At 48.3% G+C, this 288358-nt stretch overlaps 2 protein-coding genes and 1 non-coding gene across 3 annotated transcripts; all 3 read right to left on the bottom strand.

The window, feature by feature from the left end:
* Positions 1–121500: 121500 nt before the first annotated feature.
* On the bottom strand, positions 121501–122132 carry LOC109773693 (uncharacterized). Its single transcript, XM_020332398.1, has 2 exons — positions 121803–122132; positions 121501–121623 (listed from the first exon to the last, which is right to left on the bottom strand). Exons 1-2 carry the CDS (start codon positions 122130–122132, stop codon positions 121501–121503), a joined length of 453 nt encoding a protein of 150 aa, XP_020187987.1.
* Positions 122133–253823: 131691 nt separating this feature from the next.
* On the bottom strand, positions 253824–256215 carry LOC109773669 (membrane steroid-binding protein 2). The gene is made up of 3 exons (XM_020332378.4): positions 255985–256215; positions 255600–255885; positions 253824–254441 (listed from the first exon to the last, which is right to left on the bottom strand). Exons 1-3 carry the CDS (start codon positions 256142–256144, stop codon positions 254153–254155), a joined length of 735 nt encoding a protein of 244 aa, XP_020187967.1. The 5' UTR covers positions 256145–256215; the 3' UTR covers positions 253824–254152.
* Positions 256216–258461: 2246 nt separating this feature from the next.
* LOC120972910 (U2 spliceosomal RNA) lies at positions 258462–258659 on the bottom strand. The gene has a single exon (XR_005767048.1). It is a non-coding gene; the product is annotated as a U2 spliceosomal RNA (small nuclear RNA).
* Between the last annotated feature and the right edge of the window lie 29699 nt (positions 258660–288358).

Here is a 288358-nt window from a genome sequence, read left to right as displayed (position 1 = left end):
AGCAGAGACTCACGAAAGATGTGACCCCGTTGCCCCGTCTCGAGGACTTGCGGCAAGGGCTAGGAATGCCCGACCACGCCTCATAATTATCTCGCGGGCACCCTCCAGGTCAACCCGTCTCCACATCACTCGCGGGTACCCCTCAGGGTCGACCCGCCCTTCCAAGTAACAGTTGTAAAGTCCAAGTATCCGTGTGTTCAAACATCAAGGGGAAAACCCGAGGAATCACCCCCGGTGAATTCCACCGGATGTAATCATCAAGGTGAACATAAGAGGATCCACCCTCGAGGTTCACACTTGAGGGGTTGCACGACAGAGCCGTATCGGAAGTGGTTAAGGAGGAAATCACCCTCGATGACCACGACCGAATAGCTACACTACAGGGTTAACATCAGAAGTGCTGATGAGGTCTCACCCTCGGCACTCGGTAGTAACCCAGTAATGTCGAGCAACTAAGGGGAAAGTGATGTGCGGTGCCGGGGCCTGGTCTTCGATCCCGTTGATCGGGTCTTCGATGATGAAGCAGGGGCAACAAGGACAAGGTGGGGGTCACTGATGAATCACTAACCAACCTATACTAAGCAGTTTAGGATAAGCAGTAGGTAACAATAAGCAGGTTACAAAAGCAGGCTATGCATCAGAATAGGAGCAAACAATAACAATAGCAAAATCTAATGCAAGCATGAGAGAATGGAATGGGCGATATCAGGATGATCAAAGGGGGGGCTTGCCTGGAAGCTCCGCTGAAAGGGAAGAAGGGTCGTTGTCGACGTAGTCGATCATAGGGGTATCAGCAGCAGTCTCGGGATCTACCGGAGAGACGAGGGGGAAGAAACAGTAAATACAAGCAAACATAAGCATGACATGATGAAAGCAACGCTAGAGGTGTTCTTATGCAGTGTTACTCGATGCCGACGAAGTGGGGGTAACATCCGGGAATGTTTTCCCGAAGTCCGACACTTTTCGGACAGATGAAATGGAGGGGAAAGGTTGCATGTTCGTTATGCTAGGGACGTGTGGCACACGAACGAACTACGTATTCGGAACCGTCTCGTCGTTCTGAGCAACTTTCATGTACAAAGTATTTTCATCTCACTTACGGATATTTTTCTATGATTTTCAAAGTATTAAACATTTTCTGATTTAAATTAGTTCGAAAATATTAAATAGCTAAATTGCTATGGGTACCCAGAAGTGTACCCAGCAACATGCACATGCAACTGACAGTGGGGTCCAGGGCGTGCTGAGTCAGCATGGTCAACAGTCAACTTTGACTGGGTTGACTGGTCAAAAGTGACAGTGGGGCCCATTTGTCAAGGACTGTTTAGTTAACAGGTTTAGTTATCTATTTGGATTAGAAGTGGACCCACATGTCATACACTATTTTAACTTAACATAAGTATTTATTTACTAACTAGTTAATTAGGATGGTGGGGCCCCGATGTCAGCAGTTCAGTGGGGGGGGGGTTCATTCGCGAGGGGATTAGCGTGACTGGCTGTTTAGGCTGGCGGCTAAACACCGGTGGCCAGAGGCTACAGCGGAGTGCGGGAGCAGCTGGGGAGGGCGCTGGGAGCTCCGACACAAGTAGCAGCGGCATGCGGGTGTGGCGACAGCCGGCCAGAGCAGGCGCGGCCTGGCGCGGCGGCATACGGTCGCGGGTGGCGAGGCCGCAGGCGTGCGGACGCAGGCCAGACAGGGGGGAAAGGGCGCGTGGCCGCGAGCTCCGAGGTGGGCAGGCACAGGGGCCGCGGCGAGGGGGGTGGAGCGCGCGCAGGCGTGAGGGCCAGCGTGCGCAAGCGCTGCTTTGCGTGCGTGGCGCGGCCGTGGAGGCGCGCGAGATGACAGGTGGCGAGGCTTGATGCGGCCGTCGATGGAGAGATGGGGCGGGGCGGTCCGGCGAGGGCAGCTCCAGGCGGCGGCGATCCGGCGATGGGGCCCGGCGCGTTGAGGTGGCGGGCCGCAGCGGCGGCGGGACGGAGCAAGCGGTGGGACGGCGTCGGGGAGGGGCGCCGGCGTCAGGGGCGCTAGGCAGCGCGGGATCGGGCTCCTCCCCGATCCAGATCCAGGCGAGTGAGGGGGAGAGACGAGGGAGAGAGTGGGGTTCGTGGGGGGAGTGGGGAAGATCGTGCGGGGGAGGGGTAAAGTGGACCGGGTGGTGCTAGGGTTTCGGTCTCGGGGGGATGGGTTAGTAAGCAGGTGGGGGTTGGGCCGGTCGGCTGGGCTGAGGACCAGTTGGCCGAGGCTCATGTGGGCAGGGGTGTGGCCCTTTAATTTTGTTTGATTGATAAAATTTGAATTCTGACTTTAAACTCGATTTTGAATTTGAATTGCGATTTGGATCAAGCAAATATTAGCAACAGTAACATGGTGACATGGCACCATTAAGGAGGGAATACTGTAGCTTAATTATCCGGGCGTATGCTACCTCTTGAGCACTGCGTTGGTTTTCTCTTGAAGAGGAAAGGGTGATGCAGCAAAGTAGCGTAAGTATTTCCCTAAGTTTTTGAGAACCAAGGTATCAATCCAGTAGCAGGCCACGCACGAGTCCCTCGCACCTACACAAACAAATAAATCCTCGCAACCAACGCGGTAAGGGGTTGTCAATCCCTACACGGTCACTTACGAGAGTGAGATATGATAGATATGATAAGATAATATTTTTGGTATTTTTATGATAAATATGCAAAGTAAAATAAAAGGCAATAAAAATAGCTTAGTGTTGGAAGATTAATATGATGGAAAATAGACCCGGGGGCCATAGGTTTCACTAGTGGCTTCTCTCAAGAGCATAAGTATTACGGTGGGTGAACAAACTGTTGAGCAATTGACAGAATTGAGCATAGTTATGAGAATATCTAGGTATGATCATGTATATAGGCATCACGTCCGAGACAAGTAGACCGACTCCTTCTTGCATCTACTACTATTACTCCACACATCGACCGCTATCCAGCATGCATCTAGAGTATTAAGTTCATAAGAACAGAGTAACGCTTTAAGCAAGATGACATGATGTAGAGGGATAAACTCATGCAATATGATATAAACCCCATCTTGTTATCCTCGATGGCAACAATACAATACGTGCCTTGCTGCCCCTACTGTCACTGGGAAAGGACACCGCAAGATTGAACCCAAAGCTAAGCACTTCTCCCATTGCAAGAAAGATCAATCTAGTAGGCCAAACCAAACTGATAATTCGAAGAGACTTGCAAAGATAACCAATCATACATAAAAGAATTCAGAGAAGATTCAAATATTGTTCATAGATAAACTTGATCATAAACCCACAATTCATCGGTCTCAACAAACACACCGCAAAAGAAGATTACATCGAATAGATCTCCACGAGAGAGGGGGAGAACATTGTATTGAGATCCAAAAAGAGAGAAGAAGCCATCTAGCTAATAACTATGGACCCGAAGGTCTGAGGTAAACTACTCACACATCATCGGAGAGGCTATGGTGTTGATGTAGAAGCCCTCCATGATCGATGCCCCCTCCGGCGGAGCTCCGGAACAGGCCCCAAGATGGGATCTCACGGGTACAGAAGGTTGCGGCGGTGGAATTAGGTTTTTGGCTCCGTATCTGGTAGTTTGGGGGTACGTAGGTATATATAGGAGGAAGGAGTACGTCAGTGGAGCAACAGGGGGCCCACGAGGGTGGAGGGCGCGCCCTGGGGGGTAGGCGCGCCCCCTACCTCGTGCCCTCCTGGTTGATGTCTTGGCGTAGGGTCCAAGTCCTCTGGATCACGTTCGTTCCGAAAATCACGTCCCGAAGGTTTCATTCTGTCGGAGTAATTGGCCACGGGTAGCCAAACCGACTACCCCTGGCTCTTCAGAAAATTTATCAGGCCTTTGGGCCTTCAAGCACTCCAAGCATTTGGGCCGCCTTCCCCGGCCGGCTACCACTAAAGCCGACTCCCGGAAGGCGACCCAGCCTCACCGACTCCAAGAAGCCGGCCAAGAAGGACGCCGACTCCTAGAAGCCGGCCAAGACCACGACCGCTCCTACATAACGACGACCTGACGGGGCATGGCCACAGTGCGGCCCACGACCCCTGAAGCCCGAGGCAGGCATGGCTACAGGAGGCCGTACGGGAGGGATGTCTCCCGTGCGGCCCGGCACTGTAGCCACGCCAGCCGCGACGTCATCCACGACCCCCTCCTGTACGGCCCAAGGACCGCGGGCCCCTTCAGCCAGAGAGAGGCGTGAAGGCGGCCCGGCTTTTCCTAGTCGGCCAGGAGCACAGCCGGCCTCCAGAAGCCGGCGACTCCCTTCCTCGAAGCAGGAGCCCCATTAAGGAGACAAGACGAGGTGAGGCTACAGTGATAGCCCCCGATGCGGATCACTGTAGCCACGCTTACCTCGACAAAGCCCTCATCATCAGAGGCGTGGCAACAGTAAGCAGCCGCCGACAAGACCCTAGGCGGTGGGGCCGGCCTGTCGACCGAGTAGCCGGCAGCCGGCGGGACCCAGCAGCCGGCGGAGAGGCCGGCAGGCGTAGACACTGACGGCTGGGGCCAGTTCCCAGTCGGATTACCATTGTATCCCCGGGGGGTAGGGCTATATAAACCCCCCGGAGCACCCATGCAAAGGGTTCGCACCTCTGCATGTTTGGCTTCCAAGCATAGCACACACACACGCACCATAGATAGAGAGAAGCAAGAGCTAGCCTTGTTCTTCTTCTCCCTTGATCCCAACAGCTCTAGGAGCGATTGTAGCTACTCTTTATCGATCTAGCGATCATGCGGAGACCCCGCAGAGCAGGACTAGGGGTGTTATCTCCTCGGAGAGCCCCGAACCTGGGTAAGATTCGCCGGCGTGCATGTCTTCGCCTCATCCTGTTTCCAGGCACCGGCGACGTTTTATTGGCTCCCACAATGATAAGCCATCTCTTGGCATATGTCGCACCAACCACCCGACATTTGGCGCCCACCGTGGGGCCAGGTGCACCGTTGTCCGGAGACCTGTTCTGGACGGGAACCCTCTTCCTTCCCCGCGAGCGCAGCCAGCCTGCTGCGCCCGATGGCGTTTGCCCCGACGCGCTGCAAAGCGTCGACGACGCCTGCGCAGCGAGCCGCCTCGCCGATCTGCTCGGCGAGACTCGCATCTCTGACGAGCCTGCGTCCGACGCAGGCACCGATTACCCCGAGAGCCGCCTCGTCAGCCTCCTCGACCAACTTCACGTCTCCAGCGAGCCTGCTGCGGACATGGAGTCTGTCGGCTCCACCGACCCGATGCTCATCGACTCCGACACCGCGTCGCTCGACGCCTACCCCTCTGACGTGGTGGTCTTCGACGACCCACTCCCTCGAGCTGACAGCGGCAGCAGCGCTGTCACCGAAGTGCTGGTCATCAGCCACGTCTCCAAATCGGGTGGGAGCGCCCGCGATGCTCAGCAAGCGGCGATGCACGACCTCTCCATCCCCATTCCAGCCGACGCCGACGCCGAGACCCTGGAGGCACGCCGTCTTGCCCTCATCACGGAGAGCAAGAAGATAGCCTCGATGAGACGCCTCGCTGAGGCCCACCAGCGCGAAGTCGACCGCGCCGCCTTCGGAACGCCGCCGCCCAGCGGTCTGAGCCGAGCCGGCTTCGTCCAGAAGCGCGGTGCAGCCGTTGCCAGCATGCTGGGCGCAGATCGCCCCGTCTACGCCACCCCGCTCGAGAATCTGCGAGCCGCTCAGGCGGCTGCAGAGGAGCTCAATGGGTTGGGGGCCGATGAGCTCCCCTACATGACAAGACGGATCCAGCAGCTGATCGACGCGGCTGCAGAACGGCACGAAGCCGGCGCCCGTGCTGATAGTCATCCCCGCGCCGGGAGCACGCCGCGACGTCCCGCTCGCCGACTGCGAGCGGCACGCGCCAGAGGAAAGACAAGGAGCCGGCTGCCAGCCGCAGCCGGACTCGCATCACTATCGAGCGCGACGCGGATGGCCGCCCTCGGGCGGTCGAACACCAAGGAAACCTGCCGCCTCCCCCGCCTCGAAGAGAAAGACGCCTCACTCCGCCGCCCATCATGCACCCGACTCTTGGCGACCGACTCGGCCGCCGAGAAGGAGTCGGTGAGAGTGACGCCCGCCACAGGATCGACCGCCTTGCTCGATCCTTGGCGTTAGAAGAAGAAGACGATGTCGGCCCGCCATGCTTTGGCCCCCGCATCCGCGACGAGCCCTTCCCCAAAGGGTTCTCGCTCCCCAGAGACACACCCAAGTACAACGGCTCAGTGAAGCCGGAAGATTGGCTCATCGACTACTCCACAGCCGTCAGCATCGCCAACGGCAATCGGCGCGTCGCCGTGAAGTACGTCCCCTTGATGCTGCAAGGGACGGCGCGCACGTGGCTCAACAGCCTTAAGCCATACAACATCAACAACTGGCTGGACTTCACCGAGGTTTTCGTCCGCAACTTCACCAGCACCTACAAGCGGCCTCCCAAGCCTCGCCAGCTCTCCCTCTGCGTCCAAGGGCCCAACGAGTCGACCCGCGACTACCTCACGCGATGGGCCGAGCTCCGCAACTCCTGCGAGGGAGTGCACGAGGTCCAAGCCATCGAGTACTTCACTGCCGGGTGCCGAGAGGGCACCCTCCTCAAGCACCGACTCCTCTGCGACGAGCCGGCTACCCTCGATGAGTTGCTGATCACCGCCGACAAGTATGCCACTGCCGACTCCTCCATGAAGACCGAGCTCCGAGTGGACGCCTCGGGGAAGGTAGTCGCTCCGGCTCCCAAGACGCCGGCTGGCGACCCAAACCGGCGCCCCTACCAGAACGACCACAAGCGCAAGGGCCCCATGCCGACTTCCTCCAGTCGGCAGGTGGCCACAGTCGAAGACGAGCAGCCCGAGGAGCGGCCCGCTCCCAAGAAGAAGGGAGGCCGGCCGCCCTGGCAGCCGTCCTTCTCCTACGAGCAAGCACTCGATGCTCCCTGCAAGTTCCACAGCGGCACGAAGCCGTCCAACCATACAACACGAAAATGCCACTGGCTCACCCGCATCACCAAAGGCGAAGGGATGGTGCCGCCTCCGCCTCCTGGCCCGCTGCCTCCAGCTCCCCAGCAGCCGGCGGCCCGGCCTGCAGTCGGCGCCATCCAAGACGAGTTCCCCGAAGCGCACGACGCCTACGTCGTCTTCACAAGTCAAGTCAACGACAAGCGCAGCCGACGCCGGCAACACCAAGAAGTAAACACAGTCGCCTCTAGCACCGCCGAGTTCATGCACTGGTCGGAAAAGCCCTTCAGCTGGAGCCAGGCCGACCACCCAGAGGTGATGCCCTCGCCTGGCTCCTATGCTATGGTCCTAGACGTCACCCTCGCGACGGAGAGGCGAGCTGCCAAATTTTCCCGCGTCCTGATAGACGGCGGAAGCAGTATCAACATATTGTACCGCGACACCATGGACAAGCTGAACATCAAAGCAAAGCAGCTCATGCCGAGCCGCACTGTCTTCCATGGTATCGTACCCGGCCTATCTTGCTCTCCAATCGGCAAGATCAAAATGGATGTTCTCTTCGGAGACAAAGATCACTTTCGCCGGGAAGCAATATGGTTCGAGGTGGTGGATCTGGAGAGCCCCTATCATGCACTGCTTGGCCGACCTGCTTTGGCCAAGTTCATGGCTGTGCCCCACTATGCCTACCTGAAGATGAAGATGCCGAGCTCGAAGGGGATCATCACGGTAGCCGGCGACTACAAGAAGTCCATCGAGTGCGCCATGGCCAGCAGCCGGCTGGCCGAGTCCCTCGTGGTGGCCGAAGAGAAGAAGATGTTGGAGCGGGTTGTGGCCATGGCCGGCAAGCAGCCGGCCTTGTCCCCCGACCCCAAGGACTGTGATGCGCAGGGCTCCTTCCAGCCTGCGAAAGAGACGGAGAAGATACCTCTAGACCCAGAGCACTCGGAGAGGTTCGCCGTGATTGGGGCGAACTTGGACAGTAAATAGGAAGGCGAGCTCGCCGACTTCCTTCGTGAGAATCGAGACATCTTTGCATGGTCCCCAAAGGACATGCCGGGTGTCCTGAAGGATTTCGCCGAGCACAAGTTACATGTCCGAGCTGATGCGAAGCCGGTCAGGCAACCCCTCCGCCGACTATCAGAAGAGAAGCGAAGAATCGTGGGAGAAGAGATAGCCCGGCTCCTTGCAGCCGGCTTCATCATGGAAGTGTTCTTTCCAGAATGGCTTGCCAATCCAGTTCTGGTTTTGAAGAAGAATAACAAGTGGCGCATGTGTATAGTCTACACAAGTTTGAACAAGGCCTGCCCAAAGGATCCGTTTGCTTAGCCATGGATTAACCAAGTGATAGACTCCACAGCCGGATGCGAGCTGTTGTGTTTTTTGGATGCATACTCAGGGTATCATCAGATCAATTTGGACCCGGCTGACCGCCTGAAGACTGCCTTCATCACACCCTTTGGAGCTTTCTGCTACCTGACAATGACATTCGGCCTGAGAAACGCCGGTGCCACTTTTCAGCGTTGCATGCAGAAATGTCTCTTGAAACAACTCGGCAGAAATGCCCACGTCTATGTAGACGACATTGTGGTGAAGACAGAGAAGCGCGGTACCTTGCTGGAAGACCTGAAGGAAACATTCGCCAACTTGCGCTGATTCCAGATCAAGCTCAACCCCGAGAAGTGCGTGTTCGGAGTGCCAGCCGGCCAGCTGCTAGGCTTCCTGGTCTCCGAACGCGGCATTGAGTGCAACCCTGTCAAGATCAAAGCCATCGAGAGGATGGAGATTCCCACCAAGCTGCGAGATGTGCAGAAGTTCACTGGCTGCTTAGCCTCCCTGAACCGTTTTATCAGCCGACTAGGAGAGAAGGCCCTCCCCCTGTACCGACTCATGAAGAAGTCCACTCACTTTGAGTGGAATGATCAAGCCGACCAAGCCTTCCATGAGTTGAAGAAAATGTTGACCACTCCGCCTGTCCTGGCCGCGCCGACTGAGAAGGAGCCCATGCTCCTCTACATCGCCGCGACAAGCCGAGTCGTCAGCACTGTTGTTGTGGTCCAGCGCCCGGAGGAAGGCCGAGCCCAGCTGGTCCAGAGGCCGGTCTACTATCTCAGCGAAGTACTATCTAGCTCGAAGCAAAACTACCCGCACTACCAGAAGATGTGCTATGGGGTATACTTCGCCGCCAAGAAATTGAAGCCCTACTTCCAAGAGCACCCCATCACGGTCGTGTGCACTGCCCCGCTCGCTGAGATCATAGGCAGCAGGGATGCATCCGGCCGGGTGGCCAAATGGGCCATTGCCTTGGCGCCCTATACGATCTTCTATCAACCCCGCACCGCCATCAAGTCGCAAGCATTGGCCGACTTCCTCGTCGACTGGGCCGAGACCCAGTACTTACCGCCGGCTCCCGACTCCACCCATTGGCGGATGCACTTTGACGGGTCCAAGATGCGCACTGGCTTGGGAGCCGGCATCGTCCTCACCTCTCCCAAAGGCGACAAGCTCAAGTACACGCTGCAGATCCACTTCGCCGCCTCCAACAACGTGGCCGAGTACGAGGCACTCGTACATGGGCTCCGGCTAGCCAAAGAACTCGGCATACGCCGGATCCTGTGCTACGGCGACTCAGACTTAGTGGTCCAGCAATCATCTGGCGACTGGGACGCCAAGGACGCAAACATGGCAAGCTACCGATTCCTCGTCCAGCAGATGAGCGGATACTTCGAAGGGTGCGAGTTCCTTCACGTGCCAAGGGCCGACAACGACCAAGCAGATGCCCTAGCACGGATCGGCTCTACCCGACAAGCCATACCGACGGGCGTCTCCCTCCAGCGCCTCCTCAAGCTGTCCATCAAGCCGTCTCCAGAGTCGGATTCCATCTTCGTACCGCCTGCGCCAGAAACAGCCGGATCCGGCTCAAGAAATCCCGCAGGCGGCGCGGGGACTTCGACGACTGCCCCGGGGACTGACGTAGTCGCACCCGGCCCAGGGACTTCAGAACCCGGCCCGGGGACTGCAACAGTCGGCCCGGGGACTGCAACGACACAAGAAGCGGTGGATGACTCCAACGCAACACCCAACCCACCCACCCGAGTCATGGTGGCCACATTAACAGCAGAAGAAGTCACAGCTCCCTCATGGGCCCAGCCCATCCTCAAGTTCCTAGTCAGCAGAGAGCTGCCGGCTGATGAGATCGCAGCAAGACTAGTGCAACGACGAGCCGCAGCATACACAATAATCAACAGGGAGCTTGTGAAGCGCAGCGTCACTGGAGTCTTCCAGCGTTGCGTCGAGCCAGAAAAAGGAGTGGCGATCCTCAAAGACATCCACCAAGGCGAATGCGGCCATCATGCCGCCTCAAGATCCCTCGTGGCCAAGGCTTTCCGCCACGGGTTCTTCTGGCCAACTGCCTTGGAGGATGCTAAAGAAATAGTCAAGACCTGCAGAGGATGTCAAGTCTTCAGTTCCAAACAACACCTGCCGGCTTCTGCCCTCAAGACCATTCCCCTCACCTGGCCTTTTGCCGTCTGGGGACTGGACATGGTGGGCCCTTTCAAGACGGCCCGCGGTGGCTTGACACATCTACTCGTTGCTGTGGACAAGTTCACAAAGTGGATCGAAGCAAAGCCGATTAAGAAGCTGAACGGGCCGACTGCCGTGACATTCATCACCGACATCACTACTCGGTACGGCGTGCCGCACAGCATCATCACCGACAACGGCACGAACTTCGCCAAAGGCGCACTGGCACGTTTCTGCGCGACACAGGGCATCCGACTGGACTTAGCGTCCGTTGCCCACCCGCAGTCAAACGGCCAGGTCGAGCGAGCAAATGGACTTATCCTCTCCGGCATCAAGCCCCGACTGGTTGTACCACTCGAGCGATCAGCCGGCTGCTGGCTCGAAGAGCTGCTGGCTGTCCTCTGGAGTCTGCGCACTACACCCAACAAGTCAACCGGCTTCACTCCATTCTTCCTTGTGTACGGTGCCGAGGCTGTCATCCCAACAGACATCGAGTTCGACTCGCCTCGGATCACCATGTACACGGAGGAGGAAGCCAAAGAAGCAAGAGAAGACGGCGTCAACCTACTGGAAGAAGGCCGGCTGTTAGCCCTCAGCCGGTCCGCCATCTACCAGCAAGGCCTGCGCCGCTACTACAACCGCAAGGTCAAGCCAAGATCCTTCCAAGAGGGCGACCTTTTGCTCCGGCTGATCCAGCGAACAGCCGGCCAGCACAAGCTCTCGGCCCCTTGGGAAGGCCCCTTCGTCGTCAGCAAGGCACTCGGCAACGACTCCTACTACTTGATCGACGCGCAAAAGCCAAGAGCACGCAAGAGAGACGACTCCGGCAAGGAGTCGGAGCGACCATGGAACGCAAACCTCCTAAGACGATTTTACAGCTGAAAAGAAGTATGTATCACGCTACCTCTTTTGTATTAAGTTACAAACCAACAGGCCCCCCGAACAGCACTCGGGGACTGCCTTTTATTTATCTATGAATGACGAGTGTCATATCCATGAATGTATTATTACATTTTGAATTCTGGTCCGGCACCGGGTCCGACTAGTCGGCCCGGGGACTGGCCGCCTTGAGCTATATTCTAAGTTCTTCCCGAAGTCAGCAAAGTAGTGTGCCGGCTCCCAAGTCCTCCCTTGTTGAAAGTCGCAGCTCAAAGAACTGACTGTCCGACTAGCAAGAGGAAAGACATAAAAGACGCCCACACGAAAAACAGCTAAGGAACAACTAACCCATATAGCAAAGAGATGGCCTCCATATATGCCTGCCGACTGTCACAACAGCCGGCTGGCCGGCTTCCTAAAAGCTTAGCTTAAGTCCGGCAGAGCTACAAGTACTTCCCCCTCCCCAATCGGCCAGGCACTCCCCGGCTACAGATTGCAGAGCAACTGTTTGACTAGGGAGGCGGCAACCAAGGGAGGGCGGCAAAGGAAAAAAGCAGAAGGACAAAAAGCGAAAGTACAAGGAAAAGCCGATTGCATAACTTATATACATAAAGCCGCCTAAGGCCGGCAACAGACTTGAGTTTCAATACACCCAGTGGGTGGAATTGTGCAGACTTAACCAAACATTGTTCAAAGCAACAAGACAGCAAAAAAAAGAAAGAAGACTAAAGCGCGATTTGGAGGCCGAGCTGGTCGGTGAAGGCAGCTCGCCGGCTGAAGGAGTGGCCGCCTAGTTGGTCCCGGCTTGACCACCTCCTGCGGCAGGAGACGCACTCGCACGCGACATAGTGCTGGAGGCGCGGTCAGGCTGGCCGGCTTCTCCACCAGCCGGCTCGGCGTCTTCACCCTCCTCCTCCTCCTCGCCCTCGTCGCTGGAGTCGATCTCCTCCGCCGAGTCCTCGCCGTATGCCGGGTCCAGCCCGAACCAATCTTCCGGCTGGGCGACTCCATCGCCGTCCACCTCGGGGGCGAAGACACTGGTGTCGGTGTAGTCGGCGATCGCCGAAGCCCGCCGAATGATGGCCGGCCGCACCGGCTCCAGCTCCGCGTCGGCTTGTTGCCGCCAGGTCGCCAGCTGGTCCAAATTCAGGCCGGGATACCAGGCCTTGACGAACTCCAGCGCCCGCCTGGCGCCGGAGCGAGCCGCTGACGCCTTCCAAGCCTCGAAGCGGCCGACGGCCACCTCCAGCCAGTCGGCGGTCCGACTGGGAGTGCGCGGGACCGCTTGGCCGGGCCAGAGGGCGGCCAAGACCTGCGACCCGGCACGCTGAAGCCGGCGGAGCAGCCTGTGAGCCGGCTGGATACGAGCCTGGATCGCCAGGAGCTGCTCCTCCAGCGAGCGGCCGGCGGTCGGCGAGATCTCGAAGCCGGCCTGCCTCTTCGCCTGCGACGAGCTTCGATGGCCTGGTTGGCAGCAGTGGAATAGCCGGGGAAGTACTCTGCGCGAAGGAGAAAAGGAAAGAAGAACACCAAAATCAGAAAAACAAGTCAAAATGGCAGATGGCAAGAGAGGATGAAGGGGTAGACGACTTACCGTCAACCAGGTCCTCAATCTGGCCGTAGCCGGAGACCAGGGTCTGCCTGGCCTCGTCCCAGCCGGCCGCCTCCGTCTCAAACTCGGCCTGGAGGACGGCCTCGCGATCCTGCGCAGCCTTCAGCGCAGCCTTGTGGCTTTCCTCCTGGTCGGCCAGCTTCTTGACCAGGCGGTCGCGCTCCTGCACCAAGGCGGCGAGCTCCGCGTCCTTGGCACGAAGAGCAGTCTGGGACTCCCCTAGCTGTGCCCTCAGACCGGCGTTGGCCGCTGCAGAGATAGAAGAACAAGAAGAACGATGAGAAATCATCAAGGAAGATCCGAGCCGACTGCTCAGCAGTCGGCCCGAATCTCGGGGACTACACCCAGTGGGTGCGCTGACGCGCCCCCACATGAGATAAAGATCAAGTCACATACCTCGGCTTTCAGTGAGATCGGCGGTCTTCTGCGTCAGCTCCCGAGCCTGGGAGTTGAAGGCGGCCGCTCGGAGGTTGTGGTAGTCCTGCAAGATGGACAGAAGACCGACGTGAGAACAAAAGCAGCAAAAACAAAATCTCCAAGAAGTTCCAAGCCGCCTGCTCAGCAGTCGACTCGGAACTCGGGGACTACACCCAGTGGGTGCGCTGACGCGCCCCCATGAGAGAAATCAAAGAGCAAGATGAGAATACTAACCCGGATGGCTGCCCGTGTGGCGAGGAATTCGTCGGTGAACTGCCTCAGCGCCGCGGCTTGGCCCTGGAGCCGGGTCCGGACGTCTTGTGCAGCGATGTTCACCACGGCTGTCCCTCCGCCTGGCGTCCACCCTGAGGTAGCGCTGGCCGCCTCCGCGTCTCGGGCCGATGAGCTGGAGCCCACGGCCGGCCGTGGCTCCGACGCCGCCTTCTGCGGTTCAGCCGCGGCCTTCCCCGCACGCCGGCTTGGCGGAACCCGGACCGCCACCTCAGCCCCCGCGGCCGGCTCGCCCCCCGCCGACTGTGCGGGCGCAGGCTCAGTCTGGCCGCCTTGGGCCGCCCCAGTCGGAGGAGTCGGCCCCAGCGCCTCCCTCAAGAAGATGACGTCGTCGCCGCTCCCTCCCAGATCCGGCTGGGAACCGCTGGCTCCCCCTGGCGAGGGATCCGCGCCCCCAGGCGCCATGGTGCGCAGGGGGGTGACCATCAAGGCCTCCCCTGCCGCCGCTTCGGCCTCGGCCTCTGCCTGGGCCTTGGCTGCGGCCTCGGCAAGCGCCTTCGCCGCCTCCTCCTCCCGAGCTGCCTGGGCGGCGGCCGCCCTCCGTGCCTCCGCCTCCCGCGCTTCCTGCTCCTCCCGCACCTCCCGCGTGTTCCTTTCCGTCGCCTCCAGGAGGGCGGCACGGGGATCAACGCGGCGGGTGGTGCTCCCAGAGCCCCCTGGCGACTCGACAACGGAGCCGGCAGCCGCCCGCTCGAGTGACAATGGAGCTCTGATCATTGAAAAAGAAGACAAAGGTTCAGAAAACCACCCAAGAAAAGAAAGAAGGAGAATACACAGAAAGAGAGAAAGCTTACGCTGACACAGCCTGCGGCTGCTTCACCACTCTGCGGAAGCGAGCCGCCTTCGTGGCTGCCTCTTCCCGCCGGGTGGCCGCCGCCCCACCCCTGGGCTTCTTCGTCCGGCTACCGAACATGCCCTGGGTGGCGCGACGTTTCTGGCCCCTACCCCGAGCAGGCTGCGCGCCGGAGGAGCCCGCGCCGCGTCCGGACGCCGGCTGGCGATGCGGGACGGCTTCGGCTTCGTCCTCGTCCGGCCAGTCCTCAAAGGTATCGGAGAGCCCGGCGCCGCCTGCTTGGCCGCCGGCCGGCTCGGTGGCGTCCTCCATATGGACCGCCCCCAGATCGGGGTCCTCCTGGTCGTGCTCGGTCCGGTCGGGGACGAAGCGGCGCTCCACGTCCGCTCCGCCGGCCGGCCGAAGTAGAGGACTCTGTCAAAATGAGCGAGCCGACGGAGTTAGAGTCGGCCCAAAGGAACTCGGCGACAAAGCTGAGAGAGAGAAAAAGAAAAAGAGAAAGGGAGCGTACCGTAGGTGGGGGATTGGCGTGGCTATATGGCTCCTTGCCAAATTGCCAGTCGTCGGAAAGCTGGCAATTGGTGAGGTAGTTCACCATGTCGGCGGCGTCAGGCCGCGGCATCTCCTTGGTACACATCCGACTCGGATCGAGCTGGCCGCTCATCTGACAGATCAGATGAGGCCGGCTCTGGAGCGAAAGGACCCGGCACGTGACGAACGCGGCCAGGAGGTCGGGCCCCGTCAGCCCCTCCGACTGGACCATCACCCGCAGGCGGGCGATGGCGGCGTTTCCTCCCTGCGACAGCGTTACCGCCCGGAAGGACCACTGGGGCAGCCTCCCCGCCGGCGGGCCGGCTACGTAAGCCGGCAGGTTGAGGTAGTCGCCTCGGGGAGCGATGTTCCGCACGTAGAAGTATGACTTCTGCCACTTCTTCACCGATTGGATCAGCGTGATGACGGGGAAGGGGTTGTCGGCGCCTGATCTCCGCGACGCGATGAAGGCGCCAGTCTGAGCCGGCACGCCGCGCACGCGCGTCCCCAGCTTCGACTGAAAGAATTCCCCCCAGAGTTCGAGGGTGGGGAGGACGCCGAGATAGCCCTCGCACAGGGTGACGAAGGCCGACAACAGCACCACCGCGTTGGGGGTGAGGTGGTGCGGCTGGAGCTGATAGAAGTCCAGCCAGGAGCGGAAGAAGGCGCTCACTGGCAGTCCGAAGCCGCGCAGGAAGTGCGAGCGGAAGACCACCCGCTCGCCATCCCGCGGCGCCGGCCTGACTTCCTTCTCCGGCGCAAGGCGGACCTCCACTTTGTCCGCGCTGGGCAGGCACCGGGTGTTGCGGAGGAAGTCGATGTGGTCGTTGTGGACGATGGAGCCATCCCAATCCCCGCCAAGCTGCTCAACGTGGGGAGGCATGGCGGAAGCTGGCACGGCGGCGGAGAAGCGTGCGGAGGAAGAGCGCGGCGGCGAGGCGCTGGCGCAAGAACAAGCAAGGCGAGAAGACGAAGGGAGTAGGAGGAGCGTGCGAGGGTCTGCCGCCCTTCACCTCCCCCTACTTATAGCCTCACGCGGCCGAAGAGGCCGGACGTGGGGGGAGACGTGGGATTAACCGCGCCCACTCCCCCCACGTCTCGCGTTTATTACACATAAGTGCGAGCCGAAACTGCCGCACGGATCGTGCGGGCGGTTTCGGGATACAAAGGATCCGCGCCTGGGCCGGGGCGCGGACGTGGCGGGCCCCCTCCCTGCGGCGACGTCCCGTCCCGCGCGTGGACTGGCAGGCTTTCCGGCCACGTGGCACGCCAACGGCCCGAGGACGGCCCGCGGCCCGGTGCACGAGCCTGCGGGTTCCCGCCCCCGACTCCAGAAGAATTCGACTAAAGGCGGCACGCCTGCACCTAGGCCGGCTCCTAGCTGCCGGCTTGTCTCGATAGGAAGTTGATCGAGCTTCTCGAACCCCACTCCACCTCGAAGCCCAATCAGCTTCGGGGACTACTGTCGGAGTAATTGGCCACGGGTAGCCAAACCGACTACCCTTGGCTCTTCAGAAAATTTATCAGGCCTTTGGGCCTTCAAGCACTCCAAGCATTTGGGCCGCCTTCCCCGGCCGGCTACCACTAAAGCCGACTCCCGGAAGGCGACCCAGCCTCACCGACTCCAAGAAGCCGGCCAAGAAGGACGCCGACTCCTAGAAGCCGGCCAAGACCACAACCGCTCCTACATAACGACGACCTGACGGGGCATGGCCACAGTGCGGCCCACGACCCCCGAAGCCCGAGGCAGGCATGGCTACAGGAGGCCGTACGGGAGGGATGCCTCCCGTGCGGCCCGGCACTGTAGCCACGCCAGCCGCGACGTCATCCACGACCCCCTCCTGTACGGCCCAAGGACCGTGGGCCCCTTTAGCCAGAGAGAGGCGTGAAGGCGGCCCGGCTTTTCCTAGTCGGCCAGGAGCACAGCCGGCCTCCAGAAGCCGGCGACTCCCTTCCTCGAAGCAGGAGCCCCATTAAGGAGACAAGACGAGGTGAGGCTACAGTGATAGCCCCCGATGCGGATCACTGTAGCCACGCTTACCTCGACAAAGCCCTCATCATCAGAGGCGCGGCAACAGTAAGCAGCCGCCGACAAGACCCTAGGCGGTGGGGCCGGCCTGTCGACCGAGTAGCCGGCAGCCGGCGGGACCCACCAGCCGGCGGGACCCAGCAGCCGGCGGAGAGGCCGGCAGGCGTAGACACTGACGGCTGGGGCCAGTTCCCAGTCAGATTACCATTGTATCCCCGGGGGGTAGGGCTATATAAACCCCCCGGAGCACCCATGCAAAGGGTTCGCACCTCTGCATGTTTGGCTTCCAAGCATAGCACACACACACGCACCATAGATAGAGAGAAGCAAGAGCTAGCCTTGTTCTTCTTCTCCCTTGATCCCAACAGCTCTAAGAGCAATTGTAGCTACTCTTTATCGATCTAGCGATCATGCAGAGACCCCGCAGAGCAGGACTAGGGGTGTTATCTCCTCGGAGAGCCCCGAACCTGGGTAAGATTCGCCGGCGTGCATGTCTTCGCCTCATCCCGTTTCCAGGCACCGGCGACGTTTTATTGGCTCCCACAATGATAAGCCATCCCTTGGCATATGTCGCACCAACCACCCGACACATTCCGTTTGGACCCCGTTTGATATTCTTTTTCCGCGAAACTCTGAAATAGGCAAAAAACAGCAATTCTGGGCTGGGCCTCCGGTTAATAGGTTAGTCCCAAAAATAATATAAAAGTGTATAATAAAGCCCAATAATGTCCAAAACAGAATATAATATAGCATGGAGCAATCAAAAATTATAGATACGTTGGAGACGTATCAAGCATCCCCAAGCTTAATTCATGCTCGTCCTCGAGTAGGTAAATGATAAAAATAGAATTTTTGATGTGGAATGCTACTTGGCATAATTTCAATGTAATTCTTCTTAATTGTGGTATGAATATTCAGATCCGAAAGATTCAAGACAAAAGTTTAATATTGACATAAAAATAATAATACTTCAAGCATACTAACTAAGCAATTATGTCTTCTCAAAATAACATGGCCAAAGAAAGTTATCCCTACAAAATCATATAGTCTGGCTATGCTCTATCTTCACCACACAAAGTATTTAAATCATGCACAACCCCGATGACAAGCCAATCAATTGTTTCATACTTTTGACGTTCTCAAACTTTTTCAATCTTCACGCAATACATGAGCGTGAGCCATGGACATAGCTCTATATGTGGAGTAGAATGGTGGTTGTGGAGAAGACAAAAAGGAGAAGATAGTCTCACATCAACTAGGCGTATCAACGGGCTATGGAGATGCCCATCAATAGATATCAATGTGAGTGAGTAGGGATTGCCATGCAACGGATGCACTAGAGCTATAAGTATATGAAAGCTCAACAAAAGAAACTAAGTGGGTGTGCATCCAACTCACTTGCTCACGAAGACCTAGGGCATTTTGAGGAAGCCCATCATTGGAATATATAAGCCAAGTTATATAATGAAAAATTCCCACTAGTATATGAAAGTGACATCATAGGAGACTCTTTATCATGAAGATCATGGTGCTAGTTTGAAGCACAAGTGTGGTAAAAGGATAGTAACATTGTCCCTTCTCTCTTTTTCTCTCATTCATTTTTTTATTTGGGCCTTTTTTTATGGCCTCTCTTTTTTTCTTCCGGAGTCTCATCCCGACTTGTGGGGGAATCATAGTCTCCATCATCCTTTCCTCACTTGGGACAATGCTTTTAAAATGATGATCATCACACTTTTATTTTCTTACAACTCAATACTTAGAACAAAATATGACTCTATGTGAATGCCTCCGGCGGTTTACCAGGATATGCAATGAATCAAGAGTGACATGTATGAAAGAATTATGAACGGTGGCCTTGCCACAAATACAATGTCAACTGCATGATCATGCGAAGCAATATGACAATGATGGAGCGTGTCATAATAAACGGAGCGGTGGTAAGTTGCATGGCAATATATCTCGGAATGGCTATGGAAATGCCATGATAGGTAGGTATGGTGGCTGTTTTGAGGAAGGTATATGGTGGGTGTATGATACCGGCGAAAAGTGCGCGGTATTAGAGAGGCTAGCAATGGTGGAAGGAAGAAAAGTGCGTATAATCCATGGACTCAACATTAGTCATAAAGAACTCATATACTTATTGCAAAAATCTATAAGTTATCAAAGAAAAGTATTATGCGCATGATCCTAGGGGGATAGATTGGTAGGAAAAGGCCATCGCTCGTCCCCGACCGCCACTCATAAGGAGGACAATCAATAAATAAATCATGCTCCGACTTCATCACATAACGGTTCACCATACATGCATGCTACGGGAATCACAAACTTTAACACAAGTATTTCCCAAATTCAAAACTACTCAACTAGCATGACTCTAATATCACCATCGTCATATCTCAAAACAATTATCAAGCACCAAACTTCTCATAGTATTCAACACACTCTTAAGAATTTTCTTTTTTTCTTTACTAATCTTGAATGCCTATTATTGTTAAAGCAAACTACCATGCTGTTTTGTAGGACTATCAAAATAATCTAAGTGAAGCATGAGAGAACAATAGTTTCTATAAAACAAATCCACCACCGTGCTCTAAAAGATATAAGTGAAGCACTAGAGCAAAAACTATATAACTCAAAAGATATAAGTGAAGCACATAGAGTATTCTAATAATTTCCGAATCATGTGTGTCTCTCTCAAAAGGTGTGTACAGCAAGGATGATTGTGGTAAACTAACAAATAAAGACTCAAATAATACAAGATGCTCCAAGCAAAACACATATCATGTGGTGAATAAAAATATAGCTCCAAGTAAAGTTACCAATGGAAGTAGACGAAAGAGGGGATGCCTTCCGGGGCATCCCCAAGCTTTGGCTTTAGGTGTCCTTAGATTATCTTGGGGTTCCATGGGCATCCCCAAGCTTAGGCTCTTGCCACTCCTTGTTCCATAATCCATCAAATCTTTTACCCAAAACTTGAAGACTTCACAACACAAAACTTAACAGAAAATCTCGTAAGCTCCGTTAGCGAAAGAAAACAAAAGACCACTTCAAGGTACTGTAATGAACTCATTCTTTATTTATATTGGTGTTAAACATACTGTATTCCAACTTCTCTATGGTTTATAAACTAATTTACTTAGCCATAGATTCATCAAAATAAGCAAACAACACACAAAAAACAGCATCTGTCAAAAACAGAACAGTCTGTAGTAATCTGTAACTAACGCAAACTTCTGGAACTCCAAAAATTCAGCCAAAATAGGAAGACCTAGAAAATTTGTTTATTGATCAGCAGCAATTGGAATCGATATTTTATCACGTTCTGGTGATTTTTAACAATTATTTTCGTGAACAGAAAGTTTCTGGAATTTACAGCAAGATCAAATAACTATCATCCAAGAAGATTCTATAGGTTTAACTTGGGACAAACACTAATTAAAACATAAAAACACATCTAACCAGAGGCTAGATAAAATATTTATTCCTAAACAAAAGCAAAAAGCAAAAACTAAAAATAAAATTGGGTTGCCTCCCAACAAGCGCTATCGTTTAACGCCCCTAGCTAGTCATTGATAATTTTAATGATGCTCACATCAAAGACAAGAATTGAAGCGCAAAGAGAGCATCATGAAACACGTGATAAACACATCTAAGTGTAACATACTTCCTATGCATAGGCATTTTATAGGCAAACAAATTATCAAGGCAAGCAAAAACTAGCATATGCAAGGAAGCGGAAAGAAACAATAGCAATCTCAACATAACGAGAGGTAATTTAGTAGCATGAAAATTTCTATAACCATATTTTCCTCTCTCATAATAATTACATGTAGGATCATAAGCAAATTCAACAATATAGCTATCACATAGCATATTCTTAACACGATCCACATGTATGCAAAGTTGACACTCTTCCAAAATAGTGGGATTAATATTAACTAAAGTCATGACCTCTCCAAACCCACTTTTATCAATACTATTGCAAACACTAATATCAATATCATATTCATCATGGGGCTTAAATAAATTTTCAAGATCATACGAAGAATCACCCCAATCATGATCATTGCAACAAGTAGTAGACCTAGCAAAACTAGCATCCCCAAGCTTAGGGTTTTGCATATTATTAGCACAATTGACATCAAGAGAATTTATAGTAAAATCATTAAAATCATGCTTTTCATCGAAGGAACTATCAAGCATGGGTGCAATAGCAACGATCTCATTTTTAACATAAGGAGCTATAGCAAATTCGTCTTCATAAATATTGGCATCATGGCCACAAGAATAGCAAGCATCATGTTCACCAAGGGATATTTCAACCAAATCATCGGAATCATCATTATTTATAGATTCATGTGTATCATTATTTTATTTAGAAGCAACGGTCATTCTTTTAATAAATTCTTGGACATAGACATTATGAGCAAAGTTTTCATTGCAATATTTAAGTATGACGGAATTTTCAGATTTGTTGAGAGTAAAATCATACTTTTCAATCAAAGAAGCAACTTCATGAGCACCCTTAAAAACGACAAATTCTTTAATTTGTTCGATATCATAGTAACTATAAACACCCTTTGCATAAGAAGATAAGATTTCATTATCATTGAACTCACATAGGTAGGGAAGGTGTTTTTTAGGGTTCTTAGAGCAACAAGTAAAATCACAAATTTCACAAAGATTCCAAGCATAGCATAGCTAACTATTTATATGATACCATAGGAGCTTCCCTTTTTCAGACAAACGAGGACGCACAAAATGAGCATGCTCATCTAAAGATTTCCCATCAACTAGGCTAGTTGGGGTTTCAGCACGAGCGCATAAGGATCGAAGATGATCCAAGTAGAACACTTTAAGTGGATCCATATCAATAGATTTTCAGCAAGCGAAGATGCAAGCATATAGAAGGCACATGGCAACACGAGCAAACAAGAAGCAAGCGAAAAAAGAGGCGAACGGAAAAGAGAGGGCGAATAAAACGGCAAGGGTGAAGTGGGGGAGAGGAAAACGAGAGGCAAATGGCAAATAATGTAATGCGGGAGATAAGGGTTTGTGATGGGTACTTGGTATGTTGACTTTTGCGTAGACTCCCGGCACCGGCGCCAGAAATCCTTCTTGCTACCTCTTGAGCATTGCGTTGGTTTTCCCTTGAAGAGGAAAGGGTGATGCAGCAAAGTAGCGTAAGTATTTCCCTCAGTTTTTGAGAACCAAGGTATCAATCCAGTAGGAGGCCATGCACGAGTCCCTCGCACCTACAAAAACAAATAAATCCTTGCAACGAACGCGATAAGGGGCTGTCAATCCCTACACGGTCACTTACGAGAGTGAGATCTGATAGATATGATAAGATAATATTTTTGGTATTTTTATGATAAAGATGCAAAGTAAAATAAAAGGCAATAAAAATAGCTAAGTGTTGGAAGATCAATATGATGGAAAATAGACCCGGGGGCCATAGGTTTCACTAGTGGCTTCTCTCAAGAGCATAAGTATTACGGTGGGTGAACAAATTACTGTTGAGCAATTGACAGAATTGAGCATAGTTATGAGAATATCTAGGTATGATCATGTATATAGGCATCATGTCCGAGACAAGTAGACCGACTCCTGCCTGCATCTACTACTATTACTCCACACATCGACCACTATCCAGCATGCATCTAGAGTATTAAGTTCATAAGAACAGAGTAACGCTTTAAGCAAGATGACATGATGTAGATGGATAAACTCATGCAATATGATATAAACCCCATCTTGTTATCCTCGATGGCAACAATACAATACGTGCCTTGCTGCCCCTACTGTCACTGGGAAAGGACACTGCAAGATTGAACCCAAAGCTAAGCACTTCTCCCATTGCAAGAAAGATCAATCTAGTAGGCCAAACCAAACTGATAATTCGAAGAGACTTGCAAAGATAACCAATCATACATAAAAGAATTCAGAGAAGATTCAAATATTGTTCATAGATAAACTTGATCATAAACCCACAATTCATCGGTCTCAACAAACACACCGCAAAAGAAGATTACATCGAATAGATCTCCACGAGAGAGGGGGAGAACATTGTATTGAGATCCAAAAAGAGAGAAGAAGCCATCTAGCTAATAACTATGGACCCGAAGGTCTGAGGTAAACTACTCACACATCATCGGAGAGGCTACGGTGTTGATGTAGAAGCCCTCCGTGATCGATGCCCCCTCGGTGGAGCTCCGGAATAGGCCCCACGATGGGATCTCACGGGTACAGAAGGTTGCGGCGGTGGAATTAGGTTTTTGGCTCCGTATCTGGTAGTTTGGGGGTACGTAGGTATATATAGGAGGAAGGAGTACGTCGGTGGAGCAACAGGGGGCCCACGAGGGTGGAGGGCGCGCCCTGGGGGGAGGGTAGGCGCGCCCCCCTACCTCGTGCCCTCCTGGTTGATGTCTTGACGTAGGGTCCAAGTCCTCTGGATCACGTTCGTTCTGAAAATCACGTTCCCGAAGGTTTCATTCCGTTTGGACTCCGTTTAATTTCTTTTTCTGCAAAACTCTGAAATAGGCAAAAAACGGCAATTCTGGGCTGGGCCTCCGGTTAATAGGTTAGTCCCAAAAATAATATAAAAGTGTATAATAAAGCTCAATAATGTCCAAAACAGAATATAATATAGCATGGAGCAATCAAAAATTATAGATACGTTGGAGTCGTATCAGCGTCACAATTCTCCTCCACTACAAGAAATCTCGTCCCAAGATTTAGGAGGTAGAGTAAGGGGGAAAGACTCGAGAAGGACGAAGCTCAACACGAGATAGGTACTTGGGGGCTATCTTAGTGAACGTGGCATATAGGCTTCCCTCGAGTTGAAATTCAAGAAAGTCATCAAGAGCAAGGTAAGAAGGTGCAATAAGAAGCTTCAAGCGGGTAGGCAATCGTTCGTTGCCTGAAATAGAGGATGAAAGGGGGTTCAGAGCAATGGGAATAAGTATTGCGTCTGATACCAGAATAGATCACTAGGAAGGTGGCTCGTGATTTTCATACAAGGAAAGCGGGAGGAATAACTTTAGAAACAGGGGTGTACAAGAGTCAGGTTTCGATCCTGGGACCTATGGGTTATGGGCCCACCATGTGGGTTAAAAGCAGGAAGGGCGCTAACATTTTGCACGGGCATGACGGCAAGGCAGGTCTGAGGATAGCCTGTCAGTTATGTTGGCAACAATGTTGGTACCAAGGGCGAGGGACGAAGAGAACCATTTTCCTGCTCGTTGGAACAAGGCGGGCCAATAGGCAAAGTTCTCGTCCATCGGTGGTTACCGGAATGCCATCCACAATAGTAACAGGGTCTCACTGACAAGGTTGTACATCGGGGTGTTTTATAAACAGGGAATTATTTCTGCATATATCATATAGATCACAAGAAGGTTAAACAAACCAATGGAAAGGAAAATGGAATTATCGGATTAATCAGACCAATGGAAAGGAAGATGTGTTTACACACAAGAATTGGGAGTATATCCTTCCCAAGGGGAAGCGGAGCAGGATATAGATGGTATGACAACAAGTTCAAAAGCATTTAGATAAAGGGGGCGAGGGAAGAATCATGATATTACCCATACAACGGTGTTTGGATAATTGATCATGAAACATTTAGCATTGTGTTTTGAATGCTCTTGTTGATGATCGAAGTAACACAGTCATGCTTCGGGATAGCATCGACATGGTCATCAGGTAAAGGCCAAACTTTGGATTCACAAAGGATCCATCGGAAACAACTTATAAATTAAGTCGTTCAATTTTAGCAAGAAAAATGATGAGGATAGGGCCCACAGGCTCAGTAACAATTCATCGAGGGGGCAAGGATGATATTTCTCATCATGAATTCGGTTGATAACCTGGAAGAGCTCGGAATATTGATGATGATCACGACATATTTGTCGAGAGGTTTCATTTAAGATGTAATCGATCCATGATGACATCAAGTCAAAGAAATGATGAAGCGAAAGGTTATTGGAACCATGGTTACGACACAAACTCGGAGTCAAGCTTGCTGTTCAAGGCGAAATGATATGACGAGGAAGATCGATGTAAGCTTAGCTCATCGTCGAAAATTGTGCTCCGGGAAGAAGAACCAGGTAGCACAGTTAAAATTTGGCACGAAATGATATAGCCGATCAGGCTAGGAATGACTTGAAGGATTATTAAACTCGTAAGCAATGAAAATTACTTAGAGTTATTGAATCAGAGTGTGGAATCGATTCACTTATCGGTGTTCTCGGTTGACAAACAACCCAGATCCCATGAAGTGACAAAGACAGGGTAAGGTAGTACTCCATCAAAAGTTCATAAGATGTAGTGCAATGACATGATATCCTGGAGATACCAGAGGGTAATACTCGAAGGAAGATCAAAATAGAGGTTGCGGAGATGCATTGATCTGCAGAAGACAAGTGCTTTAACTTGTCCGAGAAATGGAATTAAAGGGGAACAATCATGGTCAGAACCACGGTTGCAAAGGACCAAACATAGATACCAGATGAACTTATAATAAGGGGATTATTATTATCATAAGAAGCTTCCATGATAAGTTCCACATCAGGTCCATGGGCATGAACACAAAGGTTCAAGGTCGACTCCCACTTCTTCAATGCCTAACCTTTCATTCACTTCTCGTCTCTAAAGAAGTTGTAGAGTTGAAATTTTATCTAGCAAAACACCAAAAGAGTATGACTCGTGAAAACTCTCGAGTTCACACGGTGATGATGACATAGACCTGGGGTAGGGTCATAGACCTGACCTATATGCCCTATCCAGTGTCACTGTCCTAGAAGCAAAGAAGCTCAAGAGACAACAGGGAGGGCCCAACAAAGGTGTCGAGTGCAGTCCACTCGACCTACTAGCTACCCGGAGACCCCTCCTTCCTGAGGTCACTCGACCACTCGACCATACAAGAATCCACTCGACCTATTGAAGACCAGGAGTCATCTGGAATGGCAACGGACGAGCGTTCACTCTATAATCTTTAAGACCATTAAGGCATTTAAGGCTGGCGTTACCAGTAACGCCTCGTCTTTAAGTACATTGAACCCTGTGTAACGGAGGGGAGCTGGGGTCCTGGCGCACTCTATATAAGCCACCCCCTCCTCTGGGACAAGGGTTCGCACCCTCTGTAACACCCACACGCATAATCCAGTCGACCGCCTCCGGGCACCGAGACGTAGGGCTATTACTCCCTCCGCGAAGGGCCTGAACTCGTAAAACTCGTGTGTATAACTTCACCATAGCTAGGACCTTGCCTCCTCATACCTACCCCCATTCTACTGTCAGTCTTAGATCCACGACAATTGGCGCCCACCGTGGGGTAGGTGTCTTAGCGACTTGTTGGTGAAGTTGCAATTTTTTCGATTCCCATCATCATGGTTTCCGGCGGAGGATTGGCTGTGTCGGGTGGTAGGTGCGACATATGCCAACGGATGGCTTATCATTGTGGGTGCCAATAAGACGTCGCCGATGCCTGGAAACGGGATGAGGCGAAGACATGCACGCCGGCGGATCTTACCCAGGTTCGGGGCTCTCCGAGGAGATAACACACCTAGTCCTGCTCTGCGGGGTCTCCGCATGATCACTAGATCAGGAAAAGTAGCTACAATCGCTCCTAGAGCTGTTGGGTTCAAGGGAGAAGAAGAACAAGGCTAGCTCTTGCTTCTCTCTCTCTAAGGTGTGTGTGCTATGCTCAGAAGCCAACCCTTTGCATGGGTGCCCCGAGGGGTTTATATAGGCCTAGCCCCCGGGGGTACAATTGTAATCCGGCTGGGCTCTGGTCCCAGCCGTCAGTGTCTACGCTCGCCGGCTTCTCCGCCGGCTGTTGGGGCCCGCCGACTACCGGCCTCTTGGTCGACAGGCCGGCCCCACCGCCTAGGATCTTGTCGGCGGCTGCTTACTGTAGCCTCACCCTTGATGACGAGGGCTTCGTTGAGGTAATCGTGGCTACAGTGGGCCGCCTCGAGGGCCCTCACTGTAGCCTTACCTCGTCTTGTCTCCTTAATGTGGCGCATGCTTCGAGGGAGGGGGTAGCCGACTTCTGGGGGCCGGCTACGCCCTTGGCCGACTGGGGGAGGCCGGGCCGCCTCCGCGCCTCTCTCTGGCCGAAGGGACCCGCCGCCCGTGGGTCGTACCGGCGTCTGCCGTGGGTGACGTCGAGGCTAGCATGGCTACAGTGCCGAGCCGGACGGGGGATGGCCGTCCCGTACGGCGTCCTGTGGCCATGCCTGCCTCGGGCTTCGGGGGTAGTGGGTCGCACTGTGGCCATACCCGTCTTGTCACCGTTATGTGGCGTAGCTTGGGTGGTTGCGGTCTTGGCCGGCTTCTTGGAGTCGGCATCCTTTACGGCCGGCTTCCTGGAGTCGGCCACCCCGTGGTTATCCTGGGGGGGGGGGGAGGTTGCTGAGGCTGGGCCGCCTTCCGTGAGTCGGCTTCAGAGGTAGCCGGCCAGGGAAGGTGGTCTAGTGCTTGGAGTGATTGAAGGCCCAAAGGCCTGATAATTTTTTGGAAGAGCCAAGGGCAGTTGGTTAGGCTACCCGTGGCCATTTACTCCGACAGTAGTCCCCGAAGCTGATTGGGCTTCGAGGTTGGGTAGGAGTCGAGAAGCTCGGTCAGCTTCCTATCTTGACAAGTCGGCAGCTGGGAGCCGGCTTCGGTTAGGCGTGCCGCCTTGGTCGAAAACTCCGGAGTCGGAGGGCGGGAGCTCGCCAGTGCGTGCACCGGGCCGCGGGCCGGCCACTTGCCGTCTGCGAACCACGTGGCCTCTCTCGGCCAGAAAGCCTGCCAGCCCACGCGCGCGACGGGACGTCGCCGCAGGGCGGGGGCCCGCCACGTCCACGCGCGGGCCCAGGCACGGATTCTCTGCAGCCCGAAACCGCCCGCACGTCTCCTCGCGGCAGTTTCGGCACACCTTTAGGGCGTAATAATCGCGAGGCGTGGGGGAGTGGGTGCAGTTAATCCCACGTCTCACCCCACGTCCGGCCTCCCCGGCCTCACCTCGCGAAGTATAAGTAGGGGGAGAGGGAGAGCGGCAGGCTCTCGCACGCTCCTCCTCCTTCCACCATCTTCTTTCTCTTGCCGTTTCTTGCGACAGCGCCTCGCCGCCGCGCTCTTCCACTACTCGCTCCTCCACCGTCGCGCTCGTTTTCACCATGCCTCCCGCCACGGAGAAATATGGCGGGGATTGGGATGGCTCCAACGTCCACGAAGATCACATCGAGTTCCTCCGCAAGACGCGGCGGCTGCCCAGCGCGGACAAGGTGGAGGTCCGTCTCGTGCCGGCGAAGGAGCTTACGCCGGAGCCGCGGGAGGGCGAGCAGGTGGTCTTCCGCTCGCATTTCTTGTGCGGAATCGGCCTGCCCGTGAGCGCCTTCTTCCGCTCTTGGCTCGAGTTCTACCAGCTCCAGCCGCACCACCTCACCCCGAACGCAGTGGTGCTGCTGTCTGCCTTCGTCACCTTGTGCGAAGGCTACCTCGGCGTCCTCCCCACCCTCGAGCTCTGGGGGGAGTTCTTCCAGTCCAAGCTGGGCACGCGCTCGCAGGGCGTGTCGGCTCAGACTGGCGCCTTCATCGCGGCGTGGAGGGTGGCTGCCGACAACCCCTTCCCCATCATCACGCTGATCCAGTCGGTGAAGCTATGGCAAAAGTCGTATTTCTACGTCAGAAGCATCGCCCCGCAGGGCGACTACATCAACCTGCCGGCTTACGTAGCCGGCCCACCGGCGGGCAGGCGGCCCCAGTGGTCCTACCGGGCCGTGACTCTGACGCCGGCTGGGTCCGCAGCCGTCGCCCGGGTGCGAGCGATGACCCAGTCGGAGGGCTTGACGGGGCCCGACCTGCTGGCCGCCTTCGTCACGCGCCGGGTACTTCCGCTCCAGAGCCGTCCTCATCTGATCTGTCAGATGAGCGGCCAGCTCGATCCGAGCCGGATGTGCACCAAGGACATGCCGCACGAGGAGGTCGCCTATATGGTGAACTACCTCGCGAACTGCAAACTCTCCGAAGAGTGGCAGTTCGGCAAGGAGCCATATAGCCGAGCCAATCCACCGCCCACGGTATGCTCTCCTTGTCTCTTCTTTTTCTCTTAACTTTGTCGCCGAGTTCCTTTGGCCGACTCTGACTAGTCGGCTTGTCTTTGACACAGTCCGCTCCTTCGACCTGCCAGCGGGTCGGATGCGGAGCGCTGATTCGTCCCCGATCGTACGCGGCACGACCTGGAGGACCCCGACTTGGGGGCGGCCGCTATGGACGACAACACCGAGCCGGGTAGTGGCCAAGCCGGCGGCGAAGCAGGCGGCTCCGGGCACGGAGTCACCTTCGACGACTGGCCGGACAATGATGAGGCCGAAGTCGTCCCGTGTCGCCGGCCGGCGTCTGGACGTGGCGCGGGTTCCTCCGCCGCACCGCCTGCTCGGGGCGGAGGGCAAAAGCGTCGCGCCGCCCAGGGTTTGTTCGGCAGTCGGACGAAGAAACCCAGGGGCGGGGCGGCAGCGACCAGGCGGGAGGAGGCGGCCGCGAAGGCGGCTCGCTTCCGCAAGACGGTGAAGCAACCACAGACTGTGTCGGCGTAAGTTCGAATTCTTTTGTATACTCTTTTTTCTTTCTTTTCTCTGGTGGTTCCTGAACCCTTGTCCTTTTCTCAAACGACGAGAGCTCCGTTGTCGCTTGAGCGGGCGGCTGCCACCTCCGTCGTCGAGTCGCCGAGGGGGTCTGGGAGCACCACTCGCCGCGTGGACCCCCGTGCCGACCTTCAGGAAGCGACAGAACGGAACGCGCGGGAAGCGCGGGAGGAACGGGAGGCGCGAGAGGTGGAGGCACGGAAGGCGACAGCCGCCCAGGCGGCGTAGGAGGAGGAGGTGGCGAAGGCGCTCGCCGACGCCGCAGCCAAGGCCCAGGCGGAGGCTGCAGCTGCGGCGGCGGCGGAGGAGGCCTTGATGGTCACCCCACTGCCCGTCGCAGCGCCTCGGGCCATGGAGCCCTCGCCAGAAGGAGCCGGCGGCGACCAGCCAGGGCTGGAGAGGGACGATGACGTCTTCGTCCTGGAGAGGGCGCCGGTGCCGACCCCGCCAACTGGGGCGGCTCAAGGCGGCCGGCCTGATCTGCCGCCTGCGCAGTCGGCGGGGGGCGAGCCGGCCGCGAGGACTGAGATGGCGGTCCGGATGCCGCCGAGCCGTCGTGCGGGGAAGGCTGCGTCGGAGCCACAGAAGGCCGCGTCGGAGCAGCAGCCGGCCGCGGGCTCCAGCTCGTCGGCCCAGGATGTGGAGGTGGCCAGCGCTACTTCGGGGTGGACGCCAGGCGGAGGGACGGCCGTGATGAACGTGGCTGCGCAGGACGTCCGGACCCGGCTCCAGGCCCAGGCTACGGCGCTGAGGCAGTTCACCGACGAGTTCCTCAACACGGGCGGCCATCCGGGTTAGTCTTCCCATCTTGCTTCTTCTTGATCTTGATTTCTTCCGTGGGGGCGCGTCAGCGCACCCACTGGGTGTAGTCCCCGAGTTTCGAGTCGGCTGCTGAGCAGGCGGCTTGGAACTTCTTAGTGGATTTGGCTTTGCTATTCTTGTTCTTACTTCGATCTTCTGTCTATCTTGCAGGACTACCACAATCTTCGTGCGGCCGCCTTCAACTCCCAGGCTCGGGAGCTGACCCAGAAGACCACCGACCTTACTGAGAGCCGGGGTACGTGCTTTGTTCTTTATCTCATGTGGGGGCGCGTCAGCGCACCCACTGGGTGTAGTCCCCGAGATTCGGGCCGACTGCTGAGCAGTCGGGTCGGATCTTCCTTGATGACTTCCTCTTACTGTTCTTTCTTTTTCTGCCGTCTCTGCAGCGGCCAACGCCGGTCTGAGGGCACAGCTGGGAGAGTCTCAGACTGCCCTTCATGCCAAGGATGCCGAGCTCGCCGCCTTGGTGCAGGAACGCGACCGCCTGGCCAAGAAGTTGGCCGACCAGGAGGAAGGCCACAAGGCGGCTCTGAAGGCGGTGCAGGTCCGCGAAGCCGCCCTCCAGGCCGAGTACGAGACGGAGGCGGCTGGCTGGGCTGAAGCAAGGCAAACTCTGATCTTTGGCTATGGTCAAATCGAAGATCTGGTTGACGGTAAGCCGCCTACTGCTTCGTCCTTTCTTGTCGTCTGCCGCTCTTGGCTCGTTTTCTGACTTGGTGTTCTTTTCTTCTTCTTTCTTGCGCAGAATATTTCCCTGGCTATTCTACCACCGCCAACCAGACCATCGAGGCCCGCCGCCAAGCGCGAAGGCTGGCTGGCTTCGAGATTTCGCCAACCGCCGGCCGTTCGCTGGAGGAGCAGCTCTTGGCGATCCAGGCCCGCATCCAGCCGGCTCACCGACTGCTCCGCCGGCTTCAGCATGCCGGGGCGCAAGTGTTGGCCGCCCTCTGGCCCGGCCAAGTGGTTCCTCGCACCCCCAGTCGAACCGCCGACTGGCTGGAGGTGGCAGTCGGCCGCTTCGAAGCCTGGAAGGCCTCGGCGGCTCGGTCCGGCGCCAGGCGGGCGCTGGAGTTCGTCAACGCCTGGTATCCCGGCCTGAGCCTGGATCAGCTGGCTACCTGGCGGCAGCAAGCCGACACGGAGCTGGAGCCGGCGCGGCCGGCTATCATCCGGCGGGCTTCGGTGATCGCCGACTACACCGACACCAGCGTCTTCGCCCCCGAGGTAGACGACAACGGTGTCGCCCAGCCGGAGGAGTGGTTCGGGCTGAACCCGGCAGACGGTGAAGACTCGGCGGAGGAGATCGACTCCAGCGACGAGGGTGAAGAGGAGGAGGAGGAGGGTGAAGACGCCGAGCCGGCTGGTGGAGCAGCCGACTAGCCTAAGCCTGACCGCGCCTCCAGCACCACGTCGCGCGCGAGTGCGTCGCCTGCCACTGGTGGTGACCAAGCCGAGACCCGCTAGGCGGCCACTCCTTCAGCCGGCGAGGCCGTCTTCACCGACCAGCTCGGCTCCCGCACCGCGCCCTAGTCTAGTCTGCCGTCTTTTGTTTTTCTGTCCTATTACTTTGGGAACAATACTCTGTTAAGTCTGCACAATTCCACCCACTGGGGGTGTATTCGAACCATGTTGATTGCCGACCTGTTGGGGGCTTTATATGTATATATAACTTATGCATGCATTTGGCTTTTCCTCGTACTTTGCTTTTTATCCTTCTGCTGTTTCCTTTGCCGCCCTCCCTTGGTTGCTGCCTCCCCAGTCAGACAGTTGCTCTGCAATCTGTAGCTGGAGGAGTGCTTGGCCAATTGGGGGGGGGGAAGTACTCTAGCTTTGCTGGACTAAAGCTAAGTGTTTAGGAAGCCGGCAGCCGGCTGTTCTGACAGCCGGCAAGCGTGGTTGGAGGCCGTCTTTTTGCTATATAAAGTCGTTGGTCCTTAGCCGTTTTTTGTGTGGGCATCCTTTCTGCCTTGCCTCTTGCTAGTCGGACAGTCGGTTCTTCGAGCTGCGACTTTCAGCAAGAGAGGACTCGGGAGCCGGCACACTACTTTTCTGACTTCAGGTAGAACTTTTAATATAGCTCAAGGCGGCCAGTCCCCGGGCCGACTAGTCGAACCCGGTGCCCAACAAGAAATCAAATGTAATAATACATTCATGGATATGACACTTGTCATTCATAGATAAACAAAGGCAGTCCCCGAGTACTGTTCGGGGGGCCTGTTGGTTTGTACTTAATACAAAAGGGTAGCATGATACATACTGCTTTCAACTGTAAAATCTTCTCAGGAGGTTTGCGTTCCATGGTCGCTCCGACTCCTTGCCGGAGTCATCTCTCTTGCGTGCTCTTGGTTTTTGCGCGTCGATCAGGTAGTAGGAGTCGTTGCCTAGTGCCTTGCTGATGACGAAGGGTCCTTCCCAAGGGGCCGAGAGCTTGTGCTGGCCGGCTGTTCGCTGGATCAGCCGGAGCACAAGGTCGCCCTCTTGGAAGGATCTTGGCTTGAACTTGCGGTTGTAGTAGCGGCGCAGTCCTTGCTGTAGATGGCGGACCGGCTGAGTGCTAACAGCCGGCCTTCTTCCAGTAGGTCGACGCCGTCTTCTCTAGATTCCTTGGCCTCCTCCTCCGTGTACATGGTGATCCGAGGCGAGTCGAACTCGATGTCTGTTGGGATGACAGCCTCGGCACCGTACACGAGGAAATATGGAGTGAAGCCGGTTGACTTGTTGGGTGTAGTGCGCAGACTCCAGAGGACAGCCGGCAGCTCATCGAGCCAGCAGCCGGCCGATCGCTCTAGTGGTACAACCAGTCGGGGCTTGATGCCGGAGAGGATGAGTCCATTTGCTCGCTCGACCTGGCCGTTTGACTGCGGGTGGGCAATGGACGCTAAGTCCAGTCGGATGCCCTGCGTCGCGCAGAAACATGCCAGTGCTCCTTTGGCGAAGTTCGTGCCGTTGTCGGTGATGATGCTGTGCGGCACGCCGTACCGAGTAGTGATGTCAGTGATGAATGTCACGGCAGTCGGCCCGTTCAGCTTCTTAATCGGTTTGCTTCGATCCACTTTGTGAACTTGTCCACAGCGACAAGTAGATGCGTCAAGCCGCCGCGGGCTGTCTTGAAAGGGCCCACCATGTCCAGTCCCCAGATGGCAAAAGGCCAGGTGAGGGGACTGGTCTTGAGGGCAGAAGCCGGCAGGTGTTGCTTGGAACTAAAAACTTGACATCCTCTGCAGCTCTTGACTATTTCTTTAGCATCCGCCAAGGCAGTCGGCCAGAAGAAACTATGGCGGAAAGCCTTGGCCACAAGTGATCTTGAGGCTGCGTGGTGGCCGCATTCGCCTTGGTGGATATCCTTGAGGATTGCCACTCCTTTTTCTGGCTCGACACAACGCTGGAAGACTCCAGTGACGCTGCGCTTCACAAGCTCTCTGTTGATTATTGCATATGCTGCGGCTCGTCGTTGCACTAGTCTTGCTGAGATCTCATCAGCCGGCAACTCTCTGCTGACTAGGAACTTGAGGATGGGCTGGGCCCATGACGGAGCTGTGACTTCTTCTTCTGTTAGTGTAGCCACCATGACTCGGGTGGGTGGGTTGGGTGGCGTGGAATTGGAGTCGGCAACCGCTTCTTGTGTCGTTGCAGTCCCCGGGCCGACTGCTGCAGTCCTCGGGCCGGGTTCTGAAGTCCCCGTGCCGGGTGCGACTACGGCAGTCCCCGGGCCAGTTGTCGAAGTCCCCGTGCCGCCTGCGGGGTTTCTCCAGTCGGATCCGGCTGCATCTGGCGCAGGCGATACGAAGATAGAGTCCGACTCTGGAGACGGCTTTATGGACGGCTTGAGGAGGCGCTGGAGGGAGACGCCAGTCGGTATGGCTTGTCGGGTGGAGCCGATCCGTGCTAGGGCATCTGCTTGGTCGTTGTCGGCCCTTGGCATGTGGAGGAACTCGCACCCTTCAAAGTATCCGCTGATCTGTTGGACGAGGAATTGATAGCTCGCCATGTTCGCATCCTTGACATCCCAGTCGCCAGACGACTGCTGGACCACCAAGTCTGGGTCGCCGTAGCATAGGATCCGGCGTATGCCGAGCTCTTTGGCTAGCCGGAGCCCATGTACGAGCGCCTCGTACTCGGCCACGTTATTGGAGGCGGCGAAGTGGATCTGCGGCGTGTACTTGAGCTTGTCGCCTTTGGGAGAGGTGAGGACGATGCCGGCTCCCAAGCCGGTGCGCATCTTGGACCCGTCAAAGTGCATCCGCCAATGGGTAGAGTCGGGAGCCGGCGGTAGGTACTGGGTCTCGGTCCAGTCGACGAGGAAGTCGGCCAACGCTTGGGACTTGATGGCGGTGCGGGGTTGGTAGAAGATCATGAAGGGCGCCAGTGCGATGGCCCATTTAGCCACCCGGCCGGATGCATCCCGGCTGCCTATGATCTTGGCGAGCGGGGCGGTGCACACGACCGTGATGGGGTGCTCTTGGAAGTAGGGCTTCAGTTTCTTGGCGGCGAAATATACCCCATAGCACATCTTCTGGTAGTGCGGGTAGTTCTGCTTTGAGCTGGATAGCACTTCGCTTAGGTAGTACACCGGCCTCTGGACTAGCTGGGCTCGGCCTTCTTCCGGGCTCTGGACCACAACAACAGTACTGACGACTCGGCTAGTCGCGGCGATGTAGAGGAGCATGGGCTCCTTTTCAGTCGGCGCTGCCAGGACAGGCGGAGTGGTCAGCATTTTCTTCAACTCATGGAAGGCTTGGTCAGCTTGGTCGTTCCACTCGAAGTGAGTGGACTTCTTCATGAGTCGGTACAGGGGGAGAGCCTTCTCTCCTAGTCGGCAGATAAAACGATTCAGGGAGGCCAAGCAGCCGGTGAACTTCTGCACATCTCGCAGTTTGGTGGGAATCTCCATCCTCTCGATGGCCTTGATCTTGACGGGGTTGCACTTGATGCCGCGTTCGGAGACCAGGAAGCCTAGCAGCTGGCCGGCTGGTACTCCGAACACGCACTTCTCGGGGTTGAGCTTGATTTGGAATCGGCGCAAGTTGGCGAATGTTTCTTTCAGGTCTTCCAGCAAGGTGCCGCGCTTCTCTGTCTTCACCACAATGTCGTCTACATAGACGTGGGCATTTCTGCCGAGTTGTTTCAAGAGGCATTTCTGCATGCAACGCTGAAAAGTGGCACCGGCATTCCTCAAGCCGAATGTCATAGTCAGGTAGCAGAAAGCTCCAAAGGGTGTGATGAAGGCAGTCTTCAGGCGGTCAGCTGGGTCCAACTTGATCTGATGGTACCTTGAGTAGGCATCCAAAAAACTCAACAGCTCGCATCCGGCTGTGGAGTCTATCACTTGGTCAATCCGTGGCAGAGCAAACGGATCCTTTGGGCAGGCCTTGTTCAGGCTGGTGTAGTCGATACACATACGCCACTTGTTATTCTTCTTCAGAACCAGAACTGGGTTGGCAAGCCATTCTGGAAAGAACACTTCCATTATAAAGCTAGCGGCAAGGAGCCGGGCTATCTCTTCTCCCACGATTCTTCGCTTCTCTTCTGACAGTCGGCGGAGGGGTTGCTTGACTGGCTTCGCGTCGGTGCGGACATGTAATTTGTGCTCGGCGAAATCCTTCGGGACACCCGGCATGTCCTTTGGGGACCATGCAAAAATGTCTCGATTCTCACAGAGGAAGTCGACGAGCTCGCATTCCTATTTACTGTCCAAGTTCGCCCCAATGACAGCGAACCTCTCCGGGTTCTCTGGGTCCAGAGGTATCTTCTTCGTCTCTTTGGCAGGCTGGAAGGAGCCCTGCGCATCACAATCTTTGGGGTTGGGGGACAGGGCCGGCTGCTTGCCGGCCATGGCCACAACCCGCTCCAGCATCTTCTTCTCTTCTGCCACCACGAGGGACTCAGCCAGCCGGCTGCTGGCCATGGCACACTCGATGGACTTCTTGTAGTCGCCGGCTACCGTGATGATCCCCTTCGAGCTCGGCATCTTCATCTTCAGGTAGGCGTAGTGGGGTACAGCCATGAACTTGGCCAGAGCAGGTCGGCCAAGCAGAGCATGATAGGGGCTCTCCAAATCCACTACCTCGAACCAGATTGCTTCTCGGCGAAAATGATCTTTGTCTCCGAAGAAAACATCCATTTTAATCTTGCCGATTGGGGAGCAAGACAAGCCGGGGACGATACCATGGAAGATGGTGCGGCTCGGCATAAGCTGCTTTGCTTTGATGTTCAGCTTCTCCATGGTATCGCGGTACAGTATGTTGATACTGCTTCCGCCATCTATCAGGACGCGGGAGAATCGGGCAGCTCGCCTCTCCGTTGCGAGGGTGACATCCAAGACCATTGCATAGGAGCCAGGAGAGGGCATCACCTCTGGGTGGTCAGCCTGGCTCCAGCTGATTGGCTTCTCTGACTAGTGCATGAACTCGGGGGCGCTAGAGGCGACTGCATTAACTTCTTGATGCTGTCGGCGTCGACTGCGCTTGTCGTTGGCTTGACTGGTGAAGACGACGTAGGCGGGGTGCTCTTCAGGGAATTCGTCTTGGATGGCGCCGACTGCCGGCCGAGCCGCCGGCTGCTGGGGGGCTGGAGGCGGCGGGCCGGGAGGCGGAGGCGGCAACATCCCCTCGCCCTTGGTGATTCGCGTGAGCCAGTGGCATTTTCGGGTCGTGTGGTTAGACGGCTTCGCGCCGCTGTGGAACTTGCAGGGGGCGTGAAGAGCCTGCTCGTAAGAGAAAGCCGGCTGCCAAGCCGGCCTGCCACCCTTCTTCTTGGGAGCGGGCCGTTCTTCGGGCTGCTCATCTTCAACTGTGGCTACCTGCCGACTGGTGGAAGTCGGGATGGGGGCCTTGCGCTTGTGATCGTTCTGGTAGGGGCGGCGATTAGGGTCGCCAGCTGGCGTCTTGGGGGCCGGAGCAATCACCTTTACCGAGGCGTCTACTCGGAGCTCGGTCTTCATCGAGGAGTCGGCCGTGGCGTACTTGTCCGTGATGACCAGCAACTCGTCGAGGGTAGCTGGCTCGTCGCAGAGGAGTCGGTGCTTGAGGAGGGTGCCCTCTCGGCACCCGGCGGTGAAATACTCGATGGCCTGAACCTCGTGCACCCCCTCGCAGGAGTTTCGGAGCTCGGCCCACCGTGTGAGGTAGTCGCGGGTCGACTCGTTGGGCCCTTGGACGCAGAGGGAGAGCTGGCGAGGCTTGGGAGGCCGCTTGTAGGTGCTGGTGAAGTTGCGGACGAAGACTTCCGTGAAGTCCAGCCAACTGTTGATGCTGTAGGGCTTGAGGCTGTTGAGCCATGTGCGCGCCGTGCCTTGCAGCATGAGGGGGACGTACTTCACGGCGACGCGCCGATTGCCGTTGGCTATGCTGACGGCCGTGGAGTAGTCGATGAGCCAATCTTCCGGCTTCACGGAGCCGTTGTACTTGGGCGTGTCTCTGGGGAGCGAGAACCCTTTGGGGAAGGGCTCGTCGTGGATGCGGGGGCCGAAACATGGCGGGCCGACATCGTCTTCTTCTTCTAACGCCAAGGATCGAGCAAGGCGGTCGATCCGGTGGCGGGCGTCGTTCTCGCCGACTCCTTCTCGGCGGCCGAGTCGGTCACCAAGAGTCGGGTGCGTGATAGGCGGCGGGGTGAGACGTCTTTCTCTTCGAGGCGGGGGAGGAGGCAGATTTCCTTGGTGCTCCACCGCTCGAGGGCGGCCCTCCGCGTCGCGCTCGATGGTGATGCGAGTCCGGCTGCGGCTGGCAGCCGGCTCTTTCTCTTTCTTCTGGCGTGCACCGCTCGCAGTCGGCGAGCGGGGGACGTCGCGGCATGCTCCCGGCGCGGGGGATGACTATCAGCACGGGCGCCGGCTTCGTGCCGTTCTGCAGCCGCGTCGATCAGCTGCTGGATCCGTCTTTTCATGTAGGGGAGCTCGTCGGCTCCCAGCCCATTGAGCTCTTCTTTGGCCGCCTGAGCGGCTCGCAGATTCTCGAGCGGGGTGGCGTAGACGGGGCGATCTGCCCCCAGCATGCTGGCGACGGCCTCGCCGCGCTTCTGGACGAAGCCGGCTCGGCTCGGGCCGCTAGGAGGCGGCGTGCCGAAGGCGGCGCGGTCGACTTCACGCTGGTGGGCCTCGGTGAGGTGTCTCATGGAGGCTATCTTCTGGCCTTCCGCGATGAGGGCGAGGCGGCGTGCCTCCAGGGTCTCGGCGTCGGCGTCGGCCGGGATGGGGACGGAGAGGTCGTGCATCGCCGCTTGCAGGGCGTCGTGGGCGTTCTCGCCCGAGATGGCGATGTGGCTGATGACCAGCACTTCGGTGACAGCGCTGCTGCCGCTGTCAGCTCGAGGGAGAGGATCGTCGAAGACCACCATGTCGGAGGGGTAAGCGTCGAGCGATGCCGTGTCGGAGTCGACAAGCATCGGGTCGGTGGAGCGGACCGACTCCATATCTGCAGCAGGCTCGCTGGAGACGTGAAGCTGGTCGAGGAGGCTGACGAGGCGGCTCTCGGGGTAGTCCATGCCTGCATCGGACGCAGGCTCGTCGGAGATGCGAGTCTCGCCGAGCAGATCGGCGAGGCAACTCGCTGTGCAGGCGTCGTCGACGCCTTGCAGCGCGTCGAGGCAAACGCCATCGGGCGCAGCAGGCTGGCTGCGCTCGCAGGGGAGGAAGAGGGTTCCCGTCCAGAACAGGTCTCCGGACGACGGTGCACCTGGCCCCATGATGGGCGCCAAATGTCGGGTGGTAGGTGCGACATATGCCAACGGATGGCTTATCATTGTGGGTGCCAATAAGACGTCGCCGGTGCCTGGAAACGGGATGAGGCGAAGACATGCACGCCGGCGGATCTTACCCAGGTTCGGGGGTCTCAGAGGAGATAACACCCCTAGTCCTACTCTGCGGGGTCTCCGCATGATCACTAGATCAGGAAAAGTAGCTACAATCGCTCCTAGAGCTGTTGGGTTCAAGGGAGAAGAAGAACAAGGCTAGCTCTTGCTTCTCTCTCTATGGTGTGTGTGCTATGCTCAGAAGCCAACCCTTTGCATGGGTGCCCCGGGGGGTTTATATAGGCCTACCCCCCGGGGGTACAGTTGTAATCCGGCCGGGCTCTGGTCCCAGCCGTCAGTGTCTACGCTCGCCGGCTTCTCCGCCGGCTGTTGGGGCCCGCCGACTAGTGGGTCCCGCCGACTGCCGGCCTCTTGGTCGACAGGCCGGCCCCACCGCATAGGATCTTGTCGCCGGCTGCTTACTGTAGCCTCGCCCTTGATGACGAGGGCTTCGTTGAGGTAATCGTGGCTACAGTGGGCCACCTCGAGGGCCCTCACTGTAGCCTTACCTCGTCTTGTCTCCTTAATGTGGCGCATGCTTCGAGGGAGGGGGTAGCCGACTTCTGGGGGCCGGCTACGCCCTTGGCCGACTGGGGGAGGCCGGGCCGCCTCCGCGCCTCTCTTTGGCCGAAGGGACCCGCCGCCCGTGGGTCGTACCGGCGTCTGCCGTGGGTGACGTCGAGGCTAGCATGGCTACAGTGCTGAGCCGGACGGGGGATGGCCGCCCCGTACGGCGTTCTGTGGCCATGCCTGCCTCGGGCTTCAGGGGTAGTGGGCTGCACTGTGGCCACACCCGTCTTGTCACCGTTATGTGGCGTAGCTTGGGTGGTTGCGGTCTTGGCCGGCTTCTTGGAGTCGGCATCCTTTACGGCCGGCTTCCTGGAGTCGGCCACCCCGTGGTTATCCTGGGGGGGAGGTTGCTGAGGCTGGGCCGCCTTCCGTGAGTCGGCTTCAGAGGTAGCCGGCCAGGGAAGGTGGTCCAGTGCTTGGAGTGATTGAAGGCCCAAAGGCCTGATAATTTTTTGGAAGAGCCAGGGGCAGTCGGTTAGGCTACCCGTGGCCATTTACTCCGACAGGCTGAGGGCCGCGAGATCCGTCTCGGCGCGCTCGTTTTCATCGCCGATGACTCCGCCTGGCTTCAAGAGGCTCCACTCGATGTCGAGGTGCTCCCCGTCCGCAGGGCGACGCACTTTCATGCATGCGTCCGCTGCGTCCTTCTCCGGCAGCTGTCGACCCAGTATCGGTCGGCTCCTGTGGCGTCCTCGCTCCCCGCTGGTTGCCGGCGCAAGCGTTCCGGTCGGTCGCGACTCCAGCGGTGGGTGAGACATGCGGTGGCCCGTCAGTCGGCCACCACACAAGTCGCGGCAATCGAGCCCGACGAAACTCTCTACGGCCTGTTCGACTGGCTCCGTCGAGACTGCATCCGAGTGCGACAGCAGTGATCCCGCGGCGGAAGTCTTGATGGTCAACGGACCACGTAGTCCTCCTGGCTTCCTCCGCAACGACGGTGGTGATGGCGGCGGCGATCCGTCGCGCGTTCATGAGGAGTACTGCCCCGAGCCCCTTTCTTCGCAGCAGAGGGAAGAGCTTCGCCGCCGCAATGTGGATGCACTTCACACTCCCATCGTTGGAGAAACCCCCGAGGCCCGGGCCTTGGAGGAGGCGTGCCTGGCAAACTTGGCTGAGCGCACTCGACTGGAGAACCTCCAGCATGCTCTCGATGAGCGTGCTCGGCAGCGGATTCCTGAATCCAGTCGACGACAACTTTTTCCACCTCAACCGCAGGTATACCGCACTCCGATTCAAAATCTCACTGCTGCGGCCCGTATAGCAGAGTCAATTCAGCCTTCCCAGTCGGAGGCTGGCAGAGGTTTGATGCAGATCCGGGCCTTGCTCAGGGCAGCCGGAGAGCATAACACAGCAGTATCAAAGTCGCGGAATAGGATTCATAGCAGATCTGTGATGGCAGACACAGTTCAGTCGGCTCACAGCCCAAGATCGCCCCTGCGGCGTGAGGGACGTGGACACAGGCAAGATCAGTACAGAAACCACGAGCAATATGATCACTGACTCGGCCACGATGACCGCCGTCGAGTGCCCACACGTCCTTCGAGGAGTGGGTCATATGCGCCTCGACAGCATGATGACAGACGCCCCCACAGTGGTGGGCGAAGAGTACCAGTCGATCCAAGGGAGCCGGGCTTTGATGCGAGATCTATTCTCGTTCAAGGTCTGGTTGACAGGAACAGAGCGCACAGAGAAGGCCATGACAGAGATTACCCGACTGGCAGCAGAGTGCACGTTTCAGGTCCCGAGTGTTTCAGCAGAGCCATCAGGGCCGCAGTGATTCCTCCCAACTTCAAGTTGGCGACTGGAGTCAGCAAGTTTACTGGTGAGTCTAAGCCTGACACTTGGCTTGAAGACTACCGAGTGGCTGTGCAAATTGGTGGTGGCAATGATGAAGTGGCCATGAAGCACCTTCCTCTTATGTTGGAAGGCTCAGCCAGAGCATGGTTGAACCAGTTAGCACTTGGCAGTATATTCAGTTGGGAGGAACTCGCCCGAGTGTTTGTTAGGACTTTTGAGGGTACTTGCAAATGACCAGAGGGGTTGACAGAATTGCAGCATTGTGTGCAAAAACCGAGTGAAACTCTGAGAGATTTCATTCAGAGGTGGACTACTTTGCATCACATAGTGGAAAATGTGTCTGAGCATCAAGCAGTTTGTGCCTTCAAGGAAGGTGTTAAGTACCGAGAGCTAGTCCTGAAATTTGGTCGGACATGAGATATGTCCCTTACAAGGATGATGGAGATAGCTACTCGGTACGCTAACAGAGAAGAAGAGGATCGGCTCCGCAGTGGAAAGGGCAAACCAGTCGGACAGGACACCGGTGGAGGTACTTCCAATCGGAAATAGAAGCGTAAGGCTGATCCAGCTGCTCCTGGTGAAGCTTTAGTGGTGGCTCAAGGAAAGTTCAAGGGGAAGCCCAAAGGGCCCTGGAACCCCAAGAAAGTGAAAGATCAAGCCGGAAATGATGTGTTGGATTTACCATGCCACATTCATACCAAGTCGACTCCTGATCCAGCAGTTCCGAGAGAAACAACCCAATGAGAAGGAAAAGGAGTCGGACAAGGGTGAGGATAAGGAAGAAGATGATGATGGTTTTCCCAATGTCAATTCCACTCTGATGATTTTTGCTGATGTTGAGAGCAAAAGTCGACTGAAAGTTATCAATAGAGAAGTAAACATGGTTGCTCCGGCAACACCCAGTTATTTGAAGTGGTCTCAGATTGCTATCACATTCGACCAGTCTGATCACCCAGCGCGTATAGCCACCCCTGGGAGGCAAGCGTTGGTGGTCGAGCCAGTTGTTGAAGGCACTCGACTGACCAAAGTGCTAATGGATGGTGGTAGCGGCCTAAATATCCTTTATGTTGAAACCTTAAAGGGAATGGGCATTCCGATGTCCAAGCTCAGTGAAAGCAATATGAGTTTCCATGGCGTTATACCTGGCAAGAAGGCTGAATCACTCGACCAGATCGCCCTCGATGTGGTTTTTGGTGATTCCAAGAATTACCGCAAGGAAAAGTTGATATTTGAAGTAGTGGATTTCCAGAGTGCTTACCATGCTATTCTGGGTAGGCCTGCCTATGCACGTTTCATGGCTCGACCATGTTACGTGTATCTCAAATTGAAAATGCTTGGTCCCAGAGGAGTGATCACTATCACTGGCAATCGGCAGAAGGCAGAAGAGTGCTTCCAGAAGGGCTCAAAAATCGCCGATGCACAAATGGCAGCAGTCGAAATGCAAGAATACCGGAAAAATGCAGACCCGAGTGATTTGCTGCGCTCCAAGAAGCCTGCCACAGATTCTGCATTTCAGTCGTCCGGTGAAACCAAGCCGATTCATATTCACCCGACTAATCCTAATGCTGCTCGTACTCATATCTCAACATCACTCAACAGCAAATAGGAAGAAGCGCTCATCCAGTTCCTCCGTGAGAACTGGGACATCTTTGCATGGAAACCTTCTGACATGCCGGTGTACCCAGGGGAGTGGCTGAGCATCGTTTGCGAGTCGACCCGAAAGTAAAACCAGTCAAGGAACATCTTCGACGGTCCGCCATACAGAAGAGAAAAGCAATTGGTGAGGAAGTGGCTCGGCTCCTGGCAGCTGAGTTCATCCGAGAGATTTACCACTCCAAGTGGCTCGCCAATGTTGTCATGGTCCCCAAGAAGGGCGACTCACTGCGCATGTGCATTGACTTCAAGCATATCAATCGGGCCTGCCCGAAAGATCATTTTCCTCTCCCCCGCATCGACCAAATTGTCGACTCAATTGCTGGGTGTGAGCGTTTGTCTTTTCTGGACGCATATTCCGGGTATCATCGGATCCGACTGTATGGACCCGATGAGATTAAAACAGCTTTTATCACCCCATTCGGGTGCTTTTGCTATCTCACCATGCCATTCGGCCTCAAGAACGCTGGTGCCACATTCATGAGGATGATTCAGAAGTGCCTGCTCACTCAAATCAGTCGGAATGTGGAAGCATATATGGATGACATCATGGTCAAGTCGCGTAAAGGTTCCGACCTGCTGACTGACCTCGCTGAAACCTTTGCCAACCTGAGAAGGTATGATATCAAGCTTAATCCATCAAAGTGCACATTCGGAGTTCCCGGTGGAAAGTTACTCGGTTTCCTCATTTCTGAACGAGGGATCGACGCAAACCCAGAGAAAGTTGGTGCCATACTCCGGATGAAGCGCCCTGTGCGTGTGCATGATGTCCAAAAGCTGACTGGTTGTTTGGCCACCTTAAGTCGATTCATCTCTCGTCTCAGTGAAAAGGCCTTGCCTCTTTACCGACTGATGAAGAAATCTGACAAGTTTGAGTGGACTGATGAAGCTGACATAGCGTTTGCAGAGCTCAAAGCCCTGCTTTCCACCCAGTCGGTGCTTGCTGCCCCAATCAGCAAAGAGCCTTTACTGCTTTATATTGCAGCCACTGGACAATTTGTCAGTACAGTGCTCACGGTCGAGCGGGAAGAAGAAGGAAAATCCTATAAAGTTTAGCGCCCAGTGTACTACGTTTCTGAAGTCTTGACTCCGTCCAAGCAGAGATATCCACATTATCAGAAGCTTGTTTACGGAATTTACATGATCACGAAGAAGGTTGCTCACTATTTCTCAGATCATTCCATTACAGTCGTCAGCGATGCACCATTGTCCGAGATTTTGAACAATAGAGATGCAACTAGTCGAGTGGCCAAATGGGCGATTTAACTCCTTCCCTTGGATATCAAGTTTGAGGCAAAGAAAGCTATCAAGTCCCAAGCAATAGCAGATTTGCTCGCCGAGTGGGTTGAACAGCAACTGCCGACTCAGATTCACTCGGAGCATTGGACCATGTTCTTTGATGGATCCAAGATGCTGAATGGTTCCGGTGCTGGGGTGGTATTGGTATCCCCCCGAGGAGACAAACTCAGCTATGTTCTCCAGATTCATTTTGACTCCTCCAACAATGAAGCTGAATATGAAGCACTTCTGTACGGGTTGCGTATGGCCATTTCACTCGGCGTCCATCGCCTCATGGTCTACGGTGACTCGGATTTGGTGGTCAATCAAGTAATGAAGGAGTGGGACGTTAGAAGCCCGGCTATGACTGGCTATTGTAATGCAGTGAGAAAGTTAGAGAAGAAGTTTGAGGGGTTAGAGCTCCATCACATACCCCGACTGAAAAATCAAGCAGCTGATGATTTGGCAAAGATAGGTTCCAAGAGAGAGTCTATCCCCAGCAATGTGTTTTTGGAACATATTCATACACCTTCAGTTCAGGAAGATACTTTCACCGAAGAGCCCCCACAACCAAAGAGTGCCACTGATCCGACTGAAGTCGAAGTCCCGGCCGTGGTAGACTTGATCATGGAGGTTTTGGTCATCACTCCCGACTGGACGGTACCATACATCGCATAAATTCTTAGGAAGGAACTCCCAGAGGATGAAGAAGAGGCTCGACAGATCGTCCGTCAATCCAAAGCCTTTACTGTGATAAGAGGACAACTGTTCAGAGAAAGTGTAACTGGAGTTATCCAGAAATGCATAACACCAGAAGAAGGTCGGGTGATCCTCAACGACATCCACTCGGGGACCTGTGGTCACCATGCGTCCTGTCGGACCATTGTGGCCAAAGCATACCGAGCAGGATTTTATTGGCCACGAGCAAATGAGATGGCAAAAGAAATAGTTGACAAATGTGAAGGTTGCCAGTTTTACTCCAACATGTCTCACAAGCCTGCATCAGCCCTGAAGACCATTCCACTCGTCTAGCCCTTTGCTGTTTGGGGATTGGATATGGTTGGGCCTCTCAGGACTGGTAGGAGCGGTTTCACTCATGTGCTCGTAGCATTCGAAAAGTTTACTAAATGGATTGAAGCCAAGCCTATCAAAAATCTTGAAGCCAGTACTGCTGTCAGCTTCATCAGAGAGTTAACATTCAGATATGGTGTTCCGCACAGCATCATCACTGACAATGGGTCAAACTTCGATTCTGATGAGTTCAGAGCTTTTTGCGCTTCCCAAGGCACTCGAGTCGACTATGCTTCAGTTGCCCATCCCCAGTCGAATGGACAAGCAGAAAGAGCAAATGGATTGATTCTCAAAGGACTGAAACCCCGATTGATGCATGATCTCGAGCATGCAGCGGGCACCTGGGCTGATGAACTTCCATAAGTACTTTGGGGATTGAGAACAACTCCAAATCGGTCGACTGGCCGAACTCCATTCTTTTTGGTCTATGGAGCTGAAGCTGTTCTACCGAGTGACTTGCTTCACAATGCACCCCGAGTCGAACTTTTCTCTAAAGATGAAGCAGAACAGGCTCGACAAGACGCAGTTGATCTCCTAGAAGAAGAAAGAGAGATGTCCCTGATCCGGTCGACCATTTATCAGCAAGACCTGCGTCAATTCCACGCCAGAAACGTGAGGGGTCGGGCGTTTCAAGAGGGAGACTTGGTTCTTCGAGTGGATCGGCAGAGACGTCACAAGCTCGCTCCTGCTTGGGAAGGTCCCTTCATTGTCACTAGAGTGCTCCACAATGGAGCATACCACCTTTACAATGTCGAGCACAAGAAAGACGAGCCACGCGCTTGGAATGCAAAGCTGCTCCGCCCCTTTTACACTTAAGTTTTCAGACTGTTGAGATATAATAAGAAATACCTTCTAGTTTGATTATTAAAGACACAGTTTTTACAGTCTCATAAATGATTGTTGTTCCTCTTTTTATTCTGTAAATCCCCCAGTGGGTGGCTTAGCTGCGAATCCATTTCGCCTAAGTTTAAAAAATCATATCGAGTGGTGAGCAAGCCTCTCACTCGTGGGCTTAGCTGCAGTCCAGTACTCGCCTAAGTTTAAAAAATCCTACTGAGTGGTGATCAAGCCTCTCACTCGGAGGCTTAGCTGCGAATCCGTTTTGCCTAAGTTTAAAAAATCCTACCGAGTGGTGAGCAAGCCTCTCACTTGGAGGCTTAGCTGCGAATCCGTTTCGCCTAAGTTTAAAAAATCCTACCGAGTGGTGAGCAAGCCTCTCACTCGGAAGCTTAGCTGCGAATCCGTTTCGCCTAAGTTTAAAAAATACTACCGAGTGGTGAGCAAGCCTCTCACTCGGAGGCTTAGCTGCGAATCCGTTTCGCCTAAGTTTAAAAAATACTACCGAGTGGTGAGCAAGCCTCTCACTCGGAGGCTTAGCTGCGAATCCGTTTCGCCTAAGTTTAAAAAATCCTATCGAGTGGTGAGCAAGCCTCTCACTCAGGGGCTTAGATGCAGTCCAGTACTAGCCTAAGTTTAAAAAATCCTACCGAGTGGTGAGCAAGCCTTGAGGGAGTCCTGGACTAAGGGGTCCTCGGGCGTCCGGCCTGTTATTCATTGGGCCGGACTGGTGGGCTGTGAAGATACGAAGGCCGAAGACTATACCCGCGTCCGGATTGGACTTTCCTTGGCGTGGAAGGCAAGCTAGGCGACCAGCTGTGAAGATTCCTTCTTATGTAACCGACTCCATGTAACCCTAGATCTCTCCGGTGTCTATATAAACCAGAGAGCATAGTCCGGATAGGCGACATTCATTACCATAGTCACATAGGCTAGGCTCCTAGGGTTTAGCCATTACGATCTCGTGGTAGATCAACTCTTGTAACACTCATATTCATCAAGATCAATCAAGCAGGAAGTAGGGTATTACCTCCATAGAGAGGGCCCGAACCTGGGTAAACATCGTGTCCCCCGTCTCCTGTTACCATCGATCCTAGACGCACAGTTCGGGACCCCCTACCCGAGATCCGCCGGTTTTGACACCGACATTGGTGCTTTCATTGAGAGTTCCACTATGCCGTCGACAAAAGGTTTGATGGCCCGTTCAATCGTCGATGATGACGTTGTCCAGGGAGAAATCTTTCTCCCCGGACAGATCTTTGTGTTCAGCGGATTCGTACTGTGGGCCAACTCGCTTGGCCATCTGGAGCAGATCGACAGCTACGCCCCTGGCCATCAGGTCAGATTCGGAAGCTTGAACTATGTTGCGGACATCCGTGGAGACTTGATCTTCGACAGATTCGAGACCGCGGCAATCGCTCCCCGCCGCTCCGATGGACATGGCTTAAACCTGTCATCGGGCCGCATCCAGGAGATAGCTCCTGCAGCAACTCTGGCCTTAGATCCGGAGCAGATCAAGACGTCCCAGGATGGGAAGCTCAACCTCATCACGCGGGCTACCGATTCCGCGGCGTTGGAGCCGCATGCAGATTCTACTGCGTATGATATCCGAATCAGCGGAACCCCGGACTCGTCCCCGGCGACAGGTTCCGAACCCTGCGAGTCCGCAGATACCGAACTCGATCGGGTATCGATCTTCAAGTTCAGCGCCGCTGACGTCTTCCAACACTCGCCCATGGGCGATGTACTAAACTCACTAAAAAACCTATCTCTGGCAGGCGACTCGCCACCGAACTATGTTCGGTTCGAACTTACGGCTGATGATGGAGAATTTTGCTTCCCACCCGCCACCCACTTCATAGCCACTGTGGAAGACCCAACCAACACGCTTGACCTCGGCCCCGAAGACATTGACGGTATGGACGATGATGAGGGGCAAGGCCAGAACTCACTACCAGCTAGACGCGGGATGGCCACTTCATGGTACGACGTGTGTATGATAGACACGCCCAACGACTCTCAAGAGAAAATAATACTAGCACCGGAGAAGACAACACTCCGGACGATCAAGACCCTATTGAGGTAGGATCCGAACAGGAGGAACAGGAAGGCGGGCAAGACAACCCTGATGAACAGGCAACATATGGAGACTCAGAGGATAGCAATTATCTCCCACTCTCCGAGGAAGAGGACATCCTCGACAACGAGGATTTTATCGTGCCTAAGGAACCTCTCGAGCTGGAGCGCTTTAAATGCCAGCTCATAGGCACTGCAAGGAGCCTAAGAAAGAAGCAACTGCAGCTTCAAGCGAGCCAAGATTTGCTCAATGATAGATGGACCGAGGTCTTGGCCGCCGAAGAATACGGCCTTATCAGCCCAAACAAGAGCCACCCCAAGAGCAGGTGCCCCCCTCAATATGATGGCAGGGCGTTGGAGCCCACACCACCATCGAATAAGGCGGTAGGCTGACCACAGTTCGGTCCGGATAAAGCAGCAGCCCAAGCAGAGCACCATACCAACCCATCTGGCCGTCAAAACAATAACAAAACATCTCGGGGGAACACTCGCGACATCCAACAGGACCTGGACGGTAGAACAGGACACACAAAGTCAACACACAGATCGCGGGGACATGCCCCGACAGGCGATGATGGTCACTTATTCGGACACAACAGAGCCGACCACGCCCAGTACGAACTCCGTAAATGGAGTCCGCCAGAGGTGCTTCATAGTGTGGCTCAACATAGAGGAGCCGCACACCCTCTCTCTTCACTGACGAGGTAATGGAGCATGAATTTCAAGACGGGTTTAAACCCATTAACATCGAATCATATGATGGAACAACAGATCCCGCGGTATGGATTGAGGATTACCTCCTCCATATCCACATGGCTCGCAGAGACGACCTTCATGCCATTAAATACATACCTCTCAAGCTTCAAGGGCCATCTCGGTACTGGCTAAACAGTTTGCTAGAAAATTCTATTGGTAGCTGGGAAAACTTGGAAGACGCGTTCTGAGACAACTTCCAAGGAACATATGTCCGACCACTAGATGCCGATGACTTAAGTCACATTGTCCAGAAGCCCGGCGAGTCAGTCAGGGAGCTCTGGACTAGGTTCTTAGTAAAAAAGAACCAAATTGTCGACTGTCCGGACGCAGAAGCCCTCGCAGCCTTCAAACATGGCGTCCGGGATGAATGGCTAGCGCGTCACCTCGGCCAGGAAGGACCCAAATCCATGACAGCCATTACCGCTCTAATGACTCGCTTTTGTGCGGGAGAAGACAACTGGCTCGCTCGTAAAAGCAACAACGCCAGCGACCCGGGCACTTCCAAAATTCGAGACGGCAACGGTAAGCCATGACGAACCGAACACAACATTCGCAACAATACTGAAAGATTACGCGACACAACGGTCAACGCCGGATTTCACAATCCGAAACCCGGTCAACGGAAGAAGCCACTAAAGGCAAACCAGGATGGATCATCCACCCTTGACAGAATATTGGACCGACCTTGTCAGATTCACGGTCATCCTGATAAGCCAGCTAACCATACCAACAGAAGCTGTTGGGTCCTCAAGCAGGCAGGCAAGCTTAACGCCGATAGCAAGGGGAGGAGGCCACCAGGAGATAAAGACGACGGAGCTGCTCGCCAGCCGAACATCAGGGGCCAGAAGCAATTTCCCTCCGAAGTTCGACCACTCCCGAAACGGAAATAGCAGTTCGGCTTCCGCCACCCACCTACCATACCGGCGAGATTTACACCACGCGTACATCACTACGCACTCAAGATACCATGGGCATCGGTGGAAGCACAATATGGACAACCCTGCAAGAATCCCCGTAACGTTTTTATCCGTTTTCCTTATTTTTCTGTATCATTTCTTAAGAACAGGTGACCAACACGACAGCATCTACAACAGACTCTATCGGAGTTCGGATCCGTACACTCACCTAAGGGGCTACTTCCGTTAAGGATTCCCCTCCCCGAGGGCGGGCGGCGCAGACGTGCGACAAGAGGTCCAAAATAACTTTTTGTAGACCACACTCTTTATTCCGAGCCTGTACTATGCCCTTTTTCCTCTGTTCCCGACCCCGAGCATGTCAAATAGCCGGGCTAGTGGTTTATTTTTTATTATTATATATATATACATAAATTCGTCATTGGCGTATTGCTCTGCTCCCAGTAAACCTCGTTCGAACTAATCTTTCATACTCTTTCAACAATGAGTACGGCCTCAATGGCTGCGTTACAGATGCACCTCGGCATACCATGCCAGGGGCTCGGTATGGGAACGAAAGAGTTGCCAAAAAAAGTCCGAACAACTCTATAGCGTACTTCGGCGTCGCAAGTTTGGCCTTATATGCATCAGCTCTGAATCATTGTCTTGGGTAAATAGTTGGGTTGCCCTGCTCCTGTGCTTGCTACCCTACGTTCCGGTCTATCAGCTAGGGTAGTAAAGGGAGAACTACTGTGATTGTGCCCTGGTCTAAACCGGACGAGCACCTCAGTAGAGAAAGCCAAAAACTGACTGTCATGATGCGGCGAGAGCTGATCAACCACTTGACGACTTCTTGGATTCCTTAGCGATTCTCCGTGTCACATGAGGGATCTTTTTCACATCAAATATGCAAGGCATTATACGCCGCATATATACCAGGGGCTATGTCGTAGCCCCACCATAAAACTCCTATGGCTAAGTGAAAGTGTTAACGCCTTATAGTCCGATTGCCTGGTTCGCTGCATTATCACCTCCTTTACGGACCAAGACGTTGGATAAAGAGTGACTAAATGCTTTTCCGAACAACCCAGTACTTCCTACGAGGGGGCTGAAGCCGACGACTGGAAAACTTTCAGATTATATTAAAATGGCCGCACAGGAGGAATTCAAGCTTTGGAGCAAAAATATAAAATAGATCAATTATAAAATTGTCTTTTACAATTCTAATACACCTCACTCGAACATTATGTTCTTCGAGCATTGACCCTCTATCAGGCGGGCGGCTTCCAGGACGTCTTCAAAATAATGCTCCGGCTCATTACGGTCCTTGCCCTTGGGCGGACTCTTCGCCGCAACACCGATGGCCTTCATCTTCCCCCAGAACGTCTTGACTCAGGCAAAGGCCATCCATGCACCCTCAGTGCATGCCGACCGCTTCGCAGCATTGATACGTGGCACTGCATCAACAAGAGGCAGCACCAGGCCAAAATAGCTCCTGGGAACAGGCTCACTCGGCCACAGCCGGATTATGACATTCTTCATGGCGTCGCCGGTTATCCTATGAAGCTCGGCCCATTGGGATATCTGTTCATTTAGCAACAGAGGGCGCTTTGATGCGCCAAATTGTGACCAGAAAAGCTTCTCCATTGCATACCCCTCTTGCGCTTGGTAAAATTGCGCCGCATCGGAAGAACTCTTCGGCAAGTCCAAAAATTCAGCCGGAGAACTCCAGACCTGGTTTAGCTGAGCATAGTCCGAATCGCCAAACTTAGTCTGAAGCAAAAAGGGCTTGCCGGCCGCTATCTCCTTAGCCTGCCAAATCTCTTCATGAGCTACCCTAGATTCAGACCAAGCTTCACTCGCCTCTCGTACGGCCTTATCAAGTTCAGCCATTTTGGCTTTATTCTCCTTCTCAAGGAATTCACAGCGGCTGGCAGTATTCTTCAATTCAAGCGCCAATGCGGATATTTTCTCCTCACTTTGGTGCCGAGCTGCCTGTTCGGCTCCTAGATCAGCCGATGCCTTCTCGGCAGCCGCATCACTACACCGGGCTTGCTCCTTGGCCCGGGCTAGCTCCGCCTGAAGAGCTTCAACAGCGGCAGCACCATCTGCAATCATACACATTTCATATAAAACCCTTTTCGGTGTCAGGCCTACATTACAAGAACATTGGTGTAAGGAATGCTCGAAATATATACCTTGCGAGTCATCAAGACGCCTGTTGATCAATGCAATGTCATCTTCTGTAATATCAAGTTTTCGCTGCAGTTCGGCCACTTCCGTATTTCGGGTAGCCGCAGGAGGGGAGGCAGCCTGTATTCCAAGTTAAATCAAGGTTAGCAACTGAGCATATCTTTTTGATCCTCCAATCGCTTCCTTCAGAAGGCAATCCGAGTCTCAGGGGCTACTGCATATACAACAGGTGCATTCTGTCAATATTATTCAATTGGCAAAACTACATCACAAACCTCAAAACCTCTTAGAAGGCTCGAGAAGGCCTCGTTCAATCCGCTTTTCGCGGATAGAACCTTTTCAACCACCGTAATCATTAAGGCACGGTGCTTCTCTGAAATGGACGCTCGCCGCAGTATGCCTGTCAGCGTTTCCGGCGCTCTGGGGTCTTCGGAAACCGCCCCCGGAGTATGGCATTCCTTTGAGGGAATCTGCTTACTCTCCCCCAGAATCGTCTTCGGCTGTAAACCGGACGGTTCGGGGCCATCATTCTTGATTCCCGAACCCTGGGTGACACAGGCACCACCTTCGGGTAACGCCTTCTTCGTTTCCTGCGCTGCTTGACCATGGGGAGGGGCCCTTCGGAACGACACCTCGGTATCACCCCCCCCCCATTGGGCGAAGAGGCCGAACATGGCGTGTCACTCTCCATCATCTCCGGAAGAAGGTCTCCCGAGGAGGAGGACGATTGAGAAACACCAGGCGTTAACCTGCGTGGATGTGCATATGTCGGATGATTACTTCACTAATAGGAAAAGAATGAGGTACGTTTAAAGTGCCCCAGCCTCACTTACGGTTTGGCCAGAGGTTCGTCCTCGCCAGAAAGCCTTACGGCAGCATCGCTCGCCCGGCCCAAACTGCCCGACGATGGCATTTTTCCTCTCTTGGAAGGCTTCCCCTCCTGATCTTCGGAAGCAGCCCTCTTTTTGCCATGGAGAGCTTCGTCCGCACCTTTGCCCTTGGGCAAAAGAGTTTCGGTTTCCCCGAACACAGTGTCTAACTCGTCCTCAGGGCGGGTATCACCTTTGGGCTCCCCGCTCTCGCCCCCTCTGCAGACACCTGGTACGGTGTGGGAATCAGCATTCTCGTCAGCAGGGTGGTCACGGAGTCTTCGGGAAGGGGCCGGACACCAGATTAACACCGCTTTCTTTATCCAGTCCTGTATAGGGACGGATTGTTCACTATCTTGTCAAGAGATGCTTGAATGGATGGTGTTCAGAGTTTGAGTAATTACTGCAGTGTCCGGATGATTGCAGTCAAGGCCGACATCTTCGGTGGTGTCCGGCCACTGCTCTCGTTCCCCTAAATATAATTTCCACATTCCTTCGTGCGTGGTGCCGAAGAAGTGCTAAAGAGGCCGCCGCCCTTCTGGATTAAACTCCCACATACGGAGAGGCCGCCGCTGACATGGCAGGGTCCGGCGGACTAGCATTACTTGAACGACATTCGCAAGACCGATGCCCTTCTCGGTAAGGCTTTGGATGCGACCTTGCAGAGTCTGCACTTCATTGACGGATCCCCAGTCCAGTCCCTTATTGATCCATGAAGCAAGCTGAATTGGAGGGCCGGGTCAGAACGCAGGCGTAGCCGCCCACTTGGAGCCCCGCAGCTCGTTGATATAAAACCACCCCTGCTGCCATAGGTCAGAAGACTTGGCGAAAGATCCTTCAAACCAAACTGCGCTGGCAAGCTTGCCTATTGTGACGCTGCCGCACTCTTCCTGCTCCTCCTCTGTCACCTGCGGCCTCACGTCAAAGGTCTTGAGCCACAAACCAAAGTGCGGAGGAGTCCGGAGGAAGGCCTCACACGTGACGATAAATGTCGAGATGAGGAGAATAGAGTCCGGGGCCAGATCGTGAAAGTCTAGCCCATAGTAGAACATGAGCTCCCGGACGAAGGGGTTAAGTGCGAACCCTAACCCATGGAGGAAGTGGGACACAAACACTACCCTCTCACCGGATTTGGGGGTAGGAATGACCTGCCCCTGTGCAGGAAGCCGATGAAGGATTTCCGGGGTCAGATACCTCGCTGCGTGGAGCTTCGCAATTTCGTCCCCTGTGACAGAAGAAGCCACCCACCAGCCTTGACGGCTGAATCCGGACATGATTAGGGCTGGTGGCGATGGGAACCCGAGGGTTGGAACCTGGGGTGGCTAGGGTTGAGGAAGAAGCAAGCGCAAAGGAAGAAGACGAGTCTCGGACCCTATATAAAGACCCCAAATACTAAGCGTATCCACCTGGGTCTCGAAACATACCTATCTCCAGAGAGTTGTACCCAGGGGACGGTTGGGTTACCCACGCCCGCATTAATGAAAATCCCGTGAATGAGGGAACATGATCTCTGCCTTGGCAAGACGTGCCAGTAAAATCGCGTCCCAAGACGCGGGGCGACGTGCCGGCCAACGGTTGGAAATAGTAACCGGGCAGGCGTGATGCGATGTCATAAACAGTTAGACTCGTGGAATATTGTATTTTCTGCAATTATATACACAGGTCCGGATATAACTACTACATCCGAAGACTATTTCGGAGTTCGGAAGGAGGGAACCTGCCTTGCAATGCCGAAGACAATCTGCGCGCCGGACTCCTCGTCATTGAAGCTAGGTTCAGGGGCTACGGAGGGAGTCCTGGACTAAGGGGTCCTCGGGCGTCCGGCTTGTTATTCATTGGGCCAGACTGGTGGGCTGTGAAGATACGAAGGACGAAGACTATACCCGCGTCCGGATTGGACTTTCCTTGGCGTGGAAGGCAAGCTAGGCGACCAGCTGTGAAGATTCCTTCTTATGTAACCGACTCCATGTAACCCTAGATCTCTCCGGTGTCTATATAAACCAGAGAGCATAGTCCGGATAGGCGACATTCATTACCATAGTCACATAGGCTAGGCTCCTAGGGTTTAGCCATTACGATCTCGTGGTAGATCAACTCTTGTAGCACTCATATTCATCAAGATCAATCAAGCAGGAAGTAGGGTATTACCTCCATAGAGAGGGCCCGAACCTGGGTAAACATCGTGCCCCCCGTCTCCTGTTACCATCGATCCTAGACGCACAGTTCGGGACCCTCTACCCGAGATCCGCCGGTTTTGACACCGACAAGCCTCTCACTCGGAGGCTTAGCTGCAAATCCGTTTTGCCTAAGTTTAAAAAATCCTACCGAGTGGTGAGCAAGCCTCTCACTCGGAGGCTTAGCTGCGAATCCGTTTCGCCTAAGTTTAAAAAAAATCCTACCGAGTGGTGAGCAATCCTCTCACTCGGGGGCTTAGCTGCAGTCCAGTACTCGCCTAAGTTTAAAAAATCCTACCGAGTGGTGAGCAATCCTCTCACTCGGAGGCTTAGCTGTAGTCTAGTACTCGCCTAAGTTTAAAAAATCCTACCGAGTGGTGAGAAATCCTCTCACTCAGGGGCTTAGCTGCAGTCCAGTACTCGCCTAAGTTTAAAAAAATCCTACCGAGTGGTGAGCAATCCTCTCACTCGGGGGCTTAGCTGCAGTCCAGTACACACCTAAGTTTAAAAAATCCTACCGAGTGGTGAGCAATCCTATCACTCGGAGGCTTAGCTGCAGTCCAGTACTCGCCTAATTTAAAAAATCCTACCGAGTGGTGAGCAATCCTCTCACTCGGGGGCTTAGCTGCAGTCCAGTACTCGCCCAAGTTTAAAAAATCCTACCGAGTGGTGAGCAATCCTCTCACTCGGAGGCTTAGCTGCAGTCCAGTACTCGCCTAAGTTTAAAAAATCCTACCGAGTGGTGAGCAATCCTCTCACTCGGAGGCTTAGCTGTAGTCCAGTACTCACCTAAGTTTAAAAAATCCTACCGAGTGGAGAGCAATCCTCTCACTCGGGGGTTTAGCTGCAGTCCAGTACTCGCCTAAGTTTAAAAAAATCCTACCGAGTGGTGAGCAATCCTCTCACTCGGAGGCTTAGCCGCAGTCCAGTACTCGCCTAAGTTTAAAAGATCCTACCGAGTGGTGAGCAATCCTCTCACTCGGGGGCTTAGCTGCAGTCCAGTACTCGCCTAAGTTTGAAACACATCCCGATCTGCAAGGACGACGAGGTGTTGGTCGACTGCAACCTTCTCTTCGGAGCTGCGCCACAAGTATAACATGCGCTCCATCCTGATCCGCAAGGACGATGAGGTACATGTCGACTGCAACCTTCTCTTCGGAGCTGCACCACAAGTATATCGTGCGCTCCATCCTGATTCGCAAGGACGATGAGGTGCAGGTCGACTGCAACCTTCTCTTCGGAGCTGTGCCACAAGTATGATGTGCGCTCCATCCCTATCCGCAAGGACGACGAGGTGCTGGTCGACTGGGACCTTCTCCTCAGAGCTGCATCTCAAGTACAAAGATTATTGCGAGTGAAGGACAAGTTCCACTCAAAAGCAAACACAAGCATATGCAGAGATAAACCAAGTTCAGATAAATCCTAAGGTTCCGAACCACGGATTAAAAGTACTCGATCATGAAGCCCGAAGGAGTTTAACGATTACACGATCACTTGGCATTCCGAGGCAAATAAAGGTGAAGCATAATGTTTTTCGATCACTCGTCAGGTGAAGGACAAGCTGGGTCACAGAAACTGTCAAGGTCTATGCTGTCTGCGATGCAAGTGGCGGCGTCAAGGAAAGTGTCCATCAAGGACTGGAAAGTGTGCCTTTTGGTGTTAGCAACCTTGAGCTCCGCCAGCTTGTCTTCTTTGACATCCTTACAGTGCACTCGAACCAATGACAGGGCGACGTCAGCACCGCAGCGAGCAGATGATTTCTTCCATTCTTGCACTCGGTCAGGTATTTGATTCAGTCGAGCCATCAGAGACTCGAGGTCTTGAGATAGTTCCGCTTGAGGCCAGAGTTCAGCATCAACCCGAGTCATCGCCGCCTTCAGACGGGCAAGATAAGAAACTACGCTGTCCATGCGAGATTCCAACCACAGCACATTCATTGCAACATCATCTTTGACTGGACAGTTTATTGGATCGAGATCCGTCTCAACCCGCCCAGTTTCTGCTTCAAAGTCTTGGCAAAGTTCTACACAGTCGAGTAAATGGTGAGTCGACAATATAGTAAAACCTATCAATCGACAGCAACAAGTCAGTCGAGCATCAATACCTTCAAGCTTTAAGACCAGTTTTGCAGCAAGCTGGCCCAGATAAGATTCTAACTCGCTATTCTTAGTCTTGAGGTTTCCAATCTCGTCTGTCAGCTTGTCCTTGTCTTTCTTCAGTCGCTCGACCTCCCGATTGGCATCAGAGACAACGGTCTTTAGTTTGGAGTTCTCTTCTTCTAACTTGCCGACTGAAGCAAGCTTCTTGTCAGCAAGTGCCGTTTTCTCTCGCGCCTCCTTCTGGGCAGCGACAAGATCTAGATCCTTATTCTCCAGAGCCTGCTTCATTTTTTCTAAAGAAACAACATTCTTCAGACAAGCTTGAAGTTGATGGTTTTCACTACGCACATCTATTCGAGTGAAGTCACCCGGTTCAAAGTGACTAAAAAAGAACACACGGAAAAGTACTAGTCGTAAGATGGACAATTGACGATTGATTACCTCCCATGGCAGCTACTTCGTCACGAGCAGTCTTGAGGTTCTTATTGGCCAGTTCCAGATCAAGACTGAGGCTGATTTGCTGCTTGTTCAATGCAGAAAGTTGAGCCCCAAGATCACAAGATTTCTGCAGTCAATATATAAGGCATATCAGTCGACAAAAACAAAAGGACATCACAGTGAAAGTTACTCTAAGACTTCCGCCGAATCAAACATTCAACGGCAGTCTCAGGGACTACACCCAGTGGGTGCACATAGCGTGCCCCCACTGGTTTGATTCAACACTCGACATGGTCTGCCCAGCACGAGTCGTAAAAAAAGGCGAAGAAAGTTGTTCTCAGACCATAGTCGACTGCCTGCAGTCGACCACGGTCTCGGGGACTACACCCAGTGGGTGCACTTAGCGTGCCCCCACTGGTCCAGGTTTCACTCGACCTGGTCCGTCCAGGCCGAGTGAGAAAATTCAGATTCTCAGACCACAGTCGACTGCCCGCAGTCAACTATGGTCTCGGGGACTACACCCAGTGGGTGCACTCAGCGTGCCCCCACTAGTTCAAAGACTCAATCGACTCAATCCAAGTCGACTCAAATGGACTTATACAACTTTAAAGCAGACACACCCCAGTGGGTGATTGGATGAGAAATAAGACCAGTCGGAAATCAACTAACCTAGACATTGGTTTGCAGAGCAGCGCCGGTGTTGTAGGCCACCTGAGTGGCCTCGTGCACCACTTTCATCTGCCCCATCACAAGATTCGACTGAAGAAGAGCTTCCTTGGCGGCACTCGATGGGTCGTCTGGAGTTTGGTACACACTGAAAAGCGATGATGGCAGGGCAGTCGAAGCAGCCGCTGGGTCTGATGCGTGGAGTTGTACTGGAGCAGCAGGGGTCTGAGCAGCTGACGCTGATGGGCAATCAGTCAACAGTGTGATAGCGAAAGCGACGTTGGTGCGAGCTGGATCTATGGTCGCTCGACTACCGTCCCAGGAATCAGTGTCGACTGAGGAACCTGAACCTCAGGCGCTTTCCCGCTCGGTCCTTTGTCCCTTCTCCTCCTTTCCCTCAGGGGCACTTCTTCTTCGTCGTCCGAAAGCACAACAATGTCTCGTGGAGATGCAACAAACAGAAAAAATCAGAGATGCAACTGACGAACAATCCAATCGACAGAATAAATTCGAGTCGAGCAGACTTACTAGCTTTGGAGGTAGCCACGTCATCGGTTTCCTCGTCGTCTGGGACCTTGTCGATATCCATATCAGTCGCGGCAGAGGCTGGGCTGGAAAAGTTCTCCATCCACTTGGTCAGAATAGGAGAATCAGTCGGACCAAGAAAACACAGAAAGAACATTTACCCGGAGGCAACAGGAACATCCATCTTAATCTTAGGCAAGGTCTTCCGAGCCTTTGAGGGGTTGATCTTGGGCTGTTTGGTGACTTTCTCCGCCAGCTCCGGAGTTGAAGACCGAGCGCGCTTCTGCGCTTGAGCGCTCGAGGCCACAGCCTTGCCGCGCCTGCCCGCTGGATCATGGTGCTGCTTGGATCGACGTTCTGATCGAGGCGGTGAGTCGACTACCTCCTCGTCGTCTGACTCATCGCTCTCGTCTTCATCATCGTCGCCCAGCGACTCCCAATCACCACACTCCTCCGCGCTGTCCTCGCCCTCATGGTCTTGCTCCAGAGCTTCTTCACCATTGGGCATTGAGTACATCTCTGTATAAATCTACAAGACAAGAAGTCGAGTGGAAATCAGTCAGATTAACAAAATAGTCGAAAAATATATCCAAATGCAAAGGGTTTCAGTGGCCGAGCCTTGTCTGGCTGATTGCTATCGCTGAAAGGATCGACTCTCCTGGCGCCCCTGGGGTTGTCCTTGTTTCCTGTAATACTCCTCAGCCATTGGGCCACTGTTTTGGCCGGCACCTCCTCTGGATGAACCCGAGCGGTGTCGCCAGCTCCAGAATACATCCACATAGAGTGGTCACGTTCCTGGAGCGGTTGGATGCGTCGACTGAGGAATACCTCCAACAAATCCATGCCGGTGACGCCTTGGTTGATCAGCTGGACCACCCTCTCGACCAGCATGGTTGTCTCCGCCTTCTCCGCGTCGGTCACTTTCAACGGAGAGGGGGTCTGAACACGATCAAAGGAAAAAGGGGGAAGTCTAGTCGACTGGCCTGGGGTCGCGATATCCTGGCAGTAGAACCAGGTCGACTGCCAGCCTCTGACCGACTCAGGGAGAGTCATGAAAGGGAAAGAACTCCTCTTCCTCTTCTGGATACCCAAGCCCCCACACATCTAGATAACGTGGGTTTTCTCATCATTCGAATTTGCTTTCTTCACCATTTGGGAGCGGATGGTGAAATGTGCTTGAAAAGACCCCAGTGCGGTCGACACCCCAAGAAATTCTCGCACATGGACACGAACGCGGCAAGATATGTGATTGTGTTGGGAGAAAAATGATGGAGTTGGGCCCCAAAGAAATTCAAGAAGCCCCGGAAAAAAGGGTGCGGAGGAAGCGAGAAACCGCGGTCGACATGAGTGGCGAGCAGAACACACTCACCCGGCCGCGGCTCCATCTCCCCCTCTGGCAACCACGCAGCTTTGTGGACGATCAGCCCGGACTCAGCCAGCTTGTCCAAATCTTCTTGCCGAAGCGAGGATCGGATCCAATCGCCCTGGATCCAACCCAACGGCAGCCCCGACCGCGATGAAGACCCCCGATTTGTCTTCTTGCTTTTCGCCGCCCCCGTCGCCTTCTTCGCGCGTTCCAGCGCCGCCGTCTATCCCTTCCCCATGGCGGCGGAGCGGCGGCGTCGAAAGCAGAGAAGCCGGATGCGGTGGAGAAACAGAGGAAGAAGAAGGAGAATGGACACGCACAGTGCAGACGCATCAGCCTCATCACTTTTAAAGGCCCACTTCCGAGTGGCTGACGCGTGGGCCCGGGCGATCCTGTCAAATCCCTCAACAGTCGCGCGCGTGATACGTGGCGAAAAGGTGGCGCAGAAATCGAAACGTCCTTGGTTATCCACCCCGCTTACCGCGGCGCGCTCCGCCCCGCGCGCTTCCCCGAAATTTTGAATCCCGTGAAATCCGGGATACGCCGTAACCAATCGCGTCAAAGATTTCGCATCAAAAACAACACTCGATGGATGACGTTATAAATCCATTCGGCAATTTCTGAATCGATCAAGGCGACTGAAACGCCAAAGTTCCAACACCGGCCTCCGTTCAAAAATGTTGTGAAACATAAGAGTCAAAGCAAGATCAACTTCAAACTTCTTTTGACTCGGACCTCAATCCATTCGGGGGCTAATGATGATGACATAGACCTGGGGTAGGGTCATAGACCTGACCTATACGCCCTATCCAGTGTCACTATCCTAGAAGCAAAGAAGCTCAAGAGACAACAGGGAGGGCCCAACAAAGGTGTCGAGTGCAATCCACTCGACCTACCAGCTACTCGGAGACCCCTCCTTCCTGAGGTCACTCGACCATACAAGAATCCACTTGACCTATTGAAGACTAGGAGTCATCTGGAATGGCAACGGACGAGTGTTCACTCTGTTATCTTTAAGGCCATTCAGGCATTTAAGGCTGGCGTTACCAGTAACGCCTCGTCTTTAAGTACATTGAACCCTATGTAACGGAGGGGAGCTGGGGTCCTAGCGCACTCTATATAAGCCACCCCCTCCTCTGGGACAAGGGTTCGCACCCTCTGTAACACACACACACACACGCATAATCCAGTCGAACGCCTCCGGGCACCAAGACGTAGGGCTATTACTTCCTCCGGGAAGGGCCTGAACTCGTAAAACTCGTGTGTACAACTTCGACATAGCTAGGACCTTGCCTCCTCATACCTACCCCCATTCTACTGTCAGTCTTAGATCCACGACACACGGATTATGGAACGCATAGATTCAACCCATTGGGACATCTTAGGGACATATACCACAAACTTCAATAAATAACACAAGCTCGAAAGCCGAGCATGGTTAGCCAAATCAGATAATACAATTTACCAAAGGCATTATATATCATGGGAAGAACTCACAAGTTTAATGAATATGAAGGACATTGTCGGATAACAATCCAGCCAAGGATATGGCGGTCCATAAAAGATCTGATGTGAGTATCGATACTCACCCAGAAGAAGAAAGAATGCAAAGGCATCGGGTTATAGATATAGGTAGATAACTTCAAAGCTTGAATACAAATGAATTACAATTTTCATATCAGAAGATCTGAAGCAGAGGCTCTGATCAAAAGATAATTGAGTTGAATTGATACAGATAGACAATCAATCAAGGTTTGATTTGACAAGAACAAGCTCATGTTTGGAGTGACGTCTGAGCCGGAAGGATGAATGCTAGGATCTGATTGAGGATTACAAGCATTGGCGACATATTGGATCAAGGGACTTGAAACGATAGTGACAGAGGATGTCAACAAACATTACTAGAAATATGGAATTAACCATAATCGAAGCAAACAAGAATTTCAACAACAATAGGTTGCTGAGGATTTTCGGAAGATCGAATGGTATTTCGAAGACTTTTGTGAAATACCTAAACAATTGGGGATGAACGAATCCCCGATAATTGTGAGGAATTATTCATACACGTATTCATGCGGAAAAGGAGCTGCAACGCAGCAGGCACAATGGATTCTCGAAATACCTGAAAGTACTACAAGGCATCTTGTAATAACAAGATCAACTGGGGATGATAATATGAACGACAGGTGTATGTAGTTATCTAGAGGGATTTATCGGTGATATGGAATTGCAACGGTGAAGGGCACAAGGGTTTCGGGGAAACATCCGAGAGTATCTTCGAAATCTTCTAAAGCAGCAAGCGATCATCTAGACTGAAGGGGCTCTTCGGGAGAAAGTGGGTATGAGAGCCTAATGACAGACTTAGTAAAATGTTTAACCCGAATAGACGAGAGATCAGAGTCCCAGAGTATAGACGAGGAATAAAAGCTCCTAATACCACCCAATGGCGACGTGGGCCCGTGAGCTACACAGCCAAGTTAGTAAAAGTTTTCATTGACTAGACTCAACTTCGACCAAGGAGTTGGAAAGGGGGCTACCTACAGGCAGTCGGCTCTGATACCAACTTGTGACGCCCTTGATTAAATCGTACACTAATCATACACGCAAATGTGTATGATCAATATCAAGGACTCACGGGAAGATATCACAACACAACTCTAGACACAAATTAAAATAATACAAGCTTTATATTACAAGCCAGGGGCCTCGAGGGCTCGAATACATAAGCTTGAATACACAAGAGTCAGCGGAAGCAACAATATCTGAGTACAGAAATAAGTTAGACAATTTTGCCTTAAGAAGGCTAGCACAAAAGCAACATCGATCGAAAAGGCAAGGCCTCCTACCTGGGAGCCTCCTAACTACTCCTAGTCGTCAGCGGCCTCCACGTAGTAGTAAGCATCGGCGGTGGCATCTGGCTCCTGGGCTCCAACATCTGGTTGCATCAACCGGAAAGAAGAAGAAAGGGGGAAAAGGGAGAGCAAAGCAACCGTGAGTACTCATCCAAAGTACTCGCAAGCAAGGATCTACACTACATATGCAACATTATCAAAGAGGGGCTGTTTATGTGGACTAGACTGCAGAAATGCCAGAATAGAGAGAAGGCCTAGTCCTATCAAAGACTAGCATCTTCTGGAAACCACCATCTTGCAGCAACAGGAGGAAGTAGAGTAGCATAAAGCAAAGTAGTAGTAGTGTTATCAACCTCGGCCAGAGATCCTTTCTCGACTCCCTGCGAGAAAGCAATCCCAGACCCATACTATCCAGTTCTCATCATAATCCATTTCTCATCACAAGTATCCAGTTCTAGTTGTATCGATCGGGATACAACTCCAAGTGTCCGTTACCATAGGACAGGCTATCGATAGAAGTTTCCTTCCCTGCAGGGGTGCACCAACTTACCCACCACGCTCGATTAACTCCGGCCGGACACACTTTCCTAGGTCATGTCCGGCCTCGGCCAAACAATACGCAGCAACCCGACCTAGGCTTAATAGAGAGGTCAGCACGCCGGACTAAACCTATGCCCCCAGGGGTCATGGGCCATCGCCCCGGGAACTCCTGCACCTAGCTACCTCCTTAAAAAAGGCAGGAGCTTACCAGTCCAACCCGACGCGCCCGCTCAGTCAGTGACGTCTAATAAGCTTCAGCTGATGCATATGATGCAGAACGCCCATACAATGCCCACGTGATGGTTAGTGCTATCAGGCCAGAGGCCCCTCGGATCAAATATCCAAATCGTAGTGGATTAGGAGCACGCGGTAACAAGCAGAGACTCACGAAAGATGTGACCCCGTTGCCCCGTCTCGAGGACTTGCGGCAAGGGCTAGGAATGCCCGACCACACCTCGTAATTATCTCGTGGGCACCCTCCAGGTCAACCCGTCTCCACATCACTCGCGGGTACCCCTCAGGGTCGACCCGCCCTTCCAAGTAACAGTTGTAAAGTCTAAGTATCCGTGTGTTCAAACATCAAGGGGAAAACCCGAGGAATCACCCCCGGTGAATTCCACTCGATGTAATCATCAAGGTGAATGTAAGAGGATCCACCTTCGAGGTTCACACTTGAGGGGTTGCACGACAGAGCCGTATCGGAAGTGGTTAAGGAGGAAATCACCCTCGATGACCACGACCGAATAGCTACACTACAGGGTTAACATCAGAAGTGCTGATGAGGTCTCACCCTCGGCACTCGATAGTAACCCAGTAGTGTCGAGTAACTAAGGGGAAAGTGATGTGCGGTGCCGGGGCCTGGTCTTCGATCCCGTTGATCGGGTCTTCGATGATGAAGCAGGGGCAACAAGGACAAGGTGGGGGTCACTGATGGATCACTAACCAACCTATACTAAGCAGTTTTCGATAAGCAGGTAGGTAACAATAAGCAGGTTACAAAAGCAGGCTATGCATCAGAATAGGAGCAAACAATAACAATAGCGAAATCTAATGCAAGCATGAGAAAATGGAATGGACGATATCGGGATGATCAAAGGGGGGGGGCTTGCCTGGAAGCTCCGCTGAAAGGGAAGAAGGGTCGTTGTCGACGTAGTCGATCACAGGGGCATCAACAGCAGTCTCGGGGTCTACCGGAGAGAAGAGGGGGAAGAAACAGTAAATACAAGCAAACATAAGCATGACATGAGGAAAGCAACGCTAGAGGTGTTCTAACGCAATGTTACTCGATGCCGACGAAGTGGGGGTAACATCCGGGAATGTTTTCCCAAAGCCCAGCATTTTTCGGACAGATGAAACAAAGGGGAAAGGTTGCATGTTCGTTATGCTAGGGATGTGTGCTAGACAAACGGACTGCGTATTCGGAACCGTCTTGTCGTTATGAGCAACTTTTATGTACAAAGTATTTTCATCTGACTTACGAATATTTTTCTATGATTTTCAAAGTATTAAGCATTTTCTGAATTTTCTGATTTAAATTAATTCGAAAATATTAAATAGCTAAATTGCTATGGGTACCCAGAAGTGTACCCAGCAACATGCACATGCAGCTAACAGTGGGGTCCAGGGCGTGCTGAGTGAGCATGGTCAATAGTCAACTTTGACTGGGTTGACTGGTCAAAAGTGACAGTGGGGCCCATTTGTCAAGGACTGTTTAGTTAACAGGTTTAGTTATCTATTTGAATTAGAAGTGGACCAACATGTCATACGCTATTTTAACTTAACATAAGTATTTATTTGCTAACTAGTTAATTAGGATGGTGGGGCCCCGATATCAGCAGTTCAGTGGGGGGGGTTCATTAGCGAGGGGATTAGCGTGACTGGCTGTTTAGGCTGGCGGCTAACCACCGGTGGCCAGAGGCTACAGCGGAGTGCGGGAGCAGCTGGGGAGGGCGCTGGGAGCTCCAGCGCAAGTAGCAACGGCATGTGGGTGTGGCGACAGCCGGCCGGAGCAGGCGCGGCCTGGCGCGGCGGTAGACGGTCGCGGGTGGCGAGGCCGCGGGCGTGCGGACGCATGCCAAACAGGGGGGAAAGGGCGCGCGACCGCGAGCTCCAAGGAGGGCAGGCACGGGGGCCGCGACGAGGGGGGTGGAGCGTGCACAGGCGTGAGTGCCAGCGTGCGCAAGCGCTGCTGTGCGTGCGCGGCGCGGCCGTGGAGGCGCGCAAGATGATGGGGACGGGGAGAGAGGTAGGTGTTGCTCACCCTCGATGCAGGGGTTCAGGGTGGCGAGGCTTGATGCGGCCGTCGATGGAGAGACGGGGCGGGGCGGTCCGGCGAGGGCAGCTCCAGGCGGCGGCGATCCGGTGACGGGGCCCGGCGCGTCGAGGTGGCGGGCCGCGGCGGCGGCGGCACGGAGCAAGCGGCGGGGTGGCATCGGGGAGGGGCGCCAGTGTCAGGGGCGCTAGGCGGCGTGGGATCGGGCTCCTCCCCGATCTAGATCCAGGCGAGTGAGGGGGAGAGACGAGGGAGAGAGTGGGGTTCGTGGGGGGAGTGGGGAAGATCGTGCGGGGGAGGGGTAAAGTGGATCGGGTGGTGCTTGGGTTTCGGTCTCGGGGGGATGGGTTAGTAAGCAGGTGGGGGTTGGGCCGGCCGGCTGGGCTGAGGCCCAGTTGGCCGAGGCTCATGTGGGCAGGGGCTGTGGCCCTTTAATTTTGTTTGATTGACAAAATTTGAATTCTGACTTTTAACTCGATTTTGAATTTGAATTGCGATTTGGATCAAGCAGATATTAGCAACAGTAACATGATGACATGGCACCATTAATGAGGGATTACTGTAGCTTAATTATCCGGGCATCACATTAAGGTGGAGGTACTGGCTCAACCGTGTGTGATGCAAGTGCGCTGAAATCACCACGACCGCGCAAGCGCAAGCAAAGGGTGGAGGTACTGGCTTAACCGTGTGCGATGCAAGTGCGCTGTAAAACCACCACCTGTGCAAGCTAAAGGCGGGTAAGTTTATTTGGAAATTAGGACGAACCATGTGCGATAGACCAGCTAGCTAGAAATATAAAAAACAAACTACCCGCCTTGAACGTTGCAAAGATCGGCGGTTCCGCACCACTTTTCCTTATTATCATGCACGCATATTGTTATTGGACCGTGCGCGATCTTGGGCACTCCCGCCCCACATCAATTCCTTTACCCAAATTTTAGTAGCCGCCGTACTTAAACCGTCGCCCACACTCCTCAAGCACCGACCTTATAGTAAAATTGCAGTAGACGAGGCATTTGAACCGTCGCCCTCCCTCGTCCACCACCATCTCCACCCACCATTACTAAAATTTTCAGTAGCCACGGCATATCCTCAAACACCACCCCCTCCACAGTCCCCCACCCGCGCCCTCCCCCCTCAAACCCTAGCTCGCGGCCGCCGCCGGCGCCGCCGCCAACCCCTGCCGGTCTGCCCGTTCCTCCTAGCCTAGATAATAAAGTTCAGGTTACCTAGCGATTCCCATACCGTCGCCCCACTCCACTCAGTTTTTAGATGAGTCCTGTGGTGTCCCTCCCCGCTAGATCCACATCCCCTGCTCGAGAATGTCGCAGCCTAAGCTCGACCACGTATCCCAGGGAGCCCGACGAGCGTTCGGCCAAGAAGAAGTTTATCATGGCCTCTCCGGTGGACGTTGGCGAGGTGGCCGCCGTTCGCCCCGACCTGTCGATCCCGGAGCAACACGTCATCGCGGAAGCCGGCGAAGACGTTGACTACGTTGCCATGTCGAAGGCTTCATGTGAGCGGGCTAGCGTATTACTGTAACTCGGGAAAGCTGGCTATGACATCAAGCTCGTCCACACCGACGGCTTCATGTAGGCCATGTCACAGGTTAAGTGGTCCATCCCCAACCCCTCTGGTTCAACCGTCGTCGATCTCTTCGACGGCCCTATCACTGATCTCCTCTGCCAAGCGATCAAGGATTTGCGAGCTTTATACGCCATCGGGCCCATTTTGTCATTTCTGAAGGACACGTTCTACGGCGGCGGCTTGGGATCCTCAATTGCCAAGTCAGATCTCATCGACCACGACCACGACCACGAGGAGGGCACCCACGAAGGTTCTTCCAAGGTGAAACATCCCATCTGTGACATCAGAGAGCGCACCATGGGTCTGTGCTATTCCAACTGGAAGGATCCCGTCCATGAAATGTGAGGCAACATTCTATCAGCAAATCTTACCTTTACTAGCTTGCCAACCCGTACCCTTTGTTGTAGTAGCATTTGTCGTGCGGTGCTTGAACTGTGTCGTGTTTAATTATTTCAGTTATGCAAAAATGTATTGTTCAATAGGTCTATGTGATGTTTAAGTATGAATTGTCCACTTCAGTTTCACGATGGCTATATTTGGTTGTTTATAGTGAGTAGATGCCTTGTTTATCTATATTTGGTTGTTAGGTTGGTTGGAGTGAGCATTTTTCCAGTTATCGAGTAGATGCCTTATTTATCTGTATTTGGTTCTTAGTTTGGTTGCAGTGAGCATTTGTCCAGTTATGAAACAAATGCCTTGTTTATCTGCATTTGGTTGTTAGGTTGTTTTTTTAGCATTTGTCCAGTTATCAAGTAGATGCCTTGTTTATCTGTATTTGGTTGTTAGGTTGCTTTTTTTAGCATTTGTCCAGTTATCAAGCAGATGCCTTGTTTATCTTTATCTGCTTGTTAGGTTGGTTGCAGTGAGCATTTGTCCAGTTTTCAAGCATATGCCCTGTTTATCTGTATTTGCTTGTTAGGTTGGTTGAAGTGAGACTCTGTCCAGTTTTCAATGGCTATATTTGGTTGTTATACTGGTCATTTATGCCTTGTTTATTTTGGTCATTCACAATGTGTTGTTCATTATGTGCAAGTCGGAACTGTGCCGCTAGACTACATCAATACCAGTTTGAACGGCTATATTTGGTTCCAGTTATTCCTGGTGTAGTTAACACATGCCCTTTATTTCAGTTTTACACATTTATCCAGTGTGATGTTTAAGCATTACCTACATTCATTGTTGCCTACGTTCTATTTATTTTCAACAATACCAGTTTGAATTGCAATATTTGATGGCCGTTAAGCCTGCTGTCGGTAACATTGCCTTCCATTTTATATCTGCTTTAACAGCGTGCTGAAACCAACACATTCAAGCTATCATTTGGAGATGATGTTGTTTACCTTTGCTGTATTTGTTTGATGTTAAGGTTGCTGTACTTATCATGCATTTCCACTACTTATGCAGGACAACAACGGGAGTGGCCACCATTTTCCGCCAGGGTTAGCTTCATCCCTCGGCTTGTACTCCCCCCGTCATTCCATAATGTAGTACATATAGATCCAGGCCTGGACACTTGTTAGCTTTTAATATTGACTAGTTGCTTGTAGGTACATATGCCCTTGGCAAGGATCCACGCATCAATCCTTTTTGCGTATGGGGCAATGAGATATGGATGAACAAGCATCAAGTAAGGAAACTGATAAGGATTATTAGCAAAAAGATACGAATGGTGACAAGCAAATTATTTGTTTATGCTCTATCCAACACAACAGTGAGTTGTAGGATGGTAACTACAAACTCTGCAGCCTTCTCTTTTTACTGCCCATAATGAGTTGTTAGACAACAATGCCTGAATCTTTTTCGTTCCCAGTGGTTCCCGAAGCAGTTCACTCAAGATTACCTCGCAAAGTACATGATTGGTGGACACGCAATGAAGGTTAAAGTATTTCATCCAGACTACAATGAGCATCGAGAAGTCGTAATGAAGACAGTGAAGGATGGACGGGCAGCCATCACAAGGGGTTGGCCTAGAGTCGTGCACGCATTACGCAAGGAGGAGGGCACAATATGGGCATTCCGCTTCACCTTCTCCAGCAACCAGAATGTCTTTCGCCTCTCTCTTTACAGTCTTTAGTACAACTGTGGTTCATCATTCTTTACATGGTGCTTCTGTAGTTCTTCAGTATATGTACCTGTGCATCAAATTATGCATTCGTGGTTGAACCTATATTTGTAATAAATATGGTTGGATATGAAATAAGTGATTGCCTACTTTCAAATTCAAAACATTGATTTTTAAATTAGGGATTACACTGCACATGGTTTGCGAAAGCGAAACGTCTGCGATAGACGTGGAGATCAGAAACGTTTCTAGGATCCACTACATGTGTGATCAATCTCCACTGCACACACAACTTTCTCTTGAAAACTGTTTGCGTTAGGCCACCTTGCGCAAATGTTTACCACATAAAAACTGTGTGTGATGAACAGCCTTTGCCACACAATTTCTTCTACGCACCGTGTGTGATGCATTCAATAACACAAACGATAAAATTGTTAATATCATGTGCAATGGCAACGCTATCACAAACGATTTAATGGGAACAATTGTGTGTGATGTACCTGTGAACGGAAACGTTTTCCTTGGAGCGACTGTGTGGGATGTACATACAAACGGAAATGTTTAGCGGGGACTGACTGTGTGGGATGTACTTGCGACCGGAAATAATTTCGCCTGTATAATTGTATTTTTTAGCTCTACTGTACATATTTCTGTATTTGAGCCCTTGCCGGTTGCACACGACCTCATTTTCCGAGCGTGTCTGCCAGGAGGGCATATCCCCGACGGTTTCTGGGTCATTTGGGAAGGACCCCCCTATCACCCACACTCTCTTGGCGATGGTTCCAAATGCCGTCGCGGAAAGGGGTTAAAGACCGTTTGTATAGCACCGATATGCACCAGTGATTGTTCCAACATGCGGGCCCACCGTTTTTCTTCTGCAGGTGAAAGTTCATGAAATGCACGAGCATTTCATAGCATTGTTTCAATGTTGGTCAAACTCACTGGCTCCGCCTCCACCACCTCCACCTCCTCTTCCACCTAAGCATCAGGCAGATCAAGATGGTGATCTGCTGCTTCCACGTAGTCAATAACATTGACGTTCACAGCTTCACCATGATGAACCCACCTAGTATATGTGACCGACATCCCATACAAGTGTAGATGATTTTGCACAGTTGACTGGGGCTAGTAACTGAATTCATACAACTGGTACACGGGCAGAGCACATCTGATTTCGGACCAACGTACTCAGCTCTGATAAAGTTCATGAAGTTTTCAACCTCCTTGACATATGTAGTGGAGAGTCTTCGAGCAGAAATTATCCAAGTCCTGTCCATATGTTAGACATACAAATGATTTCCCGATTTCGAAATGTTGCAAAGCTTGGGGTAGAAAAAAGGGTCTCTGAGCCAGTTGGAGAAAAAAGGTAATCAAAGAAAGTTTCAGTTGGACTTTCCCTGCCAACCCTACCCAAATTTCATACCCTGCGGTTTTCGTTCCTCTATTGAAAGTTTCAGTTGGACTTTCCCTGCCAACCCTACCCAAATTTCATACCCTGCGGTTTTCGTTCCTCTATTGATATTTCGTTCCTCGAGGGCTAAAACCTGTAGTTTTGAAGTTGCAAACTCCAGCTTCGAAGCTGGAGTGCTTTAGCCCTTTTTTAAGCAAGAATCACTGTCTTGAGCGCCTCTTCTACTAGATATTACAGGAAAAACATATATGCTTTTTTATGAAGTCCAGAAAAAATACCTAGGTCAATGTCTAAAGCTATGGCAAGATATTTGGATGAGCAGATCTAAGTAACAAAATATATTTAAAGCTAATTCAGCAAACAGATTTGAGTGCTAAATTATGGAAGGCTGTTTCAGCAGTCAATGAGGCCTAGCACACAGCCATCGAACTATCGAAGGCCATCGGAGCAACAAAGATCGAGTATAAAACGGTGTAGAGCTATTTCACCTAACAGATTGGCTACTAGACCATGGCAATCTATGTCACAATAAATATACGGCAGGATATTTTAGCAACTAATTGGGCTTGGCATGCCATCTCAGCTAAGCAGATTGAGTGCAGAACAGGGCAAGGAAGCTTCTTAAGCAGAGCATATTGACTGTAAACTACTTCGGCAAACAATGAGATTAACAACGTCTATCAGCTAACATTCAGTGCTACACCGACATGCACGGGGCCTCAGTCTAGAATGCGCGTACCGTGGGAGAAGTTGACCACCGTGCATCTCCACACAAACGTCGCCAGTGGTGGCGGCGCTGACCGCCGTGCGCCTCCAGATGAATGTCGCCAGCGGTGGCGGCGCGGCTAGAGGACGGCAGTCTATGAGAGTGTACTGTGGGAGCGAGAGGATCGCCGTGTGTCCCCTCGACGAACCACGGCGCCAATGTATCGGTGCGGCGGGGAGGGCGGCTTTGGCGGAGCGAATGGAGTGGAGGGGCGGGGGGAAGGGGTTTGGGGAATATTATTGGCTAGTTGGCCGAAGGGCAGTTGAATTTGGGATTTGGGGGAATTTGGGGGGGGGGGATTTTCGCACGGTGGGCGGAGGGAGTTGGCGCATGGTCGGTTTCTCCAAGTGTAGTCCCACGTGTCAGTGAAGAGGCAAGCCGAAGCACGTTCCGTTTGCGTGAGCCATGTGCAGGACCGAACGTGTGTGGGGTGCAATGCGACCGCGACAGGGGTGCTGTGAGTGTACCGCCTTTTTTCCTTTTAAACTAGGTGCTTCGCCCCTAAAAAAACTTGGTGCTTCACGCGATCCATCGATACTACTACTTATAATCCGGTAATCCCGACTAAAACGGCACGGCTAGGTCTTTTCCTGCGCGATATGCTGGGAGGTTGGCTTAGTTGGGTTTTTAGGACGAGTAATGCTACACCTACGTAATCCCAGTTACGTAATTAACGTAATGTGAAACGTGTGAGCTGTTAATTGTAGATTGGGGGGAGGGAGGGGCCCACCACCATGATAATCAGGAAGGAGAGAGAGAGAGGCAATTTACGTTAACCCTCTCGTAGGTTCCCGTAGATGTAGAAAGATGTGAAATGCGTGAACGTGTAGTAGACATACTATTGGAGTGCCTAAGATAAATTGTGTATGTAGACCCTATGTGTTTATTTACTTCGCATGTTAGCTTTGTCTCGGTTCAAAAAAAAGTAGAGTTGGTGATGATGGTGTGCCTGCCATCCTGCAATATAGGCCGTCCGATCTATATCTAACGGATAGGAAGGAAACTATGACAATTTACCCGCACTCCTCTCCACATTTGCAGATAAGGCCTTCCTTCGTTCATCCTTTTCTCCCACAAGATCATGATGTTCCGTGCAACGCACGGGCATCTTGCTAGTACTCATACAATATACTATATTATTGTGAAAGTTCATATACACCGGCCGAGATTAATGCAAACACGGCAGATTTTCATTACATTTCGAACTTTTATAGGACAGAAAAATAAAAGAAACCCGACCCTAAACCTATTCTACGATGGCGACCGACGTCCTCCATTTGCGATCTCCATGTATGGGGGCGGGGTTCAAGACCCGTGAAGTGAAGGTGCGGTCTCCGGCGAGGAAGAGTAGAACACGGGAGACAGACCGGCCAGTTGGCACACCATGCCCTGCAGCCTCCCATGCCCTACTCATCCTCGGAGGAGTCCCCGACCTCGGCAGTGCCGGACATTGGACGGCGGAAGTAGGACGCGTGGCTGACGGTGCCCGCGTCGTCGGCCGCCAGCGTGGCCACCGCTTGTGCGGTCGTGTCCGCGTCCGGCTACGCCGCTATTGCTTCACGAGCGGCGACTTGAGCGAGGGCGGCCACCTCGAGCTTCATCCCCGAAGACAAGCTCTCCCGTAGAGCGTTCGCGCTCGCGGTCATGGCGATGTGGTGCCAGGTAGCAGGACGATGCGCTATGGTGTGGAGGTTAGCTAGGCGTTGCCTCTTTAAGTAGTGCATTCCGGTGAGGCCAAGCGTCCGGGTGCGTCATTAAGTGGCCGGAGTTGGTTCCTCGGGCACCGAGCCTCTTAACGACGGCATACGGACGGACGACATGAATGCGGGCAGCTCGTGCCGGCTGGGAATGCACCGCGTGACAGCGCGAGGGACGAGGGTTTTTGGTGTGCCAGGGTAGTCAGTTGCGGTCGTGGCAACGTTGAAGATGCCCTTTGCTCACATGCGACCCCACATGTCATTGAAAAAGCAAGACGACTCAGCATGGTCTCAGGTCCTGGGGATGCAGTTGGCCGCGCTACACCACTCCACGGACGCGTCGCGGTGCGCGCGCACTTCGGCGCCCCATGCATCCTCGACGAACCGGGTGTTGATCTGCTAGTCGTGCCACAGCGCTAACGCCACACTCGGCACACTGAAACCGACCGTGTCCAGCGACGATGAGCGTGTCGTTCACCATGGTCGCTGTGTCCAGAGGCGGTGCTGGAGCTGCGCCATATTGCTGGCCCCCACGCCCCACATGAACGGTTGCCGGTGGCGAGGAGGTCGTGGGCCAGCTCCTCCATTGGACTAGTCTGCGCCACATCGTCCCAAAAGGTGTGCCCCACATGTCGGTTTCCCTGTTTTCTAGGCCATATTCGAGCGTCAGTGCTCCGCGTTGCGCATTAGGCGCAGAACAGGTGGTTTTTGTGCCCTGGTTCAAATGTGGTACAATACCAAGTTGTTACCCTAGCCCCAAGTGTGGTGGTTTTGGGTACGGTACCACCCTTTTCCTTTTCAAGTAGTGAAGCGTAACACTTGGTTAAGTAGCTGGATGGTGTGCTAAATGTAGGTGTCTGACTGTTTGAAAGAATAATTGAGGTGTGCCCGGTCCGTGCCCGCATTTAGGGGTCCAACTTACCATGTTCCAGCAGTAGTAACTATACTAGTCCCTGCGTACTCCCTCTATTTTTATTTACTCCGCATTTTAGCTTTGCTCAAAGTCAAACTTTGTAAACTTTGACAAAGTTTGTAGACAGAAATAATAGCATATATAATAACAAATCAATATCATTAGATTCATTATTGAATATACTTTCACATCATATAGATTTGCTATTGTAAATGTTCATATTTCTACTCTTACTAGCAAGATGCCCGTGCATTGCACGTAACATCAAGATGCATTTGTATGACTAGTTTATCTTGTGAGAGAAAAGGATGAACGAGGGAAGGCCTTATTTGCAAATGTGGAGAGGTGTGTGGGTACCTTTTTGCAAAATCGCCATAGTTTCCTTCCTATCCGTCAGATATAAATCGGATTGCCTATATTGCAGCATGGCAGGCACACCATCATCACCAATTCTATTTTTTATAAGAGTCCGTCCGATTTATATTTGACGGATAGGAAGGAAACTATGGCAATTTTGCAAAAAGATACCCACACCCCTCTCCACATTTGCAAATAAGGCCTTCCCTCATTCATCCTTTTCTCCCACAAGATAAACTACTCATACAAATGCATCTTGATGTTCCGTGCAACGCACATGCATCTTGCTAGTGTAGATAAAAAGCAGAGTTGGTGATGATGGTGTGCCTGCCATCCTGCAATATAGGCCGCCCGATCTATATCTAACGGATAGGAAGGAAACTATGTCAATTTACCCGCACTCCTCTCCACAATTGCAGATAAGGTCTTGCCTCGTTCATCCTTTTCTCCCACAAGATCTTGATGTTCCGTGCAACGCACGGGCATCTTGCTAGTTTTCTATAAATTTGGTCAAATTTTATGAAGTTTGACTTCAGTCAAACCTAATATGCAGAGTAAATAAAAACAGAGGGGGTATCTTACTCCGTGACCAAGACGGAAGGGAAAACGAGACGACTTATTGTTTATTTGAGCCGTTCAAGTATAATCATGTGGCGTTGCTTATTTCTCATTCCTCTCCAACCCTCTTCTCCATCGATCATGCCGCCCTCCGGTCGAGTCCATCCTCCCGCATGCCTCATTTGAACATTCTGCCGAGTATCATTCGCATGTGGGCCTAGACCATGCTTGTATTTCCAATGTTGTAATTTGTCCGACATGCATACAAACAAACGGTTCGCTTAAAGTTTCACTTTATCTCCACTACGTGCCGCTTCCCGTCTTAGTTTTGACATCCCATTCGGTTCATGCCCCGACACATCTTGACGAGATCGATTGATGTTGAGAGATCAATTGCGTGTCGTGCAAGGAGATAAAGGTTTGGTCTGTTTCTATGATAGAAATGACCCGCGGGGGGGGGGGGGGGGGTGTCTGTGGGGATCAGAGGGAGTATATTGTACATTCATAAGCAAAATGAACGTATTGTACCCACTCTAGTCCTCTTTCAATCGATCTCTGGACCCCGAGATGAAATCGAGTGAGAACGAGTGGGTGCATGTGTGATACCTAAGGCGGATTCAAAATTTTGAACTGGTGATCATTGAAAGTGCTATTTATCGACTAGAGGGGAGGTGAATAGGCGATTTTATGGAAGTCTTCAAAACACAAGGGCTTTGAATACACATAGTAGAAATGAACCTATTGATATGTAGCGGAAGGTAGACTACACTAGAGAAGCCATAGTCAAGTAAGCAATGAAGTGAATGCACGAAGACTATAAGCAGCTATATAGTATGGATCAGGATGGAAGATAGTATGAAGCCAAATAACAAACAGTCTTCACACAGTGAAGCCAATCAGATCATGCTAGCAGGCAATGACTTCACGAAGACAGACTGTAAAGTAAAGAGATGGGAAAGATAGAACCAATTGCTTGGTGAGGACAAGGATTTGGTAGACTAGTTCCAGTTGCCGTGACAACTATATGTCTGCTTAGGGAGGCTGAGATTCAACTCAGAAGACCGCGTCTTCACCTTATTCCCCTTGAGCTAAGAACACTTAGTCCTCGCCCAATCACTCTGGTAAGTCTTCAAGGTAGACTTCCAAACCTTCACAAACTTCATTCACTGGCAATCCACAATGACTCTTGGATGCTCAGAACATGACGCCTAACCGGCTGGAGGATTCACAGTCCTCAAGTGTAACAAGTCTTCAGATCACGCGGACAGAAAGCCTTCAGTGATGCCTAACACTCTTTGGCTCTGGGTGTTCTGGGCTTTGTCCTCGCAAGGATCTCCCTCTCAAATGCTTCGGAGGTGGGTTGCTCTCATACGACAAAAGCCGTGCACTAACTCTGAGCAGGCACCAATTTATGGTATAGGGGGTGGGATATTTATAGGAGGCAACCCGACCTGATTTGTCCGAAGTGACCCTGGGTCACTAAGGAACTGACACGTGTCCAACGGTCAGATTTCAAACACACGTGGTAGCTTGACTTGGGCTACAAGTAAAGCTGACTCATCCAGCTCTGGATAAGATTTGCTCTCATTGTCTTCGCTCGAAGACATAGGATTTGGTTGAGCATCACATCAGTCACTCTGACTTTGTTCACTTGGACCCCACTTAACATTACGGTGGTTCCTATGACTCCACAAAAAAGAAAAGGAAACTACGAAGCAACTATGTCTTCGCACTCCATAGTCTTCACGTGAATGTCTTCTCATGTCATAATCTTTAGTGTGAATATCTTCACTGACCACCATTGTCTTCAATGTCTGTACACATTTTTAGGGGTCATCTCTGGTAGGTAAACTGAATCAATAATGGACTAACTACCTGTGTTATCCTGCAGTTCTCACAAACACATTAGTCCCTCAACCAAGTTTGTCGTCAATACTCCAAAACCAACTAGGGGTGGCACTAGATGCACTTACAATCATAGCATCCGCAAATCATATATAAAGGGTATTCAATGTTCGTTTCGCTTTTGAACGTACAATATATTCCCTCCGATCCTTTCTAGTTTACATATCAGTTTTATGTGTAGTCAAAGTATCTCTACTTTGATCAAACTTACAGAAAAAGTATCAACATTCAACAACGCCCAATCAATATTGTTAGATTCGTACGTACTCCTAGATTTGTATTCAAACAGAGATGGTTTCCAATTTGTTTTCAACCACGTGAATGTGCTTGTTCTCGCGCATGCTCTTCCTACTAGTCTTCTGATACGTCCATTTTGCATCATGCTTTTATATCGATATTTATTGCATTATGGGCTGTTATTACACGTTATGTCACAACACTTATGCCTATTCTCTCTTATTTTACAAGGTTTACATGAAGAAGGAGAATGCCGGCAGCTGGAATTCTGGGCTGGTAAAGGAGGAAATATTAGAGACCTATTCTGCACAGCTCCAAAAGTCCTGAAATTTCACGGAAGTTATTTTTGGAATTAATAAAAAATACTGGCGAAAGAATCCACGAGAGGGGGCCCACACCCTGGCCACGAGGGTGGGGGCGCGCCCTACCCCCTGGGCGCGCCCCTGCCTTGTGGCCCCCCTGGCAGGCCTCAGGTGTCCATCTTCCGCTATATGAAGTCTTTTACCCTGGAAAAAATCATAAGCAAGCTTTCGGGAAGAAACTCCGCCGCCACGAGGCGGAACCTTGGCAGAACCAATCTAGGGCTACGGCGGAGCTGTTCTGCCGGGGAAACTTCCCTCCGGGAGGGGGAAATCATCGCCATCGTCATCACCAACGATCCTCTCATCGGGAGGGGGTCAATCTCCATCAACATCTTCATCAGCACCATCTCCTCTAAAACCCTAGTTCATCTCTTGTATCCAATCTTTGTCCCAAAGCCTCAGATTGGTACCTGTGGGTTGCTAGTAGTGTTGATTACTCCTTGTAGTTGATGCTAGTTGGTTTATTTGGTGGAAGATCATATGTTCAGATCCTTTATGCATATTAATACCCCTCTGATTATGAACATGAATATGATTTGTGAGTAGTTACGTTTTTTCCTGAGGACATGGGAGAAGTCTTGCCATAAATAGTCATGTGAATTTGGTATTCGTTCGATATTTTGATGAGATGTATGTTGTCTTTCCTCTAGTGGTGTTATGTGAACGTCGACTACATGACACTTCACCATTATTTGGGCCTAGAGGAAGGCATTGGGAAGTAATAAGTAGACGATGGGTTGCTAGAGTGACAGAAGCTTAAACCCTAGTTTATGCGTTGCTTCGTAAGGGGCTGATTTGGATCCATATGTTTCATGCTATGGTTAGGTTTACCTTAATACTTCTTTTGTATTTGCGGATGCTTGTAATAGGGGTTAATCATAAGTGGGATGCTTGTCCAAGAAAGGACAGCACCCAAGCACCGGTCCACCCACATACCAAATTATCAAAGTAACGAACACGAATCATATGAGCGTGATGAAAACTAGCTTGACGATAATTCCCATGTGTCCTCGGGAGCGTTTTTCTCTATATAAGAGTTTGTCCAGGCTTGTCCTTTGCTATAAAAAGGATTGGGCCATCTTGCTGCACCTTATTTACTTTCATTACTTGTTACCCGTTACAAATTACCTTATCACAAAACTATCTGCTACCGATAATTTCAATGCTTGCAGAGAATACCTTACTAAAAACCGCTTGTCATTTCCTTCTGCTCCTCGTTGGGTTCGACACTCTTACTTATCGAAAGTACTACGATAGATCCCCTATACTTGTGGGTCATCATCTTCATGGTTCCTTCAAGTTTGGCTTCAGAAGAATGTCCCTTGATTGGCCATAGAGTACGCCTGAGAATGTGGTATACTATGCGGGGCAAGTACTCGAGGTCTTTCACGAAGAACTCTTTGGGGTATTCAACATCTTGAGTCAATGGCTTCATCATACTGAGCATCTCACTCATATTTGGCCCAGGCCTCTGAAAAATACTCCGTAGTTCATTTCTATGAAGCTGACAACCAGGCTCGTACAACTCACCTGGAGTGGGCAGGGAAGTAAGCTCGATGATGTCTTGAGCTTTGGCTTCATGATGCACATTAGCTGACATCCACTCAAGGATCCATGTCTTCGGATCCCTGTTGTAGCCACGAATATGAAGTGTGGCATAGAACTGCAGCAGAAGCTCTTCATTCCAGTGCTCTTTGTCTGTCACAAATGGCAAGAGACCAACATCTCTAAAGCAGTCAAGAGCTTCTTTAAGATAGGGCATCCCAGCAATAGCTTCACAATCAAGACACACGTGTGGAAAGATCCGCTCTTGATTGTATAGAATGCAGGAGTAATAGCTGCGCTGCTGATGGCTCCAGAATCGATCGGAAGAGATCTTTGGCTTTGAGTAGGGATTTTTGGCACTGTCGAAGAAGGTGTTGTGGGCTCTGAAGCTGTGCACACTGAAAGAACCTGGCGTTGTTGCAGCACCCGGAAGCGTTGGCAGTTGTGGCTTGGGCTTCTGAACTTGTGGCCTCTACTCCACATGATAGTCATATTGTGGTCCAGGAGCAGTGGGAGGGATCATAATGGGCCATCTCACCATGACAAGCTAGCCATGATCATAGGCCTGTTCAATTGTGTGAGGCCTTGGGGGTGCAACAGTGGCTTCAGCATCCACATTGGCTTCAGGCTCCACATTGTCTTCAGCCCTGACCATGTCATTGGCTTCAATGGCATTGTTTGTGGCAGCCTCAGTGTTTTCAACCTCTGTTTGGTCAATAAACAGAGGGTCGGGCACAATCACATTCTCCTCGAGAATGACTTGATCAGTGGCAGGGGGTGTGGCAACTCTTTCTTCTTCTCTTTCTCCTTGATCTTCATCAGCTGATGCAGCTGGAATGTCTTCAGCAGCTTTAGCTTCAGACACAGAGACATTCGCAGTAGGGGTGGCTTCAGGAAACACTTGACGTGCTACTGAGCTTTGGTGCACTTCCCCTTCCGGAATGCTGGACATGGTGACCTATGGCCTGGGGCCTTTGCGAAGCCTGCGAAATACGGGCGACGCCTTTGGTGAAGGAGTGGTCTGCACCATGTAGTTGTCGCCGTCAAGCACTGGAGTGGTGACTTGAGGTGGTGGAGTTCTGGGTGTCTCGTCATGCACTGGGGTTTCTTGCTGTGGGCGCTCGGCCCATGAGTCATCCTGAGCAATTGGCATCAATGGACGACCAATGCTGATAAGTTCACTGCTTGTTGGAGCAGGCGATGATACCGACTGGAGCTCGAGCTCAGGAAGGACTTCATCATCATTAACATTGTCATCATGACCAATGTCTTCAGCTGTGATGGGGTCAACAGCTGGAACTTCTTCATCTTCAGGAGCCTCTGTGGAAGCAGGCTCAAGGATCACAAGACGGCGCTCTCGATTTGTTGAGGCTGGAAGAGGAACAGAAATGGGTTCAACAATGAGGGGCTCAGAGGCCGTAGCACGCTCTTTCTTCGAAGACTTTGTCTTCAACTTCTTCTTGGATGGGGCATCATCAGAAGCATCCTTGTGCTTGCGTTTCCTAGCATCTACTTCAGCTGCCCTTGTCTTCTTCAGCTCTGAAGCTGCTGAGGTGACCTTAGGCTTCGAGCCTGTCATACTGGCAGGGAAGACAACGCGAGGTTCTTCCTGCCTTGGTGCTTCAGTTTGGGCCACAACAGACTTCTTTGCTTGGCAGCCATCCTAGGATCGATACCAGGACGCCCAAGAGCTTTGCACTTTTCAGCTTCATTGTGGGCTTGAACACATTTCCCTGCGAAGTACTTCATGCACTCTCGTGAGCCTTTAGCTTCATCACGCTTCTTGTGGAACTCTTCTTTGAGGTCATGCAGCATCTTCTTGAAGATTTGAACATCTGCCACGCTGAGCTTGGCCATGTTCTTCTTGAAATGAGCCTTCTCATAGTCAATCTTGTTCTTGAGCTCGACAATCTTTTGATCCAAGGCCAACTCATTAGCAATGGCTCCATGAAATGTGACACTTATGTCCACCGGCAACTGAAGATCATCAATACTGATGCTTTGGTCATCGAACCACTCATCGATGAAATTTTTCAGAATGTCAACATCAAAGAGGGGCAGATCATTGAAGATCTCCGCCTCTTGCTTGCTCTTGATCAGCATCTCAAGGGCTTCATCACCAAGATCTTCATCACTGGACAGATCAATGGTGTCTTTCTCGTTGCACAGAACGACAGCAGGAGTCAGTTCATGCCCAGAAATCTTCTTGGGTTCTTGGTTTTCTTGGACTTCTCGGCCTTCTTGGAGACACAAGACAAATCTTCAGACTGCATACTGGGTTCAGGAGGTGCAGTGGCCAATGGCTTCACAGTCGAAGCTTTTGGTGTGACAGAGGGCTTCAAAGCTTTTGATTTCTTCTTCTGCTTCGGTGGTGCTGGCGCATCTTCAGAATCTGCGTCATCACCTGATTGCTCCACAGTGGCCCTCTAAGCAGCTATGTGAGAGAGAAGCCCATCGAAGAAGGTGAAGGGGCCGATGACATTTGGATTGGCATCGCGTGTGCCATCCGGCCTAGGAGCAGATGGACCAGGGTTGAAGTTGAGTCCCAGATCTTTCTTGTTCTTCACGGCTGACTCCTTGGCAAACTGATAGTTGCGCTTAAAGAGATTGTCTTCGCGACACCATAACATGCATGAAGGGTCGGCATTCTCAGGCTTTGGTCCTTGGACCATGCAGGGGTAGAAGCCTTGTGTAATGGCTTCAGACTTCGACTTAGGCTGCAGATTCCTATATAGAATATCTCCCCATGGGCGCTTGATTGCATTCTTCTCTGCATATTCAGGGGTTCGAAGTTATATTTGAACCACTGTTCAGCCCAATATCTTCGAATCCATTGGATTCGGGTCTTGTGCTGGCCGTAACTTTCCTCAGGATCTAACTTGTATAGTTCAAACAGATCTGGAGGTAAATCCTTAGCAGTATCTCCACGGTTCTACCTGCTACCTTTTCTTGCTGATTTCTCAGTTGCCATTGTATTCAGACTGAATGGCTTCAGAACAGTGAATGGCTTCCTTCTACTGGTCAGACAAGAGCTGGCTTCAGGGGAATGTATATGTTGCTGTAAGAACTCTGCAAATGAATGCAAACTATGAGAACCAAGGGATTCTCCCACGGACATGTACCTGTGACATCATTAGAGATGCGAGGGAAGGGGAAGAGGTCATATGCATTCTCAGAAGATTTTGAAGAAAAATCGGTTTGAAGACATTGACCTCACAGAGCGAAGACATTCACTTATTTGAAGAGAGTCGGTTCCAGATTTGTATGAATCCATGAATAAGTACAAGTGAGGAATCTAACTAGTTATGAAGCATAAGTGAATATTCTTAGCATGATATGAGATGCGGATAAGGACGGATCAATACTTGGAAGTGAAGAAACCACTTTTGGTTGAAGTGGATGGATTTGACGGATCGAAAAGGCAGTAAAAGGTGAGATTTAATTACCACTGGCGAACTGCTGTATGAAGTAGAGTTAGAAGCAGAGCGGTTCAATCTCCCGCGCCCTAACTTGGCGGCGGAAAACACCTACGATGGCGGTGGAGAGGACGAGGTCCACGGCCGGCGTGAGGACAGTGTCGAAGAAGTCACGGCAGCTAAGCGCTTCGTCTCCAGCGTTGACGCGAACTAGCGGAGGCGCTAGGGTTTGTGCGAGGTGGTGAGGGGGAAGAAGAGATAACGACCGTGGTGAGTGTTTATTTATAAGGAAAGGGACGGCACATCGTAATTACGCAGGTGCCCCTGGCGGTTCACATATGAAGGACACGTGGCTTAATGCAACTTATTGGAAGTTGTTCCATGTTCCCACGCACGCCTGGATTGTCGGGTGGTCGTTCCGGCTTCTCCGGTATTCAGGCAATAAGGATATGGCATTAAAAATAGATTTAGATGTTTGTCTCCTTGTCTTCTGCTGACAAGGACTCAGAGAAGACAATCGACAGGTTTCAACAGAATGCATATGATTTGGACAGATAGAATTTGAGGAAGAAGCACGGAAGAGGTTAGGGTCCGATCACATTCACTTAGATCAGGAAAAATTCAAATATGAAGACATAGCTATAAGTGAATGCTGTAGAGGACAGAACACATATATATATATATATATATATATATATATATATATATATATATATATATATATATATATATATATATATATATATATATATCAGACCAACTCAACATTGCGAAGATAAACCTCGAAGTCAAATCAAAGTTGAAGACAATCCAAATGCGAAGACTATGCAACTATGAAGCCAAATGAAACACTTCAATAAGAATTTAGTGGTGGCTTTGCCCACCGTATAGTTAGTGTTAGACCCAGACACGGCCCACAATTATTGTGGCGCTCTGAAGTCAAATTCCGTGTTAATGCATTCACACTTAGAGTGTATGTCTTCATTGATTGAAGATATACGTTACTTCGTGTGTTGCACATCTAAGTCATCAACATGCATAAGCGTTAGGATGTGTGTCCAATTACAGGACATTTGAGGATTCTAAGATATTTAGCTCACACCGCAACTTGCAAAACCCTTTCTCATCCAAGGGCTTTGTGAAGATATCGGCCAATTGCTCTTCAGTGTTGACGTGAATGATATCAATATCTTCCTTCATGACATGATCTCTAAGAAAGTGATGACTGATGTGAATGTGCTTTGTCTTCGAATGCTGAACTGGGTTGTTGGCAATCTTGATGGCGCTTTCATTGTCGCAGTAGAGTGGCACTTGCTTCAGGTTGATGCCATAGTCCTTGAGAGTTTGCTTCATCCATAGAAGCTGAGCGCAGCAAGATACAGCAGCAATGTATTCAGATTCAGCAGTGGAGAGGGATACACAGTTCTGCTTCTTTGAAGACCAACAGACAAGAGATCATCCAAGAAAGTGACATGTGCCTGATGTGGACTTGCGATCAACCTTGTCACCGGCATAATCAGCATCTGAGAATCCAACTAGAACAAACTCTGAGCCCTTTGGATACCATAATCCTAGTGTTGGGGTGTAAGCCAAATATCGAAGAATTCGCTTCATAGCTAAGTGATGCGATTCCTTTGGTGCCGCTTGGAATCGGGCACACATGCAAATGCTAAGCATTATATCTGGCCTAGATGCACATAAATAGAGTAAAGAACCAATCATGGAACGGTATACCTTTTGATCGAACTCTTTACCATTGTCGCCGGGGCCCAGATGACTTTTGGTTGGCATTGGCGTCGTGTATCCTTTGCAGTCTTGCATTCCAAACTTGTTCAGGCAATCTTTGAGGTATTTCTCTTGTGATATGAAGATGTTGTTGCTCTGCTGACGGATTTTAAGACCGAGGAAGAATTTTAGCTCACCCATCATGGACATCTGATATTGCTCTTGCATCATATGTCCAAACTCATCACTTTATTTCTTGTTAGTGCAGCCGAAGATAATGTCATCCACATAGATTTGGCACACAAACAGTTCACCATCATATGTCTTCGTGAAGAGTGTGGGATCCAGGGAACCAGGTATGAAGCCTTTACTCTTCAGGAAGTCTTTGAGCATGTCATAGCAAGCGCGAGGGGCTTGTTTGAGGCCATACAGTGCCTTGTTGAGCTTGTATACCATGTCAGGATGTTTTGGGTCTTCAAAGCCAGGAGGTTGTGCAACATACACTTCTTCTTCGATTTTTTCGTTCAGAAAGGCACTCTTCACATCCATTTGGTACAGAAGGATGTTGTGATGGTTGGCATAGGCTAGCAGTATGCGGATGGCTTCAAGCCGAGCCACATGAGCAAATGTTTCATCGAAGTCAATCCCTTCTACTTGAGTGTAACCTTGAGCAACGAGACGAGCCTTGTTTCTGACAACTTGACCGTGCTCACCTTGTTTGTTCCGATAGATCCATTTGGTGCCAATGATGTTATGCTTGCGAGGATCAGGACACTTAACCAATTCCCACATATTGTTCAGTTCGAACTGTTGAAGCTCTTCTTGCATTGCTTGAATCCAGTCAGGTTCCATGAAGGCTTCAGCAACTTTCTTGGGCTCAGATATAGAGACAAATACAAAGTGCCCACAGAAATTTGCTAGTCGTGTTGCCCTTGAACGAGTGAGTGGACCAGGTGCATTGATGCTATCAATTATCTTCTCAATTTGTACTTCATTTGCAACATGAGGATGAACTGGACGAAGATTTTGCCCTTGCTGATCATTGTCTTCATCTTCAGCATTTACTTCAGGCTGAGCAGTGTCTTCGGGTTGACTAGGTGCAAAAATGATGATTTCTTCTTTAGCCTGTGCCTCTGAAGGTATGATTTCTCCAGTACCCATAAGCTTGATAGATTCACTAGGTGAGGCTTCATCTAACACATTTGGCAGGTGCTCTCTTTGCGAGCCGTTAGTCTCATCGAACCGCACATCCACAGTTTCAACCACTTTATAGTGAAAGAGGTTGAAGACTCTGTAGGAGTGCGAATCCTTTCCGTAGCCAAGCATAAAACCTTCATGTGCTTTCGGTGCAAATTTTGAAGTGTGATGTGGATCCTTGATCCAGCACATAGCACCAAATACTCTGAAGTAACTGACGTTTGGCTTCTTACCAGTTAGTAGCTCATATGATGTCTTCTTTAGAAGCTTGTGAACATAAACATGGTTGATGATGTGACATGCAATGTCAATGGCTTTAGGCCAGAATTTTCTTGGAGTCTTGTACTCATCAAGCATCATCCGTGCCTTCTCAATGAGGGTTCTGTTTTTGCGCTCCATGATGCCATTCTGCTGAGGTGTGTATGGAGCTGAGAACTCATGAGTGATGCTCAATGTAACAAGATAAGTGTCGAGGCCGGTGTTCTTGAATTCTATGCCGTTGTCACTTCTGATGTGCTTGATCTTGATGCCATAGTTCGTCATGGCACGATTGGCGAATCTTCTGAAGACATCCTGCACTTCATTCTTGTAGAGGATTATGTGCACCCATGTATATCTTGAGTAATCATCAATAATAACGAAGCCATAGAGTCAAGCAGTGGTAGTAAGGGGAGAGTAATGAGTAGGGCCAAATAAGTCCATGTGAAGCAGCTCGAAGGGACGGGACATCATCATGATTGTCTTCGAGGGATACTTGGCCCTAGTCATCTTTCCAGCTTCGTAGGCACCACATAGATGATCCTTCTTGAACTTGATGCCCTCGACGCCTATGACATGCTTCTTCTTCGTGAGAGTGTACAAGTTCCTCATGCCAGCATGCCCTAGCCTCCGTTGCCAGAGCCAGCACTTTGAAGCTTTTGCTAGAAGACATACGGCTAACTGTGGTCCTGCTGAGAAATCTACCATGTACAGATCGTCTTTTTGATACCCTTCAAAGACTAGAGATTTGTCAGATTCCATAAGAACAAGGCAACGATATTTTCCAAATATCACAATCATGTTCAGATCACAAAGCATTGAGATAGACATTAAGTTGAAACCAAGGAATTCAACAAGCATCACTTTATCCATGTGTTGATCCTTTGAGATTGCAACTCTACCTAGACCCAATACCTTGCTTTTACCAGTGTCAGCAAATGTGATGTGACTCTTGTCAGATGGACGTACGGTTGAATCCATGAGAAGACTTCGATCACCAGTCAAGTGGTTAGTGCATCCACTATCCATAATCCAGTCAGAAGCCTTTGGTGTCGTACCCTACAGTGCAGTTAGGGGGATAGGCTTCACCAAGGGAAATGTGAAGCATAAACATTTTATGAACAAGCATATTATCAAAGTTCAGGTCCTGGTTAGGGTAGATAGGATGTTTGTCAAGAAATCCTAGGACAAAATACATAGTAAGACCATTTGGGCATTTTATCTTGCGTCCTACAAGAAGTTTTGGGTCCCCAGCATAAGCATCAGATGCCTTTGATTTTCGGCTGGAGAGCTTTCCCCGCAAAAGAGAGTTAATTTTTCTTAACCACCCACATCTTCAGCGGTGGCTTAGAAGCAACAAGTCTAAGTGCAGCATCTGAGAACTTCGACTTTGAAGCCCTAGGAAATAGTCTTGCAGGCGGTGTATAATACTCATATGAATAAGCAGAAAAGTTCTTGGTCTTATGAACATAGCGGTTTGATGAAACACGCTCATATTCATAAGTCTGAGTATGGTTTGCCTGCAAAACATTGGCGTTAGGGTGACTCTGGTGAGTCCTCTGTCTGTATGAAGCCTTTGGACCATATGATGCCTTTGGTCTGGGGTTTGTCTTCTTCCCAGGTGGTGTCATGATGACATTCACAGGAAGATTCTCAAGACAACTTTCGGGCACCCAGATCTTCTTCAAAGGTGGTCCATTTCTGCAGTTAGTACCAATATACCTGGCAAACACTTCACCATTCTGATTCTTGCATCAAAGGATTCATCAATGATAATCGGGTTAGCACAAGTGAAGCCAGATAAAGTAGATGGATCCACTAAAGGTCCCTTTACAGCACCCATGTGGTTTTGGGGTACTTCTCAAGTTTCCAGTAAGAACCATCAACATTCATTTTCCTCTCGAACCCAACACCCTCTTTCCTAGGGTTTCGGTTCAGAATGTGTTTCTTGAGGACATCACATAGTGTCTGATGCCCTTTGTGACTTTTGTACATTTCTGTCTCAAGCAATGTCTTCAACTTGGCATTCTCATCAGCAATAGTAGTGGTATCCTTAGCAGAGGCGTTAGTTACCACATCAGTAGTTCCAAGATATTGCAACAGCAACAGCAGTAGAACATTCAGCAACAGAGACAGCATTATCACGCTCAAGACATTTTAGACATGGTGGTTCAAATCCTTCCTGAGCGGAACTGGTCTGTTGAGCGCGGAGTGACTCGTTCGCTTTTTGAAGATCTTCATGAGACGCTCTCAGGTTCTCAGGTTCTTGCTTCCTTTGAAGATAATCATAGGAAAGCTTCTCATGAGTCGCTGAGGGAGTTTCATGACGACTTTCAAGTTCCTCGTACTTAACATGAAGATTTTTGATGTCTTCAATTAAGGATTGAGATCGGGTCATTTCCGCGTCCAACAGGTCATCGCTTTTGTCTAGCAACTTTTGAATATGTTCCATAGCATTCTGTTGTTCAGTTGCAATTTTAGCAAGTGTTTCGTAGCTAGGTTTAGATTCACATTCAGAGTCGTCTTCACTTGATGTTTGAAAGTAAGCATCATGTGAGTTTACCTTGGCACCACGTGCCATGAAGCAGTAGGTGGGAGCAGAGTCATCCTCATCATTAGCATCAGCGTTGGTGACGGGGCCATTGTCTTCAGTGTTGAAGATGCACTTGGCGACATAGGCCGAAGCTAGAGCCAGGCTTGCCACGCCTGAATTGGATTCCTCTTCAGACTCCACCTCCGCCTACTCAGAAGCAGACTCCTCCTTTGAATCCATCTCCTTGCCAAAAAATGCACGAGCCTTGCTTGATGAGCTCTTCTTGTGTGATGAAGACTTCGACGAAGACTTGGAAGAAGACTTTGAGGATTTCTTCTTCTTCTTGTCATCAGAATCATATTCCTTGCTCTTCTTCTTCTTCTTGGTCTCATTGTCCCACTGAGGACACTCAGAGATTTAGTGGCCAGGTTTCTTTCATTTGTGGCATGTTCTCTTCTTGTGATCACGAGTGGAAGCTTCATCATTTCTTGAGCTATATCTTGAAGACTTTCTGAAGCCTTTCTTCTTGGTGAACTTCTGGAACTTCTTCACAAGCATAGCAAGCTCCTTTCCAATTTCTTCAGGATCCTCAGAACTGCAGTCAGATTCTTCTTCAAATGAGGAAACAACCTTTGCCTTCAAAGCGCGAGTTCGGCCATAATTGGGACCATAGATATCTCTTTTCTCAGATGACCGGAACTCATGTGTGTTGAGCCTCTCAAGTATGTCAGACGGATCAAGAGTCTTGAAGTCAGGGCATTCTTGAATCATCAGGGCCAGGGTGTCGAATGAGCTGTCAAGTGATCTTAGAAGCTTCTTGATGATTTCGTGCTTGGTGATCTCAGTGGCGCCGAGTGCGCGAAGCTCATTTGTGATATTAGTGAGGTGATCAAACGTGAGCTGGACATTCTCATTGTCGTTTCTCTTGAAGCGGTTAAAGAGGTTGCGAAGAACATCAATCCTTGAGTCTCTCTGGGTTGAGACGCCTTCATTGACCTTTGGAGAGCCTGTCCCAGACTAGCTTTGCAGTTTCCAGAGCACTCACATGGCCATACTGTCCTTTGGTCAGATGACTACAGATGATGTTCTTGGCGGTTGAGTCCAGTTGAATGAACCTCTTGACATCAGCAGCGGTGACACCTTCACCGACCTTGGGAGCGCTGTTCTTGAGGACATACCAGAGGTCGATGTCAATGGCTTCAAGATGCATACACATATTATTCTTCCACTAGGTGTAATCAGTGCCATCGAAGACAGGGCACGTAGCGGAGACCTTGATTATCCCTGTAGTCGACATAGCTAAAACTCCAGGTGATTAAACCGAATCACACAGAACAAAGGAGCACCTTGCTCTGATACCAAAGTGCTAGTTATCTACTAGAGGGGGGTGAATAGGCGATTTTTATGAAAGTCTTCAAAACACGAGGGCTTTGAAGACAAATAGTAGAAATGAACCTATTGATATGCAGCGGAAGGTAGACTACACTAGACAAGCCATAGTCAAGTAAGCAATGAAGTGAATGCACGAAGACTATAAGCAGCTAGATAGTATGGATCAGGATGGAAGATAGTATGAAGCCAAATAACAAACAGTCTTCACACAGTGAAGCCAACCAGATCATGCAAGCAGGCAATGACTTCACGAAGACAAACTGTAAAGTAAAGAGATGGGAAAGATAGAACCAGTTGCTTGGTGAGGACAAGGATTTGGAAGACCAGTTCCAATTGCTGTGACAACTGTACGTCTGGTTAGGGAGGCTGAGATTCAACTCAGAAGACCACGTTTTCACCTTATTCCCCTTGAGCTAAGAACACTTAGTCCTCGCCCAATTACTCTGGTAAGTCTTCAAGGTAGACTTCCAAACCTTCACAGACTTCGTTCACAGGAAATCCACAATGACTCTTGGATGCTTAGAACGTGACGCCTAACCGGATGGAGGATTCACATTCCTCAAGTGTAACAAGTCTTCAGATCACGCGGACAGAAAGACTTCAGTGATGCCGAACACTCTTTCGCTCTGGGTGTTTTGGGCTCTGTCCTCGCAAGGATCTCTCTCTCAAATGCTTCGGAGGTGGGTTGCTCTCAAACGACAAAAGTCGTGCACTAACTCTGAGCAGCCACCAATTTATGGTGTAGGGGGTGGGCTATTTATAGCCAGGAGGCAACCCGACCTGATTTGCCTGAAATGACCCTGGGTCACTAAGGAACTGACACGTTTCCAATGGTCAGATTTCAAACACATGCGGCAGCTTGACTTGGGAAACAAGTAAAGCTGACTCATCCAGCTCTGGATAAGATTTGCTCTCATTGTCTTCGCTCGAAGACATAGGATTTGGTTGAGCATCACATCAGTCACTCTGACTTTGTTCACTTGAACCCCACTTAACACTACGGTGGTTCCTATGACTCAACAAAGAAGAAAAGGAAACTACGAAACAACTATGTCTTCGCACTCCATAGTCTTCACGTGAATGTCTTCTCATGTCATAATCTTCAGTGTGAATATCTTCACTGACCACCATTGTCTTCAATGTCTTCACACATTTTTAGGGGTCATCTCTGGTAGGTAAACCGAATCAATAAGGGACTACTACCTGTGTTATCCTGCAGTTCTCACAAACACATTAGTCCCTCAACCAAGTTTGTCGTCAATACTCCAAAACCAACTAGGGTGGCACTAGATGCACTTACAATCATAGCATCCGCAAATCATATATAAAGGGTATTCAATGTTCGTTTCGCTTTTGAACATACAATATACTCCCTCCGATCCTTTCTAGTTTACATATAAGTTTTATGTGTAGTCAAAGTATCTCTACTTTGATCAAACTTACAGAAAAAGTATCACATTCAACAACGCCCAATCAATATTGTTAGATTCGTACGTACTCCTAGATTTGTATTCGAACAGAGATGGTTTCCAATTTGTTTTCAACCACGCGAATGTGCTTGTTCTCTTGCATGCTCTTCATACTAGGATTTCTCCACGTATAGCCAGTCCAGTAGTATCTTTTTTTAAGCTCCCTGTCCAATAGTACTAGTGGAGTACTAACAACATCTGTAGTAGAGTATGCAGTGCTCATAGTACTCCCTCCTTCCATTTATTTAGGGCCTAAGAGCAAGTACAATAGTGGGCTTATAGCCCACTTACATGGCACTTTTTCCTATGTGGAGGAGAGAGATGTGAAAAAGGAAGGGGAGTGAGCTCTCATGCAAGAGCCTAGCTATATACGCATTCCTAGGTAAATACAATAAATATGAAGAAAGAGATAGAGAGGAGATCGGAAAAAGTACTAATACAATAGCCAACCTTATATTTTTTGCGGGAAATAGCCAACCTTATAACCCACACTATTGTATGAGTGCATATAGATGATGGCTATAGATGACATGGCAGTCCCTTATAGCTATCGGCTGGCTATATTATTAACCATGCTCTAATGCGCTTTTCAAAACCGCCTTTGACTATTGACAATATTAATAGTACATGAGATGTATAATGTGAAAATTATATCATTGGAAGCTCCTTTCACATACGAATTTGACCGTATGCTTTGCGTAAGTTGCATGTCATATATTATTACTCTAACATTTGGTCAAAGTTAGCCTCGAAAAATGCATTAGGCCCTGTATAGTAGATGGAAGGAGGGAGTAGTAGTGGAAGTGGATCCTCTGACATAGGTATCCCTGCCTTACCCTCCCTTTCGGTCATTTACTGGCGGACCCCATGCTTGCTAGGCCCCGCATGTTAGTTACTCAATGGGTTCGGCCACGTCAGGGGATCCCCATTCGTAGTAGTATACTCAATGGGTTCGGGCACGTCGGTTTGCTCTCAACTGCAGTCCCACAAGCGAGCGAAAATGCAAGATGAAGGCATTCCATTCGATGAGCGACATGGAGGGTCCAACGTTCCAGGGTGCAACGCGAACGCGACAAGAGCGATGTACAGTCAAAACCGATTGACTGGTCATCACCGGAACCACTATTCACACCAGAACCTACGCTGCTTGGCCTACGCCAGCCATTGCCCCAAAACCACACCTCCTCTCCAGCCCATTCCCCCACCTTTCGATCCCCTAGCCCGCATCAAGCGTCCCCTAGTTCGCCGGAAAGCCAGGGTGCGCCACAAGATCACGTACTACAAGATGCCGACGCCGGAGCGCCGTGCAGATATCACGGGGTGGTCGGTGCTGCAGACCTCCGTTCCCAAGCTCGCTTTGCGGCGGGCCAATCCCCGAGTTCTCTGGAGCTAAGCTATGAGGAGGAGGAAGCCGATCCAATGTTCATGGTGGAGGTCGCGGCGCGGAAGGCCCCCGATGGGTATGAGACAATGGACGTCGACTTCGTGCCGACGTCCGGGTCCCCCATGGTGCAGGCGGACCAGCGGTTCAACCTGGCGATACTAAAGGAGGACCGGGAGGCAGAGGCTCAACTCGACGTGGAGCGTGTGCATGCCGCTGCCATCGAGGCTCTCCTCCAGGCGGAACCGGATGTCGTGGATGTGAACCGGGCGGCGGAGGCTCAACTTGATGTGGAGCGCGCGGATGCCGCTGCCATCAAGGCCCTCCTTCAGGCGGAACCAGACGTCCTGGACTTGAACCGGGCGGCGGAGGCTCAACTCGACTTGGAGCGCGCGGATGCCGCTGCCATCGAGGCCCTCCTATAGGCGGAACCGGACGTCCTGGATTTGAACCGGGCAGTGCTCTCATCCGTGCAGAGCGCCCGCACGCTCCGCGTGAACGAGTAGCTAGAGGCCGAGGACAACCATGGTGCGGAGACACACGTCGGCAGCTACGGCTCATTCGCGCCGGCAGCCAAAGACGACGAGGCCGTCTCGTTCCGCGAGCAGTGATAGTTTTTCTTTATGTTGTTGTTTTTAGGGATCTTTTGATGTGTAACAACATGTATTGTTATGCAAGTCACCTGACTTTCATCATTTGGGTGAGTCTACCATTTCTGGCGGTTGGATGAATATCCTACGTCTCCTAACCCTTCTTCCTCACCTCTTCTTCTTACCCAATAGACCATCGCACGGGCTGTACGGATCCGCCCCAACATGCGGTTGGATAAATATACTGTCTCTACTCTTATAAAAATCCAAGTTGGTGATGATGGTGTGCCTGTTGTAATATAGACCGTCTGATCTTATCTAACGGATAGAAAGCAAACTATGACAATTTTACAAAAGATACCCGCACCTCTCTCCACATTTACAGATAAGGCCTTGCCTCGTTCATCCTTATCTCCCACAACCTCATTGTTGAGCAATTAAAAAGGGAAGTCTCTCGAACAATCTAGCATGGTGGCCGCTACCGCCTGCCGCTGCCGTCCATCCCCATGCCTCCGCCCAGTCCGACCACCAGTCACCACCACACTCCACTCCTCCTCACCTTACCTCTCATCTTTCATTTTTTCGATGAAATTCTCGAGATATCATTTTTCCGATAAAATTCTCGAGATTTCATTAGTTTTTACACATGGGATTACTCCTGCATGGGTCAATGACAACAGGTGTTTTGTAAAAAAATGCATCTTGATGTTCCCTGCAATGCACGGGCATCTTGCTAGTATGAACGAAAATTATGTATCAGCGGTAGGATGGCTGAGTTTGGTTTGTTCACATGCGGCATCACCTGTCAGTGAGGGTGCGTTCCCTTGGTTGGGTTTGCAGCATGCAGGAGCAACTATGTGAGGGTGCGGTGCGACCGCGACAGCCATGCGCAAGTGTACCTCCTTTTCATTTTGAAAACTTTAGGCAAGCTTGGAAAAAATGTGTGGCGAAGTATGGCAATGCAAGGCCTAGACCCAAACAGGATACAAGTATGTACGTACTAGGAGTACTAGTGTTAAAAAAGAAAGGCGCGGTTTTCCTTCGCGGGATTAATCGATACAAATCCTCGTTTGACGTGTCAATTAATGCGTATTTTTTCTCCAAAGCCCAAAGAGCTAACCATCTCACTCCTCATTGCTTGATTAATGCAGCGCCATGCAAACCAACCTTCTCACTTCCGCATGCATCCAAGGGTATATTAATGTCCTTGGTTGCTAGTACGAGGCAAACCCCATCAATTTTGCCTCGATTAGTGTTAGTGGCCTTTTGCAAATTGTAATTTTGATATACTGGCCTTGTGTACAAAAAAAATGGAGGTAGTAACTATTTCACTTCCTTCCCCATTGCGGTGACGTCGACGATATCTCGAATGTTGTGGTTTGGCGAAGTGCGTTCGACGGAGAACACCATTGAGGGAGACCACGGTAAGTCGGTCGCAAGTGCCGCCTGTAAGCCGAGCCAACCGCCTTATTTGCATCCAGGAAGTCCGTTGTGTAGAATTGTATTGACTAATTGTTGATGCAATATTGTGCCAGTACAAGAGGTATATATAAGAGCCAAGCCGCACCTGACCTAGCCCTATTACAAACCGAGTAGGAGTCCTAATCCTATTACAAGTTGTATTCTAACATCCCCCCGCAGTGTCAATGGTAGGCTCGACAACGTTGAGACTGAAACGAATGTCTTGAAACGGAGCAGTCGCCAGGCCTTTAGTAAAGATATCAGCGAACTGAGCAGAAGTAGGCACGTGGAGAACGTGAACTTGACCGAGAGCCACCTTCTCTCGAACAAAATGAATGTCGATCTCAATATGCTTGGTGCGACGATGTTGAATCGGATTCCCTGACATGTAGACAGCTGAAATATTATCACAGTAAACAATGGTAGCTTGCTCAATAGGACGGTGCAGCTCCGACAGCAACTGGCGCAACCAAACCATTTCAGCAACCGCATGAGCCACAGCGTGGTACTCAGCTTCAGCAGACGAGTGGGAGACCGTAACCTGCCTTTTTGAAGACCAAGAAATGAAATTGTTACCAAGAAAAACACAAAATCCGGATGTGGACCTACGAGTATCTGGACAACCAGCCCAGTCTGCATCAGAGTAAGCTGTCAAGGAGGTGGGAGAGGATTTGTTGATATGAAGACCTAAGTCTAGTGTGCCTTTGAGATATCGAACAATACATTTGACATGATTGTAGAGTGGAATACGAGGATCATGCATGTATAAACAAGCTTGTTGGACAGCAAAAGAAATTTCAGGACGAGTAAGTGTAAGATACTGAAATGCACCGGTAAGACTACGATAAAGAGAAGGATCAGAGAAAGGATCACCGTCGGCAGAGAGTTTGGAACCTGTATCAACAGGGGTATGAGAAGTTTGACAATCAAGCATACCAGCACGAGAAAGAAGATCCAGAGTGTACTGACGTTGATACAAGAAAAGACCAGAGGAGTCACGGATAACAGCAATACCTAAGAAGTGGTGAAGAAGACCTAAATCTGTCATAGAGAATTCATGGCAAAGAAGAGAGATAATATGATCTAAAAATTGTTGTGAGGAAGCTGTGAGGATAATATCATCAACATATAAAAGAAGGTAAGCAGTGTTGTTGTTGTGATGAAAGGTGAAGAGTGAAGTGTCAGAACGGGAAGGGGTAAAACCAATGGTTTGAGCATAAGTAGAAAAACGTTGGAACCAGGCAAGTGGTGCTTGTTTAAGACTATAAAGAGATTTTTGAAGAAGACAAACATGATTAGGATAGGAGGAATGTTCGAAGCCAAGAGGTTGTTGACAATAGATTGTTTCTTGAAGAGAGCCATGAAGGAAAGCATTTTTGACATCTAGTTGATGAATTGGCCAGGAAGAAGAGACGGCAATGCTAAGGACAGTGCGAATAGTGCTGGGCTTGACAACTGGAGAGAAAGTCTCATCATAATCGATGCCGTGTTGCTGAGAGTAACCACGACATACCCATCGAGCCTTATAACATGCAAGACTCCCATCAGAATTAAATTTATGGCGAAAAACCCATTTTCCCGAAACGATATTTGTATTGGAAGGACGAGGAACTAACTGCCGTGTGTTATCCTGCAGAAGGGCATCATATTCATCTTTCATAGCTGCGGCCCAATTAGGATCTAGGAGACCTGATTTGTAAGATTTGGGTAGAGAGGAAGGAGATAAAGATGCATGAAGATTGAGACGATCTTTTGCAGGTAAAGGAAACCCGGACATGGCACGTGTGCACATGGTATGATCGTTAGTAGGAGCTAGAACGGGAATAGCATGAGCAGGAGGGGTGGGGGAAGAAGTGGTGGACGTGTCCGGTGCAGTGGAGGAAGCGAACGCGGGGGCTGGTGGTGAAGACTGCGGCTGCAGGAGGTCTGCCGCGTCAGAGTGTAATGTGTTTTCCTCTACCGGGACAGAGGTGATGACAGAAGTGGTGGCGGCAGGATCTGCTACTGCGGCTGGTTTCGCTGGATTGGTCGGCGGGTGAAAAAAAGGAAGATGATTGCGACGAGAGGAACTAGTGGACGGCACTAATGAGTTGGAATCTAATGGTTGACGCTCGGAAAAGGAAAAAATGTTTTCAGCAAATGTTACATGACGAGACACATCAACACGACCACTAACAAGATCTAGACAACGATAACCCTTGTGCTCGTCAGAAAAACCTAGATGGACACACGGGATAGAGCGTGGGGAAAGTTTGTTAGGAGAAGTGGAGTAGGAGTTTGGAAAACAAAGACAACCGAAGACGCGAATGTCGGAGTAATTTGGATGAGAGAGAAATAAAGAGAAGTAAGGAGTAGTTTGTGGGTTAACTTTAGATGGACGAATATTGAGTAAATATGTGGCGGTGTGGAGTGCCTCTGCCCGGAACATTGATGGCATAGAAGATTGAATAAGCAGAGTGCGAATGATGTCATTAAGAGTACGAAGAGAACGCTCAGCTTTGCCGTTTTGAGGGGAGGTATAAGGACGGGATAAACGTAAGAGAATTCCATATTGTAGAAAGAAATTTTGATTTTTAAAGTTGTCAAATTCACGACCATTATCACATTGTATGAATCTAATAGGGAGGAAAAAGTGGACCGAGACATAGCGCTGAAAGTTAAGGAATATATTATGAACGTCGGATTTGTTTCGTAAAAGAAAAGTCCAAACATAATGAGTAAAATCATCAAGAATCACGAGATAATACTTAAAACCAGATACACTTGCTATTGGTGATGTCCAGAGATCACAATGAAGTAATTCAAAAGGAAAAGTACTAGAGGATTGAGAGGAACTAAAGGGAAGGCGAACATGTTTGCCCAATTGACATGACTCACACATAGAAGAATTATGAGAATCTCTATTACAAGGTATGGAAAATTCACTAAGAAGTGTGGATAACACATTTTTATTGGGATGGCCGAGACGTTGGTGCCACAGATCAACAGAGGCCACCATAGATGTTGGAGGAGCGGCGACCAGAGCACCATGGAGAGAATATAAATCACTGGAGCTATTAAATCGAGTGATCTCGGCCTTGGTCGAGTAGTCCTTCACAGACAAACCGAAGGGGTCAAACTCAACAGAAACATGATTATCAGTGGTGATTTGGCGAACAGAAATCAGATTTTTAATAAGAGCAGGAGCTACAAGAACATCACGAAGAAGCAAAGGCTTAGTTGGGGATTGGATTTGAGCCTGACCGACATAGTAAATAGGAATAGAGGATCGATCACCGAGAGTAATGGAGGGAAAAGGCGAAGGTGTGCAAGAAGAGAGTAAATTACTCGATGCAGACATATGGCGAGAAGCACCAGAATCGAAAATCCAATCCGTACCTGAGTTCCCTTGTGCAGCAAAGTTGTTCATGGCTTGTAGAAAAGCAGCTTGGTCCCAGCTTGGAGTCGAAGTAGAGGCCGGTGTAGTCATGAGAGCTTGCGGGTGTGGTGGCGTTGGCAGTAGAGCCGTCATCGGCGTAAAGCACTACAAAAAAATACACTTCCGTGATGATACGTGTTTGTCACAGTAGGTCGCGTTTTCTGTCATGCATGTACATTCATGACAAATTTATGACAGAATCAAGATAGTCATACCTGTGCTGTCGTAGAAGTGTTCCATGACATTGCCAAAATTATCATCACGGAAGTGTCCACTTCCATGATGATAATTCGCGTGTCACAGAAGTGCTTTCGTCAAGGGTGACCGACACGTGGCATCCACCGTAACGGAACGCCGTTAAGCTACCGAGTCGGGTTTTGGATCCGATAACCCGTTAACAACCCCGACCAATGGGGATTTTCCATGTGTAAAATCATCATTGGCTGGAGGAAACACGTGTCGGCTCATCGTTGGGACAGATGTCATCCACTCATTGGACGGAAGGCGCCTATGATACGTCGACACGTGGCACGGCCCAACAGAGGCCCATTCCTGTGAAAAGGCCAGCCCGTTTGACTTGGTCAAAAGGTGGCGGGCCGGCCCATGGAAAGCCTGTTAACGGCCTGTTCGCATATAGCCCATTTACAGCCCGCTAACCCAAGGCCCGTTACGCCCTATCCGAATTAGGCGCAGTAGCGTCATTTGGGCCATCCAATATGATTCCAGCCCGTTTTCACTTCTGGCCCATGTATGGCCCATGAGGTCTTTCGGCCCATATGAGGCCCTATGTAACTCTTGGCCTATTAACGGCCCGTGGTGAAACTGGCCCGTAATGAACAGTGTACCACTTTACACCCATTAACGACCCGTGGTGAAACTGGCCCGTAATGAACAGTGTATCACTTTATACCCATTAACGGCCCATCATTCCGTTGGGCCGTTTCCAGCCCATGTTATCTTCGGCCTTCTCAGAGCCCATTTATTCTTGGGCTCATTTCCAGCATTCGTTTACTTACGGCCCGTTACTGTCATTTTCTGCTTGTGGGCCAAATTCAGCCCGTGGTTACAGTCGGCCCGTTTGTGGTCCGTTAATACGTTGGGCCGTTTTCATAGCGTCATCAAATACGGCCTATTAACAATGGCCCATTATGGTCGGTCCATGAACGGACGATTCCAACTCTAGCCCGTTTACGGCCATAATGCGGTCTGTTTGGTCCATGTTTGGCCAATCGATCATACGGCCCGTATAAGGCCCATTGATGATACGGCCCGTAGAAGGCCCATTGTTTCTACGGCCCGTAGAAGGCCCACTATTTCTACGGCCAGTAGGAGGCCCAGTGTCACTACAGTAAATATTAGCCCATGGTTATTGTGGCCTAGTTTTAAAAAATAGGTTATTGCAGCCACTAGCTAACCGCGGAAAAAGAACTGCAATGACTACAAGCAAACAAATAAACAAGACAACAAGGAAATAAATAAGCAAGCAACTAACACTAGGCTATCACGGCTATTACACATATTACCTCCACTGGGCATCAAAGTTCGCCACCAGTGCAAATATGGGGAACAAAGCAGCATATCATATACACTGGTTGTCAAAGTTGGCGACCAGCGCAAATAAACGCCGCAGCAAAACAAATCCAGAACTGAAACCACTTTAGAAGATCTCAAGAAACAATATCCTAGGTACCCATAATGCTGGCAAGATGCTTAGCAAGCTTATTAACTTTCTCTTGTTTGGCGCTTAAATCCTCCAGCGCTTGCTGTTGCACCAGAAAATATGCATCTGAATTCTGCAGGGACTTCCTCAGTCCTTTAGCTTCCTGTTGCAGCACATCTGATCGATGTCTTTCAACTTAAAGTTGAGACTTAAGAAGACGAACTGATTCAGGCAGCGAGTTCGAAGAGCTTGTGCCAGCAGTAGTGGCCAGTAACTCGAACACTACATCAAGACAGGACTTTTGGGTTCCCTCACTATCGTCAAGATAGATTTTATCAGCTTTCTTGGAGACCAACAGGGATGTCTCACTATCTTGAACCTTATCTGCGTTACTTCCTTTACCATTGGATAACGCGGTACTGTTCTCCAATATTTTGTCCGCATTCTAAAAGAGAAACAAGCAGACACATCACATGTTTACCATGTTGTATATGAAACTCATTTTGGTAAATGAGTTCAGTAGTAAAGTGGACAGGATAACAACATGAAACAAACATATATCTATGTACCATGGTCACTTTATGGTCTATATCATTCTAGTTTTTGTTTCCAAATCAAGATAGAGACACAGTTCAAATAATATTTGTTCAAGACAAAGCAGAATAGACAGAATATAATTGTGGGTAACTATAGAGCAATAACAACACTTGTAATGTGCATGACATGAGAACATAACTGTTTATTCAATTGAAACTAAAATCAACATAGAGCAGGTTACAACAGCAAACCAGTTAAAGAAACAGGTTTAAAACATACCTGTTGCGCCATTGGAGTTTCAATTCCATCCTTCAAAATTGAAAATAGTTGGTATGAGTAAATACAGTAATGCAGGAGCAAAGGAGTATGAACCATAGCTACAGAACCTGACCTGAGAACAAATCTTCTTCTCCTTTAAGCGTTGAGTTAGGATTCGGAGTGGTGGTCCTCGTGCTTTGGGCACTGCAGTTCCCTTACTAACTGCTCGTGTTTGGGTGCTCTGTGGTGGAGACGGTGTTGTGTCAACCGGAACTGGGTTACTATCTGCCGGGGTTGGGGTTAGAAGGGGTGTAGCTGGTTCTCTGTCCAACTGGGTAGGGGTACAATCCGCGAGAGTCTGGGTTATGTGTGGTGGATCTGGTCCTTGGGCAAGTACAACCGTGGTTCTATCTGCATCAACTCGTAGCACTATCTTTTTTGAAGACCGTGTTGTTACTCCCTTAGATACTGCCATCACGCTCTCCAATTCAAATGGCTGATAAACAAGAAAAGTAATTGAAAGTATAGACATTGTATGATAGACAGGTGCAATGGATAGTGGGGAATAAAAGAGGGCATGAAATAATTCATATTTATGTTGTCTAACCAAACAGGATAGCATGAAACAATTTCACATATATGATGGCTAACTAAACAGGATAGCATGACACAATTTCACATTATGATGGCTAACTAAAAAAGATGGAAAGACATAGTTCAAAATATGAGACTATGTAAACAGGATGACATGACATAACTATATAATGTGTTTATTAAATAGGTTGGGATGCCATAATTCACATACATTCACGGATAGAATGCCATAATTCAAAATATGATGACGGTAAACACTAAACAGGATGAGATGATATAACTATATGATGTCTTTATTAAATGGGTTGCCATGCCATAATTCAGATAGATGATGTGTATGTACTATGTAAACATGATGGCATGATATAATTCAAATATATGATTTATATAGTAAGCAAGTAAGCATATGGCAATCCATATATGATTTAAAAACTAAGCAATGCAAGACAACATGCATGACATGGGCAATATAACCCTGCCAAGTTTGAGCATAGACCTCAGGGGGGAAATAGGACTGGTCATCAGTCTATGAATCCTCCTCTGAGGAGCTCTCTGTAACCAGCAAGATGTCTGCTTCAGCAGGTAGCATTGTCTGCTCTGAATACCTTGTTTTCACTCCAGATACTTCCATCACCGCTTCAAATCGCTGATGCACAGGAAGAGTAGTTGAATATACAAACGTTGTCGACAAATGGAACACGTAATACAAAAAAATGATAGCATGATATAATTCACATACATGATGATTGGCTAAATAGCATGGCATTGCATAATTCACATATATAATGCCTTTGCAACAAGATAGCATTGTATAATTCACATATATAATGTCTTGCAACAAGATGGCAATGCATAATTCACATATATGGTAATTAGACACTGAACAGGTGGCATTCACACAAAGCATGTCTAAACTAATCAAATGACATAGCAATGCGAGACACCATACGCATGATATGAGCAACATAACCCTGCCAAGTTAGAGCATACACCTCGGGGGGGGGGGGATAGGACTGGTCATCTGTCTCTGAATCCTCCTCTGAGGAGCTATCCGTAACCAGCGAGATATGCGCTTCGTCAGATAGCATAGTCTGCTCTGAAGACCTTGTTTTCACTCCAGAATTTGCCATCACCGTGTCAAATGGCTGATGCACACGAAGAGCAGTTGAATGTACTAACATTGTTGACAAATGTAATATGTAACGAAAAAAAGGATGGCCTGATATAATTTACATATAAGATGACTGGCTAAGCAGGATGGCATTGCAAAATTCACATATATGATGCCTGGCTAAACAAGATGGTGTTGCATAATTCACATAAACAATGAATAAACTAAACAGATGGCATTCGCACAAAGGATGTCTAAACTAAGCAGATGACATATTTGATGTATAAAGTAAGCAATGCAAGACACCATATGCATGATATAACCAACATCAGCATGCCAAGTTAGAGCGAAGACCTCAGGGGGTAAATAGGAGTTGTCTTCTCCTTCTGAATCCCCCTCAGAACAGATATCTTCCTCTCGATTACAATCCGAAATGTGTGGAGGGGGGCTGCCTTTGCGCCTACCATGGAGCGACGTCTGCATGAAATTTTATTGCCACGCAAGGCTCGTCTCTTTTGCTCTACATGTTCAGTTCCATTGTTTACAATAACTGTCATGCATAGGAATAAAACATAGTGAGATTATGTAAGGAGTGCATGCAGAAATCCAGAGTGATGGTAGCAACCTGTGGATAGACCTAAAACCAATAATAGCAGGCAGATAATGGCTTCAGTTAAAAAATACAGATAATGGCTTCTTTACTGTTTGTTTCCCACCCAACATGAAACTCATAGTAGATACCGGAGATTAACCAGATAGTAGATAGATACTATTGATAGCGGCCCCGATATGTACCCCACAACCATTTAAAAACTCAAGTTTGACCATTAGTTTGGAGCTGACTCAGAGTCTAATCGGTGAACAGGATGATAAAGTAGCATGTAATATTAAGCGATGCATAACGTAAGCAGACACGAAAGAGTGCGACCTCTCTTGTGGACCCGTGTAGTCCTCGAGGTCATCTGCTCGGTTGATGATGGTAATGCAGTTTTCATGGCTGCCAGCGGCGGGGAAGAAGATCTAAGGCGGCGAAAGATAGTCTGGAGGCCGGATCCCTGCTGTGCTGGACCCTTCTGTCGTTGGAGCAGCTGAGCTGGGGTGGACAACGGCGCAGCAGGAGCGGGACAAAGCACGCAAGGTTTTCTTTGACAACTATCTGTAAGAGAAGTAATTCTATAAGGGCTCATTTGAATAGGAGGATTCCAACAATGCAGGGATAGGAAATAGACAGGAATAGGATAGGAATGCACGTGCAAAACAGAGAATTTAAAAACACAGCATTTCTGCCAATCTGGGTGTTTGATTCACAACAATTGGAAGATCACAGGATGCAAAGAAGCATGGTGAGATTAAGTCAAACCACAAGAAAATGTACGGTTATAATGCTATTATGCTACTATCTCTTAGTCTTGTGCTTCATGAATAGGAATTTGAAAAGGAGGACAAGTGAAAATAAAATTCCTACGTTTTTTCTTTCAAGGAGACACTAAAGGAACAAATCCGTGTGCTCATTGGACAATATATATAACATGTAGAGTAAAAAAGAGATGCAACAAGTGTACAACCTCTTTGGCGAAGCCATGTCGATCTCAGCGTGATTGGGTTGGCCGGTGAAGATGCTCTGGCTGACTTTGCTGTCGGAGGAGGGGAAGATCTTAGGCGTCTGGAGATGGAGCCCGAGGTACTGCTCCGCTGTGATGGAGGGTTTCGTCGTTGGAGCAGCTCCGGTGAGTTGTACGACGCCGAGGCTGAAGCAGGACAAGAGAGACAACGAACAACGTTAACCTGAGTGGAATTCTAATAGCATCTCCAATACATGACATAAAATACATAACCACAAAGTGCTAGATGTAAAATACATCAGCCGCTCATCTCTGAACTTAACTGTCAAAACTGAACTTAACTGTCGAAACTGAACTTAACTGTCGAAACTGAACTTAACTGTCGAAACTGAATTTTGCTGTCGAAACTGAACGCACTAGCAAGGTGAGGCTACACGTCGGTCGACTGACTTTTTCATCTCTGGTCAGTCGATTTTGCAGCCGTTGGATACGAAATCAAGGGCCTGCGGTTCATCTTCAACCTCCACCCCCCTGAGCCGCCAGCCACCACCGGCCAAACATTAGCCCCCCGCCGCCCGCGGCCGGCGGTGCGCCACCCCGCCCGCCCCGAAAACACTCCCCACCGCCGGTCCGCCGCCCCCCCGGCCATCCCTCTAGCCCCCCCCCCCCTTGCCGAGCTTTTTCTCCGGCGATCCCCACGCCACCGCCCCGCCAACGCCCCGCCACCGCCAGCGACCACCGCCCCCATCCTGAACCCTAAGATAGATAGTGAGGTACCTCTCCGGCGAGCCCCCCTCCCCGCTGCGGCTGGTTCTTCCTTCACCCCGGCGAGCCCCCCCACCCCCTAAAAATCGACTGACCCAAAAGTCGATTCAGTCGACTGAAGTGTAGCTAAATGGGAGCAGCATCGCAAGCAAGAGCAAGAGCGAGAGCAGCAGCGCGAGCAAGAGCAATAGCAAGAGCAGACCAGACAGGGGACCGAGAGCAAGAGTAGAGCAGCAGCGCGAGCGAGAGCTAAAGCAGCAGCAGCTCCTACTGATGTGGACGTCGCCGCTGAGGGAGCGACGCTGTGGAGGAAGTGGCCGGCGACGCCGCCATGGATGGAGCCGCGCCGTGTCAGCTCGGGACCGAGCACCGTGAGATCGAATCAAGAAGAAAATGCGACAATTAGTGTACAACCTCTTTGGTGGCGCCGATTAGGCCGCAGCTTCATCCGAGGAAACAGTGATGATGATGCTCTTCCGGTGGTGAAGGTGAAGACGGCGGTGTGGGAATGGAGGTGGTGCGAAAGACGAGGGGAACGTCGGGGCAGCTCCTTGGAGGTGGAGGACGGGGTGGCTGAACCGGCCGATGATGAGATCGACGACGGATCCTCATCCGGTACGGTGGATGAGGGACGTCGAGGTGTTGCTGTGGACGACGTCGCCGGGGAAGAGGCTCCGACTGGGTGGCGGACGGAGCAGGGTGTGGGGTTTCATCACAAGTTTTCGCGGCCTCGGTGTACGAATGGGTGGGCGGATGGGATGGCAGTGGGGAACCATGGCTTAGAGACGCGCTTGTCCGAAATGTGGGGTAAGTTATGAAAGTACCCCCACTGATTTGAGGCGGTTCTTTCGGTTCAGGGGTAGCACGGGCATTTCGCGTGTCGGGATTTCACAGGAGGTGGGAGTTTTCACGCGCGTTGTAATTTCGGAATAGCAAGGCGCGGGTTGAGATGGAGGGAGTTGTCGGAGCACAACGAGACAAAGATATATCTTAAATATTTCGGGCTAACAAGGCGCGGGTTGAAATTTCCGGACAAGCCTAACGTGTACTGTACCAAATCAATGCGCACTACAAATGTCATTCAAAACTTTGAATTCATGTTATGTTCAATTAAAATATTTCGCTACGTGTATAATGCATGCAACCTACTACTCAAATGAACGTTTTAGTGCATTCCAAACGTATATACTACCGCTTCAATATGAACTAAATTTGAATTCGTTTCTCTATTTGAATAAGATCTACAGTAATGATTGTTGTGAAGTCAAAGCATTTGAATTCGTTTCTCTGTTTTAATAAGATCTACAATCATCATTATTGTCAAGTTAAACCATCATTTGTGTATTATCTTCACAGCACACCACATGATTAGTCTCGAGTTACATATGAACTATGTGTACTATATGAACTCAAACTAGATTTTTTGAATCCACTTTATTTTGATTTTAAATCACATTACATTTCTAGCTCTAGCTAGATCTTCATACTCTAAACCATGTCTCATATGTATAATGTGTTTATCACATTATGTATGGTGCCCCGCCCCCTACGCCTACAAGTATTTAGATGTGAGTTACAAACACCACACATTACCACAAATTCAAATAAAATGTGAGAATGTTCGATATATAGTATTGTTTAGATTGTTCGATATTTAGTTGTAAGCTGCAAACGCCACACATTATCACAAATTCAAATAAAATGTGCGATTGTTTGATGTATAGTATGGTTTAGATTTTTCGGCATTTAGCTGTGAGTTGCAAACGCCATGCATTATCACATCATGGTATAACATGTGCACAGCACGTGTATCACCGCTATATTCATGCATGCAATGTTCAAAACACTATGATCTCCTATTCAAATATATGAATCCACTTTCATATCAAATTATGATCTCTGTTAGTCTCTTACACCCACACAATCCTCTAACCTTTGTAGCTACCACTAACTTTCTCTCGTGCATGCACACACCCTCCTCGCCCTCCCCCTCCCTCGGCATTCTATCCACCGGGCACATTCATCTTTTCTTTAGGTCGTTCTCCCAGAGTCTCCACAACTCCTTTTCGACACACACCCATCGATAAACCTCTCCAGCGATGCCTGCCTACAACATACACACACACCTTCAATCTCCTCCTTTATGTGTCCTTGCCTCGTGTCTCTCATACGGTCAGACACACGTGTAAACTCTCGCCCCTCTTTTCATCGATCTCACAACCGCGCACTCCTCCCCCTATCTAGCTAGTAGTTGGGCCTCTCGCACCACCTCCTAGCTCCATTCTCTCTGTCTATCCGTCTCGCTGGGCCTTATTTGCCTCTAACAAATGGACGTACACCGACCGATCTCTCGCTATACATATAGCTAGCTAGGTCCTTATAGCTCGTTTTTACCCACACGTCAATCGATCTACCTCATTAGTTGTGTCTCTCCCTTCCTCCGACAAACAACAATTGATCTACCGATCTAGTTAGGTTTGCTTACCAAACACATGGTTCCCCTTCATCATCCATGGATGCGTCCCGACAGATCTATCACACACAGGCACACAGAGAAACACACCCCCACTCTTATTGATAACATTGCTGTTCCACCCTCAGTTTGTCTAGTAGGCCTCTCCCACCATCTTCGAGAAGCAACTCCATCACCCATCCAGCACTCTACCCCTCTCCCTCCCTCTCCCTCCCTCTCTCTTTCTCCTCTCTCTCTCTGTCCCATCATATTTCCCGTCCTTCAGTTATGTATGGATGTCGACCGATCTCCCTCAAGACATAGCTGGGTCTCTCCTTCTCAACACATATACGAGTCGTTCTACCTCAATAGTTAGGCCTCTGTCTACCCCTCCCCCCTCCCCCTCCCCCCCCCCACACACAGATACATCGAGCGCTCTAGTCATGTCTCCCTGCCACACACAAACTTGACATGTGCCCTCTAACGTTCTGGTAGGCCAGTCGCCCTATATCTTTGACTTGCACACACACACAATTTCGATGGCTCTCTTCATCGATCTCGCACCCACCCACTTGATCCTCTCTTCGACTCTATCGATAGCTATGACCCCTCCCTCTCTTCTCATGGATTGCCCGACCCTCTATGTATGATATGGATAGGCCTCCATTTCACACACATTGCATGCAAAATTTTGTTTGAGATGTCATCGACACATATTCCCACAAATAATTCACGAAATCAACCCCCACCCCACCCCACCCCAAAACAAAAAACACTCACGAACGCGGTTTGTATCTCTCACACACACCCACGTAGGTGGGGGACGTGCACGAAGAGAAGAGGTGCATGCACGACGCACGTACTCCCATCTCTTTCCCAACCACACCCGCACGGTACACGGTGGAGCTCATTTCTGTACGAAAAAGGCAGCCCACATGGTAATTTGGCACGTGTACTGGTTGTCCACTTGGTGGAGGGAGGATCGTCTACCACGGGTGAACAAACAAATTGCGACTTGACGTGTTATGTTAAAAAAGAGGCAAACCATGTGGGGCCTACCTTAGAGGCAAGGCTCTATACACTGGAGTACTTTTGATGTGCCCCGTCAACTTGCAGAACGTGGAGAAGCTTGCTTAGTACGCCGTCTCCCCCGCCCACGGGCGCGGTGGCTCGCAGGATGAGGTGAAGCTTGCTCCGCCTTACGCCCGCTCCCTCGCCCATGCGCGCGGTGGCTCGCAGGACGAGGAGAAAAATTTACTACTCCCTCCGTTTACTCCTCGTCTCTACTACCTTGGTTATAGAGATTATATCATATTGTTTGGAATATATATGTCCTTTAGTAGATTTCAATATGAACTACTAGTACATACTCCAAACACTGATGTATATAGACGTATTTTAGAGTGTAGATTCACTCATTTTGCTCCGTATGTAGCACTCTCCCTCGCCCCTCGACCCTCGCCCAAATGGTGGACGTGCAGCAATTCATTCGGTCTCATATAGCCAGAATGATATATACTGCACTACCATTATTGCTCGACTTCCCAAAGAGGCGAAGAGCCAATCGCAAGGTTAATATTTTGGAGATGCCAAGCGCAAGGTTATAGGAGAACGAGTAGTAGGTGCCGCGTCATTTATAAATAAAGTTTTTTTTCTTCAGTGGCACGTACGCAATATGATAGGTTCATATGGAGAGAAAAGGAAACCGCTCCACTATATACATAGTCAGGACGGGCCAGCCTACACGGTTGCTTGCTGGGGTTGCTCTCTTCACACTCTCTCGCACAAAACGACTATGGCCACATCTCTAACATCCCGGCGGATCACGTCCGCTTGGGGAAGGGGTGGATGCTTAGTGTAGATGCGGTGCCCGTCGCCGACGGCGAAAACCCACTGTCGGCACGTCCCGATCAGGGGTCCCCGCCGTTCTCTCTCACAAAGCCGGTGAGGTTGCCTTCGTCCCTTGCTCACTGCCGCGACGTGGGCCGTTGCCGCTTCCCACCGCCCTCCTCAAGGTTGTGCTACGTCCCTCAGGTACAACTCCCTTTACAGCCGGCTTGCACCACTGCTCCAGTTGCCCACATCACTCCCTGTGGATATTTCTCTACTCCCTGTGGATACCTCTACTGGCTTGTACGTACTGTATTTGTGATGAGTTTATGTCTCATCAACTAGTCCCAGTAAACTTATTCTAGACACGCTTCTTCAATTTCTTTGCCACAGGGATGCTCATCTCGATTTTGGTGAAACTGCACAAAATGATCCGATGGTCAAAAGGTTGCAAACTTCATTTATTAGGAAGCTCGAATGTTGCCGGCAAATTGAAGCCTGGTCAGGGTTCACGGTTCAAGGGCTAGGGACTGCATGGATCATTTTTTTCTTTAGCTGCCTCTGTTCCAAAATAAGTGTCAACTTTAGTAGTAGTACAACTTTGTACTAAAGTTTGCACAAAGTTGAGACACTTATTTTGGAATGGAGGGAATACATATTTGCTATGATCTGTCAATCATTGAGATGCAATAGCATGCATGTTAGTCTCCTTTGTATTTTATGAAATGTTGCAACGGGCAACCTTGGACGCAAGATACATGTAATAGAAGCTGGAAGCTTCATAGCATTGTACAAATTTATCTCGCTGATAAATTACAGTACGTACTATACTAGTACTTCCTCCGTTCCTAAATATAAGTCTTTGTAGAGATTTCACCATGAACCACATGCGGATGTATATAGATGCATTTTAAGTGTAGATTCATTCATTTTGTTCCGTATGTAGTGGAATCTCTACAAAGACTTATCTACTAGTAATAGCTAGCCACCACTACTAGGAATTCTCTATCCTCTCCTTGAGCCACATCATCAAAATTGATGTAGCCATTAGATGAAGTAAATCAGTCCATAATAGCCGTCTGATCTAGACGTTGAGAGGCTCCGCACTAGGCCACATGCAAGCATGCAGAAATACTATGGCACATGCATGTGAGTGGGTTTTAAATCACATCAACATGTCTGCATGCAAGCATGCACCGGTAGCATGCATGTAAGTGAGCTTTTAAGTCCCATTAACATGTCAAAAAGAAAAATATAATCCCACTATGCAGTAGGAGTTGGCTGATCTTTTTTCCTTACGTGGGATGATCTAAATGATGATGGGAGTTTATTTAGTTTGGCTACCACATTTGTCATGCGGTTATAGAGTTTTTTTTAGTTCTATGAAATCGATAATTTTGCGCAGAGAGATATACCGCTGTTCCGCGGCAACGCGCGGGGACTCATCTAGTAATATTTAGGAACGGAGGGAGTACTATGTAAAGAGTTAGGTGTCGCACGGTGATAGTGTGAGGTGGGCCATGTAATCACTGAGCCTGCGTGTTTTCACTGCTCTTGCACGCCTCCGCTGTAAGAATGGAGAAAATTGTAATCTAGTAGTAGTACCTCCTTTCGCCGAAAGCGTGGGACATCCAGCAGTCCTACGACCTCAGTAATAAAGACCAATGAGCCGTCAAATCACATAGACCCAGCAGTAAGTTGGACGGACGAAGCAACCATCACTCTTGCGCCAGTGAGAGGTCGCGTCCACTCTGCCCAGGCATGAATGCGGCACCGATTCTTTGGAGCGGCGCTGACCGTTTCGGGCGGGAAGCGCGCGCGGGCGATGGAGGGGCTTTGGGTGGGCCAGGCTGGTCAGGAGCGGGCGTGGCAGCTGTCCGCATGTCCCTACCGGACACGCCCGGAAACGAGATGATGCACCGACTCTCGCGGCTAAAATCGTACACTACACAACATCTCTCTGTAGGAGTAGGTCGATCTGTCGCTCTCTCTAACACACACATGCTGTTAAACACACACACACACACGCACACGCACCCACCTTGGTCCCGTTGCACCTTCTAACGTGACTTATTACACCTAGACGGAGGGAGTAGTAAGTATACGAAATATGGTGGCACACTGACTTAAGTCGAATACAAGTGCCCAAAATTTGTGTGCATGTTATAATAAGGATTCACTTAATATAGTACGTGAGCGAACAGAGGGATCAATTGGACAGTGTTCCCGAGCAGTAGCGAGATGTGTGAGGTAAGATACACCGCTGGCGCTTTTAATTTTTCTTATTAATTTGTTTATTTCACCCTCTGACTGGTGGGACCCAACGTACTACATGGAGAGAGGTAAGGTGACTAAGGCTGCATTATTTCTGCACCACTGTGGATAGTCTTACCACCAAAGCCACATGACACGATTATGATTGAAATCCCAATGACTCCCACACACACAAAAAACACGACATGCTTGTCACACGAATGCAGGAATGTATAAAAGGTTATTTCCCTCTCGTTGAACATAACAGGAGGGTTGTGTAGCTGGTTAGCCTATTCGCTCATCAAACTTGAGGTCTCGGGTTCGATAACTACACTTGAGCATAATTTGTGCTAGGAGGATTCTTTGACTGGTCAAAATGTTTTCTAGGGTTTGCATGCTTCACACTCTCTCTCCAGTATATATATACACGCTGGAGCCTCGGCGCTTGTAGTTGCTCTCTTCACACTCTCTCGCCCTCTCCCGCTGGAGCCTCAGTGCTTGTAGTTGCTCTCTTCACACTCTCTCGCCCTCTCCGGATCTAAACAAGACTTCGTTGGCCTCTCTCTCTCCCCTCAATGCTGCTCAAAGAGCCAGCAGGATCCGTCCGCCAGGAAGGGAAGGAGGCTTAACGCTGTCGCCATCGGCGAGAGACTACCGGCGCAGCTGTTCACTTTCCACCCAGCGGCGGCGCGGGAGGGCCTCCGACCCCTTCTTCTTCGCCGCCGTCCCGTTGCCCACCGAACCACGCCCCAAGAACCTTAAGGTATAATTTACTTACTCCACATGCATTGCTCTAGCTGCATGTATACCATGAATCTAGGACGTGGTTCAAAGAGGAAAGGAGTGGGGGAAAGTAGTGGGAAAAGTTGTATATAGCATGAATCTAGGATGTGGTTCAAAGAGGAAATGAAGGGGGAAAGTTGTATAGCATGAATCTAGGACGTGGTTCAAAGAGGAAAGGAATGGGGGAAAGTAGTGCGGAAAGTTGTATCGCATAAATCTAGGACGTGGTTCAAAGAGGAAAGGAAGGGGCAAAAGTACTAGTTCGAAAAGGAAAGGAAGGGACAAGGCTGTAGAGTTTGAGCAGGACTAGATTTGCTGCGCTCACATAGGGAAAGGTGTCTAAAGATAACAAAACTGTGACCAACACAAATATGCTCCTTGGTTGTTTGTTCTTTGTTGCAACAGACTGTGCATGCCACAGTACATCGGTAGATGCACATGGTGCTGGTGCGTCCACTGTCCCGTGCAACTCATTAGCTGTTGTTAATCTAAGGCCCTGTTTGGTTAAAAACTCCCTAGTCCCTACCTGCTTGGTTCCAGGGACTAAACATGGACTAGAGGTTATTAAATGACATGCTAAAAGACCATGTTACCCCTAGTAATGAAGTAATAGAGACAAGGTGCGATGCGTGGCAGGGGCAACTGTTGGAAAAGTCCCAAAAAGACTCCCTCGGGGTCTTCTTTCTTTAGTCCCAAATGCCCACTTTTAGTCCCTAAAAGTCCCTCCTGTTTGGTTTAGATGGGACTGACATGGAGTTTTTTTAGTCCCTACACCAAAATGTCCCTGTAAACAAACACCCTCTAATAATGCCGCAGGAAAATTGATGCAATGCCACAGTTAAAAGCAAATTACATGTTTAACGAATTTTATTGTTAATATAATCTCTATGTTAATATTAATCAATGCCACTGTTTGAGAAATGCTACTGTCTTGCTTTCTTTCCCATTTTGATAAGGTAGATGCTTCTTTTTGTTGGCTTTTGTGTCATCCACCGTTATTGACCACTAATTGGTTCCTTTGCACCTCTGTGTAAACAGGGTTATCTACTTCACCTCGTTGCCATTGTGACCTTTTGTTGCACTGCACAAAACACTTATGTTTTAAGAGTGTTTTGTGCAGTTCAACCAAAATGTCACACCGACAACGTTGCTTGATTGCTTGATCTTAGTGGAACTGCACAAGAGGAGATCTTACTTCCTATCCGTTAAGGCGAATTTGGTTCAGATCTTCTTCTTGTGAGTTGTTTGAATTCCGCATCATGAGAGGTCAGTACTAGCCTTCTTTCACATGATTCTGCAGTGTGCTTTCATATGTTGTGCTACTTGTACGATAATGTTGCTTGATTTTAGTGAACTGCACAGATGGAGACAAGACTTCCAATCTGTATGTGCACCGTAATATCCCATTGAGGTAAGATAAGGATATTTCACAAGGAACAGTTGAAGGATGGTTACATTACTCCCCACAAGACCAAACTAACTTCAGCTCAGAAGGACTGACAAATCTCCATTTTTTTGCTGTGATGCGCGAGTACAATGTTGTTCTAGGATTCTTTCTGGTGAGTTCCATTTTTCTAAAAGTGTGCTCTACATGGACCATGTATGTGCCTGTTGAAACTGTCAATTCATAGTATAGTTTGCTTTATACTAATCACTTTTTTGTATTTGTGCAAACAGGGGTGCTCAGCTTGATTTCAATGGGAACTGCACAAAATGTTCATCAATACATCGAATCATTCATTTCCACCACAAGAAAGGAGGTGCCGATAAGTTCAAGGCATTGCAACATATAAGGGCGAAATCATACAAGCTACGCGCGAATTTGGTTGATTTTGGTGGAACCGCACAAAAAGAACAGCTGGTTTATTTAGCACGAGGTGCCATGTCAATGTCCGAGCTGATGGCAAACCCTGCCCATTCCACAATCGTAGGCATTTGATATTTTGGAATGGGACAACCTTGTCAAATTTTGCTCATTGATTTTAGCAAGACATGCGTTTGATATTTTCGAATGGGACGCCCTTTGCTGTCAGCAGCGTCGATCAATTTTTTCTTTATTCTTTAGTTGTGAAGTAAATATTGCCTGTGACATGTGAGTAGCTGAGATGCATAATCATCGATTGTTTTGAATGTTCTCTATGAATTGCCAGGCCTGTGTGTTTGATTGCAATGTATAGAAACGCTAAAAAGCTGCTCAAACTCTTTGTACTCCTTCTGTTCCTTTTTACGTCGCACATTGTGAAAGTGCATACTTTTTTGTATAAGATTGGTCAAAGTAGAGATGTGAAACTGCTGCAAACGAGGTGATCACCCTGGGAATAATGCTAGTACGTATTGTTTTGCATGTTCATCCAATGCTAGTGATACAGGAATTCGAACTAATCGAAATAAATTCATTCATACACGGTCGGACTTCATATAAACATGCCGGATTTCATTACATTTCATACATTCTTCAACTAAAAAGGGGTGCGCTGGAGGTATAATTAATTAACCGAAGCTACCCACCTGTGTCCCACTAAGCCGAACAGAAGCTTCAGTGACTTAACTGCAGGTGCAGTTGCGTAACTGACATGTGGCCTGTTGGGCCCACGTGTCAGTTAGCCAACTGCACCAGCAGTTAAGTAGAAGCAGTGTTCTTCTCCAGCGCAGCTCTCTGACTCCACCTTGCCGCCAAGAAGCTAACCAGCCGTCAATGGTCAACCCACCTAGCTTGGCTTCAACCGGAGGGTAGCAGCGGTGGCCTTACTTGGACCCGAACGGCGGCGACCTACCGTGTTCTACTGTTCCTCGTTTTCTGTGTGGCGCGGACTCGTTGGCAGCGGGGCGGGGCCTCGGCGGAGTCGGCGATGTCCTCTGTCTCTTTGCCGGCGGGCGGCACCTCAGCGGAGCGGTGGAAATCCTCCCCCACGTTGCCGGCAGGGCGGGGCCTCGGCTGAGCCGGCGATGTCCTCTACCTCGTTGTTGGCGGGGCGGGGCCTCGGCGGAGCCGGCGGTGTCCTCTGCCTCGTTGTTGGCGCCGCGGGGCCTCGGCGGAGCAGGGCCTCGTCGACGCCAGTGGAGCGGGGACTCGTCGGAGCCGGCATTGTCCTCTGCCTCGTCCTCGGTCTCGCCAAACAGCGCCTCGCCCGCTTCATCGCCCTCTTTGCTAGCCTCTTTGTAGGCGGCCGCAGCCTCCGCCACCCGCATGCGGTACCGGCAGCGCTCGAGGCGGCCCTTGCGGGCGGAGCGGTACGAGTCGAGCAGCGCCTCCTGCTCCGCCCGCTCCGCGGCGATCTGCTCCTCCGCCTGCAGGTGCTCCTGGAGGAGGTGGTGGTTGTAGGCGGCGTCGGCCTGCGCCTCCCGGAACTGCTCCTCACGCATCTGCCTCACCCTGTCCATATATTGGGCACGGGCCTCGCCGATGGTCATGGTGGAATGCACCAGCGAGGATGGCGCGGAGGAGGGGGTTGGCGCCTGATCGTCGACTACCGTGTTCTCCATTGGGACGTCGTCGTCCTCCGGCTGCCTGCCGGCCAGCCGGTCGGCAGCAATGGCTGCCATCTCCTTGTGGTCCATCGTCCGCCCGTCTAGAAGAGCGTTGGAGCACGAGGAAGCCATGGTGGGCAGTAGTGGTGTGGACAGGAGAAAGGGAACGGATGCGGATGACTGCGGCTATGGCCGGCGTAGCAGTTTATATAGCAATGGTGGGCGGGCGGAGGGACGGACGTGTGGCACTGGAGTAGCCGCCTCGGCAACCGCGTATCATTAATGTGGGCAGCAGATGGACGGACGGACAACAGTTGTGTCGTTTGAAGGCGGAGAAATCGCCTGCACCGAGAAGCGGGGCGGGCGGCGCTGACTGTTTCGGGCGGAAAGCACGCGCGGGCGAGGAGATGACTTTACTTGGAGAGGATGACAATGGGGACCCACCAGGTCCATAGCCTCACGTACGCAAGTGCCTCCTTATTATATATATATATAACTATAATTTATTTTGCTTCCTCCTGGTTTCCTGACATCACGGTCCCACACCATTGTCAACCTATGTAGTAGTCAATAAACGAGAGAATTGCACAAGAAGTGGCCGACAGCTGGGACCAAGCAGCTCGAGCAGTATTTGTGTTTTTGAGGTGTGAGCACTGTTTTTCGATGTTTAGCCCAGATATTAATTTTTCTCCTCTGAACAACAACGAAAACATCGCTGCAGGTATTAACTGCGCGGGCTGTGGCCCGTCTAGCCCAGACCAGATATCCAGCCCAGATATTAATTTTTTTTCAAGCTGAAAATGGCTAGCCCAACTATACTTTTTTTAGGAATACCCAGGCAAGGTCAAGTTGTTATTCTCCGCCCCGCTGGGCTGCAAATCTTTCCTAGGAGGGATGCATTAGGCTTAACAAGAAAATGAGCTTTAAGAAATAATAAATGGGATGTAATTATAAAAACTGGGCAGTAACTATAAAAAAATGCACCAAACACGTGATTACTTTATAAAATATTATTTTTGGATATTGAAAATTTTAATTTCATTAATTGTTGCGAGCGCAATGTTTCGTTGGATTTTTACGTAATATAAATTTATATTGAAATTGTATTTAATCTGACTAGAAATTTCGGGATAAAAATATTTCGGATCCCATCAAAATGTGGGAAATTTTATTGAATTCTGTTTTGAACGGTTGGTTGAAATGGGCTGTACTTTTAACAAACTGTAAATGGGTTGTAGTAAATTCCATTAGAATTCAAAAATGGGCTACACATTCTTACAAATCTCAAATGGGCTATAAGTTCTCTGCCACACACTTCTGGCCTTACTAAGTTGACGCGTCCCCTAAAAAAACAGAGTTGACACGTATGCAAGGCTTTGTCAACTTATAGTCAACACACGGTTCTAGCAGCAGTGGCCGTTGGATCTCCATCCAATGGATGCCGTGCTTCTTCTTCAATCTCGGATATTCTAGCTTCACCCGCCCAAAAAATGATTCCTCCCCCTGACATCTGGGGCGCAGCGTTTCGGAAGCTGACCTGTGGGCCTACTAAGCTGATCTGCATGCATTCAAAAAAAAGTTGACGTACCAAGGGCTTTGTCAACTTAGTCAATATAAACGATTCTAGCTGCAGTGACCGTACGATGTCCATCCAACGGCCGTCGTGCTTCTTCAACCTCTGGTCTTCTTGCTCCAGCCTCCCAAAGCAGCGCCGATCGTGCCGCCTGCTCCTGCCTCTCGTGGCCGGCTGTGCTGCCACGGAGGCCTCACCGCCCCCTACTACTCCCACCGCTGGCCAGGCCATCCCTCCACTCACCCACACCCCCTATTATTCTGTGGCGACGGCAGCCTCACACCGTAGCTGAACCAGTGAACGCTCGTACTCCTCTCCGCGTGGGCATCCACTACCGCGTCTTTCCCGGCTCCGCGTCATCCCCTTCCTAGGCCTCGCCGTCGTCCACCGCCGTGGTGCTCTCGGCGCGGCGTGGTCAATGTGGTCAACGACCGACTTCCATCGGAAGAGTACTGTACGTGGAGCGGCTGACAGCTGGGTCCACGGCAGCCGCAAGGAAGTGCCTCCTTATTACGCGGAAAATAATTATTCCTCCACCTGACAGCAGGGACCCACCGGACGGGCCACCAGTATTTTGCGAAAAAAATCATTTCCCTCTGACTGCTGGGACCCACCGGACGGGCCACCGTATTTCGCGAAAAAAACGTTCCCCCCGCTATCAGCTCGGACCCACCGGAAGTGCCTCCTTATTATGCACAAAAAAATGTATACTCCCCCAGCTAGCTGGGACCCACCTTGGTGGGAGGCTGACTTGTGGGCCTACTAAGTTGACAGGGATGAAGGGCTTTGTCAACTTAGTCAATATGAACGATTCTAGCTCCAGTGACCTTACGATGTCCATCCAACGGCCGTAGTGCTTCTTCAACCTCTGGTCTTCTTGCTCCAGCCGCCTAAAGCAGCGCCGGTCGTGCCACATGCTCTTGCCTCCCGTGGCCGGCTGTGCTGCCGGAGAGGCCTCACCGCCCCCTACTATTCCCACCGCTGGCCAGGCCCTGCGGCGACGGCAGCCTCACACCGCAGCTGAACCAGTGAACCCTCGTACTCCTCTCTGCGCGGGCTTCCACTGCCGCGTCTTCCCCGGCTCCGCGTCGTCCCCTTCCTAGGCCTCGCCGTCGTCCACTGCCATGGTGCTCTCCGCGCGGCGTGGTCAACGTGGTCAAGGAACGACTTCCATCGGAAGAGTACTGTACGTGGAGAGGCTGACAGCTGGGTCCACGGCCACAGCCCAGTTTTTTTGTGATTTGCCAAGTAAGTCGCTTTGTCAGGCTTGTTGGGCTGCAAATCTTTCAAGCGAGGAGAGCTTTCATTCGGCTGGCCGAGAAAATGGCCCATCAGTAATGAGAAATGGGCTGTACATTTTTGAAACACATCAAACCGGTAATTAGTTTCAAATATCTTTTTTTTTTCATTTCGAGATTTTAAATTACATTAATTTTTATGCGTGGAGAATTTGTTGGATTTTATATTGATATACATTTATTTTTAAAATCAGTTTGAATGTGAGTCAAAATTTCGGGATTAAAAACAGTTCGGACCGCACCGAAATATGCAAAATTTCGTATAATTTTTTAACCGTGGCCACAATATGGGCTGTAATGCTAACAAAAAGAATATGGGCTCCAAAAAAAACCTTAAGAATTAGCAAATGGGCTGTAAATTATTAGAAATAATGGCAGATGGGATGTATGCTGTTTTCCACAGATTTGAGGCTTTCCTAAAAAATAGGTTGACGCACAAGCACTGACCGTTGGATGTCCATCCAACGGCCGTCGTGCTTCTTCAATCTCTGCTATTCCTGCTCCAGCCGCTCAAACAAGCGCCGGCGGGACTGCCTGCTCCCTCCTCCCCGCGGCCGGCTGTGCTGCCACGCAGGCCTCACCGCCCCACCGTACTCCCATCGCTGGCCTAGCCATCCCTCTACTCACCCACACCTGCTGTTATTCTCCAGCGACGGCAGACGAACCAGTAAACCCCCGTACAGTCGTACTCCCCTCCGCGTGGGAAACAACTGCCGAGTCTTCCCTGCCTCCGTGTCGTCCCCTTCCTAGGCCTCGCCGTCGTCCACCGCCGTGGTGCTCTCGACGCGGCATGGTCAATGTGGTCAATGACCGACTTCCATCGGAAGAGCACTGTGCGTGGAGACGCTGACAGCTGGGTCCACGGCCGCAGCAAGGAAGTGCCTCCTTATTACGCGCAAAATAATTATTCCTCCACCTGACAATGGGGACCCACCGGACGGGCCACCATATTTCACGAAAAAAACGTTACCCCCTGACTGCTGGGACCCACCAGCTACACCTTCGCACGCAAGGAAGTGCGTCCGGGCAAAAAACAAAACAAAACGATTCGCCCCCCTGACTGCTGGGACCCACCAGCTACATCTTCGCACGCAAGGAAGTGCCTGACAGTCGGGACCCACCTGGTCGAAGCGTATGTAGCGTTGTCATTCTGGTCGCGAACGTGTACGTACATATATACTGGTGGATGTAGAGGCGCGCAGGTGTCGTAGTAGAGGCACGCATGTAGCATGTACACGTACGTACAGCGGCCAAGGTGCAAGAAAGAAAATACAGCCACGTATGTGTACATACGGGCGGGGTCTCGAAAGCCTACTCGCGCATACGTACGGCGAGGGCTCGTTGACATGGCTGGGTCGGAACGGAGAAACAGCGTCGTCGTCGTGTTCATGGGGAGGCAACGGAATGCGTCATGTTCATGGGGAGGCAACGGAATGCGTCGTGTTCATCGGGAGGCAACGGAACGCGTGGGAGCCAACTGGCTGGGTCGGAACGGAATGCGTGGTCGTATTCATCGGGAGGGCTTGGACGGAACAGGCGATGGAAACGAGGCATGGCGTACCACACAATGGAGGAAATGGACCTCCTACGTTTGGAACGGGGTCCTGTCGATCGGGAGGGGTGTGGCGTACCGCAAAATGGAGGAAACAGACCTCCTACGGTCGAAACAGGGGTCCTGTTGATCGGGAGGGGTGTGGCGTACCGCAAAACGGACAAAACAGACCTCCTACGGTCGAAACGGGGGTCCTGTTGATCGGGAGGGGTGTGGCGTATCACAAAACGGACGAAACGGACATCCTACGGTCGAAACGGGGTCCTGTTCATCGGGAGGGGTGTGGCGTACCGCAAAATGGGACTCCACGGGATACTGTTCATCTCCACCGTCGACCTCCTCCAGCCTCCACGGGCTCCTGTTCATCCAGCCTCCACCGCGTGCTACTCCACCGGCTACTATTCAACCACCCCTCCACGGGCACCCCTCCACCGTCTACTGTTCATCCAGCCCTCCACACCATAGGGTCCTGTTCAACCGCCCCTCCATGGGCACCCCTCCACTGTCTACTGTTCATCCAGCCCTCCACCACACCACGGGGTCCTGTTCATCCAGAGGCAACGCCACCGCTCACTGTTCATCCACCCCCCCCCCCCCCCCGCAACGCTCACTGTTCACCCCAGAGGCAGCATCAATCGGCTTCAGTTAGCAGCAGTAGCGAAGGAATCGCTCGATCGGGTTCAGTTAACAGCCATCGATCGATAGCTCGGGTTCAGTAACGCGTAGCCTGTAGTGCAATCGCTCGGGTTCAGTTAGAGCCAACGCCTCGCACAAACGCGCGTACGTGTATGAGAGAAACGCGCATCGCTCGGCCCCCGACCTCCCACCGTAACCGGGAACTCCCTGAAATTTTCCTCGCCCTCGCTTCTACCACGGTTTTTTCCGTCATGGATGGCCCAAAGAATGTCATGCAGCTGCGTCTCCGGCCCGCCCAGGACGAAAAGCCCATAATCTGTCATGATTTTTTGTCATAGAAGTAGGAACCCACCACATCTATGATGATACCGGGTTTTGTCACAATTATCGTCATAGAAGTGTCATATGTATGACAGGAAAAAAATTCGTTCGGCCCAAAATGTCACGGATGTGTCTTTTTTTGTAGTGAAGAGAGAGGCACCATCATTGTACTGTTGTATGTAGGGGGGTGATGCAGCGCCATATGATGCATAAGGACTGGTGTTGTAGATCGGTGGCGCGTAGGTGGGAGCAGCGTGGTACGCGGCCGTCGGTTGTCGGGGTGCAAGGACGGGCGCGCCGGTGTGAGGGCGAGCACCGGGCTGCCAGCCACCGGTATAGGCAGGCACGGCACCATATGTCGTAGGGGCGGACCAGGGCATAGGCCACGCTTGGACGAGCCCTGTCCATGGATCAGGAGATGGGCGCCATCCTGGCGGCGGTGGTGGTGCAGTTGATGAAGCCGGGGGCGAGGGTGGTGCAGTTGGTGGAGCCGGGGGTGGAGCAGGAGCGGGCACCGTGCGGAACTGCGGTGGCCTAGGGTTTTTGCCCCGGTAGTTGGGACTTGGACACCAGCCGGATGGTTGAGGAGGTGCTGTTGGTGGAGGTGGCAGTGGCGGCGTCAACGCAGGCGGGCGAGGAGACGCAGTGAAGACCTGAGGACGGGAGTCCTTTGTAGTTAGGGCACGATCGGCCCATCGGAGCATCGAGCGAACCTCGACGAAGGAGGGACGCGGACGCATCATAGGGATGAAGGAGGCCTGCTTCTCCAACCGCTCGCTGAGGCCGACGAGGAGGACGTTGATGAGCTGGCGATCGTCGATCGGATCACCAAGTTCGCGGAGTTCATCCGCGATCGCCTTGAGGCGTTGGCAGTAGACACCGACTGGTGAATCACCTTGCACCATATTCTGAAGCTCGGTGTGGAGATTGTTGGCGCGAGCATCGACGTTGTCCTGGAAGAGCTGACGAAGGGCCGCCCATAGATCGGTGGTGGAGGCACCATCACAATGGACGAGATTGAAGATCTCTGTGGAGACTCGCATTTAGATCCATTGAATAATGGCGAGATCATCCTTGACCCATTGCGGATCATGAAGTTGAGGAAGAGAGTCATCGGCAACGTGAGAGCGGAGATTGCATTGCCCAAGGTGGACGTCGAAGAGGTGACGCCAATGGTAGTAGTTGTGAGCAGCAAGGTCTAGGGTTATGGGGATGTAGGGGCTAATATCGGGGATGGTGTCGGTGAAGGAGATAGAAGGGGGTATTGGTGGGGGTAAAGCTAGAGTAGAGGTAGAGGCGGAGGAGGCCATGGCCGCGGCGACCTTGGTGGCGAGGATGGCGGCGCGCCGCTGGAAGTTGCCGGGCGACGGCGGCGGTGGAGGGGCTGGCGGGTTAGCCATACCCTAGGATCGAAAGTTTGATACCATGTAGAATTGTATTGAATAATTGTTGATGCAATATTGTGCCAGTACAAGAGGTATATATAAGAGCCAAGCTGCACCTGACCTAGCCCTATTACAAACCGAGTAGGAGTCCTAATCCTATTACAAGTTGTATTCTAACACGTTGAACCAAAGGACGCGTAAATGTACTAGTACTACTGGTACACAATAGTGTCGTCCGTCCAGCTTAATGCGGTGAGGTGGTTTCTCGAAGAAGACGATGGAGAAGCAGAGTCAACGAAGAGTGAAATGATGGTTGCTTCGTCCATGCTTTGTGATTTGACGCCTCACTGCTTTGTGATTTCTGATAGAAGGGACAAGGGAGTAGACTCTGTGCTCTACACTGTACATGCGTCCAAGCATGGGAGAAAGAGGAGAGACGTTGCATTTTTCTATTCCTTCAATCAATCAATCAGGGAGCTTCGATTCCATCTTTTTGGCTTTGGCAGCGCCGTCCACAATGGTTCCCATCGATGCCAAAAGCTATTTTCTCATTTGGCTACACATTGTGGATGCCCTTAACCGTACCACTTGGTTTTGCTCCTGTGTGCTATCTATACAAATCTCAATTATATTGATCTAAAAAATTATAGAATCAAGATTAGTAAAAAGGAGGTGATTTTGCCGCGCGGATGGCGGGGGAGGTTTCTTATTTTTAGAGGACATTGTCCTGGCGGTTTGCTAACATACGGTCCCACGTGTTAGTGCTTTAACAAGCCGATCCGCGTCCCACATGAGGCAGAACAACGGCAGAAGCAACACGTGGTTAACTTGAAGAATATGAGGGAGAAGCGGATTCAGCAACGAGTGAAATGATGGTTGCTTCATCCCTCCAACTTCTTTTTTCAGAATTATTACTTCGTCCCTCCAACTAAACTGCGGGAAAGGTGCAGATTTGTGATTTGACGCATCATTGCTCATTACTACGCCGACACCATGACTGGGGCGCTTCACCCCTGCTGCTCTGCACTGTATTTCGGTATGGCACGTGGACCCGGTAGCTTGATGTCCCACATGTCGGCGAAAGGGACTAGAACATTTATGAAGGCAAGCGCTCCACTCTTACGATGGAAGAGTACACCATACGGCGGCCTAGTGATTTGTTACTTGTATTGTATAGTACTATAGTACTATAGTTTTGCTGTTTCACACGATCCATCGACACTAACCCGATTAAACAGGAAAGGGCGGGATTTTTCCCGCGCGGTAGATGATACTGGCCATACATTTCAAAGGAAATTTTAATGTATGCAAACTGAATAATTAAGTAACAATATGATATCTAGTAAAACTAAAAACAAATATGATTTATTGTGTTAGAGTGTAGTAGTAGTGCTGTATTGCATAGTTGTTAGATGTAACATGTGAGAACGTGTAGAGATGTAGTTTTGGAGGGCCTACAGAGAGAAAAGCATAATACGGTCACCGGACTTCAGAATACGCTCATTACAGTCACTATATACATTTTGCGGTGATTATACGGTCACTTGCTCACCGTTCAACATCGGATTGCACTCTGTTGACCGGCCAAATGGTCTGCGTTGGCACCATGTTGACTATTCAAATTGACCATGTTCCTTGTGGGTCCCACCAGCTAGTTCACATAGGAAAAATGTTAGATAAACACAAATTTACGCAGCCGTGACAAGACTCCAACCCGTGCGCGGGAACCACCTAGTTGTGTATGTGTCTGTCAGGGCCTGATGTGTGCGCATGCACGTGTAGGTTAAGCACTTGAGCATGAGAGAGTGTGTTTGTCGTGTGGTGTGTGCATGCATGCGTGCATGTGTGCATGTGAGTGTTGCGTGCATGTGTGGCTGCATGTGTACGTGTGAGTGTTGCGTGCGTGCGTGCAGCGGCGAATCCAGAAAGGAAATGGAGGGGGCTCAAAGTTAATATATCAATCCCTTTGTCCAAAGATGCTCAAACTTTCCCAGATTCATAGTAGTCACATGCAGTATTTACAGGAGTTTTCTCAGATTTTTTCGAAGTAGTCAAATTTTGAGGTAAAAATTGGTATGGTCAATTTAAACAGCCAACACGTGCCAAATATGAGCTCGAAATGACATGATATTTTACAACACCAATACTAGTAAGTAGTAACATATTTGGTCATACCACAAACTTTCGATTCCAAAGCATACAATTCACACAGCAATAGATAAAGTACTACAGAAGCAACAAAAAGGAAGACGAAACCAATGATGCCGGTTTTGCTTCTAACCAATGCTACTGTAGAACTATATAGATTATATGCTTCAGATCCCAAGCGCCATGCCATCTGTCCAAAAGTAGCTAGCTTATTGCGACAAAACAGTTGTATACAAAGTTGAGTACTAGAACTAGAAAAGAAATAAGATATACCTCTTAAGCAATCACATTATACTCACGAGGCAAGTGAGATTTCCGATCACTCTTTTTCTGGAATTGTATCATGATCTGATCATCATGAACACTTTTGAATATCCTTTTCTCACAATAGCACACCATTAAGTCATTGAGCCAATCATCTGAGATCTTATTGCGCAAATCTGTTTTGATGATCTTCATAGTTGAAAAAATTCGCTCAACAGATGAAGTTGCCACGGGGAGGATCTATGTCAACTCGATGAGGCGATATACTGTTGGGATAGTTGCATGTTTTGTTGATTGAACCATCAACTGAGCAAGGGTGGAAACATCTGAACAACCATTAAATTCCTCACTTCTCCTGATATTTCTAAGGAATCTTGGAAGGTCAATTCTAAGCAACAACCAGTCAGTTTCTGTAAAATCATCCGCATAAATTTCAGCAAGCCGGATAAGTTTGTCAACATTAAACTTTGCAAAGTTGTTGGCTGGATTAAGACGGGACATGCAATCCACTAGCTCGGTGTTAATTTCATTGAACCGATGGTTCATCTCGGTCATAGTTGCATCAATAACAACATAGAATATGCTAACTTTGAAATAATGATGTCGAGTCACCTTATTTTTAGTGCGAACAGATTGACCCATAGCTCCAACAAGATCATCCATATTTGGCACATCAATGCCATGTTCCTCACAAAAGATCTTGGCTTGGCTGCATAATTACTCATATCCATTGTCCCTCATATCTTGCAAAGTTTCTTTCACATCCGAGATCAAATGCATGGCTTCAACAATATCTTGTTTCGTCCTTTGCAAAGCTTGTGATAGCATATTTGTGGTTTGCAACAAGTTTATTAAGAATAACATGATAAACACAAATTGGAAACATTCCATCTTTATGATCAAACCTGAATCTCCACCTTGACAAGTGTGTTCTCGTGCATCGTCAACCACGATTGCTAGCACATCGACCACTGCATTCCACATTGTGTAAATACACAAGGTTCTAAGATGTGAGCCCCAACGAGTAGCTCCTGGTCTAGAAAGGTTAGTTTCTTGATGTAACCCAGTTCCAGCTATGATCTTACCATGCTCCATCAATTTCATCAAATCATCGTGATGCTTTGCAAGTAATGCATCTTTTCTCTTGCAAGATGGACCCACCTGAGTCACTATCAAGGGGAGATAATTGAAGAAATCAGCAATAACTGGACAACATTGAGCAACTGTGACAACTACCAACTGTAATTGATGGGCAAAGCAGTGTACATAGAAAGCATATGGACTCTCATCTCGAATCAACTTTTGCAAACCATTGAATTCTCCTCTCATATTTGAAGCTCCATCGTAACCCTACCCATGCAGTCTAGAAATAGGCAAGCCATGGTAAGCTAACAGATCAACCAAGGCTTCTTTAATTCCAGCAGATGTACAATCAGAGAGGTGCTTGATTGCAAGAAATCTCTCCTGCAGCACCCCGTGATCATCCAAAAATCTGCACATTTGGGAAGTTACGAATTAACAACACAAACTAGCTACAAATGTAAAGATAAAGAAAAGTGCAAACTCATATGCATTACCTCAAAATCACTGCCATTTGCTCCTTTATTCAGCAACCCCTAGCCTCATCGACTAGAACTGAAAATCTCTTATGTCCAAGCTCACTCTTGATGACTTTGGTTACCTCCATTGCGCAACATGCAGCAAGATCCTTTTGAATTTCTCCACATATCATAAGTGCATTACCATGCCCCTTATCAAATGCCTCCTCCACACATCTTTCCACTTGCACTTGTACCAATCCAAGAGCTCCCTAAAATTCCCTTTGTTGATTGAATTGAAGGATTCATCATGCCCATGAAAAGCTTCCCCTTGTGCTATGAGATACCTTGCACAATCTAAGGATGCAGTCAAACGGATTTTGTAGGCTATCTCAGCCTCTTTATTATAAACACGGAATCTGGTTGCCACATTTGCCCTTTGATTCTTGAAATCATCACACAAGCCTATACCGTTATTGTGGTAACTAGATGGACCACCAATATGTTTTTGAAAATTTGCCAAAGCTGTTTTCCAACGACGATAACCATGTAATGTGAATACATCATTTCCAAATGTAGCAGCCTGTGATGGTTTCTTAAAAATAAAACAATGGAAGCAATAAGCAGCTCCTTTTTCACACTATATTCCAACCAATCAAACCTATCTAGGCATTGTGGTTGAAAAGATCTCCGGATTGTGCCATCCAATGTGATTTCAAAATTATGCCCTTCAGCTTTGTTTCTTCCTTTCAACAAATAAGCTCTTCTAACTTCACTTCGAATTTCAGGGGCATAATCTTCTATTGGTATTCGATCTGCCGGATCACCAAAAATTTGACTTGGGTGAAACTCTTGGATAAGAAGCCTTGGTGTTGGTGGTTGGTTTGTGCTCTCGTCAATTGGGCAGTTGGTGCTCTCGATTGAAGGGGGGGTAGTGCTCTCGTTTGAAGGAGGAATAGTGCTCTCATCTGTTGGGGGATTACTGCTCTCAATTGTTGGAGTAAGAGGGTTCAAGTTCGGAATTTGTGTTGCTGCTGGTTCAGGAACAACAACATGGGGGGTGTTCGAAGTGCTTGCAAACCAATTGTGCAAAGTCTTTCTTTTCATTTCTACAAAAAACTTAGAAATAACTCACAGATTATGACTAGAAGCCCAGGCCAACTATGCTACTGGATTTCTGCAAAAAACAATTGTATGAGCAGCGTTTGGTAGGAGAAAAATAACCTCTGAACTGGACCTGATGAGCCGGCGCCCCGAGCAGTCGAGCCCTTGACGCAGGGCTTTGCGGATGGCCGGTGGGCTCCACGAACGGCCGGTGAGGTCCCAACGGCTGGCTCCGGCGGCGTCGATGGCCCCTGGTTGTGTGCTCCGTCGAAGGCATCGCGGCGTACCGTGCTGCTCTTCTTGGGCGTCCTCGCGGCGTGAACTCCGTGGACGGCGTCACGGCGTGCTCTCCGTCGACGGTGTCGCGGCGTGCTCCGGCGGCGGCTAGGGTTGCGGTGCGGTGCGGCGGAGCTGTGGCTGGGTGAGGCGTCGAGATGTGTTGCAGCACGCTCGAATTGGTGCTCGAGACCAGCGTTGACACGGGCTGGGCTGACTGCTGAGCAGATGGGCCTGTGTTTTCTGGGCTGGGCTGCGTTGATGAGTAGTACTAAAAAATTGTTCGATTTTGGAGGGCAGGCTTGAACCCATCCAAGCCTGCCCCTAGGATTCGTCGTTGCGTGTGTGGCTGCATGTGTTCGTGTGAGTGTTGCGTGCATGCAGTTCGTGTGCATGCGTGCATGTGTGTATAATCACCACACCAGCTCCTGTGTGCTAAAATAGATGGCTCAGCATACCAATACAAGGCCACCTTGTCCGTTGTGCCCGCGGTCATGACTTCGAACCACCATCCAATATTTTTTGTCCTTTGTTTTCATTCTTACTAGCAAGATGCCCGTGCGTTGCACGTAACATCAAGACGCATTTGTATGACTAGTTATCTTGTGAGAGAAAAGGATGAACGAGGGATCTCAAGTTTTCCTGTAGAGCAAGCAAGATCAACTTGTATATCTGGTACAGTCGACACTGAGGATTGAGAAGGGCTTGGCCACCCTGACTCAAAACCAGGAGAGCTTGGAGAGGATCATAGAAACCAAATTTATGATCTTGATCTGAAGGTAACTGAGGTTCAAACAGTAGTTGAGCAGCTTCAGGAGGAAGCAGAAGAGAAGAGAGGCAAGGCAACTACTGATGCATTTGAGCGAGTGCCTAGAGGACAGAGGTCTGCTGCAGTGCCAGTGACAGATTATAGAGCTATAGCATCAGCACCAGCAGCTACAGCTCCAGTGCCACCTCCAGCAGCCACTCCACCAGTTCCAACTACATCAACTGATGCCTTCGTCCTTGGAGTTCTCTCTACACCACCACCTGAAGACCAAGCCTGGGAGACGCATAGCACTATGCATATTTAAACTTTCTGGTAACTTGTTGCCAAAGGGGGAGAAATATGTATAGACCATAGGCTTCGAGAGAGTGTTTTGCTTCTTTGCCTTTGGTTGAACTTTTTATTGTGTGAGATACTTATTTGATCATGTGTTTGATCATTTGCTACCATAATGCTTGTTTGGATGATATTATCCTTTATATCTCATATATGATCATTCACTTGCTTGGTGATGAGTGCATGCTTTCAATTTCTATCATTTTGAGCGCTCCACCAAGATGTATGTGACATGGAAGAGTAACCCATGATCCTAATCGATTGTGCATTTGCATTCAAAAGCAAATTTTAAATAATGCACAAATTTAGGGGGAGCTCTTGCTTATCACATACTTCTCAAAGCGACGATGTTGTTCAATCTTATTATCATTTGTCGAAGCTTTGATCTATATGCTGTCATCAATTACCAAAAAGGGAGAGATTGAAAGTGCACCTATCCCTGGGTGGTTTTGGTAATTACTAACAACATATAGCTCATTGAGCCAATGCTATTTCAAGATAAATATTTCAGGAAAGCTCAATGATTGGCATGGCATGGATTAGGAATGTGGACCCCTCAAAATGATAAGGACACATGTTGGCTCAAGCTCAAGAGTCTACATTTTACTTTTAGTGATCCAAGATCACATTGAGTCCATAGGAAAAGCCAATACTATTAAAAGGGGATGAGGTGTTGCTTAATGAGTTACTTGCTCAAAGTGCTTAGTGATATGCTCCAAAACCCTCAACTACTTTCTCATATCCACATATGTCCCTAACCAAAAGTCAAACTCGGCCCCACCGAAATTTCCTATCCGGCACCACCGAGTTCACTTGACATAGCCACTGCCACAAACCCTAGTCACTTCGGTCTCACCGATTGGGATCTCGGTCTCACCGAGATGGTATTGCAACCTCTTTGTTTCCCTTCGTAACTTTTCGGTCTAACCGAGATGAGTGATCGGTCCCACCGAGATTGCAATGCAAACTCTCTATTTCCCCTTCGTAACGTTTCAGTCTAACCGAGATGAGCGAATCGGTCCCACCAAGTTTGCCTGACCAACTCTCTGTTTGCTTATTACCAAAATCGGACCCACCGAGTTTGTGTAATCGGTCTCACCGAGATTACGTTATGCCCTAACCCTAATGAAATCGGTCCCACCGAGTTGACATGTCAGTCCCACCGAAATGCCTAACGGTCACATTATAAACTGAATCGGTCTAACCGAGTTTTCTGATTCGGTCCCACCGAGTTTGGTGATTTGTGTGTACCGGTTAGATTTTGTGTGGAGGCTATATATACGCCTCCACCCACTCTTCATTCGCGAGGAGAGCCATCAGAACATGCCTACACTTCCAACACACATTTTCTGAGAGAGAACCACCTACACTTGTGTTGAGGTCAAGATATTCCATTCCAACCACATAAATCTTTATCTCTAGCCTTCACCAAGTTGCTTTCCACTCAAACCCTCTTTCAACCAAATCCAATCCTATGAGAGAGAGCTGAGTGTTGGGGAGACTATCATTTGAAGCACAAGAGCAAGGAGTTCATCATCAACACACCATCTATTACCTTTTGGAGAGTGGTGTCTCTTAGATTGCCTAGGTGTCACTTGGGAGCCTCCGTCAACATTGTGGAGTTGAACCAAGGAGTTTGTACGGGCAAGGAGATCGCCTACTTCATGAAGATCTACCCTAGTGAGGCAAGTCCTTCGTGGGCGATGGCCATGGTGGGATAGACAAGGTTGCTTCTTCATGGACCCTTCGTGGGTGGAGCCCTCCGTGGACTCGCGCAACCATTACCCTTCGTGGGTTGAAGTCTCTATCAACGTGGATGTATGATAGCACCACCTATCGGAACCACGGATAAAAAATCTCCATGTCTTCATTGCGTTTGCTCCCTCCAAACTCCTCCCTTTACCTTCATATGCAATTGTTTTACATTCCACTGCTATACTCTTAGAATTGCATGTGTAGGTTGATTACTTGAATTGTGCTAAGTTGCTAAATTCTGCCAAGACTTAAAATTGGGAAAAGCCTAGATTTTTATTTGGCAAGTAGTCTAATCACCCCCCTATAGACATACTTTCGATCCTACAAGTGGTATCAGAGCTTTGGTCTCTATTTGCTTTGATTTCCATAGCTTTTGGTGATCATAGCCTTGGTTTCACAACCTAGGAGAGTATGGCGTCTAGCGAGGGAAATTACCACCGTAGAGGTCCTTACTTTGATGGTACTAATTTTGCTAGTTGGAAGCATAAGATGAAAATGCATATTCTTGGACATAACCCCGCCGTTTGGGCTATTGTGTGTATTGGCTTCCAAGGTGAATTATTTGATGGGAGAGAACCGAACCGTGAAGCTACCGCGGAAGAGTTGAAGATGCTGCAATACAATGCTCAAGCTTGTGATATTATCTTCAACGGATTGTGCCCTGGAGAATTCAACAAAATCAGCCGCCTTGAGAATGCAAAGGAAATTTGGGATACTTTGATTGATATGCACGAAGGTACCGACTCTGTCAAGGAATCCAAATTGGATGTGCTTCAAAGTCAACTTGACAAGTTCAAAATGAAGGATGGTGAAGGTGTCGCCGAAATGTACTCTAGGCTTGCTCTCATCACAAATGAGATTGCCGGCTTAGGAAGTGAAGAGATGACCGATAGACTCATCATCAAGAAGATCCTAGGAGCCTTGGATGGAAAGTATGATACTGTGTGCACATTGATCCAAATGATGCCCAATTACAAAGATCTCAAGCCAACGGAAATCATTGGAAGAATTGTTGCTCATGAGATGTCACTTAAGGATAAGGAAAAGCTCCACAACAAGTCAAGTGGTGCTTACAAAGCCTCATGTGAATCTCCCACATCGTCAAGTGAGAAACAAACCATCAATGAAGAATTGAGCCTAATGGTGAAGAACTTCAACAAGTTCTACAAGAGTAGAAGCAAGGAAAGAAGCTCCAAGTCAAGGTCCTACAATGATAAGAGATCTTCAAGTCGTGAACAAAATTGCTACAATTGTGGAAGACCCGGACACTACTCCAATGAGTGTACGGCTCCTACAAAAGAAGAGAAGATTCTCCCAAAAGAAGAAGTAGAAGAGAAGAATCACCACCTATAGAGAGAAGGAGTAGAGATGATCGTTATGAGCGAAGACCCTCTCAGAGAAGCAAGGATTCGGAAAGGAAGGACAAGTCATCAAAGAGCTATACAAAAAGAAGACATCAAGCTCATGTTGGTGAATGGGTATCCGGCTCCGACTCCGACCATCACTCCGAAAGAAGTTATCACTCCGACTCCGAATATACTCAAGATGAAGGTGTTTCCGGTCTAGCTCTTGTGTCAACCAACTCCTATGACATATTTGACTCACCAAATGAAGGAATTGGAAGATGCTTCATGGCCAAAGGTCCAAAGGTAACACACCCCGAGTATGTTGATTTCAATAGTGATGAAGATGGTTTGCTAGGAGATGATGATTTACTTGTTGAGAATTCTAATTATGAAAACTATGATTAACTTGCTATTAATCATGTTAATCAAGATAAAATGAATGACGATGATAAGAAGGAGATTGAGCGTCTAACTAAAGAACTAAACACTCTTAAGTTAGCTCATGAAACTACCTTGGAAGATCATCGAGAACTTTTAAAGACCCATGAGAAGCTACGCTTTGAAAAGCTCAACCTTGAGCAAGAGCATGAGTTATTAAAAGCAATCAATGATGATCTTCGCAAAAAAGTTCTTACATTGCCAAGCGTTTACTCTTGTCTACTTACATGCCACAAGTTAAATTAGCAACAAGAACAAGAAAGATTCTTCTCTTGTAGTAACAACAATCATGCTAAATCGAATGTTGTTGCTTCTAGTAGTTCTCTTGATTCCACTAGTGATTCTCTTAGCCAAGTTACACTTGAGCAAGAAAATAGCTTATTGAAGGGAATTATAGAGAAAGGTGTTTACAAGAGTCTTGCCGGAAGTAAGAAATTTGAGGAAATTGTACGCAAGCAAGGAAGACACCGGAAGAATCAAGGTGTTGGCTTTGAACGAAAGTTCAATGCCAATGGAGTTGAGTGGGAAGAAGATCAATACCCCAAGACAAAGTTTGTTCCTCAACAAGAGAAGTATGATCCTACTTCTTTCCAAGGAACACAAGCTCAAGATGATCTTCCACCACAAGACCACAAGCTAAAGGGCAAGGACAAGCTTCAAGAGGAGATTGATGCATTTGAAGAAGCTCCTAAGGCCTTGGTCAAGTGGGTTCCTAAGGGAGTCCTGGATTAGGGGGTCCTCGGACGGCCGGACTGTATCCTTTGGCCGGACTGTTGGACTATGAAGATACAAGATTGAAGACTTCGACCCGTGTCCGGATGGGACTCTCCTTGGTGTGGAAGGCAAGCTTGGCAATACGGATATGTAGATCTCCTCCCTTGTAACCGACTCTGTGTAACCCTAGCCCCCTCCGGTGTCTATATAAACCAGAGGGTTTAGTCTTTAGGACAACAACAATCATACCATAGGCTAGCTTCTAGGGTTTAGCCTCTATGATCTCGTGGTAGATCAACTCTTGTAATACTCATATCATGAAGATCAATCAAGCAGGAAGTAGGGTATTACCTCCATCGAGAGGGCCCGAACCTGGGTAAACATCGTGTCCCCCGCCTCCTGTTACCATCCGCCTTAGACGCACAGTTCGGGACCCCTACCCGAGATCCGCCAGTTTTGACACCGACATTGGTGCTTTCATTGAGAGTTCCACTGTGCCGTCACCGTAAGGCTAGATGGCTCCTTCGATCATCGGCAACGATGCGATCCAGGGTGAGGTTTTCCTCCCCGGACAGATCTTCGTATTCGGCGGCTTCGTACTGCGGGCCAACTCGCTTGGCCATCTGGAGCAGATCGAGAGCTACGCCCCTGGCCATCAGGTCAGATTTGGAAACTTGAACTATACTGCCGACATCCGCGGAGACTTGATCTTCGACGAATTCGAGCCCATGTCAGGTGCGCCGCACAGTCACGACAGGCATGACTTAGCCCTGCCAACGGACAGTGTTCGGGAGATCCCACCTGCAGCTACTCCGGCCCTTGATCCGGAGCAGATTACGCCGTCCGAGGACGGGTGGATGGACCCCGCCACGGAGGCCGCACACTCAGCGGCGATAGAGCCGAATACTGACTTCACCTCTTATGAGACCTGTGTTTCCGGACATTTGGATTCGTCCCCGGCCACGGGCTCCGAACCGCCTGCGTCCGTGCCTATCGAATCTGGTTGGGCACCGATCATGGAGTTTTCCTCCGCGGATATCTTCCAGCACTCACGACTGGGCGATGTGCTAAACTCATTGAGGTCTCTCTCCTTGTCAGGAGACCCTTGGCCGAACTATGTCCGGCTAGAATGGGAAGCGGACGACGAAGAAATTCGTTCCCCACCCACCACCCACTTAATAGCCACTGTCGACAATTTAATCGACATGCTTGATTTCGACTCCGAAGACATCGACGTTATGGACGACGATGCAGGAGAGGAACAGGAACCACCGCCCACAGGGCGCTGGACAGCCACTTCATCACACGATATATATATGGTGGATACACCCAAAGAAAACAATGACGAGGAACGGAAGCAGGCAGCAAAGGATAGCTCCCTCGAGAAGCAACCAAAGCGACAGCGTAGGCGCCGCTCCAAATCCCGCCTCGGCAAGAACAGTGATAACAGCGCAAGAAAAAATAACACCCCAGTCAACTCCAGAGGAAACGACGACCACATTGACCCAGCGACAGAACAAGATGAACCAGCGGATGCCGAATAGAGTACGGAGCCGCTGTCCGATCACGGCGACGCCGAGGATAAAGCTCATCAACCTCTCTCTGGAGAGGAAAACAGTCCGGACGACGATGCACACATCATCCCGGAAAGGCACTTGGAACAAGAGAACCTCCGTAGAAGGCTTATTGCCACCACGAGGAGTCTGAAGAAGCAGAAGCAAAGGCTTAAGGCCACACAGAATACGCTCAACAGTAGATGGAACAAAGTGCTTGACACTGAAGAAAAGTATGGTGGCACTCGCCACAGAAAGAGCTATCCAAAGCGCAAACTGTTGCCCGAATTCGATGATGAGGCCTTAGAGCCCACACGGCCGAAAAATAAAATGGCCGACCAGTCGGATCGACCACCTCGTGGCCGCGATAGGGCGGCTAACGAGGCCGCACATAAGTCAGCACACGATCCAAGCAAGGACTTGCATCAAAAGGCCGGCGTGACCAGATCCATCTACGGATCTAGGAAGCGCGCTCCAGCGCATAATCAAAACCAAACACTACAACCGTCAGAACGCCATGACACATCCAAATACAGGGGTGCCGCGCACCCCCTATGTTTCACCGATGAGGTGCTGGATCATGAATTTCTAGAGGGATTCAAACGCGTGAACATAGAGGCGTACGACGGAACGACAGACCCTGGGGTCTGGATTGAGGACTTCATCCTCCATATCCATATGGCTCGCGGGGACAATCTCCACGCCATCAAATACTTGCCCCTCAAGTTGAAAGGACCAGCTCGGCACTGGCTGAAGAGCCTCCCCGAAAATTCAATTGGAAGTTGGGAGGAGCTTGAGGATTCTTTTAGGGCTAACTTTCAAGGGACCTATGTCCGACCTCCGGATGCAGACGATTTAATTCATATAATTCAATAGCCCGGAGAGTCAGCCCGAAAGCTTTGGAACAGATTTCTCAATAAGAAGAATCAAATCGTCGACTGCCCGAACGCCGAAGCCTTAGCAGCTTTGAAACACGGCGTCCGAGATGAATGGCTCGCCAGACACCTCGGCCAAGAAAAGCCAAGAACAATGGCAGCCCTAACAAGCCTCATGACCCGCTTTTGCGCGGGCGAAGATAGCTGCCTGGCACGTAGTAGCACCAGCGACCCAGGCACATCTGAAGTCAGGGATGGTAATGGAAAACCACGACACAGTAAAAGAAAGCGTCGAAATAACGAAGACAGCCTAGACAACATGGGGGTAAACGCCAGATTTAGGGGCTCTCGACCCGGTCAGCGGAAAAAGCCTTTCAAAGGCAACAGAGATGGACTGTCCAGCCTAAACAAGATTCTAGACAAATTATGTCTGATTCATGGCACCTCCGATAAACCTGCAAATCACACCCACAGAGAATGCTGGGTCTTCAAGCAGGCCAGCAAGTTAAACGCCGAACACAAGGGGAGGGATACACCAAGTGAAGACAAGGATGAACCTCGCCAGCAAAGCACTGGGGGATAGAAAAAATTCCCACCAGAGGTCAAAACATTGAACATGATTCACGTAACAAAAAGAAGAAGCAAACATGCACTCCGAGACATACGCGCCATAGAGCCCGTCACCCCTAAGTCCAACCCTTGGTCGGCCTGCCCGATCACTTTTGATCGCAGGGATCACCTGACAAGTATCCGGCACGGAGGATTGGCTGCCTTGGTGCTAGACCCAATTATCGACGGATACCATCTCACCCAAGTCCTCATGGACGGCGGCAGTAGTCTTAATCTGCTATATCACGACACAGTCCGCAAAATGGGGATAGACCCGACAAGAATTAGCCAAAGTAATACTACCTTTGAAGGAGTAATACCAGGCCCAGAGGCCCGTTGTACGGGCTCTCTAGTATTAGAGGTTGTATTTGGTTCTCCCGACAACTTCCGAAGTGAAAAGTTAACCTTCGACATCGCTCCATTCCGAAGCGGCTATCAAGCACTACTTGGAAGAACAGCTTTCGCTCGTTTTAATGTAGTACCGCATTATGCTTCTCTTAAGCCTAAGATGCCCGGTCCACGTGGCATCATCACAATTAGCGGAAATGTTGAGTGTTCCTTGCGGGTGGAAGAACGTGTGGCGGCTTTAGCAGTCGAACACTGAACGGCCTCTCCAACCAGAATAAATGATCGGTCGTCAAGACCGCGGACACGGCTAGACGAGTCCGGCGCATCACTAGCTGTAACAGCTTAGATAAACCTGAGATTGGTTTGATGGATATACCCCCATAGGCGGTACCAGGGGCTTCCCGCATGTAAAAAGGACTACAGTTCGGCTCGACCTTACTTATCTTGAATTTTAATGGTTTATTAAGAATAACCAATTTTTCGCACGACAACTTTCACTTAAGTTCTTCTCTTTTGCAGATGATAATCGTGTTACACCCTTCCAGGATACGGCACAACGGAGAGGCGCAGACGTGCAGCAGGGCCCCGCTTAAAGGTTTCTTTTTAGATTAAGACCCTGTGTAAACCTTTTTTACTGTCTCTTGTTGCTTCACATCCTCCGGATACTCAGTATAACCGAGAGGGATGCTGACGTTATTGGCATTTCGCCACGTCAGAATAATGCACGTACCTGGAAACTCGGGGTTCATTATCAAGGGCGTTACTCAGCCTGGTATATGTTGTAAAGACCGAATACCTTAGGGAGTGTTCGGCGTCGCGAGTTTGGCCTTATATGCATCAGCTCTGAATCATGTCTTTGGTCAAATGTTGGGTTAGCCTGGCTCCCGCGTTTTTCTACCTTACATTTCGCTCTATCGACTAAGGTGGCACCGAGAGAACTACTGTGATTGTGCCCTGGTTCATCCGGATGAGCACCTCAGTAGAGAAAGCCGAAAACTGACTGTCATGATAAAGCGCGAGACTGGTCAACCACTCGATGACTTAGCGGAATCTTTGGGATTCCTCCGCATTAACGAAGGGCTGGTTTTCCCGGTCATGTATGTACGCGCACCGTATTCGGATAGCTGCGGAAATACCAGGGGCTATATAGTAGCCCCGCTGTCAAACTCCTATGGTTAAGTGAAAGTGTTAAAGCAATATAGTCTGATTTCCTCATTCGCCGCGCTACCACCTCCTTAATGGACCAAGACGTTGGATCAAGTGTGAAGACGCGCTTTTGCGAACACCCCCGCATTATATGCGTGGGGGCTGAAGCCGACGACTGCAAACTTTCAGTATATATATATATATACACACACACACATACATAAACGACCGCACAGGAGGCATAATAATACTTTCAGGCAAAAGTATAAATGCAGTCTTTATAATTCAAATAACATTGTCCTTACAATTGGGATACATGTCACTAGAACATGATACTCTTCGAGCACTGAGCCTCTATTAAAGGAGCGCCTTCTAAGACTCCTTCAAAATAGCTATCAGATATCATAGATTCGGGAAGAGGATTCTCTAAAATTACAGAGTCTGTGTCCGTATAGAGGCAGTCATCCCGTGACACAAATTGGTCCATATATATACGGGCATAACTCGTAATGCATGCCGATATCCAGCCTACGGCCGAACTCTGGGTTGCAATAGCGGTGGCCTCCATCTCTGTCCAGTATGTCTTGACACGGGCAAGAGCCATCCGCGCACCCTCTATGCACGCCGACCTCTTCACAGCGTCGATATGCGGCACAACACCAAGGAATCATTGCACTAAGCCAAAATAACTATTCGGCCTTGGTCCCTCCGGCCAAAGATGATCCACAACAGACCTCATGGCAAGCCCGGACAACCTATGGAGCTCGGCCCACTCGGCCATTTGCTCATTTCACAGCAGCGGACGCGCCTGTCGGGACCCCGATTCCAAGTCACATCGATCTAGCTAGTAACACCTCATATCACTTTGCGGCCTCACGCACGGTATTCCCACGGGTGTCACCTTACCAAGGCCCGGGACCGTTTGCGCCTTTTGGCTCACGTATATGATAGTGTCGCTAGCATCCATATGACAGAGAACCCGGGCCGACATGACTAGTCGTGAACCCGAAGTGGCACTAACTTACGGGGACAGGCATACATGAATCAACATCGAGCATGTCGGTCAGCAGCGTGCGAATCCGGGCTGTAGCACTGGGCTAACAGGACTCCGGTGAACCGGGCTGTAGTAGGCTAGGCAGGACTCCGGATGTCACCGCGTGACATTTCCCCGAAGGGACAGACACAGGAACGAAGTGAATCACATGCCGGCCAGTCAAGTGTTCCGGAGCAGTAGTGCTGGGCTAGCAGGACTCCGGTGAACCGGGCTGTATCGGACTACTATGGCTCATGGAAGCACAAGACTACATTTCCCCATAAGAGAGGCTACCAAGGATAAACAACTAGGTTGTCGGATCCCACACATACCAAGCATTTCAACCATACACACAATATGCTCGATATGTGCAAATACAACATGGCATCACAACAAGACTCTACGACTCAGAGTATTTATTCATTAGGCTCCGAAGAGCCAGATATTACAAACATGGGTCTCATGACCCAACATTCAGAGCATACAAGTCAAAGCACATGCGGAAGCTTAACATGTCTGAGTACAGACATCTATAAATGAAAAAGGCTGAGAAGCCTGACTATTTACTAGATCCTGCCGAGGGCACAAGATCGTAGCTGAGGTATCAAGCTAAACGTCGAAGTTCACACGGAACTACTAGCGAGACTGACGTCTCTCTGCAAAACATAAAATAGGCAAACGTGAGTACAAATGTACCCAGCAAAACTTACATCAGAACTAGCTACATATGCATCGGTATCAACAAAGCGGGTAGTGGAGTTTAACTGCAGCAAGCCAGCTTTGACTCAATGGCTATCCTGAACTACGACTGCAAGCAACTCTTTTGAGGTGGCGCACACGAGTCCACATATTCACCATATCAATACACCACTATGGATTCGCTCCCGTCTCCCTACGAGGACGCCATCCATAGCACTCACGCTTATCTTGCGCATTTTAGAGTATCCACTTTCACTTGTCTATGAATTGTACAGGCAACCCAGAAGTCCTTTACCGCAGACACGGCTATTCGGATAGATGATGTTAACCCTGCAGGGGTGTACTTCGTCACACACGCTCTCGCCACTTACCACCATGTACACGTCGTGTACCTCGGCAACCTTCAAGCGGAAGCCTGGCGAGGGAGTCGGCCACGACCTGACTAACCACACAAGTCTCTAGTCCAGGTTTATCGCCTATTTGGGTTCCATCCGCAAGGAGATCCGGCCGGGGTGTCGCTCACGGCCCCAAACGATGTGTGCAGGGTTCCCGAGCCCACCATCCGGGTGCCACTCGGTACACCAGGCCACGTGTGCCTAGTCTGTCCCAAGCCCACCTGTACCGGGTGCCACTTGGTAGACTACTAACACTACCTACAAACACCAGAAACTAGTTGCAACTCCTGGACAGAGATCAGGTTGATTAATAAGTCGAGAGAGCTTGGAGCGCCCGGAGCCCAATGTGTGGTAGTAACTGTTCATGGATCACAAACAGAGAACTCAGTTCCTGAGGACAGTTTCAATGAGACAACCACCATGTACTCCTACATGGCCTCTCACCGCTACCTTTACCAAATCGTGTTCACACACTTAGTTCTCACACAGTAGGACATGTTCACAACTTTCCAATTCATTCCCGATGAATCAGACCTGACACAACTCTAAGCAATAGCAGGCATGACAAACAAGCATGAATGAGTAGGCACATCAGGGCTCAAACAACTCCTACTCATGCTAGTGGGTTTCATCTATTTACTGTGGCAATGACAGGTCATGCAAAGGATAAAGGGGTTCAGCTACCGCAGCAAGTAACAGATGAATCGTTGTTGTCCTAATGCAGTAAAAGAGAGTAGGAGCGAGAGAGTGGGATTGTATCGGAATGAACAAGGGGGTTTTGCTTGCCTGGCACTTCTGAAGATAGCATTGAGTCTTCATTAGTGTCAACGATCACAGCGTCGGAATGACGTCTACCGAGGGGGAACAACACCGGCAAACAGAGAATAAACTCAATCAATGCAATGCACAATATGATGCATGAACATGGCATGTATATGTGATGTTGTTTGTGCTAATGCAAACAGCAACAAGTTCAATGGAGCTCATTTGAATCAAGGATTCAAATGCAACTCCAAACTTAAGCATTTAAAATGCCCTTTATGAGTTTTCATCTATACAGCAGGGTTAGGTTGGTTTGTCATGCATGAAACTAGTACAGATGGATAGATTGGATTTTTCTGATCATTTTTCATATATAAATCTTTTCATTCTGAGCAATAGATTATTTTCTATGATTTTTTGAAGTTTGTGGTATTTTCTGGAATTTCCTGTAAAGAATAATTCCAGTAATTAAATTAATGCATCAGCATTGCGTCAGGGTGACGTCAGCTGGTCAGCCGGGTCGTCCAGGTCAAACCTGATGTGTGGGGTCCACACGTCAGTGTCACTGTTAGTTAACTAACTAATTTAGAATTAAGTAAAAGTTAATCCAGGTTAATTAGCAGGCGGGCCCCACTTGTCATTGACTCAGGGGAGGGGGTCAGCCTGGGTCAAACGGGGTCAACTCGCCGGCGTTTAGCCGCCGGCGAGGCCAGACGCGGCGGCGAGCCACGGGTTTGCCCTACGGGGCGCCGTTTGGCGCGCGGAGCACAGCTACGGGATGCGGACGCTCGTCCGCATCCAACCGTGGGGGTGGCGGGGCCGGGGAGTGGCCGGAGTGGCGCCAGCGACGAGCTCGGCGGTGGTGCGTTCGGACGTTCGTGGAGCGGCGTCTACGGCGTACCGGGGAGGAAACGGAGAGCGGGGTTAGATGGAGAGGCTCACCATGAGTGCAGCGGTGGCCTCGTCGAGCTCGGGGAGGGGCTGGTGACGACGGAAAGTCACCGGCGATCTCGGCGACCGAGAGGTTGAAGACGACGTCGTGACGATGGAGCAGGGCTTCCGGCGAGGTGTGAGTCGACGGAGGGAACGTGGGCAGCGTGGCGATGCTCGTGGACACGTCGGGGAGGCGAGGGGAGCACGGTGGGCGCGACTACGTCGGCGGGACGGCGACGGCTGCTTTGGCCATGGCGAGGAGAGGGCGAGAGAGAGAAGCAGGGGGAATGAGGTGTCGGGGCGGTCGAGCGGGCGACGTGGGCGTCGTCCAGATCCTCCAGAGGCGCGGGCGGCAAGCAGGAGACGCCGTGGCACGCGCATCGGCGTCGCGGTGTCCCTCCTCTGCCTACTGGCAGAGGTGGGGGGTGACTGGCACGGCGCTGGGCTGGGCCGGCCAGGTGGGCTGGCCAGCTGGGCTGCGACAGGTAAGGCCAGGTAGGTTTCCTTTCTCTCTTTTTTTATTTGTTTCTGTTTTCTAATATTCTGTAGTCTTTAGGGCTTTATTAAAAATACCAGGGCATTTCCAAAAATCATGGCTACTGTTTAGAATATATCCAAGAATAAACATTTTAGTTTATGATTATTTGAGCATTTAAAATATTTAATAGCATTTAAATGCCCAAATGCAAATACTATATGATTTAATTCAGAGCCCAAATATGTCATGGAAAAATGTGCAGCACCTCTGGTTATTGTTTCCAACATTTTCCAGAAATGATGAACATTTTTAAAAGCCATTTGGAAACACTGAGAATATTTTAGTTGAACCTAGTGAATTCCTTTGTTGCTAGGGTTTAGGCAATCCCCATTTCAATTTTCTACAAAATTCAAACATGATGCACACATGAAGCTAGCCTAGTGCAATACGAGAAGCTAGGTATGTGACAGCGCCAGAGCATTGAACTGCGACCAGAACAACTTTTCCACTTCGTGATCTTTTTGATCTTCGAAAAACTTGGTCGCATCAGCAACACTTGCTGCCAAATCCAGGTACGCGTCCGCAGAACTCCATAATTGATCCAGAAGGGCATACTTAGGATCTCCGAACTTCGTCCGCAACAAAAAGGGCTTCCCAGCCGCGATATCTCCGGCTTGACGTAGCTCCTCCTTCGCCGCTCTGATTTTAGAGCGGGCTTCCTTGGCTGCTACCATGGCTTCTCCAGGTCCGCCATCTTCATTCGGCTTTCCTTTTCAAGAAGCTCATAACGGTCGGCGGCATCTTTCAGCTCAACAGCCATCTTGGCTATTTTCTCTTTGCTCTGGCAATGCGCAGCCTGTTCGGCTCTTAGCTCTTCGACCGCCTTTAGGGAGGCCGCATCACTCTTCCTGGCTTGTTCCTTGGCTCGGGCAAGTTCCGCCCGAAGGGTCTCCACGGCGACAGCTCCAACTGCAGTCACAGCATATTACAGATACTAGCATCATGCTCCTCTTAATATGCGTTGATCATAGGAGAATACATACCCTGTGCCTCGTCAAGCCGCTTGTTTACAAGCACGATGTCGGCTTCTGCCGCATCAAGTTGCCGCTTCAGTTCGGCAAACTCACCAGTCCGGCTAGCCACCGGACCCTCAGCCGCCTGCACGTGAAAGCAGCACGGTTATTACCTGGGACTATGATCCTCTATTTGCCATCTTTTTTGATAGCAACCAGAGTCTCAGGGGCTACTATCTGCATAGGGCACACCTAGCGTGTGCGGTGCCGTCAAAAAAAATATATTACTTTGTGTACCTCAAAGCCTCTTAGCAGGCTCATAAAAGCTTCATGCAACCCGCTTTCGGCGAATGAAATCCTCTCAACCACCGTACCCATTAGTGTACGATGCGCTTCCGAGATAGCCGCTTGCTCCAGAAGATTCATCAGTACGTCAGGTCGCGCACCGGACAGTCCCGGACTCTTTCTGTTGCTCTCCTTAGGAGCCGAATACTCTGGACTTCAGGTAGCTGAAGGGTTACCCTCTGGCCTTGGCGGATCAGGAGAAATCCTTCATGACGACACCTCAGGGTCGTCCGCTTTATGAGGCGGGGAGGCACGGGGAGGCGTTTCGCTCTCCATCATCTTCGGAAGAAGATCCCCCGAAGACGAACTCTGTCGAGAAGGGCTACGATCCGAACTACAAGACATACGTCTCGGTTATTGTTCTCAAAAATGAAGCAGGGTATATTTACTATAAAGTACTTTTGTTTACTTACAGCTCGGTGGAGGGCTGGTCCCCTTGCGGGTACTGTGCGGTAAGGATGCCCTCCGGGGTAGGGCCCTCTGACAAAGGTTTCTTCCCTCGTTTGAAAACCATTGTTTCCAAGTCTTCAGAGGCGGCCCTCTTCCTTCCTTGGGGAGAGGGAATTTTAGATTCTTCTCCCCGGTTATCCTCCTTTGCGGAGGCACTAATTCCCCCGGTTTGGATGAATAATGAGTGAGGCTCGCTTTCGGCTTCTTTGTTCCTCCCTTTATCTTCCCCTGATGGCGCTTGATAAGGCGCAAGCTCAAGCATCCCGGCTAGTACAGGATCCGGTGAGCCCTCGGGAAGGGGGGCCGAACACCTGATCATCTTTGCCTTTTTTATCCAGTCCTGGTCAAAAGGCGACTTTTCAGAATGATGTTGTGGTAAATTAAAAGACAACGTGTTCGGCCGTGGAATTACTTACTTGGGTGTCTGGACGATTGCAGCTCAGACCCGCATCCTCGGTGGTGTCCGGACACTTTATTTGTGATCCGAAGAACAATCTGTACATCTCTTCAAGCGTCACGCCGAAGAAGTGCTGAATAGTTTGCGGTCCTTCCGGGTTGAACTCCCACATACGGAGAGGTCGACGTTTGCAAGGCAGGACTCGACGAACTAGCATGACTTGCGTTACCTTGACAAGGTTGACATCTCTCTCGAGGAGATCTCGGATGCGACTCTGCAATGACGGCACATCATTTACTGGCCCCCAGTCAAGCCCCTTGTTGATCCATGACGCTAGTTGTGGCGGGGGGGGTCCGAGCGGAAGGCAAGGGCGGCTACCCACTTAGTACCCCGGGGAGTTGTGATGTAAAACCACTCCCGTTGCCATAAGCTGGACACCTCCGGGAAGGAACCCTTTGGCCATGGAACATCGGTGCCTTTGCCTATTACGGCACCTCCGCATTCTGCTTGTCGCCCATTAATCATCTTTGGCTTCACATTAAAGGTCTTGAGCCATAAGCCTAAGTGTGGGGTGACGTGGAGGAAGGCCTCACACACGACGATGAACGACGAGATGTGAATTGGAATCCGGGGCCAGATCATGGAAATCAAGCCCGTAATAGAACATGAGCCCTCTAACAAAGGGATCTAGACTAAAGCCTAGCCCTCGGAGGAAGTGGGAGACGAATACGACACTCTCGCCGGGTTCGGGTGTGGGAATGACCTGCCCTCGAGCATGCAGCCTGTGCGAGATTTCGGCGGTCAGATACCTGGCTTCTCTTAGCTTCTTGATGTCCTCCTCTGTGACAGAGGAGGGCATCCACCGACTTTGAAGGTTGGATCCGAACATGACTGAAGGTCTGAAGCGCCTAGCCTGAGCCTTGGGTGTTGGAACTCGAGGTGGGGGAAGGATTCGATTGAGTGCGAGAAGAAAAGGACAGACCTTGGCCCCTTTATAAAGACGGTGTATATCAAGCGTCCTCCGCGTGGCCGTTTGGAACCTGCCTAAAATCGAGGAGTCATACCAACAGGCACGATTGGGTTACCCACGCCCGTATTGATGAGAATCCCGTGAAAAGAGGGACACGATCTCTGCTTCGACAGGGCGTGCCAATAAAACCGCCTCGCAACACGTGCGGTGGCAGGCTCGGAAAAATGGTTCGTCATGACCAGACCACGGCAGTACGTCACGTTATGAAAAGCTGTCAGCAGATTAGATTTGTGGGAATATTATTCTCTCTACGGTGGTATGTGGAATTTGTTTTGCAAAGCCGGACACTATCCTTGTGTTCAAAATCTTCTATAGAGTATTCGGAGGAGGAACCCGCCTTGCAATGCCGAAAACAATCTACGCGCCGGACTCATCGTCATTGAAGCCTGGTTCAGGGGCTACTGAGCGAGTCCTGGATTAGGGGGTCCTCGGATGGCCGGACTGTATCCTTTGGTCGGACTGTTGGACTATGAAGATACAAAATTGAAGACTTCGACCCGTGTCCGGATGGGACTCTCCTTGGCGTGAAGGCAAGCTTGGCAATACGGATATGTAGATCTCCTCCCTTGTAACCGACTCTGTGTAACCCTAGCCCCCTCCAGTGTCTATATAAACCGGAGGGTTTAGTCTATAGGACAACAACAATCATACCATAGGCTAGCTTCTAGGGTTTAGCCTCTATGATCTCGTGGTAGATCAACTGTTGTAATACTCATATCATCAAGATCAATCAAGCAGGAAGTAGGGTATTACCTCCATCGAGAGGGCCCAAACCTGGGTAAACATCGTGTCCCCCGCCTCCTGTTACCATCCGCCTTAGACGCACAGTTCGGGACCCCCTACCCGAGATCCGCCGGTTTTGACACCGACAGTTCCCAAGACTACATCAAGTTCCACGTCATCAAGTACGACTACAACTCCAAGGATTCCCATCAAGATGGTGTGGATCCCGAAGAAGAAGAACTAGAGAGTTCTTGAGGGTGACTCCGCCAACATACTTCACTCTTATTATTTTGGCAAGGACAAGTGCAAACGGCTTCCATATCTTGCACTAGTTCAAGGACTCAGAAACCCTCTTGTTGGTAAGACAAGGGACAAGGTAACCTAATGCTTTCATGGACATCATCCTATGTGAACATCACTCTATGTCTATGGATATCCTTGTTTGTTCCTTGTGGGACTAACCCGTGTAGGTATTGAAAGCGCAACTCACTCCAAAGGATTTCTCCGAATGATCTACATCAACATTGAGCATCCACATCTTCAACACCTACATGAAGTCATCATCGACAAAACCCAAGGTTAGTTCATCCCTCTTAGGGGGGATATCACATCTAGGGGGAGCTTTACTCTAATCAATTGAGATAAAGCAACTCTAATGATGTGAACACAACAATGCTTTATGTAAAAGTGGTAACCCCACTTGTGCTTAAACGATGAGTATGACCTATGATCAAATGTTCTCATTTGACCCCTAAGTCAATATACTCATATATAGATGACCTAGTCATCGCCAAATTGCTTGATAGATGCTAGAGTGATTGTGCATGCTCTGTCACATATTTCATTTGTCATTTTATTGTGTGAGCATGTTGGATGCATATTTTACTCATTCGAGGACATCCATTTGTTGCTTTGATTGTTTGGTTTTTCTCTTTTGCCAAATGGATGGACAAGAATGCCTAAGAACTCCCTCTAGCTTTCTATGCTTTTCTCGTCTCAAACTCTATTCATGCTACATCACAAAGTTTGATCAAGTCAGATTCAAACCACTCTGTGTGAGGAGCACTCCGAGTCCCCGATTCGTCATAGACTTGAACTTCCAAAACCTCTTTGTGCATTTTGGTATGACCGAGTCATCCATTCGGTCACACCGAGATCACTAAGTTGATCCAGGTTTTCAATCTCGGTGCAACCGATTTGAACTTTTCGGTCACACCGAGTTGCAGTAACCGCTTGCGATTCTGCATCTCGGTGCCACCGAGTTGTTCCACTCGGTCACACCGACAGGGTCGGGATATATAAACCCACGGGTGAGATTTTGGAAATTTCTTCGAAACCTCTCAGCCCGCGCGTATCCTGCTCTGCCGCCTCAGGTCTCCGGATCATCTCCTCGCCGCCAGCGACCTCCCGCTGCTAGTTTCCATCACCGTCAACAGAATTCTGCCCCTCCGTTGCCGCCGTAGCAAACTCCGCCGAACTAGGGTACAAGTTCGTCTCTTTGTGCTATTCCTTTAACTCTGATTTGTAGCACATTGCTCTGCCATGATCGTCACCACGTATGCAAACACTCTATCCATTGAAAACATCCTTTATATTAGATTGGATTCGAAAATTTAGGGTTAGGTCTCCGCCGAACCCATCTTGGACCGACCGAGTTGTAGAAATCGGTCTCACCGATTTGGCTTAGGCCATAGCACTTGCGATTTTCGGTCTGAGCGAAAACTGCAGATCGGTGTGACGGAGTTCGATTCTCTATGAAACCCTAGGAGTCTCAGTAACACCAAATTGTGACTCGGTCTGACCGAGTTCACTAGTTTAGGTTCCAAAAGCTGCTTCGGTATCACCGAGTTTACAAATCGGTAGCTCCGAAATGCTTTCTGTGGAGAACTAAAACTAAGTTTTTAAGTCATCTGTTTTGCAAAAACTCTGCACTATGTGATGCTCATCCACTCTACCTCATCTAAATCTATTCACAGGGTCTGCTGTCAGTAAGTTTGCAGAGATGTCTGATCAGAGTGACAGTCAGAACAGGTCTGAGGAACATGTGCAGCTGAGTGAGGGTTCAGATCCCTCAAGCACTTCTGATGATGGCAGCAGGAGCACTCCCAGCAACTTGCCAAAGGCGGCCACTAGATCTAGGAAGAAGAGAACCTTAGATTCAGAGGATGAGGACTATGTGGCCACTAAGGAAGAAGTAAGCTCCAAGAAGAAGGTGCTGAAAAAGGAGTATGGCACAGCTGCTGCAACAAAGTCAGGCTTGAATAAGAAGGCACCAAGTAGGAGGATCCCAATGTCAAATCCAAGGAAGGAAGCAACATGAGAAACAATGAAATTCACCATAGAATCAGATGATGGTGAAGCAGCAGGTGATGGCCAGAAAAAGAAGAGGGCAAGAACCACTACTGCAAAAGTTCTTGGCAAGCCCTCAATGATGAGAGATTCTGAAGAAGAAGAAAAAGAAGAGGATGCTCCAGCACCCAAAGCTCAGAAGCTTATGGGAAATGCTATAAAGGCAGGGGCTGCTCCATCAAAGCCCAAGTCTACTCTCAAAGCTCAAGCTCAGAAGCCCCCAAAACCCAAGTGGAACACCAGAAGTATACCTGCTGAAGAGAAGAACAACGCCCCAGTGCCTCAAGCTGAAGAAGAGGATGATGATTCACTTGTTTTGAGGAAGTTGAAGCCCAAGATTCCCGACCATAATGATGCTCATCCAGTAGCTGAAGATATGCATATCAGAAAGGATGCTGGACTGAGATTGTGGAGACAGTGATGTAGGGTGGAACCCTAGATGGCCGATCTTTCACGAAAGGAGCGGATCCCTACGAAGAACGCGGTGAACACGAGGGGAAACACGAGGGAAAACACGAGGGGAACACGAGAGAAATCACTCAACCAACAAGAATAGATCACACATGCGCTAGATCGATGAACACAAAGGTGAGATACAAGATCCAAAGTCAACAAAGGACGATACAAAGGTAACCGGTTCTTCTCCGTGAGGAGGTCTTGATGGGGGCCACCTAAGAGGGGGTCTTGAATCCAAGGTGATCTTCTCCGAAGAGGGGCTGTAGTCTCTCTCGAGGAGGAGATCTGTAATGGATGAGCAAAGCTCTATCTCACATATGAGCTAATCCTTTGCTAACCCTAACTAGGAAGAGGTGGGGGAGTATATATAGTCTAAGGGACGAAGGGGTAGATGGGCCTCGGCCCAGATGCGCTGCACGCAGGCAGGGAGGGGCCGGATGTCCGGGCGTCGGGCCGGATGTTCGGGCCTTCGCGAGGTGCCGGATGTCCGGGCTAGCGGGCCGGGTGTCCGGGCTGGAGTGGCCGGCCTCGGAGCTCTCTAGATAGGCGGGGTCCGGATGTCCGGGCTGGGGGCCGGATGTCCGGCGGCTCGGGAAGACCCGGATGTCCGGGCCTCTGGCCGGGTGTCCGGGCTGACGGGGTTCAGCTTCGGGTGCGTTCTGTGATGGGCGCCGAATTTCCGGGGGTCGGGCCGGATGTCCGAGCTGGGGCCGGATGTCCGGGGCCTGTAGCAGCTGTCTCTTCTTCCTTCTCCTTCCTTTGCTTCCGCACACGCTTGGCCTTGGTCCTTGGGGTCTCCATGGTCTCCTCGGGTGTACCTGAGTATGAACAAGGTCCGTGCTTGAAGTAGCATCCATGTCTTGCATGCGGAAAGGGAAGATTCGGAAAGGAGCGAGTTCACCTTAGGTCCAATGGCATAGGCTCGAGTGTACATGGGGATGATCGTCGGATGCTCCGCATCATCTCCCCTCCCTTGGGAAAGATCCAACCTCGGATCGAAATCCTCATCACCATGGAAACGGTTGTCGTGGACAGACTTGTAATTGGACGGAGTGGAAGTCATGGCGCAATCCAAGTACTCCAAGGTGTTTCCGGAGTGGTACACATGCAAAAAGAGCAAACACAAACGACACTTGGAAATACAATGGTTAGCGCACACAAGGCGTCCATCATGTAAGAATGAGTTCATCCGAAGGAATTGTTCATGAAAAGGCATGAGATGCTTATCTAAATGATGTAAAATGATATGTAAAGCATTCATGGGAGCAAAAGCATTCATTGTGCACACAAATGTATTGTGAATGTGACCAATGCAACCACGGTGCAAAATGATGTCATAGTGAGACGGTTTATCAATAGCATGAATATGGCAATGGATGCTCAATATGATTATGTTATCATGCAATTGATGGTAGGCAGTATGATCATGATGTATGAATATGCCATCAAGAAAGATCACAACAAATTTGCTAAGGAAATGCACAAGCTCATATATCATGGATGACATAGTAATGGGAGATGCAACAAGGCAATCATAATGTGAGTCAATCCATGCATAAGATGCAAATTTGTCATGGGTGGTGTTGTACCATAGCTCGATGTCGTGGTAGAAGTGTTGGTCTGGTGGTGCATCCACTAAGTCCGGGCACTCCTCAACTTGAAGGTCCAAAGGGTCCATATCCAATGTCGGTCCTCCATCCAATATATGTATCATGTAGACAAGAAGAAGGAAACAGCAATGAAAGTATGGCCCATCCAATATGCATATTTGAGAATGGCTCAAAGGGAATGAGTTCACCTTTATGAGGATGTCAAAAATGTTGGTGTTGCACATCATGTACGCCTTCACATGACCAATATGTCTCGCGATGGTACCGCCTTGTGAATTCCTCAAAATGAAAGAACATGACAAACACTCGGAAAAACAAATGAGGTTAGTGCAAATGTAGCACCTATCATTCGAGTGGTAAGATACCCAACAAGTGTTCTCATCATTCTTATCATAAGAAAGGACAAGGTGTGGTATGGTATGAAAGCATAAGATGCAACTACAACCAAAGACAATAGGCTTAAACAAGCAAGCATGCATCACAAGTAATATGTCCAAGTCTCCACGATCAATAAGCATAGCATGGGTGTACTCAGTACAATGGCATATGAGAGGTGCAACTAATGGAGACAAGTGACAAAGATCAAGATATATCACGTGAGAGGCATGAACATATATGTCATCAACCCAAGAAAGCAAGTAAGAGTGGAACATGGGTGATGCGACAAAGCAAGCAATCATAGCGATCAAGTCAAGCAAGCTAGTAGTGCGAAGATGCAACATAATAGAAGGAATCATGGCAAGCATGTCATGTGTGAAAATAGTGGGCATGAATAAAGCACATGACATATCACAAGCATGAAAGCAAGATATGAGGAAAGTATCATCATTGTATTGGCAAGAAGTCCTATGTAAATAGCAATGGAACATCATGACTCTCCCAACACAAGAATCAACAATAGCATGAGGCACATGATAAACATGGCAATAGCAACAAGGATCTCCACCAAACATGCAAATACACATAGGAGTAGCATAATGGTGAATCATGGGTAGATGCAAGCAATGGTCACAATTGCATGGCAAAGTCATGTAATGAGGCATAACATGCAAAGTGAACACGATAGAATGGTCATAAGGTGACAAGTGGTAAATAGCCCATAGCCGTGTGAGAGCCAAGTAAAATAGATGCGCGAAGTCGTTGCGCGAAGGGAATGGTGGGAAGGACAATCCACAGGATCCCGAGTCATCTTTGCTCTCAAGAGCTCGTTTCGTCAACTCTTGGGATTGAGATGTTGACGAGTATACGTGAGTACCTACACAAAACAATGACAAAGGGAAAATTGTGTGTGCGTGGTAGATTTACACATCATCCATCATGATGCGCACGTGCATGTGTTGGTTAGCACAAAATAGCCAATGCTCAAATAAATGAGATGTGTGATACAGAAACATGTCATCCATCATGAGAGGTTTGTTGTTATGTATAGCATAATGGAGACTCAAAGGGTGTAATGCATCATGAGAAATATGTAGATCATTGTTATTCATGGAATGCATGTGGTGCAAAAAATTATGGGAATCATGCAAAGTATGGAATGCATCAAAATCTCCTAATATGTATGAGGAAACTATGGGGGTCTGCTCATGAGCATTTGTAGAAACATCACATGGAGAATATTGACAACATCCAAAACAAAGCATATTTGGTTCTATGTGATCATGGCATGACATAGTAGATGAATTGCGTAAATCATGTAAAGGAAGCTTGGCAATATCATCACATGAAAAACAAAAGCCAATGACCATCATCTCATCATCTATGCCATAAGTGCAAATGGGATTTATTTTAATGGGGCATGCATAGTTACTATGTTGATATTGAAATGATGTAATATGGGATATCTCACTCATACCATATGACAAGTTCAATGGATTGTCAAACATGAAGTGACCAATAGAATTTTCACAAGATATCCTATGGATCATAGCATCACAACTAGGCAAATCAACATGCTCATCATCATATTCATCATAAATTGGTAAGTCATGACATGAAGAAGTCGCACTAGCATGAAGCATGGGAATAGGTGGATCAACATCATGCAAGCAATCATTGGTAAGATACTCCACTAGTGGGACAAGAGAAGCACTATCACCTATTTTACCTTTGGAGCATCGCTCATGTGTTGTAGGTGATGTTGCAACTTGATGGTACCATGTGGGGGGTTCATCATCGTCCACCATGGCCATCGGTTTTCCCATTGGAGGTATGGAATCGTCAAGGATAGGCATGTCGTCATGTAGGAGACCTAGCACCAAAGAAAACACACTCGAAGTAGAGGTTAAGTTGTGAGAAATCATAGTGGCCTCACATGCCGTGTCAACTATCTCACTCACTAAGTGTTGTGGCTCACTCACTCCCTCAAGGATGCTCTCACTCATATGGTTGGTGGAGTCACTCAAATGGCTCTCAACCTCACATAGGATGTGTGGCATGCTCTCAAGTGTGGCACTAGTGGTGGTCACACTCATCCTCTCATAGGAAATGCGCTCAATGTCACATATGGTTGAGCCACTCATATCACTCATGGTGGGATGGCTCTCCTCACATGGCAATTGGGTCATCTCATGATATGTGGGTGTCGGAGAGATGTTGGTGCAAATGTCTCCATGCTCAACTCCTATCGCCGCCTTGGTTGAAGGGATAGTCCCATGCTCAACCTTCTTGTCGCCGTCTTGTTGTTGGAGGCCCATATGATGTGGCACCTCGTAGCTCGTCTCCATGACTGAAGGGAATTTCCCATGCTCGGCCATCTTCCTTGAGGGGCTTCCGAAGATGGAAGTGTCGCCCTCACTTGTAGGTGGTCACCTTGTTGTTGAAGATGTCGATGTAGGCGAACTCACAGGAACTAGGCGAAGATGTCGTACGTCCAAAGGCGAAGATGCCTTGAGAACACTTGGCGAAGATGCCGAAGTGGTTGGTGTAGCCGTAGCTCCGTTTTGGTGGTGCTCGTCTCGCGGTCTTCTCTTTTGCTCTTGAAGTTTGGACTTGGCGTGAAGTAGGGCTTGTTGGGACTTGTACGTTTGCGCTTGGCGAGCATCTTCATGATGATGGTGTCGTTGTCGTGCTTGAGCTCGTAGTAGATGTCGTTCGTCGTCGTCGTGCACATGTTGCTTGGAGGTGACTTCCCCGTCATGACGATGTGGATCACGAATGTGATGGTGGTCGCCATGGAGATGTGGACGTGGACGAATTGCGCTTGCGTCGCGTGGGCGCTCCGAAGACGATCGACTTGCTCGCCACCGCCTTGAGGATGATGAAGGGGAAGAAGACTTGTAGTCGGCCACCATGTCTCATAGTTGATCCTTTAGCTCGCCCAAATTGGTGTCGATGTAGTCCCTTTGCCTTGCTTCGGAGTGTCGTATGTCAATGGCGAGGTTGTCGAGGCGCTCTCGCAAGGTAGATTGTGCACCTTGCATTTGTCGTTGTAGTCCGAAGATGGACGCTTTGGTGATGTAGTTGTTCGCGCCGTCGTTGTTGTCGAAGACCGGAGATGAAATGCCTTGCCTATCCATCACAAGACCCGAGCAAATATGAGTGGGAGAAAGAGAAGAACTATACCAAATGTACCTTGACCGATGTTGAAGATGGATCAATGATCACTCAATGTGTAACAAGGAAGTAGCACAATTGGTACCAATTCTTGTCGGTTTCTCACACCTACACAAATAAGGCTTATGGTGGAGCTCGGTGAGGATAGTGGCACAAAACATTTGATGCAAAATGTTAGCAAGAGTCAATAATGTTGAAAGGGATTCACAAATTCGCAAGTGAAACAAGTAGACCAATAGCAAAGAATGGCACACGAAAACACACACACGGATAGATAAATGGGGTCGTGCAACCAAGGAATGAGCACAAAATGTGGAGTCCATGGAAAACGCTCGTGTTGCACAACTCAAGAGAGACGCTAGCACGATTGCTCTATAGGCGGATACGACACTTGTGCACAACCTATGATATGCAAAATGGATAAACTTCTATCCCAAGTATGCTATGTATGTATGGTTCCGAGTGTTCGCTCAAGATGATCCAAGATGATCGGATATGACAATCTTATATGCAATGTGGTATGATGCTATGGCACTTGCTTACAAGCTTCTTTGCTCTTTCTCTTTTGCTTCAAAGCTTATTCTTTTTTGTATGTATGGCCACTTTGCGAAATGCACAAACCAAGATAGCAATTGTGTATATGTGGGAACAAACTTGTGACACAAGGGATGATATGATACCAATATGATATGGTATGTCTGCAATGGGAGGTATAGATCACTAATGTAGCGACCAGACCTCAAACAGTCTGTGCTGCTGTGCACCAGTGTCATCCCTGGATCAGTAATGCTGACACGCACAGTACAAATGGAGGATTTATAACAGAGTAGCAATCACACACTTATTACAGCGAATATCTCAAAAGAGAATAAGTATGATAAATATGGCTTAAGGCCATCTAAAAACGATAACAGCGGAAGGCTTCGGAGACAAGTGAGTCCATCAACTCCAACGGCATCACTGAGTATAAGACCACGACCTAAGGCACCTTACTCGTCGTCTGAAAAGTCTGCAACATGAAACGTTGCAGCCCGAAAACGGGTCAGCACATGGAATATGCTGGCAATGTAACACATGAGAATAATGAACATAATAATGCTATACTACATGCATATATGGCTGGTGGAAAGTTCTATGGTTACAGTTTTGCGAAAAGCCAATTTTTTTCCTACTGCAAAGGAATAAATTTTATTTAACTATCATGGTGGTTGTGAAACATTGAGAAGGTACCTCCAACTCAATCCCAATTAGGTATCATCATTAACCCAACAAAATTAATTAAAGTAACATGATGATGAGATTCACATGATAATCCAGGTACTAGATACTCAAGATGTCCATAACCGGGGACACGGCTAACCATGATTAGTTTGTACACTCTGCAGAGGTTTGTGCACTTTTCCCCACAAGCTCGATCGCCTCCGCTTGATTCTCGCACTGCATGATGTTTGAGAAACGGATGACCGAGACAGTCTTTCAGAAGCGTAAACTCTCTACTCTGGGTAGACCGTACCACCTACATCCCCTACATCTGCTAGTCTACCTCTTCAAGAGCTCACACAACTTAATCAACTATGCTAGAGCCCATAATAGCTTTTGGCTGCACACGGAAGTTTCTAGCATGAATAATCTCATGATCCCTTTGAGCCTGGGTGGCGGTCCATAGGATGATCACACGGGTACTCCGGGATATCCAAAAATACAGGCAGCACTGGGTTCTCCAGGTGCCTCAATCCACCCAGATGTGAGTTTTAGTTGCCACCTTAGGTAAACCATTAGTTAACAATCTCACATCTGTCATGAATATCTCTCAAACCCAATCCACGTCTACAAGCATAGCATAGCGATATAATAGCAAACGTAGAAGTAACTCCCAAGGGTTTGATAATAAAACAGGTAATAGGTACTACCTCATCTACTTCCCAATACCCACAGTTTAATTAGATCCTAACCATGCAATGTTTGAGGATTGATCTAATGCAATAAAAACTGGGTATGGAAGAGTATGATCAAAGTGTTACTTGCCTTGCTGATGATCCGCATAACCTAGAGATTCGAAGTAACAAGCGGCGCACTCCGGGTACTCTATCGCAAACAAACAAGCAAACAATAAGTACTCATCTAATGCACAAGTAAAACTTAAATAAAGATCTAACCAGAAAGTTCAACTTAAGAACTCCGGTTTGCAAAAGAATCAAATCGAACGAAGCAACGAAAATCAAACGGCGAAAGAAACAAGCTTCGGTTACTAATCTGGATCTAGGTCAAATTTTACAGTAGCAAAAACTCTTTTGAGTGGGTTAAACGGAAAGAGAATTTCGAGACGAAACTCTAGGCGCTTGAATCGCCCGATTCCGATAAACGAGCGAAAAGTTAAACAAAAACGAAGTTCTGATCGGAAATCACGATCTGGAATAATCGCGGAAAAATCTGACGAAAAAGAAAACTGACGAACAGTTAAACGAACGGACGTTCGTTAACAGCGACAATCCGACGAACACGTTCGTTAAAGCGAATGGGTCGGTGAACGTTCACTAAGTAATAAAACCGAAAAAATATAAACAGATCTGAAAAAAACGAAAACTAGGGTTTAGAGAAAAAAAATAAACCGAATCAGTTTTTTTTTTAAAACCGGACTCGGGCGGCGGCGGCTTCGGCTACCTCGGCGACAGCTCCGGCGGGGCGGCGGGGCTCCGGCGAGGCTCGGGCGGCGGCGGGGCTCGGCGGGAGGCGGCGGGCGGCGGCGCGAGCGGCGGGCGGCGGCGCGAGCGGCGGCGGCGGCGGGTGCGGGTTGGGGCGGCGGCGGGGTGAGGAGAGGAGGCGGGGTGGGGGTATATAAGGAGGGGAGGGGTGGCGTGGAGGAGGGGGCAAGGCGGCGGCGGCGAGGCATGCTCGAGGCGGACTCGGGCGGCGGCGGCGGCCGTGCGCGCGAGGGAGACGACACGGGGAGGTGGGCCGGCCTGGCTCGACTGGGCCTCGGCACGGTCGGGCGCGGGTTTTTTTTAATATTCGCCGAATCTAAAAAAATCGCAGAAAAATAAATAAAAATCCAAAAATGATAAAACAAAATTTCCCCGTCTAATTAAAATAATTAGAACAAGGTGAACATTTTCTTGGCCCAAAAGTGCAGTTTTGAAAACGTGCAATTTTTTAATGCAATTAAAATTGCAAATAAAATCCGAATAAAATCCAATATTTGATTTTAATATTTTACCTCCAATATTTCAATTATTTTGGAGAAGTCATATTTTCTCCTCTCATTTATTTTAATATAAAAATATTTTTGGAGGGAAAAATAATTAAAACCAAAAATCCTCGTTTTATTATTTGATAAAAATCAAATATGAAAAACCGGGAAAATCCCCAACTCTCTCCGAGGGTTCTTGAGTTGCTTAGGATTTATCGAGGATTTGCCAAAATGCAATAAAATATGCTATGCAATGATGATCTAATGTATAACATTCCAAATTGAAAATTTGGGATGTTACAACTAATGTGCACAAGTAACGTTGCCGGCAATACTCAAATGGCTAGTCTCGACAGGCAAGTGACGCAAAATGGGCTAGGGGTTAACAATGCAATGTGCAAGGGAATATACAATGGAGGGATACCACGAAACAAAGATGATATGGAGGTTACCGTCCGAGGTGATGATGAGTGGCGGTGATCTTGATGGAGATACCAAGATGATGGATACTCATCCCTAAGTAGCCGAAACACCTTAGGAAACGGAAAAACTGCGAACTCAAAATCTCAAATGTCAAATGTCAAATGGTGGTAGCGGGAATGCGGTGGTGTTTTTGCATAAGCGCAATGGGATTGCGGAAATGCAATGATGGGTTTTGAGACGCAATGCGGAAGTGGAGGGTTAGGTGGTGAACTATACACGATGTCGGGGTTGGAAGCACGTCCCTAAGTAGCCGAAACACCTTAGGAGACACAACTCACAACACAAACAAAATTGGGTTAAGTTGGGGTGGTGGAAGTTTATGGTGGGTAAGCCTATGCAGAAGTTATGGTGGTGGTTGATGAAGAAGCAATCGTCCCTAAGTAGCCGAAACACCTTAGGAGACTTGAATCACAACTCAAACAACCTCAAATGCAAAGGGGAACAAAATTGGTTAGGTTGCGCAAGTCGGTGGTGGTTATGCGGAAGTTATGGTGGAAGCCCTAGGCAAAGATGCCAAAGTGCCAAAAATTTGATGGAGTCAAATGGTCATGGTGGTATTTTTATGGGATGGGGGATGTCAATAGCTTCAAAACGAGCTAAAGAACGTCAAAAACGGACTCCGGATGAATTAGTTATGCACAAAACGGTGAAACGGGACAGGCTGAATGCCCAGGGGCCGGATATCCGGGGGTTTGGCCGGATTTCCGGGACTTGATATCCAGAACCGCGCGCCAAAATGCACTCCATGAGCCGGATGTCCGGGGCACGGGCCGGATGTCCGGGGGGCTAGATGTCCGGGGCTACGGGCCGGATGTCCGGGCTCAAAATCCGAGGATGAACTCGAGGAACTCGATTTTGGGGGCGGAAATTGATGATTTCGGGGGCAAAATTGCGGAGATTTCGTGGATGGAAAGTGGGGAAAATTGGGGAAATGCTAGATCCACTTGAAACCAAGCAAATCCATGGATCAAAATCAACAAAATATCATCAAACTAACAAATCAAAAAAATTGGAGGCTATTTTGGGTGGGGATTTTTGAAATTGGGACAAAATCAACAAAACTAGGCTAGAAAACACAACGGGGAGGCTCCGAAATCGTGATCAACGTGGCTCATGATACCAAGATGATGTAGGGTGGAACCCTAGATGGCCGATCTTTCACGAAAGGAGCGGATCCCTATGAAGAACGCGATGAACACGAGGGGAAACACGAGGGAAAACACGAGGGGAACACGAGTGAAATCACTCAACCAACAAGAATAGATCACACATGCGCTAGATCCATGAACACAAAGGTGAGATACAAGATCCAAAGTCAACAAAGGACGATACAAAGGTAACCGGTTCTTCTCCGTGAGGAGGTCTTGATGGGGGCCACCCAAGAGGGGGTCTTTAATCCAAGGTGATCTTCTCCGAAGAGGGGCTGCAGTCTCTCTCGAGGAGGAGATTCGTAATGGATGAGCAAAGCTCTATCTCACATATGAGCTAATGCTTTGCTAACCCTAACTAGGAGGAGGTGGGGGAGTATATATAGTCTAAGGGACGAAGGGGACATGGGCCTCGGCCCAGATGCGTTGCACACAGGTAGGCAGGGGTCGGATGTCCGGGCGTCGGGCCGGATGTCCGGGCCTTCGCGAGGTGCCGGATGTCCGGGCTAGCGGGCCGGATGTCCGGGCTGGAGTGGCCGGTCTCGGAGCTCTCTGGATAGGCGGGGTCCGGATGTCCGGCGGCTCAGGAAGAGCCGGATGTCCGGGCCTCTGGCCGGATGTCCGGGCTGACGGGGTTCAACTTCGGGTGCGTTCTGTGATGGGTGCCGGATTTCCGGGGGTCGGGCCGGATGTCCGGGCTGGGGCCGGATGTCCGGGGCCTGTACCAGCTGTCTCTTCTTCCTTCTCCTTCCTTTGCTTCTGCGCATGCTTGGCCTTGGTCCTTGGGTTCTCCATGGTCTCCTTGGGTGTACCTTAGTATGAACAAGGTCCGCGCTTGAAGTAGCATCCATGTCTTGCATGCGAAAAGGGAAGATTCGGAAAGGAGAGAGTTCACCTTAGGTCCAATGGCGTAGGCTCGAGTGTAGATGGGGATGATCGTCGGATGCTCCGCATCAGACAGTCTGATCCTTATGCTGTGAGGAGGAGGAGGGCAATTGATTACAGGTTTCGCACAAAGGAACATCAAGACTTTTATGAAACTATTTTGCTTGACAAGAAGCCCATTGTCTGTGACATGAGGATGGGTGGATTGGGAATACATCAAGGAAGAAGAAGATCACTTTCCAAGAGTTTATGACAGCTTCAAGGCATGTGGAGTTGACAAATTTTTTGGGCAGAAGATCACCAAATGGAATGATGAGCTGATCATGCAGTTTTACTCCACTGCCCACTTCTATCCAGATGAGAGGATAGTTTGGATGCCAGAAGGTACTAGGTACCAATCCACAGTCGAGGAGTGGGCCAAGCTGATAAATGCCCCTGAAGAACATGAAGATGACTTGGATGTGTATGCCACCAAGAAGAAGGACCACAACACTATGGCAAACATGTACAAGGAGATCCCAGATAAGGCTTTGGAGACTCACAAGCTTGGATCAGTACATTACTTGTTGTCTGGTCTGCCTACCATCAACACAATCCTTAGGCACACTCTGCTACCCAAGTTAGGAGATCACAAGATGATCAGAGGGCATTCTATCAACCTGCTACAGCTTTTTGATGTCCCTCAGAAGTTCAAGGTTATGAGTTTGATTGTAGAGACAATCAAGAGGACTGCTCCTGACCAGAAGAGAAGCTGTGAGTATGCTCCACACATTCAGGAGCTCATCAACTCCAAGATGGGCACATGAACATATCTGTTGGATAAGGAGCATCTACCCTTATATCCTGATTTTGAAGATAATATTGTTGTGATGAATGAGAAAGACCCCACATTTGAGCAAGCACAGGAGAAGAGAGCCAAAGCAAAGGCTGAGAAAGCTGCCAAGATGCCAAGTGTTGAAGAGGCATCGCAAGTTTTCCAGAAGAGCAAGCAAGATCAACTTGCATACCTGATCCAGTCGACACTGAGGATTGAGAAGGGCTTGGCCACCCTGACTCAAAACCAGGAGAGCTTGGAGAGGCTCATAGAAACCAAATTTTATGATCTTGATCTGAAGGTAACTGAGATCCAAACAGCAGTTGAGCAGCTTCAGGAGGAAGCAGAAGAGAAGAGAGGCAAGGAAACTACTGATGCATTTGAGCGAGTACCTAGAGGACAGAGGTCTGCTGCAGTGCCAGTGACAGATTCTAGAGCTACAACATCAACACCAGCAGCTACAGCTCCAGTGCCACCTCCAGCAGCCACTCCACCAGCTCCAACTACATCAACTGATGCCTTCGTCCTTGGAGTTCTCGCTACACCACCTCCCGAAGACCAAGCCTGAGAGACATATAGCACTATTCATATTTGAACTTTTTGGTAACTTGTTGCCAAAGGGGGAGAAATATGTATAGATCATAGGCTTCGAGAGAGTGTTTTTCTTCTTTGCCTTTGGTCAAACTTTTTATTGTGTGAGATACTTATTTGATCATGTGTTTGATCATTTGCTACCATAATGCTTGTTTGGATGATATTATCATTTATATCTCATATATGATCATTCACTTGCTTGGTGATGAGTGCATGCTTTCAATTTCTATCATTTTGAGCGCTCCACCAAGATGTATGTGACATGGAAGAGTAACCCATGATCCTAATCGATTGTGCATTTGCATTCAAAAGCAAATTTTAAATAATGCACAAATTTAGGGGGAGCTCTTGCTTATCACATACTTCTCAAAGCGATGATGTTTTTCAATCTTATTATCATTTGTCGAAGCTTTGATCTATATGTTGTCATCAATTACCAAAAAGGGGGAGATTGAAAAGTGCAACTATCCCTGGGTGGTTTTGGTAATTACTAACAACATATAGCTCATTGAGCTAATGCTATTTCAAGATAAATATTTCAGGAAAGCTCAATGATTGGCATGGCATGGATTAGGAATGTGGACCCCTCAAAATGATAAGGACACATGTTGGCACAAGATCAAGACTCTACATTCTACTTTTAGTGATCCAAGATCACATTGAGTCCATAGGAAAAGCCAATACTATTAAAAGGGGATGAGGTGTTGCTTAATGAGTTACTTGCTCAAAGTGCTTAGTGATATGCTCCAAAACCCTCAACTACTTTCTCATATCCACATATGTCCCTAACCAAAAGTCAAACTCGGCCCCACCGAAATTTCCTATCCGGCACCACCGAGTTCACTTGACATAGCCACTGCCACAAACCCTAGTCACTTCGGTCTCACTGATAAGGATCTCGGTATCACCGAGATGGGATTGCAACCTCTCTGTTTCCCTTCGTAATGTTTCAGTCTAACCGAGATGAGCGATCGGTCCCACCGAGATTGCAATGCAAACTCTCTGTTTCCCCTTCGTAACGTTTCGGTCTAACTGAGATGAGCGAATCTGTCCCACCGAGTTTGCCTGACCAACTCTCTGTTTGCTTATTACCAAAATCGGTCCCACCGAGTTTGTGTAATCGGTCTCACCGAGATTACGTTATGCCCTAACCCTAATGAAATCGGTCCCACCGAGTTGACATGTCAGTCCCATCGAAATGCCTAACGGTCACATTATAAACTGAATCGGTCTGACCGAGTTTTCTGATTCGGTCCCACCGAGTTTGGTGATTTGTGTGTAACGGTTAGATTTTGTGTGGAGGCTATATATACCCCTCCACCCACTCTTCATTCGTGAGGAGAGCCATCAGAACATGCCTACACTTCCAACACACATTTTCTGAGAAAGAACCACCTACACTTGTGTTGAGGTCAAAATATTCCATTCCAACCACATAAATATTGATCTCTAGCCTTCCCCAAGTTGCTTTACACTCAAACCCTCTTTCCACCAAATCCAATCCTATGAGAGAGAGCTGAGTGTTGGGAGACTATCATTTGAAGCACAAGAGCAAGGAGTTCGTCATCAACACACCATCTATTACCTTTTGGAGAGTGGTGTCTCCTAGATTGGATAGGTGTCACTTGGGAGCCTCCGTCAACATTGTGGAGTTGAACCAAGGAGTTTGTACGGGCAAGGAGATCGCCTATTTCGTGAAGATCTACCCTAGTGAGGCAAGTCCTTCGTGGGCGATGGCCATGGTGGGATAGACAAGGTTGCTTCTTCGTGGACCCTTAGTGGGTGGAGCCCTCCGTGGACTCGCGCAACCGTTACCCTTCGTGGGTTGAAGTCTCCATCAACGTGGATGTACGATAGCACCACCTATCGGAACCACGGATAAAAAATCTCCGTGTCTTCATTGCGTTTGCTCCGTCGAAACTCCTCCCTTTATCAAGCTGCTATACTCTTAGAATTGCATGTGTAGGTTGATTACTTGAATTGTGCTAAGTTGCTAAAATCTGCCAAGACTTAAAATTGGGAAAAGGCTAGATTTTTATTTGGTCAAGTAGTCTAATCACCCACCTCTAGACATACTTTCGATCCTACAACTAGTCGTGTCTTGAGCAAATACAGAGTTGTACGGTGAGCCCGTGACTGTATAATAACCACAAAACGTAAATGGTGACCATAATGAGTGGATTCTGAAGTCCAATGTATGTATCGTGCTTTTGCTTCAAATACAATGATCGTCATTGTATATACCGCGAGAGAAAGATGAAACATGCGTGAATGTGCTGGGGGCGTACTTTTAGAGGACCTGTAGATAGTTTGTGTGCGTAAGTGAAAGGGGCGTAGAGGGGGTGTATGCGATGGATAGAGAGATGCTCTTCATTTCTCTTTATTATGACTAACTTTATATATAGTATAAAAATATATAAATTCACAGTGCGGAATAAATATCATTGTGGGCACCATGCAATGCAAATTAACGTTCATACTCCTCCATATAACTTTGTAATGTTGTATATATGTAGAAATGTTAAAATAATTTTTTGCCACACTTTATTCAAAAGGAATGTTGTATGCGAAATAAACGTGAAGAGAGGGCTTTTTAGATCAATGTGGTACGTGATGTAACATGTGTGAATGTGTAGTTGATGTGTTTGGCAGGGCCTGGAGAGGTGTGTGTGTATTACGTATTCGAGAGAGGCATGAATAGAGGGGCCGGCGGGGGGAGGGCGCGTGGGAGAGATAGCACGACAAATGAGAGAGGCCTAGAGGGAGAGAGACGAATATGATGTCATGACGAGAGATTCCCTTGAGTGTGTATATGCAAGGGGGAGGGGATAGAGGCATGAGGAGATTTTTTTTGTGTGGTGTCTATGTTGGTATGTGTGGGTGTGAGAAGATAACGAGACCTGGGGGGAAGAGGGTGTGTCGCCGCGTGAGGTCTGGTGGGCCGAGGTGAGGCCCTCGGTTCGGTTCCGTCCTGCGCCACATTGGTCGGCCCGTGACGCATTTAGGGAGACCCATAGATGACTAGTCATACAAGACAAAGATAGAAGAATTGAGAAGGACTCTGTGTCCACTGACAAAGCCGGCTAGGGTTTGTAACCCTAGGTCCTCGGACTAAGGTAACCCCTTCATCCAACCTAACTTTAAGGGGCATCCTACATAATGCTCTGCTAGAATCATACTCGTCGATTAGGAAGAGAGGTGTGAGACAATGCGTGAGAGACATGCCTAAAGATAATGTGCGTACATGAGACACGTAGGCAGGTCTATGAATATAGAAATGGGTCGATGGGGATTGTGCGTGTGTATGCTTGTGAGAGGAAGAGTGCTTGTGATAAAGGTTAGTGAAAACAGTCGTAAATGGTTACGAGATGGAGGGAGGGTTATATTGAGAGCATGTCTACGAGAAAGACACCTTGGGAGAGAGTGTGTGAGCATGTGTGAGAGACCACCGATGGAGAGTGAAACTACACGTAAAAGACAGATGTACACATTGATTAAAGATATAAATTGTATCCAAATATTAGGATGGGATCATGATATTTGCAATTCGCGTAAGGAACGGTCATTGATCCATCAGACATCTAGATTCTATCAAATTTGAGCATGTCTATGTTATTATACGACATAATTGATCCACGTAGTTAGTATTTTGAACTCCAGACAATGCATCGCTTTAGCAATCGAATATAAACGTGAGTATAGTTCATGTTGTGTGTGTAAAGCACATTATACATATGGAAGTTACACAATGAACATTATAAATAGCTATCTATGAACTAGCATACATTTGAATTCAACTTAAGGTGGTTTAAAAAATTCGAATTCAACATGAAGTCCATTCAATTATTTGAATTCGATATCATGGCATTCGTAAATCATACCTAAATTATGGGGGTACCAATATTTGCTCTGCTTTTGTACATAATAGCATATATAGTCATGTACAAAATAGATTCAAATTTAGCTCCTCCATTCCAAAATAATCGTAGTTATAGGATTTTCAAGTGTCAAAATTGCAAAAATAAGTGGATAATTTAATGAGATTTTCAAACATACAAGGTCAAATTTAACGTTGTCTATTTAGGTCAATCCTCAAAGTTCAAGAGTACTCTAAACATGAATGCTTCAGTTTCAAAATTTTGAACGAAGCGCCAAAAGAGCCTCTACTCGCCCGAAACCACGTGAGACCAATGTTTGGTAGTAGAAGGAAATTACTTTTCTAACTACGACCCGTGAAACCTACCGGCCCGACGTCCAAAGGTCTAAACCGTGGTAGGTTTGTAGCTTCATCTAGACTCCACGCAACCACCTCCGAAAAACATTCATACACAATGGCCGCCTAAGCACACATGCGCATGGCCGAAATCGCTCCCGCCCACTATTTGGGACACCTGGGATTACCATCCTACCCCCGACCCACAGTAGGTCTGAAATTTAAGAGGGGGCAAACTTTGTACTTTCCCCAAATTTCAAACAACGCGTCCCATCTGTTCAAAAAAGCCAAAAACAAGCACGTCCCAAACCGAAACATGGTTCTCCCTTAGCTCCCCCCAACCCCCCCCCCCCCCCCCCCCCGCGTCTGATTCCCCATTCATACTCCGTGGGCGCCAAAACTACCTCTTCACCAGCCGCGAAACCCCGGCGTCCTCCGTCCGCCACCCCATCCCACCCATCAACCGCCGCCCTCCTCCATCATGTCGGAGCCGATACCCCGACGTCGTCGTCCACCGCAACCTCAACCGCAACGCCCTCCATGGCTAGTAGTTAAAGCCGAGGCCGAGTTGTCTGTACCCGCGCCAGTTCAACCACGCCGTCCTGCGCCTCACCGCTACCGCTCCAACTTTGCCACCGTCCACCGCACCAGAGTTGTTCCTTCTACGCCATCCTTCGCCGCCTCGGATCTGCTTCCCCTCCGCCGACATATTGCCACGGCAACACAGTCAACAATTTGGCCAAGGGTTCGTCCAAGGCTGCACCCTGCTCCAAAACATCGGTTCCCCCAGCAAAAATAAGAAAATCGCCGCGACATATGAAGGACACAACACTGGCAACCGGAAATGGTACTCCTCTTCCCTTATTCGTGCAAATCTTACGTGTCTGCTTGCACGGTATTCATCCCACAGAAGACAATAGTTGGCCGCTTCTTCTTGATACTAGATGTTCCTAGTAACTCGCGATGCACAAGGTTTCTCCTCATATACTATTTCAACTTAGCTAGAGGTCCGTCACCCCCTTGGATTTCAATTCCTGGTCAGTTGATTCCCAATTAACGGAAGCATTCTCCGACGTAACAGGCGCTAGTCCACCGATTACGCCAAGGAAGCAGCGCCTCGGTGTTTATCTTACGGGCGTGTGGGGCCTAGAGCTGTTGGCGCCTGATCTGGAGGTCGGCCAGGATTAAAGAGATGGCCTAAGGGTGCTGCCAAGCACGGCGGTGGTGTGAGGTCGACGGGAGGGCGGGGCGGCGGAGGCAGGGATCTGGGCCGTTGGTCGCTGGCGGTTTGAGAAAGATCGTCAACAGTGATTGGCGGGAGGTAGACGAAGGCCATCTGCCCGTTCCTTATAGATCGGACGGTTCATAAAAAATCGACTGACCTATTTATTTTCAGTCGACTGTTAATTTGATAGGACCACATGTGGTGGTGTGCTGGAGGAGTACCTGCATTTCCCAGCCATCCCTGTGCTCCTATATTACACAATCATACGGAGTAGAATCTAATTTTGTTTGCCATGCAATGTTGTAGAGCTATCATATGTCTCCTGTCATTTATTTTTCAGCCACCTGCTATCTGCTACTTTTACAGTGCACTAGTTCTGCACACACTTCACCCATACTCTCACTATTGTGTTTTTATGCAAGGGTATTTCAGACTCTGCTGCCTTGATAGAAGCAGAAAAGAAAAGAGAGAAGTCACTTCAGCGTGGTACGCGGCTAGGCCAGACATGTTTCAGCATTTTAAGGGGTGCAGTGTCAGCAGATGGAGACGGTAAACGTAGCTCTGGAGTTGATGACCTCGCTCACGATGAACCACCATCCCATGTGCTTGCTTTAACTTCGCGGTGTCACATGTGGTTGCATGTTGCATATGGTGTCTAGCTTGTATTCGAAAGGCCGAAGTCGGTCTTTATTAAGATAAGGAAAGATATTTTTTACATGAACCACCATCCCGGGAGCACCAGAAAACAAATAGCTAGTCAGGGCACTAGCTGAGCCAGTGACAAGCCCAGCACAGGCAGGCATCACCTGGAAGCCAACTAAAAAGCCACGATGGTGGCGAAGCAGCCCGCCTCCCACCAGGCTCTCAGGTCCTCGATGATCATGCTCACCACTCCAGCCGGATGTCTAGCTTGTATTGCTTCCAATTTGGTTAAATTGCATCTGCTTAGCTTAAACATTATACCTTTGAATATGACATGCCTTCCTGTTTTGGTACATACTAGTGCATTTGTCTATTAACCATGTTCTTACATCAAACTAATGTTCTTGTGTATCCCTCATCAATCACTTATGATGAGACAGTCACCCCCGTGGGTTACTTTGAGAAAATATCCTCTTTTGAAGAATGCAGTGTTAGCCTCCCCACATGATTCTCAAGAAACAGCAAGGCTAGATGAAGATAGTGAACGTAGCTCTGTAGTTGATGACCGCATTTCCCCTACACCAGCATCGCAGGTACTTTTCTCTAACTTGGCAGCGTGATATGTGGTGGCATGTTGCATATGGTGTCTAGACTATAATTCTTCCAATCTGGTTAAATTGCATGTGCTATTCTGCTTAGTTTATACATTATACCTGTTAATGTGACATGCCTTCCTGTTTTTAGTACATAGTACATCTGTCTATTAAGCATGTCCTTACATAAAACTATTGTTTTTTTGTATCCCGCATGAATCAATATGACGAGACACCTTTAGTATATGCAGTGTGATATTAGTTGCATCTTTCATATGATTTATAGCATTCGCTGCTTCTAATTTGTTGAAACGCCATTTATGATGGGACGCTTTTAACTTGGCAGAGTCATATTGGTTGCATCTTTCATGTGGTGTCTAGCTTGCATTGCTTCTTATTTGTTGAAATGGCTTCTGCTTAGTTTACACAAACAGTTGTGAATATGCCATGCCGTCCTGTTTTTCATACATATTCCATCCTGGTATCATGTGTTTGCCTTACATCAAAGTAGCGATTGTTAGTACCATGCACGAATGAGTTCTAAAGAGTGAATTTTATTGCTTTTTCTTGTCGGTTCTACTTGACAATTCAAAATCAATAAAGCGGAAGGAAAGTAGCAAGGCAGCGGCCATCGCCACCCCCCCTAAGAAGATTTGCAAGACAACACATGCATCGACACTCAACATAGCTGTGTTGATGATGAGCACGTCTCCCCTAGTGCACCATCACAGGTGCTCCCTCTAACTTGGCACTATTATATGTGGTTGCATGTTATGTATGATGTCTAGCTTGTATTGCTTCTAATTTTGTTGAATTCCATCTGCTTACTTTACACATTGTACTTGTGAATAAGACACGTGTTCCTGTTTCTAGAACATACAATATCTGTCTATCACACCATGTTCTTACATCAAAGTACTACTATTGTGTAACCTGCAACAATCACTTATCATAAGACATGTTTGACTTGGGAGTGTGATATAGGTTACATCTCGCATTCTTTTCAAGCTTGTACTACGTCTAATTTGTTGAAACGGCACTTATGACGAGATAGTTTTAACTTGGTAGAGTGATATTCGTTGCATCTTTCATATGGTGTCTAGCTTTCATTGCTTCTAATTTGTTGAAATGCATCCTCCTTAGTTTAGACATCATAAGCTGTGAATATGCAATGGCACTAATGACGAGAGACCTTTAACTTGGTAGTGTGATGTTGTTTGCATCTTGCATATGATTTATTTCTTGTACTGCTTCACATTTGTTTAAACGCCATTTATGACGAGACATTGTTAACTTGGCAGAGCGATATTTGTAGCATCTTTCATATGGTGTCTACCTTCCATTGCATTGCTTCTAATTTAGTGAAATGTCTTCTGCTTAGTTTACACATCATAGTTCTGGTTATCTCATGTCGTCCTGTTTTTCGTACATATTACATCCTCCTATCATGTGGTTGTCTAACATCAAAGTTCAGTTTGTCTGTATCACGCATCAATTTGTTCTGAAGAACTAAATTTTTATTCATTTTTCTTGTCGGCTTGACTTAACATGGCATAGAGAAAGAGGAAGGAACACATAATGACAGGGAAAAGGAAGCGGAAGAATCCTACAGATTCTGCTGGTACTGATGGTGCAATAGAAGGTCAAAGTCCAGTGGAAAATTGTACAAACAGGGTATCCTGTGCTACGCAAGCTGCAGAAGAAGCCAAACAGAATCCAATACCTGCCACCAAACAAGCAGAGACAGCCCTAGTTGTTGCAACACCTTCCACAGTACCACCAGCTGCACGAGTTACTCGTTGGTCAACTCAGCTAGCAGCACGTTCCCAAGCTCCCTTGCCACCTGACACTACTTCCGAAGCACTCTTGACATAAGACGAGCTGGCAAGATCAGATGAACTTTGTGAGCTTCAACAGCAAGAAGGTAGTTGCTGGAGTCAAGTTACAGTTGCATTCTTCTTTATATGTAGTCTCACAGTTTGATGTACACTAACACTTCCTATGTTCGTTGTTGGACTAGCACCTAGGCTCAAAGGGAAACAAACATCAGGGATAATGCTCAATAGGTTAACTAAATCTAGAGGAGGAAGAATGGAGATCCGTTTTGAGGCAGGTTTAAAAAGGCCACGTGATGCTACAGAGCCAGCCAAGTCAGTATCAGAGGCAGCGGTTTCTGTTAGGTGTCATGTACGTATCCTCCCAACATGGATTCGGTACAGGAATGACAAAGACGAAACCCAGTTCAACACCTTCCTCGACCATTTATATGTAAGTATGGTTATGTATGGAAACTAGTAATATCGTCTTGCTGTGTCCCATACTTTCTAGGTTGCTGATAATGAGACTCCCATAATTTTCAACAGATGAGGTTCAAGTTGGATAGCCAAGATGATGCAGCCAGACAAGCTTGCACCCATGTTTTCAAGTCTGCTCTGTGACAGTATTGGTATAACTTGAGGAAAACTCACTTTGAAGGCAAGGCTAACAGTAAACTTGCCCAAACATCTCCAGTGGAAAATATATGGGATGAAGACTGGAGAGGCCTCGTTAAACACTGGTCTGATCCAAAGTATCAGGTACATTATATATATGTGATCAGATCACATGTTGAAGTCCTATTTACGCATGTGCCTCACAAATCTATCTTCTTGTAGATGAACTGTTCAAAGAACAAGGCCAACCATACGAAAGTGAAATTCCAACAGACGACAGGATCTCGTAGCTATATTGCACACTGTAAGGCTCTTGTAATTAGCTGCGGTTTCACTCTTTTCGCTGTACCATATTATCAGATGTATATTGACTTGTTCCAAATGCATAGGAAAGCCCGCAAGGACCAAAAAGTACCTGAACCAAATGTTGTGGAAATCTTCAAGGACTGTCACACCAGCAAGACGAAGGGCATGACTACACCAGTCAAAGCCGTTGTTGTAAGTCCTTAATCCTCATGCCTTTTAACTACTAGTTACTCTGACTTGTGCCTTGAACTGCATGGTTTGCAGCCAATGTCTATTACTCTTTTCAAATTTATACACAATTGTCTTAGCGTATCATTGCACCTTACAAGGTTTAAAAGAGAGGAGTGATGTTCCTTTGATCTTGATCTGTAATCTAGTTCCGTGCTGGACTTGCCCACACAATGTTACAATGTTTGGAACCTGGTTTATTATGTACTTTGTAGTAAAATATAACTAATATTTTACATGGGTTCACCAGAATAAGTTCTGTATATAGACCAAAGCTATTTTGTTTGGTTTTGTTGCCTCCTTAATATCTTCTGTTCTGGTACTACAAATGTAAAAACTCAACTTTTCATCAAGCCATGGAAAAAATGGTGGAACCGCCACCTTCTGAAGGTGGCGAGGCAACTATAACCGCAATGTCAGCTCTTGCTGCAGTGGGTCAGTACCTGTCCACTAACAGTGCCAAAAGCACGTTACTGCGTAATACTGGGTTGGTTGTTAAGGCAATCTCGTCCAAACTACCTCATGATCAAGATATGCAAGCTCAAAACAATGTTATATCTGCGCTCCAGACACAAGTCTATTCCCTAACAGAGACCCTTTGTGAAACAAGGGCATGCATTGTTCAATGTCGTCAAGATATGCATGGTTTTGAAACCAAACTATCAGACGTATGCTATGTTGTTCAGGAGCCTAGGAGAAATGAAGGCGAAGGTTATGGTGCTCCATCGGACAATACAACATGAAAACGTAACAATCAGGTCAAATGAACTGAGCGTCTGAACTTCTGGTGGTGCATTTATCTGCCAGACTGTTAACTTTTATGCCAACCTTTTGTTTTATAGTTGTAATTTGTTTTGTTGCGATACAAAATTTGTTCTTAACGGGCAGCCACCGGCTGAAGAAAACAGCAAGCCATTTTTGTATGGTGTAGGGTGTTCCCTATATTTGCACTGGTGGCGATCTTTGGTGCCCAGTGGATGTAATCTATGCAATCGCCTTAATAGCCTAGCGTTAGTTTCGGGCTTATTTATTTCCTAGTCTACTTTTTCCCTGGCTTGCTAGTGGCCGCAACAACCATGGACCATATACGGACCGTCGTAACCTTGACCCTGCTACAGGCCGTAGGATCCATGGGCCTCCTACGGGCCGTCGATAAATGGGCCTCCAACAGGGCCGTAGAATTGGTGGGCCTTGGGCCGTCAGATAAATTGGTCTACATGGGTTGTAAACGGGCGTAATTGGTATCGGCCTAGCACGGTAACGGGCCGCTAACAGGCCGGAGGACAGCAAAGGCTTAATTCTGTCACATGCATAACGGGTCGTTAATGGGCCAGAATATAGGACGGGCTGGAAACGGCGCAACGGGTTAACAGGCCACAAACGGCCGACTCTGGCCACGGGCCAAATTTGGCCCATTAGGGGAACAGGCCAGTAACGGGTCAGAAGTAATTAAGGGCCGGAAAGGAGCCCAATAACGTATGGGCCGTCATTAGGCCGAAAGCTAAGACGGACTAGAAACAGCCCATGAAATTTACTGTTCATTATGGGCTAGAGTCACTCTGGGCCTCTAAAGGGCCTAAAGATACGAAAGGCCTCATATGGGCCGAAAGATGTCCTAGTCCATACATGGGCCGAAAGTGAAACGGGCTGGTGTTATATTCGACGGCCCACATGACATTGTTGGGCCGATTTCGGGTAGGCCCTAACGGGCCGTGAGTTACCGGGCCATAAAATGGGCTATTTGCGAAGAGACCGTTGACAGGCTTTTCATGGGCCAGCCCGCAAACTTTTGACCAAGTCAAACGGGCCGGCCTTTGTAAGCTAAATGGGCCAGTGGTGGGCCGTCGCACGTGTCGACATATCATAGGCGCCTATCTGACCCACTGACAAGCTGACACGTGTTTCCTCCGGCCAATCAGAATTTTACACGTGGAAAATTCCCATTGGTCCGGCCTGTTAACGGGTTATCGGATCCAAAACCGGACCCGATAGCTTAACGGCGATCCATTATGGTGGATGTCACGTGTCGGTCGCCCTTGGCGAAAGCACTTCTGTGATGCGCGATTTATCGTCATGGAAGTGGACACTTACCTGATGATAATTTTGGTAATGTCATGGAACACTTCTACGACAGCACAGGTATTACTATCTTGATTCTGTCATAAAATCGTCATGGATGTACATGCATGACAGAAAACGTGACCTACTGTGACAAACACGTATCGTCACGGAAGTGTTTTTTTGTAGTGTATGGACCACCATGGAGATTGTGGTTAAAATGATGGAGGTGATGGAGACGATAACGGTGATGATAGTTCCCCCGCGGCGCTCTGGCGCCGATGGAAGAGAAGGGGAGAGAGGGGACATCTTTCTTCTTCTTTGGCCTCCCATTTAAGTGGGAGAAGTTTCACCTCTAGTCCATGGTGTTCATGGCCCCTGAAGGGCAAGAGAACCCTCCGAGATTGGATCTTTTTCTAGATTCTGAAATCTAAGTCATGTCACCGTTTTATCGATCACGAGAGTTCTGACTCTGTAAAAGCTAGGAAAAAAGGTAGTGGCAAAAGTTCTGGAGTAAGCCTGAGGCAAAAAGGCGCGTCAACCGACCTACGAGCTGGCGACACGGTAGGAGGTTGCCACCCTGTAACGCCCACGATGCGGCTATATCTCCCACGTGTCGAGGCACGACTTAGAGGCATAACCGCATTGTAGGTATTGTCGCAAGAAGGGTCATGTTCACACAATCCCATGTAATGAACAAGAATGGGATAACGAGAGTTGGCTTACAATCGCCACTTCACACAATACATAAATTAATTCATACATCATCCAAAATCCACACATAGACCGACTACGGTCAAATCCAAAAGAAACTAAGATAACCCCAAATGCTAGATCCCCGATCGTCCCAACTGGGCTCCACTACTGATCATCAGGAAACGAAACATAGTAACGACCACGTTCCTCGTCGAACTCCCACTTGAGCTCGGTTGCGTCACCTGCACTGGCATCGTCGGCACCTGCAACTGTTTTGGTAGAATTTGTGAGTCACGAGGACTCGGCAATCTCACACCCGCGAGATCAAGACTATTTAAGCTTGTAGGAGAATGGGGTAATGAGGTGGAGCTGCAGCAAGCACTAAGCATATATGGTGGCTAACATACGCAAATGAGAGCGAGAAGAGAAGCAACGCAACGGTCGCGAACCTAGAAATGATCAAGAAGTGATCCTGAAACTACTTACGTTCATGCATAACTCAAACCGTGTTCACTTCCCAGACTCCGCCGAAAAGAGACCATCACGGTTACACACGCGGTTGGTGCGTTTTAATTAAGTCAAGTGTCAAGTTCTCTACAACCGGACATTAACAAATTCCCATCTGCCTCATAACCGCGGGCACGGCTTTCGAAAGATAATACCCTGCAGGGGTGTCCCAACTTAGCCCATTAAAAGCTTTCACGGTCAACGAAGGATAAACCTTCTCCCAGGAAGACCCGATCAGTCTCGGAATCCCGGTTTACAAGACATTTCGACAATGGTAAAACAAGACCAGCAAAGCCACCGATGTGCCGACAAATCCAGATAGGAGCTGCACATATCTCGTTCTCAGGGCACAACGGATGAGACATCCTACGAGTAAAACCAGGCCTCAAGTTTCCCCGAGGTGGCCCCGCAGTCTACTCGGTTCGGACCAACACTCGAAGGAGCACTAGCCCGGGGGGGTTAAAATAAAGATGACCCTCGGGCTCGTGAAAACCCAAGGGAAAAAGGCTTAGGTGGCAAATGGTAAAACCAAGGTTGGGCCTTGCTGGAGGAGTTTTATTCAAGGCGAACTGTCAAGGGGGTCCCATAAATCACCCGACCGCGTAAGGAACGCAAACTCAAGGAACATAATACCGGTATGACGGAAACTAGGGCGGCAAGAGTGGAACAAAACACCAGGCATAAGGCCGAGCCTTCCACCCTTTACCAAATATATAGATGCATTAATTAAATAAGAGATATTGTGATATTCCAAAATATCCATGTTCCAACATGGAACCAACTTCAACTTCACCTGCAACTAGCAACGCTATAAGAAGGGCTGAGCAAAAGCGGTAACTTAGCCAAACAACGGTTTGCTAGGAAAGGATGGTTAGAGGCTTGACATGGCAATATGGGAGCCATGATATCGCAAGTGGTAGGTAGCGCAGCATAGCAATAGAGCGAACAACTAGCAAAGCAAAGATAGAAGTGATTTCGAGGGTATGGTCATCTTGCCTGCAAGGTTCTCAGAGTTGTCGAAAGCTTGATCCTCGTAAGCGTACTCAACAGGTTCCTCGTTCACGAACTCATATCCCGGCTCTACCCACAGCAAGAACACAAGCAATGGAACCACAATCAATCACGGGAAATGCACAAGCAACATGATGCAATACATGCATGATATGCGAGATATGATATGCGATGCATATGCGTGCTCCGGAAGAAAAAGGATGAGCAAGGCAGTAACTTGGAAAACCAAGAATGCCACTGGAAATATGAGATGATTTCGATCGAAATCGATATAAAGATCACCGGAAACGGATGCACGGTTTGCAAATGGCAAGCAAAACAAGAATGACACGATTCTGCGATTAACAGCATGATAGCACTTAGAATACATCAAGTAACTATGCTACAGCACTCCAACATAGCAACAAAGCATATGGCAGTGATCTACAGACGATGCTTGACAAAAGATGAACACTGAGCTACGGCTAGATCACAATATAACAGGTTCAAACAAGCATGGAAAAAATGCAAAAGATATCAGCTTCCCAGACTTGGTGAAAATACTGGACATGGCTGAAACAGCATCAGGTAGCAATGTTCAGAGCAAGCAATAAACATGCTACAGGAACTTAACATAGCAAAACAAGGCATGGCATGAGTCTACTAAAAGCATAGAACATAAGTCCCTTACTGACCATGAGCCAAAAAGGTACAGAAGATATGATGGCACCCATGTAAACATAGCAATTTTCGTTAACAGGTTCCAGACTTAGCAGAAAACAGAGCATGGCATTCACAGCAGTATGAAGGCATCTTTGTGAGCTTGATTCACTCATCACAAAGCAATGCATGACAAAACAAGCATACCTACAGCAAGATGGCATGTTTATGAAGCTATCCATGGCAAGAGCAAGTTCATAGCATGTATGGAGCATCTACAACGACCTTGGCAAAATTGAATATCATGTTAACACTCTGCCAGAAATATTTTATAGCAAAAGTAGAGCAATATTAAGACATGCTAGGGCACTCCATAATTACAACCAGTGACGTGGATGGATAGAGCATAACCATATCTACAAAACATCCTTACTGAAGTACCTCAAAATAAGCATGGATCTCACTGTAGTATCAAGTTTACAGGGCATAAAAATAACAGCAGACAGACTTGGCAAAATTCTAAGTCCCTGAAAACAGAAACATCACAAAGCCTAGTTTGCATGCTTGTGATAGTCACCACATAGATCACCAAAATACATGGCATACACCTCTGTAAAGATGGCATGGCATAGATCAAAACACAAGTAGAGCTCATACTCATAAGATGCACACATCAAATGCAACAAAAATAACAAAACACCAAGTTCTGATAAGTAACAGCAGTAAACATCATATAGCACTCTTGCATCAGAGATTTGAGCATCAAGATGAACTCAAACGAGCATGTCACACTGGAACAAAATGAAGATCATCTCGTAATGAACATTTCGATATATTACACGCACGAAACGGAGCTATGTGCACGGAATTATGATGCAGAGAACATGGCAACAGAATGATAAAGTTTGGGGACTTGGGAAAATTCGAGAGGGGGGAAAAGTCAACCTCCGGACAGATCTGGATCGGGCCGGCTCGAGGCTCGCCGGGACTCACCGGAGAAGGAGGGGAAGAGGGCGGCCGGAGGCGGAGGAGCTCGCCGGGGTCGGGGCCGGCCGGAGTTGCGGGGACGAGGGCGGAGGAGCACGGGGCCGCGAGGGCCGGCGACGTCCTCGGCGTCTGGGAGGAGAGGCGGCGTCCGGAGCGGCGGGCGGCGGCGGACGGCGGCGCCGGCGTGGAGGCGTGGGCGGCCGGGCGCGGGAGGCGGCGGCCACCGCGTGGGCGGCGCTGGAGACGGGCGGCGGGGGAGGCGCACGGGCTCGGGGGCCGGCCGTGGGCCTCGGGGGCCTGCGGGCGGCGGCGGACGGCGGCTGCCACATGGCGGCTCCCGGTTGGTCGGGCACGGCGGCGGGATTCGTCTGGCGCCGGGCGGACGTGTCCGGCGCGCGGAGGGAGCGGGGCTAGGGTTTCGGGACCCGGAATTTCGGAGGGGTGCACATATTTATAGCTAGAGGGAGCTAGGAGACTCCAAATGGAGTGCGGTTTTCACCCACACGATCGTGATCGAACGTCCGAGAGCATGGAGGTGACTTAGATGGGTTGTTGGGCTGTTTGGAGGGGGGTTTTGCTGCAACACACAAAAGGACTTTTGCGGTTACCCGGTTAACCGTTGGAGCATCAAACGACCTCCAAATGGAACGAAACTTGATAGGTGGTCTACCGGTGGTATACCAAGGCCACTTGGCAAGACTCGGTCCATTCCGAGAACGTTCAACACCCGCTCACGAAAAGAAACAAGAGGGTGCGCCGGTGCATGTGGGAGTGTCGGATTGCAAAACAGACAACGGGGAAAATGCTCGGATGCATGAGACGAACACGTATGCAAATGAGATGCGCATGATGACATGATATGAGATGCATGACATGAACAAAATGCAAAACGAAAATAAAACCCGACCACGAAGGGAATATCATAACACATAGCCGAAAATGGCAAGAGTTGGAGTTACAAATATGGGAAGTTACATCCGGGGTGTTACACACCCCTCGGGCCATGAGCCGGGTGCCCCTTCAGGTGGGTCCATGCCCCTTTGGTCTCTCTGGTGACCGATCTTGCCGATGTATTTTTAAGTTTTTCTGGCTCTGAAAAATTGATTTCTTCAAAAGTGCAAAAACACTAGGAAACAAGAACTGGCACATGACACTGGATTATTATGTTAGTCCAATAAAAATGATATAATAGTGTGCCATGTTAGTCCACCGTTCATTATTATTAACACATGTTATGCTAAATAATTGCACATCCTGGTACACTTCCAGAGGCATTCATATGTAGTCATCATATTGTTTCATATTTTGAGTTGTAAGTGAAATTAAGTGTGATGCATTCTAGGGTGCCCCTACCTGTGAAAATAAAAGAAGGCCAAAAAGAGCCCATAAAAATGAGAGAAAAAGAGAGATGGGGTGCACTACTATCCTTTACCACACTTGTGCTTCAAAGTAGTACCATGTATTTCATATAGAGAGTTTTAGTATTATTCACTTTCATATGCTAGTGGGATTTTCACATTATAGAACTTGACTTGCATATCGTTGAGCAAGTAAGTTGGATGCATGCCCACTTAGCTGCATGTAGAGAGCTTTCATACACTCATACAGCGAGAGAGCCTGGGCCTAAAGCCTGGAGGGGCGATGGGCTGGGGGCGGCCAGAACACGTTTTGGGTTGATTTTCACTGATTGTATGGGCTATATGCTAAGGTATACTCAAAGAAAATCTTGTGGGTTGGGGGGTGGCCCAGGTTGGCCCTCACAGAGCTCTACCACTACACTCATAGCTCTAGTGTATACGTTGTATGGCAATCCCTACTCCCCACATTGACAATGATTGTAGGGCCTCTTAATTGCCTAACGATCAAGCTGCGTTGATTTGAGACTTTCTTGTACTTTAAGTCTTCTCAATCAAATCCATTGTCATTATATATGCCATCCTAAGTGCTAAAACCAAGGCTTGTGAATTGAGCATTAAGCGAAGTGCTAAGTAGTTGAAAAGGGTTCATCATAGATTCGATTGCTTCACTTAAGCTCTAGGTTGTGTTACGGGAAGATGTTTGAATATGATAAAGCCTTGATTGATTGGGGAAATGTATATGACATCATGAGCATTAATAGATTATTTCTTTGAGTCTCTTTTGTGTTTACACTTTTTGAAGTACGTGCTTGTTATCAATTATGAGATTACTACTTTGAGTCTCTTTTGTCCTAAGTTCACACCACTATTACAACATTTGACCAAGATCATGCTAGGTACAATTCAACATCAAAAATTATCTTTGTTTATCATTTACCTACTCAAGGACGAGCAGGAATTAGCTTGGGGATGTTGATACGTCTCAAACATATCTATAATTTTTTATTGTTAAGTACTATTAAGTTATCATTTTTATGTAATTTTTATAGCAATTTATATTTTTTTTCTGGACTAACATGTTAATTTAGTGCCAATGCCAATTCCTGTTTTCTGCTTGTTATTTGTTCCGCGGGATATTAGTATCTATGGAGGTCAAAATATGTTCGATTTAACACGTTGTTTTTGCCAATAAGAACACGGGAGACTGAAAGGTCGAACGTGAATCATATAGTAGATATGATCAACATAGAGATGTTCACCATTGAAAACTACTCCATCTCACGTGATGATCAGACATGGTTTAGTTGATATGGATCACATGATCATTTAGATGACTCGAGGGATGTCTATCTAAGTGGGGGTTCTTAAGTAATATGATTAATTGAACTTAATTTATCATGAACTTAGTTCTGATAGTTTTTGCATATCTATGTTGTAGATCAACAGCTCGCGTATAGCTCCCCTGTTTTATTTTTGATATGTTCCTAGAGAAAACTAAGTTGAAAGATGATAGTAGCAATGATGCAGACTGGGTCCATGATCTGAGGATTATCCTCATTGCTGCACAGAAGAATTATGTCCTTCATGCACCACTAGGTGACGAACCTGTTGCAGGAGCAGATGTAGACGTTATGAACGTTTTGCAAGCTCGGTATTATGACTACTTGATAGTTTAGTGCACCATGCTTTACGGCTTAGAACCGGGACTTCAAAAAAATTTGAACGCCATGGAGCATATGAGATGTTCCAAGAAGCTGAAAATAATATTTCAGACTCATGACCCTATTAAGAGGTATGAGACCTCTGACAAGTACTTTGCCTACAAGATGGAGGAGAATAGCTCAGCTAGTGAGCATGTGCTCAGAATGTCTGGGTACTACAATCACTTGAATCAAGTGGGAGTTAATCTTCTAGATAAGATAGTGATTGACAGCGTCTCTAGTCACTATCACCAAGCTACTAGAACTTCATGATGAACTATATTATGCAAGGGATGACGAAAACGATTCCCAAGCTCTTCACGATGCTGAAATCTGCGAAGGTAGAAATCAAGAAATAGCATCAAGTGTTGATGGTTAACAAGACCACTAGTTTCAAGAAAAAGGGCAAGGGAAAGAAAGGGAAACTTCAAAAAGAATGGCAAGAAAGTTGCCACTCCCATGAAGAAGCCCAAAGCTAGACCCAAGCCTGAAACTGAGTGCTTCTACTACAAAGGAAATGGTCATTGGAAGTGGAACTGCCCTAGATACTTAGCGGATAAGAAGGATGGCAAAGTGAACAAAGGTATATTTGATATACATGTTATTGATGTGTACTTTACTAGTGTTTATAGCAACCCCTTGGTATTTGATACTGGTTCAGTTGCTAATAGTAGTAACTCGAAACAGGAGTTGCAAAATGAACATAGACTAGTTGAGGGCGAGGAGACGATGTGTGTTGGAAGTGATTCCAAGGTTGATAAGATCAATGATACGTCTCCAACGTATCTATAATTTTTTATTGTTCCATGTTGTTATATTATCAATCTTGGATGTTTTATAATCATTTAATAGTCATTGTATATCATTTTTTGGTACTAACCTATTGACATAGTGCCAAGTGCCAGTTGTTGTTTTCTGCATGTTTTTTACATCGCAGGAAATCAATATCAGACGGAGGAGATTTTTTTTTGACCAGAAGACACATAATGGGCCCTGGCTATGCCTGGGGGTGCTTCGAGGAGAGCACAACCCACCAGGGTTCACCAGGAGGCCCACGCGCACCCTGGTGGGTTGTGCCCTCCTCGAGTGCCCCCGGACCGCCTCTTTGCTCTATAAATACCCCAATACCCTGGTGGGGAGTCGACGAAATATTGATCTAGCTGCCGCAGAGTCCAGAACCACCAGATCCAATCTAGACACCATCTCGGATGGGGTTCACCACCTCCATTGGTGCCTCTCCGATGATGCTTGATTAGTTCTTTGTAGACCTTTGGGTCCATAGTTAGTAGCTAGATGGCTTCCTCTCTCTCGCTGAATTCTCAATACAATGGTCTCTTGGAGATCCATATGATGTAACTCTTTTTACAGTGTGTTTGTTGGGATCTGATGAACTTTGAGTTTATGATCAGTTATATCTTTTTATATTCATGAAAGTATTTGAGTTTCTTTGATCTCTTTTATGCATGATCGCTTATAGCCTCGTATTTCTTCTCCGATATTTGGGTTTTTTGGCCAACTTGATCTATTTATCTTGCAATGGGAAGAGGTGCTTTGTAGTGGGTTCGATCTTACAGTGCTTGATCCCAGTGACAGAAGGGGAACCAACATGTATGTATCGTCGCTACTAAGGATAAAACAATGGGGTCTATCTCTACATAGATAGATCTTGTCTACATCATGTCATCGTTCTTATTGCATTACTCTGTTTTTCCATGAACTTAATACATTAGATGCATGCTAGATAGCGGTCGATGTGTGGAGAAACAGTAGTAGATGCAGGCAGGAGTCGGTCTAATAATCTTGGACGTGATGCCTATATAATGATCATTGTCTGGATACCGTCATGATCATCTGAAGTTCTATCAATTGCCCAACAGTAATTTGTTTACCCACCGTTTGCTATTTTTCTCGAGAGAAGCCACTAGTGAAACCTACGGCCCCCGAGTCTCTTTATCATATATTTGCCTTTGCGATCTACTTTGCCTTTGCATTTATTTTCAGATCTATTAAACCAAAAATAGAAAAATGCCTTGCTGCGTTTTATTATTATTTATTTTATTTGGCGTTCAATCTATCAATCTACTACAATTTTATCTCACCTCCGTTTGCCATCTTGAGGCGTCGTTACCCGAAAGGGATTGACAACCCAGCGAATGGTTGTTATTTGTGTGCAGGGGTTGTTTATGTTGTGTTGCTTGGTTCTCCTACTGGTTCAATAACCTTGGTTTCATATCTGAGGGAAATACCTACCGCCGCTGTGCTGCATCATCACTTCCTCTTTGGGAAATACCGACGTAGCTTCAAGCGACATCAATCACCATCGCATACTCCCTCTACCTTCAGAATTAGTGTTGACCCTAAATAAATGTTATTTGGTTTTTGCGTTGAGCATGAATATGATTGGAGCATGTTTATTGCAATACGGTTATTCATTTAAGTCAGAGAAAAATTGTCGTTTTGTTTACATGAATAAAACCTTCTATGGTCATACGCCCAATGTGAATGGTTTATTGAATCTCGATCATAGTAATACACATATTCATAATATTGATGCCAAAAGATGCAAAGTTGATAATGATAGTGCAACATACTTGTGGCACTGTCGTTTAGGTCATATTGGTGTAACGCGCATGAAGAAACTCCATGCAGATGGACTTTTGGAGTCACTTGATTATGAATCATTTGATACTTGCGAACCATGCCTCATGTGCTAGATGACTATAACTCCGTTCTCCGGAACAATGGAGCGAGCCAATGACTTATTGGAAATAATACATACCAATGTATGCGGTCCAATGAGTGTTGAGGCACGCGGCGGGTATCGTCATTTTCTGACCTTCACAGATGATTTGAGCAGATATGGGTATATCTACTTAATGAAACACAAGTCTGAAACATTTGAAAAGTTCAAGGAATTTCATAGTGAAGTGGAGAATCATCGTAACAAGAAAACAAAGTTTCTACGATCTGATCGCGGAGGTGAATATTTGAGTTACGAGTTTGGCCTTCATTTAAAACAATGTGGAATATTTTCCTCAGGTGCATCAGCATGATGTTCTTCATGTTCTGGAATGACTTCTTCAGCAGATTCTTCGGTAGGAATGACATCCTCAGTAGCCTTGAACTTGATGGTTTCCTCAGGTGACTGTTCATCTAGCACAGGAGGTAGGTGCTCTCTTTGCGAGCCATTAGTTTCATCGAACCGCACATCTACAGTTTCAACAACCTTGTGGTGAACGGTGTTGAAGACTCTGTAGGTGTGTGAGTCCTTTCCATAACCAAGCATAAAACCTTCATGTGCTTTCGGTGCAAATTTAGAATTGTGATGAGGATCTCTAATCCAACATTTTGCACCGAAGACTTTGAAATAACTCACATTGGGTTTCTTGTCAGTGAGGAGTTCATATGCAGTCTTCTTAAAGAATTTGTGAAGATATACCATGTTGATGATGTGGCACGCAGTATCAGTTGCCTCAATCCAGAAGTGAGGAGGCGTCTTGTATTCATCAAGCATAGTACGAGCCATCTCAACAAGAGTCCTGTTCTTGCGCTCCACAACGCCATTCTGCTGAGGAGTATAAGGAGCAGATAACTCATGAGTAATACCAAGTTCATCAAGATAGTCATCAAGACCAGTATTCTTGAACTCAGTTCCATTGTCACTTCTGATGTGCTTGATCTTCACACCAAAGTTGGTTGAAGCCCTCGAGGAAAATCGTTTGAAGACTTCCTGCACTTCACGTTTGTAAGTGACAATATGCACCCATGTGTAACGAGAGTAATCATCAACAATAACAAAGCCATATAGAGATGCTTCATTAGTGAATGCAGAGTAAAGGACCAAAGAGATCCATGTGAAGCAATTCAAATGGTCGAGTGGTAGTCATGATAGTCTTCGCTGGATGCTTGGCCTTGGTCATCTTTCCAGCTTCACAGGCTCCGCACAAGTGATCCTTGAGGAATTTGACATTCTCAATGCCACAGACATGCTTCTTCTTCGCGAGCGTGTGCAAGTTCCTCATGCCAGCATGACCTAGTCGTCGATGCCATAGCCAGCCTTCTGAAGCTTTTGCAAGTACACATATAGCTGGTTGTGGTCCTGTAGAGAAATCAACAATATACAGATCTCCTCTCAAAAGCCTTCGAAGACTTTGGAATTGTCAGCTTCCATGATCACAACACAACGATCCTTGCATTGAGACTGACATGAGGTTGTATCCTAAGGACTCAACAAGCATGACTTTGTCCATGTGTCGATCCTTTGAGATCGCAACCTTACCTAGTCCCAATACCTTGCTTTTTCCTTTGTCAGCGAAGATGATATGCTTCAGATACGATGGAGATAAGGGAACATCCATCAATAGATTCTTGTCACCAGTCATGTGATTCGTACATCCACTATCGAGGACCCACTCATTGGCTTTGGGTAGATCATCCTGCAGATGAATTAGTGCAACTTACGAACTCATATACTTCATCAGTGAAGAATATGACATAAATTTCATCAGATCAATTTCATCAAATCAATAGAACAGATAAAGCTGTATGAGGACGTGAGAAATGAGGATTCATTTCTTCATGATTAGCATGCGTCCTTTCAGGCACATTCAGGTCTCCAGCAAATTCTTCAAACGTTTAAGTTCGTCTGGAGACCTGACCCTGCATAAGAGATTAGTTCTTTTTCTTCACCACCCACATCTGAAGGGGTGGCAAAGAGTTCATCATGCTGCGAGCTCCATAAGAGAACGGTGGCATAGAAGCCAGTCCACTTCGTTTCACATAGGATGAGTTAGGATAAGCATATGAGTAAGCAGAGAAATTCTTCGAGGACTTATGAACATAATGGTTAGAGGAATAATTCTCATATTCATAGCCCTTAGTTCTTCCCTACGAAACAGAAGTGTTAGCTCGATGATGTTCATATGAGGATTTTTATCCTTTTGAGGAATTTGATCCACGTGAGGAATTCGGTCCGTATGAGGACTTAGATCCATATGAAGAATTTGATCTAGGGTTCCTATTCTTCCCAGGTGGTGTCATGATGACATTCACCTGAAGACTTTCAAGGCACCTTTTGGGAACCCAGATTTTCTTCATAGGGGAACCGTTCTTGTAGTTAGTGCCAACATATCTAGCAAATACTTCACCATTCTGATTTTTGAACAGTTTATAGTTTGAGTCAAATGACTCATCAGAAGAATGAGGAGATTCACATGTAAAGCCAGATAGAGTAGATGGATCTACTGGAGGTCCCTTTGCAGCAACCCATGAGGTTTTGGGATACTACTCAGGCTTCCAGTATGTCCCATTAGCATTGAGTTTCCTCTCAAAGGCAACTCCCTCTTTCCTGGGGTTCCTGTTGAGGATCTGCTTTTTAAGCACATCACAAAGAGCCTGATGCCCTTTGAGGCTTTTGTACATGCCTGTCATATACAATTCCTTCATCCCTGCATCGTCAGTGATACTAGCAATATCCTCAGATGAGGAATTAGTGATAGCAGAGATAGGTGAAGAATTTGTAGCAGTAGAAGCATTTGAACATTCAGGTGAAGAATTAGCAGATTCACGTTCAATGCACTTCAAACATGGAGGAATGAATTCTTCCTGAGCAGCGCTGATTTGTTGAGCTAGTAATGAATCGCGCTCCTTCTGAAGATCTTCATAACTCACCCTTATCTTTTCAAGATCTTGCTTTCTTTGAAGAAATTCATAAGAAAGCTTCTCATGATCGAAGGTTTTCAAATTCAGACTGAAGTCTCTGAAGATTTTCAGTCAAGGTTTTAGTGCGATCCATTTCCTCACCCAACATATCATCACTTTTATCTAGCATGTTTAGAACCTCTTCAAAAGCCTTTTGTTGTTTCACAGCAATCTTAGCAAGTTTAGAGTAGCTAGGCTTGAGGTTTTCATCAGATTCATCCTCACTTGATTCAGAGGAGGGATATTTGAGTACCTTGGCACCCTTTGCCACGAAGCAATAGGTGGGAGCGTAGTCATCATCGTCATCAGCCTTGTTGTGGAAGCCATTTTCTTCAGTGTTGAAGATGGACTTGCTGATGAACGCAGTAGCGAGGGCTAGGCTCGCCACACCAGATTTTGACTCCTCAGATGCCTCCTCTTCCTCATGTTCCTCAGATTCAGCTTCAGAGTCCATTTTCTTGCCAATGAATGCCCGAGCCTTCTTAGAGCTGCTCTTCTTGTGAGATGAAGACTTTGAGGATTTTGATGATGAAGACTTTGAAGATTTCTTCTTCTTCTTTGAGTCATCAGAACTGTAATCCTTGTATTTCTTCTTCTTTGATTACTTTTCCCACTGAGGACAATCTCGAATGTAGTGACCAGGTTTCTTGCATTTGTGGCATAGCCTCTTCTTGTAGTCACGGGATGAGGAATCATCACTCCTTGAGGATTTTCCAAAGCGACCACGCCTTGAGAACTTCTGAAATTTCTTCACGAGCAATGCTAGCTCCTGGCTCAGTTCTTCAGGATCACCAAGGCTGCTACCAGAATCTTCATCTTCAGATTCAGAGACTTCCTTGGCCTTCAGGGCGCGTGATCTGCCATAGCTTGAACCATAGAGATCTCTCTTCTCAGCAAGCTGGAACTCATGAGTGTTAGCCTCTGGAGGATATCAGCGGGATCAAGTGAGTTGTAATCTCCACGTTCTTGTATCATCAGTGCCAGAGTGTCAAATGAGGAATCAAGCGATCTCAGCAATTTCTTCACCACCTCATGGTCGGTGATGTGAGTGGCACCAAGTGCTTGAAGCTCATTTGAGATGTCAGTGAGGCGATCGAAGGTTTGCTGAACATTTTCATTGTCGAGTCTTTTGAAGCGGTTGAAGAGATTGCAAAGAACGTCAACTCGAGAGTCACGTTGTGTCGAGTCTCCTTCATTTACTTTAGATAGCCTATTCCAGATAAGCTTAGCAGTTTCCAAAGCACTCACTCTGCCATACTGCCCTTTACTAAGATGGCCACATATGATGATCTTCGCTTGGGAATCGAGTTGCTTGAATCTCTTCACATCAGCAGCATTCACACAAGGTGTGACAGAGGGAACACCATTTTCCACAATAAACCAGAGATCGTTGTCAATTGCCTCAAGATGCATTCGCATCTTATTCTTCCAGTAGGGGTAGTCCGTCCCATCGAAGGTAGGACACCCAGCAGAGACCTTGATCATACCTGCGGTCGACATAACTAAAACTCCAGGTGGTTAAACCAAAATCACAAAGAACAAGGGAGTACCTTGCTCTGATACCAATTGAAAGTGCGTTAAGTCGACTAGAGGGGGGTGAATAGGCGATTTTTATGAATTATTCACTGAGGAATTTCAGGGTGAGGAAATTCCTAAGAGAAGAACTACTTGCAGCGGATTGAGCACTCAGATGCAAACATAACAGAGCATAAGCATGGTCATCATGATGGAATGAAAACACGCACAGAGTACAGAAAGCGTAAACACAGGATAAATAGGATGAAAACAAACAAACTGAAGAAATTGAACTGAGGAAATTGAGAAAGTCTTCAAATAGATATGAACAAGCACACAACACAATAATGAGGAAATGGAAGAGTTGAGGAAATAGAACCAGTAGACTTGGTGAAGACAATGATTTGGTAGACCAGTTCCAACTGCTATGACAGTTGTACATCTGGTTGGAGCAGCTAGGTATTTAAACCTGAGAACACACAGTCCCGGACACACAGTCCTCACCATATTCTCCTTGAGCTAAGGTCACACAGACCTCGCCCAATCACTCGTGGTAAGTCTTTAGGTGACTTCCAAACCTTCACAAACTCGGTCACTCGGCGATCCACAATTTTCTCTTGGATGCTCTAGACCATGACGCCTAACCGTCTGGAAGATGCACAGTCTTCAAAGGTAACAAGTGTCGGATCCACGCAGGATCAATCTCTTCGGTGATGCTCAGTCACTTTGGGTTTGTAGGTGTTTGGGTTTGGGTTTTTCTCACTTGATGATTTTCGCTCAAAGTCCTCGGAGAATGGGATGCTCTGAAATGACAAGTGTCAGTTTCTCTCAGAGCAGCCAACCAGCTAGGGAGCAGCCCGACATGATAAGACATAAATGCCCTTTAATGATCTGACCGTTAGGTGGGTAGATATTTTGGGACAGTTGGCGCGTAGCACAACAACGGTCGGAAATTTGACTATCAAATTCCTTAGGGCTATCATGTTCCTCACTGGTAGGCAATCCGCACCGGCGAATTCCTAACTCCTCAGTCAGAACAAATTCCTCAGAGACCAGAAGAACTTTGTCTCTGTCACTGAAGAAATTGACTGAGCTACATGAGATTTCCAATGGCTTCACTCGAAGGGATTGGTAGGTGTAGGATTTTGAGATGAGCATTACATGGAAATGTTTCCTTAGTATTTCCTCAACCCCCTTTAACAGTACAGTGTTTCCTATGACTCAAGAAAGAGAAAATGAAACTACGAAAACAAAAGTCTTCACGCTTCAAGTTCTTCGTATGAATACCAAGTCTTCATGGTCACACCAATTTCTTCACTTTCAAAGTCTTCAGAAAGTCTTCAGAAATCCAAAGTCTTCAGTCGAAGACATTCATTTTTAGGGGTCGACTTTCTCTGTAAATATCAAACTCCTCATAGACTTATAGACATGTATACACTCACAAACGCATCAGTCCCTTAACCTATAAGTCTTCAATACACCAAAATCACTAAGGGGCACTAGATGCACTTACATGAGGAAGCTAATGATGATGATCATGAAACTTCAGATCAAGTTACTACTAGACCTCGTAGGTCGAACAGAGCACCTTCCGCACCAGAGTGGTACGGTAATCCTGTCCTGGAAGTCATGTTACTAGACCATGACGGACCTACGAACTATGAAGAAGCTATGATGAGCCCAGATTCCGACAGATGGCTTGACGCCATGGAATCTGAGATAGGATCCATGTATGAGAACAAAGTGTGTACTTTGGTGGACTTGCCCAATGATCGACAAGCCATAGAGAATAAATGGATCTTCAAGAGGAAGACTGACGTTGATGGTAATGGTACTGTCCACAAAGCTCGACTTGTCGCAAAAGGTTTTCGACAAGTTCAAGGAGTTGACTACGATGAGACTTTCTCACACGTAGCGATGCTTAAGTCCGTCTCAATCATGTTAGCAATTGCCACATTATGAAATCTGGCAAATGGATGTCAAAACGGCATTCCTTAATGGATATCTCAAAGAAGAGTTGTATATGATGCAACCAGAAGGTTTTCTGGATCCTAAAGGTGCTAACAAAGTGTGCAAGCTCCAGCAATCCTTCTATGGACTGGTGCAAGCATCTTAGAGTTGGAATATATGCTTTGATGAGGTGATCAAAGCATATGGTTTTATACAGACTTATGGTGAAGCATGTATTTACAAGAAAGTGAGTGGGAGCTCTGTAGCATTTCTGATATTATATGTGGATGACATATTGCTGATTGGAAATGATATAGAATTCTGGATAGCATAAAAGGATACTTGAATAAGAATTTTTCAATGAAAGACCTCAGCGAAGTTGCTTACATATTGGGCATCAAGATCTATAGAGATAGATAAAGACGCTTGATAAGATTTTCAATGAGTACATACCTTCACAAGATTTTGGAGTTCAAAATAGATTAGTCAAAGAAGGAGTTCTAGCCTGTATTGTAAGGTATGAAGTTGAGTAAGACTCAAAGCCCGACCACGGCATAAGATAGAAAGAGAATGAAAGTTATTCCCTATGCCTCAGCCATAGGTTCTATAAAGTATGCCATGCTATGTAACATACCTGTTGTGTACCTTGCCATGAGTTTGGCAAGGGGGTACGATAGTGATCCAGGAGTGGATCACTGGACAGCGGTCAAAGTTATCCTTAGTTACCTAAGAGGACTAAGGAAATATTTCTCGGTTATGGAGGTGATAAAGACTTTGCGTAAAGAGTTACGTCAATGCAAGCTTTTACACCAACCCGGATGACTCTGAGTCTCAATCTGGATACATATTGAAAGTGGGAGCAATTAGCTAGAGTAGCTCCATGCAGAGCATTGTAGACATAGAAAATTTGCAAAATACATACGGCTCTGAATGTGGTAGACCCGTTGACTAAACTTCTCTCACAAGCAAAACAACATCACACCTTATTACTCTTTGGGTGTTAATCACATAGCGATGTGAACTAGATTATTGACTCTAGTAAACCCTTTGGGTGTTAGTCACATGGCGATGTGAACTATGGGTATTAATCACATAAAGCTGTGAACTATTGGTGTTAAATCACATGGCGATGTGAACTAGATTATTGACTCTAGTGCAAGTGGAAGACTGAAAGAAATATGCCCTAGAGGCAATAATAAAGTTGTTATTTTATATTTCCTTATATCATGATAAATGTTTATTATTCATGCTAGAATTGTATTAACCGGAAACGTGATACATGTGTTAATACATAGACAAAACACCGTGTCCCTAGTAAGCCTCTACTAGACTAGCTCGTTAATCAAAGATGGTTAAGTTTCCTAACCATAGACATGTGTTGTCATTTGATGAACAGGATCACATCATTAGGAGAATGATGTGATGGACAAGACCCATCTGTTAGCTTAGCATATTGATCATTCAGTTTTATTGCTATTGCTTTCTTCATGTCAAATACATATTCCTTCGACTATGAGATTATGCAACTCCCGGATACCGGAGGAATGCCTTGTGTGCTATCAATCGTCACAACGTAATTGGGTGATTATAAAGATGCTCTACAGGTATCTCCGAAGGTGTTTGTTGGGTTGGCATAGATCAAGAGTAGAATTTGTCACTCCGAGTATCGGAGAGGTATCTCTGGGCCCTCTCGGTAATACACATCATAATAAGCCTTGCAAGCAATGTGACTAATGAGTTAGTTGCGGGATGATGTATTACGGAACGAGTAAAGAGACTTTTCGCTAACGAGATTGAACTAGGTATGAAGATACCTACGATCGAATCTCGGGCAAGTAACAAACAGATAACAAAGGAATAACGTATGTTGTCATTGCGGTACGACCGATAAAGATCTTCGTAGAATATGTAGGAACCAATATGAGCATCCAAATTCCGCTGTTGCTTATTGACCAGAGAGGTGTCTCGGTCATGTCTACATAGTTCTCGAACCCGTAGGGTCCGCACGCTTAACGTTCGATGACGATTTTGTATTATATGAGTTATGTGATTTGGTGACCGAATGTTGTTCGGAGTCCCGGATGAGATCACAGACATGACGAGGAGTCTCTAAATGGTCGAGAGGTAAAGATTCGTATATAGGACGATAGTATTCGGACACCAGAAGTGTTCCGGGGGTACCGGGTACGTATCAGGTCACCAGAACGGGTTCCGGGTATCCCCAGGCAACTACATGGGCCTAATGGGCCAAGAAGGGGACAAACCAGCCCCTAAGGGGCTGTTGCGCCCCATGTAGGCCGAAATAAGGGGGGAAAGAAAGAGGAGAAGAGGAAAAGGAAGGGGAGGGATTCGGCCTCCCCCTTCCTTCTCTCCTCCCTCCTCCTTCCTTCCCCTCCGAATGAATATGGAAGGGGGGAGGCCGAATTGGGAGGCGCCCAAGTAGGATTCCTCCTACTTGGGGCACCCCCTTGGCTGCCTCTCCTCCCCTCCAACCTATATATGTAGACCGGCTTGAAGACTAACTCAAATTTCTCCCCCTTTGTCATCGAATGGCCAAAAGGATCAAAAACGAGGACTAACGCCCCTGAAGAATATCATGTTGATGGAGGAGCGCTAGTGTTGTTGGGGTGGATTGTTTTAGTAGGGCCTGCCGCAGTGTCGTCCAAGTCTTCATGCTCATCCGTGTCGCGTGATGAAGAATAGGAGCTGGCCACCAAGGAGGGAACTTTGACCTTCTTGAATATCTTCGCTGGTGGCTGAGACCGGTCAAAGTCCTGCTTGAGACCCATTTGCTTCAGATCTTCTTCACCATAGAGATGTGACAGAACAGCCCAAGTGCGACCGAAGACTTCATGGAGGTAGTAATGGTTTTTCTTCACAGCATTGTGTGTAGCAGTCATGTTGTGAAGAATAGAACCAAACTGACGCTTAACCCATTTGTGGTTGCGAGCGACCTTCTGGTGAAGACTGAGGAGAAGCTCATGATCAGTCATCACCCTTGGAGCTGTGCCTTGAGGATTTTGCTTTGAAGCATTTGCGGCAGAGTCATGAGTGGCAGAGTCATCATTGGTGGAGTAGGATGCAGCTTTGCGAAATTGACCATCCAATGGACGAATGCCTTCATCAATAACAGCAGTGGCCTTGCCCTTTTCATCAGCTGAGGAAAATGTCCGTTTGAGGAATTCAATGGGGGGAAAGTAGCTGAGATGATTTTGAAAGTCAGCCTTGTAGTTGAGTGAAGACCTTGTTCTGAGGAATCTCATAATCCAAGGAGCATAAGGCTTCAACTCAAATGGAGATAATGCAACATTGGCCAGAGTCCTCATGAAGAAATCATGGTAGTTGACAGGAACGCCATGAATGATGTTAAAAAGCAGATTCTTCATGATGCCAACGACCTCTTCATCATTTGAGCCGTGGCCTTTGATTGGACTCAAAGTCTTTGTCAAAATGCGATAGACAGTTCGAGGCACATACTGCAATTCTTTCACGAGGAATTTGGTCCTTGGGGCTTGACCGGGCTTCAGCGGCTTCATCAACACTTGCATGTAGTGATCTGTAAGCTCAGGTTCATGGTATATACAACGAGCACCTTCAAGGGGAGGACTGACAGGCGGGGCATGAAGCAATTCAGAGGCCGGTGCTTTGAAGTGAGTATTTTCTGTCATCCAATCCAACGCCCAAGAGTTCACATCTGTAGCATTTCCTATGATGTGCAGCGTTGCATAGAACTAAAGAATTAGCTCTTCATTCCAATCAACAATATCAGTGCAGAAGTTGAGCAGTCCAGTGTCATGAAGAACACTGAGGACTGGCGTGAAGCAAGGCAGTGATTCCATGTCCACGTGAGGAATATGCTCATGGTCGAAGACTTTGTCTTTGTTGAAAAGCAGCGAAGAACAGAAGTTGGCTTGGCTGGCAGTCCAAAAACGCTTCTTTCTAAGACGAGCAGAGTCATATGGGTTGTAATCCGTGAAGAAAACATGCTCGTGGAAGAAGTCATCAAGCTTGAAGTTTTGCTTCTTTGAGAAAGGATCCTTTGGTTTGGGCTGAGGAGTGTTAGTCAATTGCATCACAACCTCAGGAATCGCAATCTCAGGATCCACAGGGTGAGGAGTTTCAGTTCCTTCTTCAGTGGCAGCCTGGGTCTTCAATTCTTCAGCAGCAATTTCATCAGCACTAGTGGCTGGAATCTCTTCATGAATAGACGGAGTGGGGTGAGGTTCTTCAGAGCCCATTTGAACTTCAGTATGCATTGGGGACTGAGGAATTTGTTGCAGAGGAGTGAACAAAGGAGAATTGGGGTACTGACTTTCCCAAAAGTCATCATTCATCACAGGTGTTGTGCTTCCAATGTCCACATCCTCATCTTCTTCACTCATTTCTTCAACGCCGGCCTCTTCAGCTGTGAACTGAGGCATGGGCGATGAGACAACTAGGGTTGAAGGGATTGTATCCACTTCAATTTCTTCATCCAACTACTCTGTAGTAGCAACAGAAGGAATATCTTCATCGGATCCACTTGGGATCGCATAGTCTTCACCAAAGGGAATGAGTTCCTTTGATGGCATGCATGAGACTGGAACAACATCAATTGGATTCTCAAAAGAGCTTGTCAATTTCTTCATCTTCTTCGGAGCGGAAGATTCTGATGAAGTTGATGCTTTCCTTTTCTTCACAGCTGCACGCTCCGCAGCCTTGGTCTTCTTTGCATCTGATGCAGAAGGAAGAATTGGACTTGGTGTAGGTGCAGGAGGAGCAGAGGAAATAGGCTCATTTTCTTGAGGTAAAACTGATCCAGTTGCCCTGGCATGATCAGTTTCTTCAGGCACAGTGGTTGAAGTTTCAGCTGGCCTGACCATTTCTTCAGGCACAACACTAGAGGTTGTCCTGGTAGTTTCATCAGCGGCTGGGATGCAGTCATCCGCCCTGGTACTAGCAATTTCATGAGCAGCCTAATTTTCATCAACGTTGCTGGCATGTTCTTCTGTAGGCTGGGCAGATGCCTCAGCCTGAGGAATTTCTTGTTGCGTTGGGGCTGCAACATTGGAAGTGAATTTCTTAGTTAACTTCACAAATATGACCTTGGCTCCAAGCCAGTCAGCATGGTAGCGATCAAATTCATCATTTAAATTCTTGATCTCTGATTGCAGAGCTACAAGTTCTTCAGGTGAAGCTTCCAAACATTTTGCTTCAGAAAGCGCTCTTTCTTGTACTGTGCTTTCTTCACTTTCCTCCCCTGTTCATACTTCCATTTCTCTTCATCAATGAAGGCAGTCAACACATGACTTTGACCAGGAGTGAGGTTCATCTGAGGCAGAGGTGTGTTGGGGTCCTTGTGCCATAAGTCGATGAAGTCGAGGATTAACTTTGGATCCAGCATCAATGGCACATTACTGCCTTTGGCTCTAGCGGCCCTGTGCTGCCTGTCTCTGATGATTTCAGCGAGTTCTTCATCATCATCTTCATCGTCATCAGACGGTACTTCGAAGGCGACCTGCTTCTTGTGAGGACTTGGTCGAGAACCTCGTCCAGCATTGGCCTTAGTCTTCGGCAGAGTGGGGCCAGTTGAAGAATGCGGAGGAGCTGAAGAACTAGCAGAGGCTCCTGAGGCAATAGAGATGCCTGTTGTCCGTTGGCACGAGGCGAGATGCGCAGGTGCTGAGGATTTGGAAGGAGGAGCTGAGGACTTTGGAGGAGCTGGTGCAGCTTGAGGAATTTGCCGTGAGGGCTTTGCGGAGCTGGGCCGTGAGGGCTTTGCAGATGAGCTTGGCTGTGAGGACTTTGATGCAGAAGCCATGGGCTTGTGAGCGGGCTTCTTGGGCATGGCCTTCTTAGGCTTGCTAGCAAAGGCCTCAACAGCAGCAGCACCAGAATCTTCATTGAATTTCTTCACTGCTTCTTTAGCCACTTTGGCCAGCTTGGCTTGACGCTTAGCCCATTCCTTTGGAAATTCTTCACCTCTTCTGATGCTAGAGGGATCAGCTTCTTGGCCAGGTGCCAATGGAGGTCTTGGGCATGGAGGGTGTACAGCGAATTTCTTCATGTACTTGGGTGTAACTTATCGATATTCCCTCCATTCTCTGGCCCATCTCCTCTCTATCCACTGAATGCGCACTTTGCGCTCATTCTTGGTCTCCTTGCCATGTTTGGCCTCATCAGGAGTGCAATATTCATCATAGATATCCTCAGGGATTTCAAACGTTGTGTTGACTTCCAATTTCTTTCCTCCCTTCTGAGGTTTCTTGCCGTCAGCCATTTTCTTCAGCTGAGGAATCTGAACAATAGAATTCTTTGAAGAGGTATGCAACTTTTCTTCGAGGAACGCTGCAAATGAGTTAAGTTGATGAGAACCTAGAGATTCAGCAGCGGACATGTGTACCTGTGAACAGAATATAGTTGCGAAGAATTTGGAGATGTCATATGCGTTCTCAGAAGTTTTTGCAAATAGAACAAGTTTGAGGAATTTGACCAGATGAGTCTTGAGGAATTTCACTAAGTGTTCTTTGACTTAGGTTCCAGAGTTGTACAGATTGAAAATCCACACAATTGAGGAATCTTGAAGAAAGATGTTGCTTAGGGAAACAGATCAAGAACAGATGTAGAGTAAGGTGTTTTGTGTGTGAAGATTTGAAGAATAAACACCTTTTGAAGATTTTGTAGAAAACATCAGAATCAATAAGGGCAGTAAAAGCAACTTTTAATTACCCTTGATGAAGAACACGACGAACTGTGAAATGTTAGAAGTTCGTCAGTTCAGATCTTCCACGCCCTAACATGGCAGAGGAAGACAGCTACGGCGGCGGCGGAGTGAAGAAATCCGCGACCGGCGCGAGTACGACGGCGACGAGGTCGAGGTAGTGAAGCTCTTCCTCACCGGCGATGATGGAAGTAGCGGCGGCGCTAGGTTTTGAGATCTCAAGCGAGGGAGCGAGGTCGAGCGGAGTAAAAACGATGTGAGGAAGGGAGGGGGGTATTTATAGCCGAAGTGAAAAACTACCCGCCCGAGGAAATTGGACGAACGTGCCCCTGACCCTTCTCATTCGCATGACATGTGTCACCCACGTACTGAGAGGTGGCGATCGTGCGAGATCCTGGGTGAATAGATAAGTCCATCGTGGAATGTGGTATGGTTTGAGCGGCAAAAGCCGAAAATTCAGATAAGATAAATTTTAAAGTTTCGTTCGCAAATTCTTCAGCTGTCAAGGACACAGTGAAGATTTTGAACAAGTTTCAAATAGAATGCACATGAAGAATTTGTGAATAGACTGGGTTGAGTTTAGCATAGAGGGGGAAGGGTCCGATCACATTCACTTAGCAGAAAAAACAACTTGAAGAAATAGCAATAAGTGAATGCTGTAGAGGACATAAACTCATATATATATATATATATAGCCAATGAAGAACAACAACGGAAAGAGTGAAGACATTTAGAAGTTGAAGAAATTGAACAACTGAGGAATTTCAAAAATGAAGAAAAACTCAAATTGAAGATTTTCAACTTTTGTTGGTGGCGTGACCCACCGTATAAGAATGATGATTTCAGACACCGCGTACAATTGTCGTAGGGTTCTGAGAATCAAATTCTTCGTTAATTTCTTCACACTTAGAGTTCTAGTCTTCATTGATTGAAGAAAAACGTTTCTTCGTGTGTTGCACATCCAAGTCATCAATTTTCCATAAGTGTTAGGATGTGTGTCCTTTTCAAGGACATGCGAAGATTTTAGGATATTTAGCTCACACTGCAACTTGCTAAATCTCTTCTCATCCAAGGGCTTTGTGAAGATATCGGCTAGCTGTTCTTCAGTCTGCACATGCTCAATAGAGATGTGCCCTCCAACACATGATCACGAAGAAAATGATGACGAATCTGAATGTGCTTTGTCTTCGAGTGCTGAACTGGGTTATGAGCAATCTTGATGGCACTATCATTGTCACAGTAGAGAGGCACATTCTTCATGTTGACGCCGTAGTCCTTGAGTGTTTGCCTCATCCATAGCAATTGAGCACAGCAAGAACCAGCAGCAATGTACTCAGCTTCAGCAGTAGACAGTGATACGCAGTTCTGTTTCTTCGAGGACCAACAGACCAAGGATCGTCCGAGGAAATGGCATGTGCCTGATGTTGACTTGTGGTCCACACGATCACCATCATAGTCAGAGTCCGAATATCCAATGAGATCAAAAGTCGAGCCCTTGGGATACTGAAAGTGCTAGTTATCGACTAGAGGGGGGTGAATAGGCGATTTTTATGTAAGTCTTCAAAACATGGGAGTTTCGAAGACAAATGATATAAATGAACCTATTAACATGCAGCGGAAGGTAGACTACACTAGGCAGCCCATAGTCAAGTATTCAATGAAGTGAAACACGAAGACTAATAGCAGCTAGGTAGAAATGATCAGGATGGAAGATAGTGTGAAGCCAAACAACAATAGAAGTCACACAGTGAAGTCAAACAGGTAACACAGGAAGGCAATGACTTCACAAAGACAAACAGTAAATAAAGAGAGGGAGAAGATACAACCATTCGCTTGGTGAGGACAAGGATTTGTTGGACCAGTTCCAGTTGCTGTGACAACTGTACGTCTGGTTAGGGAGGCTGAGATTTAACTCAGAAGATCGTGTCTTCACCTTATTCCCCTTGAGTTAAGGACACCCAGTCCTCGCCCAATCACTCTGGTAAGTCTTCAAGGTAGACTTCCAAACCTTCACAGACTTCGTTCACCGGCGATCCACAATGACTCTTGGATGCTCAGAACGCGACGCCTAATCGGCTAGAGGATTCACAGTCCTCAAGTGTAACAAGTCTTCAGGTCACGCGGACAGAAAGACTTCAGTGATGCCTAACACTCTTTGGCTCTGGGTGTTTGGGCTTTGTCCTCGCAAGGATTTCTCTCTCTCAAAAGCTTCGGAGGTGGGTTGCTCTCAAACGATAAAAGTCATGCACTAACTCTGAGCAGCCACCAATTTATGGTGTAGGGGGTGGGCTATTTATAGCCACTAGGCAACCCGACCTGATTGGTCCGAAATGACCCTGGGTCACTAAGGAACTGACACGTGTTCCAACAGTCAGATTTCAAACACACGCGGTAGCTTGACTTGGGCTACAAGTAAAGCTGACTCATCCAACTCTGGATAAGATTTGCTCTCATTGTCTTCGCTCGAAGACATAGGATTTGGTTGAGCATCACTTCAGTCACTCCGACTTTGTTCACTTGGACCCCACTTAACAGTACGGTGGTTCCTATGACTCAACAAAGGAGAAAATGAAACTACGAAACAATTATGTCTTCGCGCTCCAAAGTCGTCATGCGATGTCTTCTCATGTCATAGTCTTCAATGTGAATATCTTCACATACCACCATTGTCTTCAATGTCTTCACACATTTTAGGGGTCATCTCCGGTAGGTAAACCGAATCAATGAGGGACTACTACATGTGTTATCCTGCAATTCTCACAAACACATTAGTCCCTCAACCAAGTTTGTCGTCAATACTCCAAAACCAACTAGGGGTGGCACTAGATGCACTTACAATCTCCCCCTTTTTGGTGATTGATGACAAACTGGTTGAAGTTTTCAACGGGGATAAAAGTATGTGAAAATGTAAAGGATTAAGGTATTGTCTTCATAAGTAGCAAAAAGGCTCCCCCTGAAGATGTGCATATAAGTATTTTGCTTTTGGAATGCAAATGCACATGGCAGGTTGTACTTGTGGAGATCCTCTTCAACTTATGAAGGCAATTCATCATGCATGAAAATATATAACGAAGATAATGACATGCATAATGAAAAATGGACGTCTGCAATATGACTTCGTGCGGGATTGATTATCGCACATGCGGAATTTATCATCGCATCACAGAATAGTAGAAAAAGTAGCAGACGACCATCAAGTTTAAGTGTTACAACTCAAAGAACCAAAAGTATCAAGAGCGAGAGTTGTAAGCACTTGGCAAAATATAAAGCAACCACCCATATGGACCCGCTTGAAGACTATGAACTCATATGCTTCTCCCCCTTTTGTCTGTAAGGACCAAAAAGGTTTGAAGACATAGAGCCTCTACTCGTTCCCATGAGGAGTAGGTGAAGCAGCAGGGTCGTCGTTGAGGTTTGGTGATGCAGAAGAACTTGGTGCAGTGTCGATACGCGCCGAAGTTGGAGGTGGTGAAGTAGCATCATCTTGGTCATCAATGACTCTGGCATTAACAGTTGCAGCTGAGGAGGAATAGTCAGAGTCTTCAAGTGAAGGAGTCTGACGCAAGACAGCATTCCTGGGAGGAGTGGAATCAAACTTGAATCTTTCAGTGAAGCCATCGTCTTGAAGATCTGCTTCAGCACTGAGCAAGGTCAGACTCTTCCATGACCTCCGACAGGTTTCATGAGTGACAAATGCATTCTTGGTGGCAAGATTGTGAATGTTGTTGACGTCCACCAAGAGGCTCTGCATCTGTCGCTTCAGCCAGTAGTGATGCTTATCTTGTTTTTGATGCAGGGCGACGAGAAGCTCTCGGTCATTGAGAACACGAGATCGCTTTCGAGGCCTTTGAGCAATAGTGCTTTCAGTGGCTTCAGTATGGGCACGGTGAGGTGCACGTGTATTGCCAGCCAAAGGATAAACACGAGCGACGGCCTGAACTCCTTCAATGGGTTGTGTGAAGCATTGGTGATCAGCATTGTGAAGATAAACAGGCTCTTTGGCAGGCTCTGGGTAGATGGCTTCAATAGACATATCAACCTCTGGCAAGAATATCAGATGGTTGCGTGCAGAGGGCTGATAGTGAACAGCTGAATGAAGCTTGATAAGGCGCATAACCCATGGAGCGTAGAACTTCAGACCAAAGAGGTCAGAGCCAGATGCATCCGTGATGAAGAAGTCTTGAGCATTGAAGCTGATGCCATTGAAGATATAAAAGACCAATGTCTTCATTGCTCCTTCAAGCTTTGCTGCAGAAGAATGTCCTTTGACAGGCCATGGAGTTCGCCTGATGATATGATAAATAGTGCGGGGCAGGTACTCTAGGTCTTCAACAAAGAATTCTCTTGGGTATTCAGCGTCGCGTGGCAGTGGCTTCATCATGCTCAGCATTTGGCTCATGTTGGGCTCTGGCTTTTGAAAGATGCTCTCCAAAGCATTGCAGTGAAGCTGACAACCAGGCTCGAAGAGTTCACCTGGAGTGGGCAGGCCAGTTAGCTCAATGATATCAAGAGCTTTGGTTTCGTGATGGACATTGCCTGTCATCCACTCAAGGATCCATGTCTTCGGATCCCTGTTGAAGCCGCGAATGCGGAGGGTACCATAGAATTGCAGCAAAAGCACTTCATTCCAATGCTCTTTATCAGTCACAAAGTTCAGAAGACCAGCATCACGGAAGCAGTCAAGGGATTCTTCTAAGCAGGGCAGTCCAGCAATAGCTTCACAGTCTAGACGCATATGTGGAAAGATGCGCCCTTGATCATAGAGAACACGGGAATAGTAACTGCACTGCTGATAGCTCCAGAACCGATCAGATGAAATTCTTGGCTTGGAGTAGGGGTTCTTGGCACTATCAAAGAAGGTATTGTGTGCAAAGAAGCCATTTACATTGAAAGATCCTGGTGAAGTTGCAGTACCTGGAAACCTTGGCAACCTTGGCTTAGGCTTCTGGACCTGAGGCCTGTGCTCTACATGATAGTCAAATTGTGGACCAGCGGCAGGTGGAGGAACCAGAATGGGCCATCTGACAGTAACCAGCTGACCTCGATCGAATGCTTGCTCAATGGTGTGTGGCCTTGGAGGCGGTACAGGAGCAGTGGCATTGGCATTAACGTCAGGCTACAGATTTGCTTCAGGTGCAGCATTGGCTTCAGGTGCAACTACTTCTGGCACCACATTAACTTCTAGTGCCACATCAGCTTCAGCCATGACAACGTCATCGGCTTCAGTAGTGTTGTTTGTGGCCGCCTCAGTATTGTTAACCTCCACTCGAGTAGCTGGAGGGTCGGACACGTTCTCCTCGAGAACAACTTCAGGGTTAGTTGGGGGTGTAGAAACACATTCTTCTTCTTGTCTTGGTTCTTCTTGTTCATCGGCTGATGCAGCCAGAATGACTTCAGCAGCATTGGCTTCAGACTCGGAGATGTTCACAGTTGGAGAGGCTTCAGGAAATACTTGGTGAGATATGGATTGGTGCTCTTCTCCTTCTGGAACACTCGAAAGAGTGACTTGTGGCCTTGGTCCTTTGCGAAGCCTGCGAAACGCTGGCGACGCTTGTGGAGATGGAGTTGTCTGGGCCACAAAGTCTTCATCTTCAAGTACCGGAGTGGTGACTTGAGTTGGGGGAGTAGTTGGTGTTTCTTCTTCACGGGGGGAGTCTTGAGGGTGATCAGCCCATGAATCATCCTGAGCAATTGGCGTCAAAAGACGACCAATGCTGATGAGTTCGTTGTTCGTGAGAACAGGCGATGATACCACGTTGTGCTCGATCTGAGGAAGGACTTCATCATCTTCTACATTGTCTTGGTGACCAATGTCTTCAGCTGCGGTGGGGTCAACAGCTGGAATCTCTTTAGTTTCAGGAGCCTCTGTGGTAGCAGGCTCATGAACTATCAACCGACGCTCTTGGTGTGCAGACGCAGGACGAGCAACTGAGATTGGCTCAGCGACGAGGGGCTCTGTGGGAGCAGCCCTATCTTTCTTCTTGGTTGGTGGAGCTTCATCAGTGGTGTTCTTGGACTTGCGCTTTCTGGCTTCGGCTTCGGCTGTACATGTTTTCTTGAGATCTGAAGCCGCTGTGGGGACCTTTGGCTTCACGCCTGTCATACTAGCGGGGAAGACAATGCATGGTTCCTCTCGCCTGGATGCTTCAGCTTGGTCCACAGTATGCTTCTTCTTCTTCTTCTTGGCAGCCATCTTGGGGTCGATGCCAGGACGCCGAAGTGCCTTGCGCTTCTCAGCTTCATTGTAAGCTTGAACACATTTGGCAGCAAGGAGTTTCATGTGCTCGCGTGAACCTTTAGCTTCATCACGTTTCTTGTGAAACGCCTCCTTGAGCTCATGCATCATTTGCTTGAAGTTTTGGACATCAGTCACACTGATCTTGGCCATATGCTTCTTGAACTGAGCCTTTTCATAGTCAATTTTGTTCTTTAGCTCAACAATCCTTTGAGCTAGAGCCAGCTCAGGAGCAATGGCTCCATGGAATGAAACGCTGAGGCCAACAGGAAGCTGAAGATCATCAAAGCTGAGGTTTGGGCTATCAAACCATTCATCAATGAACTTGTTCAGGATGTCCACATCGAAAAGGGGAAGATCGTTGAAGATTTCTGCCTCTTGCTTGCTCTTTATCAGCAGCTCAAGAGCATCATCGCCAAGATCGTCGTCACTAGACAGATCAATGGCTTCGTTCTCATTCCTCAGAACGGCAGCTGGGATCAGTGCTTGACCAGTAGTTTGCATGGGCTTCTTCTTCTTCTCTTTATTGGAGATGCGAGAGAGATCTTCAGAATGCACACTTGGTGCAGGAGGAGCAGTGGCCAGAGGCTTCGCACACGAAGCTCTTGGTGCAGAGGAGGGCTTTGAAGCCTTGGGTTTCTTCTGCTTCAGTGGTTTTTGCGGAGCAGGCGCTTCACCAGAGTCAGCGTCATCAGCTGAGTGCTCCACTTCTGCCCCTTGAACCATAATGTGAGTTATGAGGCCTTCGAGGTTGTAGAAGGGCCCGACGATATTGGGTTCGGCATCGCATGTGCCATCGGCAGGAGGAGCAGAGGGACCGGGTTGAAGTCTAATCCCAGCGACTTCTTGTTCTTCGCAGCAGAGTCCTTGGCAAACTTGTAGTTGCGCTTGAACAGATTGTCATCACGACACCATAGCAGAGAAGATGGGTCAGCGTTTTCTGGCTATGGTCCGCGTACCATGCAAGGATAGAAGACTTGATCAATGGCTTCAGTTCTGGACCTGGGTGGAAGATTTTTGTACAAGATATCTCCCCAGGGTCTCTTGATGGCATTCTTCTCAGCATACTCCTAGGTCACGAACCTGTATTTGAACCATTGCTCGGCCCAATATCTTCGAATCCATTGGATTCGTGTTTTGCGCTGATTGTAATTCTCTTCTGGATCTGTCTTGTATAGCTCATAGAGGTCTGGTGGCAAATCCTTAGATGTATTCCCACGGCGCTGTCTGCCTCCCTTCCTTGCAGACTTTTCTGTTGCCATGAAGTTCAGACTGAAAGGCTTCAAAACTTGCAAAGGCTTTCGTCTGCTGGTCAGACAGGAACTAGCTTCGGGAGAATTGATGTGATGCTGTAAGAATTCTGCAAATGAATGCAGACTATGAGAACCAACGGATTCTCCCACGGACATGTACCTGTGACAGCATTAGAGATGCGAGGGAAGGGGAAGAGTTCATATGCATTCTCAGAAGATTTTGAAGATAAATCAGTTTAGAAGACATTGACCTCATAGCGCGAAGACATTCACTTATATGTTGAGAGTTGGTTCCAGATTTGTACGAATCCAAGAATAGGTACAAGTGAGGAATCTAACTATGTGTGAAGCCTAAGTGAATATACTAGGCATATTATGAGATGCAGAACAGGATAGATCCAAATTTGTGGCCACAGAAACCACTTTTGGTGAAGAAAGATGAATCTATTGGATCAAGAAGGCAGTAAAAAGAGAGTTATAATTACCACACGATGAACTGCTAGACGGAGTAGAAGAGGAGGCCGAGCAGTTCGATCTTCCGTGCCCTAACTTGGCGACGGAGGACACCTACGGCGGCGGCGGAGAAGACGAGGTCCGCGGCCGGCGTGAGGACGGTGTCGGTGAGGTCGTGGTAGCTAAGCGCTTCGTCCCCGGCGTCGTCGACAGCTAGCGGTGGCGCTAGGGTTTGTCGAGGTGAAGAGGTGGAAGAAAGATTTTGACCGTGATGTGATGTGCATTTATAGGGAGGGGGACAGCACAGCGCAATTACGCAGGTGCCCCTAGCGGTTCACATCTGAGGGACACATGGCGAACATGCAACACATTGGAAGTTGTTCCATGTTCCCACGCACGCCTGGACTGTCGGGTGGTCATTCCGGCTTCTCCGGGTTTCAGGCAATAAGGATTGAGCATTTAAAACAGATTCAATGTTTGTCTCTGTATCTTCTGCTGACAAGGACGCAGAGAAGACATTCGACAGTTTCAATAGAATGCATATGATTTGGATAGATAGAATTTGAGGAAGAAGCATAGAAGAGGTTAGGGTCCGATCACATTCACTTAGTTCAAAAGATTCAAACAAGAAGACATAGCTATAAGTGAATGCTGTAGAGGACAGAACACAAATATATGTATATATCTGAGTGAGACTAAATCATCAAAGTGAAGATCATCATGAAGACAAATCAATGTTGAAGATAAATCAAATGCGAAGACTTAGCAAATGTAACGCCAAGAGAAAACACTCCAAATAAGAATTTGGTGGTGGTGTTACCCGCCGTATAGGAAGTATTAGACCCAGACAAGGCGCACAATTATCGTGGCGCTCCGAAGTCAAATTCCGCATTAATGTATTCACACTCAGAGTGTAAGTCTTCATTGATTGAAGATATACATTAGTTTGTGTGTTGCACATCTAAGTCATCAACATGCATAAGTGTTAGGATGTGTGCCTGATCACAGGACATTCGAGGATTCCAAGATATTTAGCTCACACCGCAACTTGCAAAACCTTTTCTCATCCAAGGGCTTTGTGAAGATATCTGCCAATTGCTCTTCAGTGTTGACGTGAATGATATCAATATCTTCCTTCATAACATGATCTCTGAGAAAGTAATGACGAATTTCAATGTGCTTTGTCTTCGAGTGCTAAACTGGGTTGTTGGCAATCTTGATGGCGCTTTCATTGTCACAAAAGAGTGGTACTTGCTTCAGATGGATGCCATAGTCCTTGAGTGTTTGCTTCATCCATAGAAGCTGAGCGCAGCAAGATCCAGCAGCAATGTATTTAGATTCAGCAGTGGAGAGAGATACATAGTTCTGCTTCTTTGAAGGCCAACAGACAAGTGATCGTCCCAGAAAGTGACATGTGCCTGATGTAGACTTGCGATCCACCTTGTCACCAGCATAATCTGCATCCGAGAATCCAACCAGATCAAACTCTGAGCCCTTGGGATACCATAATCCTAGTGTTGGGGTGTAAGCCAAATATCGAAGAATTCGCTTCACAGCTAAGTGATGCGATTCCTTTGGTGCCGCTTGAAATCGGGCACACATGCAAACACTAAGCATTATATCTGGCCTAGACGCACATAGATAAAGTAAAGAACCAATCATGGAGCAATATACCTTTTGATCGAACTCTTTACCATTGTCGTCGGGACCCAGATGACTTTTAGTTGGCATTGGCGTCGTGTAACCTTTGCAGTCTTGCATTCCAAACTTCTTCAGGCAGTCTTTGAGGTATTTTTCTTGAGATATGAAGATGCCGTTGCTTTGTTGACGAATTTGAAGACCAAGGAAGACTTTCAGCTCACCCATCATGGACATTTGATATTGCTCTTGCATCATGTGTGCAAACTCATCACTGTATTTCTGGTAAGTGCAGCCGAAGATAATGTCATCCACATATATTTGGCACACAAACAGTTCACCATCATATGTCTTCGTAAAGAGTGTGGGATCCAGGGAACCAGGTTTGAAGCCCTTGCTCTTCAGGAAGTCTTTGAGTGTGTCATACCAAGCGCGAGGGGCTTGTTTCAGGCCATACAATGCCTTGTTGAGCTTGTATACCATATCAGGATGTTTTGAATCTGCAAAGCCAGGTGGTTGTGCAACATACACTTCTTCCTCAATCTTGCCATTAAGAAACGCACTCTTCACATCCATTTGATACAGAAGGATGTTGCGATGACTTGCATAGGCTAGCAGTATGCGAATGGCTTCAAGCCTAGCCACAGGAGCAAATGTTTCATCGAAGTCAATCCCTTCAACTTGAGTGTATCCTTGGGCAACGAGACGAGCCTTATTTCTGACAACTTGACCATGCTCATCTTGCTTGTTGCGATATATCCAGTTGGTGCCTATTATGTTGTGCTTGCGAGGATCGGGACGCTTGACTAGTTCCCACACATTGTTCAGCTTGAACTGTTGAAGCTCTTCTTGAATAGCTTGAATCCATTCAGGTTCCATGAAGGCTTCAGCAACTTTCTTGGGTTCTGATATTGAGACAAATTCAAAGTGCCGATAGAAATTTGCTAGTTGTGTTGCTCTTGATCGGGTGAGTGGACCAGGTGCATTGATGCTATCAATTATCTTCTCAATTTGTACTTCATTTGCAACACGAGGATGAACTGGATGAAGATTTTGCTCTTGCTGATCATTGTCATCATTAGGAGGATTGTCTTCAGGCTGATCATTGTCTTCAGGTTGATTAGGTGCAGAAATGATAAGTTCATCTTTAGCCTGAGCTTCAGATGGTATAATTTCTCAAGTTCCCATAAGCTTGATGGATTCACTAGGTGGAACTTCATCTATCACATTTGGCAGGTGCTCTCTTTGCGAGCCGTTAGTTTCATCGAACCGCACATCTACAGTTTCAACCACTTTATAGTGAAAGAGGTTGAAGACTCTGTAGGAGTGTGAATCCTTTCCGTAACCAAGCATAAAACCTTCATGTGCTTTTGGTGCAAATTTTGAAGTGTGATGTGGATCCTTGATCCAGCACCTAGCACCAAATACTCTGAAGTAACTGACATTTGGCTTCTTACCAGTTAGGAGTTCATAGGATGTCTTCTTCAGAAGCTTGTGAAGATAAACACGGTTGATGACGTGACATGCAGTATCAATGGCTTCAGGCCAGAACTTTCTTGGAGTCTTGTATTCATCAAGCATCGTCCGAGCCATCTCAATGAGTGTTCCGTTCTTGCGTTCCACGATGCCATTCTGCTGAGGTGTATATGGAGCGGAGAACTCATGAGTGATGCCCAATGTATCCAGGTAAAGGTCGAGGCCAGTGTTCTTGAACTCTGTGCCATTGTCACTTCTGATATGCTTGATCTTGACGCCATAGTTATTCATGGCACGGTTGGCGAAGCGTCTGAAGACATCCTGCACTTCAGTCTTGTAGAGAATTATATGCACCCATGTATATCTTGAATAATCATCAACAATGACGAAGCCATAGAGGCAAGCAGTGGTAGTAAGAGTAGAGTAGTGAGTAGGGCCAAATAGGTTCATGTGTAGCAGCTCGAAGGGTTGAGATGTCGTCATGATTGTCTTCGAGGGATGCATGGCCCTTGTCATCTTTCCAGCTTCGCAGGCACCGCACAAGTGATCCTTCTTGAACTTGACTCCCTCGATGCCTATGACGTGTTTCTTCTTTGCGAGAGTGTACAAGTTCCTCATGCCGGCATGTCCCAGCCTCCGATGCCAGAGCCAGCACTCTGAAGCTTTTGCTAGAAGACATACGGCAAGCTATGGTCCTGCTGAGAAATCTACCATGTACAAATCATCTTTCCGATACCCTTCAAAGACTAGAGACTTGTCAGATTCCATTAGTACAAGGCAACGATATTTTCCAAATATCACAATCATGTTCAAGTCACAAAGCATTGAGACATACATTAAGTTGAAACCAAGGGATTCAACAAGCATCACTTTATCCATGTGCTGATCCTTTGAGATTGCAACTCTACCTAGACCCAATACCTTGCTTTTACCAGTGTCAGCAAATGTGATGTGACTCTTGTCAGATGGACGTAAGGTTGAGTCCATGAGAAGACTTCGATCACCAGTCATATGATTAGTGCATCCACTGTCCATAATCCATTCTGAAGACTTTGGTGTCATACCCTACAGTACAGTTAGGGGGGTAGCCTTCACCAAGAGTATTGTGAAGCATAAACATTTGACGGACAAGAGAATTATCAAAGCTCAGATCAAGGTTAGGACTTATAGGATGTTTGGCAAGTGATTCGGGAACAAAATACATAGTGAGACCATTTGGGCATTTTATCCTGCGCCCTACAAGATGTTTTAGGTCCCCAGCAATAGCATCGGACTCCTTTGATTTCCGGCTGGAGACCTTTCCCTGCAAAAGAAACTTAATTCTTCTTAACCACCCACATCTTCAGGGGTGGCTTAGAAGCAATGAGTCTAAGTGCAGCATCTGAGAACTTCGGCTTTGGAGCCCTAGCAAATAGCCTTGCAGGAGGAGAATAATACTCATATGAATAAGCAGAAAAGTTCTTGGTCTTATGAACATAGCGGTTTGAAGAAACACGCTCATATTCATACATCTGAGTATGATTTCCCTGCAAAACATTGGCGTTAGGGTGACTCAGGTGAGTCCTGTGTCTGTATGAAGCCTTTGGACCACATGAAGCCTTTGATCTAGGGTTTGTCTTCTTCCCTTGTGGTGTCATGATGACATTCACAGGAAGATTCTCAAGACAAATTTTGGGTACCCATATCTTCTTCAAAGGTGGTCCATTCCTGTAGTTAGTACCAATATACCTGGCAAACACTTCACCATTCTGATTCTTAAACAATTTATAGTTTGCATCCAAGGAATCATCAATGATAATTGGGTTAGCACAAGTGAAGCCAGATAAGGTGGATGGATCCACTGAAGGTCCCTTTGCAGCAACCCATGTGGTTTTGGGGTACTACTCAGGCTTCCAGTAGGAACCATCAACATTCATTTTCCTCTCGAACCCAACACCCTCTTTCCTAGGGTTTCGGTTCAGAATCTGCTTTTTGAGGACATCGCACAATGTCTGATGCCCTTTGAGACTTTTGTACATCCCTGTTTCAAGCAGTGTCTTCAACCTAGCATTTTCATCAGCAATAGTGGTGGCATCCTCAGCAGAGGGGTTAGTTACCACATCAATAGTTGAAGATATTGCAACAGTAGCAGCAGTAGAGCATTCAGCAACAGAAGTAGCATTATCACGCTCAAGGCATTTTAGACATGGTGGTTCAAATCCTTCCTGAGCGGGACTGATCTATTGAGCGCGAAGTGACTCATTCTCTTTTTGAAGATCTTCATGAGCCGCTCTCAATTTCTCAAGTTCTTGCTTCCTTTGAAGATAATCGTAGGAAAGCTTTTCATGAGTTGTCGAGAGCGTTTCATGACGACTTTCAAGTTCCTCGTACTTAACATGAAGATTTTTTATGTCTTCAATTAAGGACTGAGATCGGGTCATTTCCGCGTCCAACAGGTCATCGCTTTTGTCTAATAGTTTTTGAATATGTTCCGTAGCTTTCTGTTGTTCAGTTGCAATTTTAGCAAGTGTTTTGTAGCTGGGTTTGGATTCACAATCAGAGTCATCTTCACTTGATGTTTGAAAGCAAGCATCGCGTGAGTTTACCTTGGCACCGCGTGCCATGAAGCAGTAGGTGGGAGCGGAGTCGTCCTTGTCATTAGCATCAGCGTTGGTGACGGAGCCATTGTCTTCATTGTTGAAGATGGACTTGGCAACGTAGGCTGTAGCTAGAGCTAGACTTGCAACGCCGGAGTCGGACTCCTCCTCAGACTCCACCTCCGCCTCCTCAGAAGCAGACTCCTCCTCTGAATCCATTTCCTTGCCAACAAAAGCACGAGCCTTGCCAGATGAGCTCTTCTTATGTGATGAAGACTTGGACGAAGACTTGGAAGAAGACTTTGAGGATTTCTTCTTCTTCTTGTCATCACAATCATATTCCTTGCTCTTCTTCTTGTTGTTGTTGTTCTCATTGTCCCACTGGGGACACTCAGAGATGTAGTGTCCAGGTTTCTTGCACTTGTGGCATGTTCTCTTCTTGTGGTCATGAGTGGAAGCTTCATCATTTCTTGAGCTGGATCGTCAAGACTTTCTGAAGCCTTTCTTCCTAGTGAACTTCTGGAACTTCTTCACAAGCATAGCAAGCTCCTTTCCAATATCTTCAGGATCACCAGAACTGCAGTCAGATTCTTCTTCAGATGAGGAAACAACCTTTGCCTTCAAAGCGCGAGTTCGGCCATAGTTGGGACCATATATATCTCTTTTCTCAGATAGCTAAAACTCAAGTGTGTTGAGCCTCTCAAGTATGTCAGACGGATCGAGAGTCTTGAAGTCAGGGCGTTCTTGTATCATCAGTGCAAGGGTGTCGAACGAGCTGTCAAGTGATCTCAGGAGTGTCTTGACGATTTCATGCTTCGTGATTTCAGTGGCGCCGAGAGCACGAAGCTCATTTGTGATGTCAGTGATGCGATCAAACGTGAGCTGGACATTCTCATTGACGTTTCTCTTGAAGCGGTTGAAGAGGTTGCGAAGAACACTGATCCTTTGATCTCTCTGGGTTGAGACGCCTTCGTTGACCTTGGAGAGCCAGTCCCAGACTAGCTTCGACATTTCCAGAGCACTCACACGGCCATACTGTCCTTTGGTCAGATGACCGCAGATGATGTTCTTGGCAGTAGAATCCAGTTGAATGAACTTCTTGACATCAGCAGGGGTGACACCTTCACCAGTCTTGGGAACGCCATTCTTGATGACATACCAGAGGTCGACATCAATGGCTTCAAGATGCATGCGCATCTTATTCTTCCAGTAGGGATATTCAGTTCCATCGAAGACATGGAACACAGTGGAGACTTTGATTATCCCTGCAGTCGGCATAGCTAAAACTCCAGGTGGTTAAACTGAATCACACAGAACAAGGGAGTACCTTGCTCTGATACCAATTGAAAGTGCTAGTTATCGACTAGAGGGGGGTGAATAGGCGATTTTTATGAAAGTCTTCAAAACATGGGAGTTTTGAAGACAAACGATAGAAATGAACCTATTAACATGCAGCGGAAGGTAGACTACACTAGGCAGACCATAGTCAAGTATTCAATAAAGTGAAAGCACGAAGACTAATAGCAGCTAGGTAGAAATGATCAGGATGGAAGATAGTGTGAAGCCAAACAACAATAGAAGTCACACAGTGAAGTCAAACAGGTAACATAGGCAGGCAATGACTTCACAAAGACAAACAGTAAATAAAGAGAGGGGGAAGATAGAACCAGTCGCTTGGTGAGGACAAGGATTTGTTGGACTAGTTCCAGTTGCTGTGACAACTGTACGTCTGGTTAGGGAGGCTGAGATTTAACTCAGAAGACCGTGTCTTCACCTTATTCCCCTTGAGCTAAGGACACCCAGTCCTCGCCCAATCACTCTGGTAAGTCTTCAAGGTAGACTTCCAAACCTTCACAGACTTCGTTCACCGGCGATCCACAATGACTCTTGGATGCTCAGAACGCGACGCCTAACCGGCTAGAGGATTCACAGTCCTCAAGTGTAACAAGTCTTCAGGTCACGTGGACAGAAAGACTTCAGTGATGCCTAACACTCTTTGGCTCTGGGTGTTTGGGCTTTGTCCTCGCAAGGATTTCTCTCTCTCAAAAGCTTCGGAGGTGAGTTGCTCTCAAGCGACAAAAGCCGTGCACTAACTCTGAGCAGCCACCAATTTATGGTGTAGGGGTGGGCTATTTATAGCCACTAGGCAACCCGACCTGATTTGTCCGAAATGACCCTGGGTCACTAAGGAACTGACACGTGTTCCAATGGTCAGATTTCAAACACACGCGGCAGCTTGTTTTGGGCTACAAGTAAAGCTGACTCATCCAGCTCTGGATAAGATTTTCTCTCATTATCTTTGCTCGAAGACATAGGATTTGATTGAGCATCACTTCAGTCACTCTGACTTTGTTCACTTTGACCCCACTTAACAGTACGGTGGTTCCTATGACTCAACAAAGAAGAAAATGAAACTACGAAATAAAGAAGACTTCCATATCCAAGTTTAGCTCAGACGTAGCTGCCTTCTTTTTGGGCGTGAAGAAGTGGTGCACTATTACGCGGTAGGGATTGTAATTTTTCTCGCATTTTCGTTTTTTCACTCAAACTCAAGTCCTATTTTTCCTCCACGTCGATAAGGAGCTAAAAGATCGACGACCTTAATACCTGTTTCAAAGATGGATAATTTCGTACTATCTCTTCGCGCTCCAAAGTCTTCATGCGATGTCTTCTCATGTCATAGCTTCAATGTGAATATCTTCACATACCACCATTGTCTTCAATGTCTTCACACATTTTTAGGGGTCATCTCCGGTAGGTAAACCGAATCAATGAGGGACTACTACATGTGTTATCCTGCAATTCTCACAAACACATTAGTCCCTCAACCAAGTTTGTCATCAATACTCCAAAACCAACTAGGGGTGGCACTAGATGCACTTACAGATACCATAATCCAAGTGTTGGTGTGTGAGCTAGATATCGAAGAATATGCTTCACAGCCTTATGGTGTGATTCCTTCGGTGTAGCTTGAAAGCAGGCACACATGCAAACACTAAGCATAATATCTGGCCTAGATGCACATAAATACAATAAAGAACCAATCATGGAGTGGTATACCTTTTGATCGAAGTCAATACCATTTTCATCAGTGCATAGATGGCCATTTGTGGGCATAGGGATTTTGACGCCTTTGCAATCTTGCATGCCGAATTTCCTCAGTACATCCTTGAGGTATTTCTCCTGAGATATGAATATGCCATTGCGCTGTTCACGAATTTGAAGACCCAAGAAGAATTTCAATTCTCCCATCATAGACATTTGATATTCTTCACTCATCATATAGGCAAATTCATCACTGTAACGTTGGTCAGTACAACCAAAGATGATATCATCAACATATATTTGGTATACAAACAATTCACCATCATAAGATTTAGTGAAAAGAGTTGGGTCAAGTGAACCGGGTTTGAAGCCTTTCTTCATGAGGAATTCCTTCAAAGTATCATAGCACGCCCGAGGGGCCTACTTGAGGCCATAGAGGGCCTTATTGAGTCTGAAGACTTTGTCAGGATGTTTTGGATCTTCAAAACCTGGGGGTTGAGCAACATATACTTGTTCCTCAAACTTACCATTGAGGAATGCACTTTTCACATCCATTTGATATAAGATGATATTATGATGGTTAGCATAAGCAAGTAATATGCGAATAGCCTCAAGTCTAGCAACAGGTGCAAAAGTTTCATCGAAATCAATTCCTTCAACCTGTGTGTACCCTTGAGCTACAAGTCGTGCCTTATTCCTCACCACAAGGCCATTTTCATCTTGCTTGTTGCAGTAGATCCACTTTGTGCCAATGATATTGTGCTTGCGAGGATCTGGACGTTTGACCAGTTCCCAGACGTTGTTGAGCTCGAATTGATGTAATTCCTCTTGCATAGCTTGAATCCATTCAGGCTCCAGAAATGCTTCATCTACCTTAGTGGGCTCTGTGATAGAGACGAAAGCAAAGTGCCCATAAAAGTTAGACAAATGTGAAGCTTTTGAGCGTGTCAGAGGACCTGGTGCATTGATGTCGCTGATGATTTTCTCAATCTGCACTTCATTTGCAACACGAGGATGAGCGGGTTGTCATCGAGGAATTGGATTAGCATTTTCTTCAGCACCACTTTCCTCAGGTGCATCAGCATGATGTTCTTCACGTTCTGGAATGACTTCTTCAGCAGATTCTTCGGTAGGAATGACATCCTCAGTAGCCTTGAACTTGATGGTTTCCTCAGGTGACTGTTCATCTAGCACAGGAGGTAGGTGCTCTCTTTGCGAGCCATTAGTTTCATCAAACCGCACATCTACAGTTTCAACAACCTTGTGGTGAACGGTGTTGAAGACTCTGTAGGTGTGCGAGTCCTTTCCATAACCAAGCATAAAACCTTCATGTGCTTTCGGTGCAAATTTAGAATTGTGATGAGGATCTCTAATCCAACATTATGCACCGAAGACTTTGGAATAACTCACATCGGGTTTCTTGTCAGTGAGGAGTTCATATGCAGTCTTCTTGAAGAATTTGTGAAGATATACCCTGTTGATGATGTGGCACGCAGTATCAATTACCTCAATCCAGAAGTGACGAGGTGTCTTGTATTCATCAAGCATAGTACGAGCCATCTCAACAAGAGTCTTGTTCTTGCGCTCCACAACGCCATTCTGCTGAGGAGTATAAGGAGCAGATAACTCATGAGTAATACCAAGTTCATCAAGATAGTCATCAAGACCAGTATTCTTGAACTCAGTTCCATTGTCACTTCTGATGTGCTTGATCTTCACACCAAAATTGGTTGAAGCCCTCGAGGAAAATCGTTTGAAGACTTCCTGCACTTCACGTTTGTAAGTGACAATATGCACCCATGTGTAACGAGAGTAATCATCAACAATAACAAAGCCATATAGAGATGCTTCATTTGTGAATGCAGAGTAAAGGACCAAAGAGATCCATGTGAAGCAATTCAAATGGTTGAGTGGTAGTCAAGATAGTCTTCGCTGGATGCTTGGCCTTGGTCATCTTTCCAGCTTCACAGGCTCCGCACAAGTGATCCTTGAGGAATTTGACATTCTCAATGCCACTGACATGCTTCTTCTTCGCAAGCGTGTGCAAGTTCCTCATGCCAGCATGACCTAGTCGTCGATGCCATAGCCAGCCTTCTGAAGCTTTTGCAAGTAGACATATAGCTGGTTGTGGTCCTGTAGAGAAATCAACAATATACAGATCTCCTCTCAAAAGCCTTCGAAGACTTTGGAATTGTCAGCTTCCATGATCACAACTCAACGATACTTGCATTGATAACAACCATATCAAGATCACAAAGCATTGAGACTGACATGAGGTTGTATCCTAAGGACTCGACAAGCATGACTCTGTCCATGTGTCGATCCTTTGAGATCGTAACCTTACCTAGATCCAATACCATTCTTTTGCCTTTGTGAGCAAAGATGATATGCTTCAGATGCGATGGAGATAAGGGAACATCCATCAATAGATTCTTGTCACCAGTCATGTGATTCGTACATCCACTATCGAGGACCCACTCAGTGGCTTTGGGTAGATCATCCTGTAGATGAATTAGTGCAACTTACGAACTCATATACTTCATCAGTGAAGAATATGACATAAATTTTATCAGATCAATTTCATCAAATCAATAGAACAGATAAAGCTGTATGAGGACGTGAGAAATGAGGATTCATTCTTCATGATTAGCCTGCGTCCTTTCTGGCACATTCAGGTCTCCAGCAAATTCTTCAGACGTTTAAGTTCGTCTGGAGACCTGACCCTGCATAAGAGATTAGTTCTCTTTCTTCACCACCCACATCTGAAGGGGTGGCAAAGAGTTCATCATTCTGCGAGCTCCATAAGAGAATGGTGGCATAGAAGCCAGTCCACTTCGTTTCACATAGGAGGAGTTAGGATAAGCATATGAGTAAGCAGAGAAATTCTTCGAGGACTTATGAACACAATGGTTAGAGGAATAATTCTCATATTCATAGCCCTTAGTTCTTCCCTACGAAACAGAAGTGTTAGCACGATGATGTTCATATGAGGATTTTGATCCTTTTGAGGAATTTGATCCGCGTGAGGAATTCGGTCCGTATGAGGACTTAGATCCATATGAAGAATTTGATCCATATGAAGAATTTGGTCCATATGAAGAATTTGATCTGGGGTTCCTATTCTTCATAGGTGGTGTCATGATGACATTCACCTGAAGACTTTCAAGGCACCTTTTGGGAACCCAGATTTTCTTCATAGGGGAACCGTTCTTGCCGTTAGTGCCAACATATCTAGCAAATACTTCACCATTCTGATTTTTGAACATTTTATAGTTTGAGTCAAATGACTCATCAGAAGAATGAGGAGATTCACATGTAAAGCCAGATAGAGTAGATGGATCTACTGGAGGTCCCTTTGCCGCAACCCATGAGGTTTTGGGATACTACTCAGGCTTCCAGTATGTCCCATTAGCATTGAGTTTCCTCTCAAAGGCAACTCCCTCTTTCCTGGGGTTCCTGTTGAGGATCTGCTTTTTAAGCACATCACAAAGAGCCTGATGCCCTTTGAGGATTTTGTACATGCCTTTCATATACAATTCCTTCGGCCCTGCATCGTCAGTGATACTAGCAATATCCTCAGATGAGGAATTAGTGATAGCAGAGATAGGTGAAGAATTTGTAGCAGTAGAAGCATTTGAACATTCAGGTGAAGAATTAGCAGATTCACGTTCAATGCACTTCAAACATGGAGGAATGAATTCTTCCTGAGCAGCGCTAATTTGTTGAGCTAGTAATGAATTGTGCTCCTTCTGAAGATCTTCATAACTCACCCTTATCTTTTCAAGATCTTGCTTTCTTTGAAGAAATTCATAAGAAAGCTTCTCATGATCAGATAAGAGAGTGTTATGATGACTTTCAAGGTTGTCAAATTTAGACTGAAGTCTCTGAAGATTTTCAGTCAAGGTTTTAGTGCGACCCATTTCCTCACCCAACATATCATCACTTTTATCTAGCATGTTTTGAACCTCTTCAAAAGCCTTTTCTTGTTTCACAGCAATCTTAGCAAGTTTAGAGTAGCTAGGCTTGAGGTTTTCATCAGATTCATCCTCACTTGATTTAGAGGAGGGATATTTGAGTACCTTGGCACCCTTTGCCATGAAGCAATAGGTGGGAGCATAGTCATCATCGTCATCAGCCTTGTTGTGGAAGCCATTTTCTTCAGTGTTGAAGATGGACTTGCTGACGAACGCAGTAGCGAGGGCTAGGCTCGCCACACCAGATTTTGACTCCTCAGATGCCTCCTCTTCCTCATGTTCCTCAGATTCAGCTTCAGAGTCCATTTCCTTGCCAATGAATGCCCGAGCCTTCTTAGAGCTGCTCTTCTTGTGAGATGAAGACTTTGAGGATTTTGATGATGAAGACTTTGAAGATTTCTTCTTCTTCTTTGAGTCATCAGAACTGTAATCCTTGTATTTCTTCTTCTTTGATTCCTTTTCCCACTGAGGACAATCTTGAATGTAGTGACCAGGTTTCTTGCATTTGTGGCATAGCCTCTTCTTGTAGTCACGGGATGAGGAATCATCACTCCTTGAGGATTTTCCAAAGCGACCACGCCATGAGAACTTCTGAATTTCTTCACGAGCAATGCTAGCTCCTGGCTCAGTTCTTCAGGATCACCAAGGCTGCTACCAGAATCTTCATCTTTAGATTCGGAGACTTCCTTGGCCTTCAGGGCGCGTGATCTGCCATAGCTTGAACCATAGAGATCTCTCTTCTCAGCAAGCTGGAACTCATGAGTGTTTAGCCTCTGGAGGATATCAGCGGGATCAAGTGAGTTGTAATCTCCACGTTCTTGTATCATCAGTGCCAGAGTGTCAAATGAGGAATCAAGCGATCTCAGCAATTTCTTCACCACCTCATGGTCGGTGATGTCAGTGGCACCAAGTGCTTGAAGCTCATTTGAGATGTCAGTGAGGCAATCAAAGGTTTGCTGAACATTTTCATTGTCGAGTCTTTTGAAGCGGTTGATGAGATTGCGAAGAACATCAACTCGAGAGTCACGTTGTATCGAGTCTCCTTCATTTACTTTAGACAGCCTATTCCAGATAAGCTTAGAAGTTTCCAAAGCACTCACTCTGCCATACTGCCCTTTACTCAGATGGCCACATATGATGTTCTTCGCTTGGGAATCGAGTTGCTTGAATCTCTTCACATCAGCAGCATTCACACAAGGTGTGACAGAGGGAACACCATTTTCCACAACATACCAAAGATCGTTGTCAATTGCCTCAAGATGCATTCGCATCTTATTCTTCCAGTAGGGGTACTCCGTCCCATCGAAGGTAGGACACCCAGCAGAGACCTTGATCAGACCTGCGGTCGACATAACTAAAACTCCAGGTGGTTAAACCAAAATCACACAGAACAAGGGAGTACCTTGCTCTGATACCAATTGAAAGTGCGTTAAGTCGACTAGAGGGGGGTGAATAGGCGATTTTTATGAATTATTCACTGAGGAATTTCAGGGTGAGGAAATTCCTAAGAGAAGAACTACTTGCAGCGGAATGAGCACTCAGATGCAAACATAACAGAGCATAAGCATGGTCATCGTGATGGAATGAAAACACGCACAGAGTACAGAAAGCGTAAACACAGGATAAACAGGATGAAAACAAACAGACTGAAGAAATTGAACTGAGGAAATTGAGAAAGTCTTCAGTCAAAGTCTTCAAATAGATATGAACAAGCACACAACACAATAATGAGGAAATGGAAGAGTTGAGGAAATAGAACCAGTAGGCTTGGTGAAGACAATGATTTGGTAGACCAGTTCCAACTGCTATGACAGTTGTACGTCTGGTTGGAGCGGCTAGGTATTTAAACCTGAGAACACACAGTCCCGGACACACAGTCCTCACCGTATTCTCCTTGAGCTAAGGTCACACAGACCTCGCCCAATCACTCGTGGTAAGTCTTTAGGTGACTTCCAAACCTTCACAAACTCGGTCACTCGGCGATCCACAATTTTCTCTTGGATGCTCTAGACCATGACGCCTAACCGTCTGGAAGATGCACAGTCTTCAAAGGTAACAAGTGTCGGATCCACGCAGGATCAATCTCTTCGGTGATGCTCAGTCACTTTGGGTTTGTAGGTGTTTGGGTTTGGGTTTTCCTCACTTGATGATTTTCGCTCAAAGTCCTCGGAGGATGGGATGCTCTCAAATGACAAGTGTCAGTTTCTCTCGGAGCAGCCAACCAGCTAGTGGTTGTAGGGGCGGCTATTTATAGCCTAGGGAGCAGCCCGACATGATAAGACATAAATGCCCTTCAATGATATGACCGTTAGGTGGGTAGATATTTTGGGACAGCTGGCGCGTAGCACAACAACGGTCAGAAATTTGACTGTTAAATTCCTCAGCGCTATCATGTTCCTCACTTGTAGGCAATCCACACTGGCGAATTCCTAAGTCCTCAGTCAGAACAAATTCCTCAGAGACCAGAAAAACTTCGTCTCTGTCACTGAAGAAATTGACTGAGCTGCATGAGATTTCCAATGGCTTCACTCGAAGGGATTGGTAGGTGTAGGATTTTGAGATGAGCATCACATGGAAATTTTTCCTTAGTATTTCCTCGACCCCCTTTAACAGTATAGTGTTTCCTATGACTCAAGAAAGATAAAATGAAACTACGAAAACAAAAGTCTTCACGCTTCATGTTCTTCGTATGAATACCAAGTCTTCATGGCCACACCAATTTCTTCACTTTCAAAGTCTTCAGAAAGTCTTCAGAAATCCAAAGTCTTCAGTCGAAGACATTCATTTTTAGGGGTCGACTTTCTCTGTAAATATCAAACTCCTCATAGACTCATAGACCTGTATACACTCACAAACGCATCAGTCCCTTAACCTATAAGTCTTCAATACACCAAAATCACTAAGGGGCACTAGATGCACTTACATGAGGAAGCTAATGATGATGATCATGAAACTTCAGATCAAGTTACTACTAGACATCGTAGGTCGAACAGAGCACCTTCCGCACCAGAGTGCTACGGTAATCCTGTCCTAGAAGTCATGTTACTAGACCATGACGGACCTACGAACTATGAAGAAGCTATGATGAGCCCAGATTCCGACAGATGGCTTGAGGCCATGGAATCTGAGATAGGATCCATGTATGAGAACAAAGTGTGTACTTTGGTGGACTTGCCCAATGATCGACAAGCCATAGAGAATAAATGGATCTTCAAGAGGAAGACTGACGCTGATGGTAATGGTACTGTCCACAAAGCTCGACTTGTCGCAAAAGGTTTTCGACAAGTTCAAGGAGTTGACTGCGATGAGACTTTCTCACCCGTAGCGATGCTTAAGTCCGTCTGAATCATGTTAGCAATTGCCACATTATGAAATCTGGCAAATGGATGTCAAAACGGCATTCCTTAATGGATATCTCAAAGAAGAGTTGTATATGATGCAACCAGAAGGTTTTGTCAATCCTAAAGGTGCTAACAAAGTGTGCAAGCTCCAGCAATCCTTCTATGGACTGGTGCAAGCCTCTCAGAGTTGGAATATATGCTTTGATGAGGTGATCAAAGCATATGGTTTTATACAGACTTATGGTGAAGCATGTATTTACAAGAAAGTGAGTGGGAGCTCTGTAGCATTTCGGATATTATATGTGGATGACATATTGCTGATTGGAAATGATATAGAATTTTTGGATAGCATAAAAGGATACTTGAATAAGAATTTTTCAATGAAAGACCTCAGTGAAGTTGCTTACATATTGGGCATCAAGATCTATAGAGATAGATCAAGACGCTTGATAATATTTTCAATGAGTACATACTTTGACAAGATTTTGGAGTTCAAAATAGATTAGTCAAAGAAGGAGTTCTACCCTGTATTGTAAGGTATGAAGTTGAGTAAGACTCAAAGCCCGACCATGGCATAAGATAGAAAGAGAATGAAAGTTATTCCCTATGCCTCAGCCATAGGTTCTATAAAGTATACCATGTTGTGTAACATACCTGTTGTGTACCTTGCCATGAGTTTGGCAAGGGGGTACGATAGTGATCCAGGAGTGGATCACTGGACAGCGGTCAAAGTTATCCTTAGTTACCTAAGAGGACTAAGGAAATATTTCTCGGTTAGGGGGGTGATAAAGAGTTTGCATAAAGAGTTACGTTGATGCAAGCTTTTACACCGATCCGGATGACTCTGATTCTCAATCTGGATACATATTGAAAGTGGGAGCAATTAGCTAGAGTAGCTCCATGCAGAGCATTGTAGACATAGAAAATTTGCAAAATACATACGGCTCTGAATGTGGCAGGCCCGTTGACTAAACTTCTCTCACAAGCAAAACAACATCACACCTTAGTACTCTTTGGGTGTTAATCACATAGCGATGTGAACTAGATTATTGACTCTAGTAAACCCTTTGGGTGTTAGTCACATGGCGATGTGAACTATCGGTATTAATCACATAAAGATGCGAACTATTGGTGTTAAATCACATGGCGATGTGAACTAGATTATTGGCTCTAGTGCAAGTGGAAGACTGAAAGAAATATGCCCTAGAGGCAATAATAAAGTTGTTATTTTATATTTCTTTATATCATGATAAATGTTTATTATTCATGCTAGAATTGTATTAACCGGGAACTTGATACATGTGTGAATACATAGACAAAACACCGTGTCCCTAGTAAGCCTCTACTAGACTAGCTCGTTAATCAAAGATGGTTAAGTTTCCTAACCATAGACATGTGTTGTCATTTGATGAACGAGATCACATCATTAGGAGAATGATGTGATGGACAAGACCCATATGTTAGCTTAGCATATTGATCGTTCAGTTGTATTGCTATTGCTTTCTTCATGTCAAATACATATTCCTTCGACTATGAGATTATGCAACTCCCGGATACCGGAGGAATGCCTTGTGTGCTATCAATTGTCACAACGTAACTGGGTGATTATAAAGATTCTCTACAGGTATCTCCGAAGGTGTTTGTTGGGTTGGCATAGATCAAGAGTAGCATTTGTCACTCCGAGTATCGGAGAGGTTTCTCTGGGCCCTCTTGGTAATACACATCATAATAAGCCTTGCAAGCAATGTGACTAATGAGTTAGTTGTGGGATAATATATTATGGAACGAGTAAAGAGACTTTCCGCTAACGAGATTGAACTAGGTATGAAGATACCGACGATCAAATCTCAGGCAAGTAACATACCGATGACAAAGGGAATAACGTATGTTGTCATTGCGGTACGACCGATAAATATCTTCGTAGAATATGTAGGAACCAATATGAGCATCCAGATTCCGCTGTTGGTTATTGACCAGAGAGGTGTCTCGGTCATGTCTACATAGTTCTCGAACCCGTAGGTCCGCACGCTTAACGTTCGATGATGATTTTGTATTATATGAGTTATGTGATTTGGTGACTGAATGTTGTTCGGAGTCCCGGATGAGATCACAGACATGACGAGGAGTCTCTAAATGGTCGAGAGGTAAAGATTCATATATAGGATGATAGTATTCGGACACCGGAAGTGTTCCGGGGGTACCGGGTACGTATCGGGTCACCAGAAGGGGTTCCGGGCATCCCCGGGCAACTACATGGGCCTAATGGGCCAAGAAGGGGACAGACCAGCCCCTAGGGGGCTGTTGCGCCCCATGTAGGCTGAAATAAGGGGGGAAAGAAAGAGGAGAAGAGGGAAAGGAAGGGGAGGGATTCGGCCTCCCCCTTCCTTCTCTCCTCCCTCCTCCTTCCTTCCCCCTCCGAATGAATATGGAAGGGGGAGGCCGAATTGGGAGGCGCCCAAGTAGGATTCCTCCTACTTGGGGCACGCCCTTGGCTGCCTCTCCTCCCCTCCAACCTATATATATATGAGGGGGCACCGCTAGAACACACAACATTGATTCCTAGCCGTGTGCGGCGCCCTCCTCCACAGTTTACACCTCCGATCATATTCACGTAGTGCTTAGGAGAAGCCCTGCGCGGATCACTTCACCATCACCGTCACCACGCCGTCGTGCTTATGGAACTCTCCTCGACACTTTATTGGATCAAGAGTTCGAGGGACGTCATCGAGCTGAACGTGTGCAGAACTCGGAGGTGTCGTACGTTCGGTGCTTGATCGGTCGGAACGAGAAGAAGTTCGACTACATCAACCATGTTGTCCAACACTTCCGATTTCAGTCTACGAGGGTACATAGACACACTCTCCCCCTCTCGTTGCTCTGCATCTCCTAGATAGATCTTGCGTGAGTGTAGAATTTTTTTTGAAATTGCATGCTACATTTCCCAACAGTCAGGTGGTGCAGTTCTAAGCTGAGCGTCGTGGCGGGATCTACGTGTGAAGTGGTGTACATAGCTGCTTCGGAAGCAGCACATGGAGTCTGGATGAAGGAGTTCATATCTGATCTGGGTGTAATACCCAGTGCAGTGGGTCCAATGACAATCTTTTGTGACAACACTGGAGCAATAGCCGTAACGAAGGAATCCAGGTTTCACAAGATAACCAAACACATCAAGAGACGCTTCAACTCCATTCGTGAAAAGGTCAAGGATGGAGACATAGAAATTTCCAAAGTACATACGGATCTGAATGTGGCAGACCCGTTGACTAAGCCTCTTCTGCGAGCAAAACATGATCAGCACCAAGACTCCATGGGTGTTAGATTCATTACAATGTAATCTAGATTATTGACTCTAGTGCAAGTGGGAGACTGAAGGAAATATGCCGTAGAGGCAATAATAAAGTTGTTATTTTATATTTACTTATTCATGATAAAGGTTTATTATTCATGCTAGAATTGTATTGATCGGAAACTTAAATACATGTGTTGATACATAAACAAATAACGTGTCCCTAGTAAGCCTCTACTAGACTAGCTCGTTGATCAGAGATGGTTAAGGTTTCCTAACCATGGGCATGTGTTGTCATTTGATAACGGGATCACATCATTAGGAGAATGATGTGATGGACAAGACACATCCGTTAGCTTAGCATATCGATCGTTCAATTTATTGCTATTGCTTTCAAATACATATTCCTTTGACTATGAGATTATGCAACTCCCGAATACCGGAGGAATACCTTGTGTGCTATCAAACGTCACAACATAACTGGGTGATCATAAAGATGCTCTACAGGTATCTCCGAAGGTGTTTGTTGAGTTGGCATAGATCGAGATTAGGATTTGTCACTCTGAGTATCGGAGAGGTATCTCTGGGCCCTCTCGGCAATACACATCATAAGCTTGCAAGCAAATGATTAAGGTGTTAGTTACGAGATGATGTTACACAACGAGTAAAGAGACTTGCCGGTAACGAGATTGAACTAGGTATAGAGATACCGACGATCGAATCTCGGGTAAGTAACATACCGACAGAAAAAGGGAATTACGTGTGTTTTCATAACGGTTCGACCGATAAAGATCTTCGTAGAATATGTAGGAGCCCGTATGGGCATCCAGGTTCCGCTATTGGTTATTGACCGGAGAGGTGTCTCGGTCATGTCTACATAGTTCTCGAACCCATAGGGTCCCCACGCTTAACGTTCGTTGACGATATAGTGTTATATGATTTGGTGACCGAATGTTGTTTGGAGTCCTGGATGAGATCACGGACATGACGAGGAGCTCCGGGATGGTCCGGAGGTAAAGATTGCTATATAGGACGATGGTATTCGGACACCGGAAGAGTTTCGGAGTGCACCGGGTAGTCATTGGGGACCGGAAGGGGTTCCGGACACCCCTCAGAAGTGTATGGGCCTAATGGGCCAAGCGGGGGACAGACCAGCCCACTAGGGGGCTCGCGCGCCCCTCTCCTTTGCTGGCCAGTCATAGGGGAAGGAAATGGGAGGGGTGACCCCTCCTGCCTTTCCCTCCTCGTGAGAGAAAGGAAAGGGGGGAGCCACCTCCCCTTGCCTTCCTCCCGCACTCAAATAAGGAAGGGGGCGCGGCTTGGGGAAGTCTATTGGGGAACGTAGTAATTTCAAAAAAAATCCTACGCACATGCAGGATCATGGTGATGCATAGCAACGAGAGGGGAGAGTGTTGTCTACGTACCCTCGTAGACCGTAAGCGAAAGCGTTTTATCAACGCGGTTGATGTAGTCGTACACCTTCACGATCCGTCCCGATCAAGTACCGAACGTACGGCACCTCCGCGTTCAGCACACGTTCGGCTCGATGACGTCCTCGCCTTCTCGATCCAGCAAGAGGGGCGAAGTAGTAGATGAGTTCCGGCAGCACGACGGCGTGGTGACGGTGTTGGTGAAGAACAATCTCTGCAGGGCTTCGCCTAAGCACTACGAAAACTGTGACGGAGGATAAACTAGAGGGGACGGGGGTGCCGGCACATGGCTTGGTGTTTCTTGATGTGTCTTTGGTGCTAGCCCTGCCCCTCTATTTATATGTTGAGCCCTGGGGTCGAAACTTGGAGCAAAAGCCTCCTCAAAGTCGGTTTTGCCCGAAAGGCAAGAGTCCCACTCAGACTCCAGGACCAAACGCCACAATCCTTGGCGTCTGGCCCAGACGCCATGGGCCTCGGCGTCTGGCCCAGGGCCAGACGCCAGGGTCTCCGGCGTTTGGCCCCCTGGCCCCCGCAAAACTCCTTTTGCAACGACTTATATCCCCGTGGGCCTGACCCCTTGGCCTAACCATATCATCCAATATATGAATCTTTACCTCCGGACCATTTCGGAGCTCCTCTTCATGTCCGTGATCTCATCCGGGACTCCGAACAACATTTGATCACCAACATACATAACTCATATAATACTATATCGTCAACGAACGTTTAAGCGTGCAGACCCTACGGGTTCGAGAACTATGTAGACATGGCCGAGACACCTCTCTAGTCAATAACCAATAGCGGAACCTGGATTCCCATATTGGCTCCTACATATTCTACGAAGATCTTTATCGGTCGAACTGCATAACAACATACGTTGTTCCCTTTGTCGTCGGTATGTTACTTGCCCGAGATTCGATCGTCGGTATCTCAATACCTAGTTCAATATCGTTACCGGCAAGTCTCTTTACTCGTTCCATAATACATCATCCCGCAACTAACTCATTAGTTACAATGCTTGCAAGGCTTATAGTGATGTGCATTACTGAGTGGGCCCAGAGATACCTCTCCGACAATTGGAGTGACAAATCCTACTCTCGAAATACGCCAACCCAACAAGTACCTTTGGAGACACCTGTAGAGCACCTTTATAATCATCCAGTTACGTTGTGACGTTTGGTAGCACACAAAGTGTTCCTCCGGTAAACGGGAGTTGCAGAATCTCATAGTCATAGGAACATGTATAAGTCATGAAGAAAGCAATAGCAGAATACTAAACGATCAAGTGCTAAGCTAACGGAATGGGTCAAGTCAATCATATCATTCTCCTAATGATGTGATCCCGTTAATCAAATGACAACTCATGTCTATGGCTAGGAAACATAACCATCTTTGATCAACGAGCTAGTCAAGTAGAGGCATACTAGTGACACTCTGTTTGTCTATGTATTCACAGAAATACTATGTTTTCGGTTAATACAATTCTAGCATGAATAATAAACATTTATCATGAAATAAGGAAATAAATAATAACTTTATTATTGCCTCTAGGGCATATTTCCTTCAGTCTCCCACTTGCACTAGAGTCAATAATCTAGATCACATCGCCATGTGATTTAACATCAATAGTTCACATCATCATGTGATTAACACCCATAGTTCACATCGTCATGTGATCAACACCCAAAGGGTTTACTAGAGTCAATAATCTAGTTCACATCGCTATGTGATTAACACCCAAAGAGTACTAATGTGTGATCATGTTTTGCTTGTGAGAGAAGTTTAGTCAACGGGTCTGCCATATTCAGATCCGTATGTATTTTGCAAATTTCTATGTCAACAATGCTCTGCACGGAGCTACTCTAGCTAATTGCTCCCACTATCAATATGTATCAAGATCGAGACTTAGAGTCATCCAGATCGGTGTCAAAGCTTGCATTGATGTAACTCTTTATGACGAACCTTTTGTCACTTCCATAATCGAGAAACATATCCTTATTCCGCTAAGGATAATTTTGACCGTTGTCCAGTGATCTACTCCTAGATCACTATTGTACTCCCTTGCCAAACTTATGGTGAGGTACACAATAGGTCTGGTACTCAGCATAGCATACTTTATAGAACCTATGGCTGAGGCATAGGGAATGACTTTCATTCTCTTTCTATCTTCTGCCGTGGTCGGGCTTTGAGTCTTACTCAACTTCACACCTTGCAACACAGGCAAGAACTCTTTCTTTGACTGTTCCATTTTGAACTACTTCAAAAACTTGTCAAGGTATGTACTCATGAAAAAACTTATCAAGCTTCTTGATCTATCTCTATAGATCTTGATGCTCAATATGTAAGCAGCTTCACCGAGGTATTTCTTTGAAAAACTCCTTTTAAACACTCCTTTATGCTTTCCAGAATAATTCTACATTTATTTCCGATCAACAATATGTCATTCACATATACTTATCAGAAATACTATAGTGCTCCCACTCACTTTCTTGTAAATACAGGCTTCACCGCAAGTCTGTATAAAACTATATGCTTTGATCAACATATCAAAGCGTATATTCCAACTCCGAGATGCTTTCACCAGTCCATAGATGGATTGCTGGAGCTTGCATATTTTGTTAGCACCTTTAGGATTGACAAAACCTTCTGGTTGCATCATATACAAATCTTCTTTAATAAATCCATTAAGGAATGCAGTTTTGTTTATCCATTTGCCAGATTTCATAAAATGCGGCAATTGCTAACATGATTCGGACAGACTTAAGCATAGATACGAGTGAGAAACTCTCATCGTAGTCAACACCTTGAACTTGTCAAAAACCTTTTGCGACAATTCTAGCTTTGTAGATAGTAACACTACTACCAGCATCCGTCTTCCTCTTGAAGACCCATTTAATCTCAATGGCTCGCTGATCATCAGGCAAGTCAATCAAAGTCCATACTTTGTTCTCATACATGGATCCCATCTCAGATTTCATGGCCTCAAGCCATTTCGCGGAATCTGGGCTCATCATCGCTTCCTCATAGTTCGTAGGTTTGTCATGGTCAAGTAACATGACCTCCAGAACAGGATTATTTTACCACTCTGGTGCGGATCTCACTCTGGTTGACCTACGAGGTTCGGTAGTAACTTGATCTGAAGTTACATGATCATCATCATTAGCTTCCTCACTAATTGGTGTAGGAGTCACAAGAACAGATTTCTATGATGAACTACTTTCCAATAAGGGAGCAGGTACAATTACCTCATCAAGTTCTACTTTCCTCCCACTCACTTCTTTCGAGAGAAACCCCTTCTCTAGAAAGGATCCATTCTTAGCAACGAATGTTTTGCCTTCGGATCTGTGATAGAAGGTGTACCCAACTGTCTCCTTTGGGTATCCTATGAAGACACATTTCTCCGATTTGGGTTTGAGCTTATCAGGATGAAACTTTTTCACATAAGTATCGCAACCCCAAATTTTAAGAAACGACAACTTTGGTTTCTTGCCAAACCACAGTTCATATGGTGTCGCCTCAACGGATTTAGATGGTGCCCTATTTAACGTGAATGTAGCTGTCCTAATGCATAACCCCAAAACGATAGTGGTAAATCGGTAAGAGACATCATAGTTTGCACCATATCTAATAAAGTATGGTTATGACATTCGGAAACACCGTTACATTGTGGTGTTCCAGGTGGCGTGAGTTGCGAAACTATTCCGCATTGTTTCAAATGAAGACCAAACTCGTAACTCAAATATTCTCCTCCACGATCAGATCGTAGAAACTTTATTTTCTTGTTACGATGATTCTCCACTTCACTCTGAAATTATATGAACTTTTCAAATGTTTCGGACTTATGTTTCATCAAGTAGATATACACATATCTGCTCAAATCATCTGTGAAGGTCAGAAAATAATGATACCCACCGCGAGCCTCAATATTCATTGGACCACATACATCAGTATGTATGATTCCAACAAATCTGTTGCTCGCTCCATTGTTCCGGAGAACAGAGTCTTAGTCATCTTGCCCATAAGGCATGGTTCGCAAGTACCAAGTGATTCATAATCAAGTGATTCCAAAAGTCCATCAGTATGGAGTTTCTTCATGCGCTTTACACCAATATGACCTAAACAGCAGTGCCACAAATAAGTTGCACTATTATTATTAACTTTGCATCTTTTGGCTTCAATATTATGAATATGTGTATCACTACGATCGAGATCCAACAAACCATTTTCATTGGGTGTATGACCATAGAAGGTTTTATTCATGTAAACAGAACAACAATTATTCTCTAACTTAAATGAATAACCGTATTGCAATAAACATGATCAAATCATATTCATGCTCAACGCAAACACCAAATAACACTTATTTAGGTTCAACATTAATCCCGAAAGTATAGGGAGTGTGCGATGATGATCATATCAATCTTGGAACTACTTCCAACACACATCATCACCTCGCCCTTAACTAGTTATCTGTTCATTCTGCAACTCCCGTTTTGAGTTACTACTATTAGCAACTGAACCAGTATCAAATGCCGAGGGGTTGCTATAAACACTAGTAAAGTACACATCAATAACATGTATATCCAATATACCTTTGTTCACTTTGCTATCCTTCTTATCCGCCAAATACTTGGGGCAGTTCCGCTTCCCGTGACCAGTTCCTTTGCAGTAGAAGCACTCAGTCTCAGGCTTAGGTACAGACTTGGGTTTCTTCACTTGAGCAGCAACTTGCTTGCCGTTCTTCTTGAAGTTCCCTTTTCTTCCCTTTGTCCCTTTACTTGAAACTAGTGGTCTTGTTAACCAACAACACTTGATGCTCTTTCTTGATTTCTACCTTCGTCGATTTCAGCATCGCGAAGAGCTCGGGAATTACTTTCGTCATCCCTTGCATATTATAGTTCATCACGAAGTTCTAATAACTTGGTGATAGTGACTAGAGAATTCTGTCAATTACTATTTTATCTGGAAGATTAACTCCCACTTGATTCAAGCAATTGTAGTACCCAGACAATCAGAGCACATGCTCACTGGTTGAGCTATTCTCCTCCATCTTGTAGGCAAAGTACTGTCAGAGGTCTCATACCTCTCGACACGGGCATGAGTATGAAATACCAATTTCAACTCTTGGAACATCTTATATGCTCCGTGGCGTTCAAAACATTTTTGAAGTCCCGGTTCTAAGCCGTAAAGCGTGGTGCACTTAACTATCAAGTAGTCATCATACCGAGCTTTTGTCAAGACGTTCATAGCGTCTGTATCTGCTCCTGCAATAGTTCTGTCACCTAGCGGTGCATCAAGGACATAATACTTCTATGCAGCAATGAGGAAAATCCTTAGATCACGGAGCTAGTCCGCATCTTTGCTACTAACATCTTTCAACTTATTTTTCTCTAGGAACATATCAAAAATAAAACAGGGGAGCTAAACGCGAGCTATTGATCTACAACATAGATATGCTAATACTACCAGGACTAAGTTCATGATAAATTTAAGTTCAATTAATCATATTACTTAAGAACTCCCACTTAGATAGACATCCCTCTAATCATCTAAGTGATCACGTGATCCAAATCAACTAAACCATGTTCGATCATCACATGAGATGGAGTAGTTTCAATGGTGAACATCACTATGTTGATCATATCTACTATATGATTCATGCTCGACCTTTCGGTCTCAGTGTTCCAAGGCCATATCTGCATATGCTAGGCTCATCAAGTTTAACCTGAGTATTCCGCGTGTGCAACTATTTTGCACCCGTTGTATTTGAACGTAGAGCCTATCACACCCGATCATCACGTGGTGTCTCAGCACGAAGAACTTTCGCAACGGTGCATACTCAGGGAGAACACTTATACCTTGAAATTTAGTGAGAGATCATCTTATAATGCTACCGTCGATCTAAGCAAAATAAGATGCATAAAAGATAAACATCACATGCAATCAATATAAGTGATATGATATGGCCATCATCATCTTGTGCTTGTGATCTCCATCTCTGAAGCACCGTCATGATCACCATCATCACCGGCGTGACACCTTGATCTCCATCGTAGCATCGTTGTCGTCTCGCAAACTATTGCTTCTACGACTATCGCTACCGCTTAGTGATAAAGTAAAGAAATTACAGGGCGATTGCATTGCATACAATAAAGCGACAACCATATGGCTCCTGCCAGTGGCCGATAACTCGGTTACAAAACATGATCATCTCATACAATAAAATATAGCATCATGTCTTGACCATATCACATCACAACATGCCCTGCAAAAACAAGTTAGACGTCCTCTACTTTGTTGTTGCAAGTTTTACGTGGCTGCTACGGGCTGAGCAAGAACCGTTCTTACCTACGCATCAAAATCACAACGATAGTTCGTCAAGTTAGTGATGTTTTAACCTTCTCAAGGACCGGGCGTAGCCACACTCGGTTCAACTAAAGTTGGAGAAACCGACACCCGCCAGCCACCTGTGTGCAAAGCACGTCGGTAGAACCAGTCTCGCGTAAGCGTACGCGTAATGTCGGTCCGGACCGCTTCATCCAACAATACCGCCGAACCAAAGTATGACATGCTGGTAAGCAGTATGACTTGTATTGCCCACAACTCACTTGTGTTCTACTCGTGCATATAACATCTACGCATAAAACCTGGCTCGGATGCCACTGTTGGGGAACGTAGTAATTTCAAAAAAATTCCTACGCACATGCAGGATCATGGTGATGCATAGCAACGAGAGGGGAGAGTGTTGTCTACGTACCCTCGTAGACCATAAGCGGAAGCGTTTTATCAACGCGATTGATGTAGTCGTACACCTTCACGATCCATCCCGATCAAGTACCGAACGTACGCCACCTCCGCGTTCAGCACACGTTCGGCTCGATGACGTCCTCGCCTTCTCGATCCAGCAAGAGGGGCGAAATAGTAGATGAGTTCTGGCAGCACGGCGGCGTGGTGACGGTGTTGGTGAAGAACAATCTCCGCAGGGCTTCGCCTAAGCACTATGAAAAATGTGACGGAGGATAAACTAGAGGGGACGAGGTTGCCGGCACACGGCTTGGTGTTTCTTGATGTGTCTTTGGTGCTAACCATGCCCCTCTATTTATATGTTGAGCCCTGGGGTCGAAACTTGGAGCAAAAGCCTCCTCAAAGTCGGTTTTGCCTGAAAGGCAAGAGTCCCACTCGGACTCCAGGACCAAACGCCACAATCCTTGGCGTCTAGCCCATACACCATGGGCCTCGGCGTCTGGCCCAGGGCCAGACGCCAGGGTCTCCGGCGTTTGGCCCCCTGGCCTCCGCAAAACTCCTTTTGCACCGACTTATAGCCCCGTGGGCCTGACCCCTTGGCCTAACCATATCATCCAGTATATGGATCTTTACCTCCGGACCATTCCAGAGCTCCTCGTCATGTCCGTGATCTCATCCGGGACTCCGAACAACATTCGATCACCAACATACATAACTCATATAATACTATATCGTCAACGAACGTTTAAGCGTGCAGACCCTACGGGTTCGAGAACTATGTAGACATGACCGAGACACCTCTCTGGTCAATAACCAATAGCGGAACCTGGATGCCCATATTGGCTCCTACATATTCTACGAAGATCTTTATCGGTCGAACCGCATAACAACATACGTTGTTCCCTTTGTCATCGATATGTTACTTGCCCGAGATTCGATCGTCGGTATCTCAATACCTAGTTCAACCTCGTTACCGGCAAGTCTCTTTACTCGTTCCGTAATACATCATCCCGCAACTAACTCATTAGTTACAATGCTTCCAAGGCTTATAGTGATGTGCATTACTGAGTGGGCCCAGAGATACCTCTCCGACAATCGGAGTGACAAATCCAAATCTCGAAATACGCCAACCCAACAAGTACCTTTGGAGACACCTGTAGAGCACCTTTATAATCACCCAGTTACGTTGTGACGTTTGGTAGCACACAAAGTGTTCCTCCGGTAAACGGGAGTTGCAGAATCTCATAGTCATAGGAACATGTATAAGTCATGAAGAAAGCAATAGCAGAATACTAAACGATCAAGTGCTAAGCTAACGGAATGGGTCAAGTCAATCACATCATTCTCCTAATGATGTGATCCCGTTAATCAAATGACAACTCATGTATATGGCTAGGAAACATAACCATCTTTGATCAACGAGCTAGTCAAGTAGAGGCATACTAGTGACACTCTGTTTGTCTATGTATTCACACAAGTATTATGTTTCCGGTTAATACAATTCTAGCATGAATAATAAAAATTTATCATGAAATAAGGAAATAAATAATAACTTTATTATTGCCTCTAGGGCATATTTCCTTCAAAGTCCCCATGTAGGATTCGGATCTACTTGGGGTGCCCCATGGACTCTTCCCTCTTCCCCACCTATATATATGTGGGAGGGGGGCGCCACACATAACGACGACAATCTCTTAGCCGTGTGCGGTGCCCCCCTCCACCGTTTACACCCTCAGTCATATTTTCGTAGTGCTTAGGCGAAGCCCTGCGGAGATAGCATCACCATCACCGTCACCACACCGTCGTGCTGCCGGAACTCATCCACTACCTTGCCATCTTGCTGGATCAAGAAGGCGTGGACGTCACCGAGTTGAACGTGTGTTGAACGCGGTGGTGCAGTACGTTCGGTACTTGATTGGTTGGATCGTGAAGAAGTTCGACTACATCAACCGCATTACTAAACGCTTGCGCTTACGGTCTATGAGGGTACGTAGGCACACTCCCCCCCCCCTCGTTGCTATGCATCTCCATGGATAGATCTTGTGTGTGCGTAGAATTTTTTTTGTTTTCCATGCAATGTTTCCCAACAGTGATAGCAGTAGAAGAAGTTGGATTAACGGTCTACTTGTCACAGACATAATGCCTATATGAGATTATGCCATGAATGACGATAGTTATAAAGATTGCTATTCTTGTCAATTGCCCAACTGTAATTTGTTACCATGTCGTTTTCCTTCTTTCGAGAGAGATACCTCTAGTGAGCCTATGGCCCCCAGGCTCTATTCTTCCATCAATACAAACTCCTACAAATTTGCTTTTACTATTTTCTTTTACTCTTGTCATACGACTATCTATCTATTTGCTTTTAATATTGTAACTAGCAAGACAAGGGGCTTGACAACCCTCTTGCCAAGTTGAGTGAAGTTTTTTTGTTTGTGTGTAGGTACTGCTTATTCTATTGCTTGCTGATTCCTACTGGTTCGATTAAATCTTGGTTCTTAACTGAGGGAAATACTTTGGTTTTGGGCTACATCACCCTTCCTCTTTAGGGAATAAGGAAATCCCAACAACTCCTACGGGAGTAGCAAGAGTGTTGGGAGGGGGGCCTTGGGGGAAGCCCCCCATGTGGAGGCTCCTAGGTGGAAGGGGGCGCAAGCTCCCCCTTTTTGTAGAGCTTTCTTTGTTGCCCCCCTTATGACTCCTCCACCCCTTCTCCTATAAATAGAAGAGGAGGGCAGCCACCATACACACTGGAACTTGAGCCTTTGAGCTCTCACCAAATGGCATGCAATGATCTCTCTTCTCTCTCTCTCTCTCTCTCTCTCTCTCTCTCTCTCTCTCTCTCTCTCTCTCTCTCTCTCTCTAGCCACTACACGAAATAGTTTCGTAGCGCCGAAAGGCTACCCAATCTCTAGGAGCCTGAAACAATTGTGCACATGACCAGAGGCACACTATTATGGTTAACCATGTGCATATCCCTTCTATGTCCCCTCCATGGGAGTCTTGGGGTGGTAGGATTTGATGATTTCTACAACCTCGAAAGAGATACTATCGCCATCGGAGTGGTAGGGTGCTCTACATGATTTGAAATCTTTGAAACGAGTGAAACCGATGCATCTTTAGTAATATCGTCTCACGCATTTTGAGGTGGCAACGTTGGCCTTCGATTGGAACAAGCAAAGGGACATGGCTTGTGGCCATGCCCAACTGAGTGATGGTATTAGCTAATTTTTTGTTGGGTTTTGGATCGTTTATAGGGTTTTGAAAAAAACGCATCATGCATGTACATATCATCTCTTTTTGGTCTAGAAGGAAAGGCAATGCTCTTTCCGGTTCCTTGAATAAAGTAGTTCGGTGTTGCTTTTGCATCATAATTTTTGGAATACTTTTTTTATCCGTTTGAATATTCAAAAATAAATAATAATAATGTTTTCACTATTTCTAGTTTTCCTTCAATGTTGTGTTACTAAGAAAACATTTGCAATCTTCCTCTATTTTTTAGAATTTTATAGTATCTCCTACTACTTTTAGAATCATGTTTTTTCACTTGTCTTGATGTTTCTCAAAATTTGAACCTTTTGAATTTTATGATGTTTTCTCCATGGTTGCCATGTGTGCTGAAAAATCTCAAACATTTGCATTGACATGTTCAAAATGACGAACCTAATGTGAAATTTCTTGCGCTGCAGTCAGAACTTTAGAAAAATATGAAGAAAAATGTACTTCAGTCCTTCCACACATTTGACTTTGACGTCTTCTTTATGCAGAAATAGCTGTGTTTCTGTGCGTTTAAGGTAGAGTGTTAGGGTGGTGTTAGACCAAGCTTAATTTGTGAAAGTAGAGACAGTGTAGAAAAACAAATAGGTCAAGAGATCACGCACCACACACAAAAAAGTCGAGAGATCCTTCCTCGTCAAACAGCATTTTCCAGTGGGAGAGGCTTCTCTTTTACCGGTACCGCTGCTCATGCTTAAATTCTACTCCTACTGTTCCGTTTGGATGGTCAACTGCGACTACAATTCCTATCGAGCCTAGCTACGCTCCTCCCCACTCCGCGCCGCTGGCCACTCCGGCCGCGGCGGCCACCCCCGCGCCGCCCCGCCCGCGATGCCGGGGCATCCCATGCCGCCGACGGATCCGCCCCGTTCTCCTGCCTCCCCACCGGCCCGCCTTCAATGCTCCAGCCCCGGGGGAGGCCCTGGATCTTCCGCCGCACCTACCTCTCTCCGTTCCCTGGCCGCACTAGAGTGGGGGCGCCTCTGCAAATCCTGCAGCGGGGTGCTGACCTCGAGGGCGACCTCTCGTTCGGACCGATGGATCTGGGCCAGCCCTCCCCCCCGGCTGAGCAGCATCGGCTCCGATCCATCGTGGTTGTGCCCTCCCCCCCCCCCCCCCCCCCCCCCCCCGCCCCCTCTGGGCCGACCGCCATTGATGATGGATGGACGTTGTACCAGTCCCGCAGAAGCAAGAAGGCTAGAAAATACCCGCCGGTCCGCTCGGGACATCGCCGCGGGTCCGGATCCGGGCGCTGCCCCCCTGCGCCGGGTCGCGAGGCCTTCTTAAGCAAGTTCAGAGGCCTTTGTTTTCGATGCCTCAGCCTGCACCACCGCCACGTCGACTTCCACGACCCCCTCCACTGCATCATCTGCAAGCGCCCGGGCCACATCGGCAAGGAGTGCCCCCAGAACCGGAGGAACCAGAAGGGGGACGGGCTCCAGGCTCGTCCGGTGCGAGATCGGCTGGTCTTCCCTGCCCAGGCCAGCCCTCCTCCGCCGGAGATAGCTCCGCCGGGCGCCCCCTGCGTCGACCACGGGCGCCGGCCGAGAACCAGCCACAAGGTGATCGCCTCCACCCCGGAGATGGAGCAGCAGATCTTCCTGCTGCAGCAGCACGCGGTGGTGGTCACCGCGGTGAGCAAGCTGCACGCGGCCAGTCCCCTCTCCATCGGCCGCGCCATCGAGCGGGAGTTCCAGATCCCCGCGCACCTCCTCCGCGTCACCAGCCACGACCCAGAAGACTTCTTCATCCACTTCACCATGCCAGCCCACAAGGACCTCGCCGTTCGGAGGGGCTCGATCGTGGTGGATGGTGTCTCCTTCCTGCTGGAGCCATGGAGGGAGGACACGCACGCCATCCACGACACCTGGATGCTGCATGTCCGCGTCGTCATGGAGAAGCTGTCGATGCAGCTCTGGACCCTGGAGGGCGCGAAGGACGCGCTGGGCGACGCGGTCATCATCGACCGTCTCGACAGCCGCACGTTCGAGCGTGCGGACACGAAGCTGTTCGCTGTCTGGGTGTGGGTGTGGCAGCTGCACCACATCCCCACCAAGTGAACCCTGTGGAAGCACGCCAGAGGTGCCGGCCGGGTGGAGGAGATGATCGGCTTCTCGCCCCCTAGCCGGGCCGTCGCGCCACCGCCGAACCTGCTGCGATGGGATGTGCTGGTGCACATCGACCGGGTCGAAGACTGGGCGCCCCTGTCCCCGCGCTCCTCCTACTCCGGGCAAAGCGGCCTCCCGTCCTCCGACGATGACGACCGCCCGTATCCGCGCTACCCCCACGCGGGGGGCTGGGTGGCTGGCGTGGAGGACGGCAGGCCGGTGCAGGACCTGGGGCCGCGCCTGCGCCCGCCCGCGCAAGTCGCGTCCTCGGGGTGCAGGGGAATGCCATCGGTGGGCCACAAGCGCAGCCACGACGGCGATGACAGTGGCGGCCAACAGAGGTCATGGAAGGACACGCTCCTCGGGCGAAGCCGCGGCAAGGAGTCAGCCGTGCCACCCCCCGCTCCTGAGCGCCGCCGCAGCCGCACCCCAACCTCGCGCCGCGGACATGGCCCCTTCAAGGACAGGCGCTCCGACCACGCCCCCAGGAGGCACCGCTCTGGGGGAGGGGCTGGTTCAAGCCGCTCCCGCGGTGCGTCCTCCTCACGCACGCCTGCGACCTCTTCCAACCAGCTGCTCGCGCCTCCCCGGCCTCTGCCCCAGGCTTCGGGCAACGCGCAGGACGACGACCCGGTGGTCGCTTTCTTCGACGAAGTCGACAAGGAGCTGCCGCCTCCGCCGAGGGTGGACACGAGGGCGGCGGCAGTGGACAGGGCGGCAGCGGCCACCATGGACAAGCCGCTCAGCTTCACCGACCAGGCGGGAGCTGGCAGCGGCATCGACGACGACATCGACATGGGTCCGGCCCTCTCGCTCGCCCGCCACACTCCTAGGCCGGCCACCACTCACTCCGTGCAGCTCGGCGCGGTGACCTCCCAGGTGTGCCACCTGCAGATTGCTGACGCGAACGGGGAGGGTGACGCGTGACAACTGTTCGTCAACGCCGCGCCATCCGCGCTCGGCAAACCTCCCGCCCGCGCCAAGACGCCTTCCTGCTCCAGGCCTGCCGCGGCGCCGTCTCGCCAGAGCGCCCGTCAGGCGAAAAACCCGTTCACCGTTCCGGTCATCCAGCGGGCAACACTCCGCATCGTCCACGGCCTCGGCATCCTCGGGCCCAAAGAGACCATGATGGCCAAGGCGGTGGAGGCGCTGATCCGCTGATTCGACGAGCCCCTGTCCGACTCTGACATCAAGGCCATTGCGAAACTCACCAACCTCGACGCCGCGGCGCTCAAGATAGCCGCGGGCATGCACGGTCCAGACGGAGAGGCCTCGCAGGCCACCACCTCTCCATGTTAGTGTTCCCTAGTGGTAGCAGTATCCGGCGACCCCATGCACTAGGCTGGGTTGAGTTAGGTTTCATCATGCATTGTAATAGTATAGGTCTCCTTAGCGAGCGAGGTGTAGTTGTTCGCCGGCGGAATTTGGGGCCTGTTGGTGGCCGCCGGCGACCCCCGGCCCGATGATGGTGTACCCGTGTTTAATTTCAAGTAGTAGTAGTTGTCGGAGATATCTTCTGTTTCCCCATGAGTGACACAAACTGCCCGATAATGAGCTGGAATGTGCGGGGTTTGAACTCGCCGGCCCGCGAGAAGTAGTTTTGGAGACGGCGGAGATGCATAGACTCGCCATCCTCTGCCTACAGGAAACGAAGATCGATGAATGGACCAGGGCACTAGTTAGGGAAACTGGAGGAGCGCGGCTAGCCGACTACGTCGTCCTCCCTGCCGCGGGCATGAGGGGAGGCGTCGCAATCTTCTGGGACAAGAATCGAGTACAGGTGCTATCGCAGGCCGTCGGCTGCTTCTCCATTACCGCCAGGATCACCATCATCGCTAGCGGTGCTACGTTCTGGCTGACGACAGTCTACGGGCCGGTCGACGATGGAAGGAAGGATGATTTCCTGGCCGAGCTGGCACGGCCTGCTCCGCCGTCAAACGCCCCCTGGCTCATCAACGGCGATTTCAACCTGATCTACGAGGCGCGCGACAAAAACAACACCAACATAAACCGTAGGATCATGGGAAAATTTCATGCGGCGATCGATGCGGCAGGGCTGAAGGAGATCAAGTGCAAGAATAGAAGATTTACGTGGAGTAACCAGCGCGCGTCTCCAACCCTTGTCAGCATAGATAAATTCTTTTGCACCATGGCCTGGGCCTCCATGTTTCCCTCCTACCTCCTTAACGCCGCATCCACCTCATGTTCTGACCACTACCCGTTGCTGCTGTCGGAGGCGGCGGCCCCTCGCCGCGCGGCTCGCTTCCGCTTCGAGTCCTTTTGGCCGAGATTTCCTCGTTTCCACACTACGGTGCAGAGGGCGTAAGTCGCCTCTAGCTGTGCTTTCAAGAGAATCAGCACAAAGCTCACACGAGTGGCCTGAGACCTGAAGATTTGGGCTAGGGGCTTCTTCAGTGAGACAAAGCTTCAAATGCATATCGCAAATGAGATCGTGCTCCGCCTCGACATAGCTCAGGAGAGTAGACAACTGACACTAGATGAACTCCAGCTGCGGAAAAAGCTCAAGATGCGAGTCCTTGGACTCGCCGCCATCGAGAGGGCGCGTAAGAGATAGGCCTTGCGCGTCACCTGGCTACGCGCGGGTGACGCCAAGATGGCGTTCTTCCAGGCAAAAATCAACTCGCGGCGCCAAAAAAACTTCATCAATGCCCTACACACCAGAGACTCCATTGTCACCTCCCACAGCGACAAGGAGCGGATCATTCATGAGCACTTCCGATCCTCGCTGGGCACAAAACCGCCTCGCAGCCGTACCATCAACTGGGAGGCCATTCACCTGCCATCCTTGCCGGCAGCCGGCCTCGACAACCCCTTCACCGAGAATGAGGTGTGGGCGGCGATCTGCAAATCTCCGCAAGAGAAGGCCCCGGGGCCGGACGGCTTCAATGGCACCTTCTTCCGCTCGTGCTGGTCCATCATCAAGACTGGCGTCATGGCCGTCTTCCACCAGTTCTACAATCTCTCAGGCGGCGACATGTCGGCGATCAACAACGCTACAATCATTCTCCTACCAAAAAAGGATGGGGCAACGGAGATCACCCACTTCAGGCCCGTCAGTTTGATCCATTCAATAACCAAGCTCATCTCCAAGGTTCTCTCGATTAGATTGGCGTCAGTCATTGGCTCCATCATCTCACCGGCGCAAACGGCATTCCTGAAGTCGAAGTGCATCCACGACAGCTTTTTGTTTATACAGAACTCTGTACGCGCCCTCCACCGTTGCAAAGCGCCAGGACTGTTGGTAAAGTTAGACATAGCAAAGGAGTTCGACACCGTCTCCTGGGAATACCTGCTGGAACGGCTTCAACAGCTAGGGTTTAGTGTGCGCTGGCCGGACTGGATGTGACGCCCGGAGAATTAGACTACAGTAATTCCCTGCTATTGATGCCACGTCACCTCTGACACTGTAGTTAATCCCGCGTTAGTTCAAAAACCAATTCAAATTCAAAATTGAATAAAAGGCAAACAACAAAAGTTTTCAAACTTTAAAACTAAAATGTTCGGGTTGTGCCAAATATTGCGTAGATAATTATGGTGGAGAACCACACTTTTATAAAATGTTCAAATATTCAAATGGTAATAAAACGGTAGCAAACTATTATTTAAATACTTTAAATACTCAACAATTACAAAATATTTTATTTTAGGTGCCAAGTTAATTGTGGCAGTGGACTAATTAGTAATACTAATTTAGGTGCTCATTTGGCATTTTACAAAACTAAAATAAAATGTAACTAAAATAAAACAGAAAAGAAACACACAAAAAATGAAAAGAAAACCCCCGGCCAATTGGGCTTTGGCCCACCAGGCCGCAACCCACCGGGCCGCCAGGCCGGCCCACCCTGCGGCGCACCTCCCCCCACTCCCCCTTATCCACTCCCTCCCCCAAACCCTAACCTACCCCACGCACCCGATCCCCCCCACTTTCCTTGGCGCCCCCCTCTCCCCGATCTGGACGCGCCGCCCCCGATCCCGTCGTCATCGCCGACGGCCGGCGCCGCCTCGCCGAGCCTGACGCCGCCCGGTGCCGCCCCGCGCCCCTGACACCGGCGCTCGTCCCCGGCGCCACCCCGACGCCCCACCTCGTCGCTCGCCGGACTGCCCCGCCCTGCCTCTCCATCGCCGGCCGACCCCGGACCTCACCGCCGTCCGCCTCGTCCTCCTCCCCGTCGGCGCCATCACGCCTCGCCGCCAAACTCCCCTGCAACGGGGGTGAGAACCCCATTCCCCCTGCTTCCCTTTCCCCGCCGTCCCGCACATCCACCGTCGTGCTCGGCCATCGCCAACCTCGCAGCCCGCGCGCCTCGCTCCCTACGGCCTCGCCCGCGGTTGCTGCCGCCGCGCTCAGCACGCCGGCCACCCCTGTCCCCTACCCCACCCGCCGTTTCGCACCTCCCCTGCCGATGCTCGCCCGTGCGCAGGGCTGCTGCTGTGCCTGGCCGTCGTGCGTCGCCGCGCCCCTGTGCACTCCGCCGGCGCCGCCGCGTCCCTTCCCCGCTCGCGCCACGCCCGTGTTCGCCCTGCCCAGCGCTCGCTGGCTGCCGGTCACCTGCCAACCACGCTCCGGCCACGGCCTCGCCCACAGTCGTGTGTGCGTGAGCGTGTGTTTGGCCGGTTGTGCCCCTGACCACCAGGGGCTGTTAAGGACAAAAAAACAAATGAATGAATTTAAATGTTAAATAAAATAATTAGTATGCTAATCAATTACTTAATTAGTTAATTAGGTAATTAGCATAATATAACTCAATGACAGATGGGCCCCGCTGTTAATTAAGCAAGATTTTCTAAACTACTAAAGTTAGAGTCAATGACATGCGGACCCACTTCTACTATTCACTGGTTGACTAGTCTCTGTTGACTTGGTCAACTAGGCCCTCTGGCCCATCTGTCAGCCGCATGTGCATAGTAGTGGGTGCACTTCTGTGTACTCGTAGCATTTGCTGATTATTTTCATAGTAATAATCATAGTATTAGAAAATCAATTAAAACTTTGAAAAATTAATATAAAATAAACCGTAGCTCGGATTAAAATACTTTGTACATGAAAGTTGCTCAGAACGATGAGACGAATCCGAATACGCAGTCTGTCCGTCTGCCACACATCCCTAGCATAGCAAACCCGCAACTTTCCCCTCCGGTTCATTTGTTCGAAAACGCAAAACACCAGGGATACTTTCCCGAATGTTTCACCCCTTCGCCAGTATCACCTATCCCTACGTTAGGTCACCCCTAGCACAACGTATCGCCGCGTCTTGCTTTGTGTTACATTTGATTGCTCTGTTATTTATTGTGTTCCCCCTCCGTTACTTCTTTCCGGTAGACTCCGAGACCGCTGCCGCTGTTCGTGTGTTCGGCTACATCGAAGACGACCCCTCCTTCTTGTCTGAGCAACCAGGCAAGCCCCCCCCCTTGATCACCAGATATCGCCTACTCTACTCTCTACTGCTTGCATTAGAGTAGTGTAGCATGTTACTGCTTTCGGTTAATCCTATTCTGTTCCATAGCCTGTCATTGTTGCTACAGTTGTTTCCCTTACCTGCTATCCTACTGCTTAGTATAGGGTGCTAGTTTTCCATCAGTGGCCCTACATTCTTGTCCGTCTGCTGTGCTATACTATCGGGCCGTGAACACTTGGGCGATGATCACGGGTATATACTTATATACTATATACATGACACAAGTGGTGACTAAAGTCGGGTCGGCTCATAGGAGTACCCGCAAGTGGATCTTTGTGGCAGAGCGACAGGGCAGGTTGAGACCGCCTAGGTGAGAGGTGGGCCTGGCCCTGGACGGCGTCCGCGGTTACTTCGACATAACACGCTTAACGAGTTCTTGGTATTTGATCTGAGTCTGGCCATTTGGTCTATACGCGCTAACCATCTACGTGGGAGTAGTTATGGGTATCCCGGCGTCGTGGTATCAGCCGAAGCCTTCGTGACGTCACCGACTGAGTGGCGCGCGCCGGATTGGACTGGAACGCCACTAGGCTAGGTCTGCTTCCGGCCGCGTACGCAACGTGCAGGTGTGCAATGGGCGATGGGCCCAGACCCCTGCGCGCATAGGAGTTAGACCGGCGTGCTGACCTCTCTGTTGTGCTTAGGTGGGGCTGCGACGTGTTGATCTTACGAGGCCGGGCATGACCCAGAAAAGTGTGTCCGGCCAAATGGGATCGAGCGTGTTGGGTTATGTGGTGCACCCCTGCAGGGAAGTTTATCTATTCGAATAGCCGTGTCCCTCGGTAAAAGGACGACTCGGAGTTGTACCTTGACCTTATGACAACTAGAACTGGATACTTCATAAAACACACCCTTCCAAGTGCCAGATATAACCCGGTGATCGCTCTCTAATAGGGCGACGAGGAGGGGATCGCCGGGTAGGATTATGCTATGTGATGCTACTTGGAGGACTTCAATCTACTCTCTTCTACATGCTGCAAGATGGAGGCTGCCAGAAGCGTAGTCTTCGACAGGATTAGCTATCCCCCTCTTATTTTGGCATTCTGCAGTTCAGTCCACTGATATGGTCCTTTACACATATACCCATGCATATGTAGTGTAGCTCCTTGCTTGCGAGTACTTTGGATGAGTACTCACAGTTGCTTTTCTCCCTCTTTTCCGTTTTCTATACCGGATTGTCGCAACCAGATGCTGGAGTCCAGGAGCTAGAGATCCCGAGGATGATTCTACATGGAGTTCGGCTTCGAGGAGTAGTTAGGAGGTCCCAGGCAGGAGGCCTTGCCTTTTCGATCGTTGCTACTTTTGTGCTAGCCTTCTTAAGGCAATCTTGTTTAACTTATGTCTGTACTCAAATATTGTTGCTTCCGCTGACTCGTCTATGATCGAGCACTTGTATTCGAGCCCTCGAGGCCCCTGGCTTGTATTATGATGCTTGTATGACTTATTTATGTTGTAGAGTTGTGTTGTGATATCTTCCCGTGAGTCCCTGATCTTGATCGTACACATTTGCGTGCATGATTAGTGTACGGTCGAATCGGGGGCGTCACAAGTTGGTATCAGAGCCAGCTGCCTGTAGGAATCCCCCTTTCCACACTCCTTGGCCGAAGTCGAGTCTAGACATTACAAAACTTTTACTAACATGGCTGTGTGTCTTACGGGCCCACGTCGCCATTGGGTGGTATTAGGATCTTTTACTCCTTGTCTATACTCTGGGACTCTGAACTCTTTCCTATTCGGGTTAAATGATTTTGCTAAAAGGACTAACTGTAGGTTCTCGTAAATACTTTCTCCCGGAGAGCCCTTTATCACAGATGGTCGCCTACTGCACCAGAAGATGTTGAAGATACTCTTCGATCATTCCCGAGACCCTTGTGCCCTCTGCCTTTTCAATTCCCTACTATCGATATATCCATATGGATAACAACATACACTTGTTGTTCGTACAATTACTCTGAGTTTCTCTTGTTATTACCAGATACATCGAATTACTCTCCGGCTTTTAAGAATCCCTTGTACCACTGCCTTGTAGTTCCTTGCCGCAGAAATACCCATACGGATAATTACTCACACCTACCGAGTATCGACTCATCCCCAGTTGATTCAAGTATTCCACAATAGTCTTCAAAATACTATTCGATCTTCCGAAAATCCTCAGGAGCCTATTGCTCTTGAAATTCTTGTTTGCTTGCATTATGGTTAATCCCATAAGTCTCGTAATCTTATTGGCATCTCTTGTCATTATCATTTTGAGTCCGTTGATTCAATTTGTTGCGAATGCTCGCAATCCTGAATCATATCCTAGAATTCATTCTTTCGGCTCAGACGTCATTTTAAATGTGAGCTGGATCTCGACCTATCAAATTGCCATCGATTGTACCCCTAAGCCTACTCAACTTATCCATCCTTGATCAGAGCGTTTCTTCTGACCCCCTGATTTGGAAATCATAATTCTTTTGCATTTGAACTTTGAGTTAGTCAGTTGTTTCTATAATCAGATCTCCTTGCATTCTTCTTCCTCTGGTTGAGTACCGATGCTCACATCAGATCCCTTGTGGACCATCGGTTCCTTTGTTGGATTTTATCCGACAGTGTCCTTCATATTGAATAACCTTGTGAGCCTTTCCATGGGTATATAATGCCTTTGGTAAATTGTATCATCTGTTTTTGAACAATGCTCTTCTTTCGAGCTTGTAATATTTACTCCGAAGTTTGTGGTATATGTTCCTAAGTTGCCTTGATGGGTTGAACCTATGCCTTTCATAATATGTGTGAACTCGAAAGTTTTCATGAGTCATACTCTTCTGGTATTTTGCCAGATAAAATTTTTCAACACTGCGACTTCATCAAACGCGAGAAGTGAATGAAAGGTTATGCATTGAAGAAGTGGGAGTCGACCTTGAACTTTGCGTTCATGCCCATGGACACGATGTAGATCTTATCATTAAAGCTTTTCTTAAATTAATTATTCCCTTGGTATAAGTTCATCTTATATCTGGGATCTGGCCTTTTGCAATCGTGGTTCCGACCATGTTTCTCCTTGATTCCGTTTCTCGTGCAAGTTTGAGCACTTGTCTTCTGCAAAGCAATACCCTAGTCCAACCTCTACCTTGATCTGTCGTCGAGTATTACCCCCTGGTATCTCGAGATTATCATGGAACTGCATAACTTCTTACGAGTTCTTCATCAAGTGCTACATTCTCACTGATTCCAATTTTTCATGGGCTCTGAGTTATTAATCACGCAAAGACACCGATAACTGAACCGAGTCCGCACTACGGTTCAACAACTCTTAGTAATCTTCTTTAAGTACGAGTTTCTACCCGATCACGCCATTCCTAGCATGTTTGGCTATATCATTATCTTGATGATTTTAACTGTGCTACCTGGTCCTTATTCCCGGAGCACCACTTTCGACGATGAGCTAAGCTTACGTCGATTTTCCTCGTCATATCGTTTCACCTCGAACAACAAACTTGACCCCGAGTTTGTGTAGTATCTGTGGCTCCAATAATATTTTGTTGCATCAGTCCTTTTGCTTGATGCAGTCACTGATCAATTGCTTCTTCATGGATCCCCTTGACAACAAAATGTCGTGATTCTCATCAACATTTTGACTCCTTCCAGGATATCAATGGAATTCTTGATGATAAGTGCCATCCTCGTTCCTTGGTAATTTGAGTTACCATCGACAACATCCTTACATTCCTTTCATCACAAACTTGATCATCTTATGGAGCTCCTTGCTAACCAGCTTATGTTATGTTCTACCTTGGAGTATTACCATCTTTTATGTCAAGGATATTGTGAGAATTTCTCCACCTCTTGAGAATTCTTGATATAGTAATACTTCTCGCCATCTCCATTTGTTTTCTGATCCCCGTGTTGTTCCTAACCATAAAACCGACAATTGAACTATGATGTGCGACTTCAAAACTTCTAGCAACCCTATTGCTTTGAAGTTAATGGTCGATATTTCATTCTTAGACCATTGGTTATCGAATCACCGTTCTAACATTGATCATTCTACCTAAGCCCATATTTCGGGTGCACCTTTCAACCAATGTTTAATTGAGTATGTTTTCCTCGAGCATACCTCACTATATCATTTGATCTAACAAATGTTATCTCCTTGTTCACATAAGTGTGGAAATCCCTCTTTTTGGAAATCTCGAGGAATTGTCGCTGAGTCCATCAGCCACCCCCTCATCCTCCCCTTGGTTTAATGATGAACCCTTGTTTCGGAACTCATAGTTCATTTCCCGAGAATCTTACAATGTCATCCCATCAATTTGTGTTGCACCTTTCTTCTCAGACATCCTGAGTCTGAGGTATCCTGACACCAATGAGATCTGAACCTCGGTCAGATATGATGGTTGGAACATAATTCCAAGAGTTATAATGTTGGTCTTTATATGACCCGGTAAGGTTATGTCATGCATAGCGCACCTGGCCGGAGGCCCTATTGTTACAGATTCCTTTTCAGCAAGGTTATCCATTCTTCCATGAGGAAATTGTAAGACTTATTCTATAAGTTGTTTCTGATGGATCCTTTTTGTTTCCAAAGTCTGATCTTCACCTGTTGACCATGTCAATGCTATCTCGAAGCATGTCTATGGTACTCCGATTTTCAACAGGAACATTTGAAGCCCAATGCTAAATGTTTCCTGCTCAATTATCCAAACACCGTTGTATGGGTAATGTCATGAAATTTTCTTTCCCGTACCTAAAGAGTTTTCTACATTATATCATGTCATGGATATCATGCTCTGGTTGTCCTTGGGAAGGATATACCCTTGAAATATGTGTTTAAACACATTTTCCTTTCCATTCTTCTGTTTAATCTGATAATCATATTTTCCTTTCCATTGTTTGGGTTAACCTTTCTGGTGATCTATATGGTCTAAGCAGTAATATTCTCCCGCTTATGTAAACACTTCGGTGTACAACTCTGACAGTAAGACCATGTTGCTTTTGTTGATGACATTCCGGTAACCACCGATGGATGAGAACCTTGCCTATTGGTCCGCCTCGTTCAACGAGCAGGAAAATGGTTCTCTTTGTCCCTCGCCCTTGGTACCAACGTTGTTGCCAACATAACTGATAGGCTACCCTCTGACATGTCTTGCTATCATGACCGTGTAAGATGCCAACGGCCTTTCTACTTTTAACCCACATGGTGGGCCCATAACCCACAGTTCCACAGGATCGAAACCTGACTCTCCTGTACACCCCTGTTGCCAAAGCTTTTCATTTTGCTTGACTTCGTAAGTAATTCACGGGTCACCTTCCTAGTGCTCAATTTTGGTATCAGACACAATACTTATTCCCGTTGCTCAGAACCCTTCAGGCATCAAACGATTGCCTGCCCGCTCAAAACTTCCCCACGATACCTCCTTACTTTGCTCTCGATATTGTCTTAAATTTCCATTCGAGAGTTACTTTCCGCCACCTTCCCCGATGTTATCAACCAGATAGTCAACCGTTCAGAGGCCTATTATTCCGAAGTTACCCCTTGTCCTTCGTAAGTACGATGGAGTTCCTGAAGGAAGGATGCCAGCTTCATCATGATGACCTGAAGCAGGAAAATGAAGACATCAACGTAATGGATCAACCGCTTCGAGAAGAGCAACCAAGATCGAGAACGCTCGTTAGAATTTCGTGACCAAATCCCTTTCCCGTCACTTCCCCTCTTAAATCTCGGGACGAGATTTCTTGTAGTGGAGGAGAATTGTGACGCCCGGAGAATTAGACTACAGTAATTCCCTGCTATTGATGCCACGTCACCTCTGACACTGTAGTTAATCCCGCGTTAGTTCAAAAAACAATTCAAATTCAAAATTGAATAAAAGGCAAACAACAAAAGTTTTCAAACTTTAAAACTAAAATGTTCGGGTTGTGCCAAATAATGCGTAGATAATTATGGTGGAGAACCACACTTTTATAAAATGTTCAAATATTCAAATGGTAATAAAACAGTAGCAAAACTATTATTTAAATACTTTAAATACTCAAACATTACAAAATATTTTATTTTAGGTGCCAAGTTAATTGTGGCAGTGGACTAATTAGTAATACTAATTTAGGTGCTCATTTGGCATTTTACAAAACTAAAATAAAATGTAACTAAAATAAAACAGAAAAGAAACACACACAAAATGAAAAGAAAACCCCCGGCCAATTGGGCTTTGGCCCACCAGGCCGCAACCCACCGGGCCGCCAGGCCGGCCCACCCTGCCGCGCACCTCCCCCCACTCCCCCTTATCCACTCCCTCCCCGAAACCCTAACCTACCCCACGCACCCGATCCCCCCCCCCACTTTCCTTGGCGCCCCCCCTCTCCCCGATCTGGACGCGCCGCCCCCGATGCCGTCGTCATCGCCGACGGCCGGCGCCGCCTCGCCGAGCCTGACGCCGCCCCGCGCCCCTGACGCCGGCGCTCGTCCCCGGCGCCACCCCGACGCCCCACCTCGTCGCTCGCTGGACTGCCCCGCCCCGCCTCTCCATCGCCGGCCGACCCCGGACCTCACCGCCGTCCTCCTCCCCGTCGGCGCCATCGCGCCTTGCCGCCAAACTCCCCTGCAACGGGGGTGAGAACCCCATTCCCCCTGCTTCCCTTTCCCCGCCGTCCCGCACATCCACCGTCGTGCTCGGCCATCGCCAACCTCGCAGCCCGCGCGCCTCGCTCCCTACGGCCTCGCCCGCGATTGCTGCCGCCGCGCTCAGCACGCCGGCCACCCGTGTCCCCTGCCCCGCCCGCCGTTTCGCACCTCCCCTGCCGATGCTCGCCCGTGCGCAGGGCTGCTGCTGTGTCTGGCCGTCGTGCGTCGCCGCGCCCCTGTGCACTCCGCCGGCGCCGCCGCGTCCCTTCCCCGCTCGCGCCACGCCCGTATTCGCCCTGCCCAGCGCTCGCTGGCCGCCGGTCACCTGCCAACCACGCTCCGGCCACGGCCTCGCCCACAGTCGTGTGTGCGTGAGCGTGTGTTTGGCCGGTTGTGCCCCTGACCACCAGGGGCTGTTAAGGACAAAAAAACAAATGAATGAATTTAAATGTTAAATAAAATAATTAGTATGCTAATTAATTACTTAATTAGTTAATTAGGTAATTAGCATAATATAACTCAATGACAGATGGGCCCCGCTGTTAATTAAGCAAGATTTTCTAAACTACTAAAGTTAGAGTCAATGACATGCGGACCCACTTCTACTATTCACTGGTTGACTAGTCTCTGTTGACTTGGTCAACTAGGCCCTCTGGCCCATCTGTCAGCCGCATGTGCATAGTAGTGGGTGCACTTCTGTGTACTCGTAGCATTTGCTGATTATTTTCATAGTAATAATCATAGTATTAGAAAATCAATTAAAACTTTGAAAAATTAATATAAAATAAACCGTAGCTCGGATTAAAATACTTTGTACATGAAAGTTGCTCAGAACGATGAGACGAATCCGAATACGCAGTCTGTCCGTCTGCCACACATCCCTAGCATAGCAAACCCGCAACTTTCCCCCTCCGGTTCATTTGTTCGAAAACGCAAAACACCAGGGATACTTTCCCGAATGTTTCACCCCTTCGCCAGTATCACCTATCCCTACGTTAGGTCACCCCTAGCACAACGTATCGCCGCGTCTTGCTTTGTGTTACATTTGATTGCTCTGTTATTTATTGTGTTCCCCCTCCGTTACTTCTTTCCGGTAGACTCCGAGACCGCTGCCGCTGTTCGTGTGTTCCGCTACATCGAAGACGACCCCTCCTTCTTGTCTGAGCAACCAGGCAAGCCCCCCCCCTTGATCACCAGATATCGCCTACTCTACTCTCTACTGCTTGCATTAGAGTAGTGTAGCATGTTACTGCTTTCGGTTAATCCTATTCTGTTGCATAGCCTGTCATTGTTGCTACAGTTGTTTCCCTTACCTGCTATCCTACTGCTTAGTATAGGGTGCTAGTTTTCCATCAGTGGCCCTACATTCTTGTCCGTCTGCTGTGCTATACTATCGGGCCGTGAACACTTGGGCGATGATCACGGGTATATACTTATATACTATATACATGACACAAGTGGTGACTAAAGTCGGGTCGGCTCATAGGAGTACCCGCAAGTGGATCTTTGTGGCAGAGCGACAGGGCAGGTTGAGACCGCCTAGGTGAGAGGTGGGCCTGGCCCTGGACGGCGTCCGCGGTTACTTCGACATAACACGCTTAACGAGTTCTTGGTATTTGATCTGAGTCTGGCCATTTGGTCTATACGCGCTAACCATCTACGTGGGAGTAGTTATGGGTATCCCGGCGTCGTGGTATCAGCCGAAGCCTTCGTGACGTCAGCGACTGAGTGGCGCGCGCCGGATTGGACTGGAACGCCACTAGGCTAGGTCTGCTTCCGGCCGCGTACGCAACGTGCAGGTGTGCAATGGGCGATGGGCCCAGACCCCTGCGCGCATAGGAGTTAGACCGGCGTGCTGACCTCTCTGTTGTGCTTAGGTGGGGCTGCGACGTGTTGATCTTACGAGGCCGGGCATGACCCAGAAAAGTGTGTCCGGCCAAATGGGATCGAGCGTGTTGGGTTATGTGGTGCACCCCTGCAGGGAAGTTTATCTATTCGAATAGCCGTGTCCCTCGGTAAAAGGACGACCCGGAGTTGTACCTTGACCTTATGACAACTAGAACTGGATACTTCATAAAACACACCCTTCCAAGTGCCAGATATAACCCGGTGATCGCTCTCTAACAGGGCGACGAGGAGGGGATCGCCGGGTAGGATTATGCTATGTGATGCTACTTGGAGGACTTCAATCTACTCTCTTCTACATGCTGCAAGATGGAGGCTGCCAGAAGCGTAGTCTTCGACAGGATTAGCTATCCCCCTCTTATTTTGGCATTCTGCAGTTCAGTCCACTGATATGGTCCTTTACACATATACCCATGCATATGTAGTGTAGCTCCTTGCTTGCGAGTACTTTGGATGAGTACTCACAGTTGCTTTTCTCCCTCTTTTCCGTTTTCTATACCGGATTGTCGCAACCAGATGCTGGAGTCCAGGAGCTAGAGATCCCGAGGATGATTCTACATGGAGTTCGGCTTCGAGGAGTAGTTAGGAGGTCCCAGGCAGGAGGCCTTGCCTTTTCGATCGTTGCTACTTTTGTGCTAGCCTTCTTAAGGCAATCTTGTTTAACTTATGTCTGTACTCAAATATTGTTGCTTCCGCTGACTCGTCTATGATCGAGCACTTGTATTCGAGCCCTCGAGGCCCTTGGCTTGTATTATGATGCTTGTATGACTTATTTATGTTGTAGAGTTGTGTTGTGATATCTTTCCGTGAGTCCCTGATCTTGATCGTACACATTTGCGTGCATGATTAGTGTACGGTCGAATCGGGGGCGTCACACTGGATGGCTAGGCTGCTCGTCTCGGCTTCTTCGGCGGTCTCTCTCAACGGTTCTGTCGGCCCAAGCATCCTCCATCACCGTGGGTTGCGCCAGGGAGACCCGCTCTCCCCATTCCTCTTCATTTTGGCCATCGACCCACTGCACCACCTCATCACGGCGGCGGTAGACCAGCAACTGTTACATCGCCTCCCAGGTCGCGACCTGGCGCTTCGTGTAAGCCTCTACGCAGACGACATAGTTATCTTCATAAACCCTAGACGAGAAGAGGTAGACTCTCTGCTGCACATCCTTAGCGATTTCGGCGAGGCAACGGGGCTCTGTATTAACCCGGCCAAATCCACGGTCTCACTGATCCGTTGCGAGAACATCAACGTCGAGGAGGTGCTACAAGGTTTTGCAGGCTCCATCGCCCCCTTCCCCATCAAATACCTTGGGTTGCCGGTCTCTACGGGACGCCTGCGCTTGGTTCACCTCCAGTTCATCATCGACAGGATCAAGGCTAGGCTTGCGGGCTGGAAGGGCAAGCTGCTACCGATGGCCGGCCGCCGCGTCCTCGTCCGATGTGTGCTGAGTGCCATGCCAACCTTCGCCCTCACCGTCCTCCGTGTCCCACAGAAAATTCTCAAAGAGATCGACAAGTGTAGACGTCGTTTCCTCTGGTGCCAGGACGACGAGGTTGCAGGCGCCAGCTGCAAGGTCAACTGGCCAGCGGTCTGCGCCCCGACGGAGCAAGGTGGCCTGGGCATCCCCGACCTGCAGCGTTTTGGCAGAGCGCTGCGGCTGCGCTGGCTCTGGGCTGCCTGGCACCACCCGGAGCGGCCTTGGGTGGGCACCGAGCTGCCTTGCGACGGTGCGGACAAGGCGCTCTTCGTGGCCTCCACCAGAGTTGCGATCGGCGACGGGGCTCGGGCCTCTTTCTGGCTCTCTCCATGGATCGGCCAGGGCTGCCTCTCGCAACAGTTCCCAAGGCTGTTTAGCTACTCGCGGCGCAAGAACAGATCGGTACGGGAGGCCCTCAGCGACGACACGTGGATCCGCGACCTCGCCCACGGCAACAACCGCCATCTCCTGCCGGACGTCCTCGCCCTTCATCGTCTGCTCCAGGGGGCGGACGTGCAGCTGCAGCCAGGAGTGCCGGATGATCTGACGTGGAGTAGAGCGAGCTCAGGAAAGTACACAGCGAGGTCGGCCTACCTGGCGCAGTTCCAGGGGAGAACGGCGACCCACTTCGACCGGCTGGTTTGGAAGGCCTGGGCGCCGGGCAAAATCAAAATCTTTGCCTGGTTGCTTCTTCAGGATCGACTCTGGTGCAATGACAGACTCGAACGGCGAGGCTGGACAAACGCTTACTTCTGCCAGCTCTGCGTCAGAAACCTGGAGTCGTCGCGCCACCTCTTTTGGAGCTGCCAGGAAACCGGATGTGTGTGGGCCGAGCTGGGACTGTGGCACGGCTGCTCGGCTCTCACCCCGGCCAAGAGCTGGCGTCATGACAGCTCCACCGCAATCGTGCAAGGCATCCTAGAGCAGACCCCGCACCAAGGCGAAAGGGAGTGCGGACGCTGTGCTGGCTTGCTTGCTGGGAGATTTGGCAGGAGAGAAACAACAGCACCTTCAGGCAGCAACTGTCATGCGTGGCGGGAATCATCAAGCGCATACGAGACAGCTTCGAGCTATGGAGAACCACAGGCGCCGCATGCTTAGAGAGCCCCTTCGGGAACCCCCCCAGAGATAAACCCACTCTTGTTCCTAGGGTTTTTGGCCGTGTGTGGCACTCCCTAAACCCTAAAACTTTGATCCTAGGATCCTCACCACCTTTATTGTTTTCCGTTGCTTTCTGCTATGATCAATGAAACGCCAGCAATTGCTGGATCTTTCAAAGAAAAGAACTGTTCCGTTGACTTCCACTGGTTCAGACATCTTTTCCATAGTACAGCGTTGGTGTTAGCTTGTCATTTACCACTTCAAACAAAAAAGCCTCAACGTTTCTCCAAATTTACTGCCTTAATGTTAAATCATGCAAAATCCCGGTACAATCCATGCATCCCAAACTGACAATTTATAGTTTGTCTTCATGTTCTCTCAAGAACAAAAGGGTTATCGCTTGGAGGTATCATAAACTGAACCCCAAAAAGAATATGCTCTTGTGTGTCAGTTTTGTCATGCCTCATCTCAGCAAAGAAGGCCATGAGAAAAGGCAAAAGACAAGCTGGCATCAACTTCCTATGCAACGGAACAAGCTGCGCTAAACGCAGTTGACTAGTACATGAACTCGTTCGTGACATAAGCCTTGAGGCTGGGATTAACAAAAAGTTCCTTTAGGTTAGTTGGCCACGCGTTGTCTAACTGAAATACGGCACTTGACAGATAGCATAACAGAAAACAGCTCCTGGCTGATTCTTCGTTGAGTACTCATCGATGTAGCCTGGATGCTCATCGAAGTGCATCGAATACCTGAGCTTCTAGATTTCATATCTAGGTGGTAATGTAACAGAACATGTACGTTATCATTGAGCTGTTTTTCTTTTCATGTCAGTTAGGTTAGGTGAACAGCTAATTTACTTAGAATTTTCTCTGACTTTTGTTTAATAAATGACATAGCTTTTGCCCACCATGAGGTATAAACCAAGTGGGATATATACTTGTTTTGATTGAGCATTGACTATTAAGGGATCCAACTAATAACATGGAAGCATGTTCTTGACAAAGGAAAATCAACAGCATTATCTTGTGGAGTGCAACAACGAGGCATCATACTCTACTAATTCTCTAATTCAGTCATTCGATACTTAACATTACACTTCAGCTTCTAGTCGGACAAAGCTATACAGTATATCTGTGAATTACACTCCAGATAGCATGTAGGTAACATCACTGTAGCAGCTAGGAGGCATCCAGTTTCTGGCTCTCTTTGGATCCAAAGCTATACAGTATATCTCGTCGAAATTCAGGGTCAATTATGTACAGTAGTGCCTCATGGTGCTTTCTCTCCATTCAGTTTCACCGCAGCAGCTTCCTCCTGTATTTCAGAGGTAGTGCTAACATTACCCTGTTCTATGGGCCCTGTTCCTTTGACGGTTCCTACTTTCACATACTTGCTGGTGAACTTGTACTCCCAGTCCTGCAAGGCACTAAGCTCAAATGGACCAAGGCCAGATACATCACCTGTCAGATCTTGTGGCTCAAAGGACATCTTTGCCAATGCCCTACTGGCATCTTTACCAGCAAACAATGCATATGGTCCACCAGGCCCATAAAACATTCTGCAAAGCACAAATCAAATCAGCAACAGCCAAAAGTGATGTAGTACATATAGCAAATTAGTAATTTCATCTTTGATGGCAAAAGGTTGAGTTAAAAACTTTGGATTGAGAGAATTAAGACTAATGTCTTGGACAAGGGATATGCGTTATCTTACTGTACACCAGAAGAGAAAAACAAATGATGTTTTCATGCGATTTGAATTGGAGGGAGTTTCCAAAATTTACAGTCCATAAAGAACAAATCACCAAGGTTTATACACTATATAATGAAGTTCTAACCTTGCTGATGCACTGCAAAAATATAGTCCAGGTAATTAGGTGTGCAATTCCCTGTTTGATAGTATCAGTTTATCATCGTTCTCACGAGCCTCAAGCCATCAACTCATATGATAGTACTATTAAACTTTGTTAACTTGTGATCGCATTTTGCAGGTACGTATAAAGATAATAATATATATATGGAATAGTGATGAATAAGTGAACTTGAACATACAACCTCTAAATACACCATGTAGATTAGCATTGAACAATTGAACCCACATCGGCTCCAAACATACCAACAGCAGAAATGCTCTATGCTAGGCATCAGAATTGAGAAGCTCCAGTAGTCTATTTGCAGCATGTACATTTTATATGCATATCTGAATGTCCGTCAAATATCTCATGAACAACTGGTCTAATAGCTACTAACACCGAAATCATTTACACCTTTCTTTGCTAGACACTTAGGTTTGCCAAAGAAAGTCACTGCAGTTCCCATAGTCCAGAACAAAATATCAACTCAGGTCAATGTGTTCATTAGTTCTCTTATTGCACAACTGCCTATGACTCATCAAAATACTGCCTTCGAATTATTTCGCACAATTTCCTACGATTCTTATTTAGAATACTACTAGACCTAGCATAGAAGAACAAATCATTTGCTTCCAGGTTTAGGCTATCAGCTCTTCGAGACCAAGAAGAATGTTTTCACTTCAGAGAGTAATTTCTAGAGAACTTCGTTTGTACTAGTAACAAGTGATACCACTGATCAGTGATCACAAGTTCACAACCGAGTTCTGAAGGAGTAATTGATTTGGTGGCCACAGCTGATAGTCTGAATTCAAAGGAACAGAGCCGAATTGGAGGTGTATATGAGATGGGGCTAAGGAAATCGACCTGCTCTGGGAGACGTCGTAGATCTGCCCCTTGATGGCCATGAGAAGAGGCTTCTCGGGGTCAGACCCGTCGTACTGCCGCAGCTCATCCGCCGTGATCTCCCCCACCTGCACAGGCTCCGGAGCTGGTGGCAGCGCCTCATCAGCCACCTCCTGCCATCGTCGTGGCGGCGGAGGCGGCGGGGCGAGGAGGCCGGACGCCACCTTGTAGACCGCCGCCGCGGCAGCCACGGCGGCGAGCACGGTCCCCGGAGGCGCACTCCTCGCTGCCTGCCACAGCTCGGCCACTGCCACCCGCCAATCGGAGGGGAAAAACACATCAGGCTACGAAGGAAGTCCGAAACGAGGATCGGATCCTCGCTAAAACTCGAAAACAGAGAACTCACCCTTCCCCGAGATACCGAGTCCGCCTGGAGCAGCCCTACACCGCACAGCGCCGGAGACGCGCTTGTCGGGAAGCCGCGGCGACGCTGTCGCTCGCCGTCTGCTGACCGGCGCCGCGGCCGAGGGAAGGGTCGCCGCAGAGAGGGCTGAGCAAGCTGCCATACTTACGATCCGACGAAAGGTACTGCCTACTGACACAGTACAGGCACCCCTCCTTGACCTTGAACTACTCTCTGTACAGTCAGCTGGTCAAATTAACACGTAATTTTCTTATAATAAGAAAGAATTATATGTTTTAATGTTTTTTGATAAGTACTCCCTCTGTAAACTAATATAAGAGCGTTTAGATCACTATAGTGATCTAAACGCTATAGTGATCTAAACGCTCTTACATTTAGTTTACAGAGGGAGTATATGTTTTAATTTCCCTGAATTCTGAATCGCGCAGCTGCGCCGGATGGTTGTCTCGAGCGCACACGCGAGAGCCGTCCGATACGCCCGATCGCCACCGACGCGTGCGGAATCGTCCGACCAGAACAATAATAACCCATATCACGACAAGCGAAAGGGAGCGGCCCACGTGGGGACAGTGCATGAGGTGGGGATTCAGTTGGAACTTAGATCTCCATGCATTTAATTAGCGTTTTCAAAATTTTGAAAAGCTATAACTTTTAGACCAAGCATCGAAATTAAGATTTGTTTTCACCCTTAGGTTAATCGTGACGAGATCTTCAAAACTAGATCCCATATGAGTATGTTTCGACTAACTTTTTTTTAAGCAACTTTGGATGCTACGGAGGCAACTTTAGTGCTATAGGAAAGCAACTTCTTGTTAGTTTTTTTAGTATGACTTTCTATGATTGAAAATCTCTTTGAAGTTAGCTACCATGACTATCTAGTTAACTAGCTTCACTTCTAAGTTTTCTACCATAATTAGCTTCGCCTCCAATTTGATAGTATTGTAGACAACTTAGTTTCTGGGGTAGGCTAACATTATCCTAAACTGCTTGCCATGACAAGCGAGTAGCTTAATACCATCCTTAGTTGCAATACTTTTTGGTATGGTAAACAACTTAGTTTCATAGAAAGGCAACTTACTAACAATGATGGACCACCTTTTCAATGTATTCTAGGAAACTGAAATTGAAATGGCAGGCAACAGAGCATCACAGGTAGGCAACTTAGAAAAAGAATGATAAGAAACTTCCCAATATTAGCAGGAAACTAAATTATAAAGTTAGGCAACTAACATCAATGTTAGGCAATTTCATACTCCCTCCATTCCAAAATAGATGACTCAACTTTGTACTACGGAGGGAGTAGTATTTTGTAGCCAACTGAGCATGAACCGTGGGCAACTGGTCACTAACGATAGGCAAAATGGACATCAGTGTTTGGTAATTTAATAGTATTTGTAGGCAATTGGGCATCAACCACATGCAACTAATCATCAATGATAGGCAACTGTGCATCAATGTTAGGCAATTTTCATAGTATTTGTAGGCAACTGAGCATCAACTGTAGGCAACTGAGCATCACAGATAGGCAACTGGGTATCAATGTTAGGCAATTTTATAGTATTTCTAGGCAACTGAGCATCAATCGTAGGCAACTGATAATCAATGATAAGCAACCGAGCAGCCATGATAGGCAAGCTGGGATAAAGTTAGCAAGACTCACAGCACATAGTGCAGTGAAGTTGCTTGTATGTAGCACTAAAAGGCACCTCATGTTTTGTGTGATTTTATTGTTTTGACACAAATCAACCTAATAAAAAGTCATACTAGGCCAAAAATAAGAACATGATGCTAAACGAGGCAACTTTAGTGCTAAGTAGGAGCAACTTTGATCCTAGATGAATTGAACCGTATCTATTAGTGAATTCGCCTAGTAGCCTCCTTAGCTGTGTGCAGTAGTGTAATAGGTGGCATAGAGTTAGGATACTTGCTAGTTATGGTATACAACTTAGAGATGAAGCTAGTCAATTTTGGTAGTTGCGATAACCAACTTAGAAGGATTTTTCGTTGATAGGCAGTTATACTAGGAAAAAAAAGAAGTTGCTTTCTTATAGCACTATAGTTGCCTCAATATAACCCAAAGTTGCCCGCGAAACAAGTTTATCAAAATATACCCATATGAAATCTAGTTTTGAAGTACTCGTCGTGAGAAACCCAATGGTGAAAACGGATCTGAATTTCGATGCACGAATCAAAAGTTATAGCTTTTGAAATTTTTTGAAACCCAAATAAATGCACGCAAGACAAGATCGTAGGTGATTTCCTAAGTAGCGTGAATACGTAAGTAGTTTCCTTTTAGGATGTCAGTTGGTTTCAGAATCACGTGGGCGTGGGGTGGTGGTGTGAGAAACTGATTTGCTTTTTTGGGAAAGTGACAGCCCGCCTTCCTTTTAAAGAGAGCGCTCGATCCCGCGAGCCAGCGCTCGGACGCCAGGTAGCCACGTCCTTTAATTTCGTATTGGTTGGGGTGCGCCAGGCCCAAGCAAGCAATGCAACACCTAGGCGACACATAAGGATCCCAGCAGCAAGATACTGTGATAAACTCTTTCTTATAAAAAATAAATTTAACATCATTGTGGGCACATGGCCCACATATCAAATATTCAAATGATAAGAACATATTTTACACTTGATCTTAGCCAAAAGCCCGAGAAAGATATGCTTTAAACAGCTACCTGGGTCGCTTTTTATATTGCGCATCCCACTCCCAAGCTCTCTCGCTGAGCGATGTGGGACTAAAACGAGAGGACACGTCACGGGTGCCCTTTGTACTGTCGGTTGGGCTGTAATCTTTGCATGGACGCCTATCGTAGATGGCCTGGTTCACGCGATCAGGCTTAATATGCAACAGCGAGCTCACGGGCCGAGCGCTAATGGATGTCTCCTAGGGTGCGCGTGATCAGTCTAGATAGCGATGCAAGTTACACAAAAGGAAATGAAAGCGATGCATTATAGGTGGACACTTCCCTAAAATAAAAATTAGAGGTGGTCACAATCCTGAAGACTTTGAAAGATCAGAGATCAAGCCGATTTGCGATGAGATTCTGGAGGTGGCATCAAGCTGTGAGACTCTGCATGTTGGACTGTGGCCAAATGAAGTTGCGCATCTTTGCGGTGCCCAACCAAGCGATAATAGGAGGACAGTGGCGAGCAGGGGCCTGCCCACCCCGATCGTGATTAGATGTGTTGGGCCTCCTCCAAGTCAAACACAAGTCGGAAAACTAGAGAAGGCCCGTAATACAACCCACTCTTGGCCTCGTACGCTCCTAATCCTACGGGAATCCTATACGGCGCGAGAGCTCCTGTCTGACGCTCGTTAGCGTCAGGCAGAGGAGCTTCCGCTGAAGGTAGATGCAGATGGGCCGGCCCATTTAAAAGTCAGTAGCTGGAGCGCGTAAAAAAAACGCCAAAAATACCCCGCGCCAGCCAGAGATGAAACACTGGACGTCCCGCTCGGGAATTTTACAACCAAACCAGTCGAGCTGGTAAGTTATACTGGGTTGCATGCAGCGGAATAGCTTAAAGTACACGGCAATGTTTGAAATTTTACAAACTATTCAAGAAAATCGAGAACTAACATTTGAAAATTCTGAACAAAATTTGACAAACGATAAACCCTTTTTCAAACCATGATTTTGTTAAAAATCGAACAAAATTTTCAAACGTGAATAATTATTGAAAAGTTGAACAAAAATTTCAAAATTCCAAAACGATGAATTTTTTTTAAATATACATTGAATACTTTGTATTATACGCTGAACAATTTTAAATACATACTGAACATTTTTGTGGTATACACTGAACAAAATTTGAAATATAAATTGAACATTTCTGTAATGTACGTTGAACAAATTTTGAATTGTGAACAAAAATTAGAAACCTTGAATTTTTTTATGAAATCATGAAGAAAATACGAAATGGTAAACTTTTTTTAAACAAAGGACGAAAATAAAAATGAAAAACGATAAAATAAGAAGAAGAGTAAAAAAGAAAAATAAACTGAAAAAATGAATAAAGAAACAGGAAAAACAGAAAACCGGCAAAAGAGAAAAAAAAAGGAAGAAACCGGTTGAGGGAACCTTCTAGAAGGTTCCCAAAACCGGTTTGCCTGGGACTGCATTAACTAGCGAAGTGGGCCAGCCCATCGCGCGCAGCTACTCCCGCGCTTCAGCGAAGGCACGTCTCCTCGACGCAGGCGAGCGTCAAATAGGAACCACCGGCGCGTACCGCGTCCGCGAGCGGCGTGGCGCGTAACCCCCCCCCCCCCCCCCCCTCGCATGATGCTGTTTCTATGGGCAGGTCCATTTCGGGGTTTAACCCAACCGTTTTTGGGAAGGTTCAACCGGGTTTTTTATGTTTTTCTTTTCCCTTTTTCGTTTTTTCTTTTCCTTTTTCTCTTTTATTTTCATTGTTTCTTTACTTTTCTGTTTTCATTTTTATTTTTTTTTCAATTTCTGAAAATCTATTAATTCACGATTTGTTTTCTAAAATTGTTTTTTTAATGATAAACATTTTTTCCAAAATCATGGTTTTATTTTCACTAAATCGTTACTCTTAAATCATGAACATCTTTTTTGAAACTGTGAACATTTTATAAAAACTCACGAACATTTTTTTTGAAATCATGAACAATTTTTTTAGAAATTTGTGAACATTCTCTTAAGTCATGAACATGTTTTCAAACCATGAACAGTTTTTTTGAAATAATGAACATTTTAAAATTAAAGAGTACTTTTTAAAAATCATGATTTTTTTTTTCAAATTCGTGAACATTTTTTGTATCGTGAACATTTTTTCCAAATTCTTGAACATTTTTTTGAATCGTGAACATTTTCCCCAAATTCGTGAACATTTTTCGAATTAGCGAACATTTTTTTGAATTTTTTAAGTTTGTGAACATTTTTTATAAATTCGTGAACAGTTTTTGAATTCCAGAGCATTTTTCTGTAATCATGATTTACTTATTTTGTGAACATTTTTCAATTTCACGAACATTTTTTCGAAATCATGAACATTGTTTTAAATTCATGAACATTTTTAAAATTTGTGAACATTTTTTGCCAAATTCATGAACAATTTTTGAATTACCGAGCATCTTTTTGGAAATCATGATTGTTTTATTCAAAATTAGCAACTTTTCTGACATTTAGGACCTTTTTCGTATCCTGAATTATTGAAAAAATGAAAGAAAAAAAGAAAAGAAAAAGGAAACATTCGCAAAAAAAACAGGCGGCGTCCCGGCCACACATGGGCCGGCCCAGAAGGGGAGCGGGGGGTGCGCACCCACTTCCTTCGCAGCGCGTGCTGCGCCCTATAGGCGCTCCCCTAATCTTAGGTCGTGGAGTTAACTACCGTTCCCGTGATTAAGTGTTATGCAGCAGCCCAGCCGAGGAAGAAGGCCCAAGGCCGCACGATGCTCCCGGCTGCTAGACCGGGCCTGGAGGGTCGAGAAGGACAAGAGAGCAGAGACCGAAGACAAAAGGGGGCTGGCTGGAACAGAAGAGGTCATCGACTAGCAGAAGAGAAACACTTCTCCCCTTTCGTTCTCCTTCCCTGGTGTACCCAGATTCATCTTCCTTCCTGTGTAAATGAATTCGTGTATCCAGGAGCATAACAATTGGTATCCAGAGTCGTTCGATCCATCTCGATGACGCGTGATCCATCAGTCCTCAGTGCGGTAAGTGGCGGATTCGTCCACTGCTGTAATTCCCATCGCTCGGCAGGAACCGCCGATCTGGTTGGTCGACCGGGTGTCAGATCTGGCGGCGAAGAAGCGGGGCCCGACGGTGGTCAAGCAGCGGATTTCAGAGGCGATGGGGGCAGTGGTGTTGGGGAACGTACTAATTTCAAAAAAATTCCTACGCACACGCAAGATCATGGTGATGCATAGCAACGAGAGGGGAGAGTGTGTCCACGTACCCTCGTAGACCGAAAGCGGAAGCGTTAGCACAACGCGGTTGATGTAGTCGTACGTCTTCACAATCTGACCGATCAAGTACCGAACGCACGGCACCTCCGAGTTCAGCACACGTTCAGCTCAATGGCGTCCCTCGAACTCCAATCCAGCCGAGCTTCGAGGGAGAGTTCCGTCAGCACGACGGCGTGGTGACGATGATGATGTTCTACCGACGCAAGCTTCGCCTAAGCACCGCTACGATATTATCGACGTGGATTATGGTGGAGGGGGGCACCGCACACGGCTAAGAGATCAAGAGATCAATTGTTGTGTCTACGGGGTGCCCCCCTGCCCCCGTATATAAAGGAGCAAGGAAGAGGCCGGCCCTAGAGGGGGCGCGCCAAGTGTGGGGAGTCCTACTAGGACTCCCAAGTCCTAGTAGGATTCCCCTTTCCTTTCCGGAGTAGGAGAGAAGGAAAGAGGGGGAGAGGGAGAAGGAAAAGGGGGCTGCACCCCTTGTCCAATTCGGACCGGGGGGGGGCGCCTCCTTCCTTTTGGCCTCTCTCCTCTATTCCCGTATGGCTCAATAAGGCCCAATACTTCTCCCGGTGAATTCCCGTAACTCCCCGGTACTCCGAAAATACCTGAATCACTCGGAACCTTTCCGATGTCCGGATATAGTCGTCCAATATATCGATCTTTACGTCTCGACCATTTCGAGACTCCTCGTCATGTCCCCGATCTCATCCGGGACTCCGAACTACCTTCGGTACATCAAATCACATAACTCATAATACAAATCGTCATCGAACTTTAAGCGTGCGGACCCTACGGGTTCGAGAACTATGTAGACATGACCGAGACACGTCTCCGGTCAATAACCAATAGCGGAACCTGGATGCTCATATTGGCTCCTACATACTCTACAAAGATCTTTATCGGTCAAACCGCATAACAACATACGTTGTTCCCTTTGTCATCGGTATGTTACTTGCCCGAGATTCGATCGTCGGTATCGCAGTACCTAGTTCAATCTCGTTACCGGCAAGTCTCTTTACTCGTTCCGTAATACATCATCCCGCAACTAACTCATTAGTTACAATGCTTGCAAGGCTTATAGTGATGTGCATTACCGAGTGGGCCCAGAGATACCTCTCCGACAATCGGAGTGACAAATCCTAATCTAGAAATACGCCAACCCAACAAGTACCTTCGGAGACACCTGTAGAGCACCTTTATAATCACCCAGTTACGTTGTGATGTTTGGTAGCACACAAAGTGTTCCTCCGGTAAACGGGAGTTGCATAATCTCACAGTCATAGGAACATGTATAAGTCATGAAGAAAGCAATAGCAGAATACTAAACGATCAAGTGCTAAGCTAACGGAATGGGTCAAGTCAATCACATCATTCTCCTAATGATGTGATCCCGTTAATCAAATGACAACTCATGTCTATGGCTAGGAAACATAACCATCTTTGATCAACGAGCTAGTCAAGTAGAGGCATACTAGTGACACTCTGCTGTCTATGTATTCACACAAGTATTATGTTTCCGGTTAATACAATTCTAGCATGAATAATAAACATTTATCATGAAATAAGGAAATAAATAATAACTTTATTATTGCCTCTAGGGCATATTTCCTTCAGTCTCCCACTTGCACTAGAGTCAATAATCTAGATCACATCACCATGTGATTTAACATCAATAGTTCACATCATCATGTGATTAACACCCATAGTTCACATCGTCATGTGACTCCCACTCACTTTCTTGTAAACACAAGCTTCTCCATAAGTCTGTGTAAACCCAAACGCTTTGATCATCTCATCAAAGCGAATGTTCCAACTCCGAGATGCTTGCACCAGCCCATAGATTGAGCGCTGGAGCTTGCATACTTTGTCAGCATTCTTAGGATCGACAAAACCTTCCGGCTGCATCATATACAATTCTTCCTTAAGGAAGCCATTAAGGAATGCCGTTTTGACGTCCATCTGCCATATCTCATAATCATAGTATGCGGCAATTGCTAACATGATTCGGACGGACTTCAGCTTCGCTACGGGTGAGAAAGTCTCATCGTAGTCAACCCCTTGAACTTGTCGATAACCCTTAGCGACAAGTCGAGCCTTATAGATGGTCACATTACCATCCGCGTCTGTCTTCTTCTTAAAGATCCATTTGTTTTCTATGGCTCGCCGATCATCGGGCAAGTCAGTCAAAGTCCATACTTCGTTTTCATACATGGATCCTATCTCGGATTTCATGGCTTCTAGCCATTTGTCGGAATCCGGGCCCGCCATCGCTTCTTCATAGTTCGAAGGTTCACCGTTGTCTAACAACATGATTTCCAGGACAGGGTTGCCGTACCACTCTGGTGCGGAACGTGTCCTTGTGGACCTACGAAGTTCAGCAGTAACTTGATCCGAAGCTTCATGAGCATCATCATTAACTTCCTCCCCAGTCGGTGTAGGCACCACAGGAACATCTTCCCGCGCTGCGCTACTTTCCGGTTCGGAAGGGGTGACTATCACCTCATCAAGTTCCACTTTCCTCCCACTCAATTCTTTCGAGAGAAACTCTTTCTCCAGAAAGGACCCGTTCTTGGCAACAAAGATCTTGCCTTTGGATCTGAGGTAGAAGGTATACCCAATAGTTTCCTTGGGGTATCCTATGAAGACGCATTTTTTCGACTTGGGTTCGAGCTTTTCAGGTTGAAGTTTCTTGACATAAGCATCGCATCCCCAAACTTTTAGAAACGACAGCTTAGGTTTCTTCCCAAACCATAATTCATACGGTGTCGTCTCAACGGATTTCGACGGAGCCCTATTTAAAGTGAATGCGGCAGTCTCTAAAGCATAGCCCCAAAATGAGAGCGGTAAATCGGTAAGAGACATCATAGATCGCACCATATCCAATAGAGTGCGATTACGACGTTCGGACACACCGTTTCGCTGAGGTGTTCCGGGCGGCGTGAGTTGTGAAACGATTCCACATTTCCTTAAGTGCGTACCAAATTCGTGACTTAAATATTCTCCACCACGATCTGATCGTAAGAATTTTATTTTCCTGTCACGTTGATTCTCAACCTCACTCTGAAATTCCTTGAACTTTTCAAAGGTTTCAGACTTGTGTTTCATTAGGTAGACATACCCATATCTACTTAAGTCATCAGTGAGAGTGAGAACATAACGATATCCTCCGCGAGCCTCAACACTCATTAGACCGCACACATCGGTATGTATGATTTCCAATAAGTTGGTTGCTCGCTCCATTGTTCCGGAGAACGGAGTCTTGGTCATCTTACCCATGAGGCATGGTTCGCACGTGTCAAATGATTCGTAATCAAGAGACTCCAAAAGTCCATCTGCATGGAGCTTCTTCATGCGCTTGACATCAATGTGACCAAGGCGGCAGTGCCACAAGTATGTGGGACTATCGTTATCAACTTTACATCTTTTGGTATTCACACTATGAATATGTGTAACATCACGTTCGAGATTCATCAAGAATAAACCATTGACCAGCGGGGCATGACCATAAAACATATCTCTCATATAAATAGAACAACCATTATTCTCGGATTTAAATGAGTAGCCATCTCGAATTAAACGAGATCCAGATACAATGTTCATGCTCAAAGCTGGCACTAAATAACAATTATTGAGGTTTAAAACTAATCCCGTAGGTAGATGCAGAGGTAGCGTGCCGACGGCGATCACATCGACCTTGGAACCATTCCCGACGCGCATCGTCACCTCGTCCTTCGCCAGTCTCCGCTTATTCCGCAGTTCCTGTTTTGAGTTACAAATATGAGAAACCGCACCGGTATCAAATACCCAGGAGCTACTACGAGTACTGGTAAGGTACACATCAATTACATGTATATCACATATACCTTTGGTGTTGCCAGCCTTCTTGTCCGCTAAGTATTTGGGGCAGTTCCGCTTCCAGTGACCACTTCCCTTGCAATAAAAGCACTCAGTCTCAGGCTTGGGTCCATTCCTTGACTTCTTCCCAGTAACTGGCTTACCGGGCGCGGCAACTCCCTTGCTGTCCTTCTTGAAGTTCTTCTTGCCCTTGCCTTTCTTGAACTTAGTGGTTTTATTCACCATCAACACTTGATGTTCCTTTTTGATCTCCACCTCCGCTGATTTCAGCATCGAATATACCTCAGGAATGGTCTTTTCCATCCCCTGCATATTGAAGTTCATCACAAAGCTCTTGTAGCTTGGTGGAAGCGACTGAAGGATTCTGTCAATGACCGCGTCATCCGGGAGATTAACTCCCAGCTGAGACAAGCGGTTGTGTAACCCAGACATTCTGAGTATGTGCTCACTAACAGAACTGTTTTCCTCCATTTTACAGCTGAAGAACTTGTCGGAGACTTCATATCTCTCGACCCGGGCATGAGCTTGGAAAACCATTTTCAGCTCTTCGAACATCTCATATGCTCCATGTTTCTCAAAACGCTTTTGGAGACCCGGTTCTAAGCTGTAAAGCATGCCGCACTGAACGAGGGAGTAATCATCAGCACGTGATTGCCAAGCGTTCATAACGTCTTGGTTCTCTGGGATTGGTGCTTCACCTAGCGGTGCTTCTAGGACATAATCTTTCTTGGCAGCTATGAGGATGATCCTCAAGTTCCGGACCCAGTCCGTATAGTTGCTGCCATCATCTTTCGGCTTGGTTTTCTCTAGGAACGCGTTGGAGTTGAGGACAACGTGGGCCATTTGATCTACAAGACATATTGTAAAGATTTTAGACTAAGTTCATGATAATTAAGTTCATCTAATAAAATTACTCAATGAACTCCCACTCAGATAGACATCCCTCTAGTCATCTAAGTGAAACATGATCCGAGTTAACTAGGCCGTGTCCGATCATCACGTGAGACGGACTAGTCAAGATCGGTGAACATCTGCATGCTGATCGTATCTTCTATACGACTCATGCTCGACCTTTCGGTCCTCCGTGTTCCGAGGCCATGTCTGTACATGCTAGGCTCGTCAAGTCAACCTAAGTGTATTGCGTGTGTTCCGAGGCCATGTCTGTACATGCTAGGCTCGTCAACACCCGTTGTATGCGAACGTTAGAATCTATCACACCCGATCATCACGTGGTGCTTCGAAACAACGAACCTTCGCAACGGTGCACAGTTAGGGAGAACACTTTCCTGAAATTATTATAAGGGATCATCTTACTTACTACCGTCGTTCTAAGAAAATAAGATGCAAAACATGATAAACATCACATGCAATCAAATAGTGACATGATATGGCCAATGTCATTTTGCTCCTTTGATCTCCATCTTCGGGGCACCATGATCATCTTCGTCACCGGCATGACACCATGATCTCCATCATTGTGTCTTCATGAAGTTGTCACGCCAACGATTACTTCTACTTCTATGGCTAACGCGTTTAGCAATAAAGTAAAGTAATTTACATGGCGTTATTCAATGACACGCAGGTCATACAAAAAAATAAAGACAACTCCTATGGCTCCTGCCGGTTGTCATACTCATCGACATGCAAGTCGTAATTCCTATTACAAGAATATGATCAATCTCATACATCACATATATCATTCATCACATCTTCTGGCCATATCACATCACATAGCACATGCTGCAAAAACAAGTTAGACGTCCTCTAATTGTTGTTGCAAGTTTTTTTACGTGTCTTGTATAGGTTTCTAGCAAGAACGTTTCTAACCTACGTAAAACCACAACGTGATATGCCAATTTCTATTTACCCTTCATAAGGACCCTTTTCATCAAATCCATTCCGACTAAAGTGGGAGAGACAGACACCCGCTAGCCACCTTATGCAACTAGTGCATGTTAGTCGGTGGAACCTGTCTCACGTAAGCGTACGTGTAAGGTCGGTCCGGGCCGCTTCATCCCACAATACCGCCGAAACAAGATAAGACTAGTAGCGGCAAGAAGAATTGGTAACATCTACGCCCACAACTGCTTTGTGTTCTACTCGTGCATAGTAACTACGCATAGGCCTGGCTCATGATGCCACTGTTGGGTTATGTAGCAGAATTTTAAAATTTCCTACGCATCACCAAGATCCACCTATGGAGTATACTAGAAACGAGGGGAAAGGAGTGCATCTACATACCCTTGTAGATCGCGAGCGGAAGCGTTCCAATGAACGGGGTTGATGGAGTCGTACTCGCCGTGATCCAAATCACCGATGACCGAGTGCCGAACGGACGACACCTCCGCGTTCAACACACGTACGGAGCAGCGGCGTCTCCTCCTTCTTGATCCAGCAAGGGGGAAGGAGAGGTTGATGGAGATCCAGCAGCACGACGGCGTGGTGGTGGAAGTAGCGGGATCTCGGCAGGGCTTCGCCAAGCTTCTGCGAGAGGGAGAGGTGTTGCAGGGGGAGAGGGAGGCGCCAGGGGCTGTGGTGCTGCTGCCCTCCCTCCCCCCACTGTATATAGGCCCCCTGGAGGGGGGGGCGCCGGCCCTGGAACCCATCTACATGGGGGGGGGGGGCGGCGGCCAAGGGGGAAGGGGGGTTGGTTTCCCCCCAAGCCAAGTGGGGCGCCCCCACCCCTAGGGTTTCCAACCCTAGGCGCAGGGGGAGGCCCAAGGGGGGGCGCCCCAGCCCACTAAGGGCTGGTTCCCTTCCCACTTCAGCCCATGGGGCCCTCCGGGATAGGTGGCCCCACCCGGTGGACCCCCGGGACCCTTCCGGTGGTCCCGGTACAATACCGATAACCCCCAAAACTTTCCCGGTGGCCGAAACTGGACTTCCTATATATAATTCTTCACCTCTGGACCATTCCGGAACTCCTCGTGACGTCCGGGATCTCATCCGGGACTCCGAACAACTTTTGGGTTTCCGCATACTACTATCTCTACAACCCTAGCGTCACCAAACCTTAAGTGTGTAGACCCTACGGGTTTAGGAGACATGCAGACATGACCGAGACGCCTCTCCGGTCAATAACCAACAACGGGATCTGGATACCCATGTTGGCTCCCACATGTTCCACGATGATCTCATCGGATGAACCACTATGTCGAGGATTCAATCAATCCTGTATACAATTCCCTTTGTCAATCGGTATGTTACTTGCCCGAGATTCGATCGTCGGTATCCCAATACCTTGTTCAATCTCATTACCGGCAAGTCTCTTTACTCGTACCGTAATGCATGATCCCGTGGCTAACTCCTTAGTCACATTGAGCTCATTATGATGATGCATTACCGAGTGGGCCCAGAGATACTTCTCCGTCATACGGAGTGACAAATCCCAGTCTCGATCCGTGCCAACTCAACAGACACTTTCGGAGATACCCGTAATGTACCTTTATAGTCACCCAGTTACGTTGTGACGTTTGGCACACCCAAAGTACTCCTACGGTATCCGGGAGTTGCACGATCTCATGGTCTAAGGAAAAGATACTTGACATTGGAAAAGCTCTAGCAAACGAACTACACGATCTTTGAGCTATGCTTAGGATTGGGTCTTGTCCATCACATCATTCTCCTAATGATGTGATCCCGTTATCAATGACATCCAATGTCCATAGTCAGGAAACCATGACTATCTGTTGATCAACGAGCTAGTCAACTAGAGGCTTACTAGGGACACGTTGTGGTCTATGTATTCACACATGTATTACGATTTCCAGATAACACAATTATAGCATGAACAATAGACAATTATCATGAACAAAGAAATATAATAATAACCATTTATTATTGCCTCTAGGGCATATTTCCAACACTCTTCCCTTATGCCGAGCCGCCGAGTCACCCTAAAGATTGGAACCAGACTTGGTTCTACTGTCAGGACACTTCTCCGGCTGATGAGAACCCCTTGTCCGGCTTTCACGCCCTGCGCCTGGAGTCAACTCACCCTTTACCAGATAAATTATCTCCGGCTGAACGTCAAACACTTGCCCCCACTATCAACAAGATCAAAGCTCTTCTGGGGAACGGCCTAAACGACATTGACTTGGTCCGGGTTTGGATTGCCTGGCGGGTGATTCCCTTGAGCCGCCGCCCCGGCTTGATGTGCGATTACACAGGCCGGAAAAATGATCCTCTACGGCACAGTCCTGACGACTTACCTGAGGATATCGTTGATGACATGACCAAGTCTCTTCTGAACGAGAGCCTGGCAGATTGCGGGAAAGCGGGCTTAAGTCCTTTCTGCAAGGCTAACCCGGCTCCAGCGGTAAACCATTAACTTGAGCATCTTACTTTCCACTTTGACAATTTCATCTTTACTCAAAAACTCTTGCTATATTTTACAGGCTGGTGATAAATTCTGGAAGGTCAAGTATGACCATGAGGCTGCAAAGAAGGCCAGAAAGGCCAAGAAAGCCGCCAAAAAAGCCACTGCCCGTAAGAAGGGGAACAAACCTAGCGCCTCGGATATGTTTCATCTGGACGATACCTCCGAGTCAGAGGTAACTCTTGACTCTTTAGGCTCCTTCTTTAACCATCTTATTGGGATTGATTATCAGCAGGAGGATACAGGAGCAAGTCATGCAGTAACTGAAGAGGTAACTATAATTTCCTCTGACTCCGAGCCTTTGCCGAGACAAAAAATCCGAAGGGTAACCTGGAAAGTAAGATTTTCACATCCTTTAGCTTATCAAGATCCTCAATTTCCAGATTCACGAGAGTTGGAGGCAGACCCGGACCAGTAAACATGCGAACCTCTCCTCCGGCTTACCCGATGCAACAAGAAAACGCGGGGCTGAGGTTATCTCTGATTGATATTCTTTGTATCCTTTGGCGGGTTTCACTCGTCAACCACTCAATTCTTCTGACTCAAACTATCAGGGAACTTCACCTTCCTCTGACGAATCAATGCAGTCTAGCATGCCGGCTTTCAAAACCGCTCCAGGGTAATGATAATCTGTTTATCTTGTGCTTATCTTACTCATGTTTTTTGTACTAACCCTTTAATTTTCAGTGTACAAGTAAAGCCCAGCAAGAGGACGAAGAAAATTAAGCCGGCCGAAGAGCCAGTCTTTGCTGAACCGGAGCTTAGAGCGGCTGCTCCTGATACTTCTGCTTGTGAGCCACCGCCTGAACCAGCTCATGACACTCCAACTCTCACCACTGATCCACTCGTCGAACAAGCCATGGAAGGTTCTGAAGATCCGGAGAACCCTAGCCCGGCCAAGGCGGATGACCCGGATGTCGAAATCATCCAGACTGACTTTGTTGAACCGGGAAGACCCACCGCGCTGGCCAAGTGCTCCACCAAAGAAGAACTTCTGGAACGTCGCAAAACCCGGCTGGATGTCACTGATTATGCTCATCTGAGTATTGGTGAAATCGTCTCTGGTTATGTAAACCAAGTGCACAACAGCCGGGATCTGGAAGTTGATATGGTGAAACAAATACACCAAAAATCTGAGGTATAACTCTTGTTGCTTGTTCCTTAGTTATCCTTACTAGGCCAGCCCCCAAGTCTATTACTTATGATGAAATATGTTATAGACTTGTCATCAGCTTAATAATCACTGTAAGAAAACCGGCTTATCCGGTAGCATCCAAGGGCCGGCTTAGACAGCATAGTTGAACCGGTCTTCACCGTATTTTAACCAAGTACTTGAACAGCAATATGCATTAGCCCCCAAGTGTCAAGTATCTTTGCTTGCAACGTGCTTGGGACTTTATCTCCTATGAACCGCCACTGTAATTAGAGCTCTTTAGCATACATTAGCCCCCAAGTGCCAAGTATCTCTGCTTGCAAAGTGCTTGGGACTTAATGTTGCATTATGATAATCCTAACTGTAACCCGGAATTTATACAGGCCGCCATTAAGCAATTTGAATCGGAGATCTCCGACTTGAAGAATCGCCTGAAAACTCAAGAAATTGAAACCCAAAAGGCAAATTCCAAGTTTGAAGTCAGTATATCCGCACAAGAGAAATTGAAAAAGAAGTTTGAGGCAGAAAGAAAGGCCTGGGCGGATGAAAAGACCGCTTTACTCAACCGGGCTGAACAAGCGGAGGCCACTCTTGCAGAAACAACCGCCGAGCTATCCGGCTTAAAATGCCATATATCTCAGATGGTCTCAGCAATCTTTGGTAAGTTATTCTGTAAGTGTTAGCTAGCTTGAATCTTTTTCAACAAACATCTCAATTGTCCTCAGCTCACCTGACCTTGTAATGCAGGCTCCAGGAGTGCCAATCTCAACCAGAACATGCTGACAAAACTGAAGGTCGTTTATACCCTGGTGGAACAACTCTACACCGGGTCACAACGCGCCTTAGCCGTCGTGGCTCTGTCAAATGAAGTTCCCACTCATCTGGCGGATGTGCTAAGGCGGCTTGCCGTGCTACCTCAACGATTCCAGGAATTGAGACGAGCTTCTGCGAGAGCCGGAGCCATAGCTGCTTTAAGCCGGGCCAAGGCATGGCTACCGGAGCTAGACCCGGCCGACATCGCCCTTGGGTATCCTAGTTTGAAGGAGGACGACACCCCATTTGACCAGAAGGATTTCGCCGCTTGCGTGAAGGACGTATGTCCTGTGGCCACTCTGATCGGTAATGATACGGATCTTACCAAGTACCAACCGGGTTATGACGCCGATAACCAGAGAATTCCAACACCACATTATGAGGCAATCAGTCTGATCCCTCCCCCTCGTAAGCATACTTTCGCCCCTGAAGTTGATCCGGCCAGGTTAATTGATGATGAAGCTGAATTTGAAGCCTTGAGTGGCATTGACTGGAAATCATCAACTTTCTAGGACAGGGAAACAGCCGGAGGAGTGGAAAGGGATGAACCGGAAGCGTCAGCCCAACAGCACCTTTGATTCCTCAGGCGGCTCATACTTATGTCTTGATAAAAAACAATGCTTCACTATTTGGACTCGGGGAGTCATGTAATAGAGTAGGAAAACACTTATTTTTGTTGTGCCATCGCGCACCTGTGTGGCGCTCAATACTGTTTAAGCCGCCATCTTATATTCCCCTGTTTTATGCTGATCCTCTTCTTCCTTATGTTTAAAGGGCTGCCTTTAACTGTCCTGCATAGAGAACAAATTACAAGTCCCTTGGCGGCTTACCGCATAGAGGGCCATACATTTTACATATAACCCGGAGTCAAAATCATAAAAAGCCGGTTCTCAGTTATATCTTTGAGACAACCACAACAGCATACCTGTGACCCTTCGATTATACTTCCGGTTTATGTGACCCAAACAATGAGGGTGAGAACCCAACTCTGTAATACGATGTCTATTATATGCGATCATCTTTATTGATCAAGGTTAAGCCGGTGGAAAAGGAACCACCCTTGAACACTTTAGACATGATCAAAAGAACTTCAAATGGAAACCAAAAATTGTTTACAAGAAAAGACGTCAAAAAATTTGGAGCCTTCTGATTCGAATACGACCAGAAAACCACCCCAAAGGGGTTAAGCTAAGATTCGAATACGATCATATAGCCCCCAATGGCTTTGGCGTTGCCGATCAAGAGGGTACCGACAACTATGTTCTCTTTGGTTCGAATACGACCTATGTTTGAACAGGAAGCCCCCAAATGACCTTGAGAGTTGTTTAACGACGCTGATTCGAATACGATCCACGTCGGTTCTCAAAGGGGGTTGAGCTATGGTTCAAATATGACCAAGAAACTCCCCAATGAGCTCGGCAGTGTGCCGATCAAAAGGGTATCGACAGCTATGTTCTCTTTGGTTCGAATACGACCTATGTTTGAACAGGAAGCCCCCTAGTGATCATAATTATTAGCGGCTAGATTCGAATACGACCGTAAGCCGGATCAACCCCCCAGTGACCATGTGATATCATAATGAAAATAAAAATGACACATTTACCTTTGAGGGGAAAAAGGACAGAGGTCCTGCTTTATTATTTATCATAATATATACATTGTCACGGAAGTATGTACATTATGAGAGCCCGTGGCTCAAGTGTAATAAGGCCGAAGCTGAGCTATATTCCACGGCCGGCGGGTCTCCTCCTCCGACTTACGTGAATCTTTGTGTTCTTGAACATCGATGAGGTAGTATGACCCGTTGTGCAAGTTCTTGCTGACCACAAAGGGCCCTTCCCAAGGTGGGGATAACTTGTGTGCATCTGTTTGATCCTGGATGAGCCGGAGCACCAAGTCACCTTCCTGAAAGGTTCTGGACTTAACCCGGCGGCTGTGATAGCGGCGCAGGTCTTGTTGGTAAATCACCGAGCGAGCTGCTGCTACATCATGATGTTCATCCAACAAGTCAAGAGCATCCTGAAGCGCTTGTTCATTGTCCGTCTCAACATAAGCCGCCACACGAGGCGAGTCATGACGGATGTCGCTAGGGAGAACCGCCTCGGCTCCGTAAACCATGAAGAAAGGCGTATAACCCATAGACCTATTAGGAGTAGTATTGATGCTCCATATCACAGAGGGTAACTCCTCCACCCAACAACCCGGCGTCCGCTGCAAAGGGACCAAAAGCCGGGGCTTGATGCCTTTCAAGATTTCCTGATTGTCTCTCTCAGCTTGACCATTGGATTGGGGGTGAGCCACTGATGAAACATCAAGTCGAATATGCTCTCGTTGACAAAATTCTTCCATGGCACCTTTAGACAGATTGGTACCATTATCAGTTATAATGTTGTGTGGAAAACCAAAGCGAAATATCACCTTTTTCATGAACTGAACCGCCGTGGCTGCATCACACTTACTAACCGGCTCTGCCTCAACCCACTTTGTGAACTTGTCAACCGCCACCAAGAGGTGGGTCTTCTTATCCTTGGACCTTTTGAAAGGTCCAACCATATCAAGCCCCCAGACTGCAAACGGCCAAGTGATTGGAATCATCCTCAACTCTTGAGCCGGCACGTGAGCACGTCTTGAGAACTTCTGACAACTGTCACATTTACTAACTAAGTCCTCTGCATCAGCATGAGCCGCCAGCCAATAAAAACCGTGACGAAAAGCTTTGGCCACAAGGGATTTTGAGCCGGCATGATGGCCACAATCCCCCTCGTGAATCTCTCGTAAAATTTCTTGCCCTTCCTCAGGGGAAACACAACGCTGAAAAGCCCCAGTGACACTGCAATGATGCAACTCGCCATTGGCAATTATCATTGACTTAGACCGCCGGGTTATTTGTCTGGCCAAAATTTCATCCTCAGGCAATTCTCCCCGGGTCATGTAAGCCAAGTATGGCACTGTCCAATCTGGGATGACATGAAGAGCCACCACCAACTGTGCTTCAGGGTCCGGAACAGCCAAGTCTTCCTCTGTAGGTAACTTGACAGAAGGGTTATGCAGAATATCCAAGAAAGTATTAGGCGGCACCGGCTTTCGCTAAGAGCCCAGCCGGCTTAAGGCATGAGCCGCCTCGTTCTTTCTGCGGTCAATGTGCTCTACTTGGTAACCCTGAAAATGTCCGGCAATGGCATCAACTTCACGGTGATAAGCCGCCATGAGGGGTCCTTGGAATCCCACTTGCCTGATACTTGTTCGGCCACCAAATCTGAGTCGCCCAAGCACCTGACCCGGCTTAAGCTCATCTCCTTAGCCATCCGAAGACCATGGAGCAAGGCCTCGTACTCAGCTGCATTGTTAGTACAGGGAAACATCAGTCATAGTACATAACAAAATTTGTCACCTCGAGGGGAAGCTAGCACGACTCCAGCCCCCGAGCCCTCCAATTGCCTGGACCCGTTGAAGTGAATAGTCCAGTATGTGTTATCCGGTTTCTCTTCAGGCATCTGCAGCTCTGTCCAATCGTTGATGAAATCTACCAATGCTTGTGATTTGATAGCCGTGCGTGGCACATACTTTAGACCATGAGGCCCAAGTTCAATGGCCCACTTAGCGACTCTTCCTGTGGCTTCTCTGTTTTGGATGATATCTCCTAAAGGAGCAGAACTAACCACAGTGATAGGGTGGCCCTGGAAATATTGCTTAAGTTTCCGGCTTGCCATGAATACCCCATAAACAAGCTTCTACCAATGTGGATACCGTTGCTTGGACTCAATAAGTACTTCGCTGACGTAGTAAACCGGCCGCTGAACCGGATGTTCCTTACCCGCCTCCTTGCACTCCACCACGATGGCCACACTGACGGCTCGTGTGTTAGCGGCTACATACAATAATAAGGGCTCCTTATCAACAGGCGCAGCAAGAACTGGCGGTTCAGCTAACTGTCTTTTCAAATCCTCAAAGGCGGTGTTGGCAGCATCACTCTAGACAAAGTCATCTGTTTTCTTCATCAACTGATACAGCGGTATGGCCTTTTCACCCAACTGGCTTATAAATCGACTTAAAGCAGCGATCCGACCCGCCAGACGCTGGACGTCATTTATACACACCGGCTTAGCCAGAGAGGTGATTGCCTTGATCTTCTCCGGGTTAGCTTCAATGCCTCTATGAGAAACCAGAAAACCCAAGAGCTTGCCTGCAGGAACACCAAAAACACACTTGGCCGGGTTAAGCATCATCTTGTAGACCCGGAGATTACCAAAGGTCTCCCTCAGATCGTCTATCAAGGTCTCCTTCTCTCTGGACTTTACCACAATATCATTCACATAGGCATGAACGTTGCGCCCAATCTGACTATGAAGACAATTCTGTACGCACCGCTGGTAAGTCGCCTAGGCGCTCTTGAGCCCAAAAGGCATAGACACATAACAGAAGGCTCCAAAAGGGGTAATGAACGCCGTCTTCTCTTGGTCCTTAACTGCCATTTTGATCTGATGGTATCCAGAGTAAGCATCCAAAAAACACAAACGCTCACAACCCGCCGTAGCATCAATAATTTGATCAATACGGGGGAGAGCAAAAGGATCAGCCGGACAAGCCTTGTTTAAATCCGTATAATCCACACACATACACCAGGTGCTGTTCTTCTTGAGCACGAGCACCGGGTTAGCTAGCCATTCTGGATGAAAGACTTCAATGATGAACCCGGCCGCCAAGAGCCGGGCTACTTCCTCACCAATGGCTTTCCGCCTCTCCTCATTAAACCGCCGGAGAAATTGCTTGATTGGCTTAAATTTTGGATCAATATTAAGAGCGTGCTCAGCGAGTTCTCTCGATACACCCGGCATGTAAGAAGGTTTCCATGCAAAGATGTCCCGGTTCTCACGGATGAACTCGATGAGCGCGCTTTCCTATTTAGGATCCAGATTGGCACTGATGCTGAACTGCTTAGATGAGTCGCCTGGCACAAAGTCAATAAGCTTAGTCTATCGGCCGACTTAAATTTCATTACCGGCTCATGCTCCGTGGTCGGCTTTTTCAAAGACGTCATATCTGCCGGGTCAACATTATCCTTGTAAAACTTTAATTCCTCTGTCGCACAAACAAATTCAGCGTAAGCAGCGTCACCTTCCTCGCATTCCAAGGCTATCTTTCGGCTGCCATGAACCGTAATGGTCCCATTGTGACCCGGCATCTTGAGCTGCAAATATACGTAACACGGCCGTGCCATGAACTTGGCGTAAGCCGGCCGCCCAAATAAAGCATGGTACGGGCTTCTGATTTTGACCACCTCAAAAGTCAGCTTTTCCGCCCTGTAGTTGTACTCATCTGCAAAGGCTACTTCCAGCTCGATCTTACCAACTGGATACGCCGACTTACCGGGCACCACACCATGGAAAATAGTATTGGACTGGTTGAGGCTTTTATCAGTTAATCCCATACGACGGAATGTCTCATAATAGAGGATGTTGATGCTACTACCTCCATCCATGAGTATCTTAGTGAATTTATACCCACCAACTTGAGGAGCCACCACCAAGGCCAGGTGACCCGGATTATCAACCCGGGGAGGGTGATCTTCCCTACTCCATACAATCGGCTGCTCAGATCATCGCAAGTAACGTGGAACTGCCGGCTCAACAGCGTTCACAGCCCTCTTATGAAGCTTCTGGTCTCGCTTGCACAAACTGGTAGTAAACACATGATACTGTCCACTGGTTGAGCTGCTTTGGATGGGTCTGGTATCCCCCCTGCTGCTGTTGCTGATTACCCTGGTGTTGAGGATATAGACCTTAGAGTCACTCGCCAGGAGGGGCCGGGTTACTCATATGGTCATTGCTAGAAGCCCGGCGCTAAGCTTGAAGACGGTGGGCCAGAGATGGGCTTAAGACCCGGATACGGCTTAAGGCCCGTAGTTACAATCATTATTATGGTAGAACTTGTAGTGTAAGGCAAGAATAGTTGAGAGTCCGAGCCGGACACTCTTATGAGCCGGCCGGGACTCTGAGAGCTGCTGGGCGTCAGCCTCCCAATATAAAGGGACGACCCGACAGCGGTTTAGGGACGAAAAAGATTTCATCGAGAGCCAGGCATAGCCGTTAAGCTCCCTGGTCATCGAAACCCTAATCAATACCACCTCAAACTGGACGTAGGCTTTTACCTTCACCGTAAGGGGCCGAACCAGTATAACCCCTCGTGTTCCTTGTCCCACTTAACCCCTTCAAGCTTCCTAGTTGCGATGGCTCCACGACTAAGTCCTAGCTCGAGGACATCTGCCGTGACAATTCCACGACAGTTGGCGCCCACCGTGGGGCCAGCGCACGGTGGATTTGAGTTCTTGAAGGGCAGCTTCGAAGGGCTCAAGGGATACGCTGTGGGCCGGATGACCAAGAGTCGTCGCGGCAAGCTCTACATCGACGATGCAAACTGGGGCCCCGACGCCGGCTCAGTTGAGTACGGGTACCGGGTCCCCTTCGGCGGAATTCATGTTTTCATTGGCAAGATTGGTGAGCCGGGCCCTGAGCTGGATCTCTGCGCCGATCTCATCGAGACGGCTCAGCGTGCACGACCCGCCCGGGCCCGGCCTGCCTTAAGGCATGCTTTTGTGGGATGTATCCATGGAGGGCTCTCCGATCAATCTGGATCTGGTGATGAGACGGCCGCCGGCTCTGACGGCGAGTCGTCCACCGATGAGTCAAATTCGTTGTATCAACTTCAAGATGGCAGGCTCATGGGTTGTTCCGATGGTGACAGTATTCCGGACCTGTTTGAGCCGCCAAGCCGGGTTGGAATCTTCATGGCCGGTGCGCAGCCTGTTCAGAACCCTGCTGCTGGAGAGGGAAACCCGGTGCCTTCGCCGGCTCAGGTGCTAATGGATCTCACGGACAAGATGACGGCCCTGTTAACCGCCACGGTTGATCCGGCGAATCAAGCTCAGCATGATGCGGAGGTGGCACAGTTAAAGTTGGATCTAGTGAAAGCTAAGGAGGATCTGGCAACGGAAGGGATCAGGATGGCTGCGGAGAGGGCGGCTCTCGATGCCCAAACTCAGTTGATCCAGGCGCAGTCCTTCCGGCTCACGATGGATCAGAACGCGTCCAATGAGGTCCTGAGAAGGAGGCATCAAAAGGCCCAATCTCGACTCCCTCCGGTTTACGATCCACGGAACCTCTTCAACACGCCAGGTGCAGGGTCTAGTAACCCGCCAGGGGTCATAGTGCCCAGGTCTGGGACCTCTATTCAGCCACAAGTGATGGGGCCTCCCCAGGTGCCCCCTGCCCCGCCTCAGTACGTGCCAATACCATCGGGTCATTATAATAACCCGCTGGAGAACATGGTCGCCGCGGCAGCACGGCTGGCGGCTCTCCCAGTCGACGGCGACTCTCCGACGGCTATTGAAACCAGCCGGGTCAGGGAACTCCTTCAGACAGCACTGCCGTAGCAAGAGGCGTACTCCTACAGCCGGGACAGGATCCACTCGACCCCTCGTCCAGGCCGGAGCCCGAGTTACAGCAGACACATGGTCTCAGCGACCGGCTCAAGTAACGTCCGACGCCATGACCCGCCCCCTGGCCATGGCCCGGCTCATAATGTTGCCTTTCACGCAGCAGACCAAGACAGAGCGCGGCAAGAGGCGGAGCAGGTGCCTCAGTTGACGGCTTACCAGACTCCCTCGGCTTATCCGACGACGTCCGTCGATGTGGGTATCCCTACCAGGACCGGGGGTGTCCCTTGCTTAGTGCCAGCTATCCGCAATGAACGTCTACCCAAGGACTTCAAAGGCCCTAGGAAGGTGCCCAATTACACGGCTGACTTACAACCCGCAGCCTGGATCGAGAGTTACGAGATGGCCATGGAACTACTGGAGGTCAGTGAGGCGGCAATGGCCAAGTACTTCACCATGATGTTGGATGGGACTGCCCGCACTTGGTTGAAAGGGCTACCACCGAATTCCATCGGGTCTTGGGCCGAGCTGAAAGCCCGGTTCATCCAAAACTTCAAGGATGCATGTAGGCAGTCTATGTCAATTGTGGATTTGACTAACTGTAAGCAGCAGGAGGGTGAATCCACGACGCATTGGGTTCGCCGGGTCAAGGAGATCATACATTCATCAGATAAGATGGATGCCGGCTCTGCAGTCTTAATGTTGGAGCAGAATTGTCGTTTCGTGCCCCTGAAGATGAAACTCGGGCGGCTTAAGCGCGACTGCAATGATATGGGTACACTAATGGCGGCTCTTTTCAAGTACGCCGATTCGGATGGTACCAAGGATCCCCCTTCAGATGATGAAAGGGCAGGGAAGGGAAAGAAGAATGGCAATGGCAAGGGTCCTCAGCATAACCCGGGTAACCAAGGAGGAGGCAAGCGCAAGGCCGATGGCAGCCTAGAGTTTGTAGCCAACGCCAGCTCACAAGGTAATAACCAGCGACGCAAGGGGAGGCCCCCTCCCCGAGGCGGCGGGTCAGGCCCGACGCTGGAGCAACTGTTGAATGAGCCTTGTCCAAGGCATGGCTCTAGAGAGAAGCCAGCGACTCATCTATGGAAGGATTGTGCAATCATGAAGGCCTTTAAAAATTACAACGGCCCGGGCGGCGGCTCAGGCGCCGGCGGCTTTCATGGCCCGGGCGGCGGCTCAAATTCTAATCCTCAGAACGGTCAAGGGGGCTTTAACCAGCAGTCTGGCCAGGGTCATCAACAGCAGCAGGGGGGTTATCAGACCAATCCAAAGCAGCTTAGCGGTGGACAATATCATGTGTTTACCACCAGTCTGTGCGAACGAGATCAGAAGCTTCATAAGAGGGCTGTGAATGCTGTTGAGCCGGCGGTTCCACGCTACTTGCGGTGGTCTGAGCAGCCTATAGTGTGGAGTAGGGAGGATCACCCTCCCCGGGTGGATAATCCGGGTCACTTGGCCCTGGTGGTGGCTCCTCAGGTGGGAGGATATAAGTTCACTAAGGTGCTCATGGATGGCGGCAGCAGCATTAACATCCTCTATTATGAGACATTTCGTCGTATGGGGTTGATTGATAAGAATCTCAGCCAGTCAAACACTATTTTCCATGGTGTGGTACCTGGTAAGTCTGCTTACCCAGTCGGCAAGATCGAGTTGGAAGTGGCCTTTGGAGATGAGAACAACTACAGGGTGGAAAAATTGACCTTTGAGGTGGTTAAGATAAGAAGTCCGTATCATGCCATATTTGGGCGGCCGGCTTACGCCAAGTTCATGGCACGGCCGTGTTATGTTTACTTACAGCTCAAGATGCCGGGTCACAATGGGACCATTACGGTTCACGACAACCGAAAGGTGGCTCTGGAATGTGAGGAAGGCGATGCAGCTTATGCAGAATCTGTTTGTGCAACAGAGGAGTTGAAGTTTTACAAAGACAATGTTGACCCAACAGATATGACCTCTCTGAAAAAGCCGAGTACGGAAAATGAGCCGGCGATGAAATTTAAGTCGGCTGATGAAACTAAGCTTGTTGATTTTGTTCCAGGAGATTCATCTCAGCAGTTTAGCATCAGTGCAAATCTGGATCCAAAATAGGAAAGCGCGCTCATCGAGTTCATCCGTGAGAATAGGGACATCTTCGCATGGAAACCTTCTGACATGCCAGGTGTACCTAGAGAACTCGCTGAGCACACTCTCAATGTTGATCTGAAATTTAAGCCGGTCAGGCAGTTCCTTCGGCGGTTTAATGAAGAGAGGCGGAAAGCTATTGGTGAAGAGGTGGCCCGGCTCTTGGCGGCCGGGTTTATTGTTCAAGTCTTTCACCCAGAGTGGTTAGCTAACCCGGTGCTCGTACTCAAGAAGAACGGCACTTGGCGGATGTGTGTGGACTACACGGACTTAAACAAGGCGTGTCCGGCTGATCCTTTTGCCCTTCCCCGTATTGATCAAATTATTGATGCTACGGCAGGTTGTGCGCTCTTAAGTTTCTTGGATGCTTATTCCGGATATCATCAGATTAAAATGGCAGTTAAGGACCAGGAGAAGACGGCATTCATCACTCCTTTTGGAGCCTTCTGCTATGTGTCTATGCCCTTTGGACTCAAGTGTGCACAGGCGACTTATCAGCGTTGTGTGCAGAACTGTCTTCATAACCAGATTGGGCGCAATGTTCATGCTTATGTGGACGATATTGTGGTTAAATCTATAAAGGAGGAAACCATGATAGATGATTTAAGGGAAACCTTTGATAATCTCCGGGTCTACAAGATGATGCTTAACCCGGCCAAGTGTGTTTTTGGTGTTCCTGCAGGCAAACTCTTGGGTTTTTTGGTTTCTGACAGAGGCATTGAAGCTAACCCGGAGAAGATCAAGGCCATCACCTCCCTGGCTAAGCCGGCGTGTATAAATGACGTTCAGCGCTTGGCGGGTCGCATCGCTGCTTTAAGTCGGTTTATAAGCCGTTTGGGTGAGAAGGCCATGCCATTATATCAGTTGATGAAGAAAACTGATAACTTTGTCTGGAATGATGCAGCTAATACCGCTTTTGAGGATTCGAAGAAGCAGCTGGCAGAGCCCCCAGTCCTTGCTGCTCCGGTTGATAAGGAGCCCTTATTACTGTACGTGGTGGCGAACACACGAGCCGTCAGTGTGGCTGTGGTGGTGGAACGCAAGGAAGAGGGTAGGGAGCATCCGGTTCAGCGGCCGGTTTATTATGTCAGCGAAGTGCTTATCGAGTCCAAACAGCGGTATCCACATTGGCAGAAGCTTGTTTATGGTGTGTTCATGGCAAGCCGGAAGCTCAAGCATTATTTCCAGGGTCATCCTATCACTGTGGTCAGTTCTGCCCCTCTTGGTGATATCATTCAAAACAGGGAGGCCACAGGGAGAGTGGCTAAGTGGGCTATAGAGCTTGGACCTCATGGTCTGAAATACGTGCCACGCACTGCTGTTAAGTCTCAGGCCTTGGTGGATTTCATCAACGATTGGATAGAGTCACAAGTGCCCGAGCAAAAGCCGGATAACACATACTGGACTATACACTTTGATGGGTCCAGGCAGTTGGAGGGCTCGGGGGATGGAGTCGTGTTGACTTCCCCTAAAGGTGACAAGTTCCATTATGTGCTACAGTTGATGTTTCCTTGCACTAACAACGCAGCTGAGTACGAGGCCTTGCTCCATGGTCTTCGGATGGCTAAAGAGATGAGCTTGAGCCGGGTAAGATGCTTCGGCGACTCAGACTTGGTGGCTCAACAAGTATCAGGAAAGTGGGATTCCAAGGACCCTCTCATGGCGGCTTATCGCCGCGAAGTTGATGCCATTGCTGGGCACTTTCAGGGTTACCAAGTGGAACACATCGATCGCAGGAAAAACGAGGCGGCTGATGCTTTAAGCCGGCTGAGCTCTCAGCGAAAACCGGTGCCGCCTAATACTTTCCTGGACGTCCTATATAGCCCCTCTGTTAAGTTGCCTACAGAGGAAGACTTGGCTGTCCCTGACCCGGAGGCACGGCTGGTGGCGGCTCTCCACATCATACCAGACTGTACGATGTCGTATCTGGCTTACATGACCCGGGGAGAGTTTCCTGAGGATGAAACTTTGGCCAGACAAGTAACCCGGCGGGCTAAATCAATGATTGTTATCAATGGCGAGTTGCATCACCGCAGGGTTACAGGAACGTTTCAGCGCTGTGTCTCCCCTGAGGAAGGTCAAGAGATCTTGCGTGAGATTCATGAAGGGGATTGTGGCCATCATGCCGGCTCAAAGTCTCTTGTGGCCAAGGCTTTTCGCCATGGTTTTTATTGGCTGACGGCTCATGCTGATGCGGAGGACTTGGTCAGTAAATGTGATGGTTGCCAGAGGTTCTCACGACGGGCTCATGTGCCAGCTCAGGAGCTGAGGATGATCCCAATTACTTGGCCCTTTGCGGTCTGGGGGCTTGATATGGTTGGACCTTTTAAAAGGTCCAAGGATAAGAAGACTCACCTCTTGGTGGCAGTTGACAAATTTACCAAGTGGGTGGAAGCGGAGCCAGTTAGCAAGTGTGATGCAGCCACGGCGGTTCAATTTATGAAAAAGGTGATTTTTCGCTTTGGCTTTCCGCACAACATTATAACTGACAATGGCACCAATCTATCCAAAGGCGCCATGGAAGAGTTTTGTCAACGAGAGCACATCCGACTTGATGTTTCCTCAGTGGCTCATCCTCAATCCAATGGTCAAGCTGAGAGAGCTAATCAGGAGATTCTGAAGGGCATCAAGCCCCGGCTTTTTGTCCCTTTGCAACGGACGCCGGGTTGTTGGGTGGAGGAGTTGCCGTCCGTGTTATGGAGCATCAATACTACTCCTAACAGGTCTACGGGTTTTACGCCCTTCTTCATGGTTTATGGGGCAGAAGCAGTCCTCCCCAGTGACATCCGTCATGACTCACCTCGAGTGGCGGCTTATGTTGAGACGGACAATGAACAGGCGCGCCAAGATGCTCTTGACTTGTTGGACGAACAGCGTGATGTGGCAGCAGCTCGCTCAGCGATTTACCAACAAGACCTGCGCCGTTATCATAGCCGCCGGGTTAAATCCCGGGTCTTCTAGGAAGGTGATCTTGTGCTCCGGCTCATCCAAGATCAAACAGATGCGCACAAGCTATCCCCGCCTTGGGAAGGGCCCTTTGTGGTCAGCAAGAATTTGCACAACGGGTCATATTACCTCATTGACATTCGGGAGCATAAAGATTCACGTAAGTCGGAGGAAGAGACCCGTCGGCCGTGGAACATAGCTCAGCTTCGGCCTTACTACACTTGAGCCACCGGCTCTCATAATGTACATATTTCTCTCAGCCATGTATATATTATGATAAGCAATAAAGCAGGACCTCTGTCCTTTTTCTCCTCCAAATATGCACGTGTTGTTTTCATTGCAAGATTACATGATAACTTGACGGAGGATCCGGCTTATGATCGTATTCGAATCTAGCCGTAAGCGATAAGGTCTCTTGGGGGCTTCCTGTTCAAACATGGGTCGTATTCGAACCAAAGAGAACATAGCTGTCGGTACCCATTTGATTGGCAAAGTGCTGAGCTCATTGGGGAGTTTTCTTTGATCATATTTGAATCTTAGTTTAAACCCTTTGAGAACCGACGTGGATCGTATTCGAATCAGCGTCGTTAAACAATTCTTAAAATCACTTGGGGGCTTCCTGTTCAAACATGGGTCGTATTCGAACCAAAGAGAACATAGCTGTCGATACCCTCTTGATTGGCATCGCCACACCCACTGGGGGCTATATGATCGCATTCGAATCCTAGCATAACCCCTTTGGGCCGGGTCTCTGGTCGTATTCGAACCGGAAGCCCCTAAGTTCTTCTACTTTATAGTCAGTTTCTTCTGATTATTTCAACGTGAGTACGGCCGGGTCTCACTTTGCCGGCTTAACTTTGGTTTACAGTATTAGCTGAACACAATGGGTGTTATTAAGACAGGTAAACCGGAATTGAGGTACCAACCTTACTACCCAGGTTATCTAAGCCGGAAGTATGCTTGCAGGCCGCTAAGTATGTTATTACGGCTGTATTAAGGATATAATCGAAGACCAGTCCTTTTTGATTCATATTCCGGGTTATATATCTAAAACTTATGATTCTCAGGGCAGTAAGCCGCCTCGAGACTTGTGATTTGTCCTTCTCTGCAGGATAGTTAAAGGCAGCTATTTTGAGATTAAGGGAAACAAATGATTGATTACGACCCGGAGAAACATAAAGGAGACAACTTCAATGGACTTCAGCATTCAAGGCGTGCACGATGGCACGGCAAAGATAAAGTATTGGTCCTATTCTATTACAAGACTCATTGAGTCCAAAAGAGTGAGGCATTGTTTGATAAGCCGCCAGCCGAGTTACGACGCTTGCTGGGTTGAAGTCTCCGGCTCGTTCCTCTCTTCTCCTCCGGCTGATCCCAAGACCTGGAAAGTTGATGACTTCCAGTCGATGCCGCTGAGAGCTTCGAATTGGGCTTCCTCATCAATTAACCCGGCCGGGTCAATCTCCGGGGCGAAGGTGTGCTGACGAGCCGGCGGGATCAAGTTGAGGGCTTCATAGCGCGGAGTAGGGATCCTCTGATTTTCTGCATCGTAGCCCGGCTGATACTTAGTCAGATCTGTATCATTGCCAATCAGAGTGGCCACCGGGCGTACGGCCTTCACGCAAGCTGCGAAGTCCTTCTGATCGAAGGCGGTGCCGTCTTCCTTCAGACTTGGATAGCCGAGGGCGATGTCCGCCGGGTCTAACTCTGGCAGGAACGCCTTGGCCCGGCTCAGCGCGGCGATCGCTCCGGCTCTTGCAGAGGCCCGTCGCAGCTCTTGGATCCGTTGAGGCAGAACGGCGAGCCGGCGAAGGACTTCCGCCAGGTGAGTCGGCACCTCGTTGGATAGGGCCACCACAGCCAAGGCACGCTGTGACCCGGTGTAGAGTTGCTCCACCAGGGTGTATACGGCCTTTAGTTTGGTTACCACACTCTGGTTCAGGTTGGCACTTCTGGGACCTGTTTAACAGAATAAGATAAGCCGCCGACAAGGATGGGTTATGAGATATCAAAATTCTAAACTTGATGAAAGCCGGTGAAATGACTTACCGAAGATTGCGGCGACCATCTGGGACACTTGGCGCTTTAAACCGGCGAGTTCGGCGGTCTTCTCGGAGAGAGCCTTCTCCGCCTGTTCAGCCCGGTTCACCAGCGCGACCTTTTCTTCGGCCCAAGCCTTCCGTTCAGCGTCAAACTCCGTCTTCAGCTTTTCTTGCGCGGCGATGCTGGACACAAATTTGGCATTTGCCTTCCGGGTCTCCATTTCTTGCATCTTCAGCCGGTTCTTGAGATCAGAGATGTCAGCCTCAAGCTTCTTGCCAGCAGCCTGCATAAATTTCCGGGTTATGGCAGGAACAGTTACTGTATAAATTTAAAGTCCCAAGCGTTTTCCAAGCAAAGACACTTGGCACTTGGGGGCTAATGCATATTGAACGTTTCTATCTACAAATTGCCGGTTCAATGGAGTAAGCCGGAACCTAAGTCTACAACATACTCAATCATAAGTCGTCGACTTGGGGGCTAGCATGGTAAAGGTAACTATGCAGTAAGTAAGAGGACAGAAGAATAATACCTCAGATTTCTGCTGGATCTGGTTCACCATGGCAATCTCTGCGTCCCGGCTCTTGTGCACTTGGCTGACGAAGCCGGAGACGATCTCTCCAATGTTCAAATTGGCGTGGTCGGTGAGGTCCAGGTTCACCCGGCGGGACTCTAGCAGCTCCCCTTTGGCGGGTCACTTGGCCAGCGCAGTAGGTCTCCCGGGCTCAACAAACTCCGTCCGGGTGATTACCACGTCCGGGTCATCGGCTGGTTGAGCTGAGCTGGAGGCCTCCGGGTTAACAGAAGCTTCTGTTGCGGGCTTGTTGGTTGGGGCAGCAGCCTCAGGAGCAGAGGCAGCTGGCGGTTCTTGAGCGACTGCCTCTGGCTCAGGCAAGTCCGGCTCATCGACCGGCTTGGACTTCTTCGCCCTCTTGGTGAGCTTGGCCTGGGCACCGGAAAGACAGAAAGGTTGAGCACAATGGTGTAAGTAAGGACAAAGTACAACATGAGATGGTTATCATTACCCAGGCACGGTCTTGAAAGCCGGCAGGCTTGACTGCATAGAGTCGCCAGAAGAGGGGGAAGTTTCCTGATAATTTGAGTCAGAAGAGTTGAGCGGTTGACGTATAACACCTGCCAAAGGATGAAAAGGGTACAATCTTGAGATCACCTCGGTCCGGCGATGCGTCAGTTAACCCAGAGGAGAGGTCGGTGCTTTTGTCGGTCCGGGTGTGCCGCCGGCTCTCATGCACCTGTCGCTTCAAAATAAATTGAGGGTCTTGATAAGCTAAAGGATGTGAAAAGCTTACTTTCCTGGTTACCCTTCGGATTTTCAGCCTTGGCAAGGGCTCCGAGTCGGAGGAAAATGTCGTTACCTCTTCAACCACCGGGTTACTTGCTCCGGTGTCGTCCTATTGATGAACAAATATTGGTAAGGCGGACAGAAATAAACAACATATACAACAAGGACTTACAGGCTCAGGGGTTACCTCTGACTCGGAGCTGTCGCTTAATTGCATCAGCTCTGAAGCAGTTGGCCTACTTCCCTTCTTACGGGGAGCGGCTTTCTTCGCCTTTCTGGCCTTCTTGGCCGCCTCATGGTCATATTTGACCCGCCATAACTTATCATCAGTCTGAAAAATACAATGATGATTTCTTAAAACGATTCAGATG

This window comes from Aegilops tauschii, chromosome 1 (assembly GCF_002575655.3).
Source record: "Aegilops tauschii subsp. strangulata cultivar AL8/78 chromosome 1, Aet v6.0, whole genome shotgun sequence".
NCBI classification, from domain to species: Eukaryota; Viridiplantae; Streptophyta; class Magnoliopsida; order Poales; family Poaceae; genus Aegilops; species Aegilops tauschii.
Note: the sequence above shows the minus strand (reverse complement) of the source record. Positions and strands in the feature narration are given on the sequence as shown.

Excerpts from the sequence above, each read along its gene's own strand:
- LOC109773693 (XM_020332398.1), bottom strand. The coding sequence starts at position 122,132 with ATGCGAGTCTCCACAGAGATCTTCAATCTCGTCCATTGTGATGGTGCC. Across the intron at positions 121,624-121,802 it reads CGCGTCCCTCCTTCGTCGAG|GCCACCGCAGTTCCGCACGG; the intron begins GTTCGCTCGATG and ends CAAAAACCCTAG.
- LOC109773669 (XM_020332378.4), bottom strand. The coding sequence starts at position 256,144 with ATGGCAGCTTGCTCAGCCCTCTCTGCGGCGACCCTTCCCTCGGCCGCG. Across the intron at positions 255,886-255,984 it reads ACTCGGTATCTCGGGGAAGG|TGGCCGAGCTGTGGCAGGCA; the intron begins GTGAGTTCTCTG and ends GGCGGGTGGCAG. Across the intron at positions 254,442-255,599 it reads TACGACGTCTCCCAGAGCAG|AATGTTTTATGGGCCTGGTG; the intron begins GTCGATTTCCTT and ends TGTGCTTTGCAG.